Genomic DNA, 263796 nt, shown 5'->3' on the forward strand with positions numbered 1-263796 from the left:
GGAGGTGGGTTTGGCTATGCTGGGTTGAGGTGGGTTGGGCTGGGCTGGGTTGAGGCGGGTTGCGTTGTGCTGGCTTGAGGTGGGATGGGCTGTGTTGTGGTGGGTTGGGCTGTGCTGGGTTGAGATAGGTTGGGCTGTGCTGGGTTGAGGTAGTTTGAGGTGGTTGGGCCGTGCTGGGTTGAGGTGGGTTGGGCTGTGCTGGGTTGAGCTGGGTTGGGCTGGATTGAGGAAGATTGGGCTGGTTTGAGACGGGCTGTGCTGGGTTGTGGTGATTTGGGCTGGTTTGAGGTGGGTTGCGCTGGGTTGAGGTGTGTAGGACTGGGTTGGGGTGGGTTGGGCTGGGCTGAGATCGTTTCTGCTGGGTTGAGGTTGGTTGGGCTGTGCTGGGTTGGGCTGTGCCAAGTTGTGGTGGTTTGCGCTGGTTTAAGGTGGGTTGGGCTGGGTTGAGGTGGGTTGGGCTGAGTTGAGGTGGGTTGGGCTGGGTTAAGCTGGGTTGAGGTGGGTAGTGCTGTGCCGGATTGTGGTTGGTTGGGCTGGGTTGATCTGGGCTGTGCTTTGTTAATGTGGGTTGGGCTGGTTTGAGGTGGGCTGTGCTGGGTTGAGGTGGGCTAGGCCGGGCTGGTTGAGGTGGGTTGGGCTGGGTTGAGGTGGGTTGGGCTGGGCTGAGTTGAGGCAGGTTGGGCTGGGCTGAGTTGAGGTTGGTTGGGCTGTGCTGGGTTGAGGTGGGTTGGGTTGTGCTGGCTTGAGGTGGGTTGGGCTGTGTTGTGGTGGGTTGGGCTGTGCTGGGTTGAGATGGGTTGGTCTCTGCTGGGTTGAGGTGGTTTGAGGTGGTTGGGCCGTGCTTGGTTGATGTGGGTTGGGATGTGCTGCGTTGAGTTGGGTTGTGCTGGGTTGAGGTGGCTTGGGCTGGATTGAGGTGGATTGGGCTGGTTTGAGGTGGGCTCTGCTGGGTTGTGCTGGGTTGTGCTGGGTTGAGGTGTGTAGGACTGGGTTGGGTGGGTTGGGCTGTGCTGGGATGAGGTGGGTTGGGCTCTGCTGGGTTGAGGTTGGTTGGGCTGTGCTGGGTTGGGCTGTGCTGGGTTGTGGTGGTTTGGGCTAGTTTAAGGTGGGTTGAGCTGGGTTGAGGTGGGTTGGGCTGGGTTGAGGTGGGTTGGGCTGGGTTGATGTGGGTTGTGCTTTGCTGGGTTGAGGTGGTTTGGGCTGTGCTGGGTTCGGCTGTCATGTGTTGCGGTGGGTTGGGCTGGGTTGAGGTGTGTTGGGCTGGGCTGAGGTGTATTTGACGAGGTTGAGGCGGGCTGTGCTGGGTTGTGCTGGGTTGAGGTGGTTTGTGCTGGGTTGAAGTGGGTTGGGCTGTGCTGGGATGAGGTGGGTTGGACTATGCTGGGTTGAGGTTGGTTGGGCTGTGCTGGGTTGGGCTGTGCTGGGTTGTGGTGGCTTGGGCTTGTTTAAGGTGGGTTGGGCTGGGTTGAGGTGGGTTGGGCTGGGTTGAGGTGGGTTGGACTGTGTTGAGGTGGGTTGGGCTGGGTTAATGTGGGTTGTGCTTTGCTGGGTTAGAACATAGAACATAGAACGATACAGCGCAGTACAGGCCCTTCGGCCCACAAACTGAAACTTCACACCTCATCTTCACATAGGCCTACTTCTTCCTCCTAACAAGAGATTCCACTTAGAACATAGAACATAGAACAATACAGCGCAGTACAGGCCCTTCGGCCCACGATGTTGCACCGAAACAAAAGCCATCTAACCTACACTATGCCATTATCATCCATATGTTTATCCAATAAACTTTTAAATGCCCTCAATGTTGGCGAGTTCACTACTGTAGCAGGTAGGGCATTCCACGGCCTCACTACTCTTTGTGTAAAGAACCTACCTCTGACCTCTGTCCTATATCTATTACCCCTCAGTTTAAAGTTATGTCCCCTCGTGCCAGCCATATCCATCCGCGGGAGAAGGCTCTCACTGTCCACCCTATCCAACACCCTGATCATTTTGTATGCCTCTATTAAGTCTCCTCTTAACCTTCTTCTCTCCAACGAAAACAACCTCAAGTCCGTCAGCCTTTCCTCATAAGATTTTCCCTCCATACCAGGCAACATCCTGGTAAATCTCCTCTGCACCCGCTCCAAAGCCTCCACGTCCTTCCTATAATGCGGTGACCAGAACTGTACGCAATACTCCAAATGCGGCCGGACCAGAGTTCTGTACAGCTGCAACATGACCTCCCGACTCCGGAACTCAATCCCTCTACCAATAAAGGCCAACACTCCATAGGCCTTCTTCACAACCCTATCAACCTGGGTGGCAACTTTCAGGGATCTATGTACATGGACACCTAGATCCCTCTGCTCAGCCACACTTTCAAGAACTTTACCATTAGCCAAATATTCCGCATTCCTGTTATTCCTTCCAAAGTGAATCACCTCACACTTCTCTACATTAAACTGCATTTGCCACCTCTCAGCCCAGCTCTGCAGCTTATCTATATCCCTCTGTAACCTGCTACATCCTTCCACACTATCGACAACACCACCGACTTTAGTATCGTCTGCAAATTTACTCACCCACCCTTCTGCGCCTTCCTCTAGGTCATTGATAAAAATGACAAACAGCAACGGCCCCAGAACAGATCCTTGTGGTACTCCACTTGTGACTGTACTCCATTCTGAACATTTCCCATCAACCACCACCCTCTGTCTTCTTTCAGCTAGCCAATTTCTGATCCACATCTCTAAATCACCCTCAATCCCCAGCCTCCGTATTTTTTGCAATAGCCTACCGTGGGGAACCTTATCAAACGCTTTGCTGAAATCCATATACACCACATCAACTGCTCTACCCTCGTCTACCTGTTCAGTCACCTTCTTTGGTAAACCACGGTTCCCTCGCTCGACGCCTTCCTCCCTGCCTGACCAGTACGTACTGATCAAGAACACGCAGTGGCTGTTCCTTGAACAAGCTCCACATATCCAGTGTGCCCAACACTTGCAGCCTATTTCTCCAACCTATCCCCCCAAGTCATGTCTAATGGCATCATAATTGCCCTTCCCCCAGCTATAACTCTTGCCCTGCGGGGTATACTTATCCCTTTCCATCACTAACGTAAATGTCACCGAATTGTGGTCACTGTCCCCAAAGTGCTCACCTACCTTCAAATCTAACACCTGGCCTGGTTCATTACCCAAAACCAAATCCAATGTGGCCTCTCCTCTTGTTGGCCTGTCAACATATTGTGACAGGAAACCCTCCTGCACACATTGTACAAAAAACAACCCATCTAATGTACTCGAACTATATCTTTTCCAGTCAATATTTGGAAAGTTAAAGTCTCCCATAATAACTACCCTGTTACTTTCGCTCTTATCCAGAATCATCTTCGCCATCCTTTCCTCTACATCCCGAGAACTATTTGGGGGCCTATAGAAAATTCTCAACAGGGTGACCTCTCCTTTCCTGTTTCTAACCTCAGCCCATACTACCTCGGAAGAAGAGTCCCCATCTAGCATCCTCTCCACCACCGTAATACTGTTTTTGACTAGCAGCGCCACACCTCCCCCTCTTTTGCCTCCTTCTCTGAGCTTACTAAAACACCTAAACCCCGGAACCTGCAACAACCATTCCTGTCCCTGCTCTATCCATGTCTCCGAAATGGCCACAACATCGAAGTCCCAGGTACCTCGGCTGGGTTCGGCTGTCATGTTTTGCGGTGGGTTGGGCTGGGTTGAGGTGGGTTGGGCTGGGCTGAGGTGTATTTGACTAGGTTGACGTGGACTGTGCTGGGTTGTGATGTGTTGGGCTGGGTTGAGGTGGGTTGGGGTAGGTTGAGATAGGTTAGGCTGTGCTGGGATGAGGTGGGTTGGGCTCGGATGAAGAGAGTTGGGCTGTGCTGGGTTGGGCTGGGTTGAGCTGGGCTGTGCTGGGTTGAGGTGGGTTCAGGTGTGTAGGATTATTCTGGGTTGTGCTGGGTTGGGCTGGATTGAGGTGGTCTATGCTGGGTTGAGGTGGGCTGTGCTGGATTGAGCTGGGCTGGGCAGGGTTCAGCTGGGCCGTGCTGGGTTAAGGTGGGTAGATTTGTGCTGGGTTGTGGTGGGTTGTGCTGGGTTGAGGAGGGATGTGCTGGGTTAAGGTTGGTTGAGGTGGGTCAGATTGTGCTGGGTTGTGATGAATTGTGCTGGGTTGAGGTGGTCTGTGCTGGGTTGATGTGGGCTGGGCTGGGTTGAAGTGGTTTGGGCTGTGTTGGGTTGAGGTGGGTTGGGCTGGGTTGAGGTGGGTGGGGCTGGGCTGGGTTGAGGCGGGTTGGGCTGGGTTGAGGTGGGTTGTGCTGTGCTGGGCTGAGGTGGTTTGGGCTGTGCTGATTTGGGGCGGGATGGGCAGGGTTGAGGTGGGATGGGCTGGGTTGAGGTGGGTTAGGCTGTGCTGGGATGAGGTGTGTTGGGCTGTGCTAGGTTGAGCTGAATAGGGCTGCGTTGAGGTCGGTTGGACTGGGTTGAGGGGGGTTGGTCTGGGTTGTGGTAGGTTGGACTAGGTTGAGGTGGGTTGGGCTGGATTGAGGTGGGTTGGGCTGGGTTGAGCTGGGTTGAGATAGATTGGTCTGGGTTGAGATGAGTTGGGCTGGGTTGAGGTGGGATGGTCTGGGTTAAGGTGGGTTGGGCTGGGTTGAGGTAGGTTGGGCAGAGTTGAGGTGGGTTGGTCTGGGTTGAGGTGGGTTGGTTTGGGTTGAGGTGGGTTGGTCTTGGTTGATGTTGGTTGGTCTAGGTTGAGGTGTGTTGGTTTGTGTTGAGGTGGGTTGGTCTGGGTTGAGGTGGGTTGGGCTAGGTTGAGGTGAGCTGGGCTGGTTTGAGGTGGGTTGGGCTGGGTTGAGGTGGGTGGTCTGGGTTGAGGTGGGTTGGTCTGGGTTGAGGTGGGTTGGACTGGGTTGAGGTGGGTTGGGCTGGGTTGAGGTGGGTTGGGCTGGGTTGAGGTGGGTTTGGCTTCGCTGCGTTGAGGTGGGTTGGGCTGGGTTGTGGTGGGTTGTGCTGGGGTCAGCTTAGGTGGGTTGGGCTGGGTTGAGGTGGGTTGGGCTGTTCTGGGTTGAGGTGGGTTGGGCTGGGTTGAGGCTGGTTGGGCTGTGTTGCGGCGGGTTGGGCTGTGCTGGGTTGAGGTGGGATGGGTTGTGCTGGTGTGGGGTGGGTTGGGCTGGGTTGTGGTGGGTTGGGCTGTGCTGGGTTGAGGTGTGTTGGGCTGTGCTGGGTTTAGGTGGATTGAGGTGGGTTGGGCCGTGCTGGGTTGAGGTGGGGTGGGCTGTGCTGGGTTGAGGTGGGTTGGGCTGGGTTGAGGTGGGTTGGGCGGGGTTGAGGTGGGTTGGGCTGGGTTGAGGTGCGTTGGGCTGGCTTAAGGTGCGGTATGCTGGGATGTGCTGGGGTGGGCTGGATTGAGGTGGGTTGAGCTGGATTGAGGTGGGTTGAGCTGGGTTGAGGTGGGTTGGGCTGTGCTGAGTTGAGGTGGGTTAGACTATGTTGGGTTGAGGTGAGTTGTGCTGGTTTGGGGTAGATTGGGCTGTGTTGGGTTGAGGTGGGTTGGGCTCGGATGAGGAGAGTTGGGCTGTGCTGGGTTGATGTGGGTTGGGCTGGGTTAAGAACAAAGAACAAAGAAATGTACTGCACAGGAACAGGCCCTTCGGCCCTCCAAGCCCGTGCCGACCAGGGTTAAGCTGGGCTGTGCTGGGTTAAGGTGGGTTGAGGTGGGTAGTGCTGTGCTGGGTTGTGGTGGGTTGGGCTCTGTTGAGCTGGGCTGTGCTGGATTAAGGTAGGTCGAGGTGGGTAGTGCTGTGCTGGGTTGTGGTGGGTTGGGCTCTGTTGAGCTGGGTTGTGCTGGATTAAGGTAGGTTGAGGTGGGTAGGAATGTGCTGGTTTGAGGTGGGCTGTGATGGTTTGAGGTGGGTTGTGCTGGGCTGGGTTGAGCTGGGCTGTGCTGGGTTTAGGTAGGTTGAGGTGGGTAGGATTGTGCTGGGTTGGGCTGGTTTGAGGTGGGCTGTGCTGGGTTGTGATGGGCTGTAGTGGGTTGAGGTGGGCTGGGCTGTGTTGAAGTGGGTTGGGCTGGATTGAGGTGGTTTGTGCTGGGTTGAGGTGGGTTGGGCTGGTTGAGGTAGGTTGGGCTGCTTTGAGGTGGGTTGTGCTGGGCTGAGGTGATTTGGGCTGGGTTGACATGGGTTGGGCTGTGCTGGGTTGAGGTGGGTTGGGTTTGCTGGGTTGAGGTGGGTTGGGCTGCACTGAGGTGGGTTGGGCTGTGCTGGGTTGAGTTGGGCTGAGGTGGATTGGGCCGGGCTGGGTTGAGGTTCGTTGGGCTGGGCTGACTTGTGGTGGGTTGGGCTGGGCTGGGTTGAAATGGGTTTGGCTGGGTGGAGGTCGGTTGGGCTGTGTTGAGGCGGGTTGGCCTGGGCTGGCTTGTGGTGGGTTGTGCTGGGTTGGGTTGTGGTGGGTTGGGCTTAGCTGGGTAGAAATGGCTTTGGCTGGATTGAGGTGGGTTGGGCTGTGCTGGGTTGGGCTGGGTTGTGGTGTGTTGGATTGTGCTGGGTTGAGGTGAGATGGACTGTGCTGGGTTGATGTGGTTTGTGCTGGGCTGTGGTGGTTTGGGCTGTGCTTGGTTGAGGTGGGTTGAGCTAGGTTGGGCTGTGTTGTGGTGGGTTGGGCTGTGCTGGGTTGAGGTGGGTTGGGCTGTGCTGGGTTTAGGTGGATTGAGGTGGGTTGGGCTGTGCTGGGTTGAGGTGGGTTGGGCTGTGCTGGGTTGAGGTGGGTTGGGCTGGGTTGAGGTGGGTTGGGCTGGGTTGAAGTGCATTGGGCTGGCTTGAGGTGGGGTATGCTGGGATGTGCTGGGTTGGGCTAGATTGAGGTGGGTTGAGCTGGGTTGAGATGGGATGGGCTGTGCTGAGTTGAGGTGGGTTACACTATGCTAGGTTGAGGTGAGTTGTGCTGGTTTGGGGTCGATTGGGCTGTGCTGGGTTGAGGTGGGTTGGGCTCGGACGAGGAGAGTTGGGCTGTGCTGGGTTGAGGTGGGTTGGGCTGGGTTATGCTGGGCTGTGCTGTGTTAAGGTGGGTTGAGGTGGGTAGAGCTGTGCTGGGTTGTGGTGGGTTGGGCTCTGTTGAGCTGGGCTGTGCTGGATTAATGTCGGTTGAGGTGGGTAGGAATGTGCTGGGTTGTAGTGGGTTTTTCTTGTTTGAGGTGGGCTGTGCTGGGTTGAGATAGGTTGGGCTGTGCTGGGTTGAGGTAGTTTGAGGTGGTTGGGCCGTGCTGGGTTGAGGTGGGTTGGGCTGTGCTGGGTTGAGCTGGGTTGGGCTGGATTGAGGAAGATTGGGCTGGTTTGAGACGGGCTGTGCTGGGTTGTGGTGATTTGGGCTGGTTTGAGGTGGGTTGCGCTGGGTTGAGGTGTGTAGGACTGGGTTGGGGTGGGTTGGGCTGGGCTGAGATTGTTTCTGCTGGGTTGAGGTTGGTTGGGCTGTGCTGGGTTGGGCTGTGCCAAGTTGTGGTGGTTTGCGCTGGTTTAAGGTGGGTTGGGCTGGGTTGAGGTGGGTTGGGCTGAGTTGAGGTGGGTTGGGCTGGGTTAAGCTGGGTTGAGGTGGGTAGTGCTGTGCCGGATTGTGGTTGGTTGGGCTGGGTTGATCTGGGCTGTGCTTTGTTAATGTGGGTTGGGCTGGTTTGAGGTGGGCTGTGCTGGGTTGAGGTGGGCTAGGCTGGGCTGGTTGAGGTGGGTTGGGCTGGGTTGAGGTGGGTTGGGCTGGGCTGAGTTGAGGCAGGTTGGGCTGGGCTGAGTTGAGGTTGGTTGGGCTGTGCTGGGTTGAGGTGGGTTGGGTTGTGCTGGCTTGAGGTGGGTTGGGCTGTGTTGTGGTGGGTTGGGCTGTGCTGGGTTGAGATGGGTTGGTCTCTGCTGGGTTGAGGTGGTTTGAGGTGGTTGGGCCGTGCTTGGTTGATGTGGGTTGGGATGTGCTGCGTTGAGTTGGGTTGTGCTGGGTTGAGGTGGCTTGGGCTGGATTGAGGTGGATTGGGCTGGTTTGAGGTGGGCTCTGCTGGGTTGTGCTGGGTTGTGCTGGGTTGAGGTGTGTAGGACTGGGTTGGGTGGGTTGGGCTGTGCTGGGATGAGGTGGGTTGGGCTCTGCTGGGTTGAGGTTGGTTGGGCTGTGCTGGGTTGGGCTGTGCTGGGTTGTGGTGGTTTGGGCTAGTTTAAGGTGGGTTGAGCTGGGTTGAGGTGGGTTGGGCTGGGTTGAGGTGGGTTGGGCTGGGTTGATGTGGGTTGTGCTTTGCTGGGTTGAGGTGGTTTGGGCTGTGCTGGGTTCGGCTGTCATGTGTTGCGGTGGGTTGGGCTGGGTTGAGGTGTGTTGGGCTGGGCTGAGGTGTATTTGACGAGGTTGAGGCGGGCTGTGCTGGGTTGTGCTGGGTTGAGGTGGTTTGTGCTGGGTTGAAGTGGGTTGGGCTGTGCTGGGATGAGGTGGGTTGGACTATGCTGGGTTGAGGTTGGTTGGGCTGTGCTGGGTTGGGCTGTGCTGGGTTGTGGTGGCTTGGGCTTGTTTAAGGTGGGTTGGGCTGGGTTGAGGTGGGTTGGGCTGGGTTGAGGTGGGTTGGACTGTGTTGAGGTGGGTTGGGCTGGGTTAATGTGGGTTGTGCTTTGCTGGGTTAGAACATAGAACATAGAACGATACAGCGCAGTACAGGCCCTTCGGCCCACAAACTGAAACTTCACACCTCATCTTCACATAGGCCTACTTCTTCCTCCTAACAAGAGATTCCACTTAGAACATAGAACATAGAACAATACAGCGCAGTACAGGCCCTTCGGCCCACGATGTTGCACCGAAACAAAAGCCATCTAACCTACACTATGCCATTATCATCCATATGTTTATCCAATAAACTTTTAAATGCCCTCAATGTTGGCGAGTTCACTACTGTAGCAGGTAGGGCATTCCACGGCCTCACTACTCTTTGTGTAAAGAACCTACCTCTGACCTCTGTCCTATATCTATTACCCCTCAGTTTAAAGTTATGTCCCCTCGTGCCAGCCATATCCATCCGCGGGAGAAGGCTCTCACTGTCCACCCTATCCAACACCCTGATCATTTTGTATGCCTCTATTAAGTCTCCTCTTAACCTTCTTCTCTCCAACGAAAACAACCTCAAGTCCGTCAGCCTTTCCTCATAAGATTTTCCCTCCATACCAGGCAACATCCTGGTAAATCTCCTCTGCACCCGCTCCAAAGCCTCCACGTCCTTCCTATAATGCGGTGACCAGAACTGTACGCAATACTCCAAATGCGGCCGGACCAGAGTTCTGTACAGCTGCAACATGACCTCCCGACTCCGGAACTCAATCCCTCTACCAATAAAGGCCAACACTCCATAGGCCTTCTTCACAACCCTATCAACCTGGGTGGCAACTTTCAGGGATCTATGTACATGGACACCTAGATCCCTCTGCTCAGCCACACTTTCAAGAACTTTACCATTAGCCAAATATTCCGCATTCCTGTTATTCCTTCCAAAGTGAATCACCTCACACTTCTCTACATTAAACTCCATTTGCCACCTCTCAGCCCAGCTCTGCAGCTTATCTATATCCCTCTGTAACCTGCTACATCCTTCCACACTATCGACAACACCACCGACTTTAGTATCGTCTGCAAATTTACTCACCCACCCTTCTGCGCCTTCCTCTAGGTCATTGATAAAAATGACAAACAGCAACGGCCCCAGAACAGATCCTTGTGGTACTCCACTTGTGACTGTACTCCATTCTGAACATTTCCCATCAACCACCACCCTCTGTCTTCTTTCAGCTAGCCAATTTCTGATCCACATCTCTAAATCACCCTCAATCCCCAGCCTCCGTATTTTTTGCAATAGCCTACCGTGGGGAACCTTATCAAACGCTTTGCTGAAATCCATATACACCACATCAACTGCTCTACCCTCGTCTACCTGTTCAGTCACCTTCTTTGGTAAACCACGGTTCCCTCGCTCGACGCCTTCCTCCCTGCCTGACCAGTACGTACTGATCAAGAACACGCAGTGGCTGTTCCTTGAACAAGCTCCACATATCCAGTGTGCCCAACACTTGCAGCCTATTTCTCCAACCTATCCCCCCAAGTCATGTCTAATGGCATCATAATTGCCCTTCCCCCAGCTATAACTCTTGCCCTGCGGGGTATACTTATCCCTTTCCATCACTAACGTAAATGTCACCGAATTGTGGTCACTGTCCCCAAAGTGCTCACCTACCTTCAAATCTAACACCTGGCCTGGTTCATTACCCAAAACCAAATCCAATGTGGCCTCTCCTCTTGTTGGCCTGTCAACATATTGTGACAGGAAACCCTCCTGCACACATTGTACAAAAAACAACCCATCTAATGTACTCGAACTATATCTTTTCCAGTCAATATTTGGAAAGTTAAAGTCTCCCATAATAACTACCCTGTTACTTTCGCTCTTATCCAGAATCATCTTCGCCATCCTTTCCTCTACATCCCGAGAACTATTTGGGGGCCTATAGAAAATTCTCAACAGGGTGACCTCTCCTTTCCTGTTTCTAACCTCAGCCCATACTACCTCGGAAGAAGAGTCCCCATCTAGCATCCTCTCCACCACCGTAATACTGTTTTTGACTAGCAGCGCCACACCTCCCCCTCTTTTGCCTCCTTCTCTGAGCTTACTAAAACACCTAAACCCCGGAACCTGCAACAACCATTCCTGTCCCTGCTCTATCCATGTCTCCGAAATGGCCACAACATCGAAGTCCCAGGTACCTCGGCTGGGTTCGGCTGTCATGTTTTGCGGTGGGTTGGGCTGGGTTGAGGTGGGTTGGGCTGGGCTGAGGTGTATTTGACTAGGTTGACGTGGACTGTGCTGGGTTGTGATGTGTTGGGCTGGGTTGAGGTGGGTTGGGGTAGGTTGAGATAGGTTAGGCTGTGCTGGGATGAGGTGGGTTGGGCTCGGATGAAGAGAGTTGGGCTGTGCTGGGTTGGGCTGGGTTGAGCTGGGCTGTGCTGGGTTGAGGTGGGTTCAGGTGTGTAGGATTATTCTGGGTTGTGCTGGGTTGGGCTGGATTGAGGTGGTCTATGCTGGGTTGAGGTGGGCTGTGCTGGATTGAGCTGGGCTGGGCAGGGTTCAGCTGGGCCGTGCTGGGTTAAGGTGGGTAGATTTGTGCTGGGTTGTGGTGGGTTGTGCTGGGTTGAGGAGGGATGTGCTGGGTTAAGGTTGGTTGAGGTGGGTCAGATTGTGCTGGGTTGTGATGAATTGTGCTGGGTTGAGGTGGTCTGTGCTGGGTTGATGTGGGCTGGGCTGGGTTGAAGTGGTTTGGGCTGTGTTGGGTTGAGGTGGGTTGGGCTGGGTTGAGGTGGGTGGGGCTGGGCTGGGTTGAGGCGGGTTGGGCTGGGTTGAGGTGGGTTGTGCTGTGCTGGGCTGAGGTGGTTTGGGCTGTGCTGATTTGGGGCGGGATGGGCAGGGTTGAGGTGGGATGGGCTGGGTTGAGGTGGGTTAGGCTGTGCTGGGATGAGGTGTGTTGGGCTGTGCTAGGTTGAGCTGAATAGGGCTGCGTTGAGGTCGGTTGGACTGGGTTGAGGGGGGTTGGTCTGGGTTGTGGTAGGTTGGACTAGGTTGAGGTGGGTTGGGCTGGATTGAGGTGGGTTGGGCTGGGTTGAGCTGGGTTGAGATAGATTGGTCTGGGTTGAGATGAGTTGGGCTGGGTTGAGGTGGGATGGTCTGGGTTAAGGTGGGTTGGGCTGGGTTGAGGTAGGTTGGGCAGAGTTGAGGTGGGTTGGTCTGGGTTGAGGTGGGTTGGTTTGGGTTGAGGTGGGTTGGTCTTGGTTGATGTTGGTTGGTCTAGGTTGAGGTGTGTTGGTTTGTGTTGAGGTGGGTTGGTCTGGGTTGAGGTGGGTTGGGCTAGGTTGAGGTGAGCTGGGCTGGTTTGAGGTGGGTTGGGCTGGGTTGAGGTGGGTGGTCTGGGTTGAGGTGGGTTGGTCTGGGTTGAGGTGGGTTGGACTGGGTTGAGGTGGGTTGGGCTGGGTTGAGGTGGGTTGGGCTGGGTTGAGGTGGGTTTGGCTTCGCTGCGTTGAGGTGGGTTGGGCTGGGTTGTGGTGGGTTGTGCTGGGGTCAGCTTAGGTGGGTTGGGCTGGGTTGAGGTGGGTTGGGCTGTTCTGGGTTGAGGTGGGTTGGGCTGGGTTGAGGCTGGTTGGGCTGTGTTGCGGCGGGTTGGGCTGTGCTGGGTTGAGGTGGGATGGGTTGTGCTGGTGTGGGGTGGGTTGGGCTGGGTTGTGGTGGGTTGGGCTGTGCTGGGTTGAGGTGTGTTGGGCTGTGCTGGGTTTAGGTGGATTGAGGTGGGTTGGGCCGTGCTGGGTTGAGGTGGGGTGGGCTGTGCTGGGTTGAGGTGGGTTGGGCTGGGTTGAGGTGGGTTGGGCTGGGTTGAGGTGGGTTGGGCTGGGTTGAGGTGCGTTGGGCTGGCTTAAGGTGCGGTATGCTGGGATGTGCTGGGGTGGGCTGGATTGAGGTGGGTTGAGCTGGATTGAGGTGGGTTGAGCTGGGTTGAGGTGGGTTGGGCTGTGCTGAGTTGAGGTGGGTTAGACTATGTTGGGTTGAGGTGAGTTGTGCTGGTTTGGGGTAGATTGGGCTGTGTTGGGTTGAGGTGGGTTGGGCTCGGATGAGGAGAGTTGGGCTGTGCTGGGTTGATGTGGGTTGGGCTGGGTTAAGAACAAAGAACAAAGAAATGTACTGCACAGGAACAGGCCCTTCGGCCCTCCAAGCCCGTGCCGACCAGGGTTAAGCTGGGCTGTGCTGGGTTAAGGTGGGTTGAGGTGGGTAGTGCTGTGCTGGGTTGTGGTGGGTTGGGCTCTGTTGAGCTGGGCTGTGCTGGATTAAGGTAGGTCGAGGTGGGTAGTGCTGTGCTGGGTTGTGGTGGGTTGGGCTCTGTTGAGCTGGGTTGTGCTGGATTAAGGTAGGTTGAGGTGGGTAGGAATGTGCTGGTTTGAGGTGGGCTGTGATGGTTTGAGGTGGGTTGTGCTGGGCTGGGTTGAGCTGGGCTGTGCTGGGTTTAGGTAGGTTGAGGTGGGTAGGATTGTGCTGGGTTGGGCTGGTTTGAGGTGGGCTGTGCTGGGTTGTGATGGGCTGTAGTGGGTTGAGGTGGGCTGGGCTGTGTTGAAGTGGGTTGGGCTGGATTGAGGTGGTTTGTGCTGGGTTGAGGTGGGTTGGGCTGGTTGAGGTAGGTTGGGCTGCTTTGAGGTGGGTTGTGCTGGGCTGAGGTGATTTGGGCTGGGTTGACATGGGTTGGGCTGTGCTGGGTTGAGGTGGGTTGGGTTTGCTGGGTTGAGGTGGGTTGGGCTGCACTGAGGTGGGTTGGGCTGTGCTGGGTTGAGTTGGGCTGAGGTGGATTGGGCCGGGCTGGGTTGAGGTTCGTTGGGCTGGGCTGACTTGTGGTGGGTTGGGCTGGGCTGGGTTGAAATGGGTTTGGCTGGGTGGAGGTCGGTTGGGCTGTGTTGAGGCGGGTTGGCCTGGGCTGGCTTGTGGTGGGTTGTGCTGGGTTGGGTTGTGGTGGGTTGGGCTTAGCTGGGTAGAAATGGCTTTGGCTGGATTGAGGTGGGTTGGGCTGTGCTGGGTTGGGCTGGGTTGTGGTGTGTTGGATTGTGCTGGGTTGAGGTGAGATGGACTGTGCTGGGTTGATGTGGTTTGTGCTGGGCTGTGGTGGTTTGGGCTGTGCTTGGTTGAGGTGGGTTGAGCTAGGTTGGGCTGTGTTGTGGTGGGTTGGGCTGTGCTGGGTTGAGGTGGGTTGGGCTGTGCTGGGTTTAGGTGGATTGAGGTGGGTTGGGCTGTGCTGGGTTGAGGTGGGTTGGGCTGTGCTGGGTTGAGGTGGGTTGGGCTGGGTTGAGGTGGGTTGGGCTGGGTTGAAGTGCATTGGGCTGGCTTGAGGTGGGGTATGCTGGGATGTGCTGGGTTGGGCTAGATTGAGGTGGGTTGAGCTGGGTTGAGATGGGATGGGCTGTGCTGAGTTGAGGTGGGTTACACTATGCTAGGTTGAGGTGAGTTGTGCTGGTTTGGGGTCGATTGGGCTGTGCTGGGTTGAGGTGGGTTGGGCTCGGACGAGGAGAGTTGGGCTGTGCTGGGTTGAGGTGGGTTGGGCTGGGTTATGCTGGGCTGTGCTGTGTTAAGGTGGGTTGAGGTGGGTAGAGCTGTGCTGGGTTGTGGTGGGTTGGGCTCTGTTGAGCTGGGCTGTGCTGGATTAATGTCGGTTGAGGTGGGTAGGAATGTGCTGGGTTGTAGTGGGTTTTTCTTGTTTGAGGTGGGCTGTGCTGGGTTGAGGTGGGCTGTGCTGGGTTGTGCTGGTCTGGGCTGGGTTGAGGTGGGCTGTGCTGGGTTTAGGTAGGTTGAGGTGGGTAGGATTTTGCTGGGTATGGCTGGTTTGAAGTGGGCTGTGCTGGGTTGTGATGGACTGTGGTGGGTTGAGGTGGGCTGGGCTGTGTTGAAGTGGGTTGGGCTGGATTGAGGTGGTTTGGGCTGGGTTGAAGTGGGTTGGGCTGGTTGAGGTAGGTTGGGCTGGATTGAGGTGGGTTGTGCTGGGCTGAGGTGATTTGGGCTGGGTTGACCTGGGTTGGGCTGTGCTGGGTTGAGGTGGGTTGGGTTTGCTGGGTTGAGATGGGTTGGGCTGGGTTGAGGTGGGTTGGGCTGTGCTGGGTTGAGTTGGGCTGAGGTGGATTGGGCTGGGCTGGGTTGAGTTGGGCTGAGGTGGATTGGGCTGGGCTGGGTTGAGTTGGGCTGAGGTGGATTGGGCTGGGCTGCGTTGAGGTTGGTTGGGCTGGGCTGGCTTGGCGTAGGTTGGGCTGGGCTGGGTTGAAATGGGTTCGGCTGGGTTGAGGTCGGTTGGGCTGTGTTGAGTTGGGTTGGGCTGGGCTGGGTTGTGGTGGGTTGGGCTTAGCTGGATTGAAATGGGTTTGGCTGGATTGAGTGTGTTGGATTGTGCTGGGTTGAGGTGAGATGGGCTGTGCCCGGTTGATGTGGGATGTGCTGGGCTGAGGTGGTTTGGGCTGTGCTTGGTTGAGGTGGGTTGGGCTAGGTTAGGCTGGGTTGTGGTGGGTTGTGCTGGTTGAGCTGCGTTGGCCTGTGCTGGGTTGAGGTGGGTTGGATTGGGTTGTGCTGCGTTGGCCTGTGCTGGGTTGTGGTGGGTTGGGCTGAGTTGAGGTGGGTTTGGTTGGGCTGGGTTGAGGTGGGTTTAGCTGGTTTGAGGTGGATTGGGCTGTACTGGGTTGAGTTGAGTTGGGCAGGGTTGAGGTGGGGTGGGCTGGGTTGAGGTGTGTTGCGCTTGGTTGAGGTGAGTTAGGCTGTGCTGCGTTGAGGTGTGTTGGTCTGTGCTGGGTTGAGGTGTGTTGGTCTGTGCTGGGTTGAGGTGGGTTGGGCTGGGTTGAGCTGGGTTGGGCTGAGTCGCGTTTGGTTGGGCTGGGTTGAGGTGGTTTGGGCTTAGTTGCATTTGGTTGAGGTGGTTTGGGCAGGGTTGAGGTGGGTTGCGCTGAGTTGAGGTGGTTTGGTCTGGGCTGGGCTTTGCTGGGTTGAGGTGGGTTGTACTGGTTTGAGGTAGGTGGGGCTGTGCTTGGCCGAGGCGGGTTGTGCTGTGCTGGGTTGAGGTGGATTGGGCTGGGCTGGGTTGAGTTGGATTGGGCTGTGTTGAGGTGGGTTGGGCTGGCCTGGTTTGAGGTTGGTTGGGCTGGGCTGATTTGAGGTGGGTTGGACTGTGTTGAGGTGGGTTGAGCTGGGCTGATTTGAGGTGGGTTGCGCTGGATTCACGTGGGTTGGGCTGAGTTGAGGTGGGTTTAGCTGTGTTGAGGTGGGTTGAGCTGGTTTGAGGTGGGTTGGGCTGTGCTGGGTTGAGTTGAGTTTTGCTGGGTTGAGGTGGGCTGTGCTGTGTTGTGATGGTTAGGGCTGGGTTGAGGTGTGTTAGGCTGTTCTGTGTTGGGGTGTGTTGAGGTGGGTTGGGCTGAGTTGAGGTGGGTTGGGCTGAGTTGAGGTGGGTTGGGCTGTTCTGTGTTGGGGTGTGTTGAGGTGGGTTGGGCTGAGTTGAGTTGGGTTTGGCTGAGTTGAGGTGGGTTGGGCTGAGTTGAGGTGGGTTGGGCTGTGTTGAGGCGGGCTGGGCTGGGTTGAGCTTGGTTGGGCTTGGTTGAGGTCGGTTGGGCTCGGTTGAGGTGAGTTAGGCTGTTCTGTGTTGGGGTGTGTTGAGGTGGGTTGGGCTGAGTTGAGGTGGGTTGGGCTGAGTTGAGGTGGGTTGGGCTGAGTTGAGGTGGGTTGGGCTGTGTTGAGGTGGGTTGGGCTGGGTTGATGTGGGTTGGGCTGTGCTCGGTTGTGGTGGGTTGGGCTGGGTTGAGGTGGGTGGGGCTGTGCTGGGTTGAGGTGACTTGTGCTGTGCTGGGTTGAGGTGGGTTGGGCTGGGCTGGTTTGAGGTGGGTTGGGCTTAGTTGAGGTGGGTTGGGCTGTGTTGAGGTGGGTTGGGCTGGTTTAATGTGGGTTGGGCTGTGCTCTGTTGTGGTGGGTTGGGCTGGGTTGAGCTGGGTTGGGCTGGATTGAGGTAGATTGGGCTGGTTTGAGATGAGCCGTGCTGGATTGTGGTGATTTGGGCTGGTTTGCGGTGGGTTGCGCTGGGTTGAGGTGTGTAGGACTGGGTTGGGGTGGGTTGGGCTGGGTTGAGGTGTGTAGGACTGGGTTGGGGTGGGTTGGGCTGGGTTGAGGTTGTTTGTGCAGGGTTGAAGTGGGTTGGGCTGTGCTGGGATGAGGTGGGTTGGGCTGTGCTGGGTTGGGCTGTGCTAGGTTGTGGTGATTTGGCTAGTTTAAGGTGGGTTGGGCTGGGTTGAGGTGGGCTGGGCTCGGTTGAGGTGGGTTGGACTGGGTTGAGGTGGGTTGGACTGCGCTGAGGTGGGTTGGGCTGGGTTGATGTGGGCTGTGCTTTGCTGGGTTGAGGTGGTTTGGGCTGTGGTGGGTTCAGCTGTGCTGGTTTGCGGTGGGTTGGGCTGGGTTGTGGTGGGTTGGGCTGGGCTTAGGTGTATTTGACTAGGTTGAGGCGGGCTGTGCTGGGTTGGGATGAGTTGAGGTGGGTTGGGCTGTGCTGGGTTGAGGTGGGTTGGGCTCGGATGAGGAGAGTTGGGCTGTGCTGAGTTGAGGTGGGTTGAGCTGGGTAGGGCTATGCTGGGTTGTGGTGTGTTGAGCTGGGCTGAGCTGGGCTGTGCTAGGTTAAGGTGGGTTGAGGTGGATAGTGCTGTGCTGGGTTGTGGTGGGTTGGGCTACATTGAGCTGGGCTGTGCTGGGTTAAGGTAGGTTGATCTTGGTAGGGCTGTGCTTGGTTGTGGTGTGTTGAGCTGGGTTGAGCATGGCTGTGCTGCGTTAAGGTGGGTTGAGGTGTGTAGGATTGTTCTGGGTAGTGCTGGGTTGGGCTGGTTTGAGGTGGTCTATGCTGGGTTGAGGTGGGCTGTGCTGGATTGAGCTGGGCTGGGCAGGGTTCAGCTGGGCTGTGCTGGGTTAAGGTGGGTTGAGTTGGGTAGATTTGTGCTGGGTTGTGGTGGGTTGGGCCGGTTTGAGGTGGGCTGTGCATGGTTGAGGAGGGCTGTGCTGGGTTAAGGTTGGTTGAGGTGGGTAGGATTGTGTTGGGTTGAGGTGGGATGGGCTGTGTTGAGCTGGGCTGTGCTGGGTTAAGGTGGTTGAGGTGAGTCGGATTGTGCTGGCTTGCGGTGTGTTGGGCTGGGTTGAGGTGGGCTGTGCTGGGTTGAGGAGGGCTGGGCTGGGTTGAAGTGGGTTGCGCTGTGCTGGGTTGAGGTGGGTTGGGCTGGGTTGAGGTGGGTGGGGTTGGGCTGGGTTGAGGTGGGTTGTGCTGGGTTAAGGTGGGTTGGCAGGGCTGGGTTGAGATGGGTTGGGCTGGGTTGAGGTGGGGTCGCCTGTACTGGGCTGAGTGGGTTGGACTGGGTTGAGGTGGTTTGGGCAAGGTTGAGGTGGGTTGGGCTGCGCTGCGTTGAGGTGGGTTGGGCTGGGTTGAGGTGGGTTGGGCTGGGCTCGGTTTAGGTGGGTCGGGCTGGGTTGAGGTGGGTTGGGCTGTTCTGGGTTGAGGTGGGTTGGGCTGGGTTGAGGCTGGTTGCGCTGCATTGCGGCGGGTTGGGCTGTGCGGGGTTGAGGTGGTTTGGCTGGGTTGAGGTGGGTTCGCCTGTGCTGGACTGAGTGGGTTGGACTGGGTTGATGTGGTTTGGGCAGGGCTGAGGTGGGTTGGACTGTGTTGGGATACGTTGGGCTGGGTTAGGGTGGGTTGGGCTGGGTTGAGGTGGGTTGTGCTAGGTTGAGGTAGGTTGGGCTGGGTTGAGGTGGGTTAGGCTGTGCTGGGTTGAGGTGGGTTGGGCTCGGATGAGGTGAGTTGGGCTGTGCTGGGTTAAGGTGGGTTGAGGTGGGTAGGGCTGTGCAGGGCTGTGGTGTGTTGGGCTGGGTTGAGCTGAGCTGTGCTGGGTTAAGCTGGGTTAAAGTGGGTAGTGGTGTGCTGGATTCTGGTGGGTTCGGCTGGGTTGAGCTGGGCTGTTCTTCGTTAAGGTGGGTTGGGCTGGTTTGAGGTGGGCTGTGCTGGGTTGAGGTGGGCTAGGCTGGGCTGGTTGAGGTGGGTTGGGCTAGGTGGAGGTGGGTTTGGCTATGCTGGGTTGAGGTGGGTTGGGCTGGGCTGGGTTGAGGCGGGTTGCGTTGTGCTGGCTTGAGGTGGGATGGGCTGTGTTGTGGTGGGTTGGGCTGTGCTGGGTTGAGATGGGTTGGGCTGTGCTGGGTTGAGGTAGTTTGAGGTGGTTGGGCCGTGCTGGGTTGAGGTGGGTTGGGCTGTGCTGGGTTGAGCTGGGTTGGGCTGGATTGAGGAAGATTGGGCTGGTTTGAGACGGGCTGTGCTGGGTTGTGGTGATTTGGGCTGGTTTGAGGTGGGTTGCGCTGGGTTGAGGTGTGTAGGACTGGGTTGGGGTGGGTTGGGCTGGGCTGAGATCGTTTCTGCTGGGTTGAGGTTGGTTGGGCTGTGCTGGGTTGGGCTGTGCTAGGTTGTGGTGGTTTGCGCTGGTTTAAGGTGGGTTGGGCTGGGTTGAGGTGGGTTGGGCTGAGTTGAGGTGGGTTGGGCTGGGTTAAGCTGGGTTGAGGTGGGTAGTGCTGTGCCGGATTGTGGTTGGTTGGGCTGGGTTGATCTGGGCTGTGCTTTGTTAATGTGGGTTGGGCTGGTTTGAGGTGGGCTGTGCTGGGTTGAGGTGGGCTAGGCCGGGCTGGTTGAGGTGGGTTGGGCTGGGTTGAGGTGGGTTGGGCTGGGCTGAGTTGAGGCAGGTTGGGCTGGGCTGAGTTGAGGTTGGTTGGGCTGTGCTGGGTTGAGGTGGGTTGGGTTGTGCTGGCTTGAGGTGGGTTGGGCTGTGTTGTGGTGGGTTGGGCTGTGCTGGGTTGAGATGGGTTGGTCTCTGCTGGGTTGAGGTGGTTTGAGGTGGTTGGGCCGTGCTTGGTTGATGTGGGTTGGGATGTGCTGCGTTGAGTTGGGTTGTGCTGGGTTGAGGTGGCTTGGGCTGGATTGAGGTGGATTGGGCTGGTTTGAGGTGGGCTCTGCTGGGTTGTGCTGGGTTGTGCTGGGTTGAGGTGTGTAGGACTGGGTTGGGTGGGTTGGGCTGTGCTGGGATGAGGTGGGTTGGGCTCTGCTGGGTTGAGGTTGGTTGGGCTGTGCTGGGTTGGGCTGTGCTGGGTTGTGGTGGTTTGGGCTAGTTTAAGGTGGGTTGAGCTGGGTTGAGGTGGGTTGGGCTGGGTTGAGGTGGGTTGGGCTGGGTTGATGTGGGTTGTGCTTTGCTGGGTTGAGGTGGTTTGGGCTGTGCTGGGTTCGGCTGTCATGTGTTGCGGTGGGTTGGGCTGGGTTGAGGTGTGTTGGGCTGGGCTGAGGTGTATTTGACGAGGTTGAGGCGGGCTGTGCTGGGTTGTGCTGGGTTGAGGTGGTTTGTGCTGGGTTGAAGTGGGTTGGGCTGTGCTGGGATGAGGTGGGTTGGGCTATGCTGGGTTGAGGTTGGTTGGGCTGTGCTGGGTTGGGCTGTGCTGGGTTGTGGTGGCTTGGGCTTGTTTAAGGTGGGTTGGGCTGGGTTGAGGTGGGTTGGGCTGGGTTGAGGTGGGTTGGACTGTGTTGAGGTGGGTTGGGCTGGGTTAATGTGGGTTGTGCTTTGCTGGGTTAGAACATAGAACATAGAACGATACAGCGCAGTACAGGCCCTTCGGCCCACAAACTGAAACTTCACACCTCATCTTCACATAGGCCTACTTCTTCCTCCTAACAAGAGATTCCACTTAGAACATAGAACATAGAACAATACAGCGCAGTATAGGCCCTTCGGCCCACGATGTTGCACCGAAACAAAAGCCATCTAACCTACACTATGCCATTATCATCCATATGTTTATCCAATAAACTTTTAAATGCCCTCAATGTTGGCGAGTTCACTACTGTAGCAGGTAGGGCATTCCACGGCCTCACTACTGTTTGTGTAAAGAACCTACCTCTGACCTCTGTCCTATATCTATTACCCCTCAGTTTAAAGTTATGTCCCCTCGTGCCAGCCATATCCATCCGCGGGAGAAGGCTCTCACTGTCCACCCTATCCAACCCCCTGATCATTTTGTATGCCTCTATTAAGTCTCCTCTTAACCTTCTTCTCGCCAACGAAAACAACCTCAAGTCCGTCAGCCTTTCCTCATAAGATTTTCCCTCCATACCAGGCAACATCCTGGTAAATCTCCTCTGCACCCGCTCCAAAGCCTCCACGTCCTTCCTATAATGCGGTGACCAGAACTGTACGCAATACTCCAAATGCGGCCGGACCAGAGTTCTGTACAGCTGCAACATGACCTCCCGACTCCGGAACTCAATCCCTCTACCAATAAAGGCCAACACTCCATAGGCCTTCTTCACCACCCTATCAACCTGGGTGGCAACTTTCAGGGATCTATGTACATGGACACCTAGATCCCTCTGCTCAGCCACACTTTCAAGAACTTTACCATTAGCCAAATATTCCGCATTCCTGTTATTCCTTCCAAAGTGAATCACCTCACACTTCTCTACATTAAACTGCATTTGCCACCTCTCAGCCCAGCTCTGCAGCTTATCTATATCCCTCTGTAACCTGCTACATCCTTCCACACTATCGACAACACCACCGACTTTAGTATCGTCTGCAAATTTACTCACCCACCCTTCTGCGCCTTCCTCTAGGTCATTGATAAAAATGACAAACAGCAACGGCCCCAGAACAGATCCTTGTGGTACTCCACTTGTGACTGTACTCCATTCTGAACATTTCCCATCAACCACCACCCTCTGTCTTCTTTCAGCTAGCCAATTTCTGATCCACATCTCTAAATCACCCTCAATCCCCAGCCTCCGTATTTTTTGCAATAGCCTACCGTGGGGAACCTTATCAAACGCTTTGCTGAAATCCATATACACCACATCAACTGCTCTACCCTCGTCTACCTGTTCAGTCACCTTCTTTGGTAAACCACGGTTCCCTCGCTCGACGCCTTCCTCCCTGCCTGACCAGTACGTACTGATCAAGAACACGCAGTGGCTGTTCCTTGAACAAGCTCCACATATCCAGTGTGCCCAACACTTGCAGCCTATTTCTCCAACCTATCCCCCCCAAGTCATGTCTAATGGCATCATAATTGCCCTCCCCCCAGCTATAACTCTTGCCCTGCGGGGTATACTTATCCCTTTCCATCACTAACGTAAATGTCACCGAATTGTGGTCACTGTCCCCAAAGTGCTCACCTACCTTCAAATCTAACACCTGGCCTGGTTCATTACCCAAAACCAAATCCAATGTGGCCTCTCCTCTTGTTGGCCTGTCAACATATTGTGTCAGGAAACCCTCCTGCACACATTGTACAAAAAACAACCCATCTAATGTACTCGAACTATATCTTTTCCAGTCAATATTTGGAAAGTTAAAGTCTCCCATAATAACTACCCTGTTACTTTCGCTCTTATCCAGAATCATCTTCGCCATCCTTTCCTCTACATCCCGAGAACTATTTGGGGGCCTATAGAAAATTCTCAACAGGGTGACCTCTCCTTTCCTGTTTCTAACCTCAGCCCATACTACCTCGGAAGAAGAGTCCCCATCTAGCATCCTCTCCACCACCGTAATACTGTTTTTGACTAGCAGCGCCACACCTCCCCCTCTTTTGCCTCCTTCTCTGAGCTTACTAAAACACCTAAACCCCGGAACCTGCAACAACCATTCCTGTCCCTGCTCTATCCATGTCTCCGAAATGGCCACAACATCGAAGTCCCAGGTACCTCGGCTGGGTTCGGCTGTCATGTGTTGCGGTGGGTTGGGCTGGGTTGAGGTGGGTTGGGCTGGGCTGAGGTGTATTTGACTAGGTTGACGTGGACTGTGCTGGGTTGTGATGTGTTGGGCTGGGTTGAGGTGAGTTGGGGTAGGTTGAGATAGGTTAGGCTGTGCTGGGATGAGGTGGGTTGGGCTCGGATGAAGAGAGTTGGGCTGTGCTGGGTTGAGCTGGGCTGTGCTGGGTTGAGGTGGGTTCAGGTGTGTAGGATTATTCTGGGTTGTGCTGGGTTGGGCTGGATTGAGGTGGTCTATGCTGGGTTGAGGTGGGCTGTGCTGGATTGAGCTGGGCTGGGCAGGGTTCAGCTGGGCCGTGCTGGGTTAAGGTGGGTAGATTTGTGCTGGGTTGTGGTGGGTTGTGCTGGGTTGAGGAGGGCTGTGCTGGGTTAAGGTTGGTTGAGGTGGGTCAGATTGTGCTGGGTTGTGATGAATTGTGCTGGGTTGAGGTGGTCTGTGCTGGGTTGATGTGGGCTGGGCTGGGTTGAAGTGGTTTGGGCTGTGTTGGGTTGAGGTGGGTTGGGCTGGGTTGAGGTGGGTGGGGCTGGGCTAGGTTGAGGCGGGTTGGGCTGGGTTGAGGTGGGTTGTGCTGTGCTGGGCTGAGGTGGTTTGGGCTGTGCTGATGCGGGATGGGCAGGGTTGAGGTGGGATGGGCTGGGTTGAGGTGGGTTAGGCTGTGCTGGGATGAGGTGTGTTGGGCTGTGCTAGGTTGAGCTGAATAGGGCTGCGTTGAGGTCGGTTGGACTGGGTTGAGGGGGGTTGGTCTGGGTTGTGGTAGGTTGGACTAGGCTGAGGTGGGTTGGGCTGGATTGAGGTGGGTTGGGCTGGGTTGAGCTGGGTTGAGGTAGGTTGGTCTGGGTTGAGATAGATTGGTCTGGGTTGAGATGAGTTGGGCTGGGTTGAGGTGGGATGGTCTGGGTTAAGGTGGGTTGGGCTGGGTTGAGGTAGGTTGGGCAGAGTTGAGGTGGGTTGGTCTGGGTTGAGGTGGGTTGGTTTGGGTTGAGGTGGGTTGGTCTTGGTTGATGTTGGTTGGTCTAGGTTGAGGTGTGTTGGTTTGTGTTGAGGTGGGTTGGTCTGGGTTGAGGTGGGTTGGGCTAGGTTGAGGTGAGCTGGGCTGGTTTGAGGTGGGTTGGGCTGGGTTGAGGTGGGTGGTCTGGGTTGAGGTGGGTTGGTCTGGGTTGAGGTGGGTTGGACTGGGTTGAGGTGGGTTGGGCTGGGTTGAGGTGGGTTGGGCTGGGTTGAGGTGGGTTTGGCTTCGCTGCGTTGAGGTGGGTTGGGCTGGGTTGTGGTGGGTTGTGCTGGGATCAGCTTAGGTGGGTTGGGCTGGGTTGAGGTCGGTTGGTCTGTTCTGGGTTGAGGTGGGTTGGGCTGGGTTGAGGCTGGTTGGGCTGTGTTGTGGCGGGTTGGGCTGTGCTGGGTTGAGGTGGGATGGGTTGTGCTGGTGTGGGGTGGGTTGGGCTGGGTTGTGGTGGGTTGGGCTGTGCTGGGTTGAGGTGTGTTAGGCTGTGCTGGGTTTAGGTGGATTGAGTTGGGTTGGGCCGTGCTGGGTTGAGGTGGGGTGGGCTGTGCTGGGTTGAGGTGGGTTGGGCTGGGTTGAGGTGGGTTGGGCTGGGTTGAGGTGGGTTGGGCTGGGTTGAGGTGCGTTGGGCTGGCTTAAGGTGCGGTATGCTGGGATGTGCTGGGGTGGGCTGGATTGAGGTGGGTTGAGCTGGATTGAGGTGGGTTGAGCTGGGTTGAGGTGGGTTGGGCTGTGCTGAGTTGAGGTGGGTTAGACTATGTTGGGTTGAGGTGAGTTGTGCTGGTTTGGGGTAGATTGGGCTGTGCTGGGTTGAGGTGGGTTGGGCTCGGATGAGGAGAGTTGGGCTGTGCTGGGTTGATGTGGGTTGGGCTGGGTTAAGAACAAAGAACAAAGAAATGTACTGTACAGGAACAGGCCCTTCGGCCCTCCAAGCCCGTGCCGACCAGGGTTAAGCTGGGCTGTGCTGGGTTAAGGTGGGTTGAGGTGGGTAGTGCTGTGCTGGGTTGTGGTGGGTTGGGCTCTGTTGAGCTGGGCTGTGCTGGATTAAGGTAGGTTGAGGTGGGTAGTGCTGTGCTGGGTTGTGGTGGGTTGGGCTCTGTTGAGCTGGGTTGTGCTGGATTAAGGTAGGTTGAGGTGGGTAGGAATGTGCTGGTTTGAGGTGGGCTGTGATGGTTTGAGGTGGGTTGTGCTGGGCTGGGTTGAGCTGGGCTGTGCTGGGTTTAGGTAGGTTGAGGTGGGTAGGATTGTGCTGGGTTGGGCTGGTTTGAGGTGGGCTGTGCTGGGTTGTGATGGGCTGTAGTGGGTTGAGGTGGGCTGGGCTGTGTTGAAGTGGGTTGGGCTGGATTGAGGTGGTTTGTGCTGGGTTGAGGTGGGTTGGGCTGGTTGAGGTAGGTTGGGCTGCTTTGAGGTGGGTTGTGCTGGGCTGAGGTGATTTGGGCTGGGTTGACATGGGTTGGGCTGTGCTGGGTTGAGGTGGGTTGGGTTTGCTGGGTTGAGGTGGGTTGGGCTGCACTGAGGTGGGTTGGGCTGTGCTGGGTTGAGTTGGGCTGAGGTGGATTGGGCCGGGCTGGGTTGAGGCTCGTTGGGCTGGGCTGACTTGTGGTGGGTTGGGCTGGGCTGGGTTGAAATGGGTTTGGCTGGGTGGAGGTCGGTTGGGCTGTGTTGAGGCGGGTTGGCCTGGGCTGGCTTGTGGTGGGTTGTGCTGGGTTGGGTTGTGGTGGGTTGGGCTTAGCTGGGTAGAAATGGCTTTGGCTGGATTGAGGTGGGTTGGGCTGTGCTGGGTTGGGCTGGGTTGTGGTGTGTTGGATTGTGCTGGGTTGAGGTGAGATGGACTGTGCTGGGTTGATGTGGTTTGTGCTGGGCTGTGGTGGTTTGGGCTGTGCTTGGTTGAGGTGGGTTGAGCTAGGTTGGGCTGTGTTGTGGTGGGTTGGGCTGTGCTGGGTTGAGGTGGGTTGGGCTGTGCTGGGTTTAGGTGGATTGAGGTGGGTTGGGCTGTGCTGAGTTGAGGTGGGTTGGGCTGTGCTGGGTTGAGGTGGGTTGGACTGGGTTGAGGTGGGTTGGGCTGGGTTGAAGTGCATTGGGCTGGCTTGAGGTGGGGTATGCTGGGATGTGCTGGGTTGGGCTAGATTGAGGTGGGTTGAGCTGGGTTGAGATGGGATGGGCTGTGCTGAGTTGAGGTGGGTTACACTATGCTAGGTTGAGGTGAGTTGTGCTGGTTTGGGGTCGATTGGGCTGTGCTGGGTTGAGGTGGGTTGGGCTCGGACGAGGAGAGTTGGGCTGTGCTGGGTTGAGGTGGGTTGGGCTGGGTTATGCTGGGCTGTGCTGTGTTAAGGTGGGTTGAGGTGGGTAGAGCTGTGCTGGGTTGTGGTGGGTTGGGCTCTGTTGAGCTGGGCTGTGCTGGATTAATGTCGGTTGAGGTGGGTAGGAATGTGCTGGGTTGTAGTGGGTTTTTCTTGTTTGAGGTGGGCTGTGCTGGGTTGAGGTGGGCTGTGCTGGGTTGTGCTGGTCTGGGCTGGGTTGAGGTGGGCTGTGCTGGGTTTAGGTAGGTTGAGGTGGGTAGGATTGTGCTGGGTATGGCTGGTTTGAAGTGGGCTGTGCTGGGTTGTGATGGACTGTGGTGGGTTGAGGTGGGCTGGGCTGTGTTGAAGTGGGTTGGGCTGGATTGAGGTGGTTTGGGCTGGGTTGAAGTGGGTTGGGCTGGTTGAGGTAGGTTGGGCTGGATTGAGGTGGGTTGTGCTGGGCTGAGGTGATTTGGGCTGGGTTGACCTGGGTTGGGCTGTGCTGGGTTGAGGTGGGTTGGGTTTGCTGGGTTGAGATGGGTTGGGCTGGGTTGAGGTGGGTTGGGCTGTGCTGGGTTGAGTTGGGCTGAGGTGGATTGGGCTGGGCTGGGTTGAGTTGGGCTGAGGTGGATTGGGCTGGGCTGGGTTGAGTTGGGCTGAGGTGGATTGGGCTGGGCTGGGTTGAGGTTGGTTTGGCAAGGCTGGCTTGGCGTAGGTTGGGCTGGGCTGGGTTGAAATGGGTTCGGCTGGGTTGAGGTCGGTTGGGCTGTGTTGAGTTGGGTTGGGCTGGGCTGGGTTGTGGTGGGTTGGGCTTAGCTGGATTGAAATGGGTTCGGCTGGATTGAGTGTGTTGGATTGTGCTGGGTTGAGGTGAGATGGGCTGTGCCCGGTTGATGTGGGATGTGCTGGGCTGAGGTGGTTTGGGCTGTGCTTGGTTGAGGTTCGTTGGGCTAGGTTGGGCTGGGTTGTGGTGGGTTGTGCTGGTTGAGCTGCGGTGGCCTGTGCTGGGTTGAGGTGGGTTGGATTGGGTTGTGCTGCGTTGGCCTGTGCTGGGTTGTGGTGGGTTGGGCTGAGTTGAGGTGGGTTTGGTTGGGCTGGGTTGAGGTGGGTTTAGCTGGTTTGAGGTGGATTGGGCTGTACTGGGTTGAGTTGAGTTGGGCAGGGTTGAGGTGGGGTGGGCTGGGTTGAGGTGTGTTGCGCTTAGTTGAGGTGAGTTAGGCTGTGCTGCGTTGAGGTGTGTTGGTCTGTGCTGGGTTGAGGTGTGTTGGTCTGTGCTGGGTTGAGGTGGGTTGGGCTGGGTTGATCTGGGTTGGGCTGAGTCGCGTTTGGTTGGGCTGGGTTGAGGTGGTTTGGGCTTAGTTGCATTTGGTTGAGGTGGTTTGGGCAGGGTTGAGGTGGGTTGCGCTGAGTTGAGGTGGTTTGGTCTGGGCTGGGCTTTGCTGGGTTGAGGTGGGTTGTACTGGTTTGAGGTAGGTGGGGCTGTGCTTGGCCGAGGTGGGTTGTGCTGTGCTGGGTTGAGGTGGATTGGGCTGGGCTGGGTTGAGGTGGATTGAGCTGTGTTGAGGTGGGTTGGGCTGGCCTGGTTTGAGGTTGGTTGGGCTGGGCTGATTTGAGGTGGGTTGGACTGTGTTGAGGTGGGTTGAGCTGGGCTGATTTGAGGTGGGTTGCGCTGGATTCACGTGGGTTGGGCTGAGTTGAGGTGGGTTTAGCTGTGTTGAGGTGGGTTGAGCTGGTTTGAGGTGGGTTGGGCTGTGCTGGGTTGAGTTGAGTTGTGCTGGGTTGAGGTGGGCTGTGCTGTGTTGTGATGGTTAGGGCTGGGTTGAGGTGTGTTAGGCTGTTCTGTGTTGGGGTGTGTTGTGGTGGGTTGGGCTGAGTTGAGGTGGGTTGGGCTGAGTTGAGGTGGGTTGGGCTGTTCTGTGTTGGGGTGTGTTGAGGTGGGTTGGGCTGAGTTGAGTTGGGTTGGGCTGAGTTGAGGTGGGTTGGGCTGAGTTGAGGTGGGTTGGGCTGTGTTGAGGCGGGTTGGGCTGGGTTGAGCTTGGTTGGGCTTGGTTGAGGTCGGTTGGGCTCGGTTGAGGTGAGTTAGGCTGTTCTGTGTTGGGGTGTGTTGAGGTGGGTTGGGCTGAGTTGAGGTGGGTTGGGCTGAGTTGAGGTGGGTTGGGCTGAGTTGAGGTGGGTTGGGCTGAGTTGAGGTGGGTTGGGCTGTGTTGAGGTGGGTTGGGCTGGGTTGATGTGGGTTGGGCTGTGCTCGGTTGTGGTGGGTTGGGCTGGGTTGAGGTGGGTGGGGCTGTGCTGGGTTGAGGTGACTTGTGCTGTGCTGGGTTGAGGTGGGTTGGGCTGGGCTGGTTTGAGGTGGGTTGGGCTTAGTTGAGGTGGGTTGGGCTGTGTTGAGGTGGGTTGGGCTGGTTTAATGTGGGTTGGGCTGTGCTCTGTTGTGGTGGGTTGGGCTGGGTCGAGGTGGGTGGGGCTGTGCTGGGTTGAGGTGGCTTGTGCTGTGCTGGGTTAAGGTGGGTTGGGCTGGGCTGGGTTGAGGTGGGTTGGGCTTGGTTGAGGGTGGTTGGCCTATGTTGAGGTGGGCTGGGCTGGCCTGGGTTGAGGTTGGTTGGTCTGGGCTGATTAGAGGTGGCTTGGGCTGGATTCACATGGGTTGTATTGGGTTGAGGTGGGTTTAGCTGCGTTGAGGTGGGTTGAGCTGGGTTGATGTGGGTTGGGCTGCGCTGGGTTGCGTTGAGTTGGGCTGGGTTGAGGTGGGCTATGCTGTGTTGTGGTTGTTTGGGCTGGGTTGAGCTTGGTTGAGTTGAGGTCGGTTGGGCTCAGTTGAGGTGAGTTAGGCTGTGCTGTGTTGAGGTGTGTTGAGCTATGATGGATTGAGATGGGTTGGACTGGGTTGAGGTGGGTTGGGCTGAGTTGAGGTGGGTTGGGCTGAGTTGAGGTGGGTTGGGCTGAGTTGAGGTGGGCTGGGCTGAGTCGATGTGGGTTGGGCTGTGTTGATGTGGGTTGGGCTGTGCTGGGTTGGGCAGTGTTGAGGTGTGTTGGGCTAGGTTGAGTTGGGTTGGGCTTGGTTGAGGTGAATTGGTCAAGGTTGAGGTGAGCTGGGCTGGTTTGAGGTGGGTTGGGCTGGGTTGAGGTGGGTGGGCTGGGTTGAGGTGGGTTTGTCTGTGTTGAGGTGGGTTTGGCTGGGTTGAGGTGGGTTGGGCTGGGTTGAGGTGGGTTTGGCTGCGCTGCGTTGAGGTGGGTTGGGCTGGGCTCGGTTTCGGTGGGTTGGGCTGGGTTGAGGTGGGTTGGGCTGTTCTGGGTTGAGGTGGGTTGGGCTGGGTTGGGGCTGGTTGGGCTGCGTTGCGGCGGGTTGGTGTGGGATGGGTTGTGCTGGCGTGTGGTGGGTTGGGCTGGGTTGTGGTGGGTTGGGCTGTGCTGGGTTGAGGTGGGTTGGGCTGTGCTGGGTTTAGGTGGATTGAGGTGGGTTGGGCTCTGCTGGGTTGAGGTGGGTTGGGCTGTGCTGGGTTGAGGTGGGTTGGGCTGGGTTGAGGTGGGTTGGGCTGGGTCGAGGTGCATTGGGCTGGCTTGAGGTGGGGTATGCAGGGATGTGCTGGGTTGGGCTAGATTGAGGTGGGTTGAGCTGGGTTGAGATTGGATGGGCTGTGCTGAGTTGAGGTGGGTTGAGGTGGGTAGAGCTGTGCTGGGTTGTGGTGGGTTGGGCTCTGTTGAGCTGGGCTGTGCTGGATTAAGGTAGGTTGAGGTGGGTAGTGCTTTGTTGGGTTGTGGTGGATTGGGCTCTGTTGAGCTGGGCTGTGCTGGATTAAGGTAGGTTGAGGTGGGTAGGAATGTGCTGGGTTGTAGTGGGTTTGTCTGGTTTGAGGTGGGCTGTGATGGGTTGAGGTGGGCTGTGCTGGGTTGTGCTGGGCTGGGCTGGGTTGAGGTGGGCTGTGCTGGGTTTAGGTAGTTTAAGGTGGGTAGGATAGTGCTGGGTATGGCTGGTTTGAAGTGGGCTGTGCTGGGTTGTGATGGACTGTGGTGGGTTGAGGTGGGCTGGGCTGTGTTGAAGTGGGTTGGGCTGGATTGAGGTGGTTTGGGCTGGGTTGAAGTGGGTTGGGCTGGTTGAGGTAGGTTGGGCTGGTTTGAGGTGGGTTGTGCTGGGCTGAGGTGATTTGGGCTGGGTTGACCTGGGTTGGGCTGTGCTGGATTGAGGTGGGTTGGGTTTGCTGGGTTGAGGTGCGTTGGGCTGGCTTAAGGTGCGGTATGCTGGGATGTGCTGGGGTGGGCTGGATTGAGGTGGGTTGAGCTGGATTGAGGTGGGTTGAGCTGGGTTGAGGTGGGTTGGGCTGTGCTGAGTTGAGGTGGGTTAGACTATGTTGGGTTGAGGTGAGTTGTGCTGGTTTGGGGTAGATTGGGCTGTGCTGGGTTGAGGTGGGTTGGGCTCGGATGAGGAGAGTTGGGCTGTGCTGGGTTGATGTGGGTTGGGCTGGGTTAAGAACAAAGAACAAAGAAATGTACTGCACAGGAACAGGCCCTTCGGCCCTCCAAGCCCGTGCCGACCAGGGTTAAGCTGGGCTGTGCTGGGTTAAGGTGGGTTGGGCTCTGTTGAGCTGGGTTGTGCTGGATTAAGGTAGGTTGAGGTGGGTAGGAATGTGCTGGTTTGAGGTGGGCTGTGATGGTTTGAGGTGGGTTGTGCTGGGCTGGGTTGAGCTGGGCTGTGCTGGGTTTAGGTAGGTTGAGGTGGGTAGGATTGTGCTGGGTTGGGCTGGTTTGAGGTGGGCTGTGCTGGATTGTGATGGGCTGTAGTGGGTTGAGGTGGGCTGGGCTGTGTTGAAGTGGGTTGGGCTGGATTGAGGTGGTTTGTGCTGGGTTGAGGTGGGTTGGGCTGGTTGAGGTAGGTTGGGCTGCTTTGAGGTGGGTTGTGCTGGGCTGAGGTGATTTGGGCTGGGTTGACATGGGTTGGGCTGTGCTGGGTTGAGGTGGGTTGGGTTTGCTGGGTTGAGGTGGGTTGGGCTGCACTGAGGTGGGTTGGGCTGTGCTGGGTTGAGTTGGGCTGAGGTGGATTGGGCCGGGCTGGGTTGAGGTTCGTTGGGCTGGGCTGACTTGTGGTGGGTTGGGCTGGGCTGGGTTGAAATGGGTTTGGCTGGGTGGAGGTCGGTTGGGCTGTGTTGAGGCGGGTTGGCCTGGGCTGGCTTGTGGTGGGTTGTGCTGGGTTGGGTTGTGGTGGGTTGGGCTTAGCTGGGTAGAAATGGCTTTGGCTGGATTGAGGTGGGTTGGGCTGTGCTGGGTTGGGCTGGGTTGTGGTGTGTTGGATTGTGCTGGGTTGAGGTGAGATGGACTGTGCTGGGTTGATGTGGTTTGTGCTGGGCTGTGGTGGTTTGGGCTGTGCTTGGTTGAGGTGGGTTGAGCTAGGTTGGGCTGTGTTGTGGTGGGTTGGGCTGTGCTGGGTTGAGGTGGGTTGGGCTGTGCTGGGTTTAGGTGGATTGAGGTGGGTTGGGCTGTGCTGGGTTGAGGTGGGTTGGGCTGTGCTGGGTTGAGGTGGGTTGGGCTGGGTTGAGGTGGGTTGGGCTGGGTTGAAGTGCATTGGGCTGGCTTGAGGTGGGGTATGCTGGGATGTGCTGGGTTGGGCTAGATTGAGGTGGGTTGAGCTGGGTTGAGATGGGATGGGCTGTGCTGAGTTGAGGTGGGTTACACTATGCTAGGTTGAGGTGAGTTGTGCTGGTTTGGGGTCGATTGGGCTGTGCTGGGTTGAGGTGGGTTGGGCTCGGACGAGGAGAGTTGGGCTGTGCTGGGTTGAGGTGGGTTGGGCTGGGTTATGCTGGGCTGTGCTGTGTTAAGGTGGGTTGAGGTGGGTAGAGCTGTGCTGGGTTGTGGTGGGTTGGGCTCTGTTGAGCTGGGCTGTGCTGGATTAATGTCGGTTGAGGTGGGTAGGAATGTGCTGGGTTGTAGTGGGTTTTTCTTGTTTGAGGTGGGCTGTGCTGGGTTGAGGTGGGCTGTGCTGGGTTGTGCTGGTCTGGGCTGGGTTGAGGTGGGCTGTGCTGGGTTTAGGTAGGTTGAGGTGGGTAGGATTGTGCTGGGTATGGCTGGTTTGAAGTGGGCTGTGCTGGGTTGTGATGGACTGTGGTGGGTTGAGGTGGGCTGGGCTGTGTTGAAGTGGGTTGGGCTGGATTGAGGTGGTTTGGGCTGGGTTGAAGTGGGTTGGGCTGGTTGAGGTAGGTTGGGCTGGATTGAGGTGGGTTGTGCTGGGCTGAGGTGATTTGGGCTGGGTTGACCTGGGTTGGGCTGTGCTGGGTTGAGGTGGGTTGGGTTTGCTGGGTTGAGATGGGTTGGGCTGGGTTGAGGTGGGTTGGGCTGTGCTGGGTTGAGTTGGGCTGAGGTGGATTGGGCTGGGCTGGGTTGAGTTGGGCTGAGGTGGATTGGGCTGGGCTGGGTTGAGTTGGGCTGAGGTGGATTGGGCTGGGTTGAGGTTGGTTGGGCTGGGCTGGCTTGGCGTAGGTTGGGCTGGGCTGGGTTGAAATGGGTTCGGCTGGGTTGAGGTCGGTTGGGCTGTGTTGAGTTGGGTTGGGCTGGGCTGGGTTGTGGTGGGTTGGGCTTAGCTGGATTGAAATGGGTTCGGCTGGATTGAGGTGTGTTGGATTGTGCTGGGTTGAGGTGAGATGGGCTGTGCCCGGTTGATGTGGGATGTGCTGGGCTGAGGTGGTTTGGGCTGTGCTTGGTTGAGGTGGGTTGGGCTAGGTTGGGCTGGGTTGTGGTGGGTTGTGCTGGTTGAGCTGCGTTGGCCTGTGCTGGGTTGAGGTGGGTTGGATTGGGTTGTGCTGCGTTGGCCTGTGCAGGGTTGTGGGGGGTGGGGCTGAGTTGAGGTGGGTTTGGTTGGGCTGGGTTGAGGTGGGTTTAGCTGGTTTGAGGTGGATTGGGCTGTACTGGGTTGAGTTGAGTTGGGCAGGGTTGAGGTGGGGTGGGCTGGGTTGAGGTGTGTTGCGCTTGGTTGAGGTGAGTTAGGCTGTGCTGCGTTGAGGTGTGTTGGTCTGTGCTGGGTTGAGGTGTGTTGGTCTGTGCTGGGTTGAGGTGGGTTGGGCTGGGTTGAGGTGGGTTGGGCTGAGTCGCGTTTGGTTGGGCTGGGTTGAGGTGGTTTGGGCTTAGTTGCATTTGGTTGAGGTGTTTTGGGCAGGGTTGAGGTGGGTTGCGCTGAGTTGAGGTGGTTTGGTCTGGGCTGGGCTTTGCTGGGTTGAGGTGGGTTGTACTGGTTTGAGGTAGGTGGGGCTGTGCTTGGCCGAGGTGGGTTGTGCTGTGCTGGGTTGAGGTGGATTGGGCTGGGCTGGGTTGAGTTGGATTGGGCTGTGTTGAGGTGGGTTGGGCTGGCCTGGTTTGAGGTTGGTTGGGCTGGGCTGATTTGAGGTGGGTTGGACTGTGTTGAGGTGGGTTGAGCTGGGCTGATTTGAGGTGGGTTGCGCTGGATTCACGTGGGTTGGGCTGAGTTGAGGTGGGTTTAGCTGTGTTGAGGTGGGTTGAGCTGGTTTGAGGTGGGTTGGGCTGTGCTGGGTTGAGTTGAGTTGTGCTGGGTTGAGGTGGGCTGTGCTGTGTTGTGATGGTTAGGGCTGGGTTGAGGTGTGTTAGGCTGTTCTGTGTTGGGGTGTGTTGAGGTGGGTTGGGCTGAGTTGAGGTGGGTTGGGCTGAGCTGAGGTGGGTTGGGCTGTTCTGTGTTGGGGTGTGTTGAGGTGGGTTGGGCTGAGTTGAGGTGGGTTGGGCTGAGTTGAGTTGGGTTGGGCTGAGTTGAGGTGGGTTGGGCTGAGTTGAGGTGGGTTGGGCTGTGTTGAGGCGGGTTGGGCTGGGTTGAGCTTGGTTGGGCTTGGTTGAGGTCGGTTGGGCTCGGTTGAGGTGAGTTAGGCTGTTCTGTGTTGGGGTGTGTTGAGGTGGGTTGGGCTGAGTTGAGGTGGGTTGGGCTGAGTTGAGGTGGGTTGGGCTGAGTTGAGGTGGGTTGGGCTGTGTTGAGGTGGGTTGGGCTGGGTTGATGTGGGTTGGGCTGTGCTCGGTTGTGGTGGGTTGGGCTGTGTTGAGGTGGGTTGGGCTGGGTTGATGTGGGTTGGGCTGTGCTCGGTTGTGGTGGGTTGGGCTGGGTTGAGGTGGGTGAGGCTGTGCTGGGTTGAGGTGACTTGTGCTGTGCTGGGTTGAGGTGGGTTGGGCTGGGCTGGTTTGAGGTGGGTTGGGCTTAGTTGAGGTGGGTTGGGCTGTGTTGAGGTGGGTTGGGCTGGTTTAATGTGGGTTGGGCTGTGCTCTGTTGTGGTGGGTTGGGCTGGGTTGAGGTGGGTGGGGCTGTGCTGGGTTGAGGTGGCTTGTACTGTGCTGGGTTGAGGTGGGTTGGGCTGGGTTGGGTTGAGGTGGGTTGGGCTTGGTTGAGGTGGGTTGGCCTATGTTGAGGTGGGCTGGGCTGGCCTGGGTTGAGGTTGGTTGGTCTGGGCTGATTAGAGGTGGCTTGGGCTGGATTCACATGGGTTGTACTGGGTTGAGGTGGGTTTAGCTGCGTTGAGGTGGGTTGAGCTGGGTTGATGTGGGTTGGGCTGCGCTGGGTTGCGTTGAGTTGGGCTGGGTTGAGGTGGGCTATGCTGTGTTGTGGTTGTTTGGGCTGGGTTGAGCTTGGTTGAGTTGAGGTCGGTTGGGCTCAGTTGAGGTGAGTTAGGCTGTGCTGTGTTGAGGTGTGTTGGGCTATGATGGATTGAGATGGGTTGGACTGGGTTGAGGTGGGTTGGGCTGAGTTGAGGTGGGTTGGGCTGAGTTGAGGTGGGTTGGGCTGAGTTGAGGTGGGCTGGGCTGAGTTGATGTGGGTTGGGCTGTGTTGATGTGGGTTGGGCTGTGCTGGGTTGGGCAGTGTTGAGGTGTGTTGGGCTAGGTTGAGTTGGGTTGGGCTTGGTTGAGGTGAATTGGTCTAGGTTGAGGTGAGCTGGGCTGGTTTGAGGTGGGTTGGGCTGGGTTGAGGTGGGTGGGCTGGGTTGATGTGGGTTTGTCTGTGTTGAGGTGGGTTTGGCTGGGTTGAGGTGGGTTGGGCTGGGTTGAGGTGGGTTTGGCTGCGCTGCGTTGAGGTGGGTTGGGCTGGGCTCGGTTTCGGTGGGTTGGGCTGGGTTGAGGTGGGTTGGGCTGTTCTGGGTTGAGGTGGGTTGGGCTGGGTTGGGGCTGGTTGGGCTGCGTTGCGGCGGGTTGGTGTGGGATGGGTTGTGCTGGCGTGTGGTGGGTTGGGCTGGGTTGTGGTGGGTTGGGCTGTGCTGGGTTGAGGTGGGTTGGGCTGTGCTGGGTTTAGGTGGATTGAGGTGGGTTGGGCTCTGCTGGGTTGAGGTGGGTTGGGCTGTGCTGGGTTGAGGTGGGTTGGGCTGGGTTGAGGTGGGTTGGGCTGGGTCGAGGTGCATTGGGCTGGCTTGAGGTGGGGTATGCAGGGATGTGCTGGGTTGGGCTAGATTGAGGTGGGTTGAGCTGGGTTGAGATTGGATGGGCTGTGCTGAGTTGAGGTGGGTTACACTATGCTAGGTTGAGGTGAGTTGTGCTGGTTTGGGGTAGATTGGGCTGTGCTGGGTTGAGGTAGGTTGGGCTCGGACGAGGAGAGTTGGGCTGTGCTGGGTTGAGGTGGGTTGGGCTGGGTTATGCTGGGCTGTGCTGGATTAAGGTAGGTTGAGGTGGGTAGTGCTTTGTTGGGTTGTGGTGGATTGGGCTCTGTTGAGCTGGGCTGTGCTGGATTAAGGTAGGTTGAGGTGGGTAGGAATGTGCTGGGTTGTAGTGGGTTTGTCTGGTTTGAGGTGGGCTGTGATGGGTTGAGGTGGGCTGTGCTGGGTTGTGCTGGGCTGGGCTGGGTTGAGCTGGGCTGTGCTGGGTTTAGGTAGTTTGAGGTGGGTAGGATAGTGCTGGGTATGGCTGGTTTGAAGTGGGCTGTGCTGGGTTGTGATGGACTGTGGTGGGTTGAGGTGGGCTGGGCTGTGTTGAAGTGGGTTGGGCTGGATTGAGGTGGTTTGGGCTGGGTTGAAGTGGGTTGGGCTGGTTGAGGTAGGTTGGGCTGGTTTGAGGTGGGTTGTGCTGGGCTGAGGTGATTTGGGCTGGGTTGACCTGGGTTGGGCTGTGCTGTGTTGAGGTAGGTTGGGTTTGCTGGGTTGAGATGGGTTGGGCTGGGTTGAGGTTGGTTGGGCTGTGCTGGGTTGAGTTGGGCTGAGGTGGATTGGGCTGGGCTGGGTTGAGTTGGGTTGAGATGGATTGGGCTGGGCAGGGTTGAGGTTGGTTGGGCTGGGCTGGCTTGAGGTAGGTTGGGCTGGGCTGGGTTGAAATGGGTTTGGCTGGGTTGAGGTCGGTTGGGCTGTGTTGAGGTGGGTTGGGCTGGGCTGGGTTGTGGTGGGTTGGGCTTAGCTGGGTTGAAATGGGTTCGGCTGGATTGAGGTGTGTTGAATTGTGCTGGGTTGAGGTGAGATGGGCTGTGCTGGGTTGATGTGGGATGTGCTGGGCTGAAGTGGTTTGGGCTGTGCTTGGTTGAGGTGGGTTGGGCTAGGTTGGGCTGGGTTGTGGTGGGTTGTGCTGGTTGAGCTGCGTTGGCCTGTGCTGGGTTGAGGTGGGTTGGATTGGGTTGTGCTGCGTTGGCCTGTGCTGGGTTGTGGTGGGTTGGGCTGAGTTGAGGTGGGTTTGGTTGGGCTGGGTTGAGGTGGGTTTAGCTGGGTTGAGGTGGGTTGAGCTGGTTTGAGGTGGATTGGGCTGTACTGGGTTGAGTTGAGTTGGGCTGGGTTGAGGTGGGCTTGCTGGGTTGAGGTGGGCTGTGCTGGATTGTGGTTTGGGCTGGGTTGAGGTGTGTTGGGTTTGATTGAGTTGGGTTGAGGTCGGTTGGGCTCAGTTGAGGTGCGTTAGGCTGTGCTGTGTTGAGGTGGGTTGGGCTGTGCTGGGTTGAGGTGGGTTGAGCTGGGTTGAGGTGGGTTGGGCTGAGTTGAGGTGGGTTGGGCTGAGTTGAGGTGGGTTGGGCTGAGTTGAGGTGGGTTGGGCTGGGTTGATGTGGGTTGGACTGTGCTGGGTTGAGGTGGGTTGGGCTGGGTTGAGGTGGGTTGGGCTGAGTTAAGTTTGGTTGGGCTGGGTTGAGGTGGGTTGGGCTGGGTTGATGTGGGTTGGACTGTGCTGGGTTGAGGTGGGTTGGGCTGAGTTGAGGTGGGTTGGGCTGGGTTGATGTGGGTTGGACTGTGCTGGGTTGAGGTGGGTTGGGCTGGGTTGAGGTGGGTTGGGCTGAGTTAAGTTTGGTTGGGCTGGGTTGCGGTGGGTTGGGCTTTGTTGAGTTTGGTTGGGCTGTGTTGAGGTGGGTTGGGCTGGGCTGTGCTGTATTGTGGTGGGCTGGGCTGGGTTGAGGTGGGCTATGCTGGGTTGAGGTGGGTTGGGCTGGCTGGTGGTGGATTGGGTTGGATTGGTTTGTGGTGGGTTGGGCTTAGCTGGGTTGAAATGGGTTCGGCTGGATTGAGGTGGGTTGGGCTGTGCTGTGTTGAGCTGTGTTGTGCTGTGTTGGATTGTGCTGGGTTGATATGGGATGTGCTGGGCTGAGGTGGTTTGGGCTGTGCTTGGTTGAGGTGGGTTGGGCTAGGTTGGGCTGGGTTGTGGTGGGTTGTGCTGGTTGAGCTGCGTTGGCCTGTGCTGGGTTGTGGTGGGTTGGGCTGAGTTGAGGTGGGTTCGGTTGGGCTGGGTTGAGCTTGGTTAGCTGGGTGGAAGTGGGTTGAGCTGGTTTGAGGTTGGTTGGGCTGTACTGGGTTGAGTTGAGTTGGGCTGGGTTGAGGTGGGCTTGCTGGGTTGAGGTGGGCTGTGCTGGATTGTGGTGGTTTGGGCTGGGTTGAGGTTTGTTGGGCTTGGTTGAATTGGGTTGAGGTCGGTTGGGTCGGTTGAGGTGAGTTAGGCTGTGCTGTGTTGAGGTGAGTTGGGCTGTGCTGGGTTGAGGTGGGTTGGGCTGAGTTGAGGTGGGTTGGGCTGAGTTGAGGTTGGTTGGGCTGGGTTGATGTGGGTTGGGCTGTGCTGGGTTGCGGTGGGGTGGGCTGGGTTGAGGTGTGTTGGGCTTGGTTGAGTTGGGTTGGGCTTGGTTGAGTTGGGTTGTGGTTGGTTGGGCTCGGTTGAGGTGAGTTAGGCTGTGCTGCGTTGAGGTGTGTTGGTCTGTGCTGGGTTGAGGTGGATTGGGCTGGGGTGAGGTGGGTTGGGCTGAGTCGCGTTTGGTTGGGCTGGGTTGAGGTGGGTTGGGCTTAGTTGCGTTTGGTTGGGCTGGGCTGAGGTGGTTTGGGCAGGGTTGAGGTGTGTTGCGCTGAGTTGTGGTGGTTTGGTCTGGGCTGGGCTTTGCTGAGTTGAGGTGGGTTGTGCTGGTTTGAGGTAGACTGGGCTCGGTTGAGGTGGGCTGGGCTGGGTTGAGGTGGGCTATGCTGGGTTGAGGTGGGTTGGGCTGGCTGGTGGTGGATTGGGTTGGATTGGTTTGTGGTGGGTTGGGCTTAGCTGGGTTGAAATGGGTTCGGCTGGATTGAGGTGGGTTGGGCTGTGCTGTGTTGAGCTGAGTTGTGCTGTGTTGGATTGTGCTGGGTTGATATGGGATGTGCTGGGCTGAGGTGGTTTGGGCTGTGCTTGGTTGAGGTGGGTTGGGCTAGGTTGGGCTGGGTTGTGGTGGGTTGTGCTGGTTGAGCTGCGTTGGCCTGTGCTGGGTTGTGGTGGGTTGGGCTGAGTTGAGGTGGGTTCGGTTGGGCTGGGTTGAGCTTGGTTAGCTGGGTGGAGGTGGGTTGAGCTGGTTTGAGGTTGGTTGGGCTGTACTGGGTTGAGTTGAGTTGGGCTGGGTTGAGGTGGGCTTGCTGGGTTGAGGTGGGCTGTGCTGGATTGTGGTGGTTTGGGCTGGGTTGAGGTTTGTTGGGCTTGGTTGAATTGGGTTGAGGTCGGTTGGGTCGGTTGAGGTGAGTTAGGCTGTGCTGTGTTGAGGTGAGTTGGGCTGTGCTGGGTTGAGGTGGGTTGGGCTGAGTTGAGGTGGGTTGGGCTGAGTTGAGGTTGGTTGGGCTGGGTTGATGTGGGTTGGGCTGTGCTGGGTTGCGGTGGGGTGGGCTGGGTTGAGGTGTGTTGGGCTTGGTTGAGTTGGGTTGGGCTTGGTTGAGTTGGGTTGTGGTTGGTTGGGCTCGGTTGAGGTGAGTTAGGCTGTGCTGCGTTGAGGTGTGTTGGTCTGTGCTGGGTTGAGGTGGATTGGGCTGGGGTGAGGTGGGTTGGGCTGAGTCGCGTTTGGTTGGGCTGGGTTGAGGTGGGTTGGGCTTAGTTGCGTTTGGTTGGGCTGGGCTGAGGTGGTTTGGGCAGGGTTGAGGTGTGTTGCGCTGAGTTGTGGTGGTTTGGTCTGGGCTGGGCTTTGCTGAGTTGAGGTGGGTTGTGCTGGTTTGAGGTAGACTGGGCTCGGTTGAGGTGGGTTGGGCTGGGTTGAGGTGGGTTGGGCTGGCCTGGGTTGAGGTTGCTTGGGCTGGGCTGATTTGAGGTGAGTTGGGCTGGATTCACGTGGGTTGGGCTGAGTTGAGGTGGGTTGAGCTGGTTTGAGGTGGGCTGGGCTGTGCTGGGTTGAGTTGAGTTTGCCTGGGTTGAGGTGAGCTGTGCTGTGTTGTGATGGTTTGGGCTGGGTTGAGGTGTGTTGGGCTTGGTTGAGTTTGGTTGAGGTCGGTTGGGCTCGGTTGAGGTGAGTTAGGCTGTGCTGTCTTGAGGTGTGTTGAGGATGGGTTGGGCTGTGCTGGATTGAGGTGGGTTGGACTGGGTTGAGGTGGGTTGGGCTAAGTTGAGGTGGGTTGGGCTGAGTTGAGGTGGGTTGGGCTGGGTTGATGTGGGTTGGGCTGTGCTCGGTTGTGGTGGGTTGGGCTGGGTTGAGGTGGGTGAGGCTGTGCTGGGTTGAGGTGGCTTGTGCTGTGCTGGGTTGAGGTGGGTTGGGCTGGGCTGGGTTGAGGTGGGTTGGGCGTGGTTGAGGTGGGTTGGGCTAGGTTGAGGTGGGTTGGGCTGGCCTGGGTTGAGGTGGTTGGTCTGGGCTGATTAGAGGTGGGTTGGGCTGGATTCACGTGAGTTGTACTGGGTTGAGGTGGGTTTAGCTAGGTTGAGGTGGGTTGAGCTGGTTTGATGTGGGATGGGCTGCGCTGGGTTGCGTTGAATTGGGCTGGGTTGAGGTGGGCTATGCTGTGTTGTGGTGGTTTGGGCTGGGTTCAGCTTGGTTGAGTTGGGTTGAGGTCGATTGGGCTCATTTGAGGTGAGTTAGGCTGTGTTGTGTTGAGGTGTGTTGGGCTATGATGGATTGAGGTGGGTTGGACTGGGTTGAGGTGGGTTGGGCTGAGTTGAGGTGGGTTGGGCTGAGTTGAGGTGGGTTGGGCTGAGTTGAGGTGGGTTGGGCTGTGTTGATGTGGGTTGGGCTGAGTTGAGGTGGGCTGGGCTGTGTTGAGGTGGGCTGGGCTGTGTTGAGGTGGGCTGGGCTGTGTTGAGATGGGTTGGGCTGTGTTGATGTGGGTTGGGCTGTGCTGGGTTGTGGTGGGTTGGGCAGTGTTGAGGTTTGTTGGGTTTGGTTGAGTTGGGTTGGGCTTGCTTGAGTTGGGTTGAGGTCGGTTGGGCTCAGTTGAGGTGAATTAGGCTGTGCTGTGTTGAGGTGTTTTGGGCTGTGCTGGGTTGGGCTGGTTGAGGTGGGTTGGGCTGAGTTGAGTTTGGTTGGGTGGGTTGAGGTGGGTTGGGCTTTGTTGAGTTTGGTTGGGCTTGGTTGAGGTGGTGTGGGCAGGGTTGAGGTGGGTTGCGCCGAGTTGAGGTGGTTTGGTCTGGGCTGGGCTTTGCTAGGTTGAGGTGGGTTGTGCTGGTTTGAGGTGGGTGGGGCTGTGCCGGGTTGAGGTGGGTGGGGCTGTGCTGGGTTGAGGTGGGTTGTGCTGGGCTGGGTTGAGATGGGTTGGGCTGGGTTGAGGTGGGTTGGGCTGAGTTGAGGTGGGTTGGGCTGGGTTGAGGTGGGTTGGGCTGAGTTGAGGTGGGTTGGGCTGGGTTGAGGTGGGTTGGGTTGTGCTGGGTTGTGGTGCGTTGGGCAGTGTTGCGGTGTGTTGGGCTTGGTTGAGTTGGGTTGGGCTTGGTTGAGTTGGTTTGAGGTCGATTGGGCTCGGTAGAGGTGAATTAGGCTGTGCTGCGTTGAGGTGTTTTGGGCTGTGCTGGGTTGGGCTGGGTGAGGTGGGTTGGGCTGAGTTGAGTTTGGTTGGGCTGGGTTGAGGTGGTTTGGGCAGAGTTGAGGTGGGTTGCGCTGGGTTGAGGTGGTTTGGTCTGGGCTGGGCTTTGATAGGTTGAGGTGGGTTGTGCTGGTTTGAGGTGGGTGGGGCTGTGCTGGGTTGAGGTGGGTTGTGCTGGGCTGGATTGAGATGGGTTGTGCTGGGTTGAGATGGGTTGGGCTGGGATGAGGTTGGTTGGGCTGGGTTCGGCTGTGTTGAGGTGGGTTGAGCTGGGCTGATTTGTGGTGGGTTGGGCTGGAATAACGTGGGTTGGGCTGGGTTGAGGTGGTTTGGGCTGTGCTGGGTTGAGATGGTTGGGATTTGCTAGTTTGAGGTGGGTTGGGCTGAGTTGTGCTGTGCTGGGTTGAGGTGGGTTAGGCTGTGCTGGGTTGAGGTGGGTTGGCCTGTGTTGCCTTGAGGTGAGCTGGGCTGTGCTGGGTTGAGGTGGACCGGACAGGGTTGAGGTGGGTTAGGCTGTACTGCGTTGAGGTGAGTTTGGCTGGGTTGAGGTGGGATATGCTGGGTTAAGGTGGGTTGGGCTTGGTTGAGCTGGGCTGTGTTGTGGTGGGTTGGGCTGGGTTGTGGTGGGTTGGGCTGTGCTGGGTTGAGGTTGGTTGGGCTGTGCTGTGCTGAGGTGTGTTGGGCTGTGCTGGGTCGAGTTCGGTTGGGCTGGGTTCAGCTGGGTTGAGATGGGTTGGTCTGAGTTGAGGTGGGTTGGGCTGGGATGGGTTGAGGTGGGTTGGCTGGGTTGAGGTGGGTTGGGCTGTGTTGAGATGGGTTGGTCTGGGTTGAGGTGGGTTGGGCTGTGCTGTTTTGAGGTTGTTAGGTGGGTTGGGCTGTGCTGGGTTGAGGTGGGTTGGGCTGAGCTGTGGTGGGTTGGTCTGGGTTGAGGTGGGTTGGGCTGGGTTGAGGTGGGTTAGACTGGGTTGACGTTGCTTGGTCTGGGTTGAGCTGGGTTGAGGTTGTAGCCTGTTAAAATGGCTAACTCCCAATTTAGAATGGCTAACCCCGATTTAAAATGGCAAACGGAAAAGGCTGATGGGAAAATCAGCCAACAGGACTAAAACAAGCAGCTGCAGGTAAAACTGTGTATTCGCCTCTGGGAAGGCCAGACAAGATCGATACCTGCAGCCATCAGCATAACAAAACACCAGCCATCTGAATGCTAATTAGCAATCCCCGGGAACAATGTGCAACAAATTAGACACACAAAGCCAATCCAGACTTTTCGGCGCCATCAGGAGCCTACACAGAGAGGTGAACGATCACCCCAAGACCGCCCATCGATCAAGGAATCGCTCCAGAATTGGAGAATATCGAACCAAGTGGAACCAGGTACAGGGTCCGCCCCGAAAGGCGGGAAGCCCCTGGGGACTATAAGAATAGAGTTCAAGTTCAAATCGACCCTTCGACACCCTTCTGCTGACCTTCTGCAACAGCCGCTCAAATCGTAAGTCTTACTTAAACGCTCGCTACGAGTTAGGCGCTCCTAGCTATCGAACTGTACCAGCTTCGAATCCCGCAGGCTCAGAACCCAAACGAAAGGCCATTCGTTTCCCTGACCTGGTGGGCCATTTCCAAGTTAAGTATTGGCCTGTTAGTTGTAGGATGTAGCTTAGACGTAGAATTTATGCATGAGTATTGATTGCTGTATATAATAAATGTGCGTTGATGTAACTCTTACTAAGCGGTGTGTTGGATTTTTAAAACATATATATTTTTTATTAAAGTTTTTTAACAACACAATTTTTTTCCCCCTTACAAACAATCCCCCCCCCCCCCCCCCCGGTAACAAAATAACGCAAATTCTCCCTGAGCAAGATATATACATGGCAAGATGGTATATTTACATAGCTTTGTACACTGGCTCTTGGCTGCGCGTACCGTTTCCCCCCACCCTCCATGCTATCTCCCGCTCGTCCATCCCCTCAAACAGTCTCTCGACCCCCCCACCCCCCCACCCCCAGGGTTGCTGCTGCTGCTGAACGACCTTCTTCTAACGCTACGCGAGATATTCTAGGAACGGTTGCCACTGCCTGTAGAACCCCTGTGCAGACCCTCTCAAAGCAAACTTAATTCTCTCCAATTTTATGAACCCCGCCATGTCGTTAATCCAGGCCTCCAGGCTAGGGGGCTTCACCTCCTTACACAATAGCAAGACCCTTCGCCGGGCAACTAGGGACACAAAGGCCAGAATTCCGGCCTCTTTCGCCTCCTGCACTCCCGGCTGGTGTGTTGGATTATTGATCATTACTCGGACTTGAACCATGTGGCGGTATCAGAAAGATACCTGGCGACTCAAGAGCAAAGGTGATAGAACAGAGCAATTAAACTAAGGCTAAACTAAGGCTAAACCCAGCAACAAGGTGGGTTGGGCTGGGTTGAGGTGTGTTGGGCTGTGCTGGGTTCAGCTGCGTTGAGGTGGGTTGGGCTGTGCTGGATTGAGCTGTGCTGGCTTGAGGTAGGTTGGGCTGGGTTGAGGTGGGTTGGGCTGTACTGGGTTGAGGTGGATTGGGCTGTGTTGGGTTGAGGTGGGTTGGGCTGGGTTGAGCTTGATTGAGGTGGATTGGTTTGGGTTCAGCTGGGTTGGGCTGTGTTCAGCTGGGCTGAGGTGGGTTGGGATGGGTTTGGCTGTGCTGGGTTGAGCTGCGTTGGGCTGTGCTGGGTTGGGTTGGGCTGTGCTGGGTTCTGCTGGGTTGGTCTGGGTTCAGCTTGGTCGAGTTGGGTTGGTCTGGGTTGAGGTGGGTTGGGCTGGGTTCAGCTGGGTTGAGGTGGGTTGGGCTGGGTTCAGCTGGGTTGAGGTGGGTTGGTCTGGGTTCAGCTGGGTTGGGCTGGGTTCAGCTGGGTTGAGGTGGGTTGGTCTGGGTTGGGCTGGGTTCAGCTGGGTTGAGTTGGGTTGGGCTGGGTTCAGCTGGGTTGAGGTGGGTTGGGCTGGGTTCAGCTGGGTTGAGGTGGGTTGGTCTGGGTTCAGCTGGGTTGGGCTGGGTTCAGCTGGGTTGAGGTGGGTTGGTCTGGGTTGGGCTGGGTTCAGCTGGGTTGAGGTGGGTTGGGCTGGGTTCAGCTGGGTTGAGTTGGGTTGGGCTGGGTTCAGCTGGGTTGAGGTGGGTTGGTCTGGGTTCAGCTGGGTTGGGCTGGGTTCAGCTGGGTTGAGGTGGGTTGGTCTGGGTTGGGCTGGGTTCAGCTGGGTTGAGTTGGGTTGGGCTGGGTTCAGCTGGGTTGAGGTGGGTTGGGCTGGGTTCAGCTGGGTTGAGGTGGGTTGGGCTGGGTTCAGCTGGGTTCAGGTGGGTTGGGCTGGGTTCAGCTGGGTTGGGCTGGGTTCAGCTGGGTTCAGGTGGGTTGGGCTGGGTTCAGGTGGGTTGGGCTGCGCAGGTAAATGCAGGAAGTCGTTTTAATAACGCCGCCAATTCGCAACCGCTCCGGAATAAACAAAGAGCCAAATGGTAGAAAGTGAGTATTTGATGTGACCGCACTCGGTGTGACGTCGATGTCCGATTGCAGTCCTGGACAATTTGTTGAAGTTTATTTGTGTCCAGGTGATGAGGAGCCAATGCTTTGATTTGGGAAAAGTCTCGGCCTCAGCGCCTCCACCCTCGTCTTTCCGGGTTTAGACTGACCCACCTTTAACCCTCACATCGGCGGGGTGGGGGGCGCGGTGATTACCTATTTGGGCTGAGTCTGTGATTGCCTGTTTGGGGTGTGTGTGTGATTGCCTGTTTGGGGGGGGGTGGTGATTGCCTGTTTGGGGGGGGGGTGGGTGATTGCCTGTTTGGGGGGGGGGGGGTGATTGCCTGTTTGGGGTGAGTCTGTGATTGCCTGTTTGAGGGGGGGGGGGTTCTGTGATTGCCTGTTTGGGGGGGGTGATTGCCTGTTTGGGGTGAGTCTGTGATTGCCTGTTTGAGGGGGGGGGGGTTCTGTGATTGCCTGTTTGGGGGGGGGGTGATTGCCTGTTTGGGGGGGGTGGGTGATTGCCTGTTTGGGGGGGTGGGTGATTGCCTGTTTGGGGGGGGGGTGATTGCCTGTTTGGGGTGAGTCTGTGATTGCCTGTTTGAGGGGGGGGGTTCTGTGATTGCCTGTTTGGGGGGGGGGTGATTGCCTGTTTGAGGGGGGGGTTCTGTGATTGCCTGTTTGGGGGGGGGGTGATTGCCTGTTTGGGGTGAGTCTGTGATTGCCTGTTTGAGGGGGGGGGGTTCTGTGATTGCCTGTTTGGGGGGGGGGGGCTGTGATTGCCTGTTTGGGGTGAGTCTCTGATTGCCTGTTTGAGGGGGGGGGTTCTGTGATTGCCTGTTTGGCGGGGGGGGGGGTGATTGCCTGTTTGGGGTGAGTCTGTGATTGCCTGTTTGAGGGGGGGGGGTTCTGTGATTGCCTGTTTGGGGGGGGGTGATTGCCTGTTTGGGGTGAGTCTGTGATTGCCTGTTTGAGGGGGGGGGGAGTCTGTGATTGCCTGTTTGAGGGGGGGGGTTCTGTGATTGCCTGTTTGGGGGGGGGGCTGTGATTGCCTGTTTGGGGTGAGTCTGTGATTGCCTGTTTGAGGGGGGGGGGTTCTGTGATTGCCTGTGGGGGGGGGCTGTGATTGCCTGTTTGGGGTGAGTCTGTGATTGCCTGTTTGAGGGGGGGGGTTCTGTGATTGCCTGTTTGGGGGTGGGGCTGTGATTGCCTGTTTGGGGTGAGTCTGTGATTGCCTGTTTGAGGGGGGGGTCTGTGATTGCCTGTTTGGGGGGGGGGCTGTGATTGCCTGTTTGGGGGGGGGTGATTGTATATTTGGGCTGAGTCTGTGATTGCTGTTTGGGGGGGTGATTGCCTGTTTTGGGGGGGGTGATTGCCTGTTTGGGGTGAGTCTGTGATTGACTGTTTGGGGGGGTGGTGATTGCCTGTTTGGGGTGAGTCTGTGATTGACTGTTTGGGGGGGGGTGATTGACTGTTTGGGGGGGGGGGGGGGTGATTGCTTGTCCCAAAACAGGCAATCAGTCTGTGATTGCCTGTTTTTTTGGGGGGTGAGTCTGTGATTGCCTGTTTTTTTTTGGGGGGGTGAGTCTGTGATTGCCTGTTTGGGGGGGTGAGTCTGTGATTGCCTGTTTGGGGGTGTCTGTGATTGCCTGTTTGGGGGGGATGGGTGATTACCTGTTTGGGGCGAGTCTGTGACTGCCTGTTTGGGGGGAGGGTCTGTGATTGCCTGTTTGGGGGGGTGAGTCTGTGATTGCCTGTTTGGGGGGGTGAGTCTGTGATTGCCTGTTTGGGGGGTGTCTGTGATTGCCTGTTTGGGGGGGATGGGTGATTACCTGTTTGGGGCGAGTCTGTGACTGCCTGTTTGGGGGGAGGGTCTGTGATTGCCTGTTTGGGGGGTGAGTCTGTGATTGCCTGTTTGGGGGGGTGATTGCCTGTTTGGGGTGAGTCTCTGATTGCCTGTTTGAGGGGGGGGGTTCTGTGATTGCCTGTTTGGCGGGGGGGGGGGTGATTGCCTGTTTGGGGTGAGTCTGTGATTGCCTGTTTGAGGGGGGGGGGTTCTGTGATTGCCTGTTTGGGGGGGGGGGTGATTGCCTGTTTGGGGTGAGTCTGTGATTGCCTGTTTGAGGGGGGGGGTCTGTGATTGCCTGTTTGAGGGGGGGGGTTCTGTGATTGCCTGTTTGGGGGGGGGGCTGTGATTGCCTGTTTGGGGTGAGTCTGTGATTGCCTGTTTGAGGGGGGGGGGTTCTGTGATTGCCTGTGGGGGGGGGGGGGCTGTGATTGCCTGTTTGGGGTGAGTCTGTGATTGCCTGTTTGAGGGGGGGGTTCTGTGATTGCCTGTTTGGGGGGGGGGGCTGTGATTGCCTGTTTGGGGTGAGTCTCTGATTGCCTGTTTGAGGGGGGGGGTTCTGTGATTGCCTGTTTGGCGGGGGGGGGGTGATTGCCTGTTTGAGGGGGGGGTTCTGTGATTGCCTGTTTGGGGGGGGGGTGATTGCCTGTTTGGGGTGAGTCTGTGATTGCCTGTTTGAGGGGGGGGGGTTCTGTGATTGCCTGTTTGGGGGGGGGGGGCTGTGATTGCCTGTTTGGGGTGAGTCTCTGATTGCCTGTTTGAGGGGGGGGGTTCTGTGATTGCCTGTTTGGCGGGGGGGGGGGTGATTGCCTGTTTGGGGTGAGTCTGTGATTGCCTGTTTGAGGGGGGGGGGTTCTGTGATTGCCTGTTTGGGGGGGGTGATTGCCTGTTTGGGGTGAGTCTGTGATTGCCTGTTTGAGGGGGGGGGAGTCTGTGATTGCCTGTTTGAGGGGGGGGGGGTTCTGTGATTGCCTGTTTGGGGGGGGGCTGTGATTGCCTGTTTGGGGTGAGTCTGTGATTGCCTGTTTGAGGGGGGGGGGTTCTGTGATTGCCTGTGGGGGGGGGGCTGTGATTGCCTGTTTGGGGTGAGTCTGTGATTGCCTGTTTGAGGGGGGGGGTTCTGTGATTGCCTGTTTGGGGGTGGGGCTGTGATTGCCTGTTTGGGGTGAGTCTGTGATTGCCTGTTTGAGGGGGGGGTCTGTGATTGCCTGTTTGGGGGGGGGCTGTGATTGCCTGTTTGGGGGGGGGGGTGATTGTATATTTGGGCTGAGTCTGTGATTGCTGTTTGGGGGGGTGATTGCCTGTTTTGGGGGGGGTGATTGCCTGTTTGGGGTGAGTCTGTGATTGACTGTTTGGGGGGGTGGTGATTGCCTGTTTGGGGTGAGTCTGTGATTGACTGTTTGGGGGGGGGGTGATTGACTGTTTGGGGGGGGGGGTGATTGCTTGTCCCAAAACAGGCAATCAGTCTGTGATTGCCTGTTTTTTTTGGGGGTGAGTCTGTGATTGCCTGTTTTTTTTTGGGGGGGGTGAGTCTGTGATTGCCTGTTTGGGGGGGTGAGTCTGTGATTGCCTGTTTGGGGGTGTCTGTGATTGCCTGTTTGGGGGGGATGGGTGATTACCTGTTTGGGGCGAGTCTGTGACTGCCTGTTTGGGGGGAGGGTCTGTGATTGCCTGTTTGGGGGGGTGAGTCTGTGATTGCCTGTTTGGGGGGGTGAGTCTGTGATTGCCTGTTTGGGGGGTGTCTGTGATTGCCTGTTTGGGGGGGATGGGTGATTACCTGTTTGGGGCGAGTCTGTGACTGCCTGTTTGGGGGGAGGGTCTGTGATTGCCTGTTTGGGGGGTGAGTCTGTGATTGCCTGTTTGGGGGGGTGATTGCCTGTTTGGGGTGAGTCTCTGATTGCCTGTTTGAGGGGGGGGTTCTGTGATTGCCTGTTTGGCGGGGGGGGGTGATTGCCTGTTTGGGGTGAGTCTGTGATTGCCTGTTTGAGGGGGGGGGGTTCTGTGATTGCCTGTTTGGGGGGGGGTGATTGCCTGTTTGGGGTGAGTCTGTGATTGCCTGTTTGAGGGGGGGGGAGTCTGTGATTGCCTGTTTGAGGGGGGGGGTTCTGTGATTGCCTGTTTGGGGGGGGGCTGTGATTGCCTGTTTGGGGTGAGTCTGTGATTGCCTGTTTGAGGGGGGGGGGTTCTGTGATTGCCTGTGGGGGGGGGGGGGCTGTGATTGCCTGTTTGGGGTGAGTCTGTGATTGCCTGTTTGAGGGGGGGGGTTCTGTGATTGCCTGTTTGGGGGTGGGGCTGTGATTGCCTGTTTGGGGTGAGTCTGTGATTGCCTGTTTGAGGGGGGGGTCTGTGATTGCCTGTTTGGGGGGGGGGGTGTGATTGCCTGTTTGGGGGGGGGTGATTGTATATTTGGGCTGAGTCTGTGATTGCTGTTTGGGGGGGTGATTGCCTGTTTTGGGGGGGGTGATTGCCTGTTTGGGGTGAGTCTGTGATTGACTGTTTAGGGGGGTGGTGATTGCCTGTTTGGGGTGAGTCTGTGATTGACTGTTTGGGGGGGGTGATTGACTGTTTGGGGGGGGGGGGGTGATTGCTTGTCCCAAAACAGGCAATCAGTCTGTGATTGCCTGTTTTTTTGGGGGGTGAGTCTGTGATTGCCTGTTTTTTTTTTGGGGGGGTGAGTCTGTGATTGCCTGTTTGGGGGGGTGAGTCTGTGATTGCCTGTTTGGGGGTGTCTGTGATTGCCTGTTTGGGGGGGATGGGTGATTACCTGTTTGGGGCGAGTCTGTGACTGCCTGTTTGGGGGGAGGGTCTGTGATTGCCTGTTTGGGGGGGTGAGTCTGTGATTGCCTGTTTGGGGGGGTGAGTCTGTGATTGCCTGTTTGGGGGGTGTCTGTGATTGCCTGTTTGGGGGGGATGGGTGATTACCTGTTTGGGGCGAGTCTGTGACTGCCTGTTTGGGGGGAGGGTCTGTGATTGCCTGTTTGGGGGGTGAGTCTGTGATTGCCTGTTTGGGGGGGTGATTGCCTGTTTGGGGTGAGTCTGTGATTGGATGTTTGAGGGGGGGCTGTGATTGCCTGTTTGAGGGGGTCTGTGATTGCCTGTTTGAGGGGGGGCTGTGATTGCATGTTTGGGGGGCTTTCTGTGATTGCCTGTTTGGGGGGGTTCTGTGATTGCCTGTTTGGGGGGATTCTGTGATTGCCTGATTGGGGGGGGGTGATTGCATGTTTGGGCTGAGTCTGTGATTGCCTGTTTGGGGGGGCGGGGATGATTGCCTGTTTGTGGGGGGGGTGTGGTGTGATTGCCTGTTTGGGGGGGGGGTGATTGCATGTTTGGGCTGAGTCTGTGATTGCCTGTTTGGGGGGGGTGTGATTGCCTGTTTGGGGGGGGGTGATTGCCTGTTTGGGGGGGGGGGTTGATTGCCTGTTTGGGGGGGGGGTGATTGCCTGTTTGGGGGGAGGGTGATTGCCTGTTTGGGGGGGGTGATTGCCTGTATGGGGGGGGGGCTATGATTGCCTGTTTGGGCGGGGGTCTGTGATTGACTGTTTGGGGGGGGGGTGATTGCCTGTTTGAGGTGAGTCTGTGATTGCCTCTTTGGGGGTGGGTCTCTGATTGCCTGTTTGTGGGGGGGTCTGTGATTGCCTGTTTGAGGGGGTCTGTGATTGCCTGTTTGGGGGTGAGTCTGTGATTGCCTGTTTGGGGGGTGAGTCTGTGATTGCCTGTTTGGGGGGTGAGTCTGTGATTGCCTGTTTGGGGGGTGAGTCTGTGATTGCCTGTTTGGGGGGTGAGTCTGTGATTGCCTGTTGGGGGGTGAGTCTGTGATTGCCTGTTTGGGGGGTGAGTCTGTGATTGCCTGTTTGGGGGGTGAGTCTGTGATTGCCTGTTTGGGGGGTGAGTCTGTGATTGCCTGTTTGGGGGGGGTCTGTGATTGCCTGTTTGGGGGGGGTCTGTGATTGCCTGTTTTGGGGGGTCTGTGATTGCCTGTTTGGGGGATGGGTCTGTGATTGCCTGTTTGGGGGGGGGTCTGTGATTGCCTGTTTGGGGGGGGGGTCTGTGATTGCCTGTTTGGGGGTGGGTCTGTGATTGCCTGTTTGTGGGGGGGTCTGTGATTGCCTGTTTGGGGGGGGTCTGTGATTGCCTGTTTGGGGGGGGGTCTGTGATTGCCTGTTTGGGGGGGGGTCTGTGATTGCCTGTTTGGGGGGGGCTGTGATTCCCTGTTTTGGGGAGGGCTGTGATTGCCTGTTTGGGGGGGGGCTGTGATTGCCTGTTAGGGGGTGAGTCTGTGATTGCCTGATTGGGTGGGGGTCTGTGATTGCCTGTTTGGGGGGGGAGGGTGATTGTATATTTGGGCTGAGTCTGTGATTGCCTGTTTGGGGGGGTGATTGCCTGTTTTGGGGGGGGTGATTGCCTGTTTGGGGTGAGTCTGTGATTGACTGTTTGGGGGGGTGGTGATTGCCTGTTTGGGGTGAGTCTGTGATTGACTGTTTGGGGGGGGGTGATTGACTGTTTGGGGGGGGGGGGTGATTGCTTGTCCCAAAACAGGCAATCAGTCTGTGATTGCCTGTTTTTTTGGGGGGTGAGTCTGTGATTGCCTGTTTTTTTTGGGGGGGGGTGAGTCTGTGATTGCCTGTTTGGGGGGGTGAGTCTGTGATTGCCTGTTTGGGGGTGTCTGTGATTGCCTGTTTGGGGGGGATGGGTGATTACCTGTTTGGGGCGAGTCTGTGACTGCCTGTTTGGGGGGAGGGTCTGTGATTGCCTGTTTGGGGGGGTGAGTCTGTGATTGCCTATTTGGGGGGGTGAGTCTGTGATTGCCTGTTTGGGAGGGTGTCTGTGATTGCCTGTTTGGGGGGGATGGGTGATTACCTGTTTGGGGCGAGTCTGTGACTGCCTGTTTGGGGGGAGGGTCTGTGATTGCCTGTTTGAGGGGTGAGTCTGTGATTGCCTGTTTGAGGGGGGGGGGTTCTGTGATTGCCTGTTTGGGGGGGGGCTGTGATTGCCTGTTTGGGGTGAGTCTCTGATTGCCTGTTTGAGGGGGGGGGGTTCTGTGATTGCCTGTTTGGCGGGGGGGGGTGATTGCCTGTTTGGGGTTAGTCTGTAATTGCCTGTTTGAGGGGGGGGGTTCTGTGATTGCCTGTTTGGGGGGGGTGATTGCCTGTTTGGGGTGAGTCTGTGATTGCCTGTTTGAGGGGGGGGTTCTGTGATTGCCTGTTTGGGGGGGGGGCTGTGATTGCCTGTTTGGGGTGAGTCTGTGATTGCCTGTTTGAGGGGGGGGGGTTCTGTGATTGCCTGTGGGGGGGGGGGCTGTGATTGCCTGTTTGGGGGGGGGGTGATTGTATATTTGGGCTGAGTCTGTGATTGCCTGTTTGGGGGGGTGATTGCCTGTTTTGGGGGGGGTGATTGCCTGTTTGGGGTGAGTCTGTGATTGACTGTTTGGGGGGGTGGTGATTGCCTGTTTGGGGTGAGTCTGTGATTGACTGTTTGGGGGGGGGGGTGATTGACTGTTTGGGGGGGGGGTGATTGCTTGTCCCAAAACAGGCAATCAGTCTGTGATTGCCTGTTTTTTTGGGGGGTGAGTCTGTGATTGCCTGTTTTTATTGGGGGGGGGGTGAGTCTGTGATTGCCTGTTTGGGGGGGTGAGTCTGTGATTGCCTGTTTGGGGGTGTCTGTGATTGCCTGTTTGGGGGGGATGGGTGATTACCTGTTTGGGGCGAGTCTGTGACTGCCTGTTTGGGGGGAGGGTCTGTGATTGCCTGTTTGGGGGGGTGAGTCTGTGATTGCCTGTTTGGGGGGGTGAGTCTGTGATTGCCTGTTTGGGGGGTGTCTGTGATTGCCTGTTTGGGGGGGATGGGTGATTACCTGTTTGGGGCGAGTCTGTGACTGCCTGTTTGGGGGGAGGGTCTGTGATTGCCTGTTTGGGGGGTGAGTCTGTGATTGCCTGTTTGGGGGGGTGATTGCCTGTTTGGGGTGAGTCTGTGATTGGATGTTTGAGGGGGGGCTGTGATTGCCTGTTTGAGGGGGTCTGTGATTGCCTGTTTGAGGGGGGGCTGTGATTGCATGTTTGGGGGGCTTTCTGTGATTGCCTGTTTGGGGGGGGTTCTGTGATTGCCTGTTTGGGGGGATTCTGTGATTGCCTGATTGGGGGGGGGTGATTGCATGTTTGGGCTGAGTCTGTGATTGCCTGTTTGGGGGGGCGGGGATGATTGCCTGTTTGTGGGGGGGGGGGTGGTGTGATTGCCTGTTTGGGGGGGGGGGTGATTGCATGTTTGGGCTGAGTCTGTGATTGCCTGTTTGGGGGGGGTGTGATTGCCTGTTTGGGGGGGTGTGATTGCCTGTTTGGGGGGGGGGGTTGATTGCCTGTTTGGGGGGGGGGGTGATTGCCTGTTTGGGGGGAGGGTGATTGCCTGTTTGGGGGGGGTGATTGCCTGTTTGGGGGGGGGGCTATGATTGCCTGTTTGGGCGGGGGTCTGTGATTGACTGTTTGGGGGGGTCTGTGATTGCCTGTTTGGGGGGGTCTGTGATTGCCTGTTTGGGGGTGAGTCTGTGATTGCCTGTTTGGGGGGTGAGTCTGTGATTGCCTGTTTGGGGGGTGAGTCTGTGATTGCCTGTTTGGGGGGTGAGTCTGTGATTGCCTGTTTGGGGGGTGAGTCTGTGATTGCCTGTTGAGGATGAGTCTGTGATTGCCTGTTTGGGGGGTGAGTCTGTGATTGCCTGTTTGGGGGGGGGTTCTGTGATTGCCTGTTTGGGGGGGGGGCTGTGATTGCCTGTTTGGGGTGAGTCTGTGATTGCCTGTTTGAGGGGGGGGTTCTGTGATTGCCTGTGGGGGGGGGGGGGCTGTGATTGCCTGTTTGGGGGGGGGTGATTGTATATTTGGGCTGAGTCTGTGATTGCCTGTTTGGGGGGGTGATTGCCTGTTTGGGGTGAGTCTGTGATTGACTGTTTGGGGGGGTGGTGATTGCCTGTTTGGGGTGAGTCTGTGATTGACTGTTTGGGGGGGGGGTGATTGACTGTTTGGGGGGGGCTGATTGCTTGTCCCAAAACAGGCAATCAGTCTGTGATTGCCTGTTTTTTTGGGGGGTGAGTCTGTGATTGCCTGTTTTTATTGGGGGGGGGGCGAGTCTGTGATTGCCTGTTTGGGGGGGTGAGTCTGTGATTGCCTGTTTGGGGGTGTCTGTGATTGCCTGTTTGGGGGGGATGGGTGATTACCTGTTTGGGGCGAGTCTGTGACTGCCTGTTTGGGGGGAGGGTCTGTGATTGCCTGTTTGGGGGTGTGTGTCTGTGATTGCCTGTTTGGGGGGGTGAGTCTGTGATTGCCTGTTTGGGGGGTGTCTGTGATTGCCTGTTTGGGGGGGATGGGTGATTACCTGTTTGGGGCGAGTCTGTGACTGCCTGTTTGGGGGGAGGGTCTGTGATTGCCTGTTTGGGGGGTGAGTCTGTGATTGCCTGTTTGGGGGGGTGATTGCCTGTTTGGGGTGAGTCTGTGATTGGATGTTTGAGGGGGGGCTGTGATTGCCTGTTTGAGGGGGTCTGTGATTGCCTGTTTGAGGGGGGGCTGTGATTGCATGTTTGGGGGGCTTTCTGTGATTGCCTGTTTGGGGGGGGTTCTGTGATTGCCTGTTTGGGGGGATTCTGTGATTGCCTGATTGGGGGGGGGGTGATTGCATGTTTGGGCTGAGTCTGTGATTGCCTGTTTGGGGGGGCGGGGATGATTGCCTGTTTGTGGGGGGGGGGGGGGGTGGTGTGATTGCCTGTTTGGGGGGGGGTGATTGCATGTTTGGGCTGAGTCTGTGATTGCCTGTTTGGGGGGGTGTGATTGCCTGTTTGGGGGGGGGGTTGATTGCCTGTTTGGGGGGGGGGGTGATTGCCTGTTGGGGGGAGGGTGATTGCCTGTTTGGGGGGGGTGATTGCCTGTTTGGGGGGGGGGTATGATTGCCTGTTTGGGCGGGGGTCTGTGATTGACTGTTTGAGGGGGGGGGTGATTGCCTGTTTGGGGGGGTCTGTGATTGCCTGTTTGGGGGTGAGTCTGTGATTGCCTGTTTGGGGGGTGAGTCTGTGATTGCCTGTTTGGGGGGTGAGTCTGTGATTGCCTGTTTGGGGGGTGAGTCTGTGATTGCCTGTTTGGGGGGTGAGTCTGTGATTGCCTGTTGGGGGGTGAGTCTGTGATTGCCTGTTTGGGGGGTGAGTCTGTGATTGCCTGTTTGGGGGGGGGGTCTGTGATTGCCTGTTTGGGGGGGTCTGTGATTGCCTGTTTTGGGGGGTCTGTGATTGCCTGTTTGGGGGGGGGGTCTGTGATTGCCTGTTTGGGGGGGGGTCTGTGATTGCCTGTTTGGGGGATGGGTCTGTGATTGCCTGTTTGAGGGGGGGTCTGTGATTGCCTGTTTGGGGGGGGGGGTCTGTGATTGCCTGTTTGGGGGTGGGTCTGTGATTGCCTGTTTGTGGGGGGGTCTGTGATTGCCTGTTTGGGGGAGGTCTGTGATTGCCTGTTTGGGGGGGGGTCTGTGATTGCCTGTTTGGGGGGGGGGGTCTGTGATTGCCTGTTTGGGGGGGGTCTGTGATTGCCTGTTTGGGGGGGGTCTGTGATTGCCTGTTTGGGGGGGGGGCTGTGATTCCCTGTTTTGGGGAGGGCTGTGATTGCCTGTTTGGGGGGGGCTGTGATTGCCTGTTGGGGGGTGAGTCTGTGATTGCCTGATTGGGTGGGGGTCTGTGATTGCCTGTTTGGGGGGGGGGTGATTGTATATTTGGGCTGAGTCTGTGATTGCCTGTTTGGGGGGGTGATTGCCTGTTTTGGGGGGGGTGATTGCCTGTTTGGGGTGAGTCTGTGATTGACTGTTTGGGGGGGTGGTGATTGCCTGTTTGGGGTGAGTCTGTGATTGACTGTTTTGGGGGGGGTTGATTGACTGTTTGGGGGGGGGGTGATTGCTTGTCCCAAAACAGGCAATCAGTCTGTGATTGCCTGTTTTTTTGGGGGGTGAGTCTGTGATTGCCTGTTTTCTTTTTGGGGGGGGGTGAGTCTGTGATTGCCTGTTTGGGGGGGTGAGTCTGTGATTGCCTGTTTGGGGGTGTCTGTGATTGCCTGTTTGGGGGGGATGGGTGATTACCTGTTTGGGGCGAGTCTGTGACTGCCTGTTTGGGGGGAGGGTCTGTGATTGCCTGTTTGGGGGGGTGAGTCTGTGATTGCCTGTTTGGGGGGGTGAGTCTGTGATTGCCTGTTTGGGGGGTGTCTGTGATTGCCTGTTTGGGGGGGATGGGTGATTACCTGTTTGGGGCGAGTCTGTGACTGCCTGTTTGGGGGGAGGGTCTGTGATTGCCTGTTTGGGGGGTGAGTCTGTGATTGCCTGTTTGGGGGGGTGATTGCCTGTTTGGGGTGAGTCTGTGATTGGATGTTTGAGGGGGGGCTGTGATTGCCTGTTTGAGGGGGTCTGTGATTGCCTGTTTGAGGGGGGGCTGTGATTGCATGTTTGGGGGGCTTTCTGTGATTGCCTGTTTGGGGGGGGTTCTGTGATTGCCTGTTTGGGGGGATTCTGTGATTGCCTGATTGGGGGGGGGGTGATTGCATGTTTGGGCTGAGTCTGTGATTGCCTGTTTGGGGGGGCGGGGATGATTGCCTGTTTGTGGGGGGGGGTGGTGTGATTGCCTGTTTGGGGGGGGGTGATTGCATGTTTGGGCTGAGTCTGTGATTGCCTGTTTGGGGGGGGTGTGATTGCCTGTTTGGGGGGGCTGTGATTGCCTGTTTGGGGGGGGGGGTTGATTACCTGTTTGGGGGGGGGTGATTGCCTGTTTGGGGGAGGGTGATTGCCTGTTTGGGGGGGGTGATTGCCTGTTTGGGGGGGGGGCTATGATTGCCTGTTTGGGCGGGGGTCTGTGATTGACTGTTTGGGGGGGGGGGTGATTGCCTGTTTGAGGTGAGTCTGTGATTGCCTCTTTGGGGGTGGGTCTCTGATTGCCTGTTTGTGGGGGGGTCTGTGATTGCCTGTTTGGGGGGGTCTGTGATTGCCTGTTTGGGGGTGAGTCTGTGATTGCCTGTTTGGGGGGTGAGTCTGTGATTGCCTGTTTGGGGGGTGAGTCTGTGATTGCCTGTTTGGGGGGTGAGTCTGTGATTGCCTGTTTGGGGGGTGAGTCTGTGATTGCCTGTTTGGGGGGTGAGTCTGTGATTGCCTGTTGGGGGGTGAGTCTGTGATTGCCTGTTTGGGGGGTGAGTCTGTGATTGCCTGTTTGGGGGGTGAGTCTGTGATTGCCTGTTTGGGGGGGGGTCTGTGATTGCCTGTTTGGGGGGGGTCTGTGATTGCCTGTTTGGGGGGGGTCTGTGATTGCCTGTTTTGGGGGGTCTGTGATTGCCTGTTTGGGGGGGGGTCTGTGATTGCCTGTTTGGGGGATGGGTCTGTGATTGCCTGTTTTGGGGGGGGGTCTGTGATTGCCTGTTTGGGGGGGGGGTCTGTGATTGCCTGTTTGGGGGTGGGTCTGTGATTGCCTGTTTGTGGGGGGGTCTGTGATTGCCTGTTTGGGGGGGGGGGTCTGTGATTGCCTGTTTGGGGGGGGGGGGTCTGTGATTGCCTGTTTGGGGGGGGGTCTGTGATTGCCTGTTTGGGGGGGGTCTGTGATTGCCTGTTTGGGGGGGGCTGTGATTCCCTGTTTTGGGGAGGGCTGTGATTGCCTGTTTGGGGGGGGGCTGTGATTGCCTGTTGGGGGGTGAGTCTGTGATTGCCTGATTGGGTGGGGGTCTGTGACTGTCTGTGGGGGGCGTCTGTGATTGTCTGTGGGAGAATGTGGGGGTGGGGTCAGAAATTGCCTGTGGGGGAGTGCTGGGTGGGTCTGAGATTGCCTGTCGGGGAGTGGGGGGGGGTCTGATATTGCCTGTAGGGAGGGGAGGGGGTTTATGTGATTGCCTGTGTGTGTGGGTTGGGGTGGGGGGGGGGGGGGTGATGGGGTCAGTAATTGCGATCTGTGATTGCCTGTAGCGGGAGGATGGGGTCTGTTATTGTATGTGGGGGGGGGGGTCTGTGATTGCCTTGGGGATGTGATTACCTGTTAGGAGTGGTTGGGGGGGGTTGCTTGTGATTGTACTGAGTGCTGGTTGGCTGAGTGGGAGTGCTTTCAGAGTTGGGTGTAAACAGGGAGTTAGGTTCAACTGGGAGAAGAGGCGACAAGAGAGAGAGCTGATTGGTAAGTAGTGGGTGAGGTTGGTAAGTCTTCCCTACTTCTGTCACTTTTTAATGTTTTTTTAATCCATTTTATAGTTCATAATCTGCAAGGGCTATAATTGGTAGTTACGAGGACAAGGAAAGAAGGGCCCGAGAGAATTGTACATAATCTGATATTAAGCATCTTCTAAAGGGTTAATTTAAAGGGTTACGTCATGGCAGGAGATTTCAAAGCCTTAGTTTACTCCTCTTGCTCCATGTGGGAGGCCAGGAATATTTCCAGTACCTCGGGACCAGCATGTGCACAGCAGTGTCTCCAGCTACAACTCCTGGACCAGAGCTGGAGCAGCGGCTGGGAACACTGTGGAGCATCCGCGAAGGTCCAGATTGCGAAGATGTCGTGGATAGCATGTACAGGGAGGTGGTTACACCGCAGGCTCAGATTCCGCAGGTAGGAAGGGAATTCCGGGTGATCACCAGGCAGAACAAGAGAGCAGTGCAGGAATCTCCTGTGGCCATTCCCCTGCAAAGCAGATATACCGCTTTGGATACTGTTGACGAGAAATCCTCTCCGGGGAAAGCAGCGTCAGCCAAAATCATTGCACCACAGTTAGTTCTGCTGCAGAGGGGAGGAGTAAAAAGTGTGAATGCAATAGTTATGGGGATTCAATTGTAAGGGAAATAGACAGGCGTTTCCCTGGCGGTAAACAAGTCTCCAGGATGGTATGTTGCCTCCCTGGTGCTAGGGTCAAGGATGTCTTGCGGTGGTTGCAGGACATTCTGGAGAGGGAGAATGAACAGTCAGTGGTCGTGGTGCACTTCAGTACCAATGATATAGGTAAAAAAAGGGATGAGGTCCTAAAAGCAGAATTTAGGGAGTTAGGAAAAAAGTTGAAAAGTCAGACCTCTAAGGTTGTGATCTAAGGATGTGCTCATCAGTGTAGAAATAGCAGGATACATCGGATAAATACGTGGCTGAAGAGATGGTGTCAGGGGGAGGGTTTCAGATTCCTGGGGCATTGAGACCGATTCTGGGGGAGGTGAGACCCAAACTGGATGGGTTATACCTGGGCAGGACTGGAACTGGTATCCAAGGGTGAGTATTTGCTAGAGTGGTTTGGGAGGGTTTAAACTAATTTGGCAGGGAGATGGCAAGGAGCCAGAGGAGGAGGAAACAAGGACAAAAACAAAAGACAGAAAAGGAAATAAGAAAAGTGATAGGCAGATAAACCAAGGGCCAGATTCAAACAGAACCACAGTGAACAATATTGGGAGCGGGACTAGTAATGTTAAAAAGACAAGGTTAAAGGCTTTGTGCCTTCACACACACAGCATTCACAATAAAGTGGATGAAATAATCACACAGATAGACGTGAACGGGTATGATATAGTCAGGATTACGGAGACATGGCTGCAGGCTGACCAGGGATGGGAACTGAATATCCAGGGGTATTCAGTATTTTGGAAAGATAGACAAAAAGTAAAAGGCGGTGGGGTTGCATTTCTGGTCAAGGAAGAAATTAATGCAATAGTGAGGGAGGATATTAGCTCTGACAATGTGGAATCTGAATGGGGAGAGCTGAGAAACTGCAAGGGGCAAAAATCATTAGTGGGCATCATATATACATACCCAAACTGCGTGATATTGTTAGGAATGGTATTAAACAGGAAAATTAGAGACGCATGCCACAATTCCAAAGAGGAGGAGTTCCAGGAGTGTCTGCAGGATGATTTTCCGGATCAATATGGTGAGGAGCCAAGGAGAGAACTAGACTGGGTACTGGGTAATGAGAATGGAATCATTGACAATCTAGTTGTGAGAGACCCCTTGGGGATGAGCGACCATAATATGGTTGAATTTTTCATCAAGATGTAGAGTGAAGTAGTTGATTCTGAGACTAGGGCCATGAATCCTAATAAAGAAAACTACGATAAAATGAGATGTGAGTTGGCTATGATCGATTGGGGAACGTTACTTAAAGGGATGGCAGTGGATAGGCAATGGCAAACATTCAAGGAGTGCATGGAGGAACTGCAGCAACTGTTCATTCCTGTCTTTCACAAAAGTAAAATGGGAAAAGTGGCCAAACAATGGCTTACAAGCGAAATTAGGGATAGTATTCGATCCAAGTAAGTAGCATTCAAATTGGCCAAGAAAAACAACAGGTCTGAGGATTGGGAGCTGTTCAGAATTCAGCAAAGAAGGACCAAGGGATTGATTAAGAAAGGGAAAATAGAGTACGAAAGTAAGCTTGCAGGGGACATAAAAACTGACTGTGAAAGTTTCCACGTGAAGAAAAAAAGATTGGTGAAGACAAATGTAGGTCCCTTACAGTCAGAAACAGGAGAATGTATTATAGGGGACAAAGAAATGGCTGAGCAACTAAACATATACTTTGGTTCACAAATGAGGACGCAAATAAGATACCATAAATGTTGGTGAATGCAGGGTTTAGTGAGAGGGAGGAATTGAAGGTTATCAATAGAGAAATGGTGTTGGGGAAATTGATGAGATTGAAGGCTGATAAATCCCGAGGGCCTGAGAATCTACATCCCAGGGTACTGTAGGAGGTGGCTCTGGAAATAGTGGATGCATTGGTGGTCATCGTCCAGGATTCCAGAGAATGCGGAACAGTTCCTGCAGATTGGAGGGTGGCTAATGTAACTCCACTTTTTAAAAAAGGGAGGTAGAGGGAAAACAGGGAATTATAGACCAATAAGCCTGACGTCGGTGGTGGAGAAAATTTCAGAATCCATTATCAATGATTTTATAGCAGAGCACTTAGAAAACAGTGGCAGGATCGGACAGAGTCAGCATGGATTTACGAAAGGGAAATCATGCTTGACAAATAGAGCTGATGAGGGGGAGCCAGTGGACGTGGTATATTTGGACTTTCAGTTGGCTTTTAACAAACTCCGGCATAAAACATAAGCATGTAAAACTAAAGCACATGGGATTGGGGCAAGTGTATTGATATGGAGAGAAAACTGGTTGGCAGAGAGGAAACAAAAGGGTAGGAATTAACAGGTCTTTTTCAAATTGGCAGGCAGTGACTAGTGGGGTACCGCAGGGATCGGTGCTGGGACCCAGCTATTCACAATATATATTAATGATTTAGATGAGGGGACAAAATGTCACATCTCCAAATTTGCAGATGACACCAAATTGGGTGGAGGGTGAGCGTGAGGGGGATGCAGAGATCCGTGTGATTTCGGCAAGTTGAGTGAGTGGGCAAATGAATGGCAAATGCAGTATAATTTAGAGAATGTGAGGTTATCCACTTTGGTAGCAAAAACAAGAAGGCCGGTGTTATCTGAATGGCCAGAAAGTCAGAGGGTCTGTGATTGCCAGTGGGGGCGGGGTCTGTGATTGCCGGTGTGGGCGGGGTCTGTGATTGCCAGTGGGGGCGGGGTCTGTGATTGCCGGTGTGGGCGGGGTCTGTGATTGCCAGTGGGGGCGGGGTCTGTGATTGCCGGTGTGGGCGGGGTCTGTGATTGCCAGTGTGGGTGGGGTCTGTGATTGCCATTGGGGGCGGGGTCTGTGATTGCCAGTGGGGACGGGGTCTGTGATTGCCAGTGGGGGCGGGGGTCTGTGATTGCCAGTGGGGGTAGAGTCTGTGATTGCCAGTGGTGGCAGTTTCTGTGATTTCCAGTGAGGTGTGAGGGGGTCTGTGATTGCTGGTTTCGGCGGGGTCTGTGGTTGCCAGTGGGGGTAGGGTCTGTGATTGCCAGTGGTGGCAGTTTCTGTGATTGCCAGTGAGGTGTGAGGGGGTCTGTGATTGCTGGTTTCGGCGGGGTCTGTGGTTGCCAGTGGGGGCAGGGTCTGTGATTGGCAGTGGTGGCAGTTTCTGTGATTGCCAGTGAGGTGTGAGGGGGTCTGTGATTGCTGGTTTGGGCGGGGTCTGTGGTTGCCAGTGGGAGCAGGGTCTGTGATTTCCAGTGGGGGCAGGGTCTGTGGTTGCCAGTGTGGGTTGGGTCTGTGATTGCCAGTGGGGGCGGGGTCTCTGGTTGCCAGAGTGGGTGGGGTTTGTGATTGTCGGTGTGGGCGGGGTCTGTGATTGACAGTGGCGGAAGGCTGGCAGTTTTTTTTATTCGTTCATGGGACATGCGTGTGTGATTGTGGGGGAATGTGGGGGTGGTCTGTGTCTGAGCGGGGATGTGGGGGTGGTCTGTGTCTGAGCAGGGATGTGGGGGTGGTCTGTGTCTGAGCGGGGATGTGGGGGTGGTCTGTGTCTGAGCAGGGATGTGGGGGTGGTCTGTGTCTGAGCGGGGATGTGGGGGTGGTCTGTGTCTGAGCAGGGATGTGGGGGTGGTCTGTGTCTGAGCGGGGATGTGGGGGTGGTCTGTGTCTGAGCAGGGATGTGGGGGTGGTCTGTGTCTGAGCAGGGATGTGGGGGTGGTCTGTGTCTGAGCGGGGATGTGGTGGTGGTCTGTGATTGTGGGGGGATGTGGGGGTGGTCTGTGTCTGAGCGGGGATGTGGGGGTGGTCTGTGTCTGAGTGGGGAGGTGGGGGTGGTCTGTGTCTGAGCGGGGATGTGGGGGTGGTCTGTGATTGTGGGGGGGATGTGGGGGTGGTCTGTGTCTGAGCAGGGATGTGGGGGTGGTCTGTGAATGTGGTGTGATGTGGGGGTGTTCTGTGATTGTGGGGTGATGTGGGGGTGGTCTGTGATTGTGGGGGTGGTCTGTGTCTGAGCAGGGATGTGGGGGTGGTCTGTGTAAGAGGGGGAATGTGGGGGTGGTCTGTGATTGTGGGGGTGGTCTGTGATTGTGGGGAAATGTGGGGGTGGTCTGTGATTGTGGGGGAATGTGGGGGTGGTCTGTGATTGTGGGGGAATGTGGGGGTGGTCTGTGTCTGAGCGGGAATGTGGGGGTGGTCTGTGATTGTGGGGTTGGTCTGTGTCTGAGTGGGAATGTGGGGGTGGTCTGTGATTGTGGGGGAATGTGGGGGTGGTCTGTGTCTGAGTGGGGATGTGGGGGTGGTCTGTGATTGTGGGGGGATATGGGGGTGGTCTGTGATTGTTGGGGTGGTCTGTGATTGTCTTTGAGGTGATGTGGGGGTGGTCTGTGATTGTGGGGGCGAGGATGTATGGGTGGTCTGTTATTGTCTGTGGGGGGGGGGTGGGAGGGTTAGGGAGGGACTATGATTGCCTGTGCGGGAGGTTCTGTGTTTGGGTGGGGGGCTGTCATTGCCTGTGGGGGGGGGCGGAGGGAGGGATTCTGTGATTGCCTTTAGTGGGGGGTGGGGACTGCGATTGCCTATTGAGGGAGTGGCAGTCTGTGATTGCCTGTTGAGGGAGTGGCAGTCTGTGATTGCCTATTGAGGGAGTGGCAGTCTGTGATTGCCTATTGAGGGAGTGGCAGTCTATGTGATTGCCTATTGAGGGAGTGGCAGTCTGTGATTGCCTGTTGAGGGAGTGGCAGTCTGTGATTGCCTGTTGAGGGAGTGGCAGTCTATGTGATTGCCTATTGAGGGAGTGGCAGTCAATGTGATTGCCTATTGAGGGAGTGGCAGTCTATGTGATTGCCTATTGAGGGAGTGGCAGTCTATGTGATTGCCTGTTGAGGGAGTGGCAGTCTGTGATTGCCTGTTGAGGGAGTGGCAGTCTATGTGATTGCCTGTGGCTGGGGCTGTGCTGAGCGTTGGGAGGGGAAGAAACGGTCTGGATTACAGGAAAGTTTCACAATAGTAAATAGTCCCAGTGAGATGAAGCTTTTATATTTAAAACAGGAGGTTTGATGTTGAAACATGTGGGATACACATTGAAAGTTTGGATTTGTATGAATAGAGATCTTGGTGAAGTCACAGGGACACAGCATTGAAATCACCTCCCCACTAAGTCTCATTGCAAAACAATAAGGACAGCAGGTGTTAGTGGGAGACACACCAATCACAAATCCATTTCAACAGAGCTGATCCTTTTATAGCTAAAAACACAGCCCAGTTAAACAAGGCATCACTCTCTCCAATCAAAGAGAAGATTCTAACCCTTAACTGGAAATCTCTTTCAAGGTCACCAGCCTGATCTTGGAAATGTCAGGTGACGGTGTGTATATCAGCACCCCCAGGAATACCGAAGGAATTAGCTACGGGGAGACTGTAAATACCATGGGGCAGCACGGTACCACAGTGACTAGCACTGTGGCTTCACAGCGCCAGGGTCACAGGTTCAATTCATCGCTGGGTCGCTGTCTGTGCGGAGTCTGCACGTTCTCCCCGTGTCTGCGTGGGTTTCCTCCGGGTGCTCCGGTTTCCTCCCACAGTCCAAAGACGTGCAGGTTAGGTGGATGGGCCATGATAAATTGCCCTTCGTGACCAAAATGGTTAGGAGGGGTTATTGGGTTACGGGGATAGGGTGGAAGTGAGGGCTTAAGTGGGTCGGTGCAGACTCGATGGGCCGAATGGTCTCCTTCTGCACTGTACGTTCTATGCATAGTGCCAACAGTCCCCACGATACCTGCCCATTGGATAACAGTTATGCAGTAACCACCCTATCTCGTACATACATCACAAACAAGTTAACAAATGAGATATGATCACATGGGAGCCCTGTCTACAGCCTCGCTCGCAACGGTGTTTCATTAACAAGGACCACATTAGAAAAAAAATGATGGTACAAATGTAGCGAGGCTGATGACTTGGAAGAGGGACTTTGGGAGCAGTGCTGAGGGAGGTGGGACCTATACGGTCTGGGTGAGTTACACCTCAACAGCATCAGGACCAATGTACTTCTGGGATAGTTTTGTTAGTAATTATTGGTGAGATTTTTAACTAACTTGGCAGGGTGACCAGAATGTAACAAAGAAAAAAAAAAAGATACACAAAGATAAAGGAATCTGAAACCAAAGAGAAAATGCTGGAAAATCTCAGCAGGTCTGGCAGCATCTGAAGGGAGAGAAAAGAGCTAACGTTTTGAGTCCAGATGACCCTTTGCCAAAGCTCAAAGATACACAAAGAGTTGTGAGAAAAATATTGCACAAGAGTAAGAAGTAATAAGGTGTTCTGTGAGGTCAGCGTAAGAAAGAATGCAATAAAGTGTAAATCAGATTTAATGTACCTGTCTGTGAAGTTAGTGAGCTTCAGGTGGAAGCAGGCATGGGCCATTTAGTGCCAATAATGGAGAACTAGCTCAAAAAAGAACAGGATTGGATACTAAACATTCGCAAATACAAGATCATCTGGAACGATTGTGCGGAATTTGCATTTTCTCCCCGTGTGTGCGTGGGTTTCTTCTGGGTGCTCCGTTTCCTTCCACAGTCCAAAGATGTGCAGGTCAGGTGGGCTTATGGGGATATGGCAGCGGATAGGCTAGGTAGGGTGCTCTTTCTGAGGCTTGATGCAGACTTGATGGACCGAATGGCCTCATTCTGCATTTAGGGATTCCATGATAGGGGAAGTGGTGTAAGTCTGAATTAAAGACAATGGGTTTGATTTTTTAGCCAGATCACAATGAACATAGAACAGTACAGAACAGAACAGGCCCTTCGGCCCTCGATGTTGTGCCGAGCATTGTCCGAAACCAAGATCAAGCTATCCCACTCCCTGTCATTCTGGTGTGCTCCATGTGCCTATCCAACAACCGATTGAAAGTTCCTAAAGTGTCCGACTTCACTATCACAGCAGGCAGTCCATTCCACACCCTAACCACACTCTGAGTAAAGAACCTACCTCGGACATCCCTCCTATATCTCCCACCCTGAATCTTATAGTTATGCTGTCTTGTAACAGCTACATCCACCCGAGGAAATAGTTTCTGAACGTCCGCTCTATCTATCCCCCTCATTATCTTATAAACCTCTATTAAGTCGCCTCTCATCCTCCTCCGCTCCAAAGAGAAAAGCCCTAGCTCCCTCAACCTTTCCTCACAAGACCGATCCTGCAAACTAGGCAGCATCCTGGTAAATCTCCTTTGCACCCTTTCCAATGCTTCCACATCCTTCCTATAATGAGGTGACCAGAACTGCGCACAATACTCCAAATGTGGTCTCACCAGGGTCATGTACAGTTGCAGCATAACCCCGCGGCTCTTAAACTCAAGCCCCCTGTTAATAAACGCTAACACACTATAAGCCTTCTTCACGGCTCTATCCACTTGTGAGGCAACCTTCAGAGATCTGTGGACATGAACCCCAAGATCTCTCTCTTGCTCCACATTCCTCAGAACCCTGCCGTTGACCCTGTAATCCGCATTCAAATTTTTTCTACCAAAATGAATCACCTCGCACTTGTCAGGGTTAAACTCCATCTGTCATTTTTCGGCCCAGCTCTGCATCCTATCAATGTCTCTTTGCAGCCTACAACAGCCCTCCACCTCATCCACTACTCCACCAATCTTGGTGTCATCAGCAAATTTACTGACCCACCCTTCAGCCCCCTCCTCCAAGTCATTGATAAAAATGGATGGGGCGGGGACCATGTATAGGTCCGTTGACCTCGGGCGGGAATTTCTGGTCACCGGGCGGGTGCGGCTGGAAAATCCCGCCCAATATTACAGTGCTGGAGAGAGGAAATTACATTATTCAGTGTAGAAAAAATGTACAAGGAGGATATAGGCACCAAACTATCGAGGAGTTATAAAGGGCAAGCCTGTACCGGTCATGATACCAACCTCTGCCAAAACCCTCAGCACTTCCTTGTGCCGTATCCCTCTATACCCATCCTATCCATGCGTTTGTCAAGATGCCTTTTGAACGCCGTTAATGTATCTGCTTCCACAACCTCCCCTGGCAACGTGTTCCAGGCATTCACCACCCTCTGCGTAAAAAACCTCCGTCGCACATCGGAGTCCCAACAGAAGTGAATTAACAATCATTTGTGTTTTTTCCTGAGATCTTTAACTCTTGCCTGCTGCAATGAGTTACAGGCACAAGATTTATAAGTAAAACATTTTTAAAAGAGTAAAATATGAACATATAATGGAACATGGTCTACTTGTCTAACTAGTCCCAAAATCCCATCCCACCCAGACATAAACACAAGACAGACACACAGTGAAGGGGTAGGAAAGGTTTAAAAATAACAGGGATTAAGAGGCATGAGAGATTTGAGGATCTTTGAGGTCATCGCATAGATGATTTGGAGTTGGGGACCAAGGGCAATATGTCCAAATTTGCAGACGACACTAAGATAAGTGGTAAAGTAAAAAGTGCAGAGGACACTGGAAGTCTGCAGAGGGATTTGGATAGGCTAAGTGAATGGGCTAGGGTCTGGCAGATGGATGGAATACAATGTTGACAAATGTGAGGTTATCCATTTTGGTAGGAATAACAGCAAAAGGGATTATTATTTAAATGATAAAATATTAAAACATGCTGCTGTGCAGAGAGACCTGGGTGTGCTACTGTATGAGTCGCAAAAAGTTGGTTTACAGGTGCAACAGGTGATTAAGAAGGCGAATGGAATTTTGTCCTTCATTGCTAGAGGGATGGAGTTTACGACTAGGGAGGTTATGCTGCAATTGTATAAGGTGTTAGTGAGGCCACACCTGGAGTATTGTGTTCAGTTTTGGTCTCCTTACTTGAGAAAGGACATACTGGCACTGGAGGGTGTGCAGAGGAGATTCACTAGGTCAATCCCAGAGCCGAAGGGGTTGGATTACGAGGAGAGGATGAGTAGACTAGGACTGTACTCGTTGGAATTTAGAAGGATGAGGGGGAATCTTATAGAAACATATAAAATTATGAAGGGAATAGATAGGATAGATGCGGGCAGGTTGTTTCCACTGGCGGGTGAAAGCAGAAGGGGGCATAGCCTCAAAATAAAGGGAAGTAGATTTAGGACTGAGTTTAGGAGGAACTTCTTCACCCAAAGGGTTGTGAATCTATGGAATTCCTTGCCCAGTGAAGCAGTAGAGGCTCCTTCATTAAATGTTTTTAAGATAAAGATAGATAGTTTTTTGAAGAATAAAGGGATTAAGGGGTATGGTGTTCGGGCCGGAAAGTGGAGCTGAGTCCACAAAAGATCAGCCATGATCTCATTGAATGGCGGAGCAGGCTCGAGGGGCCAAATGGCCTACTCCTGCTCCTAGTTCTTATGTTCTTATATTCTTTGTAGGCGGTGATCTCTTCAGAATGCGAGGTGTTAAAACAGCAGTTGGTTTGGATCTTCAAGCTGGACCACTCAGGCTCAACTCTCAGACTGTGGGATCCCTTCTCGGGACACATTTTAACTTTTGTTGGGCTGAACCTTACCCTCAGAAGATGCACTTCAGGACTGCTCACTTTCTGATATGTGTTCAGCTTCAGCAGACTCACCGGCAGCTTGTTTCAGTTCAACAGAATATCAGAGCAGCAGTTTTTGTGAGGCCTTCGAGTTGTCTGGTACCTTTTAATGGGAGAGGATTCCGGAAAGTTCCCCCTCCTCCGCTCTATCTTCAGGCTTTCAGTGCTCACTTCTGGGGGAGAGATTCAAAAGGATTCTTCTGCTTGGTTCTGCAGCTCCAAATAAAACTGAAATCAAAATCACACAGCGGGGCATTCCAAAATAAAAAGCACCAATCCACATCGAGAATCTACTTAGCCCTGGGATTGCAACGGAGCTGACTGGTTGCAAGCAGAGTCGATGAAAATGGCATCCTTGGTCTATGCCACAGGTCACACTGATTCAAGGAATCTTCTGGATTAGTCCAAATATCAGCTTGCAGTGTGATGGGGGGGGGGGGGGGTGGGGGCAGACAGGTGCAGCTCAAAACCAAAAGTCTGTAATTTTGCGCGGACATGAATTAAAAAGAGAAACAGGAAACAGACAAGGGTTTAACAGGTCCCTTACAGCCCTGTGTTCAGCTCGGGGACAGATGGGCCTTAGCTTGGTGGGGGATTTGATAGGGTGTTATGGTAGTCCTCTGGATGAGTTCTATCCTGTCTTTGTTCTTGTGGCGATGCTGGGCTAGGCCAGGCCCAATGTCATGGTCATTATCTTGTTGCTTCTTGGGTGACAGCACCTGGGGGCCTGGGGGGTGGGTTCTGAGCTGGGTGATCCACATTTGGAGAGATGTTGAGATGGGTCTGAAAGGACCCAGTCTTCATCCTTGTTTAATTCCTCCTGAGAGTTAGGCAGTTGGTTGGCTGGTCTTTGTGCTGTTGGAATATGGCGGACCTGAAGGGTTAGTTCTGATGGTTCTTGTTCTTCTTTACTTTCTCAGTGGAAGAACAGGGATTGTTGACATGAGTCTGTTTGAAAGACGTGCTTGTTCGGTGAATTGGACACTCTGAATTCTCCCTCTGTGTACCCGAATAAGTGCCGGAGTGTAGCGACTAGGGGATTTTCACAGTAACTTCATTGCAGTGTTAATGTAATCCTACTTGTGAGACTGATAAAGATTATTATTATTATTATTGTGCCCGGTCAATCTCCTTGATATTGTCTTTTGCCATCTCGAACACGAGGGTGGCTTCCTGTTCCAGTCTGGATCCGGAAAAGAGATCAAAGTGCACAATAAAAGTTAGCGAATTGCCCTTCGTACTGGAGTTCTTGGGTATCATTTTGTCCAGTCATTCTGTTTTGAAGCTATGTATGTGATGTAGCTCTAAATTGTTGCCTGTCTCGTGTTTGGGTGCAGACTGGTCATTTATCCGTCAGGGGATTCTCGAGTCTTGTTCCTAACGCGGTAATGATTTGTTTTGGATTGTATCTGTTTTACATTGACACCTGTAGTTATCTTTTTTTTGCTTGTTTCGTGCGTTTTTGTGTAAAAATTGAATAACTTTAATAAATGTGGTTTTGAAAATATTCACTTCCTCCTCCACTGACGGACAGTGGCAGCCGTGTGTACCATCTACAAAATGTTCTGCAGCAACTCAACAAGGCTCCTTCGACAGCATCCTCCAAACCCTTGACCCATCTAGAAGGACAAGAGCAGCAGATACCTGGGAACCCCACCACCTGGAGGTTCCACTCCAAGTCATACACCATCCTGACTTGGAAATATATCGACGCCTGTTCCTTAAATATCGTTTGGGGGAAAAACCTGGAATTCCCTCCATAACAGCACAGTGGGTGTCCCTCCACCTCGGGGACTGCAGTGCTTCTAGAAGGCAGCTCACCACCAGCTTCTGAAGGGCAATTAAAGATGGGCAATAAATGCTGGTCCAAGTGTTGTCTTTCCTGTGAATGAGGGGTTTGTGAACAGCGAGGAGGGGAGAGGAGAATTTCTAAAGGATAAATGGCAGATTAAATTTAATACAGAGAAATGTGAAATGATTCATTTTTGCAGGATGAACATGGAGAGACGATACAAAATGGGGGACAAAGTGCTTAAGGGATGCAGTAGCAGAGGGACCTGGATGTTTATGTACATAGGTCATTGAGATGGCAGGGCAGGTGGAGAGAGCAGTTAATAAAGTGTATAGCATCCTGGGCTTTAGAAATAGGGGCACAGAGTACCCCTAGGGGGTTATGCTGAACTTAGGTAATCACAGAATTGTTACGCTCAGAAGGAGACCATTCGGTCCATTGTGTGTGCACCCTGGCTTTCCAAATGAGCATCAGGACTTGGTGCCATGCCTTTTCCTTGTGCTGTCAGGCCCCTTCCTGTTGATTCCCTTTTTTCCTCTTTATTTTGCTGTCATCGTTTTGATCCATTGATGCTTAATGGACATGTATCTTTAAGTCAAGCAGGGGAAATTAAGAATTCAAAAGTTACAAACTTTGGACAGCAAAACTCAAACTTTGTGGCATCCAAGAGATGGGGTGGGATGCAATTTGAATAATTGGCTGGTGGGGATCAGGGGTTAAAGGGAGAAGGAAGGAAAAAGGGGCGTGAGATATCAGCCATGATTGATTGGTGAAGCATAAGAACATAAGAACATAACATAAGAACTAGGAACAGGAGTAGGCCATCTGGCCCCTCGAGCCTGCTCCGCCATTTAATGAGATCATGGCTGATCTTTGTGGACTCAGCTCCACTCTCCGGCCCGTACACCATATCCCCGAATCCCTTTATTCTTTAGAAAGGCATCTATCTTTTTCTTAAAAACGTTGAAAGAAGGAGCCTCAACTGCTTCACTGGGCAAGGAATTCCAGAGATTCACAACCCTTTGGGTGAAGAAGTTCCTCCTACACTCCATCCTAAATCTACCTCCCCTTATTTTGAGGCTATGCCCCCTAGTTCTGCTTTCCCTGACCAGTGGAAACAACCTGCCCGCATCTATCCTATCTATTCCCTTCATAATCTTATATCATAGATCATAGAATTTACAGTGCAGAAGGAGGCCATTCGGCCCATCGAGTCTGCACCGGCTCTTGGAAAGAGCACCCCACCCAAGGTCCACACCTCCACCCTATCCCCATAACCCAGTAACCCCACCCAACACTAAGGGCAATATATGTCTCAATAAGCTCCCCCCGCATCCTTCTAAACTCCAATGAGTACAGTCCCAGTATACTCAACCTCTCGTCATAATCTAATCCCCATAACTCTGGGATCAACCTAGTGAATCTCCTCTGCACTCCCTCCAGTGCCAATATGTCCTTTCTCAGGTAAGGAGACCAAAACTGAACACAATACTCCAGATGCGGCCTCACCAACACCCTATACAATTGCAGCATAACCTCCCTAGTCTTGAACTCCATCCCTCTAGCAATGAAAGACAAAACTCGATTAGCCTTCTTAATCACCTGTTGCACCTGCACACCAACTTTTTGCGACTCGTGCACCAGCACACCCAGGTCCCTCTGCACAGCAGCATGTTTTAACATCTTACCGTTTAAATAATAATCCATTCTGCTGTTATTCCTCCCAAAATGGATAGCCTCACACTTGGCAACATTGAATTCCATCTGCCAGACCCTAGCCCATTCACCTAACCTAAATCCTTCTGCAGACTTCCGGTATCCTCCGCCCTTTTTGCTTTACCTAATGACCTAATTCTGCTCCTATGTCACATGATCTCTCTCTCTCTCTCTCTCTGGATCTGAAAACTTTGATGGAAGGTCTGCTTAAAGATAGCCCTCTGAAACAAAGACTCTTTTTCCTTTCACTTATTATTTTCACCCCTCTTCCCTCTGTGTCTGTCTTGTGTGTGTGCAGAGGGTGGGGTAAAATTAGAGTGGGAGATTAGGAGTTGGATAATAGTTAACCAGTTGTATTTGCTGAATATTTCATTCTAGTTCTTGTTATAAATAAACAGTAAATGTGTTTACATTTACAAACCTGGTGAGTGTAATTATTCGGCAGCCAAAGGCCAAAGACTTTGGGTATTTTTCGAAGAATTATTGATGAATTCAATTTGTTGTGGCTCTGGGTCAAGTGGTGCTGGAATTGACCGCGCACTAACCCGATAGGTCGTATCAGTACCCTGCACATAGTTTCTATTCAAATAATTATCTAATACCCTCTTGAATGCCCCGACTGAACCTGCCTCCACCACACTGGCAGACAGTGCATTCCAGACCTCAACCACTCGCTGTGTGAAAAAGATTTTTCTCACACCACAATCGCTTTTTTGTGCAAATCACTTTAAACCTGTGCCCTCTCGTTCTTGATCCTTTAACGAGTGCAAACAGTTTCTCCCGACCTACCCTCTCGAGCCCCCTCATGATTTTGAGCATCTCTATCAAATCTCCTCTTCGCCGCCTTCTCTCCAAGGAGATCAGTCCCAATCTCTCCAATCCTCATAACTGACATTTCTCATCCCTGGAGCCATTCTTTGTAAACCTCTTCCGCACTCTCTCTCCAACACGTTCGCATCCTTCCTATAACGTGGAGCCCAGAACTGTGCACAATATCCCAGCTGAGGTCTAACTAGTGTCTTGTGTAAATTCAGCATAACCTCCTTGCTCTTGTATTCCATGCCCCATATTTTATGAGCTGCTCTCTCCGCCTGTCCTCCCAACTTCAATGATCTTTGCAAATAAACACCCTCTGCTCCTACACCCCTCATTGGATATTGTCTCTCCATGTTCTTCCTACCAAAATACATCATCTTGCACTTCTCTGCTCCCCCACCCACCTGCCCACTCCACCAACCTGCCCATGTCCTTGTCAAGTTCGACACTTGTCAAGTTCTTCACAGTTTGCAATACTTCCAAGATTTATGTCAACCCCAAATTTTGAAATTGTGCCCTGGTCACCTGTTCAGATTGGTGGAGATTCGAGAGCCCAGGGACACAGATTGAAGGTGACAAAGAAGCAATGGAGATGTGAGGAGACATTTCCTAACAGAGCGAGCGGTTAGGATCCGGATCGAACTGTCCGAGAGTGTGCTGGGGCAGATTCAACTGAGGATTTCCAAAGAGAATGAGATTATTATCTGAACAGGAAGAATGTGCAGGATTAGATGGAGAATGCGGGCGAGTGACTGGAGGTGAATTGCTTCTTCAGAGATACAGCAGAGAGAATGTGGGCCGAATGGCCTCTTGCTGTAACCATTCTGTGATGAAAGCATATTTGTTATTGACATCAGTACTTTTGATGGAGGTTTTATTACCAGTTGATAGATTTAAGTGATATTTAATTGCAGTATGAATACGGTGGGGGCCGGTGCAGATGAAGCCTTTGACTACCTCTTCAAGATCGTGCTAATCGGAGATTCCAACATTGGCAAGACCTGTGTGGTTCAGCGGTTCAGAACAGGAGTATTCAGCGAGAAGCAGCAGAACACGATTGGAGTCGACTTCATCGTCAAAACATTGGACATTGAGGGCAAGAGAGTAAAGGTGGAGCGTCCCACTCAGATTGACTCTCACTCCATCACACTGTCTCTCACTCCCTCACTCCATCACTCTGTCTCACTCCCTCACTCCATCACACTGTCTCACTCCCTCACTCCGTCCTCACTGTCACTCCCTCTCACTGTCACTCACTCCCTCACTCTGTCCTCACTGTCTCTCACTCCCTCATTCCATCACACTGTCACTCACTCCCTCACTCCATCACACTGTCTCTCACTCCCTCATTCCATCACACTGTCTCTCACTCCCTCATTCCATCACACTGTCTCTCACTCCCTCACTCCATCACACTGTCTCTCACTCCCTCACTCCATCACACTGTCTCTCATTCCCTCACTCCATCACACTGTCTCTCACTCCCTCACTCCATCACACAGTCTCTCACTCCCTCATACCATCCTCATTGTCCCTCCCTCACTCCATCACACTGTCTCTCACTTCCTCAATCCATGACACTGTCACTCAGTCCATCCCACTGTCTCACTCCCTCACTCCATCCTCAGTGTCACTCACTTCCTCACTCCATCACACTGTCTGCCACTCCCTCACTCCATCACACTGTCACTCACTCCATCCCACTGCCTCACTCCCTCTCTCCATCACACTGTCTCTCACTCCCTCACTCCATCTCACTGTCACTCACTCCCTCACTCCATTACACTGTCTCACTCCCTCTCTCCATCACACTGTCTCTCACTCCCTCACTCCATCTCACTGTCACTCACTCCCTCACTCCATTACACTGTCTCACTCCCTCACTCCATCCTCAGTGGCTCTCACTCCCTCACTCCTTCCTCACTGTCTCTCACTCCCTCACTCCGTCCTCACTCTCTCACTCCATCACACTTTCTCTCACTCCTTCACTCCATCCTCACTTTCTTTCATTCACTCACTCCGTCCTCACTGTCTCTCACTCCCTCACTCCATCATACTGTCACTCACTCCCTCGCTTCATCACAGTCTCTCACTCACTCACTCCCTCACTCCATCACAGTCTCTCACTCACTCACTCCATCTCACTGTCACTCACTCCCTCACTCCATCACACTTGTCACTCACTCCATCACACTGTCCCTCGCTACCTCACTCGATCTCACTGTCACTCACTCCCTCACTCGACCTCACTGTCACGCACTCACTCCATCTCAGTCTCTCACTCCCTCACTTGATCTCACTGTCCCTCACTCCATCTCGCAGTCTTTCACTCCCTCACTCCAGCCTCACTGTCACTCACTCTTCACTCTGTCCTCACTGTCTCTCACTCCCTCACTCCGTCCTCACTGTCACTCCCTCTCACTGTCACTCACTCCATCCTCACTGTCACTCACTCTTCTCTCCGTCCGCACTGTCTCTCACTCTGTCACTCACTCCCCCACTCCATCGCAATGTCTCTCACTTCCTCACTGTCTCTCACTCCATCACACTCACTCACTCCCTCACTTCATCCTCAGTATCACTCACTCCCTCACTCCGTCACACTGTCTCTCACTCCCTCACTCCATCGCAATGTCTCTCACTTCCTCACTGTCACTCACTCCCTCACTCCGTCACACTGTCTCTCACTCCCTCACTCCATCACACTGTCTCTCACTCCCTCACTCCGTCCTCATTGTCTCTCACTCCCTCACACTGTCTCTCACCCCCCTCCCTCCATCACACTGTCTCTCACTCCCTCCATCACACTGTCTCTCACTCCCTCCATCATACTGTCTCTCACTCCGTCACAGTGTCTCTCCCTCCCTCACTCAGTCACGATGTCTCACTCCCTCACTCCATCACACTGTCTCTCACTCTGTCTCATTCCCTCGCTCCATCCTCACTGCCTCTCACTCCCTCACTCCGTCCTCATTGTCTCTCACTCCCTCACTCCATCACACTGACACTCACTCCGTCACTCCATCACACTGTCTCTCACCCCCCTCCCTCCATCACACTGTCTCTCACTCCCTCCATCATACTGTCTCTCACTCCGTCACAGTGTCTCTCCCTCCCTCACTCAGTCACGATGTCTCACTCCCTCCATCGCGCTGTCTCTCACTCCATCACACTGTCACACACTCCCTCCTCACAATCAGTCACTCCCCCACTCCTTCTCACTGTCTCTCACTCCCTCACTCCTTCTCACTGTCTCTCACTCCCTCACTCCAACACACTGTCTCTCACTTCCTCACTCCATCACTCTGTCTCTCACTCCCTCACTCCATCTCACTGTCACTCACTCCCTCACTCCATCACACTGTCACTCCCTCACTCCATCACACTGTCTCTCACTCCCTCACTCCATCACACTGTCTCGCTCCCTCCATCTTCACTGTCTCTCACTCCCTCACTCCATCACACTGTCTCTCACTCCGTCACTCCATCACACTGTCTCTCACTCCCTCACTCCCTCTCACTGTCACTCACTCCCTCACTCCATCACACTGTCTCTCACTCCCTCACTCCATCACACTGTCTCTCACTCCCTCACTCCATCACAGTGTCTCACTCCCTCACTCCATCTTCACTGTCACTCAATCCCTCACTCCATCACACTGTCTGTCACTCCCTCACTCCATCACACTGTCACTCACTCCCTCACTCCATCTCACTGTCTCTCACTCCCTCACTCCATCACACTGTCACTCACTCCCTCACTCCCTCTCACTGTCTCTCACTCCCTCACTCCATCTCACTGTCTCTCACTCCCTCACTCCATCTCACTGTCTCTCACTCCCTCACTCCGTCCTCACTGTCACTCACTCCCTCACTCCATCACACTGTCTCTCACTCCCTCACTCCCTCTCAATGTCACTCACTCCCTCACTCCATCGCACTGTCTCTCACCCCCTCACTCCATCACACTGTCTCTCACTCCCTCACTCCATCACACTGTCTCTCACTCCCTCACTCCCTCTCAATGTCACTCACTCCCTCACTCCATCACACTGTCTCTCACTCCCTCACTCCATCTCACTGTCTCTCACTCCCTCACTCCATCTCCCTGTCTCTCACTCCCTCTCAATGTCACTCACTCCCTCACTCCATCGCACTGTCTCTCACTCCCTCACTCCATCTCCCTGTCTCTCACTCCCTCACTCCATCACACTGTCACTCCCTCACTCCATCACACTGTCACTCACTCCCTCACTCCATCACACTGTCTCTCACTCCCTCACTCCATCACACTGTCTCTCACTCCCTCACTCCATCACACTGTCACTCCCTCGCTCCCTCACACTGTCACTCACTCCCTCACTCCATCACACTGTCTCTCACTCCCTCACTCCATCACACTGTCTCTCACTCCCTCACTCCATCACACTGTCACTCCCTCGCTCCCTCTCACTGTCTCTCACTCCCTCTCACTGTCACTGACTCTCTCACTCCCTCTCACTGTCTCTCACTCCCTCACTCCATCACACTGTCACTCCCTCACTCCCTCACACTGTCACTCACTCCCTCACTCCATCACACTGTCTCTCACTCCCTCACTCCATCACACTGTCACTCACTCCCTCAATCCATCACACTGTCACTCCCTCACACTGTCTCTCACTCCCTCACACTGTCACTCACTCCATCACACTGTCTCTCACTCCCTCACACTATTACTCATTCCCTCACTCCATCACTCCATCACACTGTCACTCACTCCCTCACTCCATCACACTGTCTCACTCCCTCACTCCATCCTCAGTGTCTCTCACTCCCTCACTCCTTCCTCACTGTCTCTCACTCCCTCACTCCTTCCTCACTGTCTCTCACTCCCTCACTCCGTCCTCACTCTCTCACTCCTTCCTCACTGTCTCTCACTCCATCACACTATCTCTCACTCCTTCACTCCATCCTCACTTTCTTTCATTCACTCACTCCGTCCTCACTGTCTCTCACTCCCTCACTCCATCACACTGTCACTCACTTCCTCGCTTCATCTCAGTCACTCACTCCCTCACTCCATCACACTGTCACTCACTCCTTCACTCCATCACACTGTCTCACTCCCTCACTCCATCTTCACTGTCACTCACTCCCTCACTCCATCACACTGTCACTCCCTCACTCCATCTTCACTGTCTCTCACTCCCTCACTCCATCACACTGTCTCTCACTCCCTCACTCCATCTCCCTGTCTCTCACTCCCTCTCACTGTCACTGACTCTCTCACTCCCTCTCCCTGTCTCTCACTCCCTCACTCCATCACACTGTCACTCCCTCACTCCCTCACACTGTCACTCACTCCCTCACTCCATCACACTGTCTCACTCCCTCACTCCATCCTCAGTGTCTCTCACTCCCTCACTCCTTCCTCACTGTCTCTCACTCACTCACTCCGTCCTCACTCTCTCACTCCTTCCTCACTGTCTCTCACTCCATCACACTATCTCTCACTCCTTCACTCCATCCTCACTTTCTTTCATTCACTCACTCCGTCCTCACTGTCTCTCACACCCTCACTCCATCACACTGTCACTCACTTCCTCGCTTCATCTCACTCACTCACTCCCTCACTCCATCACTGTCTCTCACTCCCTCACTCCCTCACTCCCTCTCACTGTCTCTCACTCCCTCACTCCATCACACTGTCACTCCCTCACTCCCTCACACTGTCTCTCACTCCCTCACTCCATCACACTGTCTATCACTCCCTCACTCCATCACACTGTCTCTCACTCCCTCACTCCATCACACTGTCTATCACTCCCTCACTCCATCTCACTGTCTCTCACTCCCTCACTCCATCACACTGTCACTCCCTCGCTCCCTCACACTGTCCAGCACTCCCTCACTCCCTCACACTGTCACTCACTCCCTCACTCCATCACACTGTCTCACTCCCTCACTCCATCCTCAGTGTCTCTCACTCCCTCACTCCTTCCTCACTGTCTCTCACTCACTCACTCCTTCCTCACTGTCTCTCACTCCATCACACTATCTCTCACTCCTTCACTCCATCCTCACTTTCTTTCATTCACTCACTCCGTCCTCACTGTCTCTCACTCCCTCACTCCATCACACTGTCACTCACTTCCTCGCTTCATCTCACTCACTCACTCCCTCACTCCATCACTGTCTCTCACTCCCTCACTCCATCACACTGTCACTCACTCCTTCACTCCATCACACTGTCTCACTCCCTCACTCCATCACACTGTCTCTCACTCCCTCACTCCATCACACTGTCTCTCACTCCCTCACTCCATCACACTGTCACTCACTCCCTCACTCCATCACACTGTCACTCACTCCCTCACTCCATCACACTGTCACTCACTCCCTCACTCCATCTCACTGTCTCTCACTCCCTCACTCCCTCACACTGTCACTCACTCCCTCACTCCATCACACTGTCTCTCACTCCCTCACTCCATCACACTGTCTCTCACTCCCTCACTCCATCACACTGTCACTCCCTCACTCCATCTCACTGTCTCTCACTCCCTCACTCCCTCTCACTGTCTCTCACTCCCTCACTTCATCACACTGTCTCTCACTCCCTCACTCCATCGCACTGTCTCTCACTCCCTCTCACTGTCACTGTCTCTCACTCCCTCACTCCCTCACACTGTCACTCACTCCCTCACTCCATCACACTGTCTCTCACTCCCTCACTCCATCACACTGTCTCTCACTCCCTCACTCCATCACACTGTCTCTCACTCCCTCACTCCATCACACTGTCACTCCCTCACTCCATCTCACTGTCTCTCACTCCCTCACTCCCTCTCACTGTCTCTCACTCCCTCACTTCATCACACTGTCTCTCACTCCCTCACTCCATCACACTGTCTCTCACTCCCTCACTCCATCACACTGTCACTCCCTCACTCCCTCACACTTTCACTCACTCCCTCACTCCATCACACTGTCACTCCCTCACACTGTCACTCACCCCTTCACTCCATCACACTGTCTCTCACTCCCTCACTCCCTCACACTGTCACTCCCTCCCTCACTCCATCACACTGTCTCACTCCCTCACTCCATCACACTGTCTCACTCCCTCACTCCATCCTCAGTGTCTCTCACTCCCTCACTGTCTCTCACTCCCTCACTCCGTCCTCACTCTCTTACTCCTTCCTCACTGTCACTCACTCCATCACTATCTCTCACTCCTTCACTCCATCCTCACTTTCTTTCATTCACTCACTCTGTCCTCACTGTCTCTCACTCCCTCACTCCATCACACTGTCACTCACTTCCTCGCTTCATCTCACTCACTCACTCCCCCACTCCATCACTGTCTCTCACTCCCTCACTCCATCACACTGTCACTCACTCCTTCACTCCATCACACTGTCTCTCACTCCATCACACTGTCACTCACTCCCTCACTCCATCACACTGTCACTCCCTCACTCCATCACACTGTCTCTCACTCCCTCACTCCATCACACTGTCTCTCACTCACTGTCACTCACTCCCTCACTCCGTCACACTGTCTCTCACCCCCCTCCCTCCATCACACTGTCTCTCACTCCCTCCATCACACTGTCTCTCACTCCCTCCATCATACTGTCTCTCACTCCGTCACAGTGTCTCTCCCTCCCTCACTCAGTCACGATGTCTCACTCCCTCACTCCATCACACTGTCTCTCACTCTGTCTCATTCCCTCGCTCCATCCTCACTGCCTCTCACTCCCTCACTCCGTCCTCATTGTCTCTCACTCCCTCACTCCATCACACTGACACTCACTCCGTCACTCCATCACACTGTCTCTCACCCCCCTCCCTCCATCACACTGTCTCTCACTCCCTCCATCATACTGTCTCTCACTCCGTCACAGTGTCTCTCCCTCCCTCACTCAGTCACGATGTCTCACTCCCTCCATCGCGCTGTCTCTCACTCCATCACACTGTCACACACTCCCTCCTCACAATCAGTCACTCCCCCACTCCATCTCACTGTCTCTCACTCCCTCACTCCTTCTCACTGTCTCTCACTCCCTCACTCCAACACACTGTCTCTCACTTCCTCACTCCATCACTCTGTCTCTCACTCCCTCACTCCATCTCACTGTCACTCACTCCCTCACTCCATCACACTGTCACTCCCTCACTCCATCACACTGTCTCTCACTCCCTCACTCCATCACACTGTCTCGCTCCCTCCATCTTCACTGCCTCTCACTCCCTCACTCCATCACACTGTCTCGCTCCCTCCATCTTCACTGTCACTCACTCCCTCACTCCATCACACTGTCTCTCACTCCCGCACTCCATCACACTGTCTCTCACTCACTGTCACTCCCTCACTCCATCTCACTGTCACTCCCTCACTCCATCACACTGTCTCTCACTCCCTCACACTATTACTCATTCCCTCACTCCATCACTCCATCACACTGTCACTCACTCCCTCACTCCATCACACTGTCTCACTCCCTCACTCCATCCTCAGTGTCTCTCACTCCCTCACTCCTTCCTCACTGTCTCTCACTCCCTCACTCCTTCCTCACTGTCTCTCACTCCCTCACTCCGTCCTCACTCTCTCACTCCTTCCTCACTGTCTCTCACTCCATCACACTATCTCTCACTCCTTCACTCCATCCTCACTTTCTTTCATTCACTCACTCCGTCCTCACTGTCTCTCACTCCCTCACTCCATCACACTGTCACTCACTTCCTCGCTTCATCTCACTCACTCACTCCCTCACTCCATCACACTGTCACTCACTCCTTCACTCCATCACACTGTCTCTCACTCCCTCCATCATACTGTCTCTCACTCCATCACACTGTCACACACTCCCTCCTCACAATCAGTCACTCCCCCACTCCTCCTCACTGTCTCTCACTCCCTCACTCCTTCTCACTGTCTCTCACTCCCTCACTCCAACACACTGTCTCTCACTTCCTCACTCCATCACTCTGTCTCTCACTCCCTCACTCCATCTCACTGTCACTCACTCCCTCACTCCATCACACTGTCACTCCCTCACTCCATCACACTGTCTCTCACTCCCTCACTCCATCACACTGTCTCGCTCCCTCCATCTTCACTGCCTCTCACTCCCTCACTCCATCACACTGTCTCGCTCCCTCCATCTTCACTGTCACTCACTCCCTCACTCCATCACACTGTCTCTCACTCCCGCACTCCATCACACTGTCTCTCACTCACTGTCACTCCCTCACTCCATCTCACTGTCACTCCCTCACTCCATCACACTGTCTCTCACTCCCTCACTCCATCACACTGTCTCGCTCCCTCCATCTTCACTGTCTCTCACTCCCTCACTCCATCACACTGTCTCTCACTCCCGCACTCCATCACACTGTCTCTCACTCCCTCACTCCTTCTCACTGTCACTCACTCCCTCACTCCATCACACTGTCTCTCACTCCCTCACTCCATCGCACTGTCTCTCACTCCCTCACTCCATCACACTGTCTCTCACTCCCTCACTCCCTCTCACTGTCACTCACTCCCTCACTCCATCACACTGTCTCTCACTCCCTCACTCCATCACACTGTCTCTCACTCCCTCACTCCATCACAGTGTCTCACTCCCTCACTCCATCTTCACTGTCACTCAATCCCTCACTCCATCACACTGTCTGTCACTCCCTCACTCCATCACACTGTCACTCACTCCCTCACTCCATCTCACTGTCTCTCACTCCCTCACTCCATCACACTGTCACTCACTCCCTCACTCCCTCTCACTGTCTCTCACTCCCTCACTCCATCTCACTGTCTCTCACTCCCTCACTCCATCTCACTGTCTCTCACTCCCTCACTCCGTCCTCACTGTCACTCACTCCCTCACTCCATCACACTGTCTCTCACTCCCTCACTCCCTCTCAATGTCACTCACTCCCTCACTCCATCGCACTGTCTCTCACCCCCTCACTCCATCTCCCTGTCTCTCACTCCCTCTCAATGTCACTCACTCCCTCACTCCATCGCACTGTCTCTCACTCCCTCACTCCATCTCCCTGTCTCTCACTCCCTCACTCCATCACACTGTCACTCCCTCACTCCATCACACTGTCACTCACTCCCTCACTCCATCACACTGTCTCTCACTCCCTCACTCCATCACACTGTCACTCCCTCGCTCCCTCACACTGTCACTCACTCCCTCACTCCATCACACTGTCTCTCACTCCCTCACTCCATCACACTGTCTCTCACTCCCTCACTCCATCACACTGTCACTCCCTCGCTCCCTCTCACTGTCTCTCACTCCCTCTCACTGTCACTGACTCTCTCACTCCCTCTCACTGTCTCTCACTCCCTCACTCCATCACACTGTCACTCCCTCACTCCCTCTCACTGTCTCTCACTCCCTCACTCCATCACACTGTCACTCCCTCACTCCCTCACACTGTCACTCACTCCCTCACTCCATCACACTGTCTCTCACTCCCTCACTCCATCACACTGTCACTCACTCCCTCAATCCATCACACTGTCACTCCCTCACACTGTCTCTCACTCCCTCACACTGTCACTCACTCCCTCACTCCATCACACTGTCTCTCACTCCCTCACACTATTACTCATTCCCTCACTCCATCACTCCATCACACTGTCACTCACTCCCTCACTCCATCACACTGTCACTCACTCCCTCAATCCATCACACTGTCACTCACTCCCTCACTCCATCACACTGTCTCTCACTCCCTCACACTATTACTCATTCCCTCACTCCATCACACTGTCTCACTCCCTCACTCCATCCTCAGTGTCTCTCACTCCCTCACTCCTTCCTCACTGTCTCTCACTCCCTCACTCCTTCCTCACTGTCTCTCACTCCCTCACTCCGTCCTCACTCTCTCACTCCTTCCTCACTGTCTCTCACTCCATCACACTATCTCTCACTCCTTCACTCCATCCTCACTTTCTTTCATTCACTCACTCCGTCCTCACTGTCTCTCACTCCCTCACTCCATCACACTGTCACTCACTTCCTCGCTTCATCTCACTCACTCACTCCCTCACTCCATCACACTGTCACTCACTCCTTCACTCCATCACACTGTCTCACTCCCTCACTCCATCTTCACTGTCACTCACTCCCTCACTCCATCACACTGTCACTCCCTCACTCCATCTTCACTGTCTCTCACTCCCTCACTCCATCACACTGTCTCTCACTCCCTCACTCCATCTCCCTGTCTCTCACTCCCTCTCACTGTCACTGACTCTCTCACTCCCTCTCCCTGTCTCTCACTCCCTCACTCCATCACACTGTCACTCCCTCACTCCCTCACACTGTCACTCACTCCCTCACTCCATCACACTGTCTCACTCCCTCACTCCATCCTCAGTGTCTCTCACTCCCTCACTCCTTCCTCACTGTCTCTCACTCACTCACTCCGTCCTCACTCTCACTCCTTCCTCACTGTCTCTCACTCCATCACACTATCTCTCACTCCTTCACTCCATCCTCACTTTCTTTCATTCACTCACTCCGTCCTCACTGTCTCTCACTCCCTCACTCCATCACACTGTCACTCACTTCCTCGCTTCATCTCACTCACTCACTCCCTCACTCCATCACTGTCTCTCACTCCCTCACTCCCTCTCACTGTCTCTCACTCCCTCACTCCATCACACTGTCTATCACTCCCTCACTCCATCACACTGTCTCTCACTCCCTCACTCCATCACACTGTCTATCACTCCCTCACTCCATCTCACTGTCTCTCACTCCCTCACTCCATCACACTGTCACTCCCTCGCTCCCTCACACTGTCCAGCACTCCCTCACTCCCTCACACTGTCACTCACTCCCTCACTCCATCACACTGTCTCACTCCCTCACTCCATCCTCAGTGTCTCTCACTCCCTCACTCCTTCCTCACTGTCTCTCACTCACTCACTCCTTCCTCACTGTCTCTCACTCCATCACACTATCTCTCACTCCTTCACTCCATCCTCACTTTCTTTCATTCACTCACTCCGTCCTCACTGTCTCTCACTCCCTCACTCCATCACACTGTCACTCACTTCCTCGCTTCATCTCACTCACTCACTCCCTCACTCCATCACTGTCTCTCACTCCCTCACTCCATCACACTGTCACTCACTCCTTCACTCCATCACACTGTCTCACTCCCTCACTCCATCGCACTGTCTCTCACTCCCTCTCACTGTCACTGTCTCTCACTCCCTCACTCCCTCACACTGTCACTCACTCCCTCACTCCATCACACTGTCTCTCACTCCCTCACTCCATCACACTGTCTCTCACTCCCTCACTCCATCACACTGTCTCTCACTCCCTCACTCCATCACACTGTCACTCCCTCACTCCATCTCACTGTCTCTCACTCCCTCACTCCCTCTCACTGTCTCTCACTCCCTCACTTCATCACACTGTCTCTCACTCCCTCACTCCATCACACTGTCTCTCACTCCCTCACTCCATCACACTGTCACTCCCTCACTCCCTCACACTTTCACTCACTCCCTCACTCCATCACACTGTTACTCCCTCACACTGTCACTCACCCCTTCACTCCATCACACTGTCTCTCACTCCCTCACTCCCTCACACTGTCACTCCCTCCCTCACTCCATCACACTGTCTCACTCCCTCACTCCATCACACTGTCTCACTCCCTCACTCCATCCTCAGTGTCTCTCACTCCTTCACTGTCTCTCACTCCCTCACTCCGTCCTCACTCTCTTACTCCTTCCTCACTGTCACTCACTCCATCACTATCTCTCACTCCTTCACTCCATCCTCACTTTCTTTCATTCACTCACTCCGTCCTCACTGTCTCTCACTCCCTCACTCCATCACACTGTCACTCACTTCCTCGCTTCATCTCACTCACTCACTCCCCCACTCCATCACTGTCTCTCACTCCCTCACTCCATCACACTGTCACTCACTCCTTCACTCCATCACACTGTCTCTCACTCCATCACACTGTCACTCACTCCCTCACTCCATCACACTGTCACTCCCTCACTCCATCACACTGTCTCTCACTCCCTCACTCCATCACACTGTCTCTCACTCACTGTCACTCACTCCCTCACTCCATCACACTGTCTCTCACTCCCTCACTCCATCACACTGTCACTCACTCCCTCACTCCATCACACTGTCTCTCACTCCCTCACTCCATCTTAACTGTCTCTCACTCCCTCACTCCATCACACTGTCTCTCACTCCCTCACTCCATCACAGTGTCTCACACTCCCTCACTCCATCACACTGTCTCTCACTCCCTCCATCACACTGTCTCACTCCCTCACTCCATCCTCAGTGTCTCTCACTCCCTCACTCCTTCCTCACTGTCTCTCACTCCCTCACTCCGTCCTCACTCTCTCACTCCTTCGTCACTGTCTCTCACTCCATCACACTATCTCTCACTCCTTCACTCCATCCTCACTTTCTTTCATTCACTCACTCCGTCCTCATTGTCTCTCACTCCCTCACTCCATCACACTGTCACTCCCTCACTCCATCTTCACTGTCTCTCACTCCCTCACTCCATCACACTGTCTCTCACTCCCTCACTCCATCACACTGTCACTCACTCCCTCACTCCATCACACTGTCACTCCCTCACTCCATCTTCACTGTCTCTCACTCCCTCAATCCATCACACTGTCTCTCACTCCCCACTCCATCTTCACTGTCTCTCACTCCCTCACTCCATCACAGTGTCTCTCACTCCCTCACTCCATCACACTGTCACTCACTCCCTCACTCCATCACACTGTCACTCCCTCACTCCATCTCACTGTCTCTCACTCCCTCACTCCATCTTCACTGTCTCTCACTCCCTCAATCCATCACACTGCCTCTCACTCCCTCACTCCATCTTCACTGTCTCTCACTCCCTCACTCCATCACAGTGTGTCTCACTCCCTCACTCCATCACACTGTCTCTCACTCCCTCCATCACACTGTCTCTCACTCCCTCACTCCATCACAATGTCTCTCACTCCTTCACTCCATCCTCACTGCCTCTCACTCCCTCACTCCGTCCTCATTGTCTCTCACTCCCTCACGCCATCACACTGTCTCTCACCCCCCTCACTCCATCACACTGTCACTCCCTCACTCCCTCACACTGTCACTCACTCCCTCACTCCATCACACTGTCTCTCACTCCCTCACTCCATCTTCACTGTCACTCACTCCCTCACTCCATCACACTGTCACTCCCTCACTCCATCTTCACTGTCTCTCACTCCCTCACTCCATCACACTGTCTCTCACTCCCTCACTCCATCTCCCTGTCTCTCACTCCCTCTCACTGTCACTGACTCTCTCACTCCCTCTCCCTGTCTCTCACTCCCTCACTCCATCACACTGTCACTCCCTCACTCCCTCACACTGTCACTCACTCCCTCACTCCATCACACTGTCTCACTCCCTCACTCCATCCTCAGTGTCTCTCACTCCCTCACTCCTTCCTCACTGTCTCTCACTCACTCACTCCGTCCTCACTCTCTCACTCCTTCCTCACTGTCTCTCACTCCATCACACTATCTCTCACTCCTTCACTCCATCCTCACTTTCTTTCATTCACTCACTCCGTCCTCACTGTCTCTCACTCCCTCACTCCATCACACTGTCACTCACTTCCTCGCTTCATCTCACTCACTCACTCCCTCACTCCATCACTGTCTCTCACTCCCTCACTCCCTCACTCCCTCTCACTGTCTCTCACTCCCTCACTCCATCACACTGTCACTCCCTCACTCCCTCACACTGTCTCTCACTCCCTCACTCCATCACACTGTCTATCACTCCCTCACTCCATCACACTGTCTATCACTCCCTCACTCCATCTCACTGTCTCTCACTCCCTCACTCCATCACACTGTCACTCCCTCGCTCCCTCACACTGTCCAGCACTCCCTCACTCCCTCACACTGTCCATCACTCCCTCACTCCATCACACTGTCTCCCTCCCTCACTCCATCACACTGTCACTCCCTCGCTCCCTCACACTGTCACTCCCTCGCTCCCTCACACTGTCCAGCACTCCCTCACTCCCTCACACTGTCACTCACTCCCTCACTCCATCACACTGTCTCACTCCCTCACTCCATCCTCACTGTCTCTCACTCACTCACTCCTTCCTCACTGTCTCTCACTCCATCACACTATCTCTCACTCCTTCACTCCATCCTCACTTTCTTTCATTCACTCACTCCGTCCTCACTGTCTCTCACTCCCTCACTCCATCACACTGTCACTCACTTCCTCGCTTCATCTCACTCACTCACTCCCTCACTCCATCACTGTCTCTCACTCCCTCACTCCATCACACTGTCACTCACTCCTTCACTCCATCACACTGTCTCACTCCCTCACTCCATCACACTGTCTCTCACTCCCTCACTCCATCACACTGTCACTCACTCCCTCACTCCATCACACTGTCTCTCACTCCCTCACTCCATCACACTGTCTCTCACTCCCTCACTCCATCACACTGTCACTCCCTCACTCCATCTCACTGTCTCTCACTCCCTCACTTCATCACACTGTCTCTCACTCCCTCACTCCATCGCACTGTCTCTCACTCCCTCACTTCATCACACTGTCTCTCACTCCCTCACTCCAGCTCACTGTCTCTCACTCCCTCACTTCATCACACTGTCTCTCACTCCCTCACTTCATCACACTGTCTCTCACTCCCTCACTCCATCGCACTGTCTCTCACTCCCTCACTTCATCACACTGTCTCTCACTCCCTCACTCCATCGCACTGTCTCTCACTCCCTCTCACTGTCACTGTCTCTCACTACCTCACTCCCTCACACTGTCACTCACTCCCTCACTCCATCACACTGTCTCTCACTCCCTCACTCCATCACACTGTCTCTCTCTCCCTCACTCCATCACACTGTCTCTCACTCCCTCACTCCATCACACTGTCACTCCCTCACTCCATCTCACTGTCTCTCACTCCCTCACTCCCTCTCACTGTCTCTCACTCCCTCACTTCATCACACTGTCTCTCACTCCCTCACTCCATCACACTGTCTCTCACTCCCTCACTCCATCACACTGTCACTCCCTCACTCCCTCACACTTTCACTCACTCCCTCACTCCATCACACTGTCACTCCCTCACACTGTCACTCACCCCTTCACTCCATCACACTGTCTCTCACTCCCTCACTCCCTCACACTGTCACTCCCTCCCTCACTCCATCACACTGTCTCACTCCCTCACTCCATCACACTGTCTCACTCCCTCACTCCATCCTCAGTGTCTCTCACTCCCTCACTGTCTCTCACTCCCTCACTCCGTCCTCACTCTCTTACTCCTTCCTCACTGTCACTCACTCCATCACTATCTCTCACTCCTTCACTCCATCCTCACTTTCTTTCATTCACTCACTCCGTCCTCACTGTCTCTCACTCCCTCACTCCATCACACTGTCACTCACTTCCTCGCTTCATCTCACTCACTCACTCCCCCACTCCATCACTGTCTCTCACTCCCTCACTCCATCACACTGTCACTCACTCCTTCACTCCATCACACTGTCTCTCACTCCATCACACTGTCACTCACTCCCTCACTCCATCACACTGTCACTCCCTCACTCCATCACACTGTCTCTCACTCCCTCACTCCATCACACTGTCTCTCACTCACTGTCACTCACTCCCTCACTCCATCACACTGTCTCTCACTCCCTCACTCCATCACACTGTCACTCACTCCCTCACTCCATCACACTGTCACTCCCTCACTCCATCTTAACTGTCTCTCACTCCCTCACTCCATCACACTGTCTCTCACTCCCTCACTCCATCACAGTGTCTCACACTCCCTCACTCCATCACACTGTCTCTCACTCCCTCCATCACACTGTCTCACTCCCTCACTCCATCCTCAGTGTCTCTCACTCCCTCACTCCTTCCTCACTGTCTCTCACTCCCTCACTCCGTCCTCACTCTCTCACTCCTTCGTCACTGTCTCTCACTCCATCACACTATCTCTCACTCCTTCACTCCATCCTCACTTTCTTTCATTCACTCACTCCGTCCTCACTGTCTCTCACTCCCTCACTCCATCACACTGTCACTCCCTCACTCCATCTTCACTGTCTCTCACTCCCTCACTCCATCACACTGTCTCTCACTCCCTCACTCCATCACACTGTCACTCACTCCCTCACTCCATCACACTGTCACTCCCTCACTCCATCATCACTGTCTCTCACTCCCTCAATCCATCACACTGTCTCTCACTCCCTCACTCCATCACACTGTCACTCCCTCACTCCCTCACACTGTCACTCACTCCCTCACTCCATCACACTGTCTCACTCCCTCACTCCATCCTCAGTGTCTCTCACTCCCTCACTCCTTCCTCACTGTCTCTCACTCACTCACTCCGTCCTCACTCTCTCACTCCTTCCTCACTGTCTCTCACTCCATCACACTATCTCTCACTCCTTCACTCCATCCTCACTTTCTTTCATTCACTCACTCCGTCCTCACTGTCTCTCACTCCCTCACTCCATCACACTGTCACTCACTTCCTCGCTTCATCTCACTCACTCACTCCCTCACTCCATCACTGTCTCTCACTCCCTCACTCCCTCACTCCCTCTCACTGTCTCTCACTCCCTCACTCCATCACACTGTCACTCCCTCACACTGTCTCTCACTCCCTCACTCCATCACACTGTCTATCACTCCCTCACTCCATCACACTGTCTCTCACTCCCTCACTCCATCACACTGTCTATCACTCCCTCACTCCATCTCACTGTCTCTCACTTCCTCGCTTCATCTCACTCACTCACTCCCTCACTCCATCACTGTCTCTCACTCCCTCACTCCCTCACTCCCTCTCACTGTCTCTCACTCCCTCACTCCATCACACTGTCACTCCCTCACTCCCTCACACTGTCTCTCACTCCCTCACTCCATCACACTGTCTATCACTCCCTCACTCCATCACACTGTCTCTCACTCCCTCACTCCATCACACTGTCTATCACTCCCTCACTCCATCTCACTGTCTCTCACTCCCTCACTCCATCACACTGTCACTCCCTCGCTCCCTCACACTGTCCAGCACTCCCTCACTCCCTCACACTGTCACTCACTCCCTCACTCCATCACACTGTCTCACTCCCTCACTCCATCCTCAGTGTATCTCACTCCCTCACTCCTTCCTCACTGTCTCTCACTCACTCACTCCTTCCTCACTGTCTCTCACTCCATCACACTATCTCTCACTCCTTCACTCCATCCTCACTTTCTTTCATTCACTCACTCCGTCCTCACTGTCTCTCACTCCCTCACTCCATCACACTGTCACTCACTTCCTCGCTTCATCTCACTCACTCACTCCCTCACTCCATCACTGTCTCTCACTCCCTCACTCCATCACACTGTCACTCACTCCTTCACTCCATCACACTGTCTCACTCCCTCACTCCATCACACTGTCTCTCACTCCCTCACTCCATCACACTGTCACTCACTCCCTCACTCCCTCACACTGTCACTCACTCCCTCACTCCATCACACTGTCTCTCACTCCCTCACTCCATCACACTGTCTCTCACTCCCTCACTCCATCACACTGTCACTCCCTCACTCCATCTCACTGTCTCTCACTCCCTCACTTCATCACACTGTCTCTCACTCCCTCACTCCATCGCACTGTCTCTCACTCCCTCACTTCATCACACTGTCTCTCACTCCCTCACTCCATCGCACTGTCTCTCACTCCCTCTCACTGTCACTGTCTCTCACTCCCTCACTCCCTCACACTGTCACTCACTCCCTCACTCCATCACACTGTCTCTCACTCCCTCACTCCATCACACTGTCTCTCACTCCCTCACTCCATCACACTGTCTCTCACTCCCTCACTCCATCACACTGTCACTCCCTCACTCCATCTCACTGTCTCTCACTCCCTCACTCCCTCTCACTGTCTCTCACTCCCTCACTTCATCACACTGTCTCTCACTCCCTCACTCCATCACACTGTCTCTCACTCCCTCACTCCATCACACTGTCACTCCCTCACTCCCTCACACTTTCACTCACTCCCTCACTCCATCACACTGTCACTCCCTCACACTGTCACTCACCCCTTCACTCCATCACACTGTCTCTCACTCCCTCACTCCCTCACACTGTCACTCCCTCCCTCACTCCATCACACTGTCTCACTCCCTCACTCCATCCTCAGTGTCTCTCACTCCCTCACTGTCTCTCACTCCCTCACTCCGTCCTCACTCTCTTACTCCTTCCTCACTGTCACTCACTCCATCACTATCTCTCACTCCTTCACTCCATCCTCACTTTCTTTCATTCACTCACTCCGTCCTCACTGTCTCTCACTCCCTCACTCCATCACACTGTCACTCACTTCCTCGCTTCATCTCACTCACTCACTCCCCCACTCCATCACTGTCTCTCACTCCCTCACTCCATCACACTGTCACTCACTCCTTCACTCCATCACACTGTCTCTCACTCCATCACACTGTCACTCACTCCCTCACTCCATCACACTGTCACTCCCTCACTCCATCACACTGTCTCTCACTCCCTCACTCCATCACACTGTCTCTCACTCACTGTCACTCACTCCCTCACTCCATCACACTGTCTCTCACTCCCTCACTCCATCACACTGTCACTCACTCCCTCACTCCATCACACTGTCACTCCCTCACTCCATCTTAACTGTCTCTCACTCCCTCACTCCATCACACTGTCTCTCACTCCCTCACTCCATCACAGTGTCTCACACTCCCTCACTCCATCACACTGTCTCTCACTCCCTCCATCACACTGTCTCACTCCCTCACTCCATCCTCAGTGTCTCTCACTCCCTCACTCCTTCCTCACTGTCTCTCACTCCCTCACTCCGTCCTCACTCTCTCACTCCTTCGTCACTGTCTCTCACTCCATCACACTATCTCTCACTCCTTCACTCCATCCTCACTTTCTTTCATTCACTCACTCCGTCCTCACTGTCTCTCACTCCCTCACTCCATCACACTGTCTCTCACTCCCTCACTCCATCTTCACTGTCTCTCACTCCCTCACTCCATCACACTGTCTCTCACTCCCTCACTCCATCACACTGTCACTCACTCCCTCACTCCATCACACTGTCACTCCCTCACTCCATCTTCACTGTCTCTCACTCCCTCAATCCATCACACTGTCTCTCACTCCCTCACTCCATCTTCACTGTCTCTCACTCCCTCACTCCATCACAATGTCTCTCACTCCCTCACTCCATCACACTGTCACTCACTCCCTCACTCCATCACACTGTCACTCCCTCACTCCATCTTCACTGTCTCTCCCTCAATCCATCACACTGCCTCTCACTCCCTTACTCCATCTTCACTGTCTCTCACTCCCTCACTCCATCACAGTGTGTCTCACTCCCTCACTCCATCACACTGTCTCTCACTCCCTCACTCCATCACACTGTCTCTCACTCCCTCACTCCATCACACTGTCTCTCACTCCCTCCATCACACTGTCTCTCACTCCCTCACTCCATCGCACTGTCTCTCACTCCCTCACTCCGTCTCACTGTCTCTCACTCCCTCACTCCATCACAATGTCTCTCACTCCTTCACTCCATCCTCACTGCCTCTCACTCCCTCACTCCGTCCTCATTGTCTCTCACTCCCTCACTCCATCACACTGTCTCTCACCCCCCTCACTCCATCACACTGTCACTCCCTCACTCCCTCACACTGTCACTCACTCCCTCACTCCATCACACTGTCTCTCACCCCCCTCACTCCATCACACTGTCACTCCCTCACTCCATCGCACTGTCTCTCACTCCCTCACTCCATCACAATGTCTCTCACTCCTTCACTCCAACCTCACTGCCTCTCACTCCCTCACTCCATCACACTGTCTCTCACCCCCCTCACTCCATCACACTGTCACTCCCTCACTACCTCTCACTGTCTCTCACTCCCTCACTCCATCACACTGTCACTCCCTCACACTGTCACTCACTCCCTCACTCCATCACACTGTCTCTCACTCCATCACCCTGTCTCTCACTCCCTCACTCCATCACACTGTCTCTCACTCCCTCACTCCATCACACTGTCTCTCACTCCCTCACTCCATCACACTGTCTCTCACTCCCTCACTCCATCACACTGTCTCTCACTCCCTCACTCCATCACACTGTCTCTCACTCCCTCACTCCATCACACTGTCTCTCACTCCCTCACTCCATCACACTGTCACTCCCTCACTCCATCTCACTGTCTCTCACTCCCTCACTCCCTCTCACTGTCTCTCACTCCCTCACTTCATCACACTGTCTCTCACTCCCTCACTCCATCACACTGTCTCTCACTCCCTCACTCCATCACACTGTCACTCCCTCACTCCCTCACACTTTCACTCACTCCCTCACTCCATCACACTGTCACTCCCTCACACTGTCACTCACCCCTTCACTCCATCACACTGTCTCTCACTCCCTCACTCCCTCACACTGTCACTCCCTCCCTCACTCCATCACACTGTCTCACTCCCTCACTCCATCACACTGTCTCACTCCCTCACTCCATCCTCAGTGTCTCTCACTCCTTCACTGTCTCTCACTCCCTCACTCCGTCCTCACTCTCTTACTCCTTCCTCACTGTCACTCACTCCATCACTATCTCTCACTCCTTCACTCCATCCTCACTTTCTTTCATTCACTCACTCCGTCCTCACTGTCTCTCACTCCCTCACTCCATCACACTGTCACTCACTTCCTCGCTTCATCTCACTCACTCACTCCCCCACTCCATCACTGTCTCTCACTCCCTCACTCCATCACACTGTCACTCACTCCTTCACTCCATCACACTGTCTCTCACTCCATCACACTGTCACTCACTCCCTCACTCCATCACACTGTCACTCCCTCACTCCATCACACTGTCTCTCACTCCCTCACTCCATCACACTGTCTCTCACTCACTGTCACTCACTCCCTCACTCCATCACACTGTCTCTCACTCCCTCACTCCATCACACTGTCACTCACTCCCTCACTCCATCACACTGTCTCTCACTCCCTCACTCCATCTTAACTGTCTCTCACTCCCTCACTCCATCACACTGTCTCTCACTCCCTCACTCCATCACAGTGTCTCACACTCCCTCACTCCATCACACTGTCTCTCACTCCCTCCATCACACTGTCTCACTCCCTCACTCCATCCTCAGTGTCTCTCACTCCCTCACTCCTTCCTCACTGTCTCTCACTCCCTCACTCCGTCCTCACTCTCTCACTCCTTCGTCACTGTCTCTCACTCCATCACACTATCTCTCACTCCTTCACTCCATCCTCACTTTCTTTCATTCACTCACTCCGTCCTCATTGTCTCTCACTCCCTCACTCCATCACACTGTCACTCCCTCACTCCATCTTCACTGTCTCTCACTCCCTCACTCCATCACACTGTCTCTCACTCCCTCACTCCATCACACTGTCACTCACTCCCTCACTCCATCACACTGTCACTCCCTCACTCCATCTTCACTGTCTCTCACTCCCTCAATCCATCACACTGTCTCTCACTCCCCACTCCATCTTCACTGTCTCTCACTCCCTCACTCCATCACAGTGTCTCTCACTCCCTCACTCCATCACACTGTCACTCACTCCCTCACTCCATCACACTGTCACTCCCTCACTCCATCTTCACTGTCTCTCACTCCCTCAATCCATCACACTGCCTCTCACTCCCTCACTCCATCTTCACTGTCTCTCACTCCCTCACTCCATCACAGTGTGTCTCACTCCCTCACTCCATCACACTGTCTCTCACTCCCTCCATCACACTGTCTCTCACTCCCTCACTCCATCACAATGTCTCTCACTCCTTCACTCCATCCTCACTGCCTCTCACTCCCTCACTCCGTCCTCATTGTCTCTCACTCCCTCACGCCATCACACTGTCTCTCACCCCCCTCACTCCATCACACTGTCACTCCCTCACTCCCTCACACTGTCACTCACTCCCTCACTCCATCACACTGTCTCTCACTCCCTCACTCCATCTTCACTGTCACTCACTCCCTCACTCCATCACACTGTCACTCCCTCACTCCATCTTCACTGTCTCTCACTCCCTCACTCCATCACACTGTCTCTCACTCCCTCACTCCATCTCCCTGTCTCTCACTCCCTCTCACTGTCACTGACTCTCTCACTCCCTCTCCCTGTCTCTCACTCCCTCACTCCATCACACTGTCACTCCCTCACTCCCTCACACTGTCACTCACTCCCTCACTCCATCACACTGTCTCACTCCCTCACTCCATCCTCAGTGTCTCTCACTCCCTCACTCCTTCCTCACTGTCTCTCACTCACTCACTCCGTCCTCACTCTCTCACTCCTTCCTCACTGTCTCTCACTCCATCACACTATCTCTCACTCCTTCACTCCATCCTCACTTTCTTTCATTCACTCACTCCGTCCTCACTGTCTCTCACTCCCTCACTCCATCACACTGTCACTCACTTCCTCGCTTCATCTCACTCACTCACTCCCTCACTCCATCACTGTCTCTCACTCCCTCACTCCCTCACTCCCTCTCACTGTCTCTCACTCCCTCACTCCATCACACTGTCACTCCCTCACTCCCTCACACTGTCTCTCACTCCCTCACTCCATCACACTGTCTATCACTCCCTCACTCCATCACACTGTCTCTCACTCCCTCACTCCATCACACTGTCTATCACTCCCTCACTCCATCTCACTGTCTCTCACTCCCTCACTCCATCACACTGTCACTCCCTCGCTCCCTCACACTGTCCAGCACTCCCTCACTCCCTCACACTGTCACTCACTCCCTCACTCCATCACACTGTCTCACTCCCTCACTCCATCACACTGTCACTCCCTCGCTCCCTCACACTGTCCAGCACTCCCTCACTCCCTCACACTGTCACTCACTCCCTCACTCCATCACACTGTCTCACTCCCTCACTCCATCCTCACTGTCTCTCACTCACTCACTCCTTCCTCACTGTCTCTCACTCCATCACACTATCTCTCACTCCTTCACTCCATCCTCACTTTCTTTCATTCACTCACTCCGTCCTCACTGTCTCTCACTCCCTCACTCCATCACACTGTCACTCACTTCCTCGCTTCATCTCACTCACTCACTCCCTCACTCCATCACTGTCTCTCACTCCCTCACTCCATCACACTGTCACTCACTCCTTCACTCCATCACACTGTCTCACTCCCTCACTCCATCACACTGTCTCTCACTCCCTCACTCCATCACACTGTCACTCACTCCCTCACTCCCTCACACTGTCACTCACTCCCTCACTCCATCACACTGTCTCTCACTCCCTCACTCCATCACACTGTCTCTCACTCCCTCACTCCATCACACTGTCACTCCCTCACTCCATCTCACTGTCTCTCACTCCCTCACTTCATCACACTGTCTCTCACTCCCTCACTCCATCGCACTGTCTCTCACTCCCTCACTTCATCACACTGTCTCTCACTCCCTCACTCCAGCTCACTGTCTCTCACTCCCTCACTTCATCACACTGTCTCTCACTCCCTCACTTCATCACACTGTCTCTCACTCCCTCACTCCATCGCACTGTCTCTCACTCCCTCACTTCATCACACTGTCTCTCACTCCCTCACTCCATCGCACTGTCTCTCACTCCCTCTCACTGTCACTGTCTCTCACTCCCTCACTCCCTCACACTGTCACTCACTCCCTCACTCCATCACACTGTCTCTCACTCCCTCACTCCATCACACTGTCTCTCACTCCCTCACTCCATCACACTGTCTCTCACTCCCTCACTCCATCACACTGTCACTCCCTCACTCCATCTCACTGTCTCTCACTCCCTCACTCCCTCTCACTGTCTCTCACTCCCTCACTTCATCACACTGTCTCTCACTCCCTCACTCCATCACACTGTCTCTCACTCCCTCACTCCATCACACTGTCACTCCCTCACTCCCTCACACTTTCACTCACTCCCTCACTCCATCACACTGTCACTCCCTCACACTGTCACTCACCCCTTCACTCCATCACACTGTCTCTCACTCCCTCACTCCCTCACACTGTCACTCCCTCCCTCACTCCATCACACTGTCTCACTCCCTCACTCCATCACACTGTCTCACTCCCTCACTCCATCCTCAGTGTCTCTCACTCCCTCACTGTCTCTCACTCCCTCACTCCGTCCTCACTCTCTTACTCCTTCCTCACTGTCACTCACTCCATCACTATCTCTCACTCCTTCACTCCATCCTCACTTTCTTTCATTCACTCACTCCGTCCTCACTGTCTCTCACTCCCTCACTCCATCACACTGTCACTCACTTCCTCGCTTCATCTCACTCACTCACTCCCCCACTCCATCACTGTCTCTCACTCCCTCACTCCATCACACTGTCACTCACTCCTTCACTCCATCACACTGTCTCTCACTCCATCACACTGTCACTCACTCCCTCACTCCATCACACTGTCACTCCCTCACTCCATCACACTGTCTCTCACTCCCTCACTCCATCACACTGTCTCTCACTCACTGTCACTCACTCCCTCACTCCATCACACTGTCTCTCACTCCCTCACTCCATCACACTGTCACTCACTCCCTCACTCCATCACACTGTCACTCCCTCACTCCATCTTAACTGTCTCTCACTCCCTCACTCCATCACACTGTCTCTCACTCCCTCACTCCATCACAGTGTCTCACACTCCCTCACTCCATCACACTGTCTCTCACTCCCTCCATCACACTGTCTCACTCCCTCACTCCATCCTCAGTGTCTCTCACTCCCTCACTCCTTCCTCACTGTCTCTCACTCCCTCACTCCGTCCTCACTCTCTCACTCCTTCGTCACTGTCTCTCACTCCATCACACTATCTCTCACTCCTTCACTCCATCCTCACTTTCTTTCATTCACTCACTCCGTCCTCACTGTCTCTCACTCCCTCACTCCATCACACTGTCACTCCCTCACTCCATCTTCACTGTCTCTCACTCCCTCACTCCATCACACTGTCTCTCACTCCCTCACTCCATCACACTGTCACTCACTCCCTCACTCCATCACACTGTCACTCCCTCACTCCATCATCACTGTCTCTCACTCCCTCAATCCATCACACTGTCTCTCACTCCCTCACTCCATCACACTGTCACTCCCTCACTCCCTCACACTGTCACTCACTCCCTCACTCCATCACACTGTCTCACTCCCTCACTCCATCCTCAGTGTCTCTCACTCCCTCACTCCTTCCTCACTGTCTCTCACTCACTCACTCCGTCCTCACTCTCTCACTCCTTCCTCACTGTCTCTCACTCCATCACACTATCTCTCACTCCTTCACTCCATCCTCACTTTCTTTCATTCACTCACTCCGTCCTCACTGTCTCTCACTCCCTCACTCCATCACACTGTCACTCACTTCCTCGCTTCATCTCACTCACTCACTCCCTCACTCCATCACTGTCTCTCACTCCCTCACTCCCTCACTCCCTCTCACTGTCTCTCACTCCCTCACTCCATCACACTGTCACTCCCTCACACTGTCTCTCACTCCCTCACTCCATCACACTGTCTATCACTCCCTCACTCCATCACACTGTCTCTCACTCCCTCACTCCATCACACTGTCTATCACTCCCTCACTCCATCTCACTGTCTCTCACTTCCTCGCTTCATCTCACTCACTCACTCCCTCACTCCATCACTGTCTCTCACTCCCTCACTCCCTCACTCCCTCTCACTGTCTCTCACTCCCTCACTCCATCACACTGTCACTCCCTCACTCCCTCACACTGTCTCTCACTCCCTCACTCCATCACACTGTCTATCACTCCCTCACTCCATCACACTGTCTCTCACTCCCTCACTCCATCACACTGTCTATCACTCCCTCACTCCATCTCACTGTCTCTCACTCCCTCACTCCATCACACTGTCACTCCCTCGCTCCCTCACACTGTCCAGCACTCCCTCACTCCCTCACACTGTCACTCACTCCCTCACTCCATCACACTGTCTCACTCCCTCACTCCATCCTCAGTGTATCTCACTCCCTCACTCCTTCCTCACTGTCTCTCACTCACTCACTCCTTCCTCACTGTCTCTCACTCCATCACACTATCTCTCACTCCTTCACTCCATCCTCACTTTCTTTCATTCACTCACTCCGTCCTCACTGTCTCTCACTCCCTCACTCCATCACACTGTCACTCACTTCCTCGCTTCATCTCACTCACTCACTCCCTCACTCCATCACTGTCTCTCACTCCCTCACTCCATCACACTGTCACTCACTCCTTCACTCCATCACACTGTCTCACTCCCTCACTCCATCACACTGTCTCTCACTCCCTCACTCCATCACACTGTCACTCACTCCCTCACTCCCTCACACTGTCACTCACTCCCTCACTCCATCACACTGTCTCTCACTCCCTCACTCCATCACACTGTCTCTCACTCCCTCACTCCATCACACTGTCACTCCCTCACTCCATCTCACTGTCTCTCACTCCCTCACTTCATCACACTGTCTCTCACTCCCTCACTCCATCGCACTGTCTCTCACTCCCTCACTTCATCACACTGTCTCTCACTCCCTCACTCCATCGCACTGTCTCTCACTCCCTCACTCCATCACACTGTCTCTCACTCCCTCACTCCATCACACTGTCTCTCACTCCCTCACTCCATCACACTGTCTCTCACTCCCTCACTTCATCACACTGTCTCTCACTCCCTCACTCCCTCACACTGTCACTCACTCCCTCACTCCATCACACTGTCTCTCACTCCCTCACTCCATCACACTGTCTCTCACTCCCTCACTCCATCACACTGTCTCTCACTCCCTCACTCCATCACACTGTCACTCCCTCACTCCATCTCACTGTCTCTCACTCCCTCACTCCCTCTCACTGTCTCTCACTCCCTCACTTCATCACACTGTCTCTCACTCCCTCACTCCATCACACTGTCTCTCACTCCCTCACTCCATCACACTGTCACTCCCTCACTCCCTCACACTTTCACTCACTCCCTCACTCCATCACACTGTCACTCCCTCACACTGTCACTCACCCCTTCACTCCATCACACTGTCTCTCACTCCCTCACTCCCTCACACTGTCACTCCCTCCCTCACTCCATCACACTGTCTCACTCCCTCACTCCATCCTCAGTGTCTCTCACTCCCTCACTGTCTCTCACTCCCTCACTCCGTCCTCACTCTCTTACTCCTTCCTCACTGTCACTCACTCCATCACTATCTCTCACTCCTTCACTCCATCCTCACTTTCTTTCATTCACTCACTCCGTCCTCACTGTCTCTCACTCCCTCACTCCATCACACTGTCACTCACTTCCTCGCTTCATCTCACTCACTCACTCCCCCACTCCATCACTGTCTCTCACTCCCTCACTCCATCACACTGTCACTCACTCCTTCACTCCATCACACTGTCTCTCACTCCATCACACTGTCACTCACTCCCTCACTCCATCACACTGTCACTCCCTCACTCCATCACACTGTCTCTCACTCCCTCACTCCATCACACTGTCTCTCACTCACTGTCACTCACTCCCTCACTCCATCACACTGTCTCTCACTCCCTCACTCCATCACACTGTCACTCACTCCCTCACTCCATCACACTGTCACTCCCTCACTCCATCTTAACTGTCTCTCACTCCCTCACTCCATCACACTGTCTCTCACTCCCTCACTCCATCACAGTGTCTCACACTCCCTCACTCCATCACACTGTCTCTCACTCCCCCCATCACACTGTCTCACTCCCTCACTCCATCCTCAGTGTCTCTCACTCCCTCACTCCTTCCTCACTGTCTCTCACTCCCTCACTCCGTCCTCACTCTCTCACTCCTTCGTCACTGTCTCTCACTCCATCACACTATCTCTCACTCCTTCACTCCATCCTCACTTTCTTTCATTCACTCACTCCGTCCTCACTGTCTCTCACTCCCTCACTCCATCACACTGTCTCTCACTCCCTCACTCCATCTTCACTGTCTCTCACTCCCTCACTCCATCACACTGTCTCTCACTCCCTCACTCCATCACACTGTCACTCACTCCCTCACTCCATCACACTGTCACTCCCTCACTCCATCTTCACTGTCTCTCACTCCCTCAATCCATCACACTGTCTCTCACTCCCTCACTCCATCTTCACTGTCTCTCACTCCCTCACTCCATCACAATGTCTCTCACTCCCTCACTCCATCACACTGTCACTCACTCCCTCACTCCATCACACTGTCACTCCCTCACTCCATCTTCACTGTCTCTCCCTCAATCCATCACACTGCCTCTCACTCCCTTACTCCATCTTCACTGTCTCTCACTCCCTCACTCCATCACAGTGTGTCTCACTCCCTCACTCCATCACACTGTCTCTCACTCCCTCCATCACACTGTCTCTCACTCCCTCACTCCATCGCACTGTCTCTCACTCCCTCACTCCGTCTCACTGTCTCTCACTCCCTCACTCCATCACAATGTCTCTCACTCCTTCACTCCATCCTCACTGCCTCTCACTCCCTCACTCCGTCCTCATTGTCTCTCACTCCCTCACTCCATCACACTGTCTCTCACCCCCCTCACTCCATCACACTGTCACTCCCTCACTCCCTCACACTGTCACTCACTCCCTCACTCCATCACACTGTCTCTCACCCCCCTCACTCCATCACACTGTCACTCCCTCACTCCATCGCACTGTCTCTCACTCCCTCACTCCATCACAATGTCTCTCACTCCTTCACTCCAACCTCACTGCCTCTCACTCCCTCACTCCATCACACTGTCTCTCACCCCCCTCACTCCATCACACTGTCACTCCCTCACTACCTCTCACTGTCTCTCACTCCCTCACTCCATCACACTGTCACTCCCTCACACTGTCACTCACTCCCTCACTCCATCACACTGTCTCTCACTCCCTCACTCCATCACACTGTCTCTCACTCCCTCACTCCATCACACTGTGACTCCCTCACTCCCTCACACTGTCACTCACTCCCTCACTCCATCACACTGTCACTCACTCCCTCACTCCATCACTCTGTCTCTCACTCCCTCACTCCATCACACTGTCTCTCACTCCCTCACTCCATCACACTGTCTCTCCCTCACTCCCTCACACTGTCACTCCCTCCCTCACTCCATCACACTGTCTAACACTCCCTCACTCCCTCACACTGTCTCTCACTCCCTCACTCCATCACACTGTCTAGCACTCCCTCACTCCCTCACACTGTCACTCACTCCCTCACTCCATCACACTGTCTCACTCCCTCACTCCATCCTCAGTGCCTCTCACTCCCTCACTCTATCACACTGTCTCACTCCCTCACTCCTTCCTCACTGTCTCTCACTCCCTCACTCCGTCCTCACTCTCTCACTCCTTCCTCACTGTCTCTCACTCCATCACACTATCTCTCACTCCTTCACTCCGTCCTCACTTTCTTTCATTCACTCACTCCGTCCTCACTGTCTCTCACTCCCTCACTCCATCACACTCACTCACTTCCTCGCTTCATCTCACTCACTCACTCCCTCACTCCATCACTGTCTCTCACACCCTCACTCCATCACACTGTCTCTCACTCCCTCACTCCATCACACTGTCTCTCACTCCCTCACTCCCTCTCACTGTCTCTCACTCCCTCACTCCATCACACTGTCACTCCCTCACTCCCTCACACTGTCACTCCCTCCCTCACTCCATCACACTGTCTAGCACTCCCTCACTCCCTCACACTGTCACTCACTCCCTCACTCCATCACACTGTCTCACTCCCTCACTCCATCCTCAGTGTCTCTCACTCCCTCACTCCTTCCTCACTGTCTCTCACTCCCTCACTCCGTCCTCACTCTCTCACTCCTTCCTCACTGTCTCTCACTCCATCACACTATCTCTCACTCCTTCACTCCATCCTCACTTTCTTTCATTCACTCACTCCGTCCTCACTGTCTCTCACTCCCTCACTCCATCACACTGTCTCTCACTCACTCCATCACACTGTCTCTCACTCCCTCACTCCATCACACTGTCTCTCACTCCCTCACTCCATCACACTGTCTCTCACTCTCTCACTCCATCTCCCTGTCTCTCACTCCCTCACTCCATCACACTGTCTCTCACTCCCTCACTCCCTCTCACTGTCACTGACTCTCTCACTCCCTCTCACTGTCACTCACTCCCTCACTCCATCACACTGTCTCTCACTCCCTCACTCCATCACACTGTCTCTCACTCCCTCACTCCATCTCACTGTCACTCCCTCACTCCATCTCACTGTCTCTCACTCCCTCACTCCATCACACTGTCTCTCACTCCCTCACTCCATCACACTGTCTCTCACTCCCTCACTCCATCACACTGTCTCTCACTCACTCACTCCCTCTCACTGTCACTGACTCTCTCACTCCCTCTCACTGTCTCTCACTCCCTCACTCCATCACACTGTCTCTCACTCCCTCACTCCATCACACTGTCTCTCACTCCCTCACTCCATCTCACTGTCTCTCACTCCCTCACTCCATCACACTGTCTCTCACTCCCTCACTCCATCTCACTGTCTCTCACTCCCTCACTCCATCACACTGTCTCTCACTCCCTCACTCCATCTCACTGTCTCTCACTCCATCACACTGTCTCTCACTCCATCTCACTGTCTCTCACTCCCTTACTCCATCACACTGTCACTCACTCCCTCACTCCATCTCACTGTCTCTCACTCCCTCACTCCATCACACTGTCTCTCACTCCCTCACTCCATCTCACTGTCTCTCACTCCCTCACTCCAATACACTGTCTCTCACTCTCTCACTCCCTCTCACTGTCTCTCACTCCCTCACTCCATCTCACTGTCTCTCACTCCCTCTCACTGTCACTGACTCTCTCACTCCCTCTCACTGTCTCTCACTCCCTCACTCCATCACACTGTCTCTCACTCCCTCACTCCATCTCACTGTCTCTCACTCCCTCACTCCCTCTCACTGTCACTGACTCTCTCACTCCCTCTCACTGTCTCTCACTCCCTCACTCCATCACACAGTCTCTCACTCCCTCACTCCATCACACTGTCTCTCACTCCCTCACTCCATCTCACTGTCTCTCACTCCCTCACTCCATCACACTGTCACTCACTCCCTCACTCCATCTCACTGTCTCTCACTCCCTCACTCCATCACACTGTCTCTCACTCCCTCACTCCATCTCACTGTCTCTCACTCCCTCACTCCATCACACTGTCTCTCACTCCCTCACTCCATCTCACTGTCTCTCACTCCCTCACTCCATCTCACTGTCTCTCACTCCCTCACTCCATCACACTGTCTCTCACTCCCTCACTCCATCGCACTGTCTCACTCCCTCACTCCATCACACTGTCTCTCACTCCCTCACTCCATCACACTGTCTCTCACTCCCTCACTCCATCTCACTGTCTCTCACTCCCTCACTCCATCTCACTGTCTCTCACTCCCTCACTCCAGCTCACTGTCTCTCACTCCCTCACTCCATCTCACTGTCTCTCACTCCCTCACTCCATCACACTGTCTCTCACTCCATCACACTGTCTCTCACTCCCTCACTCCATCACACTGTCTCTCACTCCCTCACTCCATCTCACTGTCTCTCACTCCCTCACTCCATCACACTGTCTCTCACTCCCTCACTCCATCGCACTGTCTCACTCCCTCACTCCATCACACTGTCTCTCACTCCCTCACTCCATCACACTGTCTCTCACTCCCTCACTCCATCTCACTGTCTCTCACTCCCTCACTCCATCTCACTGTCTCTTAGTCCCTCACTCCATCTCACTGTCACTCACTCCCTCACTCCATCACACTGTCTCTCACTCCCTCACTCCATCACACTGTCTCTCACTCCCTCACTCCATCACACTGTCACTCACTCCCTCACTCCATCACACTGTCTCTCACTCCCTCACTCCATCTCACTGTCTCTCACTCCCTCACTCCATCACACTGTCTCTCACTCCCTCACTCCATCACACTGTCTCTCACTCCCTCACTCCATCTCACTGTCTCTCACTCCCTCACTCCATCACACTGTCTCTCACTCCCTCACTCCATCTCACTGTCTCTCACTCCCTCACTCCATCACACGGTCTCTCACTCCCTCACTCCATCACACTGTCTCTCACTCCCTCACTCCATCACACTGTCTCTCACTCCCTCACTCCATCACACTGTCTCTCACTCCCTCACTCCATCTCACTGTCTCTCACTCCCTCACTCCATCTCACTGTCTCTCACTCCCTCACTCCATCACACTGTCTCACTCCCTCACTCCATCTCACTGTCTCTCACTCCCTCACTCCATCACACTGTCTCTCACTCCCTCACTCCATCACACTGTCTCTCACTCCCTCACTCCATCACACTGTCTCTCACTCCCTCACTCCATCTCACTGTCACTCACTCCCTCACTCCATCACACTGTCTCTCACTCCCTCACTCCATCACACTGTCTCTCACTCCCTCACTCCATCTCACTGTCACTCACTCCCTCACTCCATCTCACTGTCTCTCACTCCCTCACTCCATCACACTGTCACTCACTCCCTCACTCCATCACACTGTCTCTCACTCCCTCACTCCATCACACTGTCTCTCACTCCCTCACTCCATCTCACTGTCTCTCACTCCCTCACTCCATCTCACTGTCACTCACTCCCTCACTCCATCTCACTGTCACTCACTCCCTCACTCCATCACACTGTCTCACTCCCTCACTCCATCTCACTGTCTCTCACTCCCTCACTCCATCTCACTGTCTCTCACTCCCTCACTCCATCTCACTGTCACTCACTCCCTCACTCCATCACACTGTTTCACTCCCTCACTCCATCTCACTGTCTCTCACTCCCTCACTCCATCACACTGTCTCTCACTCCCTCACTCCATCTCACTGTCTCTCACTCCCTCACTCCATCACACTGTCTCTCACTCCCTCACTCCCTCTCACTGTCTCTCACTCCCTCACTCCCTCTCACTGTCTCTCACTCCCTCACTCCATCACACTGTCTCTCACTCCCTCACTCCATCACACTGTCTCTCACTCCCTCACTCCATCACTCTGTCTCTCACTCCCTCACTCCCTCTCACTGTCTCTCACTCCCTCACTCCATCACACTGTCTCTCACTCCCTCACTCCCTCTCACTGTCTCTCACTCCCTCACTCCCTCTCACTGTCTCTCACTCCCTCACTCCATCACACTGTCTCTCACTCCCTCACTCCATCACACTGTCACTCACTCCCTCACTCCATCTCACTGTCTCTCACTCCCTCACTCCATCTCACTGTCTCACTCCCTCACTCCATCACACTGTCTCTCACTCCCTCACTCCATCACACTGTCTCTCACTCACTCACTCCATCACACTGTCTCTCACTCCCTCACTCCATCTCACTGTCTCTCACTCCCTCACTCCATCTCACTGTCTCTCACTCCCTCACTCCATCTCACTGTCACTCACTCCCTCACTCCATCACACTGTTACTCACTCCCTCACTCCATCACACTGTCTCTCACTCCCTCACTCCATCACACTGTCACTCACTCCCTCACTCCATCACACTGTCTCTCACTCCCTCACTCCATCTCACTGTCTCTCACTCCCTCACTCCATCACACTGTCTCTCACTCCCTCACTCCATCACACTGTCTCTCACTCCCTCACTCCATCTCACTGTCTCTCACTCCCTCACTCCATCACACTGTCTCTCACTCCCTCACTCCATCTCACTGTCTCTCACTCCCTCACTCCATCACACGGTCTCTCACTCCCTCACTCCATCACACTGTCTCTCACTCCCTCACTCCATCACACTGTCTCTCACTCCCTCACTCCATCTTCACTGTCTCTCACTCCCTCACTCCATCACACTGTCTCTCACTCCCTCACTCCATCACACTGTCACTCACTCCCTCACTCCATCACACTGTCACTCCCTCACTCCATCTTCACTGTCTCTCACTCCCTCAATCCATCACACTGTCTCTCACTCCCTCACTCCATCTTCACTGTCTCTCACTCCCTCACTCCATCACAATGTCTCTCACTCCCTCACTCCATCACACTGTCACTCACTCCCTCACTCCATCACACTGTCACTCCCTCACTCCATCTTCACTGTCTCTCCCTCAATCCATCACACTGCCTCTCACTCCCTTACTCCATCTTCACTGTCTCTCACTCCCTCACTCCATCACAGTGTGTCTCACTCCCTCACTCCATCACACTGTCTCTCACTCCCTCCATCACACTGTCTCTCACTCCCTCACTCCATCGCACTGTCTCTCACTCCCTCACTCCGTCTCACTGTCTCTCACTCCCTCACTCCATCACAATGTCTCTCACTCCTTCACTCCATCCTCACTGCCTCTCACTCCCTCACTCCGTCCTCATTGTCTCTCACTCCCTCACTCCATCACACTGTCTCTCACCCCCCTCACTCCATCACACTGTCACTCCCTCACTCCCTCACACTGTCACTCACTCCCTCACTCCATCACACTGTCTCTCACCCCCCTCACTCCATCACACTGTCACTCCCTCACTCCATCGCACTGTCTCTCACTCCCTCACTCCATCACAATGTCTCTCACTCCTTCACTCCAACCTCACTGCCTCTCACTCCCTCACTCCATCACACTGTCTCTCACCCCCCTCACTCCATCACACTGTCACTCCCTCACTACCTCTCACTGTCTCTCACTCCCTCACTCCATCACACTGTCACTCCCTCACACTGTCACTCACTCCCTCACTCCATCACACTGTCTCTCACTCCCTCACTCCATCACACTGTCTCTCACTCCCTCACTCCATCACACTGTGACTCCCTCACTCCCTCACACTGTCACTCACTCCCTCACTCCATCACACTGTCACTCACTCCCTCACTCCATCACTCTGTCTCTCACTCCCTCACTCCATCACACTGTCTCTCACTCCCTCACTCCATCACACTGTCTCTCCCTCACTCCCTCACACTGTCACTCCCTCCCTCACTCCATCACACTGTCTAACACTCCCTCACTCCCTCACACTGTCTCTCACTCCCTCACTCCATCACACTGTCTAGCACTCCCTCACTCCCTCACACTGTCACTCACTCCCTCACTCCATCACACTGTCTCACTCCCTCACTCCATCCTCAGTGCCTCTCACTCCCTCACTCTATCACACTGTCTCACTCCCTCACTCCTTCCTCACTGTCTCTCACTCCCTCACTCCGTCCTCACTCTCTCACTCCTTCCTCACTGTCTCTCACTCCATCACACTATCTCTCACTCCTTCACTCCGTCCTCACTTTCTTTCATTCACTCACTCCGTCCTCACTGTCTCTCACTCCCTCACTCCATCACACTCACTCACTTCCTCGCTTCATCTCACTCACTCACTCCCTCACTCCATCACTGTCTCTCACACCCTCACTCCATCACACTGTCTCTCACTCCCTCACTCCATCACACTGTCTCTCACTCCCTCACTCCCTCTCACTGTCTCTCACTCCCTCACTCCATCACACTGTCACTCCCTCACTCCCTCACACTGTCACTCCCTCCCTCACTCCATCACACTGTCTAGCACTCCCTCACTCCCTCACACTGTCACTCACTCCCTCACTCCATCACACTGTCTCACTCCCTCACTCCATCCTCAGTGTCTCTCACTCCCTCACTCCTTCCTCACTGTCTCTCACTCCCTCACTCCGTCCTCACTCTCTCACTCCTTCCTCACTGTCTCTCACTCCATCACACTATCTCTCACTCCTTCACTCCATCCTCACTTTCTTTCATTCACTCACTCCGTCCTCACTGTCTCTCACTCCCTCACTCCATCACACTGTCTCTCACTCACTCCATCACACTGTCTCTCACTCCCTCACTCCATCACACTGTCTCTCACTCCCTCACTCCATCACACTGTCTCTCACTCTCTCACTCCATCTCCCTGTCTCTCACTCCCTCACTCCATCACACTGTCTCTCACTCCCTCACTCCCTCTCACTGTCACTGACTCTCTCACTCCCTCTCACTGTCACTCACTCCCTCACTCCATCACACTGTCTCTCACTCCCTCACTCCATCACACTGTCTCTCACTCCCTCACTCCATCTCACTGTCACTCCCTCACTCCATCTCACTGTCTCTCACTCCCTCACTCCATCACACTGTCTCTCACTCCCTCACTCCATCACACTGTCTCTCACTCCCTCACTCCATCACACTGTCTCTCACTCACTCACTCCCTCTCACTGTCACTGACTCTCTCACTCCCTCTCACTGTCTCTCACTCCCTCACTCCATCACACTGTCTCTCACTCCCTCACTCCATCACACTGTCTCTCACTCCCTCACTCCATCTCACTGTCTCTCACTCCCTCACTCCATCACACTGTCTCTCACTCCCTCACTCCATCTCACTGTCTCTCACTCCCTCACTCCATCACACTGTCTCTCACTCCCTCACTCCATCTCACTGTCTCTCACTCCATCACACTGTCTCTCACTCCATCTCACTGTCTCTCACTCCCTTACTCCATCACACTGTCACTCACTCCCTCACTCCATCTCACTGTCTCTCACTCCCTCACTCCATCACACTGTCTCTCACTCCCTCACTCCATCTCACTGTCTCTCACTCCCTCACTCCAATACACTGTCTCTCACTCTCTCACTCCCTCTCACTGTCTCTCACTCCCTCACTCCATCTCACTGTCTCTCACTCCCTCTCACTGTCACTGACTCTCTCACTCCCTCTCACTGTCTCTCACTCCCTCACTCCATCACACTGTCTCTCACTCCCTCACTCCATCTCACTGTCTCTCACTCCCTCACTCCCTCTCACTGTCACTGACTCTCTCACTCCCTCTCACTGTCTCTCACTCCCTCACTCCATCACACAGTCTCTCACTCCCTCACTCCATCACACTGTCTCTCACTCCCTCACTCCATCTCACTGTCTCTCACTCCCTCACTCCATCACACTGTCACTCACTCCCTCACTCCATCTCACTGTCTCTCACTCCCTCACTCCATCACACTGTCTCTCACTCCCTCACTCCATCTCACTGTCTCTCACTCCCTCACTCCATCACACTGTCTCTCACTCCCTCACTCCATCTCACTGTCTCTCACTCCCTCACTCCATCTCACTGTCTCTCACTCCCTCACTCCATCACACTGTCTCTCACTCCCTCACTCCATCGCACTGTCTCACTCCCTCACTCCATCACACTGTCTCTCACTCCCTCACTCCATCACACTGTCTCTCACTCCCTCACTCCATCTCACTGTCTCTCACTCCCTCACTCCATCTCACTGTCTCTCACTCCCTCACTCCAGCTCACTGTCTCTCACTCCCTCACTCCAGCTCACTGTCTCTCACTCCCTCACTCCATCTCACTGTCTCTCACTCCCTCACTCCATCACACTGTCTCTCACTCCATCACACTGTCTCTCACTCCCTCACTCCATCACACTGTCTCTCACTCCCTCACTCCATCTCACTGTCTCTCACTCCCTCACTCCATCACACTGTCTCTCACTCCCTCACTCCATCTCACTGTCACTCACTCCCTCACTCCATCACACTGTCTCACTCCCTCACTCCATCTCACTGTCTCTCACTCCCTCACTCCATCTCACTGTCTCTCACTCCCTCACTCCATCTCACTGTCACTCACTCCCTCACTCCATCACACTGTCTCACTCCCTCACTCCATCTCACTGTCTCTCACTCCCTCACTCCATCACACTGTCTCTCACTCCCTCACTCCATCTCACTGTCTCTCACTCCCTCACTCCATCACACTGTCTCTCACTCCCTCACTCCCTCTCACTGTCTCTCACTCCCTCACTCCCTCTCACTGTCTCTCACTCCCTCACTCCATCACACTGTCTCTCACTCCCTCACTCCATCACACTGTCTCTCACTCCCTCACTCCATCACTCTGTCTCTCACTCCCTCACTCCCTCTCACTGTCTCTCACTCCCTCACTCCATCACACTGTCTCTCACTCCCTCACTCCCTCTCACTGTCTCTCACTCCCTCACTCCCTCTCACTGTCTCTCACTCCCTCACTCCATCTCACTGTCTCTCACTCCCTCACTCCATCACACTGTCACTCACTCCCTCACTCCATCTCACTGTCTCTCACTCCCTCACTCCATCTCACTGTCTCACTCCCTCACTCCATCACACTGTCTCTCACTCCCTCACTCCATCACACTGTCTCTCACTCACTCACTCCATCACACTGTCTCTCACTCCCTCACTCCATCTCACTGTCTCTCACTCCCTCACTCCATCTCACTGTCTCTCACTCCTTCACTCCCTCTCACTGTCACTGACTCTCTCACTCCCTCTCACTGTCACTCACTCCCTCACTCCATCACACTGTCTCTCACTCCCTCACTCCATCACACTGTCTCTCACTCCCTCACTCCATCTCACTGTCACTCCCTCACTCCATCTCACTGTCTCTCACTCCCTCACTCCATCACACTGTCTCTCACTCCCTCACTCCATCACACTGTCTCTCACTCCCTCACTCCATCACACTGTCTCTCACTCACTCACTCCCTCTCACTGTCACTGACTCTCTCACTCCCTCTCACTGTCTCTCACTCCCTCACTCCATCACACTGTCTCTCACTCCCTCACTCCATCACACTGTCTCTCACTCCCTCACTCCATCTCACTGTCTCTCACTCCCTCACTCCATCACACTGTCTCTCACTCCCTCACTCCATCTCACTGTCTCTCACTCCCTCACTCCATCACACTGTCTCTCACTCCCTCACTCCATCTCACTGTCTCTCACTCCATCACACTGTCTCTCACTCCATCTCACTGTCTCTCACTCCCTTACTCCATCACACTGTCACTCACTCCCTCACTCCATCTCACTGTCTCTCACTCCCTCACTCCATCACACTGTCTCTCACTCCCTCACTCCATCTCACTGTCTCTCACTCCCTCACTCCAATACACTGTCTCTCACTCTCTCACTCCCTCTCACTGTCTCTCACTCCCTCACTCCATCTCACTGTCTCTCACTCCCTCTCACTGTCACTGACTCTCTCACTCCCTCTCACTGTCTCTCACTCCCTCACTCCATCACACTGTCTCTCACTCCCTCACTCCATCTCACTGTCTCTCACTCCCTCACTCCCTCTCACTGTCACTGACTCTCTCACTCCCTCTCACTGTCTCTCACTCCCTCACTCCATCACACAGTCTCTCACTCCCTCACTCCATCACACTGTCTCTCACTCCCTCACTCCATCTCACTGTCTCTCACTCCCTCACTCCATCACACTGTCACTCACTCCCTCACTCCATCTCACTGTCTCTCACTCCCTCACTCCATCACACTGTCTCTCACTCCCTCACTCCATCTCACTGTCTCTCACTCCCTCACTCCATCACACTGTCTCTCACTCCCTCACTCCATCTCACTGTCTCTCACTCCCTCACTCCATCTCACTGTCTCTCACTCCCTCACTCCATCACACTGTCTCTCACTCCCTCACTCCATCGCACTGTCTCACTCCCTCACTCCATCACACTGTCACTCACTCCCTCACTCCATCACACTGTCTCACTCCCTCACTCCATCTCACTGTCTCTCACTCCCTCACTCCATCACACTGTCTCTCACTCCCTCACTCCATCTCACTGTCTCTCACTCCCTCACTCCATCACACTGTCTCTCACTCCCTCACTCCCTCTCACTGTCTCTCACTCCCTCACTCCCTCTCACTGTCTCTCACTCCCTCACTCCATCACACTGTCTCTCACTCCCTCACTCCATCACACTGTCTCTCACTCCCTCACTCCATCACTCTGTCTCTCACTCCCTCACTCCCTCTCACTGTCTCTCACTCCCTCACTCCATCACACTGTCTCTCACTCCCTCACTCCCTCTCACTGTCTCTCACTCCCTCACTCCCTCTCACTGTCTCTCACTCCCTCACTCCATCTCACTGTCTCTCACTCCCTCACTCCATCACACTGTCACTCACTCCCTCACTCCATCTCACTGTCTCTCACTCCCTCACTCCATCTCACTGTCTCACTCCCTCACTCCATCACACTGTCTCTCACTCCCTCACTCCATCACACTGTCTCTCACTCACTCACTCCATCACACTGTCTCTCACTCCCTCACTCCATCTCACTGTCTCTCACTCCCTCACTCCATCTCACTGTCTCTCACTCCTTCACTCCCTCTCACTGTCACTGACTCTCTCACTCCCTCTCACTGTCACTCACTCCCTCACTCCATCACACTGTCTCTCACTCCCTCACTCCATCACACTGTCTCTCACTCCCTCACTCCATCTCACTGTCACTCCCTCACTCCATCTCACTGTCTCTCACTCCCTCACTCCATCACACTGTCTCTCACTCCCTCACTCCATCACACTGTCTCTCACTCCCTCACTCCATCACACTGTCTCTCACTCACTCACTCCCTCTCACTGTCACTGACTCTCTCACTCCCTCTCACTGTCTCTCACTCCCTCACTCCATCACACTGTCTCTCACTCCCTCACTCCATCACACTGTCTCTCACTCCCTCACTCCATCTCACTGTCTCTCACTCCCTCACTCCATCACACTGTCTCTCACTCCCTCACTCCATCTCACTGTCTCTCACTCCCTCACTCCATCACACTGTCTCTCACTCCCTCACTCCATCTCACTGTCTCTCACTCCATCACACTGTCTCTCACTCCATCTCACTGTCTCTCACTCCCTTACTCCATCACACTGTCACTCACTCCCTCACTCCATCTCACTGTCTCTCACTCCCTCACTCCATCACACTGTCTCTCACTCCCTCACTCCATCTCACTGTCTCTCACTCCCTCACTCCAATACACTGTCTCTCACTCTCTCACTCCCTCTCACTGTCTCTCACTCCCTCACTCCATCTCACTGTCTCTCACTCCCTCTCACTGTCACTGACTCTCTCACTCCCTCTCACTGTCTCTCACTCCCTCACTCCATCACACTGTCTCTCACTCCCTCACTCCATCTCACTGTCTCTCACTCCCTCACTCCCTCTCACTGTCACTGACTCTCTCACTCCCTCTCACTGTCTCTCACTCCCTCACTCCATCACACAGTCTCTCACTCCCTCACTCCATCACACTGTCTCTCACTCCCTCACTCCATCTCACTGTCTCTCACTCCCTCACTCCATCACACTGTCACTCACTCCCTCACTCCATCTCACTGTCTCTCACTCCCTCACTCCATCACACTGTCTCTCACTCCCTCACTCCATCTCACTGTCTCTCACTCCCTCACTCCATCACACTGTCTCTCACTCCCTCACTCCATCTCACTGTCTCTCACTCCCTCACTCCATCTCACTGTCTCTCACTCCCTCACTCCATCACACTGTCTCTCACTCCCTCACTCCATCGCACTGTCTCACTCCCTCACTCCATCACACTGTCTCTCACTCCCTCACTCCATCACACTGTCTCTCACTCCCTCACTCCATCTCACTGTCTCTCACTCCCTCACTCCATCTCACTGTCTCTCACTCCCTCACTCCAGCTCACTGTCTCTCACTCCCTCACTCCATCTCACTGTCTCTCACTCCCTCACTCCATCACACTGTCTCTCACTCCATCACACTGTCTCTCACTCCCTCACTCCATCACACTGTCTCTCACTCCCTCACTCCATCTCACTGTCTCTCACTCCCTCACTCCATCACACTGTCTCTCACTCCCTCACTCCATCGCACTGTCTCACTCCCTCACTCCATCACACTGTCTCTCACTCCCTCACTCCATCACACTGTCTCTCACTCCCTCACTCCATCTCACTGTCTCTCACTCCCTCACTCCATCTCACTGTCTCTTAGTCCCTCACTCCATCTCACTGTCACTCACTCCCTCACTCCATCACACTGTCTCTCACTCCCTCACTCCATCACACTGTCTCTCACTCCCTCACTCCATCACACTGTCACTCACTCCCTCACTCCATCACACTGTCTCTCACTCCCTCACTCCATCTCACTGTCTCTCACTCCCTCACTCCATCACACTGTCTCTCACTCCCTCACTCCATCACACTGTCTCTCACTCCCTCACTCCATCTCACTGTCTCTCACTCCCTCACTCCATCACACTGTCTCTCACTCCCTCACTCCATCTCACTGTCTCTCACTCCCTCACTCCATCACACGGTCTCTCACTCCCTCACTCCATCACACTGTCTCTCACTCCCTCACTCCATCACACTGTCTCTCACTCCCTCACTCCATCACACTGTCTCTCACTCCCTCACTCCATCTCACTGTCTCTCACTCCCTCACTCCATCTCACTGTCTCTCACTCCCTCACTCCATCACACTGTCTCACTCCCTCACTCCATCTCACTGTCTCTCACTCCCTCACTCCATCACACTGTCTCTCACTCCCTCACTCCATCACACTGTCTCTCACTCCCTCACTCCATCACACTGTCTCTCACTCCCTCACTCCATCTCACTGTCACTCACTCCCTCACTCCATCACACTGTCTCTCACTCCCTCACTCCATCACACTGTCTCTCACTCCCTCACTCCATCTCACTGTCACTCACTCCCTCACTCCATCTCACTGTCACTCACTCCCTCACTCCATCACACTGTCACTCACTCCCTCACTCCATCACACTGTCTCTCACTCCCTCACTCCATCACACTGTCTCTCACTCCCTCACTCCATCTCACTGTCTCTCACTCCCTCACTCCATCACACTGTCACTCACTCCCTCACTCCATCACACTGTCTCTCACTCCCTCACTCCATCACACTGTCTCTCACTCCCTCACTCCATCTCACTGTCTCTCACTCCCTCACTCCATCTCACTGTCACTCACTCCCTCACTCCATCTCACTGTCACTCACTCCCTCACTCCATCACACTGTCTCACTCCCTCACTCCATCTCACTGTCTCTCACTCCCTCACTCCATCTCACTGTCTCTCACTCCCTCACTCCATCTCACTGTCACTCACTCCCTCACTCCATCACACTGTCTCACTCCCTCACTCCATCTCACTGTCTCTCACTCCCTCACTCCATCACACTGTCTCTCACTCCCTCACTCCATCTCACTGTCTCTCACTCCCTCACTCCATCACACTGTCTCTCACTCCCTCACTCCCTCTCACTGTCTCTCACTCCCTCACTCCCTCTCACTGTCTCTCACTCCCTCACTCCATCACACTGTCTCTCACTCCCTCACTCCATCACACTGTCTCTCACTCCCTCACTCCATCACTCTGTCTCTCACTCCCTCACTCCCTCTCACTGTCTCTCACTCCCTCACTCCATCACACTGTCTCTCACTCCCTCACTCCCTCTCACTGTCTCTCACTCCCTCACTTCCTCTCACTGTCTCTCACTCCCTCACTCCATCACACTGTCTCTCACTCCCTCACTCCATCACACTGTCACTCACTCCCTCACTCCATCTCACTGTCTCTCACTCCCTCACTCCATCTCACTGTCTCACTCCCTCACTCCATCACACTGTCTCTCACTCCCTCACTCCATCACACTGTCTCTCACTCACTCACTCCATCACACTGTCTCTCACTCCCTCACTCCATCTCACTGTCTCTCACTCCCTCACTCCATCTCACTGTCTCTCACTCCCTCACTCCATCTCACTGTCACTCACTCCCTCACTCCATCACACTGTTACTCACTCCCTCACTCCATCACACTGTCTCTCACTCCCTCACTCCATCACACTGTCACTCACTCCCTCACTCCATCACACTGTCTCTCACTCCCTCACTCCATCTCACTGTCTCTCACTCCCTCACTCCATCACACTGTCTCTCACTCCCTCACTCCATCACACTGTCTCTCACTCCCTCACTCCATCTCACTGTCTCTCACTCCCTCACTCCATCACACTGTCTCTCACTCCCTCACTCCATCTCACTGTCTCTCACTCCCTCACTCCATCACACGGTCTCTCACTCCCTCACTCCATCACACTGTCTCTCACTCCCTCACTCCATCACACTGTCTCTCACTCCCTCACTCCATCTTCACTGTCTCTCACTCCCTCACTCCATCACACTGTCTCTCACTCCCTCACTCCATCACACTGTCACTCACTCCCTCACTCCATCACACTGTCACTCCCTCACTCCATCTTCACTGTCTCTCACTCCCTCAATCCATCACACTGTCTCTCACTCCCTCACTCCATCTTCACTGTCTCTCACTCCCTCACTCCATCACAATGTCTCTCACTCCCTCACTCCATCACACTGTCACTCACTCCCTCACTCCATCACACTGTCACTCCCTCACTCCATCTTCACTGTCTCTCCCTCAATCCATCACACTGCCTCTCACTCCCTTACTCCATCTTCACTGTCTCTCACTCCCTCACTCCATCACAGTGTGTCTCACTCCCTCACTCCATCACACTGTCTCTCACTCCCTCCATCACACTGTCTCTCACTCCCTCACTCCATCGCACTGTCTCTCACTCCCTCACTCCGTCTCACTGTCTCTCACTCCCTCACTCCATCACAATGTCTCTCACTCCTTCACTCCATCCTCACTGCCTCTCACTCCCTCACTCCGTCCTCATTGTCTCTCACTCCCTCACTCCATCACACTGTCTCTCACCCCCCTCACTCCATCACACTGTCACTCCCTCACTCCATCGCACTGTCTCTCACTCCCTCACTCCATCACAATGTCTCTCACTCCTTCACTCCAACCTCACTGCCTCTCACTCCCTCACTCCATCACACTGTCTCTCACCCCCCTCACTCCATCACACTGTCACTCCCTCACTACCTCTCACTGTCTCTCACTCCCTCACTCCATCACACTGTCACTCCCTCACACTGTCACTCACTCCCTCACTCCATCACACTGTCTCTCACTCCCTCACTCCATCACACTGTCTCTCACTCCCTCACTCCATCACACTGTGACTCCCTCACTCCCTCACACTGTCACTCACTCCCTCACTCCATCACACTGTCACTCACTCCCTCACTCCATCACTCTGTCTCTCACTCCCTCACTCCATCACACTGTCTCTCACTCCCTCACTCCATCACACTGTCTCTCCCTCACTCCCTCACACTGTCACTCCCTCCCTCACTCCATCACACTGTCTAACACTCCCTCACTCCCTCACACTGTCTCTCACTCCCTCACTCCATCACACTGTCTAGCACTCCCTCACTCCCTCACACTGTCACTCACTCCCTCACTCCATCACACTGTCTCACTCCCTCACTCCATCCTCAGTGCCTCTCACTCCCTCACTCTATCACACTGTCTCACTCCCTCACTCCTTCCTCACTGTCTCTCACTCCCTCACTCCGTCCTCACTCTCTCACTCCTTCCTCACTGTCTCTCACTCCATCACACTATCTCTCACTCCTTCACTCCGTCCTCACTTTCTTTCATTCACTCACTCCGTCCTCACTGTCTCTCACTCCCTCACTCCATCACACTCACTCACTTCCTCGCTTCATCTCACTCACTCACTCCCTCACTCCATCACTGTCTCTCACACCCTCACTCCATCACACTGTCTCTCACTCCCTCACTCCATCACACTGTCTCTCACTCCCTCACTCCCTCTCACTGTCTCTCACTCCCTCACTCCATCACACTGTCACTCCCTCACTCCCTCACACTGTCACTCCCTCCCTCACTCCATCACACTGTCTAGCACTCCCTCACTCCCTCACACTGTCACTCACTCCCTCACTCCATCACACTGTCTCACTCCCTCACTCCATCCTCAGTGTCTCTCACTCCCTCACTCCTTCCTCACTGTCTCTCACTCCCTCACTCCGTCCTCACTCTCTCACTCCTTCCTCACTGTCTCTCACTCCATCACACTATCTCTCACTCCTTCACTCCATCCTCACTTTCTTTCATTCACTCACTCCGTCCTCACTGTCTCTCACTCCCTCACTCCATCACACTGTCTCTCACTCACTCCATCACACTGTCTCTCACTCCCTCACTCCATCACACTGTCTCTCACTCCCTCACTCCATCACACTGTCTCTCACTCTCTCACTCCATCTCCCTGTCTCTCACTCCCTCACTCCATCACACTGTCTCTCACTCCCTCACTCCCTCTCACTGTCACTGACTCTCTCACTCCCTCTCACTGTCACTCACTCCCTCACTCCATCACACTGTCTCTCACTCCCTCACTCCATCACACTGTCTCTCACTCCCTCACTCCATCTCACTGTCACTCCCTCACTCCATCTCACTGTCTCTCACTCCCTCACTCCATCACACTGTCTCTCACTCCCTCACTCCATCACACTGTCTCTCACTCCCTCACTCCATCACACTGTCTCTCACTCACTCACTCCCTCTCACTGTCACTGACTCTCTCACTCCCTCTCACTGTCTCTCACTCCCTCACTCCATCACACTGTCTCTCACTCCCTCACTCCATCACACTGTCTCTCACTCCCTCACTCCATCTCACTGTCTCTCACTCCCTCACTCCATCACACTGTCTCTCACTCCCTCACTCCATCTCACTGTCTCTCACTCCCTCACTCCATCACACTGTCTCTCACTCCCTCACTCCATCTCACTGTCTCTCACTCCATCACACTGTCTCTCACTCCATCTCACTGTCTCTCACTCCCTTACTCCATCACACTGTCACTCACTCCCTCACTCCATCTCACTGTCTCTCACTCCCTCACTCCATCACACTGTCTCTCACTCCCTCACTCCATCTCACTGTCTCTCACTCCCTCACTCCAATACACTGTCTCTCACTCTCTCACTCCCTCTCACTGTCTCTCACTCCCTCACTCCATCTCACTGTCTCTCACTCCCTCTCACTGTCACTGACTCTCTCACTCCCTCTCACTGTCTCTCACTCCCTCACTCCATCACACTGTCTCTCACTCCCTCACTCCATCTCACTGTCTCTCACTCCCTCACTCCCTCTCACTGTCACTGACTCTCTCACTCCCTCTCACTGTCTCTCACTCCCTCACTCCATCACACAGTCTCTCACTCCCTCACTCCATCACACTGTCTCTCACTCCCTCACTCCATCTCACTGTCTCTCACTCCCTCACTCCATCACACTGTCACTCACTCCCTCACTCCATCTCACTGTCTCTCACTCCCTCACTCCATCACACTGTCTCTCACTCCCTCACTCCATCTCACTGTCTCTCACTCCCTCACTCCATCACACTGTCTCTCACTCCCTCACTCCATCTCACTGTCTCTCACTCCCTCACTCCATCTCACTGTCTCTCACTCCCTCACTCCATCACACTGTCTCTCACTCCCTCACTCCATCGCACTGTCTCACTCCCTCACTCCATCACACTGTCTCTCACTCCCTCACTCCATCACACTGTCTCTCACTCCCTCACTCCATCTCACTGTCTCTCACTCCCTCACTCCATCTCACTGTCTCTCACTCCCTCACTCCAGCTCACTGTCTCTCACTCCCTCACTCCATCTCACTGTCTCTCACTCCCTCACTCCATCACACTGTCTCTCACTCCATCACACTGTCTCTCACTCCCTCACTCCATCACACTGTCTCTCACTCCCTCACTCCATCTCACTGTCTCTCACTCCCTCACTCCATCACACTGTCTCTCACTCCCTCACTCCATCGCACTGTCTCACTCCCTCACTCCATCACACTGTCTCTCACTCCCTCACTCCATCACACTGTCTCTCACTCCCTCACTCCATCTCACTGTCTCTCACTCCCTCACTCCATCTCACTGTCTCTTAGTCCCTCACTCCATCTCACTGTCACTCACTCCCTCACTCCATCACACTGTCTCTCACTCCCTCACTCCATCACACTGTCTCTCACTCCCTCACTCCATCACACTGTCACTCACTCCCTCACTCCATCACACTGTCTCTCACTCCCTCACTCCATCTCACTGTCTCTCACTCCCTCACTCCATCACACTGTCTCTCACTCCCTCACTCCATCACACTGTCTCTCACTCCCTCACTCCATCTCACTGTCTCTCACTCCCTCACTCCATCACACTGTCTCTCACTCCCTCACTCCATCTCACTGTCTCTCACTCCCTCACTCCATCACACGGTCTCTCACTCCCTCACTCCATCACACTGTCTCTCACTCCCTCACTCCATCACACTGTCTCTCACTCCCTCACTCCATCACACTGTCTCTCACTCCCTCACTCCATCTCACTGTCTCTCACTCCCTCACTCCATCTCACTGTCTCTCACTCCCTCACTCCATCACACTGTCTCACTCCCTCACTCCATCTCACTGTCTCTCACTCCCTCACTCCATCACACTGTCTCTCACTCCCTCACTCCATCACACTGTCTCTCACTCCCTCACTCCATCACACTGTCTCTCACTCCCTCACTCCATCTCACTGTCACTCACTCCCTCACTCCATCACACTGTCTCTCACTCCCTCACTCCATCACACTGTCTCTCACTCCCTCACTCCATCTCACTGTCACTCACTCCCTCACTCCATCTCACTGTCACTCACTCCCTCACTCCATCACACTGTCACTCACTCCCTCACTCCATCACACTGTCTCTCACTCCCTCACTCCATCACACTGTCTCTCACTCCCTCACTCCATCACAATGTCTCTCACTCCTTCACTCCATCCTCACTGCCTCTCACTCCCTCACTCCGTCCTCATTGTCTCTCACTCCCTCACTCCATCACACTGTCTCTCATCCCCCTCACTCCATCACACTGTCACTCCCTCACTCCCTCACACTGTCACTCACTCCCTCACTCCATCACACTGTCTCTCACCCCCCTCACTCCATCACACTGTCACTCCCTCACTCCATCGCACTGTCTCTCACTCCCTCACTCCATCACAATGTCTCTCACTCCTTCACTCCAACCTCACTGCCTCTCACTCCCTCACTCCATCACACTGTCTCTCACCCCCCTCACTCCATCACACTGTCACTCCCTCACTACCTCTCACTGTCTCTCACTCCCTCACTCCATCACACTGTCACTCCCTCACACTGTCACTCACTCCCTCACTCCATCACACTGTCTCTCACTCCCTCACTCCATCACACTGTCTCTCACTCCCTCACTCCATCACACTGTGACTCCCTCACTCCCTCACACTGTCACTCACTCCCTCACTCCATCACACTGTCACTCACTCCCTCACTCCATCACTCTGTCTCTCACTCCCTCACTCCATCACACTGTCTCTCACTCCCTCACTCCATCACACTGTCTCTCCCTCACTCCCTCACACTGTCACTCCCTCCCTCACTCCATCACACTGTCTAACACTCCCTCACTCCCTCACACTGTCTCTCACTCCCTCACTCCATCACACTGTCTAGCACTCCCTCACTCCCTCACACTGTCACTCACTCCCTCACTCCATCACACTGTCTCACTCCCTCACTCCATCCTCAGTGCCTCTCACTCCCTCACTCTATCACACTGTCTCACTCCCTCACTCCTTCCTCACTGTCTCTCACTCCCTCACTCCGTCCTCACTCTCTCACTCCTTCCTCACTGTCTCTCACTCCATCACACTATCTCTCACTCCTTCACTCCGTCCTCACTTTCTTTCATTCACTCACTCCGTCCTCACTGTCTCTCACTCCCTCACTCCATCACACTCACTCACTTCCTCGCTTCATCTCACTCACTCACTCCCTCACTCCATCACTGTCTCTCACACCCTCACTCCATCACACTGTCTCTCACTCCCTCACTCCATCACACTGTCTCTCACTCCCTCACTCCCTCTCACTGTCTCTCACTCCCTCACTCCATCACACTGTCACTCCCTCACTCCCTCACACTGTCACTCCCTCCCTCACTCCATCACACTGTCTAGCACTCCCTCACTCCCTCACACTGTCACTCACTCCCTCACTCCATCACACTGTCTCACTCCCTCACTCCATCCTCAGTGTCTCTCACTCCCTCACTCCTTCCTCACTGTCTCTCACTCCCTCACTCCGTCCTCACTCTCTCACTCCTTCCTCACTGTCTCTCACTCCATCACACTATCTCTCACTCCTTCACTCCATCCTCACTTTCTTTCATTCACTCACTCCGTCCTCACTGTCTCTCACTCCCTCACTCCATCACACTGTCTCTCACTCACTCCATCACACTGTCTCTCACTCCCTCACTCCATCACACTGTCTCTCACTCCCTCACTCCATCACACTGTCTCTCACTCTCTCACTCCATCTCCCTGTCTCTCACTCCCTCACTCCATCACACTGTCTCTCACTCCCTCACTCCCTCTCACTGTCACTGACTCTCTCACTCCCTCTCACTGTCACTCACTCCCTCACTCCATCACACTGTCTCTCACTCCCTCACTCCATCACACTGTCTCTCACTCCCTCACTCCATCTCACTGTCACTCCCTCACTCCATCTCACTGTCTCTCACTCCCTCACTCCATCACACTGTCTCTCACTCCCTCACTCCATCACACTGTCTCTCACTCCCTCACTCCATCACACTGTCTCTCACTCACTCACTCCCTCTCACTGTCACTGACTCTCTCACTCCCTCTCACTGTCTCTCACTCCCTCACTCCATCACACTGTCTCTCACTCCCTCACTCCATCACACTGTCTCTCACTCCCTCACTCCATCACACTGTCTCTCACTCCCTCACTCCATCTCACTGTCTCTCACTCCCTCACTCCATCACACTGTCTCTCACTCCCTCACTCCATCTCACTGTCTCTCACTCCCTCACTCCATCACACTGTCTCTCACTCCCTCACTCCATCTCACTGTCTCTCACTCCATCACACTGTCTCTCACTCCATCTCACTGTCTCTCACTCCCTTACTCCATCACACTGTCACTCACTCCCTCACTCCATCTCACTGTCTCTCACTCCCTCACTCCATCACACTGTCTCTCACTCCCTCACTCCATCTCACTGTCTCTCACTCCCTCACTCCAATACACTGTCTCTCACTCTCTCACTCCCTCTCACTGTCTCTCACTCCCTCACTCCATCTCACTGTCTCTCACTCCCTCTCACTGTCACTGACTCTCTCACTCCCTCTCACTGTCTCTCACTCCCTCACTCCATCACACTGTCTCTCACTCCCTCACTCCATCTCACTGTCTCTCACTCCCTCACTCCCTCTCACTGTCACTGACTCTCTCACTCCCTCTCACTGTCTCTCACTCCCTCACTCCATCACACAGTCTCTCACTCCCTCACTCCATCACACTGTCTCTCACTCCCTCACTCCATCTCACTGTCTCTCACTCCCTCACTCCATCACACTGTCACTCACTCCCTCACTCCATCTCACTGTCTCTCACTCCCTCACTCCATCACACTGTCTCTCACTCCCTCACTCCATCTCACTGTCTCTCACTCCCTCACTCCATCACACTGTCTCTCACTCCCTCACTCCATCTCACTGTCTCTCACTCCCTCACTCCATCTCACTGTCTCTCACTCCCTCACTCCATCACACTGTCTCTCACTCCCTCACTCCATCGCACTGTCTCACTCCCTCACTCCATCACACTGTCTCTCACTCCCTCACTCCATCACACTGTCTCTCACTCCCTCACTCCATCTCACTGTCTCTCACTCCCTCACTCCATCTCACTGTCTCTCACTCCCTCACTCCAGCTCACTGTCTCTCACTCCCTCACTCCATCTCACTGTCTCTCACTCCCTCACTCCATCACACTGTCTCTCACTCCATCACACTGTCTCTCACTCCCTCACTCCATCACACTGTCTCTCACTCCCTCACTCCATCTCACTGTCTCTCACTCCCTCACTCCATCACACTGTCTCTCACTCCCTCACTCCATCGCACTGTCTCACTCCCTCACTCCATCACACTGTCTCTCACTCCCTCACTCCATCACACTGTCTCTCACTCCCTCACTCCATCTCACTGTCTCTCACTCCCTCACTCCATCTCACTGTCTCTTAGTCCCTCACTCCATCTCACTGTCACTCACTCCCTCACTCCATCACACTGTCTCTCACTCCCTCACTCCATCACACTGTCTCTCACTCCCTCACTCCATCACACTGTCACTCACTCCCTCACTCCATCACACTGTCTCTCACTCCCTCACTCCATCTCACTGTCTCTCACTCCCTCACTCCATCACACTGTCTCTCACTCCCTCACTCCATCACACTGTCTCTCACTCCCTCACTCCATCTCACTGTCTCTCACTCCCTCACTCCATCACACTGTCTCTCACTCCCTCACTCCATCTCACTGTCTCTCACTCCCTCACTCCATCACACGGTCTCTCACTCCCTCACTCCATCACACTGTCTCTCACTCCCTCACTCCATCACACTGTCTCTCACTCCCTCACTCCATCACACTGTCTCTCACTCCCTCACTCCATCTCACTGTCTCTCACTCCCTCACTCCATCTCACTGTCTCTCACTCCCTCACTCCATCACACTGTCTCACTCCCTCACTCCATCTCACTGTCTCTCACTCCCTCACTCCATCACACTGTCTCTCACTCCCTCACTCCATCACACTGTCTCTCACTCCCTCACTCCATCACACTGTCTCTCACTCCCTCACTCCATCTCACTGTCACTCACTCCCTCACTCCATCACACTGTCTCTCACTCCCTCACTCCATCACACTGTCTCTCACTCCCTCACTCCATCTCACTGTCACTCACTCCCTCACTCCATCTCACTGTCACTCACTCCCTCACTCCATCACACTGTCACTCACTCCCTCACTCCATCACACTGTCTCTCACTCCCTCACTCCATCACACTGTCTCTCACTCCCTCACTCCATCTCACTGTCTCTCACTCCCTCACTCCATCACACTGTCACTCACTCCCTCACTCCATCACACTGTCTCTCACTCCCTCACTCCATCACACTGTCTCTCACTCCCTCACTCCATCTCACTGTCTCTCACTCCCTCACTCCATCTCACTGTCACTCACTCCCTCACTCCATCTCACTGTCACTCACTCCCTCACTCCATCACACTGTCTCACTCCCTCACTCCATCTCACTGTCTCTCACTCCCTCACTCCATCTCACTGTCTCTCACTCCCTCACTCCATCTCACTGTCACTCACTCCCTCACTCCATCACACTGTCTCACTCCCTCACTCCATCTCACTGTCTCTCACTCCCTCACTCCATCACACTGTCTCTCACTCCCTCACTCCATCTCACTGTCTCTCACTCCCTCACTCCATCACACTGTCTCTCACTCCCTCACTCCCTCTCACTGTCTCTCACTCCCTCACTCCCTCTCACTGTCTCTCACTCCCTCACTCCATCACACTGTCTCTCACTCCCTCACTCCATCACACTGTCTCTCACTCCCTCACTCCATCACTCTGTCTCTCACTCCCTCACTCCCTCTCACTGTCTCTCACTCCCTCACTCCATCACACTGTCTCTCACTCCCTCACTCCCTCTCACTGTCTCTCACTCCCTCACTCCCTCTCACTGTCTCTCACTCCCTCACTCCATCTCACTGTCTCTCACTCCCTCACTCCATCACACTGTCACTCACTCCCTCACTCCATCTCACTGTCTCTCACTCCCTCACTCCATCTCACTGTCTCACTCCCTCACTCCATCACACTGTCTCTCACTCCCTCACTCCATCACACTGTCTCTCACTCACTCACTCCATCACACTGTCTCTCACTCCCTCACTCCATCTCACTGTCTCTCACTCCCTCACTCCATCTCACTGTCTCTCACTCCCTCACTCCATCTCACTGTCACTCACTCCCTCACTCCATCACACTGTTACTCACTCCCTCACTCCATCACACTGTCTCTCACTCCCTCACTCCATCACACTGTCACTCACTCCCTCACTCCATCACACTGTCTCTCACTCCCTCACTCCATCTCACTGTCTCTCACTCCCTCACTCCATCACACTGTCTCTCACTCCCTCACTCCATCACACTGTCTCTCACTCCCTCACTCCATCTCACTGTCTCTCACTCCCTCACTCCATCACACTGTCTCTCACTCCCTCACTCCATCTCACTGTCTCTCACTCCCTCACTCCATCACACGGTCTCTCACTCCCTCACTCCATCACACTGTCTCTCACTCCCTCACTCCATCACACTGTCTCTCACTCCCTCACTCCATCACACTGTCTCTCACTCCCTCACTCCATCTCACTGTCTCTCACTCCCTCACTCCATCTCACTGTCTCTCACTCCCTCACTCCATCACACTGTCTCACTCCCTCACTCCATCTCACTGTCTCTCACTCCCTCACTCCATCACACTGTCTCTCACTCCCTCACTCCATCACACTGTCTCTCACTCCCTCACTCCATCACACTGTCTCTCACTCCCTCACTCCATCTCACTGTCACTCACTCCCTCACTCCATCACACTGTCTCTCACTCCCTCACTCCATCACACTGTCTCTCACTCCCTCACTCCATCTCACTGTCACTCACTCCCTCACTCCATCTCACTGTCACTCACTCCCTCACTCCATCACACTGTCACTCACTCCCTCACTCCATCACACTGTCTCTCACTCCCTCACTCCATCACACTGTCTCTCACTCCCTCACTCCATCTCACTGTCTCTCACTCCCTCACTCCATCACACTGTCACTCACTCCCTCACTCCATCACACTGTCTCTCACTCCCTCACTCCATCACACTGTCTCTCACTCCCTCACTCCATCTCACTGTCTCTCACTCCCTCACTCCATCTCACTGTCACTCACTCCCTCACTCCATCTCACTGTCACTCACTCCCTCACTCCATCACACTGTCTCACTCCCTCACTCCATCTCACTGTCTCTCACTCCCTCACTCCATCTCACTGTCTCTCACTCCCTCACTCCATCTCACTGTCACTCACTCCCTCACTCCATCACACTGTCTCACTCCCTCACTCCATCTCACTGTCTCTCACTCCCTCACTCCATCACACTGTCTCTCACTCCCTCACTCCATCTCACTGTCTCTCACTCCCTCACTCCATCACACTGTCTCTCACTCCCTCACTCCCTCTCACTGTCTCTCACTCCCTCACTCCCTCTCACTGTCTCTCACTCCCTCACTCCATCACACTGTCTCTCACTCCCTCACTCCATCACACTGTCTCTCACTCCCTCACTCCATCACTCTGTCTCTCACTCCCTCACTCCCTCTCACTGTCTCTCACTCCCTCACTCCATCACACTGTCTCTCACTCCCTCACTCCCTCTCACTGTCTCTCACTCCCTCACTCCCTCTCACTGTCTCTCACTCCCTCACTCCATCACACTGTCTCTCACTCCCTCACTCCATCACACTGTCTCTCACTCCCTCACTCCATCACACTGTCTCTCACTCCCTCACTCCATCACACTTTCTCTCACTCCCTCACTCCATCACACTGTCTCTCACTCCCTCACTCCATCTCACTGTCTCTCACTCCCTCACTCCATCTCGCTGTCTCTCACTCCCTCACTCCATCTCGCTGTCTCTCACTCCCTCACTCCATCACACTGTCTCTCACTCCCTCACTCCCTCACTCCATCTCACTGTCTCTCACTCCATCTCACTGTCTCTCACTCCCTCACTCCATCTCACTGTCTCTCACTCCCTCACTCCATCACACTGTCACTCACTCCCTCACTCCATCTCACTGTCTCTCACTCCCTCACTCCATCTCACTGTCTCACTCCCTCACTCCATCACACTGTCTCTCACTCCCTCACTCCATCACACTGTCTCTCACTCACTCACTCCATCACACTGTCTCTCACTCCCTCACTCCATCTCACTGTCTCTCACTCCCTCACTCCATCTCACTGTCTCTCACTCCCTCACTCCATCTCACTGTCACTCACTCCCTCACTCCATCACACTGTTACTCACTCCCTCACTCCATCACACTGTCTCTCACTCCCTCACTCCATCTCACTGTCTCTCACTCCCTCACTCCATCTCACTGTCTCACTCCCTCACTCCATCTCACTGTCTCTCACTCCCTCACTCCATCTCACTGTCTCTCACTCACTCACTCCATCACACTGTCTCTCACTCCCTCACTCCATCACACTGTCACTCACTCACTCACTCCATCACACTGTCTCTCACTCCCTCACTCCATCACACTGTCACTCACTCCCTCACTCCATCTCACTGTCACTCACTCCCTCACTCCATCTCACTGTCTCTCACTCCCTCACTCCATCACACTGTCTCTCACTCCCTCACTCCATCACACTGTCTCTCACTCCCTCACTCCATCTCACTGTCTCTCACTCCCTCACTCCATCACACTGTCTCTCACTCCCTCACTCCATCTCACTGTCTCTCACTCTCACTCCATCACACTGTCTCTCACTCCCTCACTCCATCTCACTGTCACTCACTCACTCACTCCATCACACTGTCTCTCACTCCCTCACTCCATCACACTGTCACTCACTCCCTCACTCCATCACACTGTCTCTCACTCCCTCACTCCATCACACTGTCACTCACTCCCTCACTCCATCACACTGTCACTCACTCCCTCACTCCATCACACTGTCTCTCACTCCCTCACTCCATCACACTGTCACTCACTCCCTCACTCCATCACACTGTCTCTCACTCCCTCACTCCATCTCACTGTCACTCACTCCCTCACTCCATCTCACTGTCTCACTCCCTCACTCCATCACACTGTCTCTCACTCCCTCACTCCATCTCACTGTCTCTCACTCCCTCAATCCATCACACTGTCGCTCCCTCACTCCATCTCACTGTCTCTCACTCCCTCACTCCATCACACTGTCTCTCACTCCCTCACTCCATCTCACTGTCTCTCACTCCCTCAATCCATCACACTGTCACTCCCTCACTCCATCTCACTGTCTCACTCCCTCACTCCATCACACTGTCTCTCACTCCCTCACTCCATCACACTGTCTCACTCCCTCACTCCATCACACTGTCTCTCACTCCCTCACTCCATCACACTGTCTCTCACTCCCTCACTCCATCACACTGTCACTCACTCCCTCACTCCATCTCACTGTCACTCACTCACTCACTCCATCACACTGTCTCTCACTCCCTCACTCCATCACACTGTCTCTCACTCCCTCACTCCATCACACTGTCTCTCACTCCCTCACTCCATCTCACTGTCACTCACTCACTCACTCCATCACACTGTCTCTCACTCCCTCACTCCATCACACTGTCACTCACTCCCTCACTCCATCACACTGTCTCTCATTCCCTCACTCCATCACACTGTCTCTCACTCCCTCACTCCATCACACTGTCTCTCACTCCCTCACTCCATCTCACTGTCACTCACTCACTCACTCCATCACACTGTCTCTCACTCCCTCACTCCATCACACTGTCACTCACTCCCTCACTCCATCACACTGTCACTCACTCCCTCACTCCATCTCACTGTCTCTCCCTCACTCCATCTCACTGTCTCTCCCTCACTCCATCACACTGTCACTCACTCCCTCACTCCATCTCACTGTCTCTCACTCTCTCACTCCATCACACTGTCTCTCACTCCCTCACTCCATCACACTGTCACTCACTCCCTCACTCCATCACACTGTCTCTCACTCCCTCACTCCATCACACTGTCACTCACTCCCTCACTCCATCTCACTGTCTCTCCCTCCCTCACTCCATCACACTGTCACTCACTCCCTCACTCCATCTCACTGTCTCTCACTCTCTCACTCCATCACACTGTCTCTCACTCCCTCACTCCATCACACTGTCACTCACTCCCTCACTCCATCACACTGTCTCTCACTCCCTCACTCCATCACACTGTCTCTCACTCCCTCACACTGTCACTCAGTCCCTCACTCCATCTCACTGTCACTCACTCCCTCACTCCATCTCACTGTCTCTCACTCCCTCACTCCATCACACTGTCTCTCACTCCCTCACTCCATCACACTGTCACTCACTCCCTCACACTGTCACTCACTCCCTCACTCCATCTCACTGTCACTCACTCCCTCACTCCATCTCGCTGTCACTCACTCCCTCACTCCATCACACTGTCTCTCACTCCCTCACACTGTCACTCACTCCCTCACTCCATCTCACTGTCACTCACTCCCTCACTCCATCTCACTGTCACTCACTCCCTCACTCCATCTCACTGTCACTCACTCCCTCACTCCATCACACTGTCTCTCACTCCCTCACACTGTCACTCACTCCCTCACTCCATCTCACTGTCACTCACTCCCTCACTCCATCTCACTGTCACTCACTCCCTCACTCCATCTCACTGTCACTCACTCCCTCACTCCATCACACTGTCTCTCACTCCCTCACTCCATCACACTGTCTCTCACTCCCTCACTCCATCTCACTGTCACTCACTCACTCACTCCATCACACTGTCTCTCACTCCCTCACTCCATCACACTGTCACTCACTCCCTCACTCCATCACACTGTCTCTCACTCCCTCACTCCATCACACTGTCACTCACTCCCTCACTCCATCTCACTGTCTCTCACTCCCTCACTCCATCACACTGTCTCTCACTCCCTCACTCCATCACACTGTCTCTCACTCCCTCACTCCATCACACTGTCTCTCACTCCCTCACTCCGTCACACTGTCACTCACTCCCTCACTCCGTCTCACTGTCTCTCACTCCCTCACTCCATCACACTGTCTCTCACTCCCTCACTCCATCTCACTGTCTCTCACTCCCTCACTCCATCTCACTGTCACTCACTCCCTCACTCCATCACACTGTCTCTCACTCCCTCACTCCATCTCACTGTCTCTCACTCCCTCACTCCATCACACTGTCTCTCACTCCCTCACTCCATCACACTGTCTCACTCCCTCACTCCATCTCACTGTCTCTCACTCCCTCACTCCATCTCACTGTCTCACTCCCTCACTCCATCTCACTGTCTCTCACTCCCTCACTCCATCACACTGTCTCTCACTCCCTCACTCCATCTCACTGTCTCACTCCCTCACTCCATCTCACTGTCTCTCACTCCCTCACTCCATCTCACTGTCTCACTCCCTCACTCCATCACACTGTCTCTCACTCCCTCACTCCATCACACTGTCTCTCACTCCCTCACTCCATCTCACCGTCTCTCACTCCCTCACTCCATCTCACTGTCACTCCCTCACTCCATCTCACTGTCTCTCACTCCCTCACTCCATCACACTGTCTCTCACTCCCTCACTCCATCACACTGTCTCTCACTCCCTCACTCCATCACACTGTCTCTCACTCCCTCACTCCATCACACTGTCTCTCACTCCCTCACTCCATCTCACTGTCTCTCACTCCCTCACTCCATCACACTGTCTCTCACTCCCTCACTCCATCACACTGTCTCTCACTCCCTCACTCCATCTCACTGTCTCTCACTCCCTCACTCCATCACACTGTCTCTCACTCCCTCACTCCATCACACTGTCTCTCACTCCCTCACTCCATCACACTGTCTCTCACTCCCTCACTCCATCACACTGTCTCTCACTCCCTCACTCCATCACACTGTCTCTCACTCCCTCACTCCATCTCACTGTCTCTCACTCACCTACTCCCTCACACTGACACTCACTCCCTCACTCCATCACACTGTCTCTCACTCCCTCACTCCATCTCACTGTCACTCACTCCCTCACTCCATCACACTGTCTCTCACTCCCTCACTCCATCTCACCGTCTCTCACTCCCTCACTCCATCACACTGTCTCTCACTCCCTCACTCCATCACACTGTCTCTCACTCACTCACTCCCTCACTCCATCACACTGTCACTCACTCCCTCACTCCATCTCACTGTCTCACACTCCCTCACTCCATCTCACTGTCTCTCACTCCCTCACTCCATCACACTGTCTCTCACTCCCTCACTCCATCACACTGTCTCTCACTCCCTCACTCCATCTCACTGTCTCTCACTCCCTCACTCCATCTCACTGTCTCTCACTCCCTCACTCCATCTCACTGTCTCACACTCCCTCACTCCATCACACTGTCTCTCACTCCCTCACTCCATCTCACTGTCTCACACTCCCTCACTCCATCACTGTCTCTCACTCCCTCACTCCATCTCACTGTCTCTCACTCCCTCACTCCATCTCACTGTCTCTCACTCCCTCACTCCATCACACTGTCTCTCACTCCCTCACTCCATCTCACTGTCACTCCCTCACTCCATCTCCCTGTCTCTCAATCCCTCACTCCATCTCACTGTCTCTCACTCCCTCACTCCATCACACTGTCACTCCCTCACTCCATCTCCCTGTCTCTCAATCCCTCACTCCATCACACTGTCTCTCACTCCCTCACTCCATCTCACTGTCACTCCCTCACTCCATCTCACTGTCTCTCACTCCCTCACTCCATCTCACTGTCTCTCACTCCCTCACTCCATCACACTGTCACTCCCTCACTCCATCTCACTGTCTCTCACTCCCTCACTCCATCACACTGTCTCTCACTCCCTCACTCCATCACACTGTCACTCCCTCACTCCATCTCCCTGTCTCTCAATCCCTCACTCCATCACACTGTCACTCCCTCACTCCCTCACACTGTCTCTCACTCCCTCACTCCATCACACTGTCTATCACTCCCTCACTCCATCACACTGTCTCTCACTCCCTCACTCCATCACACTGTCTATCACTCCCTCACTCCATCTCACTGTCTCTCACTCCCTCACTCCATCACACTGTCACTCCCTCGCTCCCTCACACTGTCCAGCACTCCCTCACTCCCTCACACTGTCACTCACTCCCTCACTCCATCACACTGTCTCACTCCCTCACTCCATCACACTGTCACTCCCTCGCTCCCTCACACTGTCCAGCACTCCCTCACTCCCTCACACTGTCACTCACTCCCTCACTCCATCACACTGTCTCACTCCCTCACTCCATCCTCACTGTCTCTCACTCACTCACTCCTTCCTCACTGTCTCTCACTCCATCACACTATCTCTCACTCCTTCACTCCATCCTCACTTTCTTTCATTCACTCACTCCGTCCTCACTGTCTCTCACTCCCTCACTCCATCACACTGTCACTCACTTCCTCGCTTCATCTCACTCACTCACTCCCTCACTCCATCACTGTCTCTCACTCCCTCACTCCATCACACTGTCACTCACTCCTTCACTCCATCACACTGTCTCACTCCCTCACTCCATCACACTGTCTCTCACTCCCTCACTCCATCACACTGTCACTCACTCCCTCACTCCCTCACACTGTCACTCACTCCCTCACTCCATCACACTGTCTCTCACTCCCTCACTCCATCACACTGTCTCTCACTCCCTCACTCCATCACACTGTCACTCCCTCACTCCATCTCACTGTCTCTCACTCCCTCACTTCATCACACTGTCTCTCACTCCCTCACTCCATCGCACTGTCTCTCACTCCCTCACTTCATCACACTGTCTCTCACTCCCTCACTCCAGCTCACTGTCTCTCACTCCCTCACTTCATCACACTGTCTCTCACTCCCTCACTTCATCACACTGTCTCTCACTCCCTCACTCCATCGCACTGTCTCTCACTCCCTCACTTCATCACACTGTCTCTCACTCCCTCACTCCATCGCACTGTCTCTCACTCCCTCTCACTGTCACTGTCTCTCACTCCCTCACTCCCTCACACTGTCACTCACTCCCTCACTCCATCACACTGTCTCTCACTCCCTCACTCCATCACACTGTCTCTCACTCCCTCACTCCATCACACTGTCTCTCACTCCCTCACTCCATCACACTGTCACTCCCTCACTCCATCTCACTGTCTCTCACTCCCTCACTCCCTCTCACTGTCTCTCACTCCCTCACTTCATCACACTGTCTCTCACTCCCTCACTCCATCACACTGTCTCTCACTCCCTCACTCCATCACACTGTCACTCCCTCACTCCCTCACACTTTCACTCACTCCCTCACTCCATCACACTGTCACTCCCTCACACTGTCACTCACCCCTTCACTCCATCACACTGTCTCTCACTCCCTCACTCCCTCACACTGTCACTCCCTCCCTCACTCCATCACACTGTCTCACTCCCTCACTCCATCACACTGTCTCACTCCCTCACTCCATCCTCAGTGTCTCTCACTCCCTCACTGTCTCTCACTCCCTCACTCCGTCCTCACTCTCTTACTCCTTCCTCACTGTCACTCACTCCATCACTATCTCTCACTCCTTCACTCCATCCTCACTTTCTTTCATTCACTCACTCCGTCCTCACTGTCTCTCACTCCCTCACTCCATCACACTGTCACTCACTTCCTCGCTTCATCTCACTCACTCACTCCCCCACTCCATCACTGTCTCTCACTCCCTCACTCCATCACACTGTCACTCACTCCTTCACTCCATCACACTGTCTCTCACTCCATCACACTGTCACTCACTCCCTCACTCCATCACACTGTCACTCCCTCACTCCATCACACTGTCTCTCACTCCCTCACTCCATCACACTGTCTCTCACTCACTGTCACTCACTCCCTCACTCCATCACACTGTCTCTCACTCCCTCACTCCATCACACTGTCACTCACTCCCTCAGTCCATCACACTGTCACTCCCTCACTCCATCTTAACTGTCTCTCACTCCCTCACTCCATCACACTGTCTCTCACTCCCTCACTCCATCACAGTGTCTCACACTCCCTCACTCCATCACACTGTCTCTCACTCCCTCCATCACACTGTCTCACTCCCTCACTCCATCCTCAGTGTCTCTCACTCCCTCACTCCTTCCTCACTGTCTCTCACTCCCTCACTCCGTCCTCACTCTCTCACTCCTTCGTCACTGTCTCTCACTCCATCACACTATCTCTCACTCCTTCACTCCATCCTCACTTTCTTTCATTCACTCACTCCGTCCTCACTGTCTCTCACTCCCTCATTCCATCACACTGTCACTCCCTCACTCCATCTTCACTGTCTCTCACTCCCTCACTCCATCACACTGTCTCTCACTCCCTCACTCCATCACACTGTCACTCACTCCCTCACTCCATCACACTGTCACTCCCTCACTCCATCATCACTGTCTCTCACTCCCTCAATCCATCACACTGTCTCTCACTCCCTCACTCCATCACACTGTCACTCCCTCACTCCCTCACACTGTCACTCACTCCCTCACTCCATCACACTGTCTCACTCCCTCACTCCATCCTCAGTGTCTCTCACTCCCTCACTCCTTCCTCACTGTCTCTCACTCACTCACTCCGTCCTCACTCTCTCACTCCTTCCTCACTGTCTCTCACTCCATCACACTATCTCTCACTCCTTCACTCCATCCTCACTTTCTTTCATTCACTCACTCCGTCCTCACTGTCTCTCACTCCCTCACTCCATCACACTGTCACTCACTTCCTCGCTTCATCTCACTCACTCACTCCCTCACTCCATCACTGTCTCTCACTCCCTCACTCCCTCACTCCCTCTCACTGTCTCTCACTCCCTCACTCCATCACACTGTCACTCCCTCACACTGTCTCTCACTCCCTCACTCCATCACACTGTCTATCACTCCCTCACTCCATCACACTGTCTCTCACTCCCTCACTCCATCACACTGTCTATCACTCCCTCACTCCATCTTACTGTCTCTCACTTCCTCGCTTCATCTCACTCACTCACTCCCTCACTCCATCACTGTCTCTCACTCCCTCACTCCCTCACTCCCTCTCACTGTCTCTCACTCCCTCACTCCATCACACTGTCACTCCCTCACTCCCTCACACTGTCTCTCACTCCCTCACTCCATCACACTGTCTATCACTCCCTCACTCCATCACACTGTCTCTCACTCCCTCACTCCATCACACTGTCTATCACTCCCTCACTCCATCTCACTGTCTCTCACTCCCTCACTCCATCACACTGTCACTCCCTCGCTCCCTCACACTGTCCAGCACTCCCTCACTCCCTCACACTGTCACTCACTCCCTCACTCCATCACACTGTCTCACTCCCTCACTCCATCCTCAGTGTCTCTCACTCCCTCACTCCTTCCTCACTGTCTCTCACTCACTCACTCCTTCCTCACTGTCTCTCACTCCATCACACTATCTCTCACTCCTTCACTCCATCCTCACTTTCTTTCATTCACTCACTCCGTCCTCACTGTCTCTCACTCCCTCACTCCATCACACTGTCACTCACTTCCTCGCTTCATCTCACTCACTCACTCCCTCACTCCATCACTGTCTCTCACTCCCTCACTCCATCACACTGTCACTCACTCCTTCACTCCATCACACTGTCTCACTCCCTCACTCCATCACACTGTCTCTCACTCCCTCACTCCATCACACTGTCACTCACTCCCTCACTCCCTCACACTGTCACTCACTCCCTCACTCCATCACACTGTCTCTCACTCCCTCACTCCATCACACTGTCTCTCACTCCCTCACTCCATCACACTGTCACTCCCTCACTCCATCTCACTGTCTCTCACTCCCTCACTTCATCACACTGTCTCTCACTCCCTCACTCCATCGCACTGTCTCTCACTCCCTCACTTCATCACACTGTCTCTCACTCCCTCACTCCATCGCACTGTCTCTCACTCCCTCACTCCATCACACTGTCACTCACTCCCTCACTCCATCACACTGTCTCTCACTCCCTCACTCCATCACACTGTCTCTCACTCCCTCACTCCATCACACTGTCTCTCACTCCCTCACTCCATCACACTGTCACTCCCTCACTCCATCTCACTGTCTCTCACTCCCTCACTCCCTCTCACTGTCTCTCACTCCCTCACTTCATCACACTGTCTCTCACTCCCTCACTCCATCACACTGTCTCTCACTCCCTCACTCCATCACACTGTCACTCCCTCACTCCCTCACACTTTCACTCACTCCCTCACTCCATCACACTGTCACTCCCTCACACTGTCACTCACCCCTCACTCCATCACACTGTCTCTCACTCCCTCACTCCCTCACACTGTCACTCCCTCCCTCACTCCATCACACTGTCTCACTCCCTCACTCCATCCTCAGTGTCTCTCACTCCCTCACTGTCTCTCACTCCCTCACTCCGTCCTCACTCTCTTACTCCTTCCTCACTGTCACTCACTCCATCACTATCTCTCACTCCTTCACTCCATCCTCACTTTCTTTCATTCACTCACTCCGTCCTCACTGTCTCTCACTCCCTCACTCCATCACACTGTCACTCACTTCCTCGCTTCATCTCACTCACTCACTCCCCCACTCCATCACTGTCTCTCACTCCCTCACTCCATCACACTGTCACTCACTCCTTCACTCCATCACACTGTCTCTCACTCCATCACACTGTCACTCACTCCCTCACTCCATCACACTGTCACTCCCTCACTCCATCACACTGTCTCTCACTCCCTCACTCCATCACACTGTCTCTCACTCACTGTCACTCACTCCCTCACTCCATCACACTGTCTCTCACTCCCTCACTCCATCACACTGTCACTCACTCCCTCACTCCATCACACTGTCACTCCCTCACTCCATCTTAACTGTCTCTCACTCCCTCACTCCATCACACTGTCTCTCACTCCCTCACTCCATCACAGTGTCTCACACTCCCTCACTCCATCACACTGTCTCTCACTCCCTCCATCACACTGTCTCACTCCCTCACTCCATCCTCAGTGTCTCTCACTCCCTCACTCCTTCCTCACTGTCTCTCACTCCCTCACTCCGTCCTCACTCTCTCACTCCTTCGTCACTGTCTCTCACTCCATCACACTATCTCTCACTCCTTCACTCCATCCTCACTTTCTTTCATTCACTCACTCCGTCCTCACTGTCTCTCACTCCCTCACTCCATCACACTGTCTCTCACTCCCTCACTCCATCTTCACTGTCTCTCACTCCCTCACTCCATCACACTGTCTCTCACTCCCTCACTCCATCACACTGTCACTCACTCCCTCACTCCATCACACTGTCACTCCCTCACTCCATCTTCACTGTCTCTCACTCCCTCACTCCATCACAATGTCTCTCACTCCCTCACTCCATCACACTGTCACTCACTCCCTCACTCCATCACACTGTCACTCCCTCACTCCATCTTCACTGTCTCTCCCTCAATCCATCACACTGCCTCTCACTCCCTTACTCCATCTTCACTGTCTCTCACTCCCTCACTCCATCACAGTGTGTCTCACTCCCTCACTCCATCACACTGTCTCTCACTCCCTCCATCACACTGTCTCTCACTCCCTCACTCCATCGCACTGTCTCTCACTCCCTCACTCCGTCTCACTGTCTCTCACTCCCTCACTCCATCACAATGTCTCTCACTCCTTCACTCCATCCTCACTGCCTCTCACTCCCTCACTCCGTCCTCATTGTCTCTCACTCCCTCACTCCATCACACTGTCTCTCACCCCCCTCACTCCATCACACTGTCACTCCCTCACTCCCTCACACTGTCACTCACTCCCTCACTCCATCACACTGTCTCTCACCCCCCTCACTCCATCACACTGTCACTCCCTCACTCCATCGCACTGTCTCTCACTCCCTCACTCCATCACAATGTCTCTCACTCCTTCACTCCAACCTCACTGCCTCTCACTCCCTCACTCCATCACACTGTCTCTCACCCCCCTCACTCCATCACACTGTCACTCCCTCACTACCTCTCACTGTCTCTCACTCCCTCACTCCATCACACTGTCACTCCCTCACACTGTCACTCACTCCCTCACTCCATCACACTGTCTCTCACTCCCTCACTCCATCACACTGTCTCTCACTCCCTCACTCCATCACACTGTGACTCCCTCACTCCCTCACACTGTCACTCACTCCCTCACTCCATCACACTGTCACTCACTCCCTCACTCCATCACTCTGTCTCTCACTCCCTCACTCCATCACACTGTCTCTCACTCCCTCACTCCATCACACTGTCTCTCCCTCACTCCCTCACACTGTCACTCCCTCCCTCACTCCATCACACTGTCTAACACTCCCTCACTCCCTCACACTGTCTCTCACTCCCTCACTCCATCACACTGTCTAGCACTCCCTCACTCCCTCACACTGTCACTCACTCCCTCACTCCATCACACTGTCTCACTCCCTCACTCCATCCTCAGTGCCTCTCACTCCCTCACTCTATCACACTGTCTCACTCCCTCACTCCTTCCTCACTGTCTCTCACTCCCTCACTCCGTCCTCACTCTCTCACTCCTTCCTCACTGTCTCTCACTCCATCACACTATCTCTCACTCCTTCACTCCGTCCTCACTTTCTTTCATTCACTCACTCCGTCCTCACTGTCTCTCACTCCCTCACTCCATCACACTCACTCACTTCCTCGCTTCATCTCACTCACTCACTCCCTCACTCCATCACTGTCTCTCACACCCTCACTCCATCACACTGTCTCTCACTCCCTCACTCCATCACACTGTCTCTCACTCCCTCACTCCCTCTCACTGTCTCTCACTCCCTCACTCCATCACACTGTCACTCCCTCACTCCCTCACACTGTCACTCCCTCCCTCACTCCATCACACTGTCTAGCACTCCCTCACTCCCTCACACTGTCACTCACTCCCTCACTCCATCACACTGTCTCACTCCCTCACTCCATCCTCAGTGTCTCTCACTCCCTCACTCCTTCCTCACTGTCGCTCACTCCCTCACTCCGTCCTCACTCTCTCACTCCTTCCTCACTGTCTCTCACTCCATCACACTATCTCTCACTCCTTCACTCCATCCTCACTTTCTTTCATTCACTCACTCCGTCCTCACTGTCTCTCACTCCCTCACTCCATCACACTGTCTCTCACTCACTCCATCACACTGTCTCTCACTCCCTCACTCCATCACACTGTCTCTCACTCCCTCACTCCATCACACTGTCTCTCACTCTCTCACTCCATCTCCCTGTCTCTCACTCCCTCACTCCATCACACTGTCTCTCACTCCCTCACTCCCTCTCACTGTCACTGACTCTCTCACTCCCTCTCACTGTCACTCACTCCCTCACTCCATCACACTGTCTCTCACTCCCTCACTCCATCACACTGTCTCTCACTCCCTCACTCCATCTCACTGTCACTCACTCCCTCACTCCATCTCACTGTCTCTCACTCCCTCACTCCGTCACACTGTCACTCCCTCACTCCATCTCACTGTCACTCACTCCCTCACTCCATCACACTGTCACTCACTCCCTCACTCCATCACACTGTCTCTCACTCCCTCACTCCATCACACTGTCTCTCACTCACTCACTCCCTCTCACTGTCACTGACTCTCTCACTCCCTCTCACTGTCTCTCACTCCCTCACTCCATCACACTGTCTCTCACTCCCTCACTCCATCACACTGTCTCTCACTCCCTCACTCCATCTCACTGTCTCTCACTCCCTCACTCCATCACACTGTCTCTCACTCCCTCACTCCATCTCACTGTCTCTCACTCCCTCACTCCATCACACTGTCTCTCACTCCCTCACTCCATCTCACTGTCTCTCACTCCATCACACTGTCTCTCACTCCATCTCACTGTCTCTCACTCCCTTACTCCATCACACTGTCACTCACTCCCTCACTCCATCTCACTGTCTCTCACTCCCTCACTCCATCACACTGTCTCTCACTCCCTCACTCCATCTCACTGTCTCTCACTCCCTCACTCCAATACACTGTCTCTCACTCTCTCACTCCCTCTCACTGTCTCTCACTCCCTCACTCCATCTCACTGTCTCTCACTCCCTCTCACTGTCACTGACTCTCTCACTCCCTCTCACTGTCTCTCACTCCCTCACTCCATCACACTGTCTCTCACTCCCTCACTCCATCTCACTGTCTCTCACTCCCTCACTCCCTCTCACTGTCACTGACTCTCTCACTCCCTCTCACTGTCTCTCACTCCCTCACTCCATCACACAGTCTCTCACTCCCTCACTCCATCACACTGTCTCTCACTCCCTCACTCCATCTCACTGTCTCTCACTCCCTCACTCCATCACACTGTCACTCACTCCCTCACTCCATCTCACTGTCTCTCACTCCCTCACTCCATCACACTGTCTCTCACTCCCTCACTCCATCTCACTGTCTCTCACTCCCTCACTCCATCACACTGTCTCTCACTCCCTCACTCCATCTCACTGTCTCTCACTCCCTCACTCCATCTCACTGTCTCTCACTCCCTCACTCCATCACACTGTCTCTCACTCCCTCACTCCATCGCACTGTCTCACTCCCTCACTCCATCACACTGTCTCTCACTCCCTCACTCCATCACACTGTCTCTCACTCCCTCACTCCATCTCACTGTCTCTCACTCCCTCACTCCATCTCACTGTCTCTCACTCCCTCACTCCAGCTCACTGTCTCTCACTCCCTCACTCCATCTCACTGTCTCTCACTCCCTCACTCCATCACACTGTCTCTCACTCCATCACACTGTCTCTCACTCCCTCACTCCATCACACTGTCTCTCACTCCCTCACTCCATCTCACTGTCTCTCACTCCCTCACTCCATCACACTGTCTCTCACTCCCTCACTCCATCGCACTGTCTCACTCCCTCACTCCATCACACTGTCTCTCACTCCCTCACTCCATCACACTGTCTCTCACTCCCTCACTCCATCTCACTGTCTCTCACTCCCTCACTCCATCTCACTGTCTCTTAGTCCCTCACTCCATCTCACTGTCACTCACTCCCTCACTCCATCACACTGTCTCTCACTCCCTCACTCCATCACACTGTCTCTCACTCCCTCACTCCATCACACTGTCACTCACTCCCTCACTCCATCACACTGTCTCTCACTCCCTCACTCCATCTCACTGTCTCTCACTCCCTCACTCCATCACACTGTCTCTCACTCCCTCACTCCATCACACTGTCTCTCACTCCCTCACTCCATCTCACTGTCTCTCACTCCCTCACTCCATCACACTGTCTCTCACTCCCTCACTCCATCTCACTGTCTCTCACTCCCTCACTCCATCACACGGTCTCTCACTCCCTCACTCCATCACACTGTCTCTCACTCCCTCACTCCATCACACTGTCTCTCACTCCCTCACTCCATCACACTGTCTCTCACTCCCTCACTCCATCTCACTGTCTCTCACTCCCTCACTCCATCTCACTGTCTCTCACTCCCTCACTCCATCACACTGTCTCACTCCCTCACTCCATCTCACTGTCTCTCACTCCCTCACTCCATCACACTGTCTCTCACTCCCTCACTCCATCACACTGTCTCTCACTCCCTCACTCCATCACACTGTCTCTCACTCCCTCACTCCATCTCACTGTCACTCACTCCCTCACTCCATCACACTGTCTCTCACTCCCTCACTCCATCACACTGTCTCTCACTCCCTCACTCCATCTCACTGTCACTCACTCCCTCACTCCATCTCACTGTCACTCACTCCCTCACTCCATCACACTGTCACTCACTCCCTCACTCCATCACACTGTCTCTCACTCCCTCACTCCATCACACTGTCTCTCACTCCCTCACTCCATCTCACTGTCTCTCACTCCCTCACTCCATCACACTGTCACTCACTCCCTCACTCCATCACACTGTCTCTCACTCCCTCACTCCATCACACTGTCTCTCACTCCCTCACTCCATCTCACTGTCTCTCACTCCCTCACTCCATCTCACTGTCACTCACTCCCTCACTCCATCTCACTGTCACTCACTCCCTCACTCCATCACACTGTCTCACTCCCTCACTCCATCTCACTGTCTCTCACTCCCTCACTCCATCTCACTGTCTCTCACTCCCTCACTCCATCTCACTGTCACTCACTCCCTCACTCCATCACACTGTCTCACTCCCTCACTCCATCTCACTGTCTCTCACTCCCTCACTCCATCACACTGTCTCTCACTCCCTCACTCCATCTCACTGTCTCTCACTCCCTCACTCCATCACACTGTCTCTCACTCCCTCACTCCCTCTCACTGTCTCTCACTCCCTCACTCCCTCTCACTGTCTCTCACTCCCTCACTCCATCACACTGTCTCTCACTCCCTCACTCCATCACACTGTCTCTCACTCCCTCACTCCATCACTCTGTCTCTCACTCCCTCACTCCCTCTCACTGTCTCTCACTCCCTCACTCCATCACACTGTCTCTCACTCCCTCACTGTCTCTCACTCCCTCACTCCCTCTCACTGTCTCTCACTCCCTCACTCCATCACACTGTCTCTCACTCCCTCACTCCATCACACTGTCTCTCACTCCCTCACTCCATCACACTGTCTCTCACTCCCTCACTCCATCACACTTTCTCTCACTCCCTCACTCCATCACACTGTCTCTCACTCCCTCACTCCATCTCACTGTCTCTCACTCCCTCACTCCATCTCGCTGTCTCTCACTCCCTCACTCCATCTCGCTGTCTCTCACTCCCTCACTCCATCACACTGTCTCTCACTCCCTCACTCCCTCACTCCATCTCACTGTCTCTCACTCCATCTCACTGTCTCTCACTCCCTCACTCCATCTCACTGTCTCTCACTCCCTCACTCCATCACACTGTCAGTCACTCCCTCACTCCATCTCACTGTCTCTCACTCCCTCACTCCATCTCACTGTCTCACTCCCTCACTCCATCACACTGTCTCTCACTCCCTCACTCCATCACACTGTCTCTCACTCACTCACTCCATCACACTGTCTCTCACTCCCTCACTCCATCTCACTGTCTCTCACTCCCTCACTCCATCTCACTGTCTCTCACTCCCTCACTCCATCTCACTGTCACTCACTCCCTCACTCCATCACACTGTTACTCACTCCCTCACTCCATCACACTGTCTCTCACTCCCTCACTCCATCTCACTGTCTCTCACTCCCTCACTCCATCTCACTGTCTCACTCCCTCACTCCATCTCACTGTCTCTCACTCCCTCACTCCATCTCACTGTCTCTCACTCACTCACTCCATCACACTGTCTCTCACTCCCTCACTCCATCACACTGTCACTCACTCACTCACTCCATCACACTGTCTCTCACTCCCTCACTCCATCACACTGTCACTCACTCCCTCACTCCATCTCACTGTCACTCACTCCCTCACTCCATCTCACTGTCTCTCACTCCCTCACTCCATCACACTGTCTCTCACTCCCTCACTCCATCACACTGTCTCTCACTCCCTCACTCCATCTCACTGTCTCTCACTCCCTCACTCCATCACACTGTCTCTCACTCCCTCACTCCATCTCACTGTCTCTCACTCTCACTCCATCACACTGTCTCTCACTCCCTCACTCCATCTCACTGTCACTCACTCACTCACTCCATCACACTGTCTCTCACTCCCTCACTCCATCACACTGTCACTCACTCCCTCACTCCATCACACTGTCTCTCACTCCCTCACTCCATCACACTGTCACTCACTCCCTCACTCCATCACACTGTCACTCACTCCCTCACTCCATCACACTGTCTCTCACTCCCTCACTCCATCACACTGTCACTCACTCCCTCACTCCATCACACTGTCTCTCACTCCCTCACTCCATCTCACTGTCACTCACTCCCTCACTCCATCTCACTGTCTCACTCCCTCACTCCATCACACTGTCTCTCACTCCCTCACTCCATCTCACTGTCTCTCACTCCCTCAATCCATCACACTGTCGCTCCCTCACTCCATCTCACTGTCTCTCACTCCCTCACTCCATCACACTGTCTCTCACTCCCTCACTCCATCTCACTGTCTCTCACTCCCTCAATCCATCACACTGTCACTCCCTCACTCCATCTCACTGTCTCACTCCCTCACTCCATCACACTGTCTCTCACTCCCTCACTCCATCACACTGTCTCACTCCCTCACTCCATCACACTGTCTCTCACTCCCTCACTCCATCACACTGTCTCTCACTCCCTCACTCCATCACACTGTCACTCACTCCCTCACTCCATCTCACTGTCACTCACTCACTCACTCCATCACACTGTCTCTCACTCCCTCACTCCATCACACTGTCTCTCACTCCCTCACTCCATCACACTGTCTCTCACTCCCTCACTCCATCTCACTGTCACTCACTCACTCACTCCATCACACTGTCTCTCACTCCCTCACTCCATCACACTGTCACTCACTCCCTCACTCCATCACACTGTCTCTCATTCCCTCACTCCATCACACTGTCTCTCACTCCCTCACTCCATCACACTGTCTCTCACTCCCTCACTCCATCTCACTGTCACTCACTCACTCACTCCATCACACTGTCTCTCACTCCCTCACTCCATCACACTGTCACTCACTCCCTCACTCCATCACACTGTCACTCACTCCCTCACTCCATCTCACTGTCTCTCCCTCACTCCATCTCACTGTCTCTCCCTCACTCCATCACACTGTCACTCACTCCCTCACTCCATCTCACTGTCTCTCACTCTCTCACTCCATCACACTGTCTCTCACTCCCTCACTCCATCACACTGTCACTCACTCCCTCACTCCATCACACTGTCTCTCACTCCCTCACTCCATCACACTGTCACTCACTCCCTCACTCCATCTCACTGTCTCTCCCTCCCTCACTCCATCACACTGTCACTCACTCCCTCACTCCATCTCACTGTCTCTCACTCTCTCACTCCATCACACTGTCTCTCACTCCCTCACTCCATCACACTGTCACTCACTCCCTCACTCCATCACACTGTCTCTCACTCCCTCACTCCATCACACTGTCTCTCACTCCCTCACACTGTCACTCAGTCCCTCACTCCATCTCACTGTCACTCACTCCCTCACTCCATCTCACTGTCTCTCACTCCCTCACTCCATCACACTGTCTCTCACTCCCTCACTCCATCACACTGTCACTCACTCCCTCACACTGTCACTCACTCCCTCACTCCATCTCACTGTCACTCACTCCCTCACTCCATCTCGCTGTCACTCACTCCCTCACTCCATCACACTGTCTCTCACTCCCTCACACTGTCACTCACTCCCTCACTCCATCTCACTGTCACTCACTCCCTCACTCCATCTCACTGTCACTCACTCCCTCACTCCATCTCACTGTCACTCACTCCCTCACTCCATCACACTGTCTCTCACTCCCTCACACTGTCACTCACTCCCTCACTCCATCTCACTGTCACTCACTCCCTCACTCCATCTCACTGTCACTCACTCCCTCACTCCATCTCACTGTCACTCACTCCCTCACTCCATCACACTGTCTCTCACTCCCTCACTCCATCACACTGTCTCTCACTCCCTCACTCCATCTCACTGTCACTCACTCACTCACTCCATCACACTGTCTCTCACTCCCTCACTCCATCACACTGTCACTCACTCCCTCACTCCATCACACTGTCTCTCACTCCCTCACTCCATCACACTGTCACTCACTCCCTCACTCCATCTCACTGTCTCTCACTCCCTCACTCCATCACACTGTCTCTCACTCCCTCACTCCATCACACTGTCTCTCACTCCCTCACTCCATCACACTGTCTCTCACTCCCTCACTCCGTCACACTGTCACTCACTCCCTCACTCCGTCTCACTGTCTCTCACTCCCTCACTCCATCACACTGTCTCTCACTCCCTCACTCCATCTCACTGTCTCTCACTCCCTCACTCCATCTCACTGTCACTCACTCCCTCACTCCATCACACTGTCTCTCACTCCCTCACTCCATCTCACTGTCTCTCACTCCCTCACTCCATCACACTGTCTCTCACTCCCTCACTCCATCACACTGTCTCACTCCCTCACTCCATCTCACTGTCTCTCACTCCCTCACTCCATCTCACTGTCTCACTCCCTCACTCCATCTCACTGTCTCTCACTCCCTCACTCCATCACACTGTCTCTCACTCCCTCACTCCATCTCACTGTCTCACTCCCTCACTCCATCTCACTGTCTCTCACTCCCTCACTCCATCTCACTGTCTCACTCCCTCACTCCATCACACTGTCTCTCACTCCCTCACTCCATCACACTGTCTCTCACTCCCTCACTCCATCTCACCGTCTCTCACTCCCTCACTCCATCTCACTGTCACTCCCTCACTCCATCTCACTGTCTCTCACTCCCTCACTCCATCACACTGTCTCTCACTCCCTCACTCCATCACACTGTCTCTCACTCCCTCACTCCATCACACTGTCTCTCACTCCCTCACTCCATCACACTGTCTCTCACTCCATCACTCCATCTCACTGTCTCTCACTCCCTCACTCCATCACACTGTCTCTCACTCCCTCACTCCATCACACTGTCTCTCACTCCCTCACTCCATCTCACTGTCTCTCACTCCCTCACTCCATCACACTGTCTCTCACTCCCTCACTCCATCACACTGTCTCTCACTCCCTCACTCCATCACACTGTCTCTCACTCCCTCACTCCATCACACTGTCTCTCACTCCCTCACTCCATCACACTGTCTCTCACTCCCTCACTCCATCTCACTGTCTCTCACTCACCTACTCCCTCACACTGACACTCACTCCCTCACTCCATCACACTGTCTCTCACTCCCTCACTCCATCTCACTGTCACTCACTCCCTCACTCCATCACACTGTCTCTCACTCCCTCACTCCATCTCACCGTCTCTCACTCCCTCACTCCATCACACTGTCTCTCACTCCCTCACTCCATCACACTGTCTCTCACTCACTCACTCCCTCACTCCATCACACTGTCACTCACTCCCTCACTCCATCTCACTGTCTCACACTCCCTCACTCCATCTCACTGTCTCTCACTCCCTCACTCCATCACACTGTCTCTCACTCCCTCACTCCATCACACTGTCTCTCACTCCCTCACTCCATCTCACTGTCTCTCACTCCCTCACTCCATCTCACTGTCTCTCACTCCCTCACTCCATCTCACTGTCTCACACTCCCTCACTCCATCACACTGTCTCTCACTCCCTCACTCCATCTCACTGTCTCACACTCCCTCACTCCATCACTGTCTCTCACTCCCTCACTCCATCTCACTGTCTCTCACTCCCTCACTCCATCTCACTGTCTCTCACTCCCTCACTCCATCACACTGTCACTCCCTCACTCCATCTCACTGTCTCTCACTCCCTCACTCCATCACACTGTCTCTCACTCCCTCACTCCATCTCACTGTCACTCCCTCACTCCATCTCCCTGTCTCTCAATCCCTCACTCCATCTCACTGTCTCTCACTCCCTCACTCCGTCACACTGTCACTCCCTCACTCCATCTCCCTGTCTCTCAATCCCTCACTCCATCACACTGTCTCTCACTCCCTCACTCCATCTCACTGTCACTCCCTCACTCCATCTCACTGTCTCTCACTCCCTCACTCCATCTCACTGTCTCTCACTCCCTCACTCCATCACACTGTCACTCCCTCACTCCATCTCACTGTCTCTCACTCCCTCACTCCATCACACTGTCTCTCACTCCCTCACTCCATCACACTGTCACTCCCTCACTCCATCTCCCTGTCTCTCAATCCCTCACTCCATCACACTGTCACTCCCTCACTCCATCACACTGTCTCTCACTCCCTCACTGCATCACACTGTCTCTCACTCCCTCACTCCATCACACTCCCTTACTCCCTCACTCCATCACACTGTCTCTCACTCCCTCACTCCATCACACTGTCTCTCACTCCCTCACTCCATCACACTGTCTCTCACTCCCTCACTCCATCACACTGTCTCTCACTCCCTCACTCCATCACACTGTCTCTCACTCCCTCACTCCATCACACTGTCTCTCACTCCCTCACTCCATCACACTGTCTCTCACTCCCTCACTCCATCACACTGTCTCTCACTCCCTCACTCCATCACACTGTCTCTCACTCCCTCACTCCATCTCACTGTCTCTCACTCCCTCACTCCATCTCACTGTCTCTCACTCCCTCACTCCATCTCACTGTCTCTCACTCCCTCACTCCATCACACTGTCACTCCCTCACTCCATCACACTGTCTCTCACTCCCTCACTGCATCACACTGTCTCTCACTCCCTCACTCCATCACACTCCCTTACTCCCTCACTCCATCACACTGTCTCTCACTCCCTCACTCCATCACACTGTCTCTCACTCCCTCACTCCATCACACTGTCTCTCACTCCCTCACTCCATCTCACTGTCTCTCACTCCCTCACTCCATCACACTGTCTCTCACTCCCTCACTCCATCACACTCCCTCACTCCCTCACTCCATCTCACTGTCTCTCACTCCCTCACTCCATCTCACTGTCTCTCACTCCCTCACTCCATCTCACTGTCTCTCACTCCCTCACTCCGTCTCACTGTCACTCACTCCCTCACTCGGTCCTCTCTGTCTCTCACTCCCTCACTCCATCTCACTGTCACTCACTCCCTCACTCCATCTCACTGTCTCTCACTCCCTCACTCCATCTCACTGTCTCTCACTCCCTCACTCCATCTCACTGTCTCTCACTCCCTCACTCCATCACACTGTCACTCGCTCCCTCACTCCATCACACTGTCTCTCACTCCCTCACTCCATCACACTGTCACTCCCTCACTCCATCTCACTCTCTCTCACTCCCTCACTCCATCACACTGTCACTCCCTCACTCCATCTCCCTGTCTCTCAATCCCTCACTCCATCTCACTGTCTCTCACTCCCTCACTCCATCTCACTGTCACTCACTCCCTCACTCCATCACACTGTCTCTCACTCCCTCACTCCATCACACTGTCTCTCACTCCCTCACTCCATCACACTGTCTCTCACTCCCTCACTCCATCTCACTGTCTCTCACTCCCTCACTCCATCTCACTGTCACTCACTCCCTCACTCCATCACACTGTCTCTCACTCCCTCACACTGTCTCTCACTCCCTCACTCCATCACACTGTCTCTCACTCCCTCACTCCATCACACTGTCACTCACTCCCTCACTCCATCACACTGTCTCTCACTCCCTCACTCCATCTCACTGTCTCTCACTCCCTCACTCCATCTCACTGTCTCTTAGTCCCTCACTCCATCACACTGTCACTCACTCCCTCACTCCATCACACTGTCACTCACTCCCTCACTCCATCTCACTGTCTCTCACTCTCTCACTCCATCACACTGTCACTCACTCCCTCACTCCATCACACTGTCACTCACTCCCTCACTCCATCTCACTGTCTCTCACTCCCTCACACCATCACACTGTCTCTCACTCCCTCACTCCATCTCACTCTCTCTCACTCCCTCACTCCATCACACTGTCTCTCACTCCCTCACTCCATCTCACTGTCTCTCACTCCCTCACTCCGTCACACTGTCTCTCACTCCCTCACTCCATCTCACTGTCTCTCACTCCCTCACTCCATCACACTGTCACTCACTCCCTCACTCCATCACACTGTCACTCACTCCCTCACTCCATCACACTGTCACTCACTCCCTCACTCCATCTCACTGTCACTCACTCCCTCACTCCATCACACTGTCTCTCACTCCCTCACTCCGTCACACTGTCACTCACTCCCTCACTCCATCTCAGTGTCTCTCACTCCCTCACTCCATCTCACTGTCACTCACTCCCTCACTCCATCTCACTGTCTCTCACTCCCTCACTCCATCACACTGTCACTCACTCCCTCACTCCATCACACTGTCTCTCACTCCCTCACTCCATCACACTGTCTCTCACTCCCTCACTCCATCACACTGTCTCTCACTCCCTCACTCCATCACACTGTCTCTCACTCCCTCACTCCATCTCACTGTCACTCACTCCCTCACTCCATCTCACTGTCTCTCACTCCCTCACTCCATCACACTGTCTCTCACTCCCTCACTCCATCTCACTGTCTCTCACTCCCTCACTCCATCACACTGTCTCTCACTCCCTCACTCCATCACACTGTCTCTCACTCCCTCACTCCATCTCACTGTCTCTCACTCCCTCACTCCATCTCACTGTCTCTCACTCCCTCACTCCATCACACTGTCTCTCACTCCCTCACTCCATCACACTGTCTCTCACTCCCTCACTCTGTCCTCACTGTCTCTCACTCCCTCACTCCATCACACTGTCTCTCACTCCCTCACTCCATCACACTGTCTCTCACTCCATCACCCTGTCTCTCACTCCCTCACTCCATCACACTGTCTCTCACTCCCTCACTCCATCACACTGTCTCTCACTCCCTCACTCCATCACACTGTCTCTCACTCCCTCACTCCATCACACTGTCTCTCACTCCCTCACTCCATCACACTGTCTCTCACTCCCTCACTCTTTCCTCACTGTCTCTCACTCCCTCACTCCATCACACTGTCTCTCACTCCCTCACTCCATCACACTGTCTCTCACTCCCTCACTCCATCACCCTGTCTCTCACTCCCTCACTCCGTCAAACTGTCACTCACTCCCTCACTCCATCACACTGTCTCTCACTCCCTCACTCCATCACACTGTCTCTCACTCCCTCACTCCATCACACTGTCTCTCACTCCCTCACTCCGTCACACTGTCACTCACTCCCTCACTCCATCACACTGTCTCTCACTCCCTCACTCCATCACACTGTCTCTCACTCCCTCACTCCATCACACTGTCTCTCACTCCCTCACTCCATCACACTGTCTCTCACTCCCTCACTCCATCACACTGTCTCTCACTCCCTCACTCCATCACACTGTCTCTCACTCCCTCACTCCATCACACTGTCTCTCACTCCCTCACTCCATCACACTGTCTCTCACTCCCTCACTCCATCACACTGTCTCTCACTCCCTCACTCCATCACAGTGTCTCTCACTCCCTCACTCCATCACTGTCTCTCACTCCCTCACTCCATCACACTGTCTCTCACTCCCTCATTCCATCACACTGTCTCTCACTCCCTCACTCCATCTCACTGTCTCTCACTCCCTCCCTCCATCTCACTGTCACTCAGTCCCTCACTCCATCGCACTGTCACTCACTCCCTCACTCCATCACACTGTCTCTCACTCCCTCCCTCCATCTCACTGTCACTCACTCCCTCACTCCATCACACTGTCTCTCACTCCCTCACTCCATCACACTGTCACTCACTCCCTCACTCCATCACACTGTCACTCACTCCCTCACTCCATCACACTGTCTCTCACTCCCTCCCTCCATCTCACTGTCACTCCCTCACTCCATCACACTGTCTCTCACTCCCTCACTCCATCTCACTGTCTCTCACTCCCTCACTCCATCACACGGTCTCTCACTCCCTCCCTCCATCTCACTGTCACTCCCTCACTCCATCACACTGTCTCTCACTCCCTCACTCCATCTCACTGTCTCTCACTCCCTCACTCCATCACACGGTCTCTCACTCCCTCCCTCCATCTCACTGTCACTCCCTCACTCCATCACACTGTCTCTCACTCCCTCACTCCATCTCACTGTCACTCCCTCACTCCATCACACTGTCACTCACTCTCTCACTCCATCACACTGTCTCTCACTCCCTCACTCCATCACACTGTCTCTCACTCCCTCACTCCATCACACTGTCACTCACTCCCTCACTCCATCACACTGTCTCTCACTCTCTCACTCCATCACACTGTCTCTCACTCCCTCACTCCATCTCACTGTCTCTCACTCCCTCACTCCATCACACTGTCACTCACTCCCTCCCTCCATCTCACTGTCACTCCCTCACTCCATCACACTGTCTCTCACTCCCTCACTCCATCTCACTGTCTCTCACTCCCTCACTCCATCACACTGTCTCTCACTCCCTCCCTCCATCTCACTGTCACTCCCTCACTCCATCACACTGTCGCTCACTCCCTCACTCCATCTCACTGTCACTCACTCCCTCACTCCATCACACTGTCACTCACTCCCTCACTCCATCACACTGTCACTCACTCCCTCACTCCATCACACTGTCTCTCACTCCCTCACTCCATCACACTGTCACTCACTCCCTCACTCCATCACACTGTCACTCACTCCCTCACTCCATCACACTGTCTCTCACTCCCTCACTCCATCTCACTGTCTCTCACTCCCTCACTCCATCACACTGTCTCTCACTCCCTCACTCCATCACACTGTCTCTCACTCCCTCACTCCATCACACTGTCTCTCACTCCCTCACTCCATCACACTGTCTCTCACTCCCTCACTCCATCTCACTGTCACACACTCCTTCACTCCATCACTCTGTCTCTCACTCCCTCACTCCATCACACTGTCTCTCACTCCCTCACTCCATCTCACTGTCTCTCACTCCCTCACTCCATCTCACTGTCACTCACTCCCTCACTCCATCACACTGTCTCTCACTCCCTCACTCCATCACACTGTCTCTCACTCTCTCACTCCATCACACTGTCTCTCACTCCCTCACTCCATCACACTGTCTCTCACTCCCTCACTCCATCTCACTGTCTCTCACTCCCTCACTCCATCTCACTGTCTCTCACTCCCTCACTCCATCACACTGTCTCTCACTCCCTCACTCCATCACACTGTCACTCACTCCCTCACTCCATCACACTGTCACTCACTCCCTCACTCCATCACACTGTCTCTCACTCCCTCACTCCATCACACTGTCACTCACTCCCTCACTCCATCACACTGTCACTCACTCCCTCACTCCATCACACTGTCTCTCACTCCCTCACTCCATCTCACTGTCTCTCACTCCCTCACTCCATCACACTGTCTCTCACTCCCTCACTCCATCACACTGTCTCTCACTCCCTCACTCCATCACACTGTCTCTCACTCCCTCACTCCATCACACTGTCTCTCACTCCCTCACTCCATCTCACTGTCACTCACTCCCTCACTCCATCACTCTGTCTCTCACTCCCTCACTCCATCACACTGTCTCTCACTCCCTCACTCCATCTCACTGTCTCTCACTCCCTCACTCCATCACACTGTCTCTCACTCCCTCACTCCATCACACTGTCTCTCACTCCATCACCCTGTCTCTCACTCCCTCACTCCATCACACTGTCTCTCACTCCCTCACTCCATCACACTGTCTCTCACTCCCTCACTCCATCACACTGTCTCTCACTCCCTCACTCCATCACACTGTCTCTCACTCCCTCACTCTGTCCTCACTGTCTCTCACTCCCTCACTCCATCACACTGTCTCTCACTCCCTCACTCCATCACACTGTCTTTCACTCCCTCACTCCATCACCCTGTCTCTCACTCCCTCACTCCGTCAAACTGTCACTCACTCCCTCACTCCATCACACTGTCTCTCACTCCCTCACTCCATCACACTGTCTCTCACTCCCTCACTCCATCACACTGTCTCTCACTCCCTCACTCCATCACACTGTCTCTCACTCCCTCACTCCATCACACTGTCTCTCACTCACTCACTCCATCTCACTGTCACTCACTCCCTCACTCCATCACTCTGTCTCTCACTCCCTCACTCCATCACACTGTCTCTCACTCCCTCACTCCATCTCACTGTCTCTCACTCCCTCACTCCATCACACTGTCTCTCACTCCCTCACTCCATCACACTGTCTCTCACTCCATCACCCTGTCTCTCACTCCCTCACTCCATCACACTGTCTCTCACTCCCTCACTCCATCACACTGTCTCTCACTCCCTCACTCCATCACACTGTCTCTCACTCCCTCACTCCATCACACTGTCTCTCACTCCCTCACTCCATCACACTGTCTCTCACTCCCTCACTCTGTCCTCACTGTCTCTCACTCCCTCACTCCATCACACTGTCTCTCACTCCCTCACTCCATCACACTGTCTCTCACTCCCTCACTCCATCACCCTGTCTCTCACTCCCTCACTCCGTCAAACTGTCACTCACTCCCTCACTCCATCACACTGTCTCTCACTCCCTCACTCCATCACACTGTCTCTCACTCCCTCACTCCATCACACTGTCTCTCACTCCCTCACTCCGTCACACTGTCACTCACTCCCTCACTCCGTCACACTGTCTCTCACTCCCTCACTCCATCACACTGTCTCTCACTCCCTCACTCCATCACACTGTCTCTCACTCCCTCACTCCATCACACTGTCTCTCACTCCCTCACTCCATCACACTGTCTCTCACTCCCTCACTCCATCACACTGTCTCTCACTCCCTCACTCCATCACACTGTCTCTCACTCCCTCACTCCATCACACTGTCTCTCACTCCCTCACTCCATCACAGTGTCTCTCACTCCCTCACTCCATCACTGTCTCTCACTCCCTCACTCCATCACACTGTCTCTCACTCCCTCATTCCATCACACTGTCTCTCACTCCCTCACTCCATCTCACTGTCTCTCACTCCCTCCCTCCATCTCACTGTCACTCACTCCCTCACTCCATCGCACTGTCACTCACTCCCTCACTCCATCACACTGTCTCTCACTCCCTCCCTCCATCTCACTGTCACTCACTCCCTCACTCCATCACACTGTCTCTCACTCCCTCACTCCATCACACTGTCACTCACTCCCTCACTCCATCACACTGTCACTCACTCCCTCACTCCATCACACTGTCTCTCACTCCCTCCCTCCATCTCACTGTCACTCCCTCACTCCATCACACTGTCTCTCACTCCCTCACTCCATCTCACTGTCTCTCACTCCCTCACTCCATCACACGGTCTCTCACTCCCTCCCTCCATCTCACTGTCACTCCCTCACTCCATCACACTGTCTCTCACTCCCTCACTCCATCTCACTGTCTCTCACTCCCTCACTCCATCACACGGTCTCTCACTCCCTCCCTCCATCTCACTGTCACTCCCTCACTCCATCACACTGTCTCTCACTCCCTCACTCCATCTCACTGTCACTCCCTCACTCCATCACACTGTCACTCACTCTCTCACTCCATCACACTGTCTCTCACTCCCTCACTCCATCACACTGTCTCTCACTCCCTCACTCCATCACACTGTCACTCACTCCCTCACTCCATCACACTGTCTCTCACTCTCTCACTCCATCACACTGTCTCTCACTCCCTCACTCCATCTCACTGTCTCTCACTCCCTCACTCCATCACACTGTCTCTCACTCCCTCCCTCCATCTCACTGTCACTCCCTCACTCCATCACACTGTCTCTCACTCCCTCACTCCATCTCACTGTCTCTCACTCCCTCACTCCATCACACTGTCTCTCACTCCCTCCCTCCATCTCACTGTCACTCCCTCACTCCATCACACTGTCTCTCACTCCCTCACTCCATCTCACTGTCACTCACTCCCTCACTCCATCACACTGTCTCTCACTCTCACTCCATCACACTGTCTCTCACTCCCTCACTCCATCACACTGTCTCTCACTCCCTCACTCCATCACACTGTCTCTCACTCCCTCACTCCATCACACTGTCTCTCACTCCCTCACTCCATCTCACTGTCACTCACTCCCTCACTCCATCACACTGTCTCTCACTCTCACTCCATCACACTGTCTCTCACTCCCTCACTCCATCTCACTGTCTCTCACTCCCTCACTCCATCACACTGTCTCTCACTCCCTCACTCCATCTCACTGTCTCTCACTCCCTCACTCCATCTCACTGTCTCTCACTCCCTCACTCCATCTCACTGTCACTCACTCCCTCACTCCATCACACTGTCTCTCACTCCCTCACTCCATCACACTGTCTCTCACTCTCTCACTCCATCACACTGTCTCTCACTCCCTCACTCCATCACACTGTCTCTCACTCCCTCACTCCATCTCACTCCCTCACTCCCTCACTCCATCTCACTGTCTCTCACTCCCTCACTCCATCTCACTGTCTCTCACTCCCTCACTCCGTCTCACTGTCACTCACTCCCTCACTCGGTCCTCTCTGTCTCTCACTCCCTCACTCCATCTCACTGTCACTCACTCCCTCACTCCATCTCACTGTCTCTCACTCCCTCACTCCATCTCACTGTCTCTCACTCCCTCACTCCATCTCACTGTCTCTCACTCCCTCACTCCATCACACTGTCACTCACTCCCTCACTCCATCACACTGTCTCTCACTCCCTCACTCCATCACACTGTCACTCCCTCACTCCATCTCACTCTCTCTCACTCCCTCACTCCATCACACTGTCACTCCCTCACTCCATCTCCCTGTCTCTCAATCCCTCACTCCATCTCACTGTCTCTCACTCCCTCACTCCATCTCACTGTCACTCACTCCCTCACTCCATCACACTGTCTCTCACTCCCTCACTCCATCACACTGTCTCTCACTCCCTCACTCCATCACACTGTCTCTCACTCCCTCACTCCATCTCACTGTCTCTCACTCCCTCACTCCATCTCACTGTCACTCACTCCCTCACTCCATCACACTGTCTCTCACTCCCTCACACTGTCTCTCACTCCCTCACTCCATCACACTGTCTCTCACTCCCTCACTCCATCACACTGTCACTCACTCCCTCACTCCATCACACTGTCTCTCACTCCCTCACTCCATCTCACTGTCTCTCACTCCCTCACTCCATCTCACTGTCTCTTAGTCCCTCACTCCATCACACTGTCACTCACTCCCTCACTCCATCACACTGTCACTCACTCCCTCACTCCATCTCACTGTCTCTCACTCCCTCACTCCATCACACTGTCACTCACTCCCTCACTCCATCACACTGTCACTCACTCCCTCACTCCATCTCACTGTCTCTCACTCCCTCACACCATCACACTGTCTCTCACTCCCTCACTCCATCTCACTGTCTCTCACTCCCTCACTCCATCACACTGTCTCTCACTCCCTCACTCCATCACACTGTCTCTCACTCCATCACCCTGTCTCTCACTCCCTCACTCCATCACACTGTCTCTCACTCCCTCACTCCATCACACTGTCTCTCACTCCCTCACTCCATCACACTGTCTCTCACTCCCTCACTCCATCACACTGTCTCTCACTCCCTCACTCCATCACACTGTCTCTCACTCCCTCACTCTGTCCTCACTGTCTCTCACTCCCTCACTCCATCACACTGTCTCTCACTCCCTCACTCCATCACACTGTCTCTCACTCCCTCACTCCATCACCCTGTCTCTCACTCCCTCACTCCGTCAAACTGTCACTCACTCCCTCACTCCATCACACTGTCTCTCACTCCCTCACTCCATCACACTGTCTCTCACTCCCTCACTCCATCACACTGTCTCTCACTCCCTCACTCCGTCACACTGTCACTCACTCCCTCACTCCATCACACTGTCTCTCACTCCCTCACTCCATCACACTGTCTCTCACTCCCTCACTCCATCACACTGTCTCTCACTCCCTCACTCCATCACACTGTCTCTCACTCCCTCACTCCATCACACTGTCTCTCACTCCCTCACTCCATCACACTGTCTCTCACTCCCTCACTCCATCACACTGTCTCTCACTCCCTCACTCCATCACAGTGTCTCTCACTCCCTCACTCCATCACTGTCTCTCACTCCCTCACTCCATCACACTGTCTCTCACTCCCTCATTCCATCACACTGTCTCTCACTCCCTCACTCCATCTCACTGTCTCTCACTCCCTCCCTCCATCTCACTGTCACTCACTCCCTCACTCCATCGCACTGTCACTCACTCCCTCACTCCATCACACTGTCTCTCACTCCCTCCCTCCATCTCACTGTCACTCACTCCCTCACTCCATCACACTGTCTCTCACTCCCTCACTCCATCACACTGTCACTCACTCCCTCACTCCATCACCATGTCACTCACTCCCTCACTCCATCACACTGTCTCTCACTCCCTCCCTCCATCTCACTGTCACTCCCTCACTCCATCACACTGTCTCTCACTCCCTCACTCCATCTCACTGTCTCTCACTCCCTCACTCCATCACACGGTCTCTCACTCCCTCCCTCCATCTCACTGTCACTCCCTCACTCCATCACACTGTCTCTCACTCCCTCACTCCATCTCACTGTCTCTCACTCCCTCACTCCATCACACGGTCTCTCACTCCCTCCCTCCATCTCACTGTCACTCCCTCACTCCATCACACTGTCTCTCACTCCCTCACTCCATCTCACTGTCACTCCCTCACTCCATCACACTGTCACTCACTCTCTCACTCCATCACACTGTCTCTCACTCCCTCACTCCATCACACTGTCTCTCACTCCCTCACTCCATCACACTGTCACTCACTCCCTCACTCCATCACACTGTCTCTCACTCTCTCACTCCATCACACTGTCTCTCACTCCCTCACTCCATCTCACTGTCTCTCACTCCCTCACTCCATCACACTGTCTCTCACTCCCTCCCTCCATCGCACTGTCACTCCCTCACTCCATCACACTGTCTCTCACTCCCTCACTCCATCTCACTGTCTCTCACTCCCTCACTCCATCACACTGTCTCTCACTCTCACTCCATCACACTGTCTCTCACTCCCTCACTCCATCTCACTGTCTCTCACTCCCTCACTCCATCACACTGTCTCTCACTCCCTCACTCCATCACACTGTCTCTCACTCCCTCACTCCATCACACTGTCTCTCACTCCCTCACTCCATCACACTGTCTCTCACTCCCTCACTCCATCTCACTGTCACTCACTCCCTCACTCCATCACTCTGTCTCTCACTCCCTCACTCCATCACACTGTCTCTCACTCCCTCACTCCATCTCACTGTCTCTCACTCTCTCACTCCATCTCACTGTCTCTCACTCTCTCACTCCGTGTCACTGTCTCTCACTCCCTCACTCCAGCACACTGTCACTCACTCCCTCACTCCATCACACTGTCTCTCACTCCCTCACTCCATCTCACTGTCTCTCACTCCCTCACTCCATCTCACTGTCTCTCACTCCCTCACTGCATCACACTGTCTCTCACTCCCTCACTCCATCACACTGTCTCTCACTCCCTCACTCCATCTCACTGTCTCTCACTCCCTCACTCCATCACACTGTCTCTCACTCCCTCACTCCATCTCACTGTCTCTCACTCCCTCACTCCATCACACTGTCTCTCACTCCCTCACTCCATCTCACTGTCTCTCACTCCCTCACTCCATCTCACTGTCTCTCACTCCCTCACTCCATCACACTGTCACTCACTCCCTCACTCCATCACACTGTCACTCACTCCCTCACTCCATCACACTGTCTCTCACTCCCTCACTCCATCACACTGTCACTCACTCCCTCACTCCATCACACTGTCTCTCACTCCCTCACTCCATCTCACTGTCTCTCACTCCCTCACTCCATCACACTGTCTCTCACTCCCTCACTCCATCTCACTGTCTCTCACTCCCTCACTCCATCACACTGTCTCTCACTCCCTCACTCCATCTCACTGTCTCTCACTCCCTCACTCCATCTCACTGTCTCTCACTCCCTCACTCCATCACACTGTCACTCACTCCCTCACTCCATCACACTGTCACTCACTCCCTCACTCCATCACACTGTCTCTCACTCCCTCACTCCATCACACTGTCACTCACTCCCTCACTCCATCACACTGTCACTCACTCCCTCACTCCATCACACTGTCTCTCACTCCCTCACTCCATCTCACTGTCTCTCACTCCCTCACTCCATCACACTGTCTCTCACTCCCTCACTCCATCACACTGTCTCTCACTCCCTCACTCCATCACACTGTCTCTCACTCCCTCACTCCATCACACTGTCTCTCACTCCCTCACTCCATCTCACTGTCACACACTCCTTCACTCCATCACTCTGTCTCTCACTCCCTCACTCCATCACACTGTCTCTCACTCCCTCACTCCATCACACTGTCTCTCACTCCCTCACTCCATCTCACTGTCTCTCACTCCCTCACTCCATCTCACTGTCACTCACTCCCTCACTCCATCACACTGTCTCTCACTCCCTCACTCCATCACACTGTCTCTCACTCTCTCACTCCATCACACTGTCTCTCACTCCCTCACTCCATCACACTGTCTCTCACTCCCTCACTCCATCTCACTGTCTCTCACTCCCTCACTCCATCTCACTGTCTCTCACTCCCTCACTCCATCACACTGTCTCTCACTCCCTCACTCCATCACACTGTCACTCACTCCCTCACTCCATCACACTGTCACTCACTCCCTCACTCCATCACACTGTCTCTCACTCCCTCACTCCATCACACTGTCACTCACTCCCTCACTCCATCACACTGTCACTCACTCCCTCACTCCATCACACTGTCTCTCACTCCCTCACTCCATCTCACTGTCTCTCACTCCCTCACTCCATCACACTGTCTCTCACTCCCTCACTCCATCACACTGTCTCTCACTCCCTCACTCCATCACACTGTCTCTCACTCCCTCACTCCATCACACTGTCTCTCACTCCCTCACTCCATCACACTGTCTCTCACTCCCTCACTCCATCTCACTGTCACTCACTCCCTCACTCCATCACTCTGTCTCTCACTCCCTCACTCCATCACACTGTCTCTCACTCCCTCACTCCATCTCACTGTCTCTCACTCCCTCACTCCATCACACTGTCTCTCACTCCCTCACTCCATCACACTATCTCTCACTCCATCACCCTGTCTCTCACTCCCTCACTCCATCACACTGTCTCTCACTCCCTCACTCCATCACACTGTCTCTCACTCCCTCACTCCATCACACTGTCTCTCACTCCCTCACTCCATCACACTGTCTCTCACTCCCTCACTCTGTCCTCACTGTCTCTCACTCCCTCACTCCATCACACTGTCTCTCACTCCCTCACTCCATCACACTGTCTCTCACTCCCTCACTCCATCACCCTGTCTCTCACTCCCTCACTCCGTCAAACTGTCACTCACTCCCTCACTCCATCACACTGTCTCTCACTCCCTCACTCCATCACACTGTCTCTCACTCCCTCACTCCATCACACTGTCTCTCACTCCCTCACTCCATCACACTGTCTCTCACTCCCTCACTCCATCACACTGTCTCTCACTCCCTCACTCCATCTCACTGTCACTCACTCCCTCACTCCATCACTCTGTCTCTCACTCCCTCACTCCATCACACTGTCTCTCACTCCCTCACTCCATCTCACTGTCTCTCACTCCCTCACTCCATCACACTGTCTCTCACTCCCTCACTCCATCACACTGTCTCTCACTCCATCACCCTGTCTCTCACTCCCTCACTCCATCACACTGTCTCTCACTCCCTCACTCCATCACACTGTCTCTCACTCCCTCACTCCATCACACTGTCTCTCACTCCCTCACTCCATCACACTGTCTCTCACTCCCTCACTCCATCACACTGTCTCTCACTCCCTCACTCTGTCCTCACTGTCTCTCACTCCCTCACTCCATCACACTGTCTCTCACTCCCTCACTCCATCACACTGTCTCTCACTCCCTCACTCCATCACACTGTCTCTCACTCCCTCACTCCATCTCACTGTCTCTCACTCCCTCACTCCATCACACTGTCTCTCACTCCCTCACTCCATCACACTGTCTCTCACTCCCTCACTCCATCTCACTGTCTCTCACTCCCTCACTCCATCACACTGTCTCTCACTCCCTCACTCCATCACACTGTCTCTCACTCCATCACCCTGTCTCTCACTCCCTCACTCCATCACACTGTCTCTCACTCCCTCACTCCATCACACTGTCTCTCACTCCCTCACTCCATCACACTGTCTCTCACTCCCTCACTCCATCACACTGTCTCTCACTCCCTCACTCCATCACACTGTCTCTCACTCCCTCACTCCATCACCCTGTCTCTCACTCCCTCACTCCGTCAAACTGTCACTCACTCCCTCACTCCATCACACTGTCTCTCACTCCCTCACTCCATCACACTGTCTCTCACTCCCTCACTCCATCACACTGTCTCTCACTCCCTCACTCCGTCACACTGTCACTCACTCCCTCACTCCGTCACACTGTCTCTCACTCCCTCACTCCATCACACTGTCTCTCACTCCCTCACTCCATCACACTGTCTCTCACTCCCTCACTCCATCACACTGTCTCTCACTCCCTCACTCCATCACACTGTCTCTCACTCCCTCACTCCATCACACTGTCTCTCACTCCCTCACTCCATCACACTGTCTCTCACTCCCTCACTCCATCACACTGTCTCTCACTCCCTCACTCCATCACACTGTCTCTCACTCCCTCACTCCATCACAGTGTCTCTCACTCCCTCACTCCATCACTGTCTCTCACTCCCTCACTCCATCACACTGTCTCTCACTCCCTCATTCCATCACACTGTCTCTCACTCCCTCACTCCATCTCACTGTCTCTCACTCCCTCCCTCCATCTCACTGTCACTCACTCCCTCACTCCATCGCACTGTCACTCACTCCCTCACTCCATCACACTGTCTCTCACTCCCTCCCTCCATCTCACTGTCACTCACTCCCTCACTCCATCACACTGTCTCTCACTCCCTCACTCCATCACACTGTCACTCACTCCCTCACTCCATCACACTGTCACTCACTCCCTCACTCCATCACACTGTCTCTCACTCCCTCCCTCCATCTCACTGTCACTCCCTCACTCCATCACACTGTCTCTCACTCCCTCACTCCATCTCACTGTCTCTCACTCCCTCCCTCCATCACACGGTCTCTCACTCCCTCCCTCCATCTCACTGTCACTCCCTCACTCCATCACACTGTCTCTCACTCCCTCACTCCATCTCACTGTCTCTCACTCCCTCACTCCATCACACGGTCTCTCACTCCCTCCCTCCATCTCACTGTCACTCCCTCACTCCATCACACTGTCTCTCACTCCCTCACTCCATCTCACTGTCACTCCCTCACTCCATCACACTGTCACTCACTCTCTCACTCCATCACACTGTCTCTCACTCCCTCACTCCATCACACTGTCTCTCACTCCCTCACTCCATCACACTGTCACTCACTCCCTCACTCCATCACACTGTCTCTCACTCTCTCACTCCATCACACTGTCTCTCACTCCCTCACTCCATCTCACTGTCTCTCACTCCCTCACTCCATCACACTGTCTCTCACTCCCTCCCTCCATCTCACTGTCACTCCCTCACTCCATCACACTGTCTCTCACTCCCTCACTCCATCTCACTGTCTCTCACTCCCTCACTCCATCACACTGTCTCTCACTCCCTCCCTCCATCTCACTGTCACTCCCTCACTCCATCACACTGTCTCTCACTCCCTCACTCCATCTCACTGTCACTCACTCCCTCACTCCATCACACTGTCTCTCACTCTCACTCCATCACACTGTCTCTCACTCCCTCACTCCATCACACTGTCTCTCACTCCCTCACTCCATCACACTGTCTCTCACTCCCTCACTCCATCACACTGTCTCTCACTCCCTCACTCCATCTCACTGTCACTCACTCCCTCACTCCATCACACTGTCTCTCACTCTCACTCCATCACACTGTCTCTCACTCCCTCACTCCATCTCACTGTCTCTCACTCCCTCACTCCATCACACTGTCTCTCACTCCCTCACTCCATCTCACTGTCTCTCACTCCCTCACTCCATCTCACTGTCTCTCACTCCCTCACTCCATCTCACTGTCACTCACTCCCTCACTCCATCACACTGTCTCTCACTCCCTCACTCCATCACACTGTCTCTCACTCTCTCACTCCATCACACTGTCTCTCACTCCCTCACTCCATCACACTGTCTCTCACTCCCTCACTCCATCTCACTCCCTCACTCCCTCACTCCATCTCACTGTCTCTCACTCCCTCACTCCATCTCACTGTCTCTCACTCCCTCACTCCGTCTCACTGTCACTCACTCCCTCACTCGGTCCTCTCTGTCTCTCACTCCCTCACTCCATCTCACTGTCACTCACTCCCTCACTCCATCTCACTGTCTCTCACTCCCTCACTCCATCTCACTGTCTCTCACTCCCTCACTCCATCTCACTGTCTCTCACTCCCTCACTCCATCACACTGTCACTCACTCCCTCACTCCATCACACTGTCTCTCACTCCCTCACTCCATCACACTGTCACTCCCTCACTCCATCTCACTCTCTCTCACTCCCTCACTCCATCACACTGTCACTCCCTCACTCCATCTCCCTGTCTCTCAATCCCTCACTCCATCTCACTGTCTCTCACTCCCTCACTCCATCTCACTGTCACTCACTCCCTCACTCCATCACACTGTCTCTCACTCCCTCACTCCATCTCACTGTCACTCACTCCCTCACTCCATCACACTGTCTCTCACTCCCTCACACTGTCTCTCACTCCCTCACTCCATCACACTGTCTCTCACTCCCTCACTCCATCACACTGTCACTCACTCCCTCACTCCATCACACTGTCTCTCACTCCCTCACTCCATCTCACTGTCTCTCACTCCCTCACTCCATCTCACTGTCTCTTAGTCCCTCACTCCATCACACTGTCACTCACTCCCTCACTCCATCACACTGTCACTCACTCCCTCACTCCATCTCACTGTCTCTCACTCCCTCACACCATCACACTGTCTCTCACTCCCTCACTCCATCTCACTGTCTCTCACTCCCTCACTCCATCACACTGTCTCTCACTCCCTCACTCCATCTCACTGTCTCTCACTCCCTCACTCCGTCACACTGTCTCTCACTCCCTCACTCCATCTCACTGTCTCTCACTCCCTCACTCCATCACACTGTCACTCACTCCCTCACTCCATCACACTGTCACTCACTCCCTCACTCCATCACACTGTCACTCACTCCCTCACTCCATCTCACTGTCACTCACTCCCTCACTCCATCACACTGCCTCTCACTCCCTCACTCCGTCACACTGTCACTCACTCCCTCACTCCATCTCAGTGTCTCTCACTCCCTCACTCCATCTCACTGTCACTCACTCCCTCACTCCATCTCACTGTCTCTCACTCCCTCACTCCATCACACTGTCACTCACTCCCTCACTCCATCACACTGTCTCTCACTCCCTCACTCCATCACACTGTCTCTCACTCCCTCACTCCATCACACTGTCTCTCACTCCCTCACTCCATCACACTGTCTCTCACTCCCTCACTCCATCTCACTGTCACTCACTCCCTCACTCCATCTCACTGTCTCTCACTCCCTCACTCCATCACACTGTCTCTCACTCCCTCCCTCCATCTCACTGTCACTCCCTCACTCCATCACACTGTCTCTCACTCCCTCACTCCATCTCACTGTCACTCACTCCCTCACTCCATCACACTGTCTCTCACTCTCACTCCATCACACTGTCTCTCACTCCCTCACTCCATCACACTGTCTCTCACTCCCTCACTCCATCACACTGTCTCTCACTCCCTCACTCCATCACACTGTCTCTCACTCCCTCACTCCATCTCACTGTCACTCACTCCCTCACTCCATCACACTGTCTCTCACTCTCACTCCATCACACTGTCTCTCACTCCCTCACTCCATCTCACTGTCTCTCACTCCCTCACTCCATCACACTGTCTCTCACTCCCTCACTCCATCTCACTGTCTCTCACTCCCTCACTCCATCTCACTGTCTCTCACTCCCTCACTCCATCTCACTGTCACTCACTCCCTCACTCCATCACACTGTCTCTCACTCCCTCACTCCATCACACTGTCTCTCACTCTCTCACTCCATCACACTGTCTCTCACTCCCTCACTCCATCACACTGTCTCTCACTCCCTCACTCCATCTCACTCCCTCACTCCCTCACTCCATCTCACTGTCTCTCACTCCCTCACTCCATCTCACTGTCTCTCACTCCCTCACTCCGTCTCACTGTCACTCACTCCCTCACTCGGTCCTCTCTGTCTCTCACTCCCTCACTCCATCTCACTGTCACTCACTCCCTCACTCCATCTCACTGTCTCTCACTCCCTCACTCCATCTCACTGTCTCTCACTCCCTCACTCCATCTCACTGTCTCTCACTCCCTCACTCCATCACACTGTCACTCACTCCCTCACTCCATCACACTGTCTCTCACTCCCTCACTCCATCACACTGTCACTCCCTCACTCCATCTCACTCTCTCTCACTCCCTCACTCCATCACACTGTCACTCCCTCACTCCATCTCCCTGTCTCTCAATCCCTCACTCCATCTCACTGTCTCTCACTCCCTCACTCCATCTCACTGTCACTCACTCCCTCACTCCATCACACTGTCTCTCACTCCCTCACTCCATCTCACTGTCACTCACTCCCTCACTCCATCACACTGTCTCTCACTCCCTCACACTGTCTCTCACTCCCTCACTCCATCACACTGTCTCTCACTCCCTCACTCCATCACACTGTCACTCACTCCCTCACTCCATCACACTGTCTCTCACTCCCTCACTCCATCTCACTGTCTCTCACTCCCTCACTCCATCTCACTGTCTCTTAGTCCCTCACTCCATCACACTGTCACTCACTCCCTCACTCCATCACACTGTCACTCACTCCCTCACTCCATCTCACTGTCTCTCACTCCCTCACACCATCACACTGTCTCTCACTCCCTCACTCCATCTCACTGTCTCTCACTCCCTCACTCCATCACACTGTCTCTCACTCCCTCACTCCATCTCACTGTCTCTCACTCCCTCACTCCGTCACACTGTCTCTCACTCCCTCACTCCATCTCACTGTCTCTCACTCCCTCACTCCATCACACTGTCACTCACTCCCTCACTCCATCACACTGTCACTCACTCCCTCACTCCATCACACTGTCACTCACTCCCTCACTCCATCTCACTGTCACTCACTCCCTCACTCCATCACACTGCCTCTCACTCCCTCACTCCGTCACACTGTCACTCACTCCCTCACTCCATCTCAGTGTCTCTCACTCCCTCACTCCATCTCACTGTCACTCACTCCCTCACTCCATCTCACTGTCTCTCACTCCCTCACTCCATCACACTGTCACTCACTCCCTCACTCCATCACACTGTCTCTCACTCCCTCACTCCATCACACTGTCTCTCACTCCCTCACTCCATCACACTGTCTCTCACTCCCTCACTCCATCACACTGTCTCTCACTCCCTCACTCCATCTCACTGTCACTCACTCCCTCACTCCATCTCACTGTCTCTCACTCCCTCACTCCATCACACTGTCTCTCACTCCCTCACTCCATCTCACTGTCTCTCACTCCCTCACTCCATCTCACTGTCTCTCACTCCCTCACTCCATCACACTGTCTCTCACTCCCTCACTCCATCTCACTGTCTCTCACTCCCTCACTCCATCACACTGTCTCTCACTCCCTCACTCTGTCCTCACTGTCTCTCACTCCCTCACTCCATCACACTGTCTCTCACTCCCTCACTCCATCACACTGTCTCTCACTCCATCACCCTGTCTCTCACTCCCTCACTCCATCACACTGTCTCTCACTCCCTCACTCCATCACACTGTCTCTCACTCCCTCACTCCATCACACTGTCTCTCACTCCCTCACTCCATCACACTGTCTCTCACTCCCTCACTCCATCACACTGTCTCTCACTCCCTCACTCTGTCCTCACTGTCTCTCACTCCCTCACTCCATCACACTGTCTCTCACTCCCTCACTCCATCACACTGTCTCTCACTCCCTCACTCCATCACCCTGTCTCTCACTCCCTCACTCCGTCAAACTGTCACTCACTCCCTCACTCCATCACACTGTCTCTCACTCCCTCACTCCATCACACTGTCTCTCACTCCCTCACTCCATCACACTGTCTCTCACTCCCTCACTCCGTCACACTGTCACTCACTCCCTCACTCCATCACACTGTCTCTCACTCCCTCACTCCATCACACTGTCTCTCACTCCCTCACTCCATCACACTGTCTCTCACTCCCTCACTCCATCACACTGTCTCTCACTCCCTCACTCCATCACACTGTCTCTCACTCCCTCACTCCATCACACTGTCTCTCACTCCCTCACTCCATCACAGTGTCTCTCACTCCCTCACTCCATCACTGTCTCTCACTCCCTCACTCCATCACACTGTCTCTCACTCCCTCATTCCATCACACTGTCTCTCACTCCCTCACTCCATCTCACTGTCTCTCACTCCCTCCCTCCATCTCACTGTCACTCACTCCCTCACTCCATCGCACTGTCACTCACTCCCTCACTCCATCACACTGTCTCTCACTCCCTCCCTCCATCTCACTGTCACTCCCTCCCTCACTCCATCACACTGTCTCTCACTCCCTCACTCCATCACACTGTCACTCACTCCCTCACTCCATCACACTGTCACTCACTCCCTCACTCCATCACACTGTCTCTCACTCCCTCCCTCCATCTCACTGTCACTCCCTCACTCCATCACACTGTCTCTCACTCCCTCACTCCATCTCACTGTCTCTCACTCCCTCACTCCATCACACGGTCTCTCACTCCCTCCCTCCATCTCACTGTCACTCCCTCACTCCATCACACTGTCTCTCACTCCCTCACTCCATCTCACTGTCTCTCACTCCCTCACTCCATCACACGGTCTCTCACTCCCTCCCTCCATCTCACTGTCACTCCCTCACTCCATCACACTGTCTCTCACTCCCTCACTCCATCTCACTGTCACTCCCTCACTCCATCACACTGTCACTCACTCCCTCACTCCATCACACTGTCTCTCACTCCCTCACTCCATCACACTGTCTCTCACTCCCTCACTCCATCACACTGTCTCTCACTCCCTCACTCCATCACACTGTCTCTCACTCCCTCACTCCATCACACTGTCTCTCACTCCCTCACTCCATCACACTGTCTCTCACTCCCTCACTCCATCACACTGTCTCTCACTCCCTCACTCCATCACAGTGTCTCTCACTCCCTCACTCCATCACTGTCTCTCACTCCCTCACTCCATCACACTGTCTCTCACTCCCTCATTCCATCACACTGTCTCTCACTCCCTCACTCCATCTCACTGTCTCTCACTCCCTCCCTCCATCTCACTGTCACTCACTCCCTCACTCCATCGCACTGTCACTCACTCCCTCACTCCATCACACTGTCTCTCACTCCCTCCCTCCATCTCAATGTCACTCACTCCCTCACTCCATCACACTGTCTCTCACTCCCTCACTCCATCACACTGTCACTCACTCCCTCACTCCATCACACTGTCACTCACTCCCTCACTCCATCACACTGTCTCTCACTCCCTCCCTCCATCTCACTGTCACTCCCTCACTCCATCACACTGTCTCTCACTCCCTCACTCCATCTCACTGTCTCTCACTCCCTCACTCCATCACACGGTCTCTCACTCCCTCCCTCCATCTCACTGTCACTCCCTCACTCCATCACACTGTCTCTCACTCCCTCACTCCATCTCACTGTCTCTCACTCCCTCACTCCATCACACGGTCTCTCACTCCCTCCCTCCATCTCACTGTCACTCCCTCACTCCATCACACTGTCTCTCACTCCCTCACTCCATCTCACTGTCTCTCACTCCCTCACTCCATCTCACTGTCACTCACTCCCTCACTCCATCACACTGTCTCTCACTCCCTCACTCCATCACACTGTCTCTCACTCTCTCACTCCATCACACTGTCTCTCACTCCCTCACTCCATCACACTGTCTCTCACTCCCTCACTCCATCTCACTCCCTCACTCCCTCACTCCATCTCACTGTCTCTCACTCCCTCACTCCATCTCACTGTCTCTCACTCCCTCACTCCGTCTCACTGTCACTCACTCCCTCACTCGGTCCTCTCTGTCTCTCACTCCCTCACTCCATCTCACTGTCTCTCACTCCCTCACTCCATCTCACTGTCTCTCACTCCCTCACTCCATCACACTGTCACTCACTCCCTCACTCCATCACACTGTCTCTCACTCCCTCACTCCATCACACTGTCACTCCCTCACTCCATCTCACTCTCTCTCACTCCCTCACTCCATCACACTGTCACTCCCTCACTCCATCTCCCTGTCTCTCAATCCCTCACTCCATCTCACTGTCTCTCACTCCCTCACTCCATCTCACTGTCACTCACTCCCTCACTCCATCACACTGTCACTCCCTCACTCCATCTCACTGTCTCTCACTCCCTCACTCCATCTCACTGTCTCTCACTCCCTCACTCCATCACACTGTCTCTCACTCCCTCACTCCATCACACTGTCTCTCACTCCCTCACTCCATCACACTGTCTCTCACTCCCTCACTCCATCTCACTGTCTCTCACTCCCTCACTCCATCTCACTGTCACTCACTCCCTCACTCCATCACACTGTCTCTCACTCCCTCACACTGTCTCTCACTCCCTCACTCCATCACACTGTCTCTCACTCCCTCACTCCATCACACTGTCACTCACTCCCTCACTCCATCACACTGTCTCTCACTCCCTCACTCCATCTCACTGTCTCTCACTCCCTCACTCCATCTCACTGTCTCTTAGTCCCTCACTCCATCACACTGTCACTCACTCCCTCACTCCATCACACTGTCACTCACTCCCTCACTCCATCTCACTGTCTCTCACTCCCTCACTCCATCACACTGTCACTCACTCCCTCACTCCATCACACTGTCACTCACTCCCTCACTCCATCTCACTGTCTCTCACTCCCTCACACCATCACACTGTCTCTCACTCCCTCACTCCATCTCACTGTCTCTCACTCCCTCACTCCATCACACTGTCTCTCACTCCCTCACTCCATCTCACTGTCTCTCACTCCCTCACTCCGTCACACTGTCTCTCACTCCCTCACTCCATCTCACTGTCTCTCACTCCCTCACTCCATCACACTGTCTCTCACTCCCTCACTCCATCTCACTGTCTCTCACTCCCTCACTCCATCACACTGTCACTCACTCCCTCACTCCATCACACTGTCACTCACTCCCTCACTCCATCACACTGTCACTCACTCCCTCACTCCATCTCACTGTCACTCACTCCCTCACTCCATCACACTGTCTCTCACTCCCTCACTCCGTCACACTGTCACTCACTCCCTCACTCCATCTCAGTGTCTCTCACTCCCTCACTCCATCTCACTGTCACTCACTCCCTCACTCCATCTCACTGTCTCTCACTCCCTCACTCCATCACACTGGCACTCACTACCTCACTCCATCACACTGTCTCTCACTCCCTCACTCCATCACACTGTCTCTCACTCCCTCACTCCATCACACTGTCTCTCACTCCCTCACTCCATCACACTGTCTCTCACTCCCTCACTCCATCTCACTGTCACTCACTCCCTCACTCCATCTCACTGTCTCTCACTCCCTCACTCCATCACACTGTCTCTCACTCCCTCACTCCATCACACTGTCTCTCACTCCCTCACTCCATCTCACTGTCTCTCACTCCCTCACTCCATCTCACTGTCTCTCACTCCCTCACTCCATCACACTGTCTCTCACTCCCTCACTCCATCACACTGTCTCTCACTCCCTCACTCTGTCCTCACTGTCTCTCACTCCCTCACTCCATCACACTGTCTCTCACTCCCTCACTCCATCACACTGTCTCTCACTCCATCACCCTGTCTCTCACTCACTCACTCCATCACACTGTCTCTCACTCCCTCACTCCATCACACTGTCTCTCACTCCCTCACTCCATCACACTGTCTCTCACTCCCTCACTCCATCACACTGTCTCTCACTCCCTCACTCTGTCCTCACTGTCTCTCACTCCCTCACTCCATCACACTGTCTCTCACTCCCTCACTCCATCACACTGTCTCTCACTCCCTCACTCCATCACCCTGTCTCTCACTCCCTCACTCCGTCAAACTGTCACTCACTCCCTCACTCCATCACACTGTCTCTCACTCCCTCACTCCATCACACTGTCTCTCACTCCCTCACTCCGTCACACTGTCTCTCACTCCCTCACTCCGTCACACTGTCACTCACTCCCTCACTCCATCACACTGTCTCTCACTCCCTCACTCCATCACACTGTCTCTCACTCCCTCACTCCATCACACTGTCTCTCACTCCCTCACTCCATCACACTGTCTCTCACTCCCTCACTCCATCACACTGTCTCTCACTCCCTCACTCCATCACACTGTCTCTCACACCCTCACTCCATCACACTGTCTCTCACTCCCTCACTCCATCACAGTGTCTCTCACTCCCTCACTCCATCACTGTCTCTCACTCCCTCACTCCATCACACTGTCTCTCACTCCCTCATTCCATCACACTGTCTCTCACTCCCTCACTCCATCTCACTGTCTCTCACTCCCTCCCTCCATCTCACTGTCACTCACTCCCTCACTCCATCGCACTGTCACTCACTCCCTCACTCCATCACACTGTCTCTCACTCCCTCCCTCCATCTCACTGTCACTCACTCCCTCACTCCATCACACTGTCTCTCACTCCCTCACTCCATCACACTGTCACTCACTCCCTCACTCCATCACACTGTCACTCACTCCCTCACTCCATCACACTGTCTCTCACTCCCTCCCTCCATCTCACTGTCACTCCCTCACTCCATCACACTGTCTCTCACTCCCTCACTCCATCTCACTGTCTCTCACTCCCTCACTCCATCACACGGTCTCTCACTCCCTCCCTCCATCTCACTGTCACTCCCTCACTCCATCACACTGTCTCTCACTCCCTCACTCCATCTCACTGTCTCTCACTCCCTCACTCCATCACACGGTCTCTCACTCCCTCCCTCCATCTCACTGTCACTCCCTCACTCCATCACACTGTCACTCACTCTCTCACTCCATCACACTGTCTCTCACTCCCTCACTCCATCACACTGTCTCTCACTCCCTCACTCCATCACACTGTCACTCACTCCCTCACTCCATCACACTGTCTCTCACTCTCTCACTCCATCACACTGTCTCTCACTCCCTCACTCCATCTCACTGTCTCTCACTCCCTCACTCCATCACACTGTCTCTCACTCCCTCCCTCCATCTCACTGTCACTCCCTCACTCCATCACACTGTCTCTCACTCCCTCACTCCATCTCACTGTCTCTCACTCCCTCACTCCATCACACTGTCTCTCACTCCCTCCCTCCATCTCACTGTCACTCCCTCACTCCATCACACTGTCTCTCACTCCCTCACTCCATCTCACTGTCACTCACTCCCTCACTCCATCACACTGTCTCTCACTCTCACTCCATCACACTGTCTCTCACTCCCTCACTCCATCACACTGTCTCTCACTCCCTCACTCCATCACACTGTCTCTCACTCCCTCACTCCATCACACTGTCTCTCACTCCCTCACTCCATCTCACTGTCACTCACTCCCTCACTCCATCACACTGTCTCTCACTCTCACTCCATCACACTGTCTCTCACTCCCTCACTCCATCTCACTGTCTCTCACTCCCTCACTCCATCGCACTGTCTCTCACTCCCTCACTCCATCTCACTGTCTCTCACTCCCTCACTCCATCTCACTGTCTCTCACTCCCTCACTCCATCTCACTGTCACTCACTCCCTCACTCCATCACACTGTCTCTCACTCCCTCACTCCATCACACTGTCTCTCACTCTCTCACTCCATCACACTGTCTCTCACTCCCTCACTCCATCACACTGTCTCTCACTCCCTCACTCCATCTCACTGTCTCTCACTCCCTCACTCCATCTCACTGTCTCTCACTCCCTCACTCCATCACACTGTCTCTCACTCGCTCACTCCATCACACTGTCACTCACTCCCTCACTCCATCACACTGTCACTCACTCCCTCACTCCATCACACTGTCTCTCACTCCCTCACTCCATCACACTGTCACTCACTCCCTCACTCCATCACACTGTCACTCACTCCCTCACTCCATCACACTGTCTCTCACTCCCTCACTCCATCTCACTGTCTCTCACTCCCTCACTCCATCTCACTGTCTCTCACTCCCTCACTCCATCACACTGTCTCTCACTCCCTCACTCCATCACACTGTCTCTCACTCCCTCACTCCATCACACTGTCACTCACTCCCTCACTCCATCACACTGTCTCTCACTCCCTCACTCCATCTCACTGTCACTCACTCCCTCACTCCATCACACTGTCTCTCACTCTCACTCCATCACACTGTCTCTCACTCCCTCACTCCATCACACTGTCTCTCACTCCCTCACTCCATCACACTGTCTCTCACTCCCTCACTCCATCACACTGTCTCTCACTCCCTCACTCCATCTCACTGTCACTCACTCCCTCACTCCATCACACTGTCTCTCACTCTCACTCCATCACACTGTCTCTCACTCCCTCACTCCATCTCACTGTCTCTCACTCCCTCACTCCATCGCACTGTCTCTCACTCCCTCACTCCATCTCACTGTCTCTCACTCCCTCACTCCATCTCACTGTCTCTCACTCCCTCACTCCATCTCACTGTCACTCACTCCCTCACTCCATCACACTGTCTCTCACTCCCTCACTCCATCACACTGTCTCTCACTCTCTCACTCCATCACACTGTCTCTCACTCCCTCACTCCATCTCACTGTCACTCACTCCCTCACTCCATCACTCTGTCTCTCACTCCCTCACTCCATCACACTGTCTCTCACTCCCTCACTCCATCTCACTGTCTCTCACTCTCTCACTCCATCTCACTGTCTCTCACTCTCTCACTCCGTGTCACTGTCTCTCACTCCCTCACTCCAGCACACTGTCACTCACTCCCTCACTCCATCACACTGTCTCTCACTCCCTCACTCCATCTCACTGTCTCTCACTCCCTCACTCCATCTCACTGTCTCTCACTCCCTCACTGCATCACACTGTCTCTCACTCCCTCACTCCATCACACTGTCTCTCACTCCCTCACTCCATCTCACTGTCTCTCACTCCCTCACTCCATCACACTGTCTCTCACTCCCTCACTCCATCTCACTGTCTCTCACTCCCTCACTCCATCACACTGTCTCTCACTCCCTCACTCCATCTCACTGTCTCTCACTCCCTCACTCCATCTCACTGTCTCTCACTCCCTCACTCCATCACACTGTCACTCACTCCCTCACTCAATCACACTGTCACTCACTCCCTCACTCCATCACACTGTCTCTCACTCCCTCACTCCATCACACTGTCACTCACTCCCTCACTCCATCACACTGTCACTCACTCCCTCACTCCATCACACTGTCTCTCACTCCCTCACTCCATCTCACTGTCTCTCACTCCCTCACTCCATCACACTGTCTCTCACTCCCTCACTCCATCACACTGTCTCTCACTCCCTCACTCCATCACACTGTCTCTCACTCCCTCACTCCATCACACTGTCTCTCACTCCCTCACTCCATCTCACTGTCACACACTCCTTCACTCCATCACTCTGTCTCTCACTCCCTCACTCCATCACACTGTCTCTCACTCCCTCACTCCATCTCACTGTCTCTCACTCCCTCACTCCATCTCACTGTCACTCACTCCCTCACTCCATCACACTGTCTCTCACTCCCTCACTCCATCACACTGTCTCTCACTCTCTCACTCCATCACACTGTCTCTCACTCCCTCACTCCATCACACTGTCTCTCACTCCCTCACTCCATCTCACTGTCTCTCACTCCCTCACTCCATCTCACTGTCTCTCACTCCCTCACTCCATCACACTGTCTCTCACTCCCTCACTCCATCACACTGTCACTCACTCCCTCACTCCATCACACTGTCACTCACTCCCTCACTCCATCACACTGTCTCTCACTCCCTCACTCCATCACACTGTCACTCACTCCCTCACTCCATCACACTGTCACTCACTCCCTCACTCCATCACACTGTCTCTCACTCCCTCACTCCATCTCACTGTCTCTCACTCCCTCACTTCATCACACTGTCTCTCACTCCCTCACTCCATCACACTGTCTCTCACTCCCTCACTCCATCACACTGTCTCTCACTCCCTCACTCCATCACACTGTCTCTCACTCCCTCACTCCATCACACTGTCTCTCACTCCCTCACTCCATCTCACTGTCACTCACTCCCTCACTCCATCACTCTGTCTCTCACTCCCTCACTCCATCACACTGTCTCTCACTCCCTCACTCCATCTCACTGTCTCTCACTCTCTCACTCCATCTCACTGTCTCTCACTCTCTCACTCCGTGTCACTGTCTCTCACTCCCTCACTCCAGCACACTGTCACTCACTCCCTCACTCCATCACACTGTCTCTCACTCCCTCACTCCATCACACTGTCTCTCACTCCCTCACTCCATCTCACTGTCTCTCACTCCCTCACTCCATCTCACTGTCTCTCACTCCCTCACTCCATCACACTGTCTCTCACTCCCTCACTCCATCACACTGTCTCTCACTCCCTCACTCCATCTCACTGTCTCTCACTCCCTCACTCCATCACACTGTCTCTCACTCCCTCACTCCATCTCACTGTCTCTCACTCCCTCACTCCATCACACTGTCTCTCACTCCCTCACTCCATCTCACTGTCTCTCACTCCCTCACTCCATCTCACTGTCTCTCACTCCCTCACTCCATCACACTGTCACTCACTCCCTCACTCCATCACACTGTCACTCACTCCCTCACTCCATCACACTGTCTCTCACTCCCTCACTCCATCACACTGTCACTCACTCCCTCACTCCATCACACCGTCACTCACTCCCTCACTCCATCACACCGTCTCTCACTCCCTCACTCCATCTCACTGTCTCTCACTCCCTCACTCCATCACACTGTCTCTCACTCCCTCACTCCATCACACTGTCTCTCACTCCCTCACTCCATCACACTGTCTCTCACTCCCTCACTCCATCACACTGTCTCTCACTCCCTCACTCCATCTCACTGTCACTCACTCCCTCACTCCATCACTCTGTCTCTCACTCCCTCACTCCATCACACTGTCTCTCACTCCCTCACTCCATCTCACTGTCTCTCACTCTCTCACTCCATCTCACTGTCTCTCACTCTCTCACTCCATGTCACTGTCACTCACTCCCTCACTCCATCTCACTGTCTCTCACTCCCTCACTCCATCTCACTGTCTCTCACTCCCTCACTCCATCACTCTGTCTCTCACTCCCTCACTCCATCTCACTGTCTCTCACTCTCTCACTCCATGTCACTGTCACTCACTCCCTCACTCCATCTCACTGTCTCTCACTCCCTCACTCCATCTCACTGTCTCTAACTCCCTCACTCCATCACACTGTCTCTCACTCCCTCACTCCATCACACTGTCTCTCACTCCCTCACTCCATCTCACTGTCTCTCACTCTCTCACTCCATCTCACTGTCTCTCACTCTCTCACTCCATGTCACTGTCACTCACTCCCTCACTCCATCTCACTGTCTCTCACTCCCTCACTCCATCTCACTGTCTCTCACTCCCTCACTCCATCTCACTGTCTCTCACTCCCTCACTCCATCTCACTGTCTCTCTCTCCCTCACTCCATCACACTGTCTCTCACTCCCTCACTCCATCACACTGTCTCTCACTCCCTCATTCCATCTCACTGTCTCTCACTCCCTCACTCCATCTCACTGTCTCTCACTCTCTCACTCCATCACACTGTCTCTCACTCCCTCACTCCATCACACTGTCACTCACTCCCTCACTCCATCACACTGTCTCTCACTCTCTCACTCCATCACACTGTCTCTCACTCCCTCACTCCATCACACTGTCACTCACTCCCTCACTCCATCTCACTGTCTCTCACTCCCTCACTCCATCACACTGTCTCTCACTCCCTCACTCCATCTCACTGTCTCTCACTCTCTCACTCCATCACACTGTCTCTCACTCCCTCACTCCATCACACTGTCTCTCACTCCCTCACTCCATCTCACTGTCTCTCACTCCCTCACTCCATCACTCTGTCTCTCACTCCCTCACTCCATCTCACTGTCTCTCACTCTCTCACTCCATGTCACTGTCACTCACTCCCTCACTCCATCTCACTGTCTCTCACTCCCTCACTCCATCTCACTGTCTCTAACTCCCTCACTCCATCACACTGTCTCTCACTCCCTCACTCCATCACACTGTCACTCACTCCCTCACTCCATCTCACTGTCTCTCACTCCCTCACTCCATCACACTGTCTCTCACTCCCTCACTCCATCTCACTGTCTCTCACTCTCTCACTCCATCACACTGTCTCTCACTCCCTCACTCCATCACACTGTCTCTCACTCCCTCACTCCATCACACTGTCTCTCACTCCCTCACTCCATCACACTGTCTCTCACTCCCTCACTCCATCTCACTGTCTCTCACTCCCTCACTCCATCACACTGTCTCTCACTCCCTCACTCCATCACACTGTCTCTCACTCCCTCACTCCATCTCACTGTCTCTCACTCTCTCACTCCATCACACTGTCTCTCACTCCCTCACTCCATCACACTGTCTCTCACTCCCTCACTCCATCGCACTGTCTCACTCCCCCACTCCATCACACTGTCTCTCACTCCCTCACTCCATCTCACTGTCTCTCACTCCCTCACTCCATCACACTGTCTCTCACTCCCTCACTCCATCACACTGTCTCTCACTCCCTCACTCCATCACACTGTCTCTCACTCCCTCACTCCATCACACTGTCTCTCACTCCCTCACTCCATCTCACTGTCACTCACTCCCTCACTCCATCTCACTGTCTCTCACTCCCTCACTCCATCTCACTGTCTCTCACTCCCTCACTCCATCTCACTGTCTCTCACTCCCTCACTCCATCTCACTGTCTCTCTCTCCCTCACTCCATCACACTGTCTCTCACTCCCTCACTCCATCACTGTCTCTCACTCCCTCATTCCATCTCACTGTCTCTCACTCCCTCACTCCATCTCACTGTCTCTCACTCTCTCACTCCATCACACTGTCTCTCACTCCCTCACTCCATCACACTGTCACTCACTCCCTCACTCCATCACACTGTCTCTCACTCTCTCACTCCATCACACTGTCTCTCACTCCCTCACTCCATCACACTGTCACTCACTCCCTCACTCCATCTCACTGTCTCTCACTCCCTCACTCCATCACACTGTCTCTCACTCCCTCACTCCATCTCACTGTCTCTCACTCTCTCACTCCATCACACTGTCTCTCACTCCCTCACTCCATCACACTGTCTCTCACTCCCTCACTCCATCACACTGTCTCTCACTCCCTCACTCCATCACACTGTCTCTCACTCCCTCACTCCATCTCACTGTCTCTCACTCCCTCACTCCATCACACTGTCTCTCACTCCCTCACTCCATCACACTGTCTCTCACTCCCTCACTCCATCTCACTGTCTCTCACTCTCTCACTCCATCACACTGTCTCTCACTCCCTCACTCCATCACACTGTCTCTCACTCCCTCACTCCATCGCACTGTCTCACTCCCCCACTCCATCACACTGTCTCTCACTCCCTCACTCCATCACACTGTCTCTCACTCCCTCACTCCATCTCACTGTCACTCCCTCACTCCATCACACTGTCTCTCACTCCCTCACTCCATCTCACTGTCACTCACTCCCTCACTCCATCTCACTGTCTCTCACTCCCTCACTCCATCTCACTGTCACTCACTCCCTCACTCCATCTCACTGTCTCTCACTCCCTCACTCCATCTCACTGTCACTCCCTCACTCCATCACACTGTCTCTCACTCCCTCACTCCATCTCACTGTCTCTCACTCCCTCACTCCATCTCACTGTCACCCACTCCCTCACTCCATCTCACTGTCTCTCACTCCCTCACTCCATCTCACTGTCTCTCACTCCCTCACTCCATCTCACTGTCACTCACTCCCTCACTGCATCTCACTGTCTCTCACTCCCTCACTCCATCTCACTGTCACTCACTCCCTCACTCCATCACACTGTCTCTCACTCCCTCACTCCATCACACTGTCTCTCACTCCCTCACTCCATCTCACTGTCACTCACTCCCTCACTCCATCACACTGACACTCACTCCCTCACTCCATCTCACTGTCTCTCACTCCCTCACTCCATCTCACTGTCTCTCACTCCCTCACTCCATCTCACTGTCACTCACTCCCTCACTCCATCTCACTGTCTCTCACTCCCTCACTCCTTCTCACTGTCACTCACTCCCTCACTCCATCACACTGTCTCTCACTCCCTCACTCCATCACACTGTCTCTCACTCCCTCACTCCATCACACTGTCTCTCACTCCCTCACTCCATCACACTGTCTCTCACTCCCTCACTCCATCTCACTGTCTCTCACTCCATCACACTGTCACTCACTCCCTCACTCCATCACACTGTCTCTCACTCCCTCACTCCATCACACTGTCACTCACTCCCTCACTCCATCACACTGACACTCACTCCCTCACTCCATCACACTGTCTCTAACTCCCTCACTCCATCTCACTGTCACTCACTCCCTCACTCCATCACACTGTCACTCACTCCCTCACTCCATCACACTGTCTCTCACTCCCTCACTCCATCACATTGTCTCTCACTCCCTCACTCCATCTCACTGTCACTCACTCCCTCACTCCATCACACTGACACTCACTCCCTCACTCCATCACACTGTCTCTCACTCCCTCACTCCATCACACTGTCTCTCACTCTCTCACTCCATCACACTGTCTCTCACTCCCTCACTCCATCACACTGTCTCTCACTCCCTCACTCCATCACACTGTCTCTCACTCCCTCACTCCATCACACTGTCTCTCACTCTCTCACTCCATCACACTGTCTCTCACTCCCTCACTCCATCTCACTGTCACTCACTCCCTCACTCCATCACACTGTCTCTCACTCCCTCACTCCATCACACTGTCTCTCACTCCCTCACTCCATCACACTGTCTCTCACTCCCTCACTCCATCACACTGTCTCTCACTCCCTCACTCCATCACACTGTCACTCACTCCCTCACTCCATCACACTGTCTCTCACTCCCTCACTCCATCACACTGTCTCTCACTCCCTCACTCCATCTCACTGTCTCTCACTCCCTCACTCCATCTCACTGTCTCTCACGCCCTCACTCCATCTCACTGTCACTCACTCCCTCACTCCATCTCACTGTCACTCACTCCCTCACTCCATCTCACTGTCTCTCACTCCCTCACTCCATCTCACTGTCTCTCACTCCCTCACTCCATCTCACTGTCACTCACTCCCTCACTCCATCTCACTGTCTCTCACTCCCTCACTCCATCACACTGTCTCTCACTCCCTCACTCCATCTCACTGTCACTCACTCCCTCACTCCATCTCACTGTCACTCACTCCCTCACTCCATCTCACTGTCTCTCACTCTCTCACTCCATCACACTGTCACTCACTCCCTCACTCCATCACACTGTCTCTCACTCCATCACACTGTCTCTCACTCCCTCACTCCATCACACTGTCTCTCACTCCCTCACTCCATCTCACTGTCTCTCACTCCCTCACTCCATCACACTGTCTCTCACTCCCTCACTCCATCTCACTGTCTCTCACTCCCTCCATCTCACTGTCTCTCACTCCCTCACTCCATCACACTGTCACTCACTCCCTCACTCCATCACACTGTCTCTCACTCCCTCACTCCATCACACTGTCTCTCACTCCCTCACTCCATCACACTGTCTCTCACTCCCTCACTCCATCTCACTGTCTCTCACTCCCTCACTCCATCTCACTGTCTCTCACTCCCTCACTCCATCACACTGTCACTCACTCCCTCACTCCATCTCACTGTCTCTCACTCCCTCACTCCATCTCACTGTCTCTCACTCCCTCACTCCATCTCACTGTCGCTCACTCCCTCACTCCATCTCACTGTCACTCACTCCCTCACTCCATCTCGCTGTCTCTCACTCCCTCACTCCATCTCACTGTCTCTCACTCCCTCACTCCATCTCACTGTCTCTCACTCCCTCACTCCATCACACTGTCTCTCACTCCCTCACTCCATCTCACTGTCTCACTCCCTCACTCCATCTCACTGTCTCTCACTCCCTCACTCCATCTCACTGTCTCTCACTCCCTCACTCCATCTCACTGTCTCTCACTCCCTCACTCCATCTCACTGTCTCTCACTCCCTCATTCCATCACACTGTCTCTCACTCTCTCACTCCATCACACTGTCTCTCACTCCCTCACTCCATCACACTGTCTCTCACTCCCTCACTCCATCACACTGTCTCTCACTCCCTCACTCCATCACACTGTCTCTCACTCCCTCACTCCATCACACTGTCTCTCACTCCCTCACTCCATCTCACTGTCACTCACTCCCTCACACTGTCTCTCACTCCCTCACTCCATCACACTGTCTCTCACTCCCTCACTCCATCTCACTGTCTCTCACTCCCTCCATCTCACTGTCTCTCACTCCCTCACTCCATCACACTGTCTCTCACTCCCTCACTCCATCACACTGTCTCTCACTCCCTCACTCCATCACACTGTCTCTCACTCCCTCACTCCATCACACTGTCTCTCACTCCCTCACTCCATCTCACTGTCTCTCACTCCATCTCACTGTCTCTCACTCCCTCACTCCATCTCACTGTCTCTCACTCCCTCACTCCATCTCACTGTCACTCACTCCCTCACTCCATCTCACTGTCTCTCACTCCCTCACTCCATCACACTGTCTCTCACTCCCTCACTCCATCTCACTGTCTCTCACTCCATCTCACTGTCTCTCACTCCCTCACTCCATCTCACTGTCTCTCACTCCCTCACTCCATCTCACTGTCACTCACTCCCTCACTCCATCTCACTGTCACTCACTCCCTCACTCCATCTCACTGTCTCTCACTCCCTCACTCCATCTCACTGTCTCTCACTCCCTCACTCCATCACACTGTCTCTCACTCCCTCACTCCATCACACTGTCTCTCACTCCCTCACTCCATCTCACTGACACTCACTCCCTCACTCCATCTCACTGTCTCTCACTCCCTCACTCCATCACACTGTCTCTCACTCCCTCACTCCATCACACTGTCTCTCACTCCCTCACTCCATCACACTGTCTCTCACTCCCTCACTCCATCACACTGTCTCTCACTCCCTCACTCCATCTCACTGTCTCTCACTCCCTCACTCCATCACACTGTCTCTCACTCCCTCACTCCATCACACTGTCTCTCACTCCCTCACTCCATCTCACTGTCTCTCACTCCCTCACTCCATCACACTGTCACTCACTCCCTCACTCCATCACACTGTCTCTCACTCCCTCACTCCATCACACTGTCTCTCACTCCCTCACTCCATCACACTGTCTCTCACTCCCTCACTCCATCTCACTGTCTCTCACTCCCTCACTCCATCACACTATCACTCACTCCCTCACTCCATCACACTGTCTCTCACTCCCTCACTCCATCACACTGTCTCTCACTCCCTCACTCCATCTCACTGTCACTCACTCCCTCACACTGTCTCTCACTCCCTCACTCCATCTCACTGTCTCTCACTCACTCACTCCATCACACTGTCTCTCACTCCCTCACTCCATCACACTGTCTCTCACTCCCTCACTCCATCACACTGTCTCTCACTCCCTCACTCCATCACACTGTCTCTCACTCTCTCACTCCATCTCACTGTCTCTCACTCCCTCCATCTCACTGTCTCTCACTCCCTCACTCCATCACACTGTCTCTCACTCCCTCACTCCCTCACACTGTCTCTCACTCCATCTCACTGTCTCTCACTCCCTCACTCCATCTCACTGTCACTCACTCCCTCACTCCATCTCACTGTCTCTCACTCCCTCACTCCATCACACTGTCTCTCACTCCCTCACTCCATCACACTGTCTCTCACTCCCTCACTCCATCACACTGTCTCTCACTCACTCACTCCATCACACTGTCTCTCACTCCCTCACTCCATCACACTGTCTCTCACTCCCTCACTCCATCTCACTGTCACTCACTCCCTCACTCCATCTCACTGTCACTCACTCCCTCACTCCATCTCACTGTCTCTCACTCCCTCACTCCCTCACACTGTCTCTCACTCCCTCACTCCATCTCACTGTCACTCACTCCCTCACTCCATCTCACTGTCACTCACTCCCTCACTCCATCTCACTGTCTCTCACTCCCTCACTCCCTCACACTGTCTCTCACTCCCTCACTCCATCTCACTGTCACTCACTCCCTCACTCCATCTCACTGTCACTCACTCCCTCACTCCATCACACTGTCTCTCACTCCCTCACTCCATCTCACTGTCTCTCACTCCCTCACTCCATCTCACTGTCACTCACTCCCTCACTCCATCACACTGTCACTCACTCCCTCACTCCCTCTCACTGTCACTCACTCCCTCACTCCATCACACTGTCTCTCACTCCCTCACTCCATCTCACTGTCTCTCACTCCCTCACTCCATCTCACTGTCACTCACTCCCTCACTCCATCTCACTGTCACTCACTCCCTCACTCCATCACACTGTCACTCACTCCCTCACTCCCTCTCACTGTCTCTCACTCCCTCACTCCATCACACTGTCTCTCACTCCCTCACTCCATCTCACTGTCTCTCACTCCCTCACTCCATCTCACTGTCTCTCACTCCCTCACTCCATCACACTGTCTCTCACTCCCTCACTCCATCTCACTGTCTCTCACTCCCTCACTCCATCTCACTGTCTCTCACTCCCTCACTCCATCTCACTGTCTCTCACTCCCTCACTCCATCACACTGTCACTCCCTCACTCCGTCTCACTGTCTCTCACTCCCTCACTCCTTCACACTGTCTCTCACTCCCTCACTCCATCTCACTGTCTCTCACTCCCTCACTCCATCTCACTGTCTCTCACTCCCTCACTCCATCACACTGTCTCTCACTCCCTCACTCCATCTCACTGTCTCTCACTCCCTCACTCCATCTCACTGTCTCTCACTCCCTCACTCCATCTCACTGTCTCTCACTCCCTCACTCCATCACACTGTCACTCCCTCGCTCCGTCTCACTGTCTCTCACTCCCTCACTCCATCACACTGTCTCTCACTCCCTCACTCCATCTCACTGTCTCTCACTCCCTCACTCCATCTCACTGTCACTCCCTCACTCCATCACACTGTCTCTCACTCCCTCACTCCGTCTCACTGTCTCTCACTCCCTCACTCCATCACACTGTCTCTCACTACCTCACTCCATCACACTGTCTCTCACTCCCTCACTCCATCACACTGTCACTCCCTCACTCCGTCTCACTGTCTCTCACTCCCTCACTCCATCACACTGTCTCTCACTCCCTCACTCCATCACACTGTCTCTCACTCCCTCACTCCATCACACTGTCTCTCACTCCCTCACTCCATCACACTGTCTCTCACTCCCTCACTCCATCACACTGTCTCTCACTCCCTCACTCCATCACACTGTCTCTCACTCCCTCACTCCATCACACTGTCTCTCACTCCCTCACTCCATCACACTGTCACTCCCTCACTCCGTCTCACTGTCTCTCACTCCCTCACTCCATCACACTGTCTCTCACTCCCTCACTCCATCACACTGTCTCTCACTCCCTCACTCCATCACACTGTCTCTCACTCCCTCACTCCATCTCACTGTCTCTCACTCCCTCACTCCATCTCACTGTCACTCCCTCACTCCATCACACTGTCTCTCACTCCCTCACTCCGTCTCACTGTCTCTCACTCCCTCACTCCATCACACTGTCTCTCACTCCCTCACTCCATCTCACTGTCTCTCACTCCCTCACTCCATCTCACTGTCACTCCCTCACTCCATCACACTGTCTCTCACTCCCTCACTCCATCTCACTGTCTCTCACTCCCTCACTCCATCTCACTGTCTCTCACTCCCTCACTCCATCACACTGTCACTCCCTCACTCCGTCTCACTGTCTCTCACTCCCTCACTCCATCACACTGTCACTCACTCCCTCACTCCCTCTCACTGTCTCTCACTCCCTCACTCCATCTCACTGTCTCTCACTCCCTCACTCCATCTCACTGTCTCTCACTCCCTCATTCCATCTCACTGTCTCTCACTCCCTCACTCCATCTCACTGTCACTCACTCCCTCACTCCATCACACTGTCTCTCACTCCCTCACTCCATCCTCACTGTCTCTCACTCCCTCACTCCATCACACTGTCACTCACTCCCTCACTCCATCACACTGTCTCTCACTCCCTCACTCCATCTCACTGTCTCTCACTCCCTCACTCCATCACACTGTCACTCACTCCCTCTCTCCATCACACGGTCACTCACTCCCTCACTCCATCTCACTGTCTCTCACTGCCTCACTCCATCACACTGTCTCTCACTCCCTCACTCCATCTCACTGTCTCTCACTCCCTCACTCCATCTCACTGTCTCTCACTCCCTCACTCCATCACACTGTCTCTCACTCCCTCACTCCATCACACTGTCACTCCCTCCCTCACTCCATCTCACTGTCTCTCACTCCCTCACTCCATCACACTGTCTCTCACTCCCTCACTCCATCACACTGTCTCTCACTCCCTCACTCCATCACACTGTCTCTCACTCCCTCACTCCATCACACTGTCTCTCACTCCCTCACTCCATCACACTGTCTCTCACTCCCTCACTCCATCACACTGTCACTCACTCCCTCACTCCCTCTCACTGTCTCTCACTCCCTCACTCCATCTCACTGTCTCTCACTCCCTCACTCCATCACACTGTCACTCACTCCCTCACTCCATCACACTGTCTCTCACTCCCTCACTCCATCTCACTGTCTCTCACTCCCTCACTCCATCACACTGTCACTCACTCCCTCACTCCATCACACTGTCTCTCACTCCCTCACTCCATCTCACTGTCTCTCACTCCCTCACTCCATCTCACTGTCTCTCACTCCCTCACTCCATCACACTGTCTCTCACTCCCTCACTCCATCTCACTGTCTCTCACTCCCTCACTCCATCTCACTGTCTCTCACTCCCTCACTCCATCTCACTGTCTCTCACTCCCTCACTCCATCACACTGTCTCTCACTCCCTCACTCCATCACACTGTCACTCCCTCACTCCGTCTCACTGTCTCTCACTCCCTCACTCCCTCTCACTGTCTCTCACTCCCTCACTCCATCACACTGTCACTCACTCCCTCACTCCATCACACTGTCTCTCACTCCCTCACTCCATCTCACTGTCTCTCACTCCCTCACTCCATCACACTGTCACTCACTCCCTCACTCCCTCTCACTGTCTCTCACTCCCTCACTCCATCTCACTGTCTCTCACTCCCTCACTCCATCTCACTGTCTCTCACTCCCTCACTCCATCTCACTGTCTCACTCCCTCACTCCATCACACTGTCACTCACTCCCTCACTCCATCACACTGTCTCTCACTCCCTCACTCCATCTCACTGTCTCTCACTCACTCCATCACACTGTCTCTCACTCCCTCACTCCATCACACTGTCTCTCACTCCCTCACTCCATCTCACTGTCTCTCACTCCCTCACTCCATCACACTGTCTCTCACTCCCTCACTCCATCACACTGTCTCTCACTCCCTCACTCCATCTCACTGTCTCTCACTCCCTCACTCCATCACACTGTCTCTCACTCCCTCACTCCATCACACTGTCTCTCACTCCCTCACTCCATCACACTGTCTCTCACTCCCTCACTGTCTCTCACTCCCTCACTCCATCTCACTGTCTCTCACTCCCTCACTCCATCTCACTGTCTCTCACTCCCTCACTCCATCACACTGTCTCTCACTCCCTCACTCCATCACACTGTCTCTCACTCCCTCACTCCATCACACTGTCTCTCACTCCCTCACTCCATCTCACTGTCTCTCACTCCCTCACTCCATCACACTGTCTCTCACTCCCTCACACTGTCTCTCACTCCCTCACTCCATCACACTGTCTCTCACTCCCTCACTCCATCTCACTGTCTCTCACTCCCTCACTCCATCTCACTGTCTCTCACTCCCTCACTCCATCTCACTGTCTCTCACTCCCTCACTCCATCTCACTGTCTCTCACTCCCTCACTCCATCACACTGTCACTCACTCCCTCACTCCATCTCACTGTCTCTCACTCCCTCACTCCATCTCACTGTCTCTCACTCCCTCACTCCATCTCACTGTCTCTCACTCCCTCACTCCATCTCACTGTCTCTCACTCCCTCACTCCATCTCACTGTCTCTCACTCCCTCACTCCATCTCACTGTCTCTCACTCACTCACTCCATCTCACTGTCTCTCACTCCCTCACTCCATCACACTGTCTCTCACTCACTCACTCCATCACACTGTCTCTCACTCACTCACTCCATCACACTGTCTCTCACTCCCTCACTCCATCACACTGTCTCTCACTCCCTCACTCCATCTCACTGTCACTCACTCCCTCACTCCATCACACTGTCTCTCACTCCCTCACTCCATCTCACTGTCTCTCACTCCCTCACTCCATCACACTGTCTCTCACTCCCTCACTCCATCTCACTGTCTCTCACTCCCTCACTCCCTCACACTGTCACTCACTCCCTCACTCCATCACACTGTCTCACTCCCTCTCTCCATCACACTGTCTCTCACTCCCTCACTCCATCACACTGTCTCTCACTCCCTCACTCCATCTCACTGTCTCTCACTCCCTCACTCCATCTCACTGTCACTCACTCCCTCACTCCATCTCACTGTCTCTCACTCCCTCACACTGTCTCTCACTCCCTCACTCCATCTCACTGTCACTCACTCCCTCACTCCATCACACTGTCTCTCACTCCCTCACTCCATCTCACTGTCTCTCACTCCCTCACTCCATCACACTGTCTCTCACTCCCTCACTCCATCTCACTGTCTCTCACTCCCTCACTCCATCACACTGTCTCTCACTCCCTCACTCCATCTCACTGTCACTCCCTCACACTGTCTCTCACTCCCTCACTCCATCTCACTGTCTCTCACTCCATCACACTGTCTCTCACTCCCTCACTCCATCTCACTGTCTCTCACTCCCTCACTCCATCACACTGTCTCTTACTCCCTCACTCCATCTCACTGTCTCTCACTCCATCACACTGTCTCTCACTCCCTCACTCCATCTCACTGTCTCTCACTCCATCACACTGTCTCTCACTCCCTCACTCCATCTCACTGTCTCTCACTCCCTCACTCCATCACACTGTCTCTCACTCCCTCACTCCCTCACTCTGTCCTCACTGTCTCTCACTCCCTCACTCCATCACACTGTCTCTCACTCTCTCACTCCCTCACACTGTCTCTCACTCCCTCACTCCATCTCACTGTCTCTCACTCCCTCACTCCATCTCACTGTCTCTCACTCCCTCACTCCATCTCACTGTCTCTCACTCCCTCACTCCATCACACTGTCTCTCACTCCCTCACTCCATCACACTGTCTCTCACTCCCTCACTCCATCTCACTGTCTCTCACTCCCTCACTCCATCTCACTGTCACTCCGTCACTCCATCACACTGTCTCTCACTCCCTCACTCCATCACACTGTCTCTCACTCCCTCACTCCATCACACTGTCACTCACTCCCTCACTCCATCTCACTGACACTCACTCCCTCACTCCATCACACTGTCACTCACTCCCTCACTCCATCTCACTGTCTCTCACTCCCTCACTCCATCTCACTGTCTCTCACACCCTCACTCCATCACACTGTCTCTCACTCCCTCACTCCATCACACTGTCACTCACTCCCTCACTCCCTCACACTGTCTCTCACTCCCTCACTCCATCTCACTGTCTCTCACTCCCTCACTCCATCACACTGTCACTCACTCCCTCACTCCATCACACTGTCTCTCACTCCCTCACTCCATCTCACTGTCTCTCACTCCCTCACTCCATCACACTGTCACTCACTCCCTCACTCCATCACACTGTCTCTCACTCCCTCACTCCATCACACTGTCTCTCACTCCCTCACTCCATCTCACTGTCTCTCACTCCCTCACTCCATCACACTGTCACTCACTCCCTCACTCCATCACACTGTCTCTCACTCCCTCACTCCATCACACTGTCTCTCACTCCCTCACTCCATCACACTGTCTCTCACTCCCTCACTCCATCTCACTGTCTCTCACTCCCTCACTCCATCACACTGTCTCTCACTCCCTCACTCCATCTCACTGTCACTCACTCCCTCACTCCCTCACACTGTCTCTCACTCCCTCACTCCATCTCACTGTCACTCACTCACTCACTCCATCACACTGTCTCTCACTCCCTCACTCCATCTCACTGTCTCTCACTCCCTCACTCCATCTCACTGTCACTCACTCACTCACTCCATCACACTGTCTCTCACTCACTCACTCCATCTCACTGTCACTCACTCACTCACTCCATCGCACTGTCACTCACTCCCTCACTCCATCTCACTGTCTCTCACTCCCTCACTCCATCTCACTGTCTCTCACTCCCTCACTCCATCTCACTGTCTCTCACTCCCTCACTCCATCTCACTGTCACTCACTCCCTCACTCCATCACACTGTCTCTCACTCCCTCACTCCATCACACTGTCACTCACTCCCTCACTCCATCACACTGTCTCTCACTCCCTCACTCCATCACACTGTCTCTCACTCCCTCACTCCATCACACTGTCACTCACTCCCTCACTCCATCACACTGTCTCTCACTCCCTCACTCCATCTCACTGTCTCTCACTCCCTCACTCCATCACACTGTCTCTTACTCCCTCACTCTATCTCACTGTCTCTCACTCCATCACACTGTCTCTCACTCCCTCACTCCATCTCACTGTCTCTCACTCCATCACACTGTCTCTCACTCCCTCACTCCATCTCACTGTCTCTCACTCCCTCACTCCATCACACTGTCTCTCACTCCCTCACTCCCTCACTCTGTCCTCACTGTCTCTCACTCCCTCACTCCATCACACTGTCTCTCACTCTCTCACTCCCTCACACTGTCTCTCACTCCCTCACTCCATCTCACTGTCTCTCACTCCCTCACTCCATCTCACTGTCTCTCACTCCCTCACTCCATCTCACTGTCTCTCACTCCCTCACTCCATCACACTGTCTCTCACTCCCTCACTCCATCACACTGTCTCTCACTCCCTCACTCCATCTCACTGTCTCTCACTCCCTCACTCCATCTCACTGTCACTCCGTCACTCCATCACACTGTTTCTCACTCCCTCACTCCATCACACTGTCTCTCACTCCCTCACTCCATCACACTGTCACTCACTCCCTCACTCCATCTCACTGACACTCACTCCCTCACTCCATCTCACTGTCTCTCACTCCCTCACTCCATCTCACTGTCTCTCACTCCCTCACTCCATCTCACTGTCTCTCACACCCTCACTCCATCACACTGTCTCTCACTCCCTCACTCCATCACACTGTCACTCACTCCCTCACTCCATCTCACTGTCTCTCACTCCCTCACTCCATCACACTGTCTCTCACTCCCTCACTCCATCTCACTGTCTCTCACTCCCTCACTCCATCACACTGTCTCTCACTCCCTCACTCCATCACACTGTCTCTCACTCCCTCACTCCATCTCACTGTCTCTCACTCCCTCACTCCATCTCACTGTCTCTCACTCCCTCACTCCATCTCACTGTCTCTCACTCCCTCACTCCATCACACTGTCTCTCACTCCCTCACTCCATCTCACTGTCTCTCACTCCCTCACTCCATCTCACTGTCTCTCACTCCCTCACTCCATCACACTGTCTCTCACTCCCTCACTCCATCACACTGTCTCTCACTCCCTCACTCCATCACACTGTCTCTCACTCCCTCACTCCATCACACTGTCTCTCACTCCCTCACTCCATCACACTGTCTCTCACTCCCTCACTCCATCACACTGTCACTCACTCCCTCACTCCATCACACTGTCTCTCACTCCCTCACTCCATCTCACTGTCTCTCACTCCCTCACTCCATCACACTGTCACTCACTCCCTCACTCCATCACACTGTCTCTCACTCCCTCACTCCATCACACTGTCTCTCACTCCCTCACTCCATCTCACTGTCTCTCACTCCCTCACTCCATCACACTGTCACTCACTCCCTCACTCCATCACACTGTCTCTCACTCCCTCACTCCATCACACTGTCTCTCACTCCCTCACTCCATCACACTGTCTCTCACTCCCTCACTCCATCTCACTGTCTCTCACTCCCTCACTCCATCACACTGTCTCTCACTCCCTCACTCCATCTCACTGTCACTCACTCCCTCACTCCCTCACACTGTCTCTCACTCCCTCACTCCATCTCACTGTCACTCACTCACTCACTCCATCACACTGTCTCTCACTCCCTCACTCCATCTCACTGTCTCTCACTCCCTCACTCCATCTCACTGTCACTCACTCACTCACTCCATCACACTGTCTCTCACTCACTCACTCCATCTCACTGTCACTCACTCACTCACTCCATCGCACTGTCACTCACTCCCTCACTCCATCTCACTGTCTCTCACTCCCTCACTCCATCTCACTGTCTCTCACTCCCTCACTCCATCTCACTGTCTCTCACTCCCTCACTCCATCTCACTGTCACTCACTCCCTCACTCCATCACACTGTCACTCACTCCCTCACTCCATCACACTGTCTCTCACTCCCTCACTCCATCACACTGTCACTCACTCCCTCACTCCATCACACTGTCTCTCACTCCCTCACTCCATCACACTGTCTCTCACTCCCTCACTCCATCACACTGTCACTCACTCCCTCACTCCATCACACTGTCTCTCACTCACTCACTCCATCACAGTGTCTCTCACTCACTCATTCCATCACACTGTCTCTCACTCCCTCACTCCATCACACTGTCTCTCACTCCCTCACTCCATCACACTTTCTCTCACTCCCTCACTCCATCTCCCTGTCTCTCAATCCCTCACTCCATCTCACTGTCACTCACTCCCTCACTCCATCACACTGTCTCTCACTCCCTCACTCCATCTTACTGTCTCTCACTCCCTCACTCCATCTCACTGTCTCTCACTCCCTCACTCCATCACAGTGTCTCTCACTCACTCATTCCATCTCACTGTCTCTCACTCCCTCACTCCATCACACTGTCACTCACTCCCTCACTCCATCACACTGTCTCTCACTCCCTCACTCCATCACACTGTCTCTCACTCCCTCACTCCATCACACTGTCTCTCACTCCCTCACTCCATCACACTGTCACTCACTCCCTCACTCCATCTCACTGTCTCTCACTCCCTCACTCCATCACACTGTCTCTCACTCCCTCACTCCATCACACTGTCTCACTCCCTCACTCCATCACACTGTCTCTCACTCCCTCACTCCATCACACTGTCTCTCACTCCCTCACTCCATCACACTGTCTCTCACTCCCTCACTCCATCACACTGTCTCACTCCCTCACTCCATCACACTGTCTCTCACTCCCTCACTCCATCACACTGTCTCTCACTCCCTCACTCCATCACACTGTGGTCTCTCACTCCCTCCCTCCATCACACTGTCACTCACTCCCTCACTCCATCACACTGTCACTCACTCCCTCACTCCATCACACTGTCTCTCACTCCCTCACTCCATCACACTGTCTCTCACTCCCTCACTCCATCACACTGTCACTCACTCCCTCACTCCATCACACTGTCACTCACTCCCTCACTCCATCACACTGTCTCTCACTCCCTCACTCCATCACACTGTCACTCACTCCCTCACTCCATCACACTGTCACTCACTCCATCACACTGTCTCTCACTACCTCACTCCATCACACTGTCTCTCACTCCCTCACTCCATCACACTGTCACTCACTCCCTCACTCCATCTCACTGTCTCTCACTCCCTCACTCCATCACACTGCCTCTCACTCCCTCACTCCATCTCACTGTCTCTCACTCCCTCACTCCATCGCACTGTCTCACTCCCTCACTCCATCACACTGTCTCACTCTCTCATTCCATCACACTGTCTCTCACTCCCTCACTCCATCACACTGTCTCTCAATCCCTCACTCCATCACACTGTCACTCACTCCCTCACTCCATCTCACTGTCTCTCACTCCCTCACTCCATCACACTGTCTCTCAGTCCCTCACTCCATCACACTGTCTCTCACTCCCTCACTCCATCACACTGTCACTCACTCCCTCACTCCCTCTCACTGTCACTCACTCCCTCACTCCATCACACTGTCTCTCACTCCCTCACTCCATCTCACTGTCTCTCACTCCCTCACTCCATCTCACTGTCACTCACTCCCTCACTCCATCTCACTGTCACTCACTCCCTCACTCCATCACACTGTCACTCACTCCCTCACTCCCTCTCACTGTCTCTCACTCCCTCACTCCATCACACTGTCTCTCACTCCCTCACTCCATCTCACTGTCTCTCACTCCCTCACTCCATCTCACTGTCTCTCACTCCCTCACTCCATCACACTGTCTCTCACTCCCTCACTCCATCTCACTGTCTCTCACTCCCTCACTCCATCTCACTGTCTCTCACTCCCTCACTCCATCTCACTGTCTCTCACTCCCTCACTCCATCACACTGTCACTCCCTCACTCCGTCTCACTGTCTCTCACTCCCTCACTCCTTCACACTGTCTCTCACTCCCTCACTCCATCTCACTGTCTCTCACTCCCTCACTCCATCTCACTGTCTCTCACTCCCTCACTCCATCACACTGTCTCTCACTCCCTCACTCCATCTCACTGTCTCTCACTCCCTCACTCCATCTCACTGTCTCTCACTCCCTCACTCCATCTCACTGTCTCTCACTCCCTCACTCCATCACACTGTCACTCCCTCGCTCCGTCTCACTGTCTCTCACTCCCTCACTCCATCACACTGTCTCTCACTCCCTCACTCCATCTCACTGTCTCTCACTCCCTCACTCCATCTCACTGTCACTCCCTCACTCCATCACACTGTCTCTCACTCCCTCACTCCGTCTCACTGTCTCTCACTCCCTCACTCCATCACACTGTCTCTCACTACCTCACTCCATCACACTGTCTCTCACTCCCTCACTCCATCACACTGTCACTCCCTCACTCCGTCTCACTGTCTCTCACTCCCTCACTCCATCACACTGTCTCTCACTCCCTCACTCCATCACACTGTCTCTCACTCCCTCACTCCATCACACTGTCTCTCACTCCCTCACTCCATCACACTGTCTCTCACTCCCTCACTCCATCACACTGTCTCTCACTCCCTCACTCCATCACACTGTCTCTCACTCCCTCACTCCATCACACTGTCTCTCACTCCCTCACTCCATCACCCTGTCACTCCCTCACTCCGTCTCACTGTCTCTCACTCCCTCACTCCATCACACTGTCTCTCACTCCCTCACTCCATCACACTGTCTCTCACTCCCTCACTCCATCACACTGTCTCTCACTCCCTCACTCCATCTCACTGTCTCTCACTCCCTCACTCCATCTCACTGTCACTCCCTCACTCCATCACACTGTCTCTCACTCCCTCACTCCGTCTCACTGTCTCTCACTCCCTCACTCCATCACACTGTCTCTCACTCCCTCACTCCATCTCACTGTCTCTCACTCCCTCACTCCATCTCACTGTCACTCCCTCACTCCATCACACTGTCTCTCACTCCCTCACTCCATCTCACTGTCTCTCACTCCCTCACTCCATCTCACTGTCTCTCACTCCCTCACTCCATCACACTGTCACTCCCTCACTCCGTCTCACTGTCTCTCACTCCCTCACTCCATCACACTGTCACTCACTCCCTCACTCCCTCTCACTGTCTCTCACTCCCTCACTCCATCTCACTGTCTCTCACTCCCTCACTCCATCTCACTGTCTCTCACTCCCTCATTCCATCTCACTGTCTCTCACTCCCTCACTCCATCTCACTGTCACTCACTCCCTCACTCCATCACACTGTCTCTCACTCCCTCACTCCATCCTCACTGTCTCTCACTCCCTCACTCCATCACACTGTCACTCACTCCCTCACTCCATCACACTGTCTCTCACTCCCTCACTCCATCTCACTGTCTCTCACTCCCTCACTCCATCACACTGTCACTCACTCCCTCTCTCCATCACACGGTCACTCACTCCCTCACTCCATCTCACTGTCTCTCACTGCCTCACTCCATCACACTGTCTCTCACTCCCTCACTCCATCTCACTGTCTCTCACTCCCTCACTCCATCTCACTGTCTCTCACTCCCTCACTCCATCACACTGTCTCTCACTCCCTCACTCCATCACACTGTCACTCCCTCCCTCACTCCATCTCACTGTCTCTCACTCCCTCACTCCATCACACTGTCTCTCACTCCCTCACTCCATCACACTGTCTCTCACTCCCTCACTCCATCACACTGTCTCTCACTCCCTCACTCCATCACACTGTCTCTCACTCCCTCACTCCATCACACTGTCTCTCACTCCCTCACTCCATCACACTGTCACTCACTCCCTCACTCCCTCTCACTGTCTCTCACTCCCTCACTCCATCTCACTGTCTCTCACTCCCTCACTCCATCACACTGTCACTCACTCCCTCACTCCATCACACTGTCTCTCACTCCCTCACTCCATCTCACTGTCTCTCACTCCCTCACTCCATCACACTGTCACTCACTCCCTCACTCCATCACACTGTCTCTCACTCCCTCACTCCATCTCACTGTCTCTCACTCCCTCACTCCATCTCACTGTCTCTCACTCCCTCACTCCATCACACTGTCTCTCACTCCCTCACTCCATCTCACTGTCTCTCACTCCCTCACTCCATCTCACTGTCTCTCACTCCCTCACTCCATCTCACTGTCTCTCACTCCCTCACTCCATCACACTGTCTCTCACTCCCTCACTCCATCACACTGTCACTCCCTCACTCCGTCTCACTGTCTCTCACTCCCTCACTCCCTCTCACTGTCTCTCACTCCCTCACTCCATCACACTGTCACTCACTCCCTCACTCCATCACACTGTCTCTCACTCCCTCACTCCATCTCACTGTCTCTCACTCCCTCACTCCATCACACTGTCACTCACTCCCTCACTCCCTCTCACTGTCTCTCACTCCCTCACTCCATCTCACTGTCTCTCACTCCCTCACTCCATCTCACTGTCTCTCACTCCCTCACTCCATCTCACTGTCTCACTCCCTCACTCCATCACACTGTCACTCACTCCCTCACTCCATCACACTGTCTCTCACTCCCTCACTCCATCTCACTGTCTCTCACTCACTCCATCACACTGTCTCTCACTCCCTCACTCCATCACACTGTCTCTCACTCCCTCACTCCATCTCACTGTCTCTCACTCCCTCACTCCATCACACTGTCTCTCACTCCCTCACTCCATCACACTGTCTCTCACTCCCTCACTCCATCTCACTGTCTCTCACTCCCTCACTCCATCACACTGTCTCTCACTCCCTCACTCCATCACACCTGTCTCTCACTCCCTCACTCCATCACACTGTCTCTCACTCCCTCACTGTCTCTCACTCCCTCCACTCCATCTCACTGTCTCTCACTCCCTCACTCCATCTCACTGTCTCTCACTCCCTCACTCCATCACACTGTCTCTCACTCCCTCACTCCATCACACTGTCTCTCACTCCCTCACTCCATCACACTGTCTCTCACTCCCTCACTCCATCTCACTGTCTCTCACTCCTCACCTCCATCACACTGTCTCTCACTTCCCTCACACTGTCTCTCACTCCCTCACTCCATCACACTGTCTCTCACTCCCTCACTCCATCTCACTGTCTCTCACTCCCCTCACTCCATCTCACTGTCTCTCACTCCCTCACTCCATCTCACTGTCTCTCACTCCCTCACTCCATCTCACTGTCTCTCACTCCCTCACTCCATCACACTGTCACTCACTCCCTCACTCCATCTCACTGTCTCTCACTCCCTCACTCCATCTCACTGTCTCTCACTCCCTCACTCCATCTCACTGTCTCTCACTCCCTCACTCCATCTCACTGTCTCTCACTCCCTCACTCCATCTCACTGTCTCTCACTCCCTCACTCCATCTCACTGTCTCTCACTCACTCACTCCATCTCACTGTCTCTCACTCCCTCACTCCATCACACTGTCTCTCACTCACTCACTCCATCACACTGTCTCTCACTCACTCACTCCATCACACTGTCTCTCACTCCCTCACTCCATCACACTGTCTCTCACTCCCTCACTCCATCCTCACTGTCACTCACTCCCTCACTCCATCACACTGTCTCTCACTCCCTCACTCCATCTCACTGTCTCTCACTCCCCTCACTCCATCACACTGTCTCTCACTCCCTCACTCCATCTCACTGTCTCTCACTCCCTCACTCCCTCACACTGTCACTCACTCCCTCACTCCATCACACTGTCTCACTCCCTCTCTCCATCACACTGTCTCTCACTCCCTCACTCCATCACACTGTCTCTCACTCCCTCACTCCATCTCACTGTCTCTCACTCCCTCACTCCATCTCACTGTCACTCACTCCCTCACTCCATCTCACTGTCTCTCACTCCCTCACACTGTCTCTCACTCCCTCACTCCATCTCACTGTCACTCACTCCCTCACTCCATCACACTGTCCTCTCACTCCTCACTCCATCTCACTGTCTCTCACTCCCTCACTCCATCACACTGTCTCTCACTCCTCACTCCATCTCACTGTCTCTCACTCCCTCACTCCATCACACTGTCTCTCACCTCCCTCACTCCATCTCACTGTCACTCCCTCACACTGTCTCTCACTCCCTCACTCCATCTCACTGTCTCTCACTCCATCACACTGTCTCTCACTCCCTCACTCCATCTCACTGTCTCTCACTCCCTCACTCCATCACACTGTCTCTTACTCCCTCACTCCATCTCACAGTCTCTCACTCCATCACACTGTCTCTCACTCCCTCACTCCATCTCACTGTCTCTCACTCCATCACACTGTCTCTCACTCCCTCACTCCATCTCACTGTCTCTCACTCCCTCACTCCATCACACTGTCTCTCACTCCCTCACTCCCTCACTCTGTCCTCACTGTCTCTCACTCCCTCACTCCATCACACTGTCTCTCACTCTCTCACTCCCTCACACTGTCTCTCACTCCCTCACTCCATCTCACTGTCTCTCACTCCCCTCACTCCATCTCACTGTCTCTCACTCCCTCACTCCATCTCACTGTCTCTCACTCCCTCACTCCATCACACTGTCTCTCACTCCCTCACTCCATCACACTGTCTCTCACTCCCTCACTCCATCTCACTGTCTCTCACTCCCTCACTCCATCTCACTGTCACTCCGTCACTCCATCACACTGTCTCTCACTCCCTCACTCCATCACACTGTCTCTCACTCCCTCACTCCATCACACTGTCACTCACTCCCTCACTCCATCTCACTGACAACTCACATCCCTCACTCCATCACACTGTCACTCACTCCCTCACTCCATCTCACTGTCTCTCACTCCCTCACTCCATCTCACTGTCTCTCACACCCTCACTCCATCACACTGTCTCTCACTCCCTCACTCCATCACACTGTCACTCACTCCCTCACTCCCTCACACTGTCTCTCACTCCCTCACTCCATCTCACTGTCTCTCACTCCCTCACTCCATCACACTGTCACTCACTCCCTCACTCCATCACACTGTCTCTCACTCCCTCACTCCATCTCACTGTCTCTCACTCCCTCACTCCATCACACTGTCACTCACTCCCTCACTCCATCACACTGTCTCTCACTCCCTCACTCCATCACACTGTCTCTCACTCCCTCACTCCATCTCACTGTCTCTCACTCCCTCACTCCATCACACTGTCACTCACTCCCTCACTCCATCACACTGTCTCTCACTCCCTCACTCCATCACACTGTCTCTCACTCCCTCACTCCATCACACTGTCTCTCACTCCCTCACTCCATCTCACTGTCTCTCACTCCCTCACTCCATCACACTGTCTCTCACTCCCTCACTCCATCTCACTGTCACTCACTCCCTCACTCCCTCACACTGTCTCTCACTCCCTCACTCCATCTCACTGTCACTCACTCACTCACTCCATCACACTGTCTCTCACTCCCTCACTCCATCTCACTGTCTCTCACTCCCTCACTCCATCTCACTGTCACTCACTCACTCACTCCATCACACTGTCTCTCACTCACTCACTCCATCTCACTGTCACTCACTCACTCACTCCATCGCACTGTCACTCACTCCCTCACTCCATCTCACTGTCTCTCACTCCCTCACTCCATCTCACTGTCTCTCACTCCCTCACTCCATCTCACTGTCTCTCACTCCCTCACTCCATCTCACTGTCACTCACTCCCTCACTCCATCACACTGTCTCTCACTCCCTCACTCCATCACACTGTCACTCACTCCCTCACTCCATCACACTGTCTCTCACTCCCTCACTCCATCTCACTGTCTCTCACTCCCTCACTCCATCACACTGTCTCTTACTCCCTCACTCTATCTCACTGTCTCTCACTCCATCACACTGTCTCTCACTCCCTCACTCCATCTCACTGTCTCTCACTCCATCACACTGTCTCTCACTCCCTCACTCCATCTCACTGTCTCTCACTCCCTCACTCCATCACACTGTCTCTCACTCCCTCACTCCCTCACTCTGTCCTCACTGTCTCTCACTCCCTCACTCCATCACACTGTCTCTCACTCTCTCACTCCCTCACACTGTCTCTCACTCCCTCACTCCATCTCACTGTCTCTCACTCCTCACTCCATCTCACTGTCTCTCACTCCCTCACTCCATCTCACTGTCTCTCACTCCCTCACTCCATCACACTGTCTCTCACTCCCTCACTCCATCTCACTGTCTCTCACTCCCTCACTCCATCACACTGTCTCTCACTCCCTCACTCCATCACACTGTCTCTCACTCCCTCACTCCATCTCACTGTCTCTCACTCCCTCACTCCATCTCACTGTCACTCCGTCACTCCATCACACTGTTTCTCACTCCCTCACTCCATCACACTGTCTCTCACTCCCTCACTCCATCACACTGTCACTCACTCCCTCACTCCATCTCACTGACACTCACTCCCTCACTCCATCTCACTGTCTCTCACTCCCTCACTCCATCTCACTGTCTCTCACTCCCTCACTCCATCTCACTGTCTCTCACACCCTCACTCCATCACACTGTCTCTCACTCCCTCACTCCATCACACTGTCACTCACTCCCTCACTCCATCTCACTGTCTCTCACTCCCTCACTCCATCACACTGTCTCTCACTCCCTCACTCCATCTCACTGTCTCTCACTCCCTCACTCCATCACACTGTCTCTCACTCCCTCACTCCATCACACTGTCTCTCACTCCCTCACTCCATCTCACTGTCTCTCACTCCCTCACTCCATCTCACTGTCTCTCACTCCCTCACTCCATCTCACTGTCTCTCACTCCCTCACTCCATCACACTGTCTCTCACTCCCTCACTCCATCTCACTGTCTCTCACTCCCTCACTCCATCTCACTGTCTCTCACTCCCTCACTCCATCACACTGTCTCTCACTCCCTCACTCCATCACACTGTCTCTCACTCCCTCACTCCATCACACTGTCTCTCACTCCCTCACTCCATCACACTGTCTCTCACTCCCTCACTCCATCACACTGTCTCTCACTCCCTCACTCCATCACACTGTCACTCACTCCCTCACTCCATCACACTGTCTCTCACTCCCTCACTCCATCTCACTGTCTCTCACTCCCTCACTCCATCACACTGTCACTCACTCCCTCACTCCATCACACTGTCTCTCACTCCCTCACTCCATCACACTGTCTCTCACTCCCTCACTCCATCTCACTGTCTCTCACTCCCTCACTCCATCACACTGTCACTCACTCCCTCACTCCATCACACTGTCTCTCACTCCCTCACTCCATCACACTGTCTCTCACTCCCTCACTCCATCACACTGTCTCTCACTCCCTCACTCCATCTCACTGTCTCTCACTCCCTCACTCCATCACACTGTCTCTCACTCCCTCACTCCATCTCACTGTCACTCACTCCCTCACTCCCTCACACTGTCTCTCACTCCCTCACTCCATCTCACTGTCACTCACTCACTCACTCCATCACACTGTCTCTCACTCCCTCACTCCATCTCACTGTCTCTCACTCCCTCACTCCATCTCACTGTCACTCACTCACTCACTCCATCACACTGTCTCTCACTCACTCACTCCATCTCACTGTCACTCACTCACTCACTCCATCGCACTGTCACTCACTCCCTCACTCCATCTCACTGTCTCTCACTCCCTCACTCCATCTCACTGTCTCTCACTCCCTCACTCCATCTCACTGTCTCTCACTCCCTCACTCCATCTCACTGTCACTCACTCCCTCACTCCATCACACTGTCACTCACTCCCTCACTCCATCACACTGTCTCTCACTCCCTCACTCCATCACACTGTCACTCACTCCCTCACTCCATCACACTGTCTCTCACTCCCTCACTCCATCACACTGTCTCTCACTCCCTCACTCCATCACACTGTCACTCACTCCCTCACTCCATCACACTGTCTCTCACTCACTCACTCCATCACAGTGTCTCTCACTCACTCATTCCATCACACTGTCTCTCACTCCCTCACTCCATCACACTGTCTCTCACTCCCTCACTCCATCACACTTTCTCTCACTCCCTCACTCCATCTCCCTGTCTCTCAATCCCTCACTCCATCTCACTGTCACTCACTCCCTCACTCCATCACACTGTCTCTCACTCCCTCACTCCATCTTACTGTCTCTCACTCCCTCACTCCATCTCACTGTCTCTCACTCCCTCACTCCATCACAGTGTCTCTCACTCACTCATTCCATCTCACTGTCTCTCACTCCCTCACTCCATCACACTGTCACTCACTCCCTCACTCCATCACACTGTCTCTCACTCCCTCACTCCATCACACTGTCTCTCACTCCCTCACTCCATCACACTGTCTCTCACTCCCTCACTCCATCACACTGTCACTCACTCCCTCACTCCATCTCACTGTCTCTCACTCCCTCACTCCATCACACTGTCTCTCACTCCCTCACTCCATCACACTGTCTCACTCCCTCACTCCATCACACTGTCTCTCACTCCCTCACTCCATCACACTGTCTCTCACTCCCTCACTCCATCACACTGTCTCTCACTCCCTCACTCCATCACACTGTCTCACTCCCTCACTCCATCACACTGTCTCTCACTCCCTCACTCCATCACACTGTCTCTCACTCCCTCACTCCATCACACTGTGGTCTCTCACTCCCTCCCTCCATCACACTGTCACTCACTCCCTCACTCCATCACACTGTCACTCACTCCCTCACTCCATCACACTGTCTCTCACTCCCTCACTCCATCACACTGTCTCTCACTCCCTCACTCCATCACACTGTCACTCACTCCCTCACTCCATCACACTGTCACTCACTCCCTCACTCCATCACACTGTCTCTCACTCCCTCACTCCATCACACTGTCACTCACTCCCTCACTCCATCACACTGTCACTCACTCCATCACACTGTCTCTCACTACCTCACTCCATCACACTGTCTCTCACTCCCTCACTCCATCACACTGTCACTCACTCCCTCACTCCATCTCACTGTCTCTCACTCCCTCACTCCATCACACTGCCTCTCACTCCCTCACTCCATCTCACTGTCTCTCACTCCCTCACTCCATCGCACTGTCTCACTCCCTCACTCCATCACACTGTCTCACTCTCTCATTCCATCACACTGTCTCTCACTCCCTCACTCCATCACACTGTCTCTCAATCCCTCACTCCATCACACTGTCACTCACTCCCTCACTCCATCTCACTGTCTCTCACTCCCTCACTCCATCACACTGTCTCTCAGTCCCTCACTCCATCACACTGTCTCTCACTCCCTCACTCCATCACACTGTCTCTCACTCCCTCACTCCATCTCACTGTCTCTCACTCCCTCACTCCATCTCACTGTCTCTCACTCCCTCACTCCATCACACTGTCTCTCACTCCCTCACTCCATCACACTGTCTCTCACTCCCTCACTCCATCACACTGTCTCTCACTCCCTCACTCCATCTCACTGTCTCTCACTCCCTCACTCCATCACACTGTCTCTCACTCACTCACTCCATCACACTGTCTCTCACTCCCTCACTCCATCACACTGTCTCTCACTCCCTCACTCCCTCTCACTGTCTCTCACTCCCTCACTCCATCTCACTGTCTCTCACTCCCTCACTCCACCACACTGTCTCTCACTCCCTCACTCCATTACACTGTCACTCACTCCCTCACTCCATCACACTGTCTCTCACTCCCTCACTCCATCACACTGTCTCTCACTCCCTCACTCCCTCTCACTGTCTCTCACTCCCTCACTCCATCTCACTGTCTCTCACTCCCTCACTCCATCACACTGTCTCTCACTCCCTCACTCCATCACACTGTCTCTCACTCCCTCACTCCATCACACTGTCACTCACTCCCTCACTCCATCACACTGTCACTCACTCCCTCACTCCATCTCACTGTCTCTCACTCCCTCACTCCATCACACTGTCTCTCACTCCCTCACTCCATCTCACTGTCTCTCACTCCCTCACTCCATCGCACTGTCTCACTCCCTCACTCCATCACACTGTCTCACTCTCTCATTCCATCACACTGTCTCTCACTCCCTCACTCCATCTCACTGTCTCTCACTCCCTCACTCCATCTCACTGTCACTCTCTCCCTCACTCCATCACACTGTCACTCACTCCCTCACTCCATCACACTGTCTCTCACTCCCTCACTCCATCACAGTGTCTCTCACTCCCTCACTCCATCTCACTGTCTCTCACTCCCTCACTCCATCTCACTGTCACTCACTCACTCACTCCATCACACTGTCACTCACTCCCTCACTCCATCACACTGTCTCTCACTCCCTCACTCCATCACACTGTCACTCACTCCCTCACTCCATCTCACTGTCACTCACTCCCTCACTCCATCACACTGTCACTCACTCCCTCACTCCATCACACTGTCTCTCACTCCCTCACTCCATCACACTGTCTCTCACTCCCTCACTCCATCACACTGTCACTCACTCCCTCACTCCATCACACTGTCACTCACTCCCTCACTCCATCACACTGTCTCTCACTCCCTCACTCCATCACACTGTCTCTCACTCCCTCACTCCATCTCACTGTCACTCACTCCCTCACTCCATCACACTGTCTCTCACTCCCTCACTCCATCACACTGTCTCTCACTCCCTCACTCCATCACACTGTCACTCACTCCCTCACTCCATCACACTGTCTCTCACTCCCTCACTCCATCTCACTGTCTCTCACTCCCTCACTCCATCACACTGTCACTCACTCCCTCACTCCATCACACTGTCTCTCACTCCCTCACTCCATCACACTGTCACTCACTCCCTCACTCCATCACACTGTCTCTCACTCCCTCACTCCATCACACTGTCTCTCACTCCCTCACTCCATCACACTGTCTCTCACTCCCTCACTCCATCACACTGTCACTCACTCCCTCACTCCACCACACTGTCTCTCACTCCCTCACTCCATCTCACTGTCTCTCACTCCCTCACTCCATCACACTGTCTCTCACTCCCTCACTCCATCTCACTGTCTCTCACTCCCTCACTCCATCACACTGTCTCTCACTCCCTCACTCCATCTCACTGTCTCTCACCCCCTCACTCCATCACACTGTCTCTCACTCCCTCACTCCATCACACTGTCTCTCACTCCCTCACTCCATCTCACTGTCTCTCACTCCCTCACTCCATCACACTGTCTCTCACTCCCTCACTCCATCTCACTGTCTCTCACCCCCTCACTCCATCACACTGTCTCTCACTCCCTCACTCCATCACACTGTCTCTCACTCCCTCACTCCATCACACTGTCTCTCACTCCATCACACTGTCTCTCACTCCCTCACTCCATCACACTGTCTCTCACTCCCTCACTCCATCTCACTGTCTCTCACTCCCTCACTCCATCTCACTGTCACTCACTCCCTCACACTGTCTCTCACTCCCTCACTCCAGCACACTGTCTCTCACTCCCTCACTCCATCACACTGTCTCTCACTCCCTCACTCCATCACACTGTCTCTCACTCCCTCACTCCAGCACACTGTCTCTCACTCCCTCACTCCAGCACACTGTCTCTCACTCCCTCACTCCATCACACTGTCTCTCACTCCCTCACTCCATCTCACTGTCTCTCACTCCCTCACTCCATCACACTGTCTCTCACTCCCTCACTCCATCACACTGTCTCTCACTCCCTCACTCCAGCACACTGTCTCTCACTCCCTCACTCCAGCACACTGTCTCTCACTCCCTCACTCCATCACACTGTCTCTCACTCCCTCACTCCATCTCACTGTCTCTCACTCCCTCACTCCATCACACTGTCTCTCACTCTCTCACTCCATCACACTGTCTCTCACTCCCTCACTCCATCACACTGTCTCTCACTCCCTCACTCCATCACACAGTCTCTCACTCCCTCACTCCATCACACTGTCTCTCACTCCCTCACTCCATCACACTGTCTCTCACTCCCTCACTCCATCACACAGTCTCTCACTCCCTCACTCCATCTCACTGTCTCTCACTCCCTCACTCCATCCTCACTGTCTCTCACTCCCTCACTCCATCACACTGTCTCTCACTCCCTCACTCCATCACACTGTCTCTCACTCCCTCACTCCATCACACTGTCTCTCACTCCCTCACTCCATCACACTGTCTCTCACTCCCTCACTCCATCACACTGTCTCTCACTCCCTCACTCCATCACACTGTCTCTCACTCCCTCACTCCATCACACTGTCTCTCACTCCCTCACTCCATCACACTGTCTCTCACTCCCTCACTCCATCACACTGTCTCTCACTCCCTCACTCCATCACACTGTCACTCACTCCCTCACTCCATCACACTGTCACTCACTCCCTCACTCCCTCACACTGTCTCTCACTCCCTCACTCCATCACACTGTCTCTCATTCCCTCACTCCATCACACTGTCTCTCACTCTCTCACTCCATCACACTGTCACTCACTCCCTCACTCCATCACACTGTCACTCACTCCCTCACTCCATCACACTGTCTCTCACTCCCTCACTCCATCACACTGTCTCTCACTCCCTCACTCCATCACACTGTCTCTCACTCCCTCACTCCATCACACTGTCTCTCACTCTCTCACTCCATCACACTGTCTCTCACTCCCTCACTCCATCACACTGTCTCTCACTCCCTCACTCCATCTCACTGTCTCTCACTCCCTCACTCCATCTCACTGTCACTCACTCCCTCACACTGTCTCTCACTCCCTCACTCCAGCACACTGTCTCTCACTCTCACTCCATCACACTGTCACTCACTCCCTCACTCCATCACACTGTCACTCACTCCCTCACTCCATCACACTGTCACTCACTCCCTCACTCCATCACACTGTCTCTCACTCCCTCACTCCATCACACTGTCTCACCCTCACTCCATCACACTGTCTCTCACTCCCTCACTCCTTCACACTGTCTCTCACTCCCTCACTCCATCACACTGTCACTCACTCCCTCACTCCATCACACTGTCACTCACTCTCTCACTCCATCACACTGTCTCTCACTCCCTCACTCCATCTCACTGTCTCTCACTCCCTCACTCCATCACACTGTCTCTCACTCCCTCACTCCATCTCACTGTCTCTCTCTCCCTCACTCCATCTCACTGTCTCTCACTCCCTCACTCCATCACACTGTCTCTCACTCCCTCACTCCATCTCACTGTCTCTCTCTCCCTCACTCCATCTCACTGTCTCTCACTCCCTCACTCCATCACACTGTCTCTCACTCCCTCACTCCATCACACTGTCTCTCACTCCCTCACTCCATCTCACTGTCTCTCTCTCTCCCTCACTCCATCTCACTGTCTCTCACTCCCTCACTCCATCACACTCTCACTCCCTCACTCCATCACACTGTCTCTCACTCCCTCACTCCATCACACTGTCTCTCACTCCCTCACTCCATCACACTGTCTCTCACTCCCTCACTCCATCTCACTGTCTCTCACTCCCTCACTCCATCACACTGTCTCTCACTCCCTCACTCCATCTCACTGTCACTCACTCCCTCACTCCATCACACTGTCTCTCACTCCCTCACTCCATCTCACTGTCTCTCACTCCCTCACTCCATCACACTGTCTCTCACTCCCTCACTCCATCACACTGTCTCTCACTCCCTCACTCCATCACACTGTCTCTCACTCCCTCACTCCATCACACTGTCTCTCACTCCCTCACTCCATCACACTGTCTCTCACTCCCTCACTCCATCTCACTGTCTCTCACTCCCTCACTCCATCTCACTGTCTCTCACTCCCTCACTCCATCACACTGTCACTCACTCCCTCAGTCCATCTCACTGTCACTCACTCCCTCACTCCATCACACTGTCTCCCACTCCCTCACTCCATCACACTGTCTCTCACTCCCTCACTCCATCTCACTGTCTCTCACTCCCTCACTCCATCACACTGTCACTCACTCCCTCACTCCATCACTCCATCACACTGTCTCTCACTCCCTCACTCCATCACACTGTCTCTCACTCCATCACTCCATCACACTGTCTCTCACTCCCTCACTCCATCTCACTGTCTCTCACTCCCTCACTCCATCTCACTGTCTCTCACTCCCTCACTCCATCACACTCTCTCTCACTCCCTCACTCCATCACACTGTCACTCACTCCCTCACTCCATCACACTGTCTCTCACTCCCTCACTCCATCACACTGTCTCTCACTCCCTCACTCCGTCCTCACTTTCTCTCACTCCCCTACTGTCACTCACTCCCTCACTCCATCACACTGACACTCACTCCCTCACTCCGTCCTCACTGTCACTCACTCTTCTCTCCGTCCTCACTGTCTCTCACTCCATCACACTGTCACTCAATCCCTCACTCCATCACACTGTCACTCACTCCCTCACTCCATCACACTGACACTCACTCCCTCACTCCGTCCTCACTGTCCCTCACTCTTCTCTCCGTCCTCACTGTCTCTCACTCCATCACACTGTCACTCAATCCCTCACTCCATCGCACTGTCTCTCTCCCTCACTCCGTCCTCACTGTCTCTCACTCCCTCACTCCGTCCTCCTTGTCTCTCACTCCCACAATCCGTCCTCACTATCACTCACTCCCTCACTCCATCTCACTGCCTCTCACTCCCTCACTCCGTCCTCCTTGTCTCTCACTCCCTCACTCCGTCCTCACTATCACTCCCTCCCTCACTCCATCTCACTGTCTCTCACTCCCTCACTCTGTCCTCACTTTCTCTCACTCCCTCACTCCATTACACTGTCTCTCACTCCCTCACTCCATCCTCACTCTGTCACACCCTCACTCCATCACACTGTCCCTCACTCCGTCCTCACTGTCTCTCACTCCGTCCTCACTGTCTCTCACTCCCTCCACACTCCATCCTCACTGTCTCTCACTCCGTCCTCACTGTCACACAATCCCTCACTCGATCCCCACTGTCTCTCACTCCCTCACTCGGTCCTCACTGTCCCTCACTCCCTCTCACTGTCACTCACTCCCTCACTCCGTCCTCCTTGTCTCTCACTCCCTCACTCCGTCCTCACTATCACTCCCTCCCTCACTCCATCTCACTGTCTCTCACTCCCTCACTCTGTCCTCACTTTCTCTCACTCCCTCACTCCATCACACTGCCTCTCACTGACTCACTCCTTCACACTGTGTCACTCCCTCACTCCATCACACTGTCTCTCACTCCCTCACTCCATCTCACTGTCTCTCACTCCCTCACTCCATCTCACTGTCTCTCACTCCCTCACTCCATCTCACTGTCTCTCACTCCCTCACTCCATCACACTGTCTCTCACTCCCTCACTCCATCACACTGTCTCTCACTCCCTCACTCCATCACACTGTCTCTCACTCCCTCACTCCATCTCACTGTCACTCACTCCCTCACACTGTCTCTCACTCCCTCACTCCATCACACTGTCTCTCACTCCCTCACTCCATCTCACTGTCACTCACTCCCTCACACTGTCACTCACTCCCTCACTCCATCTCACTGTCTCTCACTCCCTCACTCCATCACACTGTCTCTCACTCCCTCACTCCATCACACTGTCTCTCACTCCCTCACTCCATCTCACTGTCTCTCACTCCCTCACTCCATCACACTGTCTCTCACTCCCTCACTCCATCACACTGTCTCTCACTCCCTCACTCCATCACACTGTCACTCACTCCCTCACTCCATCACACTGTCTCTCACTCCCTCACTCCATCTCACTGTCTCTCACTCCCTCACTCCATCACACTCTCTCTCACTCCCTCACTCCATCACACTGTCTCTCACTCCCTCACTCCATCTCACTGTCACTCACTCCCTCACTCCATCTCACTGTCACTCACTGTCGTCCAGCCAATTTTGAATCCAATTGGCAACCTCACCCTGGATCCCGTGAGCTTTAACCTTCTGCAACAACCTACCATGCGGTACCTTGTCAAAGGCTTTGCTAAAGTCCATGTAGACAACGTCTACTGCACTGCCCTCATCTACCTTCTTGGTCACCCCCTCAAAAAACTCAATCAAATTTGTGAGACATGATTTTCCACGCACAAAGCCATGCTGACTGCCCCGAATCAGTCCTTGCCTCTCTAAATGCTTGTAGATCCTGTCTCTCAGAATACCTTCTAGCAACTTACCACTCCATCCTCATTGTCTCTCATTCTATCACACTGACACTCACTCTCTCACTCCACACTCCGCCCTCACTGTCTCTCACTCCCTCACTCCCTCCTCACTGTCTTTCACTCCCTCACTCCATCACACTGTCACTCACTCCCTCACTGCTTCCACCTTGTCTCTCATTCCCTCACTTCGTCCTCACTGTCTCTCCCTCACCCCATCACACTGTCACTCACTCCCTCACTCCACACTCCGCCCTCACTGTCTCTCACTCCCTCACTCCGCCCTCACTGTCTCTCACTCCCTCACTCCATCCTCACTGTCTTTCACTCCCTCACTCCATACTCACTGTCTCTCACTCCATCACACTCTCTCACTCCCTCACTCCACACTCCATCCTCACTGTCTCACTCCCTCACTCCCATCACACTGTCACTCACTCCCTCACCCCATCACACTGTCACTCACTCCCTCACTCCATCACACTGACACTCACTCCCTCACTCCGTCCTCATTGTCTCTCACTCCCTCTCACTGTCTCTCACTCCCTCACTCCATCACACTGCCTTTCACTCACTCCATCACACTGTCACTCGCTCCCTCACTCCATCCTCACTGTCACTCCCTCACTCCATCACACTGTCTCTCACTCCCTCACTCCATCACACTGTCACACAATCCCTCACTCGATCCTCACTGTCACTCTCTCCCTCTCACTGTCTCTCATTCCCTCACTCCATCACACTGTCTCTCACTCCGACCTCACAGTCTCCCACTCCCTCACTCCATCACAACTCCCTCATTCCATCCCCGGGCCCTCACTCCGCCCACTGCCTCCCTCTCCTTCACTCCGTCCCCACTATCCCTCACTCCATCCCCGCTGTCTCCCTCACCTTCAGTCCATCCCTGCATTCTCTCACTCCATCCCCGCATTCTCTCACTCCATCCCCACATTCTCTCACTCCCTCACTCCATCCTCGCTGTCCCTCACCCTCACTCCATTCTCGCTGTCCCTCACTCCATCCTCGCTGTCCCTCACTCCCTCATCCTTACTCCATCCTCGCTGTCCCTCACTCCATCCTCGCTGTCCCTCACTCCATCCTCGCTGTCCCTCACTCCCTCATCCTTACTCCATCCTCGCTGTCCCTCACTCCCTCATCCTTACTCCATCCTCGCTGTCTCTCACTCCCTCACCCTCACTCCATTCTCGATGACTCTCACTCCCTCACACTCAATCTGACCCACTGTCCCTCACTCCATCCTCACTGTCCCTCACTCCCTCACCCTCACTCCATCCTCACTGTCCCTCACCCTGACTCCATCCTCCCTGTCCCTCACTCCCCCACCCTCACTCCATCCTCGCTGTCCCTCACTCCATCCTCGCTGTCTCTCACTCCCTCACCCCATCCTCGCTGTCCCTCCCTCACCCTCACTCTGACCCACTGTCCCTCACTCCCTCACCCTCACTCCATCCTCCCTGTCCCTCACTCCCCCATCCTCACTCCCCCACCCTCACTCCATCCTCACTGTCCCTCACTCCCTCACCCTCACTCCATTCTCCCTGTCCCTCACCCCATCTCCGCTGTCTGTCACTCCCTCACCCTCACTCCGACCCCGCTGTCTGTCACTCCCTCGCCCTCACTCCGACCCCGCTGTCTCTCACTCCCTCACCCTCACTCCGACCCCGCTGTCTCTCACTCCCTCACTCCGACCCCGCTGTCTCTCACTCCCTCACCCTCACTCCGACCCCGCTGTCTCTCACTCCCTCACCCTCACTCCGACCCCGCTGTCTCTCACTCCCTCACCCTCACTCCGACCCCGCTGTCTCTCACTCCCTCACCCTCACTCCGACCCCGCTGTCTCTCACTCCCTCACCCTCACTCCGACTCCGTTGTCTTTTGCCCTCTCCTGGTTATTGGCTGTTCTTTTTGCTGCTTGTTCGTCAAACCCTCAAGTTTCTACTCCTACCTTGCGTCACTTCACACTCTCACTCGATATTCCCTGATTGCTGACCACTGAATTTGGGTGCTGTTGGGCGTGGTTTGGATGCCAGGGATAGGGAAGATCTAACATGATGTATTTGTTGTGTGAAGGTACAGGTGTGGGATACGGCTGGGCAGGAGCGATTTCGGACCATCACACAGAGTTACTATCGCAGTGCCCATGGAGCAATCATCGCTTATGATATCACCAAGCTATCGTCCTTCAACTCTGTACCTCATTGGATCAATGAGATTCAGCGATATGGAGCTGCTAATGTGGTCCAGATGTTGATTGGTAGGTTGCTGGACATTATTTGCCTTGTCATTTCCTGTCTGATTGTGACTCAGACCTGAAACATTAACTCTGTTTCTCTGTCCACAGATGTTTCCAGACCCTCTGAGTATTTACAGTGTTTTGTTTTTATTTGCGAACCTCCTGCCTCGGCGGTAGCACAGTGGTTAGCACTGTTGTTTCACAGCTACAGGGTTCGATTCCGGCTTGGGTGACTGTCTGGGCGGAGTCTGCACGTTCTCCCCGTGTCTGCGTGGATTTCCTCCGGATGCTCCGGTTTCCTCCCACAGTCCTGAAAGACACCCTGTTAGGTAAATTGGACATTCTGAATTCTCCCTCTGTACCCGAACAGGCGCCGGAATGTGGCGACTAGGGTATTTTCACAGTAACTGTTAATGAAAACCTACTTGTGACAATAAAGATTATTATTGTTAAGCTGCAAATTGAGGTTCAATGAGCACAACGTAGTGTTAGTGGACAAGGATCTGAGACACAGTTCAATGATGCATGGGCTATTTCATGAAATGTGTTTGACAAAGTGCAGCCAAATAACGTTGTTAGTAAAATAAAACCCATTGAATTAAAGGCACAGTGCAGTGTGGATACATCACTGTGTGATTCAGGACCGGCATGTTCCTGTGAGGAAGAAGGATAAGTATGGCAAGTTTCGGGAACCTTGGATAACAATAGATATTGTGAGCCTCGTCAACAAGAAAAGGAGGCATTTGTCCGGGCTAGAAGGCTGGGAACAGACAAAGCCTGTGAGGAATACAGGAAAAGTAGGAACGAACTTAAGGAGTCAGGTGGCCTAAAAGGGGTCACGAAGAGTCATTCAAACAGAATTAAGCTAAATCCCAAGACCTTTTACACATATATAAAGAGCAAGAGGGTAGCCAGGGAAAGGGTTGGCCCACCCAAGAACAGGGGAGGGAATCTATGTGTGGACCCAGAGGAAATGGATGAGGTATTAAATGAGTACTTTGCATCAATATTCTCCAAAGAGAAAGGCTCGGTGGATGATGAGTCTGGGGAAGGGTGTGTAGATAGTTTGGGTCACATTGAGATCAAAAAGGAGGTGGTGTTGGGCATCTTGAAAATCATGAAGGTAGATAATTCCCCAGAGCCTGTGGGATCTACCCCAGAATACTGAGGGAGGCAAAAGAGGAAATTGCTGGGGCTTCGCAGGAACTTTGTATCCTCACTGGCTACAGGTGAGGTCCCAGAGGACTAGAGAATAGCTAATGTTGTTCCTTTGTTTAAGAAGGGTAGCAAGAATTATCCAGGAAGTTGCAAGCCGAGAGCCTTGTGTCACTAGTAGGGAAATTATTGGAAAGAATTCTTCAAGACAGGATTTACTTCCATTTGGAAGCAAAAATACGTTTTAGCGAGAGGCAGCATGGTTTTGTGAAGCAGAGGTCGTGTCTCACCAACTTGATCGAGTTTTTGGAGGAAGTAACGAAGATGATTGATGAGGGTAGGGCAGTGGATGTTGTCTATATGGACTTCAGTAAGGCCTTTGACAAGGTCCCTCGTGGCAGACTGGTACAGAAGGTGAAGTCACACAGGATCAGAGGTGAATTAACCAGATGGATACAGAACTGGCTGGTCATAGAAGACTGAGGGTAACAGTGGAAGGGTGTGTTTCTGAATGGAGGGCTGTGACTAATGGCATGCCTCAGGGATCAGTGCTGGGACCTTTGCTGTTTGTAGTATATATAAATGATTTGGAGGAAAATGTCTGATTAGTAAGTTTGCGAACAACACAAAGCTTGGTGGAATTACGGATAGCGATGAGGACTGTCAGAGGATACAGCAGGATTTGGATCGTTTGGAGACCTGGGCGGAGAGATGGCAGATGGAGTTTTAATATGAGGTCATGCATTTTGGAAGGTCGAACACAGGTGTGAAATATACAGTAAATGGCAGAACCCTTAAGAATATTGACAGGCAGAGGGATCTGGGTGTACAGGTCCACATGTCACTGAAAGTGGCAACGCAGGTGGAGGAGGCAGTTAAGAAGGTATACGGCATGCTTGCCTTCATTGGATGGAGCATAGAGTATAAAAAATTGGCAAGCCATGCTGCAACTATATGGAACCTTAGTTAGACCACACTTGGAATATAGTGTTTAATTCTGGTCGCCACACAACAAGAAGGATGTGGAGAGGGTACAGAAGAGGTTTAGAAGTATGTTGGCTGGTATGGAGGGCATTGGCTATGAGGAGAGGTTGAATAAATTTGGTTTGTTCTCACTGGAATGACCTGATAGAAGTCTATAAAAGTATGAGGGATATGGACAGAGTGGATAGTCAGAGGTTTTTTCCCAGGATGGAAGAGTCAATTACAAGATGACATAGGTTTAAGGTGCGAGGGGCAAAGTTTAGAGGAGATGTGCGAGGGAACTTTGTTTACACAGAGGGTAGTGGGTGCCTGGAACCCGCTGCCAGAGGAGGTGGTGGAAGCAGGGACGATCATCACGTCCATGGGGCGTCTTGACAAGTACATGATTATCATGGAAATAGAGGGATATGGACCCCGGAAGTGTAAAAGCTTTTAGGTTAGATGGGCAGCTTGATCGGCACAGGTAAAGTTTTATTATTGTTACCAGTGGTAGGTAACAAGGTTTTGTGGACCTTAGCAAATTGAAAGGAAATTGAGTGAGGTGAATGATTTTGTTAAGATCGCCAGATAGAAGGAATACTCGCCTTTCAGACGTAAAACAAACTGACCTAAAAGAGTTATTAATATCACATGGGCAAGTTTGTGGAGATAGGTTGGGAAATATTAAAATGGCTATACAAGATGGAGATGTGGGAAATGCTGTTCCAATTAAACAACATCCATATAGACTTAAACCTTTAAAATTGGCGCAGGTTCAAAAAGAAATTGAAAGTATTCTTAAAAATGGCATAATTGAAGTGGGTTGCAGCCAATGGAGCTCACCCACAGTGATGGTACCAAAACCGGACGCTACCCAACGATTATATGTGGACGATAGAAAGGTTAATGCAGTTACAAGAACAGACTCTTATCCTATCTCACCGTTGGAGGACTGCATTGAGAAGGTGGGACAATCAGCTTTTATTTCCAAACTAGATTTACTTAAAGGTTACTGGCAGGTAACTTTATCCGAAAGGGCGAAGGAGATTTCAGCTTTTGTGACTCCAAATGGTATGCACCAATTCAGAGTTATGCCATTTAGCATGAAAAACGCCCCAACCACATTTCAACGGTTAATTAACAAACAGGATTACCCAATTGTGTGGTATACATAGACTATCTGGTGATTTTTAGTCCGACATGGAAAGAAAATTTGAAGCATCTGATGGAGTTATTCGATCGACTTCAGGAGGCGGGTTTGTTGGTAAACCTATCCAAAAGTGAGTTTGGAAAAGCCCAAATCACGTTCCTTGGCCATACAATTGGACATGGACAAATGGTCCCATGGGATGTGAAAATAGAAGTTATTGGGGAGTTTCCAATACACTCAACACGAAGGGGAATAATGAGATTTCTTGGCATGAGAGGTTTTTACTGTAAATTTGTGCTGAATCTTTGCAGCGTGGTTGCTCCACTGACGGACTTGCTGAAAAAGCGTAGCAAATTTCAGTGGACGGCGGAGTGTCAACAGGCATTTGATGGCCTGAAGGCTGTGTTAACCACTGCTCCTGTGTTGGCCCCCCCAAATTACACAAAACTATTCAAGTCGATGCGAATGATATGTGCTGAGCTCTTGCAAGAAGACAACGAAGGAATAGATCGGTCTATTTGGTATTTTTCCAAGAAATTAAATGATCACCAGAGGAAGTATTAAAAATTGAAAAGAAGACTTTGAGCTTGGTGCGGGCTTTGCAACATTTTCACATTTATGTGACCAGCAATCCGTCTGACACAATTATATAAACTGATCATAATCCATTGACGTTTTTGGAGCGATTCAGGAATAAAAATGCCAGACTGTTTCGGTAGAGTTTATTATTACAGCCATTTCATTTAAAAATTATACATGTGTCAGGATGGAAAAATGCAATAGTCGATGCTTTGTCACGAATGTGATGAAGTAGGTTCGATGCTGGAAGAAGAACTAAAATGGACTGTATTATCAATGTTTGTCTGTTTTGGTTTAATTTTAAAAATTTATGTTTATTGTCAATTGTTATCAGCCATGATTGAGTGGCGGAGCAGACTTGATGGGCCGAGTGGCCTAATTCTGCTCCTATGTCTTCTGGTCTTATGGTTATTAATGGGCAAGTGAAAAATTAAACCATCTTTGAAGTTGATGGTTTATTTTTCTTTCTTCGGGGGAGGCGTTATATTGTGTTTCATTGCAGGAACCTCTGATGCACAGGGGGAGGAAGGTGTTCATTCATGTTTGTTCCTCATTGGAACAAGGCTGCGCGACAAGTCTAATCATGTAAATTTGCAGACGATACTAAAGTTGGTGGTGTTGTCGATAGTGTGGAAGGATGTAGCAGGTTACAGAGGGATATAGATAAGCTGCAGAGCTGGGCTGAGAGGTGGCAAATGGAGTTTAATGTAGAGAAGTGTGAGGTGATTCACTTTGGAAGGAATAACAGGAATGCGGAATATTTGGCTAATGGTAAAGTTCTTGAAAGTGTGGATGAGCAGAGGGATCTAGGTGTCCATGTACATAGATCCCTGAAAGTTGCCACCCAGGTTGACAGGGTTGTGAAGAAGGCCTATGGAGTGTTGGCCTTTATTGGTAGAGGGATTGAGTTCCGGAGTCAGGAGGTCATGTTGCAGCTGTACAGAACTCTGGTTCGGCCGCATTTGGAGTATTGCGTACAGTTCTGGTCACCGCATTATAGGAAGGACGTGGAGGCTTTGGAGCGGGTGCAGAGGAGATTTACCAGGATGTTGCCTGGTATGGAGGGAAAATCTTATGAGGAAAGGCTGATGGACTTGAGGTTGTTTTCGTTGGAGAGAAGAAGGTTGAGAGGAGACTTAATAGAGGCATACAAAATGATCAGGGGGTTGGATAGGGTGGACAGTGAGAGCCTTCTCCCGCGGATGGAAATGGCTGGCACGAGGGGACATAACTTTAAACTGAGGGGTAATAGATATAGGACAGAGGTCAGAGGTAGGTTCTTTATGCAAAGAGTAGTGAGGCCGTGGAATGCCCTACCTGCTACAGTAGTGAACTCGGCAACATTGAGGGCATTTAAAAGTTTATTGGATAAACATATGGATGATAATGGCATAGTGTAGGTTAGATGGCTTTTGTTTTGGTGCAACATCGTGGGCCGAAGGGCCTGTACTGCGCTGTATTGTTCTATGTTCTATGTGACCATTGATGTGGGCAAATGGGCAGTCGACAGTCTGGAGAGTAAAACACCTTTCCAATAAAGCTCTTGTTTGTTTAAACCTTTGTGATCTGCAAGCCCAGCCTTTAAAAATAGCACATACAGATTACGTACAAAGATGATTGATGCAGGTAGGGCAGTGGATTATGTCTATATGGACTTCAGTAAGGCCTTTGACAAGGTCCCTCATGATAGACTGGTACAAAAGGTTAAGTCACACAGGATCAGGGGTGAGCTGGCAAGGTGGATTCAGAACTGGCTAGGTCATAGAAGGCAGAGAGTAGCAATGGAAGGGTGCTTTTCTAATTGGAGGGCTGTGACTAGTGGTGTTCTGCAGAGATCAGTGCTGGGACCTTTGCTGTTCGTAGTATATATAAATGATTTGGAGGAAAATGTAACTGGTCTGATTAGTAAGTTTGCAGACGACACAAAGGTTGGTGGAATTGCGGATAGCGATTGAGGACTGTCAGAGGATACGGCAGGATTTAGATCGTTTGGAGACTTGGGGGGAGAGATGGCAGATGGAGTTTAATCCGGACAAATGTGAGGTAATGCATTTTGGAAGGTCTAATGCAGGTAGGGAATATACAGTGAATGGTAGAACCCTCAAGAGTATTGAAAGTCAGAGAGTTCTAGGTGTACAGGTTCACAGGTCACTGAAAGGGGCAACACAGGTGGAGAAGGTAGTCAAGAAGGCATAAGGCATGCTTGCCTTCATTGGCCGGGGCATTGAGTATAAGAATTGGCAAGTCATGTTGCAGCTGTATAGAACCTGAGTTAGGATACTTGGAATATAGTGTTCAATTCTGGTCGCCACACTACCAGAAGGATGTGGAGGCTTTAGAGAGGGTGCAGAAGAGATTTACCAGGATGTTGCCTGGTCTGGAGGGCATTAGCTATGAGGAGCAGTTGAATAAACTCGGTTTGTTCTCACTGGAACGATGGAGGTTGAGGGGCGACCTGATAGAGGTCTACAAAATTATGAGAGGCATAGACAGAGGCTTTTCCCCAGGGTAGAGGGGTCAATTACTAGGGGGCATAGGTTTAAGGTGAGAGGGGCAAGGTTTAGAGTAGATGTACGAGGCAGGTTTTTTACGCAGAGAGTAGTGGGTGCCTGGAACTCGCTACCGGAGGAGGTAGTGGAAGCAGGGACGATAGTGACATTTAAGGGGCATCTTGACAAATACATGAATAGGATGGGAATAGAGGGATACGGACCCAGGAAGTGTAGAAGATTGTAGTTTAGTCGGGCAGCATGGTTGGCACAGGCTTGGAGGGCCGAAGGTCCTGTTCCTGTGCCGCACTGTTCTTTGTTTTGTGAGGAGGACCATTTTTTACGTAGTGAGTGGTAATGAGCTGGAACTCGCTGCCAGTGGAGGTGGTGGAAACAGATGATGAATGATTTCAAAAGGAAATGTAATGGAGTCTTGAGGGGATTAAACTTGCAGGTACTGGGATAGAGTGGGGGAATGGGACTGACACCATAGCTCTGCACATGGATAGTATGGGCTCTATGAAGCAAGTGGTCTCATTCTGTGCTGTAATGATTCCATGGTGGTGTAACGGGAGAAAATGTCCCAGTGACAGAGAGTGAGGAACCATGAGACAGTGAAAGTTGACTGGGAAAAGAGAAAGATTGGAGATGAGATTTTTTTCAATGCAGTGACCTCTGACCTTGAATAACCTGTCTGATAGGGCAATAGTAAGTGATGGAAATACTCAAAGGGAAATTGTTTTTTATGGGTAAGACTTGGAAATTGGGATGAGAGGCTGAGAGTTTTTTATTACATTGGACTGCTCTTGAACAATGGAGAATGGTCAGAATGGCCTCACTTTCTATTGTATCCCCGTTGATTCTCAGTTACCTGGACCTGATACTGATCTTCCTTCCTGTCTTTGTTTAGGGAACAAAGCTGACCTGGAGGAAAGGCGCGAGGTTCCATTCGAGGAAGCTTGCAATGTAGCCGCGAAGTTTGGGCTATTGGCCGCGCTGGAGACATCAGCCAAAGAGGCACAGAACGTTGACGAGGCTTTTATGTTCATGACTCGAGAGTTGTTGGCAAGGAATGGCCTGCACTTGTCCAGTGAGAACTCTCGGAGTACCCTCCACCTGGACTCACGCCCAGTCAATGCCACACTGAGCACTGAGAGCAGATCCTGCTCATGTTCACCACATTGAGCAACATTGTCCGAATCATTGGTGAATTCTACAGGTTATCCTGCAGCACGAGAGTCTCTGGAGCGACACAATCCTGCAAGCTGCAGGAACATCACTGAAGCTGCTTATTGACATGGGAGACGGGAGGTTTAATGGTTCTCGGTGATTGCTGCCCTGGAACCTCCTCAATGCTGCATCTGATTAATGTGCAGCTCAATTCTGGGGACTTACCTGAAAAAGATTTTGTAAAATAAAGACCAACAGAGTGACAGCAGCTGGTTATAAATAAATTGAAATCTATTCCCCAGTAGGCGATGACCGCTGTATCTCAGGCTGCGAGGAGGTTTCAATTAAATTCATCAACATTCTAGTGGCTCCTTTGTGTTCTTGTGTCAAACACTGCTTGTGGCAGAGCAAAATGAAGATTCTGTGAGGAGACAGTGCAGCTCTCCTCACTACTGACCCTCTGACAGTGCAGCACTCCCTCAGTACTGACCCTCCGACAGCGCAGCACTCTCTCACTACTGACCCTCTGACAGTGCGGCGCTCCCTCAGTACTGACCCTCTGACAGTGCAGCACTCCCTCAGTACTGACCCTCTGACAGAGCAGCTCTCCCTTAGTACCGACCCTCTGACAGAGCAGCACTCCCTCAGTACTGACCCTCTGACAGTGCGGCACTCCCTCAGTACTGACCCTCTGACAGAGCAGCACTCCCTTAGTACCGACCCTCTGACTGTGCAGTGCTCCCTCAGTACTGACCCTCCGATAGTGCAGCGCTCCCACAGTACCGACCCTCTGGCAGAGCAGCACTCCCTCAGTACTGACCCTCTGACAGAGCAGCACTCCCTTAGTACGACCCTCTGACTGTGCAGTGCTCACGCAGTACTGACCCTCAAAGTGCAGCACTCCCTCAGTACTGACCCTCTGACAGTGCAGCACTCCCTCAGTAGAGACCCCGTGACAGTGCTGTGCTCCCTCAGTACTGACCATCCGACAACGCAGCATCCCTTCAGTACTGACCCTCTAACAGAGCAGCATTCCCTCAGTACAGATCTTCTGACAGAGCAGCGCTCTCTCAGTACAGATCCTCTGACTGTGCAGCACCCCCTCAGTACTGACCCTGTGACAGAGCAGCACTCCCTCAGTACTGACCCTCCAACTGCTCTGCATTCCCTCTGTACTAAACCTCTAACAGGGCTGCGCTCCCTCATTACTGATCCTCCGTCAGTGCAGCACTCCCTCAGTACTGACCCTCTGACAGTGCAGCGCTCCCACAGTACGGACCCTCTGACAGTGCTGTGCTCCCTCAGTTCTGACCCTCTGACAGTGCAGCACTCCCTCAGTACTGACCCTCCGACAGCGCAGCACTCTCTCAGTACTGACCCTCTGACAGGGCAGCGCTTCCTCAGTACTGACCCTCTGACAGAGCAGCGCTCCCTCAGTACTGACCCTCTGACAGAGCAGCACTCCCTCAGTACTGACCCTCTGACAGAGCAGCACTCCCTCAGTACTGACCCTCCAACTGTCCTGCATTCCCTCAGTACGAAACCTCTAACAGAGCAGCACTTACTCAGTACTGTCCGTCTGACAGTGCAGCACTCCCTCAGTACGAACCCTCTGCCAGTGTAGCACTTCTCAGTACCAACCCGCTGACAAGTATAGCGTTCCCTCAGTACTGACCCTCCAACAGAGCGACGTACCCTCAGTTACGACCCTCCAACAGTGCAGTGCTCCCTCAGTACTGACCCTCTGACTGTGCAGCACCCCCTCAGTACTGACCCTCCGACAGTGCAGCACTCCCCCAGTACTGACCCTCTGACAGCGCAGTGCTCCCTCAGTACTGACCCTCTGTTAATGCAGCACTCCCTGAGCACTGACCCTCTGACAGGGCAGCGCTCCCTCAGTATGGACCCTCCAACAGTGCAGCACTCCCTCACTACGGACCCTCTGACTGTGCAGCACTCCCTCATTACGGACCATCTGACAGTGCAACACATCCTCAGTACTAACCCTCTGACAGTGCAGCACTCCCTCAGTACTGACCCTCCGACAGTGCAGAACTCCCTCAGTACGGACCCTCTGACAGTGCAGCACTCCCTCAGTAGGGGGAACGTTTGCGTGGAAAGGTTTTTCGCAGAGGATGGTGGATGCCTGGAATGCTTTGCTAGCGGAGGTGGTAGAGGCAGGCACAATAGCATCATTTAAGATGCATCTAGACTACCTGATAATACGTCACATCAAATGTTAACTACCTGATGACACCTCCCAGCAGCTGTTAACTACCGGATAACACCTCACAAGAGCTGTTAACTACCTCATAACACCGCACAGCAACTCTGTTAACTACCGGATAACACCTCACAGAGGCTCTTAACATCCTGATAACACCTCACAGCAGCTGTTAACTACCCGATAACACCTCACAGCAGCTGTTAACTACCTGATAACACCGCACAGCAGCTGTTAACTACCTGATAACATAGAACATAGAACAATACAGCGCAGTACAGGCCCTTCGGCCCACGATGTTGCACCGAAACAAAAGCCATCTAACCTACACTATGCCATTATCATCCATATGTTTATCCAATAAACTTTTAAATGCCCTCAATGTTGGCGAGTTCACTACTGTAACAGGTAGGGCATTCCACGGCCTCACTACTCTTTGCGTAAAGAACCTACCTCCGACCTCTGTCCTATATCTATTACCCCTCAGTTTAAAGTTATGTCCCCTCGTGCCACCCATTTCCAGTGAGAGAAGGCTCTCACTGTCCACCCTATCCAACCCCCTGATCATTTTGTATGCCTCTATTAAGTCTCCTCTTAACCTTCTCTCCAACGAAAACAACCTCAAGTCCATCAGCCTTTTCTCATAAGATTTTCCCTCCATACCAGGCAACATCCTGGTAAATCTCCTCTGCACCCGCTCCAAAGCCTCCACGTCCTTCCTATAATGCGGTGACCAGAACTGTACGCAATACTCCAAATGCGGCTGTACCAGAGTTCTGTACAGCTGCAACATGACCTCCCGACTCCGGAACTCAATCCCTCTACCAATAAAGGCCAACACTCCATAGGCCTTCTTCACAACCCTATCAACCTGGGTGGCAACTTTCAGGGATCTATGTACATGGACACCTAGATCCCTTTGCTCATCCACACTTTCAAGAACTTTACCATTAGCCAAATATTCCGCATTCCTGTTATTCCTTCCAAAGTGAATCACCTCACACTTCTCTACATTAAACTCCATTTGCCACCTCTCAGCCCAGCTCTGCAGCTTATCTATATCCCTCTGTAACCTGCTACATCCTTCCACACTATCGACAACACCACCGACTTTAGTATCGTCTGCAAATTTACTCACCCACCCTTCTGCGCCTTCCTCTAGGTCATTGATAAAAATGACAAACAGCAACGGCCCCAGAACAGATCCTTGTGGTACTCCACTTGTGACTGTACTCCATTCTGAACATTTCCCATCAACCACCACCCTCCGTCTTCTTTCAGCTAGCCAATTTCTGATCCACATCTCTAAATACCCCTCAATTCCCCAGCCTCCGTATTTTCTGCAATAGCCTACCATGGGGAACCTTATCAAACGCTTTGCTGAAATCCAAAAACACCACATCAACTGCTCTACCCTCATCTACCTGTTCAGTCACCTTCTCAAAGAACTCAATAAGGTTTGTGAGGCATGACCTACCCTTCACAAAGCCATGCTGACTATCCCTGATCATATTATTCCTATCTAGATGATTATAAATCTTGTCTCTTATAATCCCCTCCAAGACTTTACCCACTACAGACGTGAGGCTCACCGGTCTATAGTTGCCGGGGTTGTCTCTGCTCCCCTTTTTGAACAAAGGGACCACATTTGCTGTCCTCCAGTCCTCTGGCACTATTCCTGTAGCCAATGATGACATAAAAATCAAAGTCAAAGGTCCAGCAATCTCTTCCCTGGCCTCCCAGAGAATCCTAGGATAAATACCATCAGGCCCCGGGGACTTATCTATTTTCAGCCTGTCCAGAATTGCCAACACCTCTTCCCTACGTACCTCAATGCCATCTATTCTATTAGCCTGGGGCTCAGCATTCTCCTCCACAACATTATCTTTTTCCTGAGTGAATACTGACGAAAAATATTCATTTAGTATCTCGCCTATCTCTTCAGACTCCACACACAATTTCCCATCCCTGTCCTTGACTGGTCCTACTCTTTCCCTAGTCATTCGCTTATTCCTGACATACCTATAGAAAGCTTTTGGGTTTTCCTTGATCCTTCCTGCCAAATACTTCTCATGTCCCCTCCTTGCTCGTCTTGCTCTCTCTTTAGATCCTTCCTCGCTACCTTGTAACTATCCATCGCCCCAACTGAAACTTCACACCTCATCTTCACATAGGCCTCCTTCTTCCTCTTAACAAGAGATTCCACTTCCTTGGTAAACCACGGTTCCCTCGCTCGACGCCTTCCTCCCTGCCTGCCCGGTACATATTTATCAAGAACACGCAGTAGCTGATCCTTGAACAAGCCCCACTTATCCAGTGTGCCCAACACTTGCAGCCTACATCTCCACCTTATCCCCCCCCAAGTCACGTCTAATGGCATCATAATTGCCCTTCCCCCAGCTATAACTCTTGCCCTGCGGTGTATACTTATCCCTTTCCATCATTAACGTAAACGTCACCGAATTGTGGTCACTGTCCCCAAAGTGCTCTCCTACCTCCAAATCCAACACCTGGCCTGGTTCATTACCCAAAACCAAATCCAACGTGGCCTCGCCTCTAGTTGGCCTGTCAACATATTGTTTCAGGAAACCCTCCTGCACACACTGTACAAAAAACGACCCATCTATTGTACTCGAACTATATCTTTTCCAGTCAATATTTGGAAAGTTAAAGTCTCCCATAATAACTACCCTGTTACTTTCGCTCTTATCCAGAATCATCTTCGCCATCCTTTCCTCTACATCCCTAGAACTATTAGGAGGCCTATAAAAACCTCCCAACAGGGTGACCTCTCCTTTCCTGTTTCTAACTTCAGCCCATACTACCTCGGAAGAAGAGTTCCCATCTAGCATCCTCTCCGCCACCGTAATACTGCTCTTGACTAGCAGCGCCACACCTCCCCCTCTTTTGCCTCCTTCTCTGAGCTTACTGAAACACCTAAACCCCGGAACCTGCAACATCCATTCCTGTCCCTGCTCTATCCATGTCTCCAAAATGGCCACAACATCTAAGTCCCAGGTACCAACCCATGCTGCCAGTTCCCCTACCTTGTTTCGTATACTCCTGGCATTGAAGTAGACACACTTCAAACCACCTACCTGAACACTGGCCCCCTCCTGCGACGTCAAATCTGTGCTCCTGACCTCTATACTCTGATTCTCCCTTACCCTAAAACTACAATCCAGGCTCCCATGCCCCTGCTGCATTAGTTTAAACCCCCCCAAAGAGCACTACCAAATCTCCCCCCAGGATATTTGTGCCCCTCAGGTTCAGATGTAGACCATCCTGTCTGTAGAGGTCCCACCTTCCCCAGAAAGAGCCCCAGTTATCCAGAAATCTGAATCCCTCCCGCCTGCACCATCCCTGTAGCCACGTGTTTAAATGTTCTCTCTCCCTATTCCTCATCTCACTATCACGTGGCACGGGCAACAACCCAGAGATAACAACTCTGTTTGTTCTAGTTCTGAGCTTCCATCCTAGCTCCCTGAAAGCCTGCCCGACATCCTTGTCCCCTTTCCTACCTATGTCGTTAGTGCCAATGTGGACCACGACTTGGGGCTGCTCCCCCTCCCCCTAAGGACCCGGAAAACACGATTCGAGACATCACGTACCCTTGCACCTGGGAGGCAACATATCAAACGTGAGTCTCTCACGCTCCCACAAAATCTCCTATCTGTGCCCCTGACTATAGAGTCCTCAATTACTAATGCTCTGCTCTTCTCCCCCCTTCCCTTCTGAGCAACAGGGACAGACTCCGTGCCAGAGGCCCGTACCCCATAACACCTGATAGCAGCTGTTAACTATCTGATAACAGCGCACAGCAGCTATTTACTACCTGATAACACACCACAGCAGCTGTTAACTACTGATAACACCGTGCAGCAGCTGTTAACTACCTAACACTGGACAGAATCTCTGTTAAATACCACATAACACCTCACAGCAACTGTTAACTATCTGATAACACCTCACAGCAGCTGTTAACTACCTGATAACACCTCACAGCAGCTCTGTTAACTATCTGATAACACCTCACAGCAGCTGTTAACTACCTGAGAACACCTCACAGCAACAGTTAACTACCTGCTAACACCTCATAGGAGATCTATTAACTACCTGATAACACCTCACAGCAGCTCTGTTAACTACCTGATAACACCTCAGACCAGCTGTTAACCACCTGATAACACTTCGCAGCAGCTGTTAACTACCTAGATAACACCTCACAGCAGCTCTGTTAACTACCTGATAACACCTCAGACCAGCTGTTAACTACCTAGATAACACTTCACAGCAGCTCGATTAACTACCTGAAAACACCTCACAGCAGTTCTGATAACTACCTGATAACACCGCACAGCATTTGTTAACTACCTGATAAAACCGCACACAGCTCTGTTAACTACCTAACACCGCGCAGCAGCTCTGTTAACTACCTGGTAACACTTCACAGCAGCTGTTAACTACCTAGATAACACCTCACAGCAGCTCTGTTAACTACCTGGTAACACTTCACAGCAGCTGTTAACTACCTGATAACACCTCACAGCAGTTCTGATAACTACCTGATAACACCGCACAGCATTTGTTAACTACCTAACACCGCGCATCAGCTCTGGTAACTATCTGATAACACCTCACAGCAGCTCTGTTAACTACCGGATAACTCCTCACAGCAGCTGTTCACTACCTGATAACACCTCACAGCAGCTCTGTTAACTATCTGATAACCTCACAGCAGCTCTGTTAACTACCTGATAACACTGCACAGCAGCTCTGTTAACTGCCTGATAACACCTCACAGCAGCTGCTAACTACGTGATAACACCTCACAGCAGCTCTGTTAACTACCTGATAACACGGCACAGCAGCTGTTAACTGCCTGATAACTCCTCACAGCAGCTGTTAACTACCTGATAACACCTCACAGCAGCTGTTAACTACCTGATAACACGGCACAGCAGCTGTTAACTGCCTGATAACTCCTCACAGCAGCTGTTAACTACCTGATAACACCTCACAGCAGCTGTTAACTACCTGATAACATCTCACAGCAGCTCTGTTAACTATCTGATAACCTCACAGCAGCTCTGTTAACTACCTGATAACATTGCACAGCAGCTGTTAACTACCTGATAACACCTCACAGCAGCTCTGTTAACTACCTGATAACACCTCACAGCAGCTCTGTTAACTACTTGATAACACCACACAGCAGCTGTTAACTACCTGATAACACCGCACAGCAGCTGTTAACTACCTGATAACACCTCACAGCAGCTGTTAATACCTGATAACACCGCACAGCAGCTCTGTTAACTACCTGGTAACACCTCACAGCAGCTGTTAACTACCTGATAACACTGTACAGCAGCTGTTAACTACCTGATAACACCGCACAGCAGCTGTTAACTACCTGATAACACTGCACAGCAGCTCTGTTAACTACCTGATAACACCGCGCAGCAGCTGTTACCTTCCTGATAACACAGCACAGCACCTGTTAACTACCTGATAACACCGCACAGCAGCTCTGTTAACTACCTGATAACACCGCACAGCAGCTCTGTTAACCACCTGATAACACCGCACAGCAGCTCTGTTAACTACCTGATAACACCGCGCAGCAGCTGTTAACTTCCTGATAACACAGCACAGCACCTGTTAACTACCTGATAACACCGCACAGCAGCTCTGTTAACTACCTGATAACACCGCACAGCAGCTCTGTTAACCACCTGATAACACCGCATAACAGCAGCTCTGTTAACTACCTGATAACACCGCACAGCAGCTCTGTTAACTACCTGGTAACATCTCACAGCAGCTGTTAACTACCTGATAACACCGCGCAGCAGCTGTTAACTGCCTGATAACTCCTCACAGCAGCTGTTAACTACCTGATAACACCTCACAGCAGCTGTTAACTACCTGATAACATCTCACAGCAGCTCTGTTAACTATCTGATAACCTCACAGCAGCTCTGTTAACTACCTGATAACATTGCACAGCAGCTGTTAACTACCTGATAACACCTCACAGCAGCTCTGTTAACTACCTGATAACACCTCACAGCAGCTCTGTTAACTACTTGATAACACCACACAGCAGCTGTTAACTACCTGATAACACCGCACAGCAGCTGTTAACTACCTGATAACACCTCACAGCAGCTGTTAATACCTGATAACACCGCACAGCAGCTCTGTTAACTACCTGGTAACACCTCACAGCAGCTGTTAACTACCTGATAACACTGTACAGCAGCTGTTAACTACCTGATAACACCGCACAGCAGCTGTTAACTACCTGATAACACTGCACAGCAGCTCTGTTAACTACCTGATAACACCGCGCAGCAGCTGTTAACTTCCTGATAACACAGCACAGCACCTGTTAACTACCTGATAACACCGCACAGCAGCTCTGTTAACTACCTGATAACACCGCACAGCAGCTCTGTTAACCACCTGATAACACCGCACAGCAGCTCTGTTAACTACCTGATAACACCGCGCAGCAGCTGTTAACTTCCTGATAACACAGCACAGCACCTGTTAACTACCTGATAACACCGCACAGCAGCTCTGTTAACTACCTGATAACACCGCACAGCAGCTCTGTTAACCACCTGATAACACCGCACAGCAGCTCTGTTAACTACCTGATAACACCGCACAGCAGCTCTGTTAACTACCTGGTAACATCTCACAGCAGCTGTTAACTACCTGATAACACCGCGCAGCAGCTGTTAACTTCCTAATAACTCCTCACAGCAGCTGTTCACTACCTGATAACACCTCACAGCAGCTCTGTTAACTATCTGATAACCTCACAGCAGCTCTGTTAACTACCTGATAACACTGCACAGCAGCTCTGTTAACTACCTGATTACACCTCAGAGCAGCTCTGTTAACTACCTGATAACACGGCACAGCAGCTGTTAACTGCCTGATAACTCCTCACAGCAGCTCTGTTAACTACCTGATAACATCGCACAGCAGCTGTTAACAACCTGATAACACCTCACAGCAGCTCTGTTAACTCTCTGATAACCTCACAGCAGCTCTGTTAACTAACTGATAACACCTCACAGCAGCTGTAAACTACCTGATAACACCGCACAGCAGCTGTTAACTACCTGATAACATCGCACAGCAGCTCTGTTAACTGCCTGATAACACAGCACAGCAGCTCTGTTAACTATCTGATAACACAGCACAGCAGCTCTGTTAACTACCGGATAACTCCTCACAGCAGCTGTTAACTACCTGATAACAGCACACAGCAGCTGTTAACTACCTGATAACACCGCGTGGCAGCTGTTAACTACCTGGCAACACCACACGGCAACAGTTAACTACCCGATAACACTTCACTGCAGCTGTTAACTACCTGAAAACACTTCACAGCAGCTGTTAACTACATGATAACACCTCACAGCAGCTGTTAACTAACTGATAACACCTCACAACAGCTCTGTTAGCTACCTGACACCTCACTGCAGCTCTGTTAACTACCTGACAACACAGCACAGCAGCTCTGTTAACTACTTGATAACACCTCACAGCAGCTGTTAACTACCTGATAACACCGCACAGCAGCTCTGTTAACTACCTGGTAACACCTCACAGCAGCTGTTAACTACCTGATAACAATGTACAGCAGCTGTTAACTACCTGATAACACCGCACAGCAGCTGTTAACTACCTGATAACACCGCACAGCAACTCTCTTACCTGATAACAACAGGCAGCAGCTGTTAACTACCTGATAACACCTCACAGCAGCTCGATTAACTACCTGATAACACCTCACAGCAGCTCTGTTAACTACCTGATAACACCGCACAGCAGCTGTTAACTACCTGATAACACCTCACAGCAGCTGTTAATACCTGATAACACCGCACAGCAGCTCTGTTAACTACCTGGTAACACCTCACAGCAGCTGTTAACTACCTGATAACACTGTACAGCAGCTGTTAACTACCTGATAACACCGCACAGCAGCTGTTAACTACCTGATAACACCGCACAGCAGCTCTGTTAACTACCTGATAACACCGCGCAGCAGCTGTTAACTTCCTGATAACACAGCACAGCACCTGTTAACTACCTGATAACACCGAACAGCAGCTCTGTTAACTACCTGATAACACCGCACAGCAGCTCTGTTAACCACCTGATAACACCGCGCATCAGCTCTGTTAACTACCTGATAACACCGCACAGCAGCTCTGTTAACTACCTGGTAACATCTCACAGCAGCTGTTAACTACCTGATAACACCGCACAACAGCTGTTAACTACCTGATAAAACCACACAGCAGCTGTGTTAACTACCTAACACCGCGCATCAGCTCTGTTAACTACCTGATAACACCGCACAGCAGCTCTGTTAACTACCTGTTAACACCGCACAGCAGCTGATAACTATCTGATAACACCGCATAGCAGCTGTTAACTACCTGATAACACCTCACAGCAGCTCTGTTAACTACCGGATAACTCCTCACAGCAGCTGTTAACTGCCTGATAACACCGCACAGCAGCTGCTAATTACCTGATAACACCTCACAGCAGCTCTGTTAACTACCTGATAACACCACACGGCAACAGTTAACTACCCGATAACACTTCACTGCAGCTGTTAACTACCCGAAAACACCTCACAGCAGCTCTTCGCTACATGATAACCCCTCACAGCAGCTGTTAACTACCTGATAACACATCACAGCGGCTCTGTTAACTTCCTGATAACATTAGCTCTGGAAACTACCTGATAACACCGCGCAGCAGCTCTGTTAACAACCTGATAACACCTCACAGCAGCTGTTGACTACCTGATAACACCGCACAACAGCTGTTAACTATCTGATAACACCTCACAGCAGCTGTTAACTACCTGATAACACCTCACAGCAGCTCTGCTAACTACCTGATAACACCTCATAGCAGCTGTTAACTACCTGATAACACCTCACGGCAGCTCCGTTAACTACCAGATAACACCGCACAGCATCTGTTAACGACCTGATAACACCTCAAAGGAGCTGTTAACTACCTGATAAAACCGTACAGCAGCTCTGTTAACTACCTGATAACACCTCGCAGCAGCTCTGTTAACGACCGGATAACACCGCACAGCAGATATTAACTACCTGATAACACCTCACACAGCTGTTAACTACATGATAACACCGCACAGCAGCCGTTAACTACCTGATAACATTGCGCAGCAGCTGTTAACTGTCTGATAACCGCTCACAGCAGCTCTGCTAACTACCTGATAACACCTCATAGCAACTCTGTTAACTACCTGATAACACCTCATAGCAACTCTGTTAACTACCTGATAACACCTCATAGCAACTCTGTTAACTACCTGATAACACCTCACAGCGGCTGTTGACTACCTGATAAAAGCTCACCGCAGGACTTCCGGGTGCGGCGATGACCAGCTGAGTCGCACGTTTCGGCAGCTCCCGGTGAAACGGACTTTTGGGCTCTTGATAGGAGCCCCAACGGCAATTTTGACGGCTAAAAACACTGTGCGGTAAACCAGAAGGGAATCCCCCCTGGATACGGATGAAAAAGGAGGAGAAAGTGGCCGGATTGCAGTGGATCCTTTAGAACAGCGGCAAGGAAGGCAAGCAAAAACCAAGATGGCGTCGGAAGGTGGCAGTTTAACATGGGGCCCTGAACAACAAGAGTTCTTGAAATGCTGTGTGGAAGAGCTCAAAAAGGAAATGAAGAAAGAGCTGTTGGCCCCGATACTACAGGCGATCGAAGGGCTAAAGGAGGAACAAAAGACCCAGGAGCGGGAACTTCCGGTCGTGAAGGCAAAGGCAGCCGAGAATGAGGACGACATACAGGGCCTGGTGGTGAAGTCGGAGACGCATGAGGCACATCAGAAACGATGTGTGGAAAGGTTGGAGGCACTGGAGAACAACGCAAGGAGGAACAACCTGAGGATTCTTGGTCTTCCTGAAGGTGCGGAGGGAGCGGACGTCGGGGCATATGTGAGCACGATGCTGCACTCGTTAATGGGAGCGGAGGCCCCGGCGGGTCCGTTGGAGGTGGAGGGAGCATACCGAGTGATGGCGCGAGGACCGAGAGCAGGAGAAATTCCCAGAGCCATAGTGGTGAGATTCCTCCATTTTAAGGATAGAGAAATGGTCCTTAGATGGGCAAAGAAAACTCGGAGCAGTAAATGGGAGAACGCGGTGATCCGCGTTTATCAAGACTGGAGTGCGAAGGAGGGCGAGCTTTAATCGGGCCAAGGCGGTGCTTCATAAAAAGAAGATAAAATTTGGAATGCTGCAACCGGCAAGACTGTGGGTCACATATCGAGGGAGGCACCACTACTTTGAGACGGCGGATGAAGCGTGGACTTTTATTGTGGAAGAAAAACTGGAATGAGCGGGTTATTAAAAAGAACGTTTGAACAAAGTGGTGGGGCGAATGTGGGGGGCGAAGAGGGGGGTTAAAAAGGGGGGAAAGAGGAGTTTTATGTACTAATCCTGCGATGTGGTAACTTTTCTCTCTTCCACAGGTGGTGATGGGGGGAGGAGGGGAGGTGGAGGAGATGGGGCGTTGGCCATTGGGGGCGGGGCCAAGGGAGAAGCGCGGGCTTGGTTCCCGCGCTATGATAATCATGGCGGGAATAGAGAAGCAGGAAGGAGGGGGCGTCGCACGGTGCGAGCCGAGGTCACGGGGGGAAGCCGAGGTCGGCCAGAGTTTGCTGACTTCTGGGAGCAACATGGGGGGAGTAATTACGCTAGCGGGGGATCTAGCGGGGGGGGGGGGGTGGGAGGGGGGAATTACTGGGTTGCTGCTGCTGGGGAGAGGGGGGAGCTGGTATGGGAGGGGATGGGCGGGGGGGCACCGCCTGGGGGAGATACAGCTGCGTGGGAACCGGGTGAGGAGCTGGAAAAAGGGGATGGCTAATCGACAAGGGGGGGGGGGGTAGGAAGCCCCCCAACCCGGCTGATCACGTGGAACGTGAGAGGGCTGAACGGGCCGATAAAGAGGGCACGGGTACTCGCACATCTTAAGAAACTTAAGGCAGATGTGGTTATGTTACAGGAAACGCACCTGAAACTGATAGATCAGGTTAGGCTACGCAAAGGATGGGTGGGGCAGGTGTTCCATTCGGGGCTAGATGCGAAAAACAGGGGGGTGGCTATATTAGTGGGGAAGGGGGTAATGTTCGAGGCAAAGACTATAGTGGCGGATAACGGGGGCAGATACGTGATGGTGAGTGGCAAACTACAGGGGGAGACGGTGGTTTTGGTAAACGTATATGCCCCGAACTGGGATGATGCCAATTTTATGAGGCGGATGCTAGGACGCATTCCGGACCTAGAGATGGGAAAGCTGACAATGGGGGGAGATTTTAATACGGTGTTGGAACCAGGGCTGGATAGGTCGAAGTCCAGGACTGGAAGGAGGCCGGCAGCAGCCAAGGTACTTAAAGATTTTATGGAGCAGATGGGAGGTGTAGACCCGTGGAGATTTAGCAGACCTAGGAGTTCTCGTTTTTCTCCTATGTCCATAAAGTCTACTCGCGAATAGACTTTTTTGTGCTGGGAAGGGCGTTGATCCCGAAGGTGAGGGGAACGGAGTATACGGCTATAGCCATTTCGGATCACGCTCCACACTGGGTCGACTTGGAGATAGGGGAGGAAACAGGAGGGCGCCCACCCTGGAGAATGGACATGGGACTAATGGCAGATGAGGGGGTGTGTCTAAGGGTGAGGGGGTGCATTGAAAAGTACTTGGAACTCAATGATAATGGGGAGGTCCAGGTGGGAGTGGTCTGGGAGGCGTTGAAGGCGGTGGTTAGAGGGGAGCTGATATCAATAAGGGCACATAAAGGGAAGCAGGAGAGTAAGGAACGGGAGCGGTTGCTGCAAGAACTTTTGAGGGAGAACAGACAATATGCGGAAGCACTGGAGGAGGGACTGTACAGGGAAAGGCAAAGGCTACATGTAGAATTTGACTTGCTGACTACGGGCACTGCAGAGGCACAATGGAGGAAGGCACAGGGTGTACAGTACGAATATGGGGAGAAGGCGAGCAGGTTGCTGGCACACCAATTGAGGAAAAGGGGAGCAGCGAGGAAAATAGGGGGAGTGAGGGATGAGGAAGGAGAGATGGAGCGGGGAGCGGAGAGAGTGAATGGAGTGTTCAAGACATTTTATAAAAAATTATATGAAGCTCAACCCCCGGATGGGAGGGAGAGAATGATGGGCTTCTTGGATCGGCTGGAATTTCCCAAAGTGGAAGAGCAGGAAAGGGTGGGACTGGGAGCACAGATCGAGGTAGAAGAAGTGGTGAAAGGAATTAGGAGCATGCAGGCGGGAAAGGCCCCGGGACCGGATGGATTCCCAGTCGAATTCTATAGAAAATATGTGGACTTGCTCGCCCCGGTAATGAGGCAAAGGAAAGGGGACAACTGCCCCCGACTATGTCTGAAGCAACGATATCGCTTCTCTTAAAGAAGGAAAAGGACCCGCTATAATGCGGGTCCTATAGACCTATTTCCCTCCTAAATGTAGATGCCAAGATCCTGGCCAAGGTAATGGCAATGAGAATAGAGGAATGTGTCCCGGGGGTGGTCCACGAGGACCAAACTGGGTTTGTGAAGGGGAGACAGCTGAACACGAATATACGGAGGCTGTTAGGGGTAATGATGATGCCCTCACCAGAGGGGGAAACGGAGATAGTAGTGGCGATGGATGCCGAGAAAGCATTTGATAGAGTGGAGTGGGATTATTTGTGGGAGGTGTTGAGGACATTTGGTTTTGGAGAGGGGTATGTTAGATGGGTGCAGCTGTTGTATAGGGCCCCGATGGCGAGCGTGGTCACGAATGGACGGGGATCTGCATATTTTCGGCTCCATAGAGGGACAAGGCAGGGATGCCCTCTGTCCCCATTATTGTTTGCACTGGCGATTGAGCCCCTGGCGATAGCATTGAGGGGTTCCAAGAAGTGGAGGGGAGTACTTCGAGGAGGTGAAGAACACCGGGTATCTTTGTATGCGGACGATTTGCTACTATACGTGGCAGACCCGGCGGAGGGGATGCCAGAAATAATGCGGATACTTGGGAGTTTGGGGATTTTTCAGGGTATAAATTGAACATGGGGAAATGTGAGTTGTTTGTGGTGCATCCAGGTGAGCAGAGTAGAGAAATAGAGGACCTACCGTTGAGGAAGGTAACAAGGGACTTTCGTTACCTGGGGATCCAGATAGCCAAGAATTGGGGCACATTGCATAGGTTAAATTTAACGCGGTTGGTGGAACAAATGGAGGAGGATTTCAAGAGATGGGATATGGTATCCCTGTCACTGGCAGGGAGGGTGCAGGCGGTTAAGATGGTGGTCCTCCCGAGATTCCTCTTTGTGTTTCAGTGCCTCCCGGTGGTGATCACGAAGGCTTTTTTTAAAAGGATTGAAAAGAGCATCATGGGTTTTGTGTGGGCCGGGAAGACCCCGAGAGTGAGGAAGGGATTCTTACAGCGTAGCAGGGATAGGGGGGAGCTGGCACTACCGAGCCTAAGTGAGTATTATTGGGCCGCTAATATTTCAATGGTGAGTAAGTGGATGGGAGAGGAGGAGGTAGCGGCGTGGAAGAGATTAGAGAGGGCGTCCTGTAGGGGGACTAGCCTACAGGCTATGGCGACAGCCCCATTGCCGTTCTCACCGAGGAACTGCACCACAAGCCCGGTGGTGGTGGCTACACTGAAGATTTGGGGACAGTGGAGACGGCATAGGGGAAAGACTGGAGCCTTCGGGGGGTCCCCGATAAGAAACAACCATAGGTTTGCCCCGGGGGAATGGATGGGGGATATGGAATGTGGCAAAGAGCAGGAATAACGCAACTGAAAGATCTGTTTGTGGATGGGAAGTTCGCGAATCTGGGAGCGCTGACCGAGAAATATGGGTTGCCCCAAGGGAATGCATTCAGGTATATGCAACTGAGGGCTTTTGCGAGGCAACAGGTGAGGGAATTCCCGTAGCTCCCGACACAAGAGGTGCAGGACAGAGTGATCTCAAAGACATGGGTGGGGGATGGTAAGGTGTCAGATATATATAGGGAAATGAGGGACGAAGGGGAGACCTATGGTAGATGAACTAAAAGGGAAATGGGAAGAAGAGCTGGGGGAGGAGATCGAGGAGGGGCTGTGGGCAGATGCCCTAAGCAGGGTAAACTCGTCGTCCTCGTGTGCCAGGCTAAGCCTGATTCAGTTTAAGGTATTACACAGGGCGCATATGACTGGAGCACGGCTCAGTAAATTTTTTGGGGTGGAGGATAGGTGTGCGAGGTGCTCGAGAAGCCCAACGAATCATACCCATATGTTTTGGTCATGCCCGGCACTACAGGGGTTTTGGATGGGGGTGACAAAGGTGCTTTCAAAAGTAGTGGGGGTCCGGGTCGAACCAAGCTGGGGGTTGGCTATATTTGGGGTTGCACAAGAGCCGGGAGTGCAGGAGGCGAGAGAGGCCGATGTTTTGGCCTTTGCGTCCCTAGTAGCCCGGCGCAGGATATTGTTAATGTGGAAAGAAGCCAAGCCCCCGGGCGTGGAGACCTGGATAAATGACATGGCAGGGTTTATAAAGCTAGAGCGGATTAAGTTTGTTCTAAGGGGGTCGGCTCAGGGTTCACCAGGCGGTGGCAACCGTTCGTTGAATACCTCGCAGTAAGATAGATGGAATGGAAAAAAGAAGGCAGCAGCAGCAGCCCAGGATCGGGGGGGGGGGGGGGGGGGGGGAGGAACCAGAAGGACTTTCAGGGTTGTTAATATATACTGTATAATGTGTGTAGGTCGTTGCGACAGATAATTATATATTGGACTGTTAAATTATATTTTTGGAGAGTGTTACTTGTGATCAGGCAGTTGCCAATTAGGGTTAGTTTTCATTTTTGTTATTTATTATTTATTCATTTTTTGTTTATAAAATAGGTCATTGTTATTTGTGTTGTTATAATATTGTGTAAAGGATGCACAATGTACTGTGTTGGTTGACCAAATATTTTCAATAAACTATTTATTTAAAAAAAGTTCACAGCATTTGTTAACTACCTAACACCGCGCAGCAGCTCTGTTAACTACCTGATAACACCGTGCAGCAGCTGTTAACTACCTGATAACAACTCACAGCAGCTGTTAACTACCTGATAACAACTCACAGCAGCTGTTAACTACCTGATAACACCGTGCAGCAGCTGATAACTACCTGATAACACCGTGCAGCAGCTGTTAACTATCTGAAAACCCCTCACAGCAGCTCTGTTAACTACCTGATAACACCTCACAGCAGCTCTGTTAACTACCGGATAACTCCTCACAGCAGCTGTTAACTACCTGATAACAATGTACAGCAGCTGTTAACTACCTGATAACACTGCACAGCAGCTGTTAAGTACCTGATAACACCTCACAGCAGCTGTTAACTGTCTGATAACACCTCACAGCAGCTCTACCTGTTAACACCTAATAGCAGTTGTTAACTACATAACACGTCACAGCAGCTGTTAACTACCTGATAACACCTCACAGCAGCTGTTAACTACCTGATAACACCTCTCAGCAGCTCTGTTAACTACCTGATAACACCGTACAGCAGCTGTTAACTACCTGACAACACCTCACAGCAGCTGTTAACTACCTGATAACACGGCACAGCAGCTGTTAACTCCCCGATAACACCGTACAGCAGCTGTTAACTACCTGATAACACCGCACAGCAGCTGTTAACTCCCTGATAACACCTCACAGCTGCTGTTTACTACCTGATAACACCTCACAGCAGCTCTGTTAACTACCAGATAACACGGCACAGTGGCTGTTAACTAACTGACAACACCTCACAGCAGCTCTATGAACTACCTGATAACAGTTCACAGCAGCTGTTAACTAACTGATAACACCGCACAAGAGCCGTTAACTACCAGATAACACAGCACAGCAGCTGTTAACTACCTGATATCACCTCACAGCAACTCTCTTACCTGATGATAACACCGCACAGCAGCTTAACTACCTGATAACACCTCACAGCAGCTGTTAACTACATGATACCACCAGGCAGCAGCTGTTAACTACCTGATAACATCTCACAGCAGCTGTTAACTGCCTGATAACACCGCACAGCAGCTGTTAACTATCTGATAACACCGCACAGCAGGTGTTAACTACCTGATACCACCTCACAGCAACTCTCTTACCTGATGATAACACCGCACAGCAGCTTAACTATCTGATAACACCGCACAGCAGCTGTTAACTACCTGATAACACCGCACAGCAGCTGCTAACTACCTGTTAACACCGCACAGCAGCTGCTAACTACCTGATAACACCGCACAGCAGCTGCTAACTACCTGATAACGCCGCACAGCAGCTGTTAAGTTCCTGATAACACAGCCCAGCACCTGTTAACTACCTGATAACACCGCGCAGCAGCTGTTAACTACCTGATAACACCGCACAGCAGCTCTGTTAACTACCTGATAACACCGCACAGCAGCTCTGTTAACTACCTGATAACACAGCACAGCACCTGTTAACTACCTGATAACACCTCACAGCAGCTGTTAACTACCTGATAACACCTCACAGCAACTCTCTTACGTGATAACAACAGGCAGCAGCTGTTAACTACCTGATAACACCTCACAGCACCTCGATTAACTACCTGATAACACCTCACAGCAGCTCTGTTAACTACCTGAAAACTCCACACAGCAGCTGTTAACTACCTGATAACACCTCACAGCAGCTGTTAACTACCTGATAACACTGCACAGCGGCTGTTAACTACCTGATAACACCGCACAGCAGCTCTGTTAACTACCTAACACCGCGCATCAGCTCTGTTAACTACCTGATAACACACCACAGCAGCTGTTAACTATCAGATAACAACGCACAGCAGCTGATAACTATCTGATAACACCGCACAGAATCTCTGTTAACTACCTGTTAACACCGCACAGCAGCTGATAACTATCTGATAACACCGCATAGCAGCTGTTAACTACCTGATAACACCTCACAGCAGCTCTGTTAACTACAGGATAACTCCTCACAGCAGCTGTTAACTGCCTGATAACACCGCACAGCAGCTGCTAACTACCTGATAACACCTCACAGCAGCTCTGTTAACTACCTGATAACACCACACGGCAACAGTTAACTACCCGATAACACTTCACTGCAGCAGTTAACTACCCGAAAACACCTCACAGCAGCTCTTTGCTACATGCTAACCCCTCACAGCAGCTGTTAACTACCTGATAACACATCACAGCGGCTCTGTTAACTTCCTGATAACACCTTACATTAGCTCTGTTAACTACCTGACAACACCTCACAGCAGCTGTTAACTACCTGATAACACCTCACAGCAGCTCTGCTAACTACCTGATAACACATCATAGCAGCTCTGTTAACTACCAGATAACACGGCACAGCTGCTGTTAACAACTTGATAAAACCTCACAGCACCTCTGCTAACTACCTTATAACACCTCATAGCACCTCTGTTAACTACCTGCTAACACTTCACAGCAGCTGTTAACAACCTGATAACACCTCACGGCAGCTCCGTTAACTACCAGATAACACCGCACCGCATCTGTTAACGACCTGATAACACCTCAAAGTAGCTGTTAACTACCTGATAACACCGCACAGTAGCTCTGTTAACTACCTGATAACACCTCACAGCAGCTGTTAACGACCGGATAACACCGCACAGCAGATATTAACTACCTGATAACACCTCACAGCAGCTGTTAACTACCTGATAACACCTCACAGCAGTTCTGCTAACTACCTGATAACACCTCATACCAACTTTGTTAACTACCTGATAACACCTCACAGCGGCTGTTAACTACCTGATAAAAGCTCACAGCATTTGTTAACTACCTAACACCGCGCAGCAGCTCTGTTAACTACGTGATAACACACCACAGCAGCTGTTAACTACCTGATAACACCGTGCAGCAGCTGTTGACTACCTGATAACAACTCACAGCAGCTCTGTTAACTCTCTGATAACACCTCACAGCAGCTGTTAACTACATGATAACATCGCACAGCAGCTGTTAACTACCTGATAACACCTCACAGCAGCTTTGCTAACTACCGGATAACTCCTCACAGCAGCTGTTAACTACCTGATAACAATGCACAGCAGCTGTTAAACTACCTGATAACACTGCACAGCAGCTGTTAAGTACCTGATAACACCTCACAGCAGCTCTACCTGTTAACACCTAATAGCAGTTGTTAACTACATAACACGTCACAGCAGCTGTTAACTACCTGATTACACTGCACAGCAGCTGTTAACTACCTGATAACACCTCACAGCAGCTGTTAACTACCTGATAACACCTCAAATGAGCTGTTAACTACCTGATAACACCGTACAGCAGCTGTTAACTACCTGACAACACCTCACAGCAGCTGTCAACTCCCTGATAACACCTCATAGCAGCTGTTTACTACCTGATAACACCCCACGGCAGCTCTGTTAACTACCAGATAACACGGCACAGCGGCTGTTAACTACCTGACAACACCTCACAGCAGCTCTGTAAACTACCTAACAACTCACAGCAGCTGTTAACTACCCGATAACACCATACAGCAGCTGTTAACTAACTGATAACACCGCACAAGAGCCGTTAACTACCTGATAAGACCTCACAGCAGCTGTTAACTACCAGATAACACCACACAGCAGCTGTTAACTACCTGATCACACCTCACAGCAGCTGTTAACTTTCTGATAACACCGAACAAGTGCCGTTAACTACCTGATAACACCTCACAGCAGCTGTTAACTACCAGATAACACCGCACAGCAGCTCTGTTAACTGCCAGATAACACGGCATAGCGGCTCTTAACTACCTGACAACACCTCACAGTGTCTGTTAACTACCTGATTACAGATCAAAGCAGCTGTTAACTACATGATAACACCGCACAGCAGTTTGAACTACCTGATAACACATCACGGCAGCTGTTAATTACCTGATGACACCGCACAAGAGCAGTTAACTACCTGATAACACCTCACAGCATTTGTTAACTACCTAACACCGCGCATCAGCTCTGTTAACTACCTGATAACACCGCACAGCAGCTGTTAACTACCTGATAACACCTCACAGCAGCTGTTAACTCCCTGATAACACCGCTCAAGAGCCGTTAACTACCTGATAACACCTCACAGCGGCTGTTAATTACCTGATAACACCGCACAGCAGCTGTTAACTACCTGATATCACCGCACAGCAGCTGTTAACTACCTGATAACACCGCACAAGTGCCGTTAACTACCTGATAACACCTCACAGCAGCTGTTAACTACCTGATAACACAGCCCAGCAGCTGTTATCTACCTGATAACACCTCACAGCAGGTCTGTTAACTACCTGATGAGACCGCACAAGCACCGTTAACTACCTGATAACACCTCACAGCAGCTGTTAACTACCTGACAACACCTCACAGTGGCTGTTAACTACCTGATAACACCGCCCAGTAGCTGTTAACTACATGATAACACCCCACAGCGGCTGTTAACTACCTAATAACACCTTACAGCAGCTGTTAATTACCTGATATCACCGCACAGCAGCTTTTAACTACCTGATAACACCACACAAGAGCCGTAACTACCTGATAACAGCTCACCGCAGCTGTTAACTACCAGGTAGCACCACACAGCAGCTCTATTAACTACCAGATAACACGGCATATCGGCTCTTAACTACCTGACAACACCTCACAGTGGCTGATAACTACCTGATTACAGATCAAAGCAGCTGTTAACTACATGATAACACCGCACAGCAACTGTTAACTACCTGATAACACCTCACAGCAGCTGTAAACTACCTGATAACACCGCACAAGAGCCGTTAACTACCTGATAACACCTCAAAGCAGCTGTTAACTACCTGATATCACCGCACAGCAGCTGTTAACTACCTGATAACACCGCACAGCAGCTCGGTTAACTTCCACATAACACGGCATAGTGGCTCTTAACTACCTGAGAACACCTCACAGTGACTGTTAACTACCTGATTACAGCTCAAAGCAGCTGGAAACTACATGATAACATCGCACAGCAGCTGTTAACTACCTGATAACACCTCACGGCAGCTGTTAATTACCTGATGACACCGCACAAGAGCCGTTAACTACCTGCTAACACCTCACAGCAGCTGTTAACTACCAGACAACACCGCTCAGCAGCTCTGTTAACTACCAGATAACACGGCACAGCGGCTGTTAACTAGCTGACAACACCTCACAGTGGCTGTTAACTACCTGATAACACCTCACAGCAGCTGTTAACTACCTTATAACACCGCACAGCAGCTGTGAAATACCTGATAACGCCTCACAGCAGCTGCTAACTACCTGATCACACGGCACAGCAGCTCTGTTAACTTCCAGATAACACCGCATAGCAGCCCTGCTAACTACCTGATAACACCTCACAGCAGCTGTTAACTACCTGATACCACCAGGCAGCAGCTGTTAACTACCTGATAACACCTCACAGCAGCTCGATTAACTTCTGATAACACACCACAGCAGCTGTTAACTACCTGATAACACCATGCAGCAGCTGTTAACTACCTGATAACACCTCACAGCATTTGTTAACTACCTAACACTGCGCAGCAGCTCTGTTAACTACCTGATAACACACCACAGCAGCTGTTAACTACCTGATAACACCATGCAGCAGCTGTTAACTACATGATAGCACCTCACAGCAGCTGTTAACTATCTGATAACACAGCACAGAAGCTGTTAACTACCTGATAACACCGTGCAGCAGCTGTTACCTACCTGATAACACCTCACCGCAGCTCTGTTAACTATCTGATAACACCTCACAGCAGCTGTTAACTACCTGATAACACCTCACAGCAGCTGTTAACTACCTGATAACACGGCACAGCAGCTGTTAACTGTCTGTTAACTCCTCACAGCAGCTCTGCTAACTATCTGATAACACCTTACAGCAGCTGTTAACTACCTGATAACACCACACAGCAGCTGTTAACTACCTGATAACACCTCACAGCAGCTGTTAACTACCTGATAACACGGCACAGCAGCTGTTAACTGTCTGATAACTTCTCACAGCAGCTCTGCTAACTACCTGATAACACCTCACAGCGGCTGTTAACTACCTGATAACACCGCACAGCAGCTGCTAACTACCTGAAAACACCTCACAGCGGCTGTTAACTACCTGATAACACCGCACAGCAGCTGTTAACTACCTGATAACACCGCACAGTATCTCTGTTAACTACCAGATAACACCGCGCAGCAGCTGTTAAGTACCTGATAACACCTCATAGCAGCTCTGTTAACTACCTGATAGCACCTCACAGCAGCAGTGAACTACCTGATAACACCTCGCAGCAGCTCTGTTAACTACCTGACAACACCTCACTGCAGCTGTTAACTACCTGATAACAAAGAACAAAGAACAAAGAAATGTACAGCACAGGAACAGGCCCTTCGGCCCTCCAAGCCCGTGCCGACCATGCTGCCCGACTAAACTATAATCTCCTACACTTCCTGGGTCCGTATCCCTCTATTCCCATCCTATTCATGTATTTGTCAAGAAGCCCCTTAAATGTCACTATCGTCCCTGCTTCCACCACCTCCTCCGGTAGCGAGTTCCAGGCACCCACTACCCTCTGCGTAAAAAACTTGCCTCGTACATCTACTCTAAACCTTGCCCCTCTCACCTTAAACCTATGCCCCCTAGTAATTGACCCCTCTACCCCGGGGAAAAGCCTCTGACTATCCACTCTGTCTATGCCCCTCATAATTTTGTAGACCTCTACCAGGTCGCCCCTCACCCTCCTTCGTTCCAGTGAGAACAAACCGAGTTTATTCAACCGCTCCTCATAGCGAATGCCCTCCATACCAGGCAACATTCTGGTAAATCTCTTCTGCACCCTCTCTAAAGCCTCCACATCCTTCTGGTAGTGTGGCGACCAGAATTGAACACTATACTCCAAGTGTGGCCTAACTAAGGTTCTATACAGCTGCAACATGACTTGCCGATTCTTATACTCAATGCCCCGGCCAATGAAGGCAAGCATGCCGTATGCCTTCTTGACTACCTTCTCTACCTGTGTTGCCCCTTTCAGTGACCTGTGGACCTGTACTCCTAGATCTCTTTGACTTTCAATACTCTTGAGGGTTCTACCATTCACTGTATATTCCCTACCTGCATTAGACCTTCCAAAATGCATTACCTCACATTTGTCCAGATTAAACTGCACCTGCCATCTCTCCGCCCAAGTCTCCAAACAATCTAAATCCTGCTGTATCCTCTGACAGTCCTCATCGCTATCCGCAATTCCACCAACCTTTGTGTCGTCTGCAAACTTACTAATCAGACCAGTTACATTTTCCTCCAAATCATTTATATATACTACAAAGAGCAAAGGTCCCAGCACTGATCCCTGTGGAACACCACTGGTCACAGCCCTACAATTAGAAAAGCATCTTTCCATTGCTACTCTCTGCCTTCTATGACCTAGCCAGTTCTGTATCCACCTTGCCAGCTCACCCCTGATCCCGTGTGACTTCACCTTTTGTACAAGTCTACCATGAGGGACCTTGTCAAAGGCCTTACTGAAGTCCATATAGACAACATCCACTGCTCTACCTGCATCAATCATCTTAGTGACCTCCTCGAAAAACTCTGTCAAGTTAGTGAGACACGGCCTCCCCTTCACAAAACCGTGCTGCCTCTCACTAATACGTCCATTTGCTTCCAAATGGGAGTAGATCCTGTCTCGAAGAATTCTCTCCAGTAATTTCCCTACCACTGAAGTAAGGCTCACTGGCCTGTAGTTCCCTGGATTATCCTTGCTACCCTTCTTAAACAGAGGAACAACATTGGCTATTCTCCAGTCCTGCGGGACATCACCTGAAGACAGTGAGGATCTAAAGATTTCTGTCAAGGCCTCAGCAATTTCCTCTCCAGCCTCCTTCAGTATTCTGGGATAGATCCCATCAGGCCCTGGGGACTTATCTACCTTAATATTTTTTAAGACACCCAACACCTCATCTTTTTGGATCTCAATGTGACCCAGGCTATCTACACACCCTTCTCCAGACTCAACATCTACCAATTTCTCCTCTTTGGTGAATACTGATGCAAAGTATTAATTTAGTACCTCGCCCATTTCCTCTGGCTCCACACATAGATTCCCTTGCCTATCCTTCAGTGGGCCAACCCTTTACCTGGCTACCCTCTTGCTTTTTATGTACGTGTAAAAAGCCTTGGGATTTTCCTTAACCCTATTTGCCAATGACTTTTCGTGACCCCTTCTAGCCCTCCTGACTCCTTGCTTAAGTTCCTTCCTACTTTCCTTATATTCCATACAGGCTTCGTCTGTTCCCAGCCTTTTAGCCCTGACAAATGCCTCCTTTTTCTTTTTGACGGGGCCTACAATATCTCTCGTTATCCAAGGTTCCCAAAAATTGCCGTATTTATCCTTCTTCCTGACAGGAACATGCTGGTCCTGAATTCTTTTCAACTGACACTTGAAAGCCTCCCACATGTCAGATGTTGATTTGCCCTCAAACATCCGCCCCCAATCTATGTTCTTCAGTTCCCGCCTAATATTGTTATAATTAGCCTTCCCCCAATTTAGCACATTCATCCTAGGACCACTCTTATCCTTGTCCACCAGCACTTTAAAACTTACTGAATTGTGGTCACTGTTCCCGAAATGCTCCCCTACTGAAACATCTACCACCTGGCCGAGCTCATTCCCCAATACCAGGTCCAGTACCGCCCCTTCCCTAGTTGGACTGTCCACATATTGTTTTAAGAAGCCCTCCTGGATGCTCCTTACAAACTCCGCCCCGTCTAAGCCCCTGGCACTAAGTGAGTCCTAGTCAATATTGGGGAAGTTGAAGTCTCCCATCACCACAACCCTGTTGTTTTTACTCTTTTCCAAAATCTGTCTACCTATCTGTTCCTCTATCTCCCGCTGGCTGTTGGGAGGCCTGTAGTAAACCCCCAACATTGTGACTGCACCCTTCTTATTCCTGATCTCTATCCATATAGCCTCACTGCCCTCTGAGGTGTCCTCCCGCAGTACAGCTGTGATATTCTCCCTAACCAGTAGCGCAACTCCGCCACCCCTTTTACATCCCCCTCTATCCCGCCTGAAACATCTAAATCCTGGAACGTTTAGCTGCCAATCCTGCCCTTCCCTCAACCAGGTCTCTGTAATGGCAACAACATCATAGTTCCAAGTACTAATCCAAGCTCTAAGTTCATCTGCCTTACCCGTAACACTTCTTGCATTAAAACATATGCACTTCAGGCCACCAGACCCGCTGTGTTCAGCAACTTCTCCCTGTCTGTTCTGCCTCAGAGCCCCACTGTCCCTATTCCCTAGTTCTCCCTCAATGCTCTCACCTTCTGACCTATTGCTCCCGTGCCCACCCCCCTGCCATACTAGTTTCAACCCTCCCGTGTGACACTAGCAAACCTCGCGGCCAGGATATTTATGCCTCTCCAGTTTAGATGCAACCCGTCCTTCTTATATAGGTCACACCTGCCCCGGAAGAGCTCCCAGTGGTCCAGATAACGGAAACCCTCCCTCCTACACCAGCTGTTTAGCCACGTGTTTAGCTGCTCTATCTTCCTATTTCTAGCCTCACTGGCACGTGGCACAGGGACTAATCCCGAGATTACAACCCTAGAGGTCCTGTCTTTTAATTTTCTGCCTAGCTCCCTGAACTCCTGCTGCAGGACCTCATGCCCCTTCCTGCCTATGTCGTTAGTACCAATATGTACAATGACCTCTGCCTGTTTGCCCTCCCCCTTCAGGATGCCCTCAACCCGTTCGGAGACATCCTGGACCCTGGCAGCAGGGAGGCAACATATCATCCTGGAGTCTCTTTCACGTCCACAGAAGCGCCTATCTGTGCCCCTGACTATAGAGTCCCCTATTACTATTGCTCTTCTGCGCTTGACCCTCCCTTCTGAACATCAGAGCCAGCCGTGGTGCCACTGCTCTGGCTGCTGCTGTTTTCCCCTGATAGGCTATCTCTCTCCTCCCCCCCCCCCCCGCCAGTATCCAATACCTGTTCGAGAGGGAGACAACCACAGGGGATTCCTGCACTGACTGCCTGCCCCTTCTGGTGGTCACCCATTTCTCTGCCTGCACCTTGGATGTGACCACATATATATAACACCTCACAGCAGCTGTTAACTACCTGATAACACCTCACAGCACCTCTGTTAACTACCTGTTAACACCTCAGAGCAGCTGTTAACTACCTGATAACACCGCACAGCAGCTTAACTATCTGATAACATCGCAGAGCAGCTCTGTTAACTACCCGATAACACCTCACAGCAGCTGTTAACTACCTGATAACACCTCAGAGCTCCTGTTATCTACCTGATAACACCTCACAGCAGCTCTGTTAACTACCTGATAACACCGCACAGCAGCTGTTAACTACCTGATAACACCGCACAGCAGCTGTTAACTACCTGATAACACCTCACAGCAGCTCTGTTAACTCCCTGATAACACCTCATAGCACCTCTTTTAACTACCTGATAACACCTCTTAGCACCTCTTTTAACTACCTGATAACACCTCATAGCAGCTGTTAACTACCTGATAACACCGTGAAGCAACTGTTGGCTATCTGATAACACCTCACAGCAGCTGTTAACTACCTTATAACATCGCACAGCAGCTGTTAACTATCTGATAACACTGCACAGCAGCTGTTAACTACCTGATAACACCTCACAGCAGCTCTGTTAACTACCTGATAACACCTCACAGCAGCTCTGTTAACTACCGGATAACTCCTCACAGCAGCTGTTAACTACCTGATAACAACGCACAGCAGCTGTTAACTACCTGATAACACCGCGTGGCAGCTGTTAACTACCTGGTAACACCGCACAGCAGCTGTTAACTACCAGATAACACGGCACAGCAGCTGTTAACTACCTGACAACACCTCACAGTGGCTGTTAACTACCTGATAACACCTCACAGCAGCTGTTAACTACCTGATAACACCGCACAGCAGCTGTTAACTACCTGACAACACCTCACAGTGGCTGTTAACTACCAGATAACACCTCACAGCAGCTGTTAACTACCTGATAACACCTCACAGCAGCTCTGTTAACTACCTGATAACACCGCACAGCAGCTCTGTTAACTACCTGACAACACCTCACTGCAGCTGATATCTATCTGATAACAAAGAACAAAGAACATAGAAATGTACAGCACAGGAACAGGCCCTTCGGCCCTCCAAACCCATGCCGACCATGCTGCCCGACTAAACTACAATCTTCTACACTTCCTGAGTCCGTATCCCTCTATTCCCATCCTATTCATGTATTTGTCAAGATGCCCCTTAAATGTCACTATCGTCCCTGCTTCCACCACCTCCTCCGGTAGCGAGTTCCCGGCACCCACTACCCTCTGCGTAAAAAATTTGCCTCGTACATCTACTCTAAACCTTGCCCCTCTCACCTTAAACCTATGCCCCCTAGTAATTGACCCCTCTACCCCGGGAAAAAGCCTCTCTGACTATCCACTCTGTCTATGCCCCTCATAATTTTGTAGACCTCTATCAGGTCGCCCCTCAACCTCCTTTGTTCCAGTGAGAACAAACCGAGTTTATTCAACCACTCCTCATAGCTAATACCCTCCATACCAGGCAACATTCTGGTAAATCTCTTCTGCACCCACTCTAAAGCCTCCACATCCTTCTGGTTGTGTGGCGACCAGAATTGAACACTATACTCCAAGTGTGGCCTAACTAAGGTTCTATACAGCTGCAACATGACTTGCCAATTCTTATACTCAATGCCCCGGCCAATGAAGGCAAGCATGCCGTATGCCTTCTTGACTACCTTCTCCACATGTGTTGCCCCTTTCAGTGACCTGTGGACCTGTACTCCTAGATCTCTTTGACTTTGAATACTCTTGAGGGTTCTACCATTCACTGTATATTCCCTACTTGCATTAGACCTTCCAAAATGCATTACCTCACATTTGTCCGGATTAAACTCCATCTGCCATCTCTCCGCCCAAGTCTCCAAACAATCTAAATCCTGCTGTATCATCTAACAGTCCTCATCGCTATCCGCAATTCCACCAACCTTTGTGTCGTCTGCAAACTTACTAATCAGACCAGTTACATTTTCCTCCAAATCATTTATAGAAACTACAAACAGCAAAGGTCCCAGCACTGATCCCTGTGAAACACCACTGGTCACAGCCCTACAATTAGAAAAGCATCCTTCCATTCACCCCTGATCCCGTGTGACTTCACCTTTTGTACTAGTCTACCATGAAAGAGAAGAAGGTTAAGAGGAGACTTAATAGAGGCATACAAAATGATCAGGGGGTTAGATAGGGTGGACAGTGAGAGCCTTCTCCCGCGGATGGAAATGGCTAGCATGAGGGGACATAGCCTTAAACTTAGGGGCAATAGGAGAGGTCAGAGTGGTGAGGCCGTGGAATGCCCTACCTGCAACAGTAGTGAACTCGCCAACATTGAGGGCATTTAAAAGTTTATTGGATAAGCATATGGATGATAATGGCATAGTGTAGGTTAGATGGCATTTGTTTTTTGACTTCCCATGTCGGTGCAACATCGTGGGCCGAAGGGCCTGTACTGCGCTGTATCGTTCTATGTTTTCTAAATTCATCTGCCCTACCAGTAATAGTTCTTGCATTAAACCATATGCACTTCAGGCCACCAGACCCGCTGTGTTCAGAAACTTCTCCCTGTCTGCTCTGCCTCAGAGCTCCACTGTCCCTATTCCCTAGTTCTCCCTCAATGCTCTCACCTTCTGATCTATTGCTACTCTGCCCACCCCCCTGCCATACTAGTTTAAACCCTCCCGTGACACACTAGCAAACCTCGCGGCCAGGATATTTATGCCTCTCCAGTTTAGATGCAACCCGTCCTTCTTATATAGGTCACACCTGCCCCGGAAGAGCTCCCAGTGGTCCAGATAACGGAAACCCTCCCTCCTACACCAGCTGTTTAGCCACGTGTTTAGCTGCTCTATCTTCCTATTTCTAGCCTCACTGGCACGTGGCACAGGGAGTAATCCCGTGATTACAACCCTAGAGGGACTTTCTACCTAGCTCCCTGAGCTCCTGCTGCAGGACCTCATGCCCCTTCCTGCCTATGTCGTTAGTACCAATATGTACAACGACCTCTGCCTGTTTGCCCTCCCCCTTCAGGATGCCCTCTACCCATTCGGAGACATCCTGGACCCTGGCACCAGGGAGGCAACATACCACCCTGGAGTTTCTTTCACGTCCACAGAAGCGCCTATCTGTGCCCCTGACTATAGAGTCCCCTATTACTATTACTCTTCTGCGCTTGACCCTCCCTTCTGAACATCAGAGCCAGCCGTGGTGCCACTGCTCTGGCTGCTGCTGTTTTCCCCTGATAGGCTACCCCCCCGACAGTATCCAATACCTGTTCGAGAGGGGGACAACCACAGGGGATTCCTGCACTGGCTGGCTACCCTTTCTGGTGGTCACCCTTTTTCTCTGCCTGCACCTTGGATGTGACCACATATATATAACACCTCACAGCAGCTGTTAACTACCTGATAACACCTCACAGCAGCCGTTAACCACCTGATAACACCTCACAGCACCTCTGTTAACTACCTGTTAACACCTCAGAGCAGCTGTTAACTACCTGATAACACCGCACAGCAGCTTAACTATCTGATAACACCGCAGAGCAGCTCTGTTAACTACCCGATAACACCTCACAGCAGCTGTTAACTACCTGATAACACCTCACAGCAGCTCTGTTAACTGCCTATGTCGGTGTACCTATAACAGCGCACAGCAGCTGTTAACTACCTGATAACACCTCACAGCAGCTCAATTAACTACCTGATAACAGCTCACAGCAGCTGTTAACTACCTGATAACACTGCGCAGCAGCTGTTAACTACCTGATAACACACCACAGCAGCTGTTAACTACCTGATAACATCGTGCAGCACCTGTTAACTACCTGATAACACCTCACAGCATTTGTTAACTACCGAACACCGCGCAGCAGCTCTGTTAACTACCTGATAACACACCACAGCAGCTGTTACTACCTGATAACATCGCACAGCAGCTGTTAACTATCTGATAACACCTCACAGCAGCTGTTAACTATCTGATAACACCTCACAGCAGCTGTTAACTACCTGATAACACCGCGTGGCAGCTGTTAACTACCTGATAACACTGGACAGCAGCTCTGTTAACTACCAGATAACACGGCACAGCGGCTGTTAACTACCTGACGACACCTCACAGTGGCTGTTAACTACAAAGAACAAACAAAGAAATGTACAGCAAACTACCTGATAACACCTCACAGCAGCTGTTAACTACCTGATAACAGCGCACATCAGCTGTTAACTACCTGACAACAGCTCACAGTGGCTGGTAACTACCGGATAACACCTCACAGCAGCTGTTAACTACCTGATAACACCTCGCAGCAGCTCTTTAACTACCTGATAACACCGCACAGCAGCTCTGTTAACTACCTGACAACACCTCACTGCAGCTGATATCTACCTGATAACAAAGAACAAAGAAATGTACAGCACAGGAACAGGCCCTTCAGCCCTCCAAACCCGTGCCGACCATGCTGCCCGACTAAACTACAATCTTCTACACTTCCTGAGTCCGTATCCCTCTATTCCCATCCTATTCATGTATTTGTCAAGATGCCCCTTAAATGTCACTATCGTCCCTGCTTCCACCACCTCCTCCGGTAGCGAGTTCCCGGCACCCACTACCCTCTGCGTAAAAAACTTGCCTCGTACATCTACTCTAAACGTTGCCCCTCTCACCTTAAACCTATGCCCCCTAGTAATTGACCCCTCTACCCCGGGAAAAAGCCTCTGACTATCCACTCTGTCTATGCCCCTCATAAATTTGTAGACCTCTATCAGGTCGCCCCTCAACCTCCTTCGTTCCAGTGAGAACAAACCGAGTTTATTCAACTACTCCTCATAGCTAATGCCCTCCATACCAGGCAACATTCTGGTAAATCTCTTCTGCACCCTCTCTAAAGCCTCCACATCCTTCTGGTAGTGTGGCGACCAGAACTGAACACTATACTCCAAGTGTGGCCTAACTAAGGTTCTATACAGCTGCAACATGACTTGCCAATTCTTATACTCAATGCCCCGGCCAATGAAGGCAAGCATGCCGTATGCCTTCTTGACTACCTTCTCCACCTGTGTTGCCCCTTTCAGTGACCTGTGGACCTGTACTCCTAGATCTCTTTGACTTTGAATACTCTTGAGGGTTCTACCATTCACTGTATATTCCCTACTTGCATTAGACCTTCCAAAATGCATTACCTCACATTTGTCCGGATTAAACTGCACCTGCCATCTCTCCGCCCAAGTCTCCAAACAATCTAAATCCTGCTGTATCCTCTAACAGTCCTTATCGCTATCCACAATTCCACCAACCTTTGTGGCGTCTGCAAACTTACTAATTAGACCTGTTACATTTTCCTCCAAATCATTTATAGAAACTACAAACAGCAAAGGTCCCAGCACTGATCCCTGTGAAACACCCCTGGTCACAGCCCTACAATTAGAAAAGCATCCTTCCATTCACCCCTGATCCCGTGTGACTTCACCTTTTGTACTAGTCTACCATGAGAGAGAAGAAGGTTAAAAGGAGACTTAATAGAGGCATACAAAATGATCAGGGGGTTAGATAGGGTGGACAGTGAGAGCCTTCTCCCGCGGATGGAAATGGCTAGCTTGAGGGGACATAGCCTTAAACTGAGGGGTAATAGATATAGGACAGAGGTAGGTTCTTTACGCAAAGAGTGGTGAGGCCGTGGAATGCCCTACCTGCAACAGTAGTGAACTCGCCAACATTGAGGGCATTTAAAAGTTTATTGGATAAGCATATGGATGATAATGGCATAGTGTAGGTTAGATGGCTTTTGTTTTTGACTTCCCATGTCGGTGCAACATCGTGGGCCGAAGGGCCTGTACTGCGCTGTATCGTTCTATGTTCTCTAAATTCATCTGCCCTACCAGTAATAGTTCTTGCATTAAAACATATGCACTTCAGGCCACCAGACCCGCTGTGTTCAGCAACTTCTCCCTGTCTGCTCTGCCTCAGAGCCCCACTGTCTCTATTCCCTAGTTCTCCCTCAATGCTCTCACCTTCTGATCTATTGCTACTCTGCCCACCCCCCTGCCATACTAGTTTAAACCCTCCTGTGACACACTAGCAAACCTCGCGGCCAGGATATTTATGCCTCTCCAGTTTAGATGCAACACGTCCTTCTTATATAGGTCACACCTGCCCCGGAAGAGCTCCCAGTGGTCCAGATAACGGAAACCCTCCCTCCTACACCAGCTGTTTAGCCACGTGTTTAGCTGCTCTATCTTCCTATTTCTAGCCTCACTGGCACGTGGCACAGGGAGTAATCCCGCGATTACAACCCTAGAGGGACTTTCTACCTAGCTCCCTGAGCTCCTGCTGCAGGACCTCATGCCCCTTCCTGCCTATGTCGTTAGTACCAATATGTACAATGACCTCTGCCTGTTTGCCCTCCCCCTTCAGGATGCCCTCTACCCATTCGGAGACATCCTGGACCCTGGCACCAGGGAGGCAACATACCACCCTGGAGTTTCTTTCACGTCCACAGAAGCGCCTATCTGTGCCCCTGACTATAGAGTCCCCTATTACTATTGCTCTTCTGCGCTTTTGACCCTCCCTTCTGAACATCAGAGCCAGCCGTGGTGCCACTGCTCTGGCTGCTGCTGATAGGCTACCACCCCCCCCCCCCCCCCCCCCCCCGGACAGTATCCAATACCTGTTCGAGAGGGGAACAACCACAGGGGTTTCCTGCACTGACTGCCTGCCCTTTCTGGTGGTCACCCATTTCTCTGCCTGCACCTTGGGTGTGACCATATATATATAACACCTCACAGCAGCTGTTAACTACCTGATAACACCTCACAGCACCTCTGTTAACTACCTGATAACACCTCAGAGCAGCTGTTAACAGGAGTTATCAGGTAGTTAACAGCTGCTCTGAGGTGTTATCAGGTAGATAACAGGTGCTCAAGTGTTATCAGGTAGTTATCTACCTGATAACACCTCACAGCAGCTGTTAACTACCTGATAACACCTCACAGCACCTGTTAACTACCAGATAACACCTCAGAGCAGCTGTTAACTACCTGAGCACGTTATCTACCTGATAACACCGCACAGCAGCTTAACTATCTGATAACACCTCACAGCAGCTGTTAACTACCTGATAACACCACAGAGCAGCTTTGTTAACTACCTGATAACACCTCACAGCAGCTGTTAACTACCTGTTAACACCTCACAGCAGCTATTAACTACATAACACCTCCCAGCAGCTGTTAAGTACCTGATAACACCTCAAAGCACCTCTGGTAACTACCTGATAACACCGCACATCAGCTAACTACCTGATAACACCCAGCAGCTGTTAACTACCAGATAACACCCAGCAGCTGTTAACTACATGATAACACCTCACAGCAGCTAACTACCAGATAACACCACAAAGCAGCTGTTAACTACCTAACACGTCACAGCAGCTGTTAACTATCTGATAACACCACACAGCAGCTGTTAAACTACCTGATAACCTCACAGCAGCTCTGTTAACTACCTGATCACATCGCACAGCAGCTCTGTTAACTACCTGATAACACCTCACAGCAGCTGTTACCTACCTGATAACACCTCATAGCAGCAGCACGGTGTGATCTGTCGTTGGTCTTTTTGCCGTCAGCAAATATGCACCATGTGAAACTAACCCATTGCCAATGGATTTGTTGCAGGTCCATCCTCTCCCTCAGATGGAAGAATGTTGACAAGGAAGCATTGCTTTGTTTAATGGACTTAAAAGATTGTGTGTGCAGTTGGGGAGAAGCAGTGAGGTTTGATAATGTGCAGGAATAAAAAACTGCAATGGGAACAGCATACAGTAGACTGATCTGCACACAATTGGATGCTGTGTTCATAATACAACCAAGTACATGGCTTTGGTTTATTTTCAATTGCAATATGTCCAGTTTTTAGAGGAAATCGGGTTGACTGATCGCTCGCATAAAGTTCCTGAAATACCAGAACAGACTGAGGGGGACCAGGCTTTTAATGTAACCAAGTAATGAAAGGATTAAACTTAGTGAAGCATGGGGACAAGTATACTGGTTATACAATCAAGAATTTATTTGAAACTCTAACCAAAACTGAATAACTAAAGAAATAATTAAATTACATTTACATATGTCACGATGTGCCAAAGAAAATACATAAAATAATCAGTTTTAACTGTAGTTATATGTTTTGTTAAACAGAATCTAGGCGTAAATAAGACAAATGATGAGTCAATCTGTTGCTGATTGTGTAGGTTTCTACATCCAAGGCCTTCTATTTGAATAGTGTCATGGTATCTTTTGCATCCACCTCCGGTAGGATATGGTTGAAGGTCTCATTCAAGCAGTAGCTGAGTGTTAGTGTACAAGGTGGGCTCCAACCACAAACCTCTGACTGGAGTGCCAACAGCTGAGCCACAATGTCTCTTGCTTGACATGGGCAAAAATATGAGGGGATCATCCCTCTGTCTGCCACCTCCGTCCATTTCCAAAAGCAGTGTCTCATGGCTCAATTTTTGTACTCCAACACAAAGATGTAAAACCAGTGTGATCACTGCACAGCATCATTTTCATCTTCTCTGATGTTTAATTCAGAGCCCAGCAACATACGGGACCAGAAAAAAGCCATCAGGTCAGATCCACACTCTGAAGCTTGTCTTGCCAAATATCCAACCAGCTCTCTGAAATCCTGATGTCGATCTGGAGTGGTGTCACTTTACAATCACACATGTAAATTAGTTAATTCCCACCATATTTCATTTTATCAGTTGTCTTCATAATGTTACAAAAATAGATGCAGGAAGCAATACATCCATCTGCCACATTTCAGACCACTAGTTTCAAGAGGTACAAGGACAAAGCCCTACCTTGTGGCTACATCCTGAGATAGGACAGCTCCGCAGCAAAGTCTGCCTCCCTATGTCGACACTAAAATGAAATACTTGTGTCCCAAGTCCTGCTGTAAACTGGATGCAGTCCAGGAGCTTGAGCAATGCAGATACTGTGAAACTTGCTGACTCTGTGAGTAAATGCTTTTGGTCGAATGTGGTGTTAAGCTATGTTGATCAAGATACAGTTCAAATTCTAGTTTTTATAAGGTACTTCATCAGATCAGCAGCAAAGTAGAGATTGAAGTCAGGTCAGTATTCCAGGGCTGGGAACAGTCACTCCCACCCCACCTCACCAGATCAGGACCCCCCCTCCGACCCCAGACAGGGACCCCCACTCCGACCCCAGACAGGGACCCCCCCCTCCGACCCCAGACAGGGACCCCCCCCTCCGACCCCAGACAGGGACCCCGCCTCCGACCCCAGACAGGGACCCCCACTCCGACCCCAGACAGGGACCCCCACTCCGACCCCAGACAGGGACCCCCACTCCGACCCCAGACAGGGACCCCCACTCCGACCCCAGACAGGGACCCCCACTCCGACCCCAGACAGGGACCCCCACTCCGACCCCAGACAGGGACCCCCACTCCGACCCCAGACAGGGACCCCCACTCCGACCCCAGACAGGGACCCCCACTCCGACCCCAGACAGGGACCCCCACTCCGACCCCAGACAGGGACCCCCACTCCGACCCCAGACAGGGACCCCCACTCCGACCCCAGACAGGGACCCCCACTCCGACCCCAGACAGGGACCCCCACTCCGACCCCAGACAGGGACCCCCACTCCGACCCCAGACAGGGACCCCCACTCCGACCCCAGACAGGGACCCCCACTCCGACCCCAGACAGGGACCCCCACTCCGACCCCAGACAGGGACCCCCACTCCGACCCCAGACAGGGACCCCCACTCCGACCCCAGACAGGGACCCCCACTCCGACCCCAGACAGGGACCCCCACTCCGACCCCAGACAGGGACCCCCACTCCGACCCCAGACAGGGACCCCCACTCCGACCCCAGACAGGGACCCCCACTCCGACCCCAGACAGGGACCCCCACTCCGACCCCAGACAGGGACCCCCACTCCGACCCCAGACAGGGACCCCCACTCCGACCCCAGACAGGGACCCCCACTCCGACCCCAGACAGGGACCCCCACTCCGACCCCAGACAGGGACCCCCACTCCGACCCCAGACAGGGACCCCCACTCCGACCCCAGACAGGGACCCCCACTCCGACCCCAGACAGGGACCCCCACTCCGACCCCAGACAGGGACCCCCACTCCGACCCCAGACAGGGACCCCCACTCCGACCCCAGACAGGGACCCCCACTCCGACCCCAGACAGGGACCCCCACTCCGACCCCAGACAGGGACCCCCACTCCGACCCCAGACAGGGACCCCCACTCCGACCCCAGACAGGGACCCCCACTCCGACCCCAGACAGGGACCCCCACTCCGACCCCAGACAGGGACCCCCACTCCGACCCCAGACAGGGACCCCCACTCCGACCCCAGACAGGGACCCCCACTCCGACCCCAGACAGGGACCCCCACTCCGACCCCAGACAGGGACCCCCACTCCGACCCCAGACAGGGACCCCCACTCCGACCCCAGACAGGGACCCCCACTCCGACCCCAGACAGGGACCCCCACTCCGACCCCAGACAGGGACCCCCACTCCGACCCCAGACAGGGACCCCCACTCCGACCCCAGACAGGGACCCCCACTCCGACCCCAGACAGGGACCCCCACTCCGACCCCAGACAGGGACCCCCACTCCGACCCCAGACAGGGACCCCCACTCCGACCCCAGACAGGGACCCCCACTCCGACCCCAGACAGGGACCCCCACTCCGACCCCAGACAGGGACCCCCACTCCGACCCCAGACAGGGACCCCCACTCCGACCCCAGACAGGGACCCCCACTCCGACCCCAGACAGGGACCCCCACTCCGACCCCAGACAGGGACCCCCACTCCGACCCCAGACAGGGACCCCCACTCCGACCCCAGACAGGGACCCCCACTCCGACCCCAGACAGGGACCCCCACTCCGACCCCAGACAGGGACCCCCACTCCGACCCCAGACAGGGACCCCCACTCCGACCCCAGACAGGGACCCCCACTCCGACCCCAGACAGGGACCCCCACTCCGACCCCAGACAGGGACCCCCACTCCGACCCCAGACAGGACCCCCCACTCCCGACTCCAGACAGATCCCCCACTCCCGACCCCAGACAGGACCCCCACTCCGACCCCAGACAGGACCCCGACTCCGACCCCAGTCAGGACCCCCACTCCGACCCCAGACAGGAACCCCCACTCCGACCTCAGACAGGACCCCCTGCTCCAACCCAAATGGCTGAGCAATTGAATACATACTTTGGTTCTGTCTTCACTAATGAGGACACAAATCAGATCCCAGAAATATTGGAGAATGAAAAGTTTAGTGAGAGGGAAGAACTGGGGGAGATCAATATGAGTAGAGATATGGTGCTGGGAAAACTGGTGGGTTTGAAGGCGGATAAATCCGCAGGGCCTGAGAATCTGCATCCCAGAGTGCTTAAGGAGGCGGCTCTGGAAATAGTGGATGCATTGGTGGTCATCTCCCGGGATTCTATAGATTCTGGAACTGCCCCTGCAGATTGGAGGGTAGCTCACGTCACTCCGATATTCAAAAAGGGAGGTAGAGAGAAAGCAGGGAATTATAGAACAGTAAGCCTCACATCGGTTGTGGGGAAAATGCTTGAATCCATTATCAAGGACTTTATAGCGGAACATTTAGAAAGCAGTGGCAAGATCAGTCAGAGTCAGCATGGATTTATGAAGGGAAAATCATGCTTGACAAATCTGTTGGAATTCTTTGAAGAGGTAACCAGTACAGTCGCCAGTCGATGTGGTATATTTGGTCTTTTAGAAGGCATTTGACAAAGTCCCGCATAAGGGATTATTGTGCAAAATTAAAGGACAAGGGAATGGGGGAAATGTACTGAGGTGGATAGAAAACTGGGTGGCAGAGAGGAAACGAAGAGTAGGGATAAATGGGTCCTTTTCAAATTGGCAGGCAGTAACCAGTGGGGTACCACAGCGATCGGTGCTGAGACCCCAGCTATTCACAATATATATTAATGATTTGGATGAGGGAACAAAATGTACCATCTCAAAGTTTGCAGATGATATCAAATTAGGTGGGAGGGTGAATTGTGACGAGGATGCAGGGATCCTACAGCAAGATCTGGACAGGTTGGGCGAGTGGGCAAACCAATGGCAGATGCAGTATAGTTTGGATAAGTGTGAAGTCATTCATTTTGGAAGCAAAAACAGGAAGGCAGATTACTACCTGAATGGTTGTAAATTGGAAGAGGGGAGTGTGCAGCGGGACCTGGGTGTCCTTGTGCACCATTCGCTGAAGGTAAGCATGGAAGTGTAGCAGGCAGTAAAGAAGGCTAATAGTATGTTGGCCTTCATTGCAAGAGGTTTCGAGTATAGAAGCAGGGATGTGTTGCTGCAATTGTACAGGGGGAGTATTGTGTGCAGTTTTGGTCTCCTTCTCTGAGGAAGGATGTTCTTGCTCTCGAGGGAGTGCAGCGAAGGTTTACCAGACTGATTCCAGGGATGGCGGGACTGTCATACGAGGAGAGATTGTAGGTTGGTATTGTTCTCGTTGGAGTTCAGAAAAATGAGGGCAGATCTCATAGAGACTTATAAAATTCTAGCAGGACTAGACAGGGTAGATGCAGGGATGTTGTTACCAATGATGGGTATGCCCAGAACCAGGGGTCACAGTCTGAGGATTCAGGGTAAACCACTTCGGACAGAGATAAGGAGACACTTCTTCACACAAAGAGTGGTGAGCCTGTGGAATTCATTACCACAGGAAGTAGTTGATGCTAAAACTTTGAATATATTCGAGAGGCGGCTAGATATTGCACTTGGGTAGAATGGGATCAAAGACTATGGGGAGAAAGCAGGATTATGCTATTGAGTTGGGTGATCAGCCATGATCGTGATGAATGGCGGAGCAGGCTCAAGGGCCAAAAGGCCTCATCCTGCTCTTATCTTCCATGTATCTATGTAACCCCAGACAGGACCCCCACTCCAACCCCAGACCCCGACAGGACCCCCACTCCAACCCCAGACCCCAACAGGACCCCCACTCCAACCCCAGACCCCGACAGGACCCCCACTCCAACCCCAGACCCCGACAAGACCCCCCCACCAACCCCAGACCCCGACAGGACCCCCACTCCAAACCCAGACCCCGACAGGACCCCCACTCCAAACCCAGACCCCGACAGGACCCCCACTCCAAACCCCAGACCCCGACAGGACCCCCACTCCAAACCCCAGACCCCGACAGGACCCCCACTCCAAACCCAGACCCCGACAGGACCCCCACTCCAAACCCCAACAGGACCCCCACTCCAAACCCAGGCCCCGACAGGACCCCTACTCCAACCCCAAAGCCCGACAGGACCCCCCACCAACCCCCGACAGGACCCCCCACTCCAACCCCAGACCCCGACAGGACTCCCACTCCAACCCCTGACCCCGACAGGACCCCCCACTCCAACCCCAGACCCCGACAGGACCCCCACTCCAACCCCAGACCCCGACAGGACTCCCACTCCAACCCCTGACCCCGACAGGACCCCCCAC

The 263796-nt window shown here is 53.1% G+C and overlaps 1 protein-coding gene across 5 annotated transcripts; it reads left to right on the plus strand.

Annotated features, from left to right (window-relative positions):
* Window positions 1-42197: 42197 nt before the first annotated feature.
* Window positions 42198-223066, plus strand: LOC140396089 (ras-related protein Rab-19-like). 5 transcript variants are annotated; one of them, XM_072484195.1, is made up of 4 exons: window positions 42198-42290; window positions 72716-72911; window positions 215036-215219; window positions 222445-223066. In XM_072484195.1, exons 2-4 carry the CDS (start codon window positions 72717-72719, stop codon window positions 222717-222719), a joined length of 654 nt encoding a protein of 217 aa, XP_072340296.1. In that variant the 5' UTR covers window positions 42198-42290; window position 72716; the 3' UTR covers window positions 222720-223066. The 5 variants fall into 5 exon arrangements, with proteins under 5 accessions (XP_072340296.1, XP_072340293.1, XP_072340294.1 ...); XM_072484192.1 differs by lacking the exon at window positions 42198-42290 and adding an exon at window positions 44180-44287; XM_072484193.1 differs by lacking the exon at window positions 42198-42290 and adding an exon at window positions 44180-44287 and having other exon boundaries at window positions 215042-215219.
* The last annotated feature ends 40730 nt before the right edge of the window (window positions 223067-263796 follow it).

Source organism: Scyliorhinus torazame, chromosome 19 (assembly GCF_047496885.1).
Source record: "Scyliorhinus torazame isolate Kashiwa2021f chromosome 19, sScyTor2.1, whole genome shotgun sequence".
In the NCBI taxonomy this organism is placed as follows: Eukaryota; Metazoa; Chordata; class Chondrichthyes; order Carcharhiniformes; family Scyliorhinidae; genus Scyliorhinus; species Scyliorhinus torazame.

Excerpts from the sequence above, each read along its gene's own strand:
- LOC140396089 (XM_072484192.1), top strand. The coding sequence starts at position 44,214 with ATGCAGGAAGTCGTTTTAATAACGCCGCCAATTCGCAACCGCTCCGGA. Across the intron at positions 44,288-72,715 it reads AAAGAGCCAAATGGTAGAAA|TATGAATACGGTGGGGGCCG; the intron begins GTGAGTATTTGA and ends ATTTAATTGCAG. Across the intron at positions 72,912-215,035 it reads TTGAGGGCAAGAGAGTAAAG|GTACAGGTGTGGGATACGGC; the intron begins GTGGAGCGTCCC and ends TGTTGTGTGAAG.